The 237365-nt window shown below is 45.9% G+C and overlaps 1 protein-coding gene and 1 long non-coding RNA gene across 2 annotated transcripts in view; both read right to left on the minus strand.

Moving 5' to 3' along the window:
* PLXNC1 (plexin C1) overlaps positions 1-25058 on the minus strand; it is a 157050-nt gene extending 131992 nt beyond the window's left edge. The window contains exons 1-2 of the mRNA XM_084796334.1: positions 23623-25058; positions 1351-1491 (exon numbers count right to left, since the gene is read on the minus strand). Of these exons, the coding sequence (XP_084652460.1) occupies positions 1351-1491; positions 23623-24684 (1203 nt within the window). The 5' untranslated portion in view covers positions 24685-25058. The remainder of the gene's footprint in view (positions 1-1350; positions 1492-23622) is intronic.
* Positions 25059-35216: 10158 nt separating this feature from the next.
* On the minus strand, positions 35217-176108 carry LOC311605649. Its single transcript, XR_014782043.1, has 5 exons — positions 176008-176108; positions 99079-99249; positions 36988-37149; positions 36481-36535; positions 35217-35232 (listed from the first exon to the last, which is right to left on the minus strand). It is a non-coding gene; the product is annotated as an uncharacterized lncRNA (long non-coding RNA).
* Positions 176109-237365: the final 61257 nt, after the last annotated feature.

Here is a 237365-nt window from a genome sequence, read left to right on the forward strand (position 1 = left end):
AGCTATCAGGGCAAGACTTCAAAAACAAGTCCAAAGATGAGGCTGGTGGTGAGTGGCTCAGGGAGACAGGGAAAATAAGATGCATCTAGGGGCTTGGACACCATCAGAGAAGGTGGGGTGTGAGCCAAATACAGAGGACTCGGTAAGGCACAGAATAAAAGGAAAAACAATTTGCAGGCTGGGGGTCCGTATGATCAAAGTCTGGACACAGGGCTACACAGTGGCATGTGTACAAGCTTGGCTGGAGGGACACTGTGGGTGCCAAGACCGAGTTACAGGCCATCAGATGAGGGTTGTTTTTTTTTTTCTTTTTCTGGCTTGCCTAGTATAATCTCATTTTACAGTTGGAGAAATGGAGGCTAAGGGAGGCGAAATGATCCGCCTAAAGGCACAGCTAGCTAAAGAGGGACAGCTTCTGGGAAAACAGACCTGCCGCTATTCAATTAAGAATCTGAGATGGGAGTGACTGGCTGCCGAGAGGTCAAGCAGTGTCGTCGATCTAGGGTGACTGGCACTGCAGCTCCCAGCCCTGGCTGCTACTGGAGGCCATGAGAGACATGCAACTCATGCTTGCTAATGACAATGACAAGAGGACCACTGGGTAATTTCAGACTTAGCTATGATTTGGCATTCTCCTCCTCCCTACTGCCCCTCCCCCCGGGTGAATTAAATATATATTATTTATTATATGGGTGTGTATATATATGTATATATGTATGTATTTATGCTTGACCACGCATCATCCATACAGTGGGGAAATATAGTCCTATGAGATGAAAGTACTGGGGAGTCTCAAAGACTTCCAGATCTCTAACCTCTCCCTCGTGCATACAGGTACAAAGGGCAGAAAACAAACCCCCTCTGTGGGTGGTGAGTGGGTTTGAGGGAGGGCACACCTGGGTTTCTTCTTCTTCTTCTTCCTCTTCTCATGCCTATAATCGCTCATCTCTTTGAAGTTGTGAGAAATGAGGTGCTTTGTACATTTCCAGTGTAAAGGAGAGAGAACTAAAAGGTTAAATGTCTCAGGAAGGTGAGTCAGGCAGAGGGGTAGGGGTTGGACCTGCATTTATCTCACCCGGCAGCTACCAGGAAGACAAGGGGGCATGGTGTGGTTCACCCCCAGAGGGCAGGTGGTTCCTTACAGGCTGAGGGCAGTGATGGAAACAGAGGGACTACAATACAGAGTTCTAAAATTTCCTCCAATCCTTTTTTTGAGGCAGGGGTCTCTATGGTGTTTAAGAAAACAATGTTAGGCACAGTCTTGAGTAGAAATCAGGAGCACGAGGGAAACTTAAAAACAGACAGGGACTAAGTGGATCTTATTAAAACTAGACGCACAGAGAAACCAACCTTAAGCAGCTGGCCGTCTCCGGTCCCCAAGAACAGAACAGTCCTGTTTAGCACCGTGGTGCCATAAACTGATGTCAGGTCGGAGTGGATCAGCGTAGACGATGCGATTGGCTGGACACGCTCAGGCTGATCCCCTTCTTTCTACACAGAAAAGAACAGAGAAGGGGAAAGGGGATTATGGTTTTTAAACATCAGTACTTCTTTTTATACTGATAAAGCGCCTCTCATGAACTCTCAGGAAGTTGGCATTGCTGAGCCCCTGATATGGTCTCCTCTCCGGCAGGATCCTTGGGGACAGCTTCCACTGGCTTCATCTGCCAACTCGCCAGCCTTGCCCAAGCCGTGGAAAGTGACATCGTCTAACTGTGCATTCCCATGTAGTGATTGCTAGCACTGAGCGCGCCGTCCACTTCACATGCCTGACGTGCACACTCCCCGCAGCATCGCCCACCCCGACATGAAACAGAGTTCTACGTAACTGCCAAGAGAGAGGCCATTTCTGACTTGGGGCTGGGGCGACCCTGTACTGTTTGGGGGACTCCGTGGTGGTTCGTTTCAGTTAGGCATTGGCTCCTGTTGACTATAGTAACATGAACATGTCCCAAGATCCACGTCCGACAATCCTTTCGGGTAGGAGGATCCTACTGGTTGGATCGGTTGGATCTTGACCAAATAGACGAGAAAGTGCACGTGTAGCCCAGAGGCTAACCTAGAGGCCAAAAGGCAGATAAAACGGTGGAGGGTGGTAAGACCCAGCGACCCAGCTAATGAGGAACCGAGTAGAGCTGGACCCCGAACACTGATGCTGTTTAAAGCGGAAGTGAAAAAGCACAAAACCCTCAACCTAAATGCATTTAAACTGTCTGAGGCTTTGAGCACATGGAATCACATGCTTGTTCCTGCCCATTAAACAAAGCCCCTCTTTAAACCTAGTGCGCAGAGAGCGTCAACCAAAATGCCTTTTCCTTTTTGTTTAAAAGGAATGAAGGGGGCCCCACGCCGTTTCCTGCCTCCAACGACAGGAAGCTGAGTTTGTTACACAAATCTCTGGAAGATAGGGAGCTAAGAGAGAGAAAGCCGTTGCCCACTGCAGCTACTGAACACAGTGTGATAGCATACTTTATCTGCCAGAGCGCGGTTCCCAACCAGACTACGGTTTTCAAAGGCACATTTAAATTCCAGCCAACGAGAGAGCCAGCAAACTTCAGTGAACATCTTAGTGACTCCTGAAATGGGATTGTTTGGGGAGCAGGGAGGTGGGCATGGGGAGTCCAAGACTTATTAACTTCATTACATTATTGCCAACAGTGTTTATGCCTTTCAATTTATGTCTTATTAAATATTCATTATTTTTAAAGCCACCAAGTTTCATTAACATCTAAACTAAATAGATTCATGGTCTAAATTGATTTCTGAAGGCTTTAAAGCGCCATCGATATTTCTTTGTTGATGTGAGGAACAGATAAGCTAGGATGACTTCCCCCAATACCCGGACACTTTAAGGAAGGAATGCCTAACCTAAGAGAGAGTAGCTCATTTGCATAAAACACTCTATAGTGAACTCCCTTAAAGAAGACTTTCAAAATGCCCATCAGAGATTTGTTTTTCCGGTGAAAAGACATTACATCTCATGCCGCTGGGGAGGATGAGGAGTGATCCTGTTAAAACTGAAGTTAAGGGAAAAAGAACTTTGTGGGTCTGAGGATTGGAACAATAGACTAGTGTTTAGATAAGGAAGCCTCGTGATTGTGAGCAGAAGTCAGATGACCTTTAAATTAAAAGAAAAAAAGAAAAAAACTGCCCCGCATACACATCACACATCCTGACTTAAAATAAAACCAGAATTGTCCAAATGATGTCAGATCACTTATCATGCTTGTTATTTTATTAAATACTTGAGCGTCACATGGAGGCTAAGTAGCCAGAGAACTGGGCATCATTTCCGAGCTTCTAGAATGTTCTCACGCTGCTATAGTTTGCAGTAGCAGACTACACATCTTGTCATCTCACAACACAAAAAGAGAAAAGGCTGTGGGGTTGTGGACTGTCCACTAGTACCAAACCAAACAGGACTGGTATGTACCAAACTGCTGTTCCTATCCCAATTAGCCATGAACAGTGATGTATGTCACGGAAGGCTGGGTAAGATAATCCTGTTTGCCAAAAACTGGCCCCAACTCACACAGGCTGGCCAGAAGCTGAGCAGGAACAAGGGGAAAACAGTTCCCAAATTACAATCTTCTGTGTTCTAGCATTCTCCTTTGACTTCTGACTTCTTCTCAAAGGACCTGGTTTCTCAAACAAAGTTCTAAAGAGTAATAGCACAGCCATGCAGTACTGTCATTCAGTCAGTGCCGTCACTCCTGAGAGATGGCGGGGTGGGACAAAGTACATGGGACTAGGCTGCCTTTGAACTCAGCTCTCACAGAGTGGATGACCCTGGTGACTTATTTAGTCTGCACGGAAGCTGGCTTTCTCTACCATCTGATAAGGCCAATATGCCTGACTGGTAGGCTAGTTATGAAGGTGACGTCATAATTCAGTGGTTACGAACCTGTGGGCCTTGACACCTTTGGGGCCGAACAACCTTTTCACGGGGGTCACCTACGACCATCGGAAAACAAAGATATTTACATTGCGATTCATAACAGTACCGAAATTACAGTTATGAAGTGGCAATGGAAGATAATTTTATGGCTGGGCGCCACCACAACATAAGGAATTGTTTTAAAGGGTCCCAGCGTTAGGGAGGTTGAGAATCACTGTTTTAAGCAGTCACATGAGCAATACTACCTAACATGTAGATATTCCTGACAAAGGACAGTAAACCCATCGCCTGTGTTGAGGTGGGCCCGGTTGTTCTCTACCTAAGTCATTTCAAACCCACTGCTCCAGCCTTTTCTCTATCAGTGGTTCTCAACCTGGCGGTGGTGCCCCCACTGGGGTCACACATCAGATAATTACGTTACAGTTCGTAACAGTAGCAAACTTGCCGTTAAGAAGCAGCAATGAAATAATTTTATGGGTGAGGGTCACCACAACATGAGGAACTCTATTAAAAGGTCTCAGCATTTGGAAGGCTGGGAACCACTGCTCTGTATCAAGGAAGGGTTGATGATAACGTTTCTTGTCAACTGTTGCCATAAGGACTAAGCGAGTGAACGCACAAACCTCAGTAGAGTTCAGTGAAGGGCCTGACACACAGTAACACACAGGTAAGCCCTGCTGTTGTCACTACCTTATCTGAAAATACAAACAGTTGCTATCACACCCAAGTTCTTCGCCAAAAGACATTTTTGTTGTTGTTGTTGTTGTTGTTTTTTCAGATCACAATAACCCAGGCCGGGCAGAAACCATAGTTGGTCCAACCAAATGAAAATTCCAGTCACCACTGCTAGATACTTGCTCTCCTGCCTCACAGAAGTACTGTGGGTGCCCATGGCCAGTGCTAGCCAGTGAGACCTAAGGAGCTTGCTGGAAGGGCTCCTGGGTACAGGTTTCCTCACTGATAAAACCCTTAGGGTGAACCCTTGCCTCACCCTTTCCCTTGGAATAGTTTGCATGAGGTGTAGAAAAAGGAGAGCCTTTTGCTTCCACCAGATCCAAGATGGAAGCCAAAAACCAGCCAAAGATTGGCATGGCAGAAGCACAAACAGATCGTAGGTTCTTGGGGGGTGGGGGGAAGCAGAGTTTGCACTAAGTTAACAACAGCTGCCATGGGTTAAGCTTCCTGCAAATAGCTGTTTAATAAATAAGAACCATAACTTGTTGGGCCCGGCAGTGGACCAGCCAGGAACTCCTCAGACATAGTGGGAACTTTGTAGCTAATTAGGAGCCTGGAAGAAAAAAGAGAGAGAGAGAGAGAGGAGGCTGAGAGACCACCAGAAAGCTCTAGGGACTGGTGTGGCTGAATGGAAAAATGGCTTCTTTTATGCTGGAAACACACAGAAATGGACAGGTCCCTCTGAATGGAGAAAAGGACCCTCAGAATGCCTTTCTTATGCTCATTTCAACAAGTGAAGACAAAAGAGAGGCCCCAGAAAAACCTCCTCACAAAAGCAAAGTTACTACCTAAAGAGCCAAGCAGAAAAAAGGGAGGCATGGTGCAGGCACCCCACCCCCACCCCAACCCAGGAAGTATTCTTATTCTTTCCGCCCCCCCTCTGGCCTATTTTCTATTTTGCCCATCTCTCCCCTTAGGGCGTCATCGCTAATGTTGCTCTCAGGCCATTCTGTCTATTTTATTATGTGTAATTTCTCTCTGAGTCCCTGCCTCTGCTTGTTCGTCTGTGTGTAACAAGGTTAATGCCTTGTAATGATGCTTTTGCCACTTCTGCCTTTCATGACAAGAATCCAATCTCGATTTAGCTCTAGACCTCGTCTCCCTTTTGGGCTTTCTTGGTTCCCTCAGAGCTGTCACTCTACTTCTCCTTCCTTCTTGCCCGCCATGTCTAACCATAACCACACGCCTACAGTTTAGCCCTCGCTGCGGGGGAAACTGCTCCCAGTCAGAGGAAGAAGGGCCCTTGTCTCAAATGATGTTTAGAAGGAAAGAGAGAGGTTTGGACCCGACATAGCAAACCCAGGACCAGGCCCGCCATGGGTGGGGATGGGTCATGGGACAATGGACATGCTCCCATGTGTGTGCATGCATTCATGCCAGAGGGGGAAAGATACCTTTCCTTCCTGGCTACTTCATACTATTTTTGTTGGCAGGAAACACGACAGCTGTGGCCACACACACCTTATACCACACTAGTCCAGGGGGTACCAGTCATGGTTTCTAAGGGGTGGGAGAGAAAAGGCGGCCTTAGCTTTGCCTCACAATGTGACCAAAGATACCACGTGAGGTGCCAGATGAGGTTCTTGTGGGTAAGACACAGAGGGAAGGTCCACAAAGCTGGGCCTCCAGGGTTGGGGACCAAGAGGAAGAGTTGAGCTTTTTCCCCTCAAACCCCAGTGTTAAGAAGACTCCTGAATGTTAGGTTTTCCTTATATGACAAAGGCGAATGCCAGCTGGCGCTTATTAATTTCTCAGGCTGATAAAGTGCCGTCTTGGGCGGCTCGTTTTGTATTCTGTTCCCGTGGGTTTAGCCTTGTTTTCAAACAGCGTCTCCATCACTTGCTATTTGTGACTCACCAGGGACCCACTTACAATTAGGAAAACTGCATTCCAAGTTCTGGTCCCTGCTCTACACCTTACAGACCACTCGATTTGGACCGGTGGGTTCGTTCCTTCAGGTCACCACATTGGACCAACAGGCACATCCCTGCCCTGGCACCATCCACCTCCTAACCCCACCTGCTGCTGAAGTTCACTCCTCAAGACCTTTATCCTTCCTTCTTCCTGCTTTTTGTTCCTGGTTCAACCCCATCTCGATTTCTTTCCTACCCTCTGGCTAATGTCAGCCAAATGCTTTTGAAAAGACAAATCATTCACCAAAAGCTTTAAAGGCAGGAAGCGTGGAAACCACATCCTCTTAAGCTGAGGGAGTCCGTCCACCACCATTTGCCCATGAGGAAGCCAATGGTACCCTGGGTAGGGTTATTTTCCTTATGAGGCCTGTCCTATGGGACACAGTACTTCTTAGCATCTTGGTCCCCTGTCTCCAAGATGCCAGAAGTGCTCCCAACATGTGGCCTAGAGCCAAGTACCTTCCCTGATCTCTCCTAGTACACAAAGTGCATTGTGTCATTAAGAACCACCACAATCCATGCATGACCGCAGAGCTGCTGAACACTGGTCCAGACTTTCTTTCTTTGCCACCCTGTTGCTTCACACTCTAACCAATCACAATCAGCAATACCAGCAGTCAACCCTGAGAGCTGCTGCTCCCATCACTGGCCCTGTCCAAGCCAGATTTCCCAACATTCCCAAGTCTGTCTTCTCAGTCTCTGTGGCATCTACCTAGGCTGGATCCACCTGGTCCTTTAGAACCCCTCAACTTATCCTCCATCCAGGATGGATGGTGGTCCGTAAGGCAAGTTAGGCCCTTGCTCAACAGTCTTTAATGTTGCCCATTACACTTAGAATTACACCCATGATTCCCAGACCCCACCCGAGCCAGCCCCTCAACCACTGCAGACTCATCCCTTAGTGCCCCTCCTTCAAGCTGCTTTTGTCTCTACAGCAGGTTTCTTTCAGAAATACACCACCACCTTTCTACCTCCAGATCTTTCCACTCGATTGACTCGATTGAATACTTCGGGCTTAAAAGTTAATTTTTCACCTACACAGGAGCTTCTCTCTCCTCATTCTCACCCCAGTTGTTACCCTGAATCACCTTCAGAACGCCTGTAATTATTTTTTTTTCCTTTAAGTTGTACTTACTGCCCAGCTCCCAGCCGACTGTGAGATCTACCACAGTTTGCCTTACTCTAAGTTTGAAAGCAGCCTCCGCCTCAGCATCCGGCTCGTTGTAGGTTGTTGATCCGTGTTTATTGAATGAATAAATAAACACATAGATCGATGTTGGAATACTTTCAATCAATATCTCATCAGGCAACTATGGAACGTTGCTAAGTAGGCTTAGTCGTTACAGAGTTCTTCAACTGAGCCAAGATTTGTCCCTGGTACCCAGCGGGTCTGCGTTCCGCACTGGGGACTAACACGAGGTTGTTATTCCATATATTCTTCCTGCCAGGTATCTTGGCCTTTCTCTAAATCTCATATCCACAGCTCATCAATAATTCTAACAGACAGCTTCTGGAGCTACCACCTTCCTAACTCATAGACAGCCCACTGACGGGGTGTATTGCTATTTAAGATGTGTCTCCGAAGCCGGTTATGGTGGTGCTCATCTGTATTCCCAGTATCCGGGAGGCTAAGACAGAGGGATCATGGATTTGAGGCAAGTCTGGGCTACATTTCGAGTTTTAAGCTCACCTAGGCTGTATAGAGACACCGTGCCTCAAAACAACACCACACAAACAGCAGCCAACAACCAAATAAAGTAATGCGACTCTAAGAACGGATCAGAATGAATATCTGACATATGATTTGAAGAAAATAAGGAACAAGGCTGCTCCTTCCCATAGTTACAATAACTTAAATCAGGGCTAGGGGATAATAGCTCAGTGGGTAAAAGCACGTGCTCACGTATACACACAGTCAATAAACAAAATGTGACATAAAAACAAAGAATTGGGTATCAAAGAGAATGCCAGAGGTGCTTTAAAAATGAAAATTTATAAAAAAAATAATAAAAATAATAATAATTTTTGGACATAGATAATATTATTTCATCTCTGAAAGTCACTGATGAAACAATGACTTGAAAGAACAAGAGATTTAAGTAGGAACTGTGAGGTCCACACTGAAGCTCTCTTACTTATGAACTGTGAGACTTTACTGAGCATTTCTCCTCTTTGAATTTTCTACATCCATTCTTCTACCCACTACTCATACACCTACCACCCACCACCCAGCCATCCACCCATCCCCCCAAACACCCACACACACACCCATCCACCCATCCTCCAAACACCCACACACACCCATCCACCCATCCTCCCAAACATCCACCCAGCCACCCAGCCACCCAGCCACCCACCTAGCCACCCACCCATCCACCCACCCAGCCACCTGCCCATCCATCCATCCACCCACTCACCCATCCAACTCTACTTCCATTCATCCATCCACTTGCTGTTGGCTAAATGTCTAATCTATAAATATACATATAGGCAGGGCATTGGTGGTGCACGCCTTTAACCCCAGCACTCGGGGAGGCAGAGGCAGATGATCGATGTAAGTTTGAGGCCAGCCTGGTCTACAAAGTGAATCCAGGACAGTCAAGGCTACACAGAGAAAGCCCTGTCTCAAAAAAACAAAACAAAACAAACAAACATAAGAGTAAGTTCATAGGCAAAATGAGTCAACCAAGTGGGCTTTGAAACTAATTGAGACACGCTATGGTTTCTCAGACTTAAATGAACAGTTTAGAGTGGAAGTGCTACTCATATCCTTAGTTCAGGCACAGGATTTGGGGAATCCGTGAGACAGGATGGGATGCAGGCCCATCTTTATTTTAGCCAGCTCTAACTGAAACAGCGTTTCCTTTCATTTTGGACTCGGTCCACAGTAGTATTCAATGAAGCCATGCCTTTGTCACTAAAGGAAATCAGATATTTTCATATCATTTCATAGTTGCTGCAGATACCACAAAATATCATTTAGGCTCATCTCTGCTTTGAGATTACGGTAGTTACTGCTGCTAGATCTTTCTCTTGGCTGTGTTAAGATATATCACTATACAACGATATATTTGTATAGCAATATAATTGGCTTTATTTGGCAGCCCAAATTATTTGATGCGTTAAAAATAGGCTCTGGAGCTCTAGGTTTCATCACAGGCCCACAGCACGAGATTCCCGTATGGTTAAGGAAAGAAATATCCCAGGAGTGTGGGAGCCTGACACAAGGTGACACCCGTGGTTACCAGCTGCTTCAGGCTCCCCCCACCCCGTTGCCTCAAAGAAGCACGGGTCAGTACTTGGAGTCCGATTCTTAAAAGGGGTCACCGTGGAAGAGAGGAGCCTCCAGGGGAGGCCAACGAGCAATGATGGAGAACAGCTGCTGTCTTAGGCAACATGTTTCTTCAAGCAGGTCGGGGGCAGGGAAGGCCCTGGACCAGGAATTCTGCCTTACTGAGCAGGAAGTCCCCAGAAACATCCTTCCCTTTAGACTGCCTGGCTTTTATTAGTCCTATAAACACAGCCCCAGCCCCAGCCCCAGCCCATCTTGGAAGCCTTTATCTCAATCCCTTACCATCACTGCCCTTTCCAGGCGATGAAGAAAGCCTTCTCTGCAGTTATGTAAAAAGGGGTTCCTGAGGGCTCACTTACTCTGTGTTAAATGGTATCATGGGAAGCAGAGATGAACTAGCCAGGCCACTCCCCTTGCCAGGGTTTGAGTGTGTCCCCTAAAAGTCCATGTGTCAGACGCAGGACCCCAGCAGGCATCAAGACAAGATGGCATTGGGGCCGGAGATGTGGCCCTTGCAGAAGAGCGAGGTTCAATTCCTAGCACTCACATGGCAGCGCATGACAACTCCAGCTCCAAGGGAGATCTGATGCCCTCTCCTGGCCTCCACAGGCACTGCACACACATGGTACACAGACGTACACGCAAAGGGCCGATACCCATAAATGAAAATAAACCTTTTTTTTACAAAAGGACGGCATTGGCGACTGTCTGCAAAGAAGGTGGCACCTTGCCATGCCCTCTGTGTGAAGATGTGGCAGCGAGGCCCCTGTGATGGGCTTCTGAGCCTCAACATCCTGAGCCAAATACATCTCCATTCTTTATAACTCAGTCTAGCTATTTTGTTATAGCAAAAGAAAGCAGATTTAAATACCTCTCAGGGCACACAGGTTCCCAGCAGCGCCGGGTGGGGTGGGATGGGGAATCCACTTCCTAAAATTTATTACAATACCTCTTTCATCATTCTTTCTGGATGTCCCCAAGGTACCCAAAATCCAGCAGCAATTAAAGTCATCTCCTAATGAGCTGCCAACACTTTTCAATACTTTCTTTCCTTTCTTTCTTTCTTTCTTTCTTTTTCTTTCATTGGGTCTCACTGTATTATCCTTGGCTGTCCTGGACTCACTTTGTAGACCAGACTGGCCTCGAACTCACAGCGATCCTCCTGCCTCTGCATCCTGAGTGCTGGGATTAAAGCGGTGCGCCACCACGCCCGGCTTCAATACGATTTCTTAAGACACTCTCTCAATCCCTCCTTCCTTTTCACACTCAAGGCCAGAAGTCAGTTCAGGTCCTCATTTCCCTCCACTGGCTTGTAACAGTAAATAAGAATCCATTTGCATCCTCCGTCTCCACTCTGTCCCCGCCACATGGCACACGCAACATGGTAAAAGCCTCCCGCAGGCTTTCCTTCTTCCACGGGGCCAGCCATTCCCCACAGGCCAGCCATTACTTAGGGAATTCAAATCCAATCATTTCGCTTCTCTTCAAAGGCTCTCCCAGGCTTCGAGACCAAAATCTAATCTCTTCCCACAGCCTCGGGGGTGGGGGGTGGGGGGGGTGGGGGGGTGGGGGGGGTGGGGGGGTCCTGTCAGATAGGCTGCAGCCCGCTAACACCCCCTCCCCACTTCCTCCCCCCCCCAACCACACTCAGTGTGCTGCTCTCTCTACACTGACCAAGTCACCCTCCCATGAGCACTTACACTGGCTCTTGGGCCTGTTAGCAAAGCACACAGGCAGCTATGGTTCGGGGAAGCTCTCAAGCAATCTTTTCTTGGGGAGACCTTTCCCTATCACGCCCCCCCCAATAACTGTTTCACCCTTCCTGCTACACAACGCATCATGGTTCCCTCATCTACAAATTAGAAGTGACAATGCTTCTCCCTTTGTCAAGTTAATGGTAAAGATTAAAGTGGATAATATTGGGTAAGTGTTTAGAACAGTGCTAGCTGGTGGCTGCTTAAGTTTTAGCTATCATTTTAATGTTTTAAAAAAAATACCTATTTGCTGCATGTTTAGTATTGTCCCTATTTACTGCCGACAGGCATACTTTCACACACGGCTGGCCCCTGAATATAAATTCAAGAAGTAACCAATCCAAACCAATGGCTGTCCCTGCAATCGGTTGCTTTACCCACTTTATCTTGAGAAATCTTTCTAGAACACACTGAGCTTGGGTACGCTTCTAAACCTCTCGCTGCTTCCTGGAAACCTCAGCCTTGGTCTTCCCAGCAAGCTCAGCAGAAATTCCTGAAATGACGCAGGGATGCAGGTCGGGGGTTGAGACGAGCTGTGGGGATCTGGGGACTCTGCAACCTGCCTCACCCTAGCACCCCCTGAACTTGGCAGGGCTCTCCCCTGGAACAGGAGGTCAAGGGGCACCCGCTGTTCTTGTGAACATATGGCGCTTCTGGCCAACTGTTTATTTTGAAAAGCAAGGTTTGGAAAGTCTGAAAGTGACCATCGGGGTAAACCTAACTAACCACCTTTGCCTGTCTCATTAAGCCCTTCACCATCTGGCCCTGCACACTCAGTTCTGGACACTCCCCAGCCAGGGTAAGTGGCTTGTAGCTCAGAGACTCACTCAACGTCCCGCTTGCGCACAAGAGAGAGCTGGAAGCTCGCCAGGATGCCCTTCTCTGCCGACTTCACTAGGCTTCACGGCACCACTCAAGCGGAGTGTCCCTGCTCTGGCTCCTCCTGCGTTAAGGACGACACCCTTCCTTAGGGCCCTCCTAAGTCTTTCCCTCATAGCCCTCCTAGAGTAAGCAGCAGGCTACTTGGAGACGGCTTGCTTTCCTCCCTTTCCAGGAGAACGACAGTTGGCAAGCCACCACCAGTGGGCCACATCTGGCCTGTATTTTTGAATGGCCTGTGAGCTAAGAATAGATCTTATATTTTTAAATGATTTGAAAGGTTTTTTTTGCGGGGGGAGGGGGGGAGAATAATTCATGACAAGTAAAAATTAGAAGGAATTCAGGTTTTTGCTGTCTATAAAAATCCCATAGCGTCTTAGCTCTGTGGGTTTATTTATATACCATTCCTGGCTTCATTCACAGAACAAGCTCAGGTCAGCAGCTATGATTAAGAGATTAAACATGGGCTGGAGAGGTGGCTCAGAGGTTAAGGGCACTGGCAGCTCTTGCAAAGGTCCTGAGTTCAAGTCCTGAGTTCAATTCCCAGCAATCACATGGTGGCTCACAACCATCTATCATGAGATCTGGTGCCCTCTTCTGCCATGCAGGTGTTACATGCAGACAGAACACTGTATACATAATAAATAGATAAATCTTTACAAAATAAAAAAAGAGATTAATCATAAATAAGAGATAGTAATGGCACATGCCTTTAATCCCAGCACTTGGGATGCAGAGGCAGGCGGATCACTGCGAGTTTGAGGCCAGCCTGGTCTACATAGTGAGTCCAGGACAGCCAAGGCTACACAGAGAAACCCTGTTTCAAAGCACAGAGAGAGAGAGAGAGAGAGAGAGAGAGAGAGAGAGAGAGAGAGAGAGAGAAATAATTAAGAGGTAATAAAGAATAGCTTGCGCTGGGCAGTGGTGGCACACACCTTTAATCCCAGCACTTGGGAGCCAGAGGCAGGTGGATCACTGTCCAGGACAGTCAAGGCTACACAGAGGAACCCTGCCTTGAAAAACCAAAACATTAAAAATATATAATAATAATAATAATAATAATAATAATAATAATAATAATAATAAAGAGTAGCTTGCCAAGACTGAAATAGTGACACTGGCTCTTCACAAGGAAGTTCAATGAACTCTGTGGAACAGCATGGCTGCCTGGGCTAAGCGCAGTGGGCACCACAAGCAATAATTGAGCAGAGGACCCAAATCAGAAGCCAGCTCCTGCTGAAACCCTCCTCCCGTACACAGGCCTCCATCAGGGCCCTCCCCTCAGAGCTCAGACCCTGCAGAAGGGCAGGCAGAAAAGAGTGTAAGAGCTGGAGGGGGTGGAGGGCAGCAGCGGAACAGGGCCTCTTAAGGCAACAGGATTGCTGCACGCGTGAACTCACAGAAAGGGAGGCAGTGTGCGCCGGTCTGCACCAGATGAGGTCCTAGAGCTGAAAGGAGAAGTGGAAACATGTCTTCATGCCAAGCCTAGAAGCTATCTCCAACTGATAACCACTTGCAAATGAAATCTCTCTCGGGGGAAACAAACAGCAGGCTGCACGCCCAGCGCTGGATGGCCAACAGAAGACAAACTCAACGGCATCACTGGAGGTTCCTTGTCTCACAATATTGTATCAGGGCTTTAAAAAGAAAATTTTTTTTTCTATTTCTGGCTTAAAGCCCTTTGTTTATACATTACTGCTCCACATTGATGGTTATGCACCTATACCTGTTTCTTGTGCCTTTTTAGGGGGACTTCTTTTCTTCTGTTGGTTTTGGTCCTATTCCAATGTACTAGTTCTTGTTTTATCTCATTATATTTTACTTTATGTTATTATTATCCCTTAGAAGCCTGTTAATTTTATTTATTTATTTATTTATTTATTTATTTATTTTGGTGCTGGGGTTAGAGTGTTTTTTTAAAAATATTTTATTTTATTTTATTTTATGTGCATTTGTGTGAGGGTGCCAGATCTCGGAGTTACAGACAGTTGTGAGCTGCCATGTGGGTGCTGGGAATTGAACTCTGGTCCTTCGGAAAAGCATATGGTGCTCTTAACCACTGAGCCAACTCTCCAGCCTGAAGCCTGTTAATTTTCAAATGAGACAGACAGAGAGAGACAGAGAGAGAGAAATGAGGTATACCCGGGTGGAGGGGATGTGGGGAGGAACTGGGAAGAGTAGAGAGAGGGAGGGGAAACTGTAAGCCTGACATATTATGCAAGGGGGGGGAACTATTTTCAATAAAAAGGGGAAATCAGCTACGATAACTAGACTATTGGCAAATCAGTATTTCATCAAGAGGTAATATTACAACTGCGTATATTGAAGCAAACAACTTTCCTACATACAAACCTACATATATACATACATACCAAGAGTTATTGTTCCCTGGCTCGGATAAATAAACTAGACCCGTGATTCCAACCAAGTGTGCCCATGGTAGCTTTGTGGCTTCTCAGTTTTAATATGCCTACACATGTTCAAGGAAGGAAGAGTCATCGGGAAACCTTGGAGGAAGTGAGATGACGTCATGCTATTATAGATGACATCATGCTATCACAGTCACAGGTTGGTCAGTTTGGCTCTTCCATCATTCTCCTGTGAGGAAAACCAGCCTCAGGACCTGCTGGGGACCATCATGTGTTTGAGTTTCTTCTGATTGCATCACACTTTAGTTCCTGTTCTGAGGGCAGCAAGTACATTAAACAAGTGCTAGTGGTCTCATGAATAAAGGTGAGTTGGGCCCAGTTTCATGCTTTTCCTGGTGATCTGAGTTAAATGCCCTAGGGACCCATTGGCAGTTAGTAGCCAACAGAAGGAATTAAGATGTAGTCTGGGTCAGGCAGAGGTAGAGAAGCGCACAGGTTTGAGGAAACAGACAGGGCTCCTTGGGAACAGAAAGGAGTTAGGTTGTCAGGCTATCATGTTAACTACGGAACCTTAGAACGAGCACCTGCCATTTGTTGATGCAGAGAAAACTCCTTCAGGTCTCCTTTGCTTCATGACCACCTGCCAACTCTACATAAGAGGGAATCATCTTGTCTCCATTACTGATCACAATGGTGGTGATAGTCAACACGTACACAGTGTCACCGACACATACACGGCATCACTGACATGTACACAGTATCACTGACACGTATACAGCATCACCAACACGTACACAGCATCACCAACACATACATGGCATCACCAATGTGTACACAGCATCACCAACACATACATGGCATCACCAACACTTACACGGCATCACCAACACATACACGGCATCACCAATGTATACACAGCATCACCGACATGTACACAGCACCACCAACATGTATATGGCATCACCAACACATACACGGCATCACCAACATGTACACGGCATCACCTACATGCCGTATCATCTCATAGATTGAGACAAGAACCCTGTGACATCAACAGGATCCCTACATATGAATGGAAAGACAAGGCACAGAAAGGCTAAACCATTTGCCCAAGTTTGCACATCTGCTATGCAGCAGCCTTGGTCCATGGACTGTGCATGGAGCCCTTATATGGCGCCCTCTCTGCTGCTCTGATTCCAAGGTTACTGTGTAACTCCCGATGTCCCTGCCCGTGAACCCCCTCGTTCCCTTCCTTGAGCTTATGCACATACACCTTTGCAGCCAACTGCACCCCAACTAGGGCAGCTCTCAGGACTGACACTGCACAGAAGACAGACAACCCTTAGAGCACATAGCTGATGTGTGGAATTGGCTCCAGAACAGAAGATTTGAGAACATCCCCTACATTCTAGGATAAAACACAAATAAGCTGTTGTTATACAATGTGAAAAATCTAGTTATGAGCTATAGGGGTTTTTTTGTTTTTTGTTTTGTTTTGTTTTGTTTTTTTGAGATTCTGAGTACAGCCCTAAGAATGGCAAGGCTTTAAAAATATGTCTAGAGGGGCTGGAGAGATGGCTTAGTGGGTAAGAGCACTGTCTTGCTCTTCCAGAGGTCCTGAGTTCAATTCCCAGCAACTACATGGTGGCTCACAACCATCTCTAATGTGATCTGATGCCCTCTTCAGTCATGCAGATGTACACGCAGATAGAGCACTCATATACATAAAACAAACAAATAAATATTTAAAAATATATGTCTAGGTAATAATGTCTTTGAGAAAATAGGAAAGAATAGGACTAACAGGATTAGATGGTTACTTTTTATGGAATTTTACGGTAGCATGCAAGGAAGGAAAATGGCGCAGCTCCCTCTCCCAGGCACTACAGTTGGAACACTAAAGCATGAATTCAGATCACCTTAAGGCCTGTTCAAAACACAGACAGCAGGCTGGTGAGATGACGGTTAAAAGCAGCGTCTGCTCTTTTAAAGGGCCCAGGTTAGACTCCCAGCACCCGCATGGCAGCTAACATGCTAACTCCAGTCCCGGGGGACCTGACACACTCTTATCACCTACAAGGCCACTGTACGCATATGGTGCACAGATACATGGGCAGCCAAAACAACCATACGCATAAAATGAAACAAACAAACAAAAACAAAAACAAAACAAAAATCCCCAAAATTGCCTGCTGTGTTTGTGTGACAAGACTTTTCCTGGGGGGGGGGGGAGCTACATGCATGTATATTAACCCCAGAGAGGCAGCCCACGACAGGCCAAAATACAGATGTCACCAAACTCCACCTTGCTGACCAAGGAGCTTTATTGGGGCTACTTACAGGAACAGAAATGACTCTAACACAGCTACATCACCAAGGCCCACCCCAGCAAGGGTGACAGCTCACAAAGCTGGGAACCTGAAACACACTGCACAGCCTGCAGGTCTGCTAATAGGTCGAAGAGTGTCCTTTCTCTGTCCCTCAGTTGATCTAAAGCTCTTCCAGACAGCTTGGCTGCTTTCTGCTTTCTTCGGTCAGCTGGCCTGGTCTGGGAGTCTCCTTTGCAGCTTAGTTTGTCTAAAAAGTCTTGTAGCTCAGCATCGTCTGGTAGGGAGGGGCCTAATGAATCTAGTCAGTTTCAGGGACCTCCTAAAGCTTTTCTGAGTTGTCTAAATTTCCGTGTAAGAAGTTTGCCAGCAGGATGGAATGCTTTCAGTCTTGTAGGAAACTTAATTAAAAAACAAACAAAACAAAACAACAACAACAACAACAACAACAACAACAAAAAACGCCCTTCCTCCTTCCACCTCCAGAGTCTCTGACTTACTAAGTGTGATGTTGGGTCCAAAAATTTACATTTCTAGCAAATTCCCAGGTGATGCCGGCACTGGTAGTCCACACACCACACTTTTAGGAATCACTGAGCTACAGCATCAAGCCCTCTAGAATTTGAATGCTGTTTAATCAACCATAAAAATACCAATCATTCAGGTTTCTATGGTCCAAGATGCCTCCCAGACTGGCAATATAAGCAGCCTGGGGATTGCTGCAAACGAGGCTATCTGCAAAGTTCCAGAAGAGTAAACAGACAGAAGAGTAAACAAAATGCCTTCTAACCCAGAACTTGAAAAAAAAAGGGGGGGGGGGATCCTTGACACATCAGCTATTAAGAAAAGGACAAAGGTTAAGAGACTATATGGTGACAAGAACCAGGAAAGTATTAAGGACAGAATACATTTATTTCATTTCCAACACGACCCTGCAAGATCCTTCACTTGCTTATTCAATAGACACATCTTACTCTCTAACTACACAGCAGATGCCTCGCAAGGTGCTGTGGCTTTAAGAGAGACCACTTGTGGAGGTTATTTACAGGCCACATGCCAAGGACAATATTACTAAGAAATTAACGTCAGAGAAGCCACTCCCGGCATCAGACAGAACTTCAGGTAGTGGCAGATTTACACACTGTTCACAACCAAGGAGCCTCTGTGCCACCATATACAAACAGCAGGTCCTATCACAAAAGCTAGAGCCTTGCCTGCCCCAATGTGGCACAGGATGACTGCCGGAACCCAGTGTCGGTGGGGACGGACTTGTCCACAGCAGTGGTTAAAAACCCAGGTCCTAGACCCAGACCACACAGAGTTCTAAATCCCTTGCTATTTGCAAGCAAGGAACCTGACCAAAGCTCCCCCGGCCTTCAATTTTCTCATCTGTAATCATCATAATAACTGAAGCCCTTGCCTCATATGGCGACTGAGAATCAACAGACAGTAAGGCGCGTAAATTGCTTTGCCCCAGCCCTGCCATGATAAACTGCTCAGTAGCCAGTCGCTATGATTGCTTTTTCTAAGTGGGTTCTGTCACCACCCTTGTCCTTTCTGAATCCACCCTTGCACATCAGGTGTGTGCGTGAAGGTGAAATCCACCATCTAGTCTGCAGATGACAAAGGGGATGGACGGAGTCATAACAGAAACTGGATGGGCAATACACATCGCAGGAAAGGGCTGCGTTTTTGAGGTCGGCGGGTCACACTGCCAAGTAGAATTGGAATATCACTCCTGCGCACAACGGCCACATGTGTCTTGGCTGCTTCTGGTGGACGGACAATCATTTTGTGGTTGCCTGTCCGCACGGCAGCTGAGTGGCAGCACGCGTTAGAATTATGTGGGCATGGTAGAGGGGGCACACCTACCTACAACAGGTAGAAAAGAACTAGAAGAATCAGCATTAGTCTTACGAGCCGAACTATGAGGAAAAAAACAAAAACAAAAGAACAGTACCATCTACAGAGGGCCAAGACAGTTGTGTTTAATCTCACAGGTAACCCCAGGACCCAACCGCAGCCGCCAGAGAACTCTAGAATTACTCATCTACACAGGTCCAAATACAAACATTTCTTACACATTGGTGTGCCAAAAGTAGTGGGTATTCAGAGAGAGAGAGAGAGAGAGAGAGAGAGAGAGAGAGAGAGAGAGAGGTGGTGGGGAGTGAAATTAACTTCACAAATTAATGCACATAATTAAACACATTCACTGCTATATTAATCTAAACACAGGTAGGTTGTGGAACGTAATGAAGAAAGCGAGCCATGTGATATCTTGAAGCACAACACAAGGCTGGAGGCAAACACTGTCTTCGGCGGGTGCCTTCTGCTCTCTATGCCACATCCTAGGGTAGTGGGGTCTCAACCTCCCTAACACTGTGACCCTTTGAGACAGTTCCTCAGGGTGTGGTGACCTTTCTCCCCACGGCCATAAGATTATCTACCTTGCTACTTCATAACTGTAGTTTTCCTACTGTTATAAGTAGTAATGTAGATATCTGATAGGTGACCCCTGCAAAAAGGTCCTTTGATGATTCCCCCCTTCTTCCTCCCCCCAGGAGTCTCAACCCACATGTTGAGAACCTCTGTTCCAAGGGAAATTACTTGCTGTCTTTCTAAGTAGGGAATTTTTAGGGGAACGTTCCACAAGTACCAGGGTAGCCAAAAGAATACAGAGACAGACACGGCCTGGGTTTAAGCTACCAGGCTTTGGTACCTATTTTGTTATGGATAACAGCTTCTTCATCTGAAAAATGGGATGCTTTTCACAGAACCAACCTATCAGACTTGCTGAAAGACTCACAGAAGCATCATTTGGAGGAGGGGATATTATGAAACAGAGGAAGGGGTTTATTTTACTTACACTTCCACCTCACTGTTCGTCACTGAAAAAAAGTCAGGGCAGGAAACTGAATGCAGGATGCAGGAGCTGATGCAGGGACTGTGGAGGGGTGCTGCTTACTGGATTGCTCAGCCTGCTTTGTTGTAGAACCCAAGACTAGCAGCCAGGGGCGTCCCGCCCACTATCAGCTGGGTCCTCCCCATCAAGCATTAATTAAGAAAATGCCCTACAGGCTTGGATGCCGACAATCCCATGAAGGCCTTTTTTCAATTGAGGTCCTCTCCTCTCCGATGACTTTAACGTGTGTCCAGTTGATATAAAACTAAGATAGGGGGGCTGGAGAGATGGCTCAGAGGTTAAGAGCACTGGCTGCTTTTCCAGAGGTCCTGAGTTCAATTCCCAGCAACCACATGGTGGCTCACAGCCATCTATAATGTGACCTAATGCCCTCTTCTGGTGTGCAGGCACTGGTTTAGTGCAAAATAGTTAAAAAAAAAAAAAACCTAAGATAGGGAGTGTTACCCAAATGCACATCAGGGGCCTCATAAGAGTGGGTTACCTCTGTGAAAGTACATTGAAATTTGGTGGCAAGGCAAGACAAGGCAAGACAAATAAATAAATAAATAAATAAATAAATGCCTTGTGTGTAAAACACTGAGTACGCACTCATTGCACAAGCATCCCAGAAATCAATCTTCAGCAGAAAACACAAAAACAAAGACAAACAGCTCAGAGAAGAGAACGAGCAGTTGGAAGATAAGAAACCCAGGAGATGGGAAAACGCTGCCTGGCCAGTTCTGTCATTAGCACACGGGTTGATGGAAATGGGCGATACAGGTACCAGCTGGGAAGAGATGGGGCAAGGAGAAGGCAGGCGAACCGAGACATCTGAGCCTTGCAACCTGAGACTCACTGATGGGAAAAAAAGAAAGAAAAGAAAAGGAAGAAAACTGGAGTGGGAGGGGAGCCTGTGCTTGTTGGGAGGGAATAGCTTTTGCAATCTGCTGGGGCTCCCTCTATAGTGTGTTTCAGGTCCAACTCCTGTTTCAGGCACCTGTAATTCAGCACGCCTTTCCAAAAAAAAAAAAAAAACACACATTCAAGACCTGAAAATGAAATGCAGTCGAGTGACAACATCCCTGTGAGTGACAGCCGAGGCCACACTGATCCCACGACCCCATTAAATGGGGTTGCAACCTGCCATTGTCCCTTCGATGGCACAATCGGTGGCACCCAGCATAGCTCATTGCTCGTACGAGCAGGCGCCAAACAAGTATTTGTTGAATTAAGTGTCTTATCTGCCTATTTAATTGCTTAGAAAATTGTAGCTTTTTCATCAAAACTACCACCTTTTTTTTTTTCATTCAAAAGCTCTTAGAATGCAATCCCATTAAGGCTTTTTAATGCATACCAGCAGCAAAGACTTAACTTAAATAAAATAAAAAATAAAAAGCAAAACTCCCAGCTCCCACCTGTGCAGCCATGACATGCTATTGTTTGAACCTGGGTAGATCATTTAACTTGGATGACACGCTCAGAGGGTAGAGACCCCATCTTTCAGAACACACAGCTCCGAGCGCCCTGGGAGTTTCTCAATAAATAACAGCAGCAAGAAATGCTGTGCAAGGACTTGTTTTAATTATTTATTTTTGTTCCCCATTCCAGATTTTTGGCAGCATGTGCTGATCCCTTGCTTGATTTCTGAGGGGGCAGCTCGCTCTCCCAGGAGCTCCCACAAAGAGGGATAAACAGCACTCTAGACTAATTCTGCCCCCTTCCTCATCCTGGTGCAAGTAGGAAACACCTGATTGAGCCAAAACTGGATTTTTTTGAGTGCATTCGGGATGCATGCGGCGTTTGGAAGGAAACCGAGTCCTCCAGTACCCAATAGGTAGACGCAGTCAAGAGAAATTGTTTTGGCTCTGCACATCGACACAGCTGTCAGATGGCAAAGCTTGGACTTCCATGGTAGTTACCTGCTGTGGGCCTTGGAGCCGCTGCCATTAAACCCCACAGGCTAACTGCCTTAAAGCTTGACGAAAAAGTAAAACTGGGGCTGGGGGGAGGGGTGGGGAGGAGAGAATGTGATTTCAAGTCTTTCAACAGAGAAGTAAGAAGGCAGTGATTTGCCAAACTTCAGCCATTAGATTGTGAAGATATATAAAGCAAGATAATACATATTAAGTTTTATGTTTAGGGCAAGGCTAAGCCATTTAGGGGGCAGTGTGTGCTCTTCATGCATTTGTTGAATTATACCAATTGTGAAATAAAGATGGCATGTGCTTGACCCAGCAGAGAAGAAACAAGTGGCCCGAAGCCTTTCCTTCTCCCTGAATAATAATGACTAATATTTGGCTAGGTGCGCTTTGCAGAGAAAGGGCTGAGGGGAGTGTCTTTCTACCCGCGTATTAATATACCTTAGAGCCAGCGTTTCAGGCACCTTGGTACACAATAAATGCACGCGCAACAGTTCTCCACCGGAAGACTTTGCCCCTTTCCTCTTCCGATTCATTTTTATAGCAAAACAATAGCAACACCTGTAGCCCTCTGTTTCTGCTCCCTGAATTCTGTCCAGTGATTAAGGCGGCTCTCAGCAGGCTTCCCTCTCAGGAGCCATATGCAGAGTTACTTGCCAGCAGCCTTGGGAGGGCAAGGGCCTCCGCTCAAGTACACAAAGCCTCCCTAATCCCCATCAGCAAGAGCCTCTTGAACTGTCGCTTTATTTTCCAGTCAAAGAACTGTCAATCTCGAGCTTTCAAGCTGTGGCTGCCCTGTGAGCCCTTGGGGGCGAAACCTGTGTCTTTTGCCTGGTTCAGGCGCAGCCCAAGGGTGGTGCCAGTGAGCCCCGCAATCTAGTCTGGACATCTGCAGCCCAGAAACTGCCTGGAGCACCCCAACACTTCCCACCTCCCCGCGGCCCGCCCCCCCCCTTCTCTTCGGGGCGAGGCTTTGTACACCACAAGCTGCCCTCCTCCCCAGTCCCGTCCCCCACCCCCACCCCGCCCCCAGCCCAGCGCTTCTCTCGCTTCTCTCTGCCCGGCTGAGAGCACAGCCACCCTCGGCCAGCCACAGCCCCGCCCCCTCGCACTGGGTCCTGCTGGGCGGTCTGCGAGTGGCTTTTGCACCGTAGCATTTATTTACCAGTGCGGAGCAGGCCACAGCTCTACAGACCACATCACATGGGTTACAGCCGGGGAGAGGGGAAGAGGGGGGGGGGCACAAAGGCCGGGGTGTGGCAGCTAGTCCTTTAGGTTCGATAGCTTTTCTGTGAGGGCATCAGTAACTGTTGGCCCAAAGGGTCAAGCCCACATGCCTACTGAGACTCTGGTCTGGAGAAGAGGTTAGGGACAGAGGGTAGCTTGGGGAAGCTCAGTCACAAACAAGCGACTGCATTTGGACTAAAAGGCGTAAGAAGCAGTCACTAGAGTTTTGAACCTCCCTCCAACCCCAACCCCCACCCCCCACCCCGTCGCCCTTTTTACATTCTCCTTTTGGGGACCCCAGACTGACTGTGATTTAGCCTGCAGTCTCAGCCAGTCGCTGGAGCTGTGAACCTGAGACTTGATAAATGTCACCCAAGTCTCCTCAGGGCCCCTGGGGCAGGACTTACACAGTTGCGCTCAGTCGCTTCAAAGTCCCAGTTACAGCTCCTGGCGCGCGCCTGGATCTCACTCATCCTGAAGAGGCAGAGAGCCGTGGTGGCGGGGGAGCGCCTCTCCTGGCCTTCTCCAGTGGCCGCGCTGAACACGCCGGCCCAGAGACCCACGGCCTCCACCAGGCTGGAGGAAAGCAGCAGGCGGCGGCCGTCGGGGTGGCCGTGACCGCAGTCGAGGGCTGCCTGGCCCTGGAACAGCACCTCCGTGCTCTGTGCGATGCGCGCCATGCTGGGCCAGCCCGTGGCAGCGCCACTCGTGTAGTTGTAGGGATAGTAGGGGAAGTAGACGCTGCCGTTCCAGAGAAAGGCGTCCACGAAGTGCAGGCTGCCCGCGCCACCGCGCAGTTTTAGGCGGCCCAGCTCCAGCGTGGTCAGTCTGTGCTCCTCCGTGTTCTTGAGCGCGATGGCGGTGTCGCGATCGGATGCCGCGGGGTTGCAGCGGTTCGCGGTCTCCGGCTCCGGCAACACGTAGGTGGCGGCTACCGCCAGGTACCAGCGATCGGTGCCGCCCGCACGGTACACCACACCGGCCGTCGAGCCCTGCGGGTGACACGACACCACCTCGGTACCGTTGCGCAGGGAGCTGCGGCTCAGGTTGCCCAGGGGCCGCACCTCGCAGGCGCCCCGGTCGAAGGTCCAGCCGGTGAGCAGCAGCCCCTCGAGGCCGGTCGCCCCCTCGCGGTAGGGCAGCAGCAGCTTGCTGAAGCTGCTCCCGGGCCGGGGCCGCGCGGGGGGCGCCAACGAGACGGGCTCCGTGCAGTTGCCCGCTTGGTCCCGGTATAGGCGCGAGAGCCTGTTCTTTAGGCTGTAGTCCAGCTGGTCCAGGCAGCTGCCGCTTGCCACAAACACGCCGTCCGCCCGGCTTGCCGCGATGGCTCCGATGGCTTGCTCCGATCGCCACACCGGTTCTTCCGCGCCCCGGGCGGACGCCGCCAGCGCCAGCAGATAGGCGATCAGGGGCAGCGGTGCGGCCGGGCACGGGGGGCGCGGCAGCGTCTTCCTCCGGGAGACCTCCATGGGGCTAGGGGGGCCGCCCCCGGGCAGGGCGCGCGGCGGCTCGGGCGGCTCAGGCGCGCGGCGACGGAGACGCGGGCGGCGGCGGCGGCGGCGGCTCCTGCGCGCGCTCGGGCTCCCGCGGCCGCCCCATCCCCGCGGCTCGGCCGGGAAGGAGTGCAGGGAGGACGGCGCGCGGCGGGCTCGCTCCGGCAGTCTGTGCCGCGGCGGCAAGCCCTGCGCGCTCCGGAGCCGCTTCCTCCTCGTCCGCCTTCGCCGGAGAGTTCCTCTGTGCGGCGCGGGCGCTCGCGGGGAGGCGCGGAGGGAAAGGGAGGGGACGGGCGGAGGGGAGCGAGGCGGGCGGGGAGGGCTGGAGAGGTTGGGTGCGCTTGTGCGTTTCACTTTCCCATTGTGAAAGTGGGATGCAACTAGCCCCTTCCTCATCCTCTTCCTCCTCCGCCCTCCGCCTCCTGCCCGCCCTCCCTCCACGCCCATCTCCCTTCCCCTCTTGATTCGGTGAGACCGGGAGGAGGGAGGTCTCGTAATTTGGGTTACTGTGTAGGTGGCCTCTTTCATCTATTCATAACAAAGCTGAGCCGCCTGCCGCGGCCGCCACTGCTGCCACCATCGCCCCTGGCTCGCCCCGGGTTCCCCCTGCGCGGTAACGGCGCACTGAGCTGGCTCCCGCTCTGGCCAGCCCGCGGGGCTGCTCCAACGCCCGGGTTTTGTTTACGAGAGCAGCCGCGGGCAAACGCGAGGCGCGCGGAGCCAGGACCCAGGGTCGAAGGGGTTGCAGCAGAGGCCCAGGGCTCGAGCCCTTGGGAGGCTGCGAAGGCGGCTGACAGGTGTGGAGCGCCGGCAGGGAGGCTCCAGAGATGCACCGAGGAGCTAGGTCCAAGCGGGAGGCAGCTAAGGGGTACCAAGGCGCCCCTGTGACAGGGGGTGGGTTTCCCCGGGTCAGAGTGAGGTGGGAGGAAGGCGCCACACGCCCGTTGTGGACAATCCCTCGGGCCAGAGCTCTCATATTTGAAAAGGCTCCCTAGTCTCCCTTGGCAACGGAGTCCCAAGCTCTCAGACCTAGGACTTAGAAAGTTCTGCTCACTGTCTAACCCTAATGACAACAGCTAACATTTATTGAACACTTGCTACGTTCTGGGCGTAGTTCTGAAGGCACCATGTCGATTTTGATTCACTTAATGCTCAAAACAATGGTATTAATTAGTGACTGTTACTGTCCCTACTCAGCTTTTGAAAAAACGGTCTTGGAGAAGCTATGGAACCCTCCAGGGTACAGCTGTTAGCAAATAGCACAAGCAGAGATTCGAATCCACATCTCACCCCAAGGCCTCTTACAGGCGTCTTGCTAGTCCAGTGCCACCTGTGGCCACTAAAACACACCCCAGAGAATGGAGGCAAAAACTACGCTGTGCTCAGCCAGCGTTCCCAAATCAGAATGCTGGTGCTCTCCGCCATTCCACACCTTTTTCCTTTAGAGCCCCCACCGCCGGGGCCCCGGCACTTTCCCTAGGGAGCAACTCAGCTGGTTTGTACCCCCCCCCCAAGCAACCGAGAATTTCTAGAACAGAAAATCACTGTGCTCCGAGGGCAGGCAGGCTCTCGTTTTCTCAGAAGTGAGCTTCCCAGAGGCCTCCAACTCTGTGGCGAATTGGAGAGGGGGCTGAAGACCCTGACAGGTCCTTGGGAAATGAGCTGCATTCCTTCCTAGGTCTTTTTCACATCATGGACCGCAACTGGTTGCTGTGTGGCCTTCCTTTCTTCTCTCCAAGTCAGCTCAGCTCTCGATGAAATCTGTTTGGGAGGAGAGCAGGCGGGGGGGGGGGGGGGGGGGGGCGGGGGGAGGGTAGATACCCTTCCTCACAGACCAAATCTTGCAGAGCTTCCACAGAATTGCTTTGGGCTCTCCCCCGGGGGGGGGGGGAGAGAGAGAGAGAGAGAGAGAGAAAGAGAGAGAGAGAGAGAGAAAAGAGACAGACAGACAGACAGACAGACAGAGACAGAGGAGAGAAAGGCAGAAGGGAGGAGACAAGTGAACAAGAAGTTTATTTGAATTATTGGGGGTGGGCGTAGCTCAGTGGTAGAGAGTTTGAGCCAGGTCTTGCCTTCCATTTCCTCTTTGGGGCCTGGCTACCATTGCTTCTGTCTGCTAATGGTTAGTGCCAATGCTTCCAGATGTTAGATGGACGTCACCCCTTCTATAGTGCCAGAAAGTAGAGAAGAGAAGAGAAAAGAAAAGGGGATGTGGGTCTAGGTTGATGTTGATATGGACCTCTTAAGTGAAGCAAATCAGATGGCTACTTGTTAAAAAAAAAAAAAAAGTCTGACTCTCCGCCCCCAACCCCCCTTTCATCACCACCTGGAATATTGTAAGAATTTTTGCATTGGTGAAATCAGAGAACAACAACAACAACATGATTCTCTCCCAATGTGCACCGACCCCTTTCCAACATAGTAGGGCCTTTATGCATCAGTCTCTACAATTGCACTGTGAATGATGAACAGGATGATGGTTCTAGCGGCTTCACCAGTGGGCTGTGGCTGTGTGCTGGGCTGAAGAGCAGCGTTCAAGTCCATTTTGGAGATAGTTTTACTTCACTGATACCCAAGCCCGTTTCCCTAAATCCTGTAGGCTTGCTACAATCAGTTGCAGACCATCCCGGAAGCTATTTGGATTAAACATACTCCACGGTCCGGCATTTTGATCACTGCTCGGTTCTTTGCTGCTGCGTTTTGAAAAAGAAACAACATCCTACAGAAAATAAGCAGCAAGGAGAAGAAAGGGCTCTGCTCTGACGGTTCCTACGTCCCCTTATTTTGCTGAGCCCATAAGCCCCACTCCTGCAAGCAGGCTTTCTTTTTCCTCCCGTTTAATTGTATGCAGACTCCTATAGTGGAAGAAATCGAGAATCCGTGCTAACTTTTTGGCATGAAAAAAATGTAAGGCGATTAGGAAACCTGGAAACGAGTTGTTTGCTGATCTTACCCCATTCTGAGTAAATGCCTTTGCCCCTTCCCAATTTTCTTGTGTACTAAAGCTCCACCTTCAGGACACATATTCACATTTGAAAAGTGTGAGAAAATGTGAACAACTCTAAACAAACACCCAGGCATGGGGGTCTATTATTTCTCTAATGGTTTTCTCTTAGACACACCCATCTGGCCTGACGGTATACAGCCCACCCACGCCAGAGCTTTCCCTCACCAACCGGCCGAGCCCATCTTGTTGGGTGTCCCTTATGGCGATTTTCGGAACTTCTTGTTAACACAAATGGCTGCAACCCAAACAAAAGAAGGTGGTACAGTTCCATCCTCCAGGCAGACCTGCTACCACGGTAACGGGCAGTTGAGATGGGTTCTGAGCAGTTGCCTGCACAGCCATTGCTAGCTGGAAAAGTCTCCATAATAAGAAAATATCCACTCCCTCAGGCACTGACGGCAATCTGGGTTAACCAAGCTATCTACAATCAGACTCGTTTTCTGCTGGACAGGGCTCTATAGAGTCTGTGGTTTTCCTGCCAAGACTTGAGACATTAAGAACTGTTCAGTGGGCAATCGGTCACAGTCACACGGTGGTTATCGTTCACACTTCACTTTTCTCTTTTCTTTTTCCTTTTTTCTTTTTATCTGACTACGCTTTAGAGGGCTGGATGGGTTGCGGGGAGAGCCAGAAGCAACTGAGAATGTTAAGTTCTGATGGCCAACAGATGATTGGCACACCCTTTCTGTGTAGCTACAACACTCTGCACAGAGCCCGAGCGATGCCATAGAAAAACACATCCAGGCAGGCCGCTTTTTTTTTTTTTCTCCATAACATCTCCATGTGATGTTCATGCTGAAGACCTTAACATTGCTCTTGGCCCCTTTTGGTAGCTGACAGGAAAATGAAATGAGCTAGCTTCCCACTACCTTCCCCCTGTCTGCTGATTAGCAGATTTGAGTTGAAAGTACACTAGAGGAAATATTGTTTTATAGCTTGAGTTGGTGCTGAGAGATGAGTTGAATTAGCTTCAGCCAATATGAAAAGTCAGTCAGGATGAGACTGAGGGGGAGCTGGCTGTGACATCGTCACCCCATTGATCATTAGAGTTGACTGGACTGATCTGGCTGGCCAGGTAAGTGTTCCCTTCCTCCCTCAGCAACTCTGTTTTCAACCCTCTCAGGGCTACAAACTCCAAAGATAAAGACCATCCCTCAAGGGTGGCTGTGCTCACGGGCTGTAACCTTCAAACATGCTGTTAAAATATGGCTGAGTGAGTCCAGGGCCTGGTCCTCTCTGTCACTCATCATGGCCTTGGATGAGTACCCTTGCGTGCTTGGTGATAGTACCCAGCTGCTAGGTGCTGTAAGAAGGCTGGGTGGTGTGGCGCGTCGGCTCACCTCCAGCATCCAGTGGTCTCTTCTCATGCCATGACGTAACAGGGTTACACAGCGTTTCCCCAAAGAGTAACAACTACAGACTAAAGAACCGAGTGGGACATTCACAGCCACTCTTCTTTGCTTAGAGTCCCAACGTTTAAGCCATGTAAGAGCCTTCACTATGATAAGAGCCTATGGAAAAGGGGGTGGGTGGTGCCAAATCTAACTCCGGTGCTGTAGAATCCGAGACATCACCCTGTCACGCAGCGCTTCAGTCACTGAAGCGGTTGTGTTTCATTGCTGTGCTGGCTAAGTTTTTGCCAGTGCGACACAAACTAGGATCACCAGGGAGGATGAAATTTCAACGGAGAAAACTGCCTCCATCAGGTTGCTCTGCAGGCAAATCTGTACTGGCATTTTCTTGATTAATGATTGATGTAGGGAAGCCCCGCCCACTGTGGGTGGAGCCACCCTTGGGCAAATGGTCCTGCTTAACCCAGCAATCCAGTAAGCAACATTCCTCTATGTTTTCTACTTCAGTGGCTGCCCTGACTTCTCTCTTCATGATGGACTGTAAGCTGCATGATGAGATAAGCCATTTTCTCTGCGAGCTGTTTTTGGTCATACTCAGAAGCATGAAGTTTCTTCAAACACTCACTACACCTATCCATGGTGAAGACCCTAAGGCCGTCCCTTAGCTCATAAGCTCATAAACTATTTACATCTCAAGGTTTGGGGACACTTCTGCGACTTGGGCAGTCTCTTAAAATTAAGCTCTTCTTAGATTTATTTTTGAAATTTGTGGCTATCCTTGCTTGTATTTTTCTTATTGTTCCTTTGAAATGAAGTGCCAAAAGGTTATCGAGAGTAGACACAAAATATGATTTTTTTTTTTAATCCTTTCGCATCTCTACTCGGCCATCATGTCTCAAAGACTCGGCTGTTAGCGTAATCCTGGGCCCCCGAGTCCCTTGATAACTGGCAGCTTGGCACAAACTCATTCAAAGAGAAGAGCTGTCACAAAGCAGGCCTTCATATTAATAATAACTCAGGCTCTTAAAAGGAATAGCAGAAGATAAGATTAACAGGCAGATAACTCCACAGTCACTGCTACTTCCGCTCCCTCCAGATTCTGGTGAGGAGATGCTCACGGCTGACAATGAAGTGGCTGGACTTGCGCGGTGAGGCACAGAGAGTGCTTGCTGCGTATTCCACTGGCCTCGCCTTCCCTACAAACTATCACTACCAAGCCTGGAAGGAAGTAACTGGAATTGAGTTCTGAGCCTGCCGGAAGGTTGGGCATGTGGTCCTGGGGAAGGCGGGGGGGGGGGGGGGGGGGCAGGGGGATGTGCTTCTTGTCCTCATCCTCGCTGGGAAAATATTGAGGCCACCGTGTTTCCACCAGCATTTCCGACACCAACGGCCTCACGCGCAGAATCGCAAATATAAAGACTGAACAGTTCTCTTGGCCTTCTGCCCCTTGTGTCATTCTCCCCCCCCCCCCTTTTAATGTGTCTATGTGTATGGGGAAGGGGGTGGATGTGCACATGTGTGTGCATGCACATGAAGGTCAGAGGTCAATGTCGGTGCCTTCCTCAGTCTGCACTCTCATCTTTTGAGACACGCTCTCTCACAGAACCTGAAGCCCACTGATCTAGCTACACAAGCTGATCAGTGAGCCCCAGGGATCCACGTGTTTCCATCTACCTATCCTGGGGTTACTTACAGTCACCCAGTATTTACACATGGGTACTAGGGATCCAAAGTCAGGTCCCTATGCTTGTGCAGCAAGCACTTTGCTGGTTGAGCATTTCCCAGATATACATATATATATGTGTGTATAAATGTATATATAAAATGTATATATGTATATATAAATGTATATATGTATATACATATACACACACATATATATATATATATATATACATATGTGTGTATATATATGTTGTGTTTTATGTTCACACTGGTCTGTCTATGTGTATATAACAGCACTGTATGTGTGCAGAAGCCAGGAGAGGGTGCTGGATCTTTTGGAACTAAAGTAACTAAAGACAGTTGTGAACCCCTCTCTAGGCTCTGGGAACCAAACTTTGGTCTTCTGCAAGAACAGCCATCTTTTCAGTAGCCTCACTCCCTGCTTTTTATGACAGCATCTTGCTGTATAGCCTAGGGTGGCCTTGAATTAGAAATCCTTCTGCCTTAACATCTCTGGTGTTAGGATTACAGGTGCATGCCACAATGTCCAGCCTCCCTTTTGTCTTTTCAGAAATCTTGTGCTAAGATGCAACTTGAAAAGGAAGAAAGGAAGGGGAGATACACTTATTTACTATATACGGCACCATGAGTTTACAGATCAGGATACCTCCTGGAACCCAAGTTGTTCCTCCATTCCCTAATCCTTCTTGCCCATCTGTGCTGTACATGCCTCCATCCTCCCCACCATTCCTGCTCTCCCCCATCCTGTCGTGTACCAGAAGTCTGCTTCTATGGACATAGCCTCTGCCTTTTGGCTTCTGCTTAGATTCAGCCAATGGGAGACCCAGGAGTGGAGAGCTAGAGTGAGGCTCGGGTGCTTAGTCCCTTTGCTCCTTCCTTCCCTGCCGAGCTGTAAACTAGCTGTGACCGTGCCCTCGTAGAGGCCGCTGGCTCCATGGGTGCCCTCTCTCAAGTTATAGGCTCTCGAACCATAGACTGCCCTGGTTTACTCAGGTGTCCCCGTCCCCGTCCCCCCCCGTCCCCCCCCCCCCCGTCCCCCTGCTCCGTGTACCTGTGGCATGCGGTGCCTCCTGCTAATCCTGACCTTTAGCATGACCCATTGCCCTGCCCATACCTCGGCCACCAGCCCCCTTTTGATGCCTCTGTTCATGTCACTCGCTTCCTGCCAGCATATAACTATCAACTCAACCTTCTTCAGAGGAGGATCCAGAGGAGCTATATGGGGTGGCACTTCTGCAGGGACATTTGTCCTGTCTATTGTGGCCAGCATGAGAACCTAGGAAATCTTAATTTCCAAACGGCTGGTGCATCCAGATCTGGCAAGAGGGGGAAAAGGTACATTTCCTTCCCTTTGCACAGACTTTTCTAAACTAAATTCAGCCCATTGATAGAAACAAATGGAAACCCTACTGGGCAAGATTATTATTTTTTTTTCCCCTCCAGTTAAAACATAAAACTAAAAGTACCTTAAAAGTAAATCAGGACTACCAGGGGCCAAGGGCTCAGGAGGTGGTAGGAGCACAGGGCAGTTATGATCTCTGAAATACTGTTGAATGTTTGAAGTATATTTTCAAACAAGACACAAAAATGGGCAGACGGCTTTGTCTTCTTTGGACATTTTCTCCCCCAAGTCTGAGCTCCAGCAGTTACTTCAATGTTGTCTAGAAATTTCGTGTCTGCCCATGGTTACCGAAACAGTGTTCGGGGGAGGTCATTGTACTTTTTCACCTCCACACCTCATCTTAGGCCACACCCCCCCCACACACTAATATGTAAAGACTCTCAATTCCTTCATAGTTCCAGCCACATGTAGGTAGTAGGAATGCAAGCTACCTTAAGTTCTAAAGACGTCATGTTTTAGAAGGTGTTCCCACCCCGACCCTGCTATGGTTTCTGCACTTGGCATCTCAGAGCCAGCCAATCTGCAACATCCATTTCCTCATTTATAGGACATCTCCGTGTGATTAAATATTTACAATGTCAAAGGTCCCTTCTCCCCCATCATGAAAGCTGCAAATTTTAGAGCAAAATGGAGCTTTAATTGTGAAGAAAGGCACAGACACTTAAATTCGGAGTCAAATAAAATAGCCAGAGAGGCATTTCTTCGGCTCTTTGGTTTGGTGGTAATGGTCGGGATGACAAGGATGGTAGTAAAAAGGACAGTGGGGTCATCCTAGCGTGTGATCCTGCAAACTAGATTTCTTGCTGACTGAAAGACTGGAGGTTTCAGAGTGTGCTTGGGGCCAGTGAGCAAAACAGAGTGGAAGGGAGGCCTTTGGCTCTCCTGAAGACCATCAACTTTGTGTAAGTGGGGGCTACACCCCAGCACTCATGAACCCTATGTGCCCATGCACTCCTACCTCTTGATGCGATCCCAGCCACCTCAGCACCGAGCTGGTCCAATATACCAATCAACCAATACAATACGTCATTGTAAGGTGAAGGCTTGCCCAAGGAGGCAAGTGGGACTGAAAACCAAGCAGCCCTCTGCTCATTAGTCTCCACCCTCTGACACAGAGGCTGTGTTCCAAAAAAAGAAAAATGGGTAATAAGTGCCATTTGCTTTGTACCAGGAGACAATGGTCCTAGTCAGGCCTCAATTCCAGACCCTATGCCCCCCCCCCATGTAGTAGTTGGGTAATTAGGTCACCTCAGGATCTCTGAGCCTGAGTATCTTCATGGTAGATTGGAACACATGTCATGACTCATGGGGGGACTCATGAATACTACATGAGATAATACAGGGATGGGAAAGTACACTTAACACAATGCCTGGCTCACAGAATCTGCTCAGTCACTAGTGACGCTATCACACTGCTGTTTGATGCTGAGACCCCAATGCTATGTTAGGTCACCACCCTATTGGTTTGCTATGATTTCCAGAGTGGAGTCCCACAGACTGGCTGGTATAAACAATGGAAATGTAGTGCTTCCCAGCTCTTAGGCTGGAAGTCTACGGCTGGGCTGGAGGCAGGACTAGTTTCTTCGTAGGCATCTAAGTGTCCTCTATCCTTCACGTGGGATTAGTTCTCTTTTGGCGGACTGTTGTGTGACAGTTCCCTCCGTGGTTCAAACATTGCATCCTGCAGGAAATCTCCATTAAGCAGGAAAGCAAACAACTCAAAGTATTTTCAGGAAGTCCCTGAAACTGACTAGATACACTAGGTCGCTCCCTTCCAGAGAAAGCAATAAAAGCAGAGAGTCCCCCCTCAGACAAGCAGAGAGGAGCTGCAAACAAGGATCTCAAACAAGCTACCTGCAGGCTGTGCAGTATGTTCCAGGTTCCCGGCTTCGTGAGCTGTCATCCATGCTGGCGTAGGCTATGGTGACGCCTCTGTCTTTGAGTCATTTCTGCCCCCTTACCCATATCATATACCTATAAGTAACTCCAATAAAGCTCATGGTTCACCAAGTTGAACTTCTGTGGTATCTGCACTTTGATCTATCCTGGCTTGCCTCTCTGGGGTAAGTAGATGTGTGTATGGCATCTCCCCAGGAGAAGTTTTGTCATGGAACAGGGACAAAGTCTCATCACTGCACCCAGACTAGCCTCTAAGGAAAGACTGTTCTCAAGATTTAGGATCACAAGCACATTTGGTACAGAGTAGAAAGGAGCTCAAAAACATTGCCAGTTGTACGTGAATGACTGTGACAGATCCTAACTGAGGCCAAAGATACAAAGCCTAGTGGATAAAAACACAGTTGCTTGGTCTCTAAAAACCCGGAGGTGGTGGCACACATGCCTTTGGAAGGCATATACTTAGCATCGGGCATGAAAGAGGGAACCCCAAGAAAATAGACCGTAAACAAATAACCTTGACCTTGAAGCCAACCCTTCCCTGGATACCTTGCCATGAAACAAACTGTGTAGATAAAACAAACCAGCCCATGCCAGAAGGGGGTGGGGGTGGGGGTCCCACGGCCTCTGTGTGCAAAGCCCCGGGACCTCATTACACATGACCTATGAACAGACCCAGCTCAGATAGCTCCTCCAGCTCAGGCTCATCGATGGGCTTTTTCCCTCATTATTGTTGACAATATCAACTATGTACTCAGGGACTTTCATACTCAGGTTAAGGGCTCTGAGGTCAGAGCACGGGATGTGGCTGGTACTGTCTGCTCTCAGCAGGGTTGGCCATGTTTCCTAAGCAAGCTGGGCTCTTTCCTGCCTCTAGATCTTTACATTTTTTTGGTAATTTTACCTGAAATACCCTCCCTTATCCCTTACTTTTTTTTTTTTTTTTTTTTTTGAGACAGGGTTTCTCTGTGTATCCTTGGCTGTCCTGGACTCACTTTGTAGACCAGGATGGCCTCGAACTCATAGCGATCCGCCTGCCTCTGCCTCCCGAGTGCTTGGATTAGAAGCGTGTGCCACTGCCCATCTGGCTTACCCCTTATTTTGCAAACTCCTATTTGTCACCTTTTTAAGTGTGTGAGTCTTTGAATTATATCAAAAGTTTTCTAGTAGACTCTCAGCTCCTAAAAAAAAAAAAAGATGATGACAATAGAGCTGGGGGGTGCAGTTCAGTGGAAAAATATCTGCTTAGCATGTTTAAGTCTCCAGAAGAGAGGTAGATGGGCAAATGTAGATGGATGGATGGATAGATGGATGGATGGATAGATGGATGGATAAATGGGTAGATGAGGATGGATGGATGGGTGGATGGATGGATAGATGGATGGATGGAGGGAGGGAGAGATAAGTAGGCCAAGTGCTCTTTCATGCCACTGTTAATTATTCTGAGGTCAGGGGTAGCATCTTAGTATCTCTCTACATTCCTTTCATGAAGGGGACTCTGCAGGTGTCAATGCAGGCAGTGATCCAGGAAGAGATGAGAACGAAAACTTGGTTCAGACTGATTTCATCATCCTGGGTCAGGCTTGCGGAGTCTGAAACCAGGTGGCTCATTGTCAGCATATTTAAAACACAGTACAATTTGGGAAAAAAAGTTTCCAGGCAACAATCATTCCGATTCCAGGTTTCTAGGCAACAATCATTCCGGATTCCAGGTGCACAGTAAGGTTTAAGGTGTGACTATGTAGAAAATCCTTTACAAAGGACATGTGACCACAAGGGTGGGTTCTACAGCTAAAGGGTCTAGAATCTAGTGTAGTCTCTGTCTGAGATAGCATAGAGGCCGCAGGCTATAAAGCTCATGTAACATACCCCCCTAAGGATGGGGTCTATTACCCGGAGCTAGGAGGCAGAGTCTGGGATAACATTCTGGGGGATCTGAGTGAGGTCTACCTCTATAGCAAAAGGTGGGTGGGGCCCACTGCCCTACATAGGTAAAAGGTCATCGGGTCATTAACAATATTTACTCCTAGCTTCCTAGGCAGTGAAAACAGGTATGTACGTCCGCCATCAAGGAGAAGCCCCTGGTGTGTTTAACATTCTTGGTTTCCCTAGTGATCCGTGGAGGGGGAAAAATTCCTTCGTGCCCCTAACACTTGCCTGCTTCGAAGCCTTCATTTGCTTGCTTATGTCTTTAAGAAGAAACTTGCTGGGCTCTCCTGGTGCCAGTCATGTGATGGGGGTTGAGGGTATAGCTAGGAACAACGACGCTCCAGCCTTTGCAGTTTATGGGGCATTATACAAGGTCAGTGTGGAATAGATGTTGTCTGAATGTTTCTGCAAAGGCAGGAAACTGCAGGGGTGGGTGTCAGTCTCTGAGGAATCCACAGCTTCAAACACATTGGCTTGGCATATGCACAATACACACTTACCAATTCATGGGTTGACATTCTCAACAGAGACTATAAAAGGAAAAAATGCGAGGCCCTGCCACAAAAAAAAATATACAGTATTGACAAGCTGGAAAAGTAGCCGCCAAATGCAAGACTGAGCGTGGCATTTCTGTTATTTGTTAATTTACATCACCTCTCAAACTTTGTTTGAAAGTGGCTTTGTGTTGAAGAGGAAAGAGTCTTATACTGTAATTATGTTAGACAAGCTTATAATAATTATAATAATTATCAACTGAGTGCCAATAATACTTTAAGAACTCCACTGAGCATAAAGATCATACTAGTGTCTAACAGGTATTTAAAATTAATCTCTTTAAAATTGTAAGGGCGCAGATTCAGCATCTTGGTTTTTTTTTTTCAATAAGCAAATATTCTGACAAATAATTTCTACCACTACCCTACTAGAAACTTTTGTTTACAAGAGATTTTTCACAAAGATGGTTCTGAGTCCACTGAAAATTTAAGTAATGTATTTACTTAACATACCTTGAATGATATACTGTTTGAAAAATATGACATCTGGTTAGATCTTTGGGCCGTTGTAAGCTGGGGGACTTAAGAATCCACAGACAAGCAGGTTTTCATGGGCACCTTGAGTATACATCAGGCATAGCAAAAACCATGTGTTGGTGTACATTAGCGCTCCCCCTAGTGGACAGAAAAGGTACAGGTTAAGAAAAACAATTGTTTGTTACCTGAGGGGGAGTTTGTAGGTACCCAGTGGCTTACAAGGTTTCACTCCCCCTTAGCATCTGTTCCTGAAAGCTGGAGGTATGTCGTCGATTAATAAGGTTTGATTAGCACTCCTCTTTCTATCTGGCATCCGTAGTAATTAAGGTGTCTCTCCTGCAGGCTTTCAAATGCAGCATGAAATTACAGCGAGCCCCAGAACACAGCAGTTCTCCAAGTTCTCAGTTTCTGCAAGACATTCCTCAAATGTCACTCTCATCTGGAACTATTTTGGTCCAAACTGATATGATGCCTACATCCAAAAACGTGGAAAGATTGGCTCTTTTTTAGAGAATCTATTAATATCTGTGTTCATGGTGGCCAAGTACTGAAGAAAAAAAAATGCTTTTGTATATTGTTCCAAATCAGATTTCTGGGTGTTTAGTCTTTGTCATATATTTTTTGAGAAGTAGCCCTTGCTAGTCATATGTGGTGTCTGGGATTTTGCTACACACACACACACACACACACACACACACACACACACACACACTTGTTGATTGAAGGCATGTTCAGGTGGAAGAGTGGATGATGGCAGAGGCTAGGGGTAGAGGAAAAACGCACTAATGACAGATGCTGCCTTTTGGAAAGCTGATGATCTCCTCTGACATATCAACACTGTGCCTTCCTTCCTCCTCCTATCTCCTTATGTGTTGATGTGCAGAGAGCCATGGTAACTACTAGGCTAAGCCTGGAAAGCTTTGGCAGTCTTGTTCTTCTGGGAACACGAGTGGTACCCACCCATCCTCCAAACCAGATGTGGCTCAGACCTGGGCAACCCAAGTGCTGCAGGTCTGATGGAGGTCACATTATCCAAGCAAAGCCAATGCGAGCATTTCCCAGAGACTGTCACACGGATGGCGGGGGCGGGGGGGGGGGGACAATAGTCTTTTACTGAGCGAATCATGATGGCCTTACAGTCTCAGCATTCATTCCGATCTGGGGCAGAAGACTACCCTACATGGAGAGACAACGCCTCAAACACAGAACTCAATTCACCAAAGGCTGAGGGACTTCAGTTGCGGTTTCCCCGAGACTGGCAGCAACCTTGCTCTCTGCCCAATAGAAAACCCATGAGGAAAGCAGATGGCAAAGAGCCCAAGGCTCAAAGAAAGTAGAAGTCAGAACCGGCAGGATGTCTCAGTGGTCAGAGAGCTTGCTGAGCAAGCCGAGTGCAAACCCAGATAAAGGTGGGAGGAGAAATGACTCCTGAGAGTTGACCTTTGACCTCCACATGACCACGCACACTATAGCACTCACATACACAACACAACACACACAATCAGACACACATACTAATAATACATTTTTGAAAATTAGCTAGAAATGAGACAGATGGATATGCCCCCTCCATGTTCATGCATGTATGTGTACACAGAGAAAGGGAGGTGGGAGGGAGGGAGGGAGGGAGGGAGGGAGGGAGGGAGGGAGGGAGACTAGCTCTATATAATCTCCCTTTGATCATTCCACATGTCCTTCAAATCAATCTTCTTTCACTCTTTTTTTTTTCCTCCTGTAAATTCCTAGTCTCCCTGAATTATACCGTATTATACCCTGGCTCTCACAGAAGACAGAAGTCACCTCAGACACTTCCCTTAGTCCCGGTGACTAATCTCCACTGCGGTCCCGGCATGTGTAACAGACTGTTTTCTCACATCCCAGATCTCTACTTGTTGTTTCTTCACCCTGAGATATGGCCTTGTGATGTAGCCCAGGCTAGTCTTGAACCCATGTCCTTCCCAGCCTCCCGAGTGCTGCTGGAACTGCATTCCTACACCGGCACCGCCTGCCTCTCATCTACTTCAGCGTTCCTATGTCTTTAACCAGCCCCTGCTCTGTTCATAAGGAGGCTGTTTTAGGTGGGTCAGGTTGGGATTCTGGCCCCAGGTTCATTCCCCCGGGGCATTTATGTTGCCTTTCATCTTCTTTTAGAAAGGAAACTGCACCAGATTACTTCCTGTTGAACTTCCTGCTGAAGATCCTTCAACCATTCTTTATTGCTTCCTCATCTTTTTATGTCACAGCCCTCTCGGTACCCACCTGCTTGGCCACGCCCTCCTCCACCCGGACAAGGTCGCTAGCAACTGATGGTGAGAGAGGCTCTGTCTGGCAGGCTACCCTGGCAAGCCCAAGGGTAGAGAGGACAGGGTATTACCAACACGTCCCATGCAGCCAGCCCACTTGCTGGACATAGAGGCCACGGGGTGCGGGGGAGGGGCATGGGGGGGAGAGGGGGAGGGGGAGAGGGGGCACTTGGCTGGATAGACCAGGCCCTGCCTGCCTGTCTTTGCAGTGCTGTGTTCTCAATGCCTTCATATGCTCCTGCAATGGGGCTTGGGTTCCAGCTGGCCGCAGGGAAGCTGCAGGCACATGCAAACCCTGAAGGATCGATTAGCCTAGAGCAGTGGTTCTCAACTTTCCTCTAGCTGTGACCCATTGGCATAGCTCCTCGCTTTGTGGTGACGCCCAACCATGAAATTATTTTTGTTGCTACTCCATAACTGTAACTTTGCTGCCGTTACGAACCGTAATGTAAATATCTGTGTTTTAAGATGGTCTTAGATGACCCATGTAATAGGGTCATTTGGCCAGAGGGGTCATGACCCATAGGTTGAGAACCAATGGCCTAGGGCTTGGGCTAGCCAACCAGTAAGACGCAATGGCATTCATTGTGGTCTTATTGGTGCTCACTGAGGAGACCTGTGAAACCATTTACGGAAGTACTTTGAGTGGACTTATAGCCATTAGGGAGAAATGGCCTACATGTACAGCTCAGGCAAGCAGGAGTTAATTTTTCCCCCCTAAACACAAGGCGTCCAGTCGCCAGTGCTGGTTGCTATTCAGCGTTACTATCCAAGAGCCCCCAGGCTATTATCTTCCCGTTGCCAGAAGAAAGTGCTACAGCTGCAAGCATCATGTGCATCTTCAAGACAAGAAAGGGAGAGGCTAACTTTCTCCTAGCAAGATGCTGTCATTTCATGTCTGGGGAAGTCTGCATAGAGACTTCCCCTTATATCTCACCAACCAGAGCATAGCCACGTGCCCACCTGACATCATAGACGGGTGGAGAGAAATGGGATGTCCGCCCCATGCCTCGTGATCCTGGGGACTGGGAGGGGAGCCTGCCTTCCTCACTATCAGCCGAGCCCAGATGCAAAGCTAGGATTCTCAAAACAGGGACGAGGAGAGAGGGGAAGAAATGAATGTTGAGACATAGAAAGCTCCGTGGGCTGCTCCAGTACGGACAGATTCGAGGCTCTCTGGACCGGAAGGAAGATGGCCACTTTTCTCTTCCCACTCATGGAGTCCCACTCATTCTTTGCGTTTTGCCCCTAGCATGTTGTTTTTTTTTTTAAAATGACATCCGTTGTGAAGAGTTGAGCAGCCCTTTGGCATATTTATTTCACAGCCCTGAATTGAACTTCATCGCAGTGTTTGTTTGTCTGGTGTTCCCACTTTCCCAAACTCCTTAAGGAATCGATTATATTACTTTCATCTACTGTCTAGCATGGTGCCTACCTAACACATAGCAAGGGTTCTGTGCTTTAGAATAGAATAGATGCAAGATGGGGAAAAAAACAAAATGAGCATGTCTGCCCAGACACCTTCAAGCATGAAGGCCCACCAGAAATGCACAGTAGCTGGATATTTAACCCAGCCCCGCCTACTTTAAGGAGGATTTGTCATCAGCCAAGCACTAGGGGCAAGGCAAGAGAAGGCTCATGGAGGTACATTTGCACAAAAAGACAACTAACAATACAAAAGAGCTTCTGATAATTGTCTCATTAGAGCTACTGGAGTGCAGTGGCAGGAGGAGGACATCGGAGCAGGCATGGGATGGTAATTAAAAGCCACAGGTGTTCTAAGTCTTAATTAATCAACATGGCCCCACCTCCGCCCATCTCCAACTTCCTAGCCATATATGAAAAAAGATCAGATTTGAGTGCCATCTCCTCCAGCCGCCCTGCCTACTTCTCAGTGCACCTGCGGCCCAGTAGTAAAAGGACCACGTGGTAAACAGCTAGGGAGGTGCTGCGGAGAAAAGGGGGTCTTGACAATCTATGGCTGAGACAGTCTGCTGTTGTGTAGCTCGAAATTGATCCTGTTTTAAGCCAGCATTAGAAGATCAAGTGATTCCTTATTTCGAAATTGGACGGCATTTGAGATTTCTGTCAAGGTGTTATTGGAAAAGGGGGTAACCAAAGTCACATGAGCAGCACAGTGAAGGGTGTTGGGGTTCAGAGGCAGGACAAGCAGCGGAAGTGCCTTTTCAGTCGAGGTGGACCTGACCTCCAGGTTCTCCCAGCATCCCTCAGTTCTACCTGCTGCAGGGCGTGGCTGCCATACCCTGCCCTCTACCCTGCCCTCCCCAGCCCAGGGTGGCCTTCCCTATCTGCAGAGGCTCTTCCCTAGATAATCCAGACATTTTGGTTTCTGCTCTCTTCTTTCTTCTTCTTCTTCTTCTTCTTCTTCTTCTTCTTCTTCTTCTTCTTCTTCTTCCTCCCTTCTCTCTCTCCTTCTTTCTGTCTTTCCTATCCCCTGCCCCCACCCCAGTGAGCTGCTCCCAATAAACCTGCATTTACACAATCTGTCTTGCATTAGTTCATATTAATGCTTCAAGACAGCTTATCAAAGTGCACCAAATGGGTCATTTTGTAGGTCTCTTGCTACATGAAAGATCTGATCTTGCAGTACGGCCATAAAGCAGTGGGGGCAACACTGAGAGTCTCCTGAGAGTCCCTTCACAGCTAGGGGAGTGTGGGCCCCTCTGACGGTCTGGTAGGATCCCCAGGGCTCCATGTCCCGCCAGTCTAAATGAAGCAACAATGAGATTCAATGAGAAAACTCAGTGTCAACAAGAAAGCTAAAGGGCAATAGAAAACGACACCCAAAGTGACCTCTGGTGCCCACATGTACATACACAGGAGAACTCACTGTCCCCCCATGTGCGCGCACATGCTGTAGAAAGAGGCTATTGATATTTACTATTAATAGATATAATTATTATGGTGATGGTTAATACTTAACCTGTTCTCATATCAGTAAAAGACTTAGACACTTGCTAGGTTTTTAATATGCCTTAAACACTGGAACTGGGCAGAAATGAACCCCCTAAGCTACCTTGTTATCTCCCTGATAACTAATGCCATTTGCTTTATCTATTTGGGCTATTTCCCATCCAACATTCTCATGCATACTTCTGCATGTTTTCCATTTAGGCTGCTTCTCTCTACCTCTAGATCCTCAGAGCAAGCTCCTCCCAGCCACCCGGTTCTTTACGCCAACCCATGGTGCTCCTCTTTCTTCTCCCTCCTCTCCTATTTACCCCCCTCCCCCCAATACTCCTCCCCCACCCCCCACCCCCCACCCCCCACCCCTGCTCCTCTCCTCATGTGATCCTTCTGTCCTCCCAGCCCAAGAACCTTAGCTCTACCTACATCAGTTCTGCCCAACCCAGGTATGTAGGCAACTTTTGTTAGCCAATCAGGGATCATTTTGGAGGCAAGGTTACACAAACGTCATTTTGGGTGTGTGAGGGTTTGTGCAATAAGAACCTGGGGAGGGGGGGGGGCAAGCAATTAACATCTGAATACATGGTGGCTTCAGATCAGCCTGCACCGACACATGCATGCACTCACCGTGTGCATGGACACACACTCACACGCAACACACACACACGTACATCATGACTTAGTGACATTTGTGTTTCTATAGCAACGGTAAATAACAAGATCTAGCAGCACAGCTGGTTCTTAGTGCTGATCCTAGATAGCACTTAGTACCCTTGAAAGCTGCAGCTGCTCAGGTGATCTGAGAAGGTTCATGCACAGTCACAGGTGCCAAGCTGTTGCCTAGGCCAAGTTGTTGCCTCCATTTGTAATAGCAGGAAATGCTAAACTTCAGTTTGTGGCTAGTGCTATTAGGGTCCTCTAGAGGAAGAGGACCAGTGAGATGAACACACACACACACACACACACACGCTAAACTTAATAAAAACACATCAGAATCACACCTGAGAGCTGAGGTCCAGTACTTGGCCCTGGAGACTGGGCTTCTCAACTCTTGGGGAAGTCTCCCAATGGCTCTCACTAACTGGGGGGCAGGGCAGGAGTCCAACAACCAGTCCTCATCAGTCCACAGCTCTGGGAGCATCAACAGGACCAATCTGGCACCCGGTGGAAGCTCCTGGTCCTTAGTCCACAGGGAAAGTTTGGAGAGGATTCTGCCACCAGCGGGGGATCCAGCAGCAGCAACGGGGCCAATGAACTCTGAGGAAGAGGACAGGCAAGACGCAAAAGCACGCATGATGACTCTTCTTCTGCCGTGCTCTTTCTGTGTGGGGCGCCAGCAGACAGTGTGGCCCACAAGCGCATGGGTCTTTCCTTCTATCGAGGCAATTGAGACACAGCTTCAAGTGAGGCTCCTTACTCACTTGATTCTAACTTGTGGCCGGTTGACATCGAACCCAACCGCTATAGTTACAGAAAATAAAGATGCCATAAACAAACAAACAAAAAAACTATCAGAGTTCACAGTGCCAGGCTAGCTGTTGCTGTTCCAAAGTCCTGCTAATCGCATGGTGTCCATATGTGACTAAGACCAATCTGCGATGCCTGTCGTTGATGCCTCAGGATGTCATATCCTACCTACTCAAATAATCACACGACAAGTTACATTCTGCCCCCTTCAAAAACACGTTCTCCAGGGCGTGGTGGCACAGGCTGTAACGCCAGCACTTGAGGGTGTAGAGGCAGGAGAATATGGAGTTCACGGTTATCCTTGGCTACTTGGGAACTTGGGGTTAACCCAGGCTACGCAAGACTCCGGCTCAATAAACCAAACCAAACCAACCTGAAATGTATTGAGCTAGGCATGATGGCACACATCTGGAATCCCAGCACTGCAGGGGTGGAGGCAGGGGGATGACTTCAAAAGCCAGCATAGGCTCTGTAGAGAGATGCTGTTTCAAAGAAAAAAGTTAATTGTTACAGGGCTTGGCTTCTCTGACCTGAAATCCCAGCTACTTAGAAGGCTACCGTAGAAGAATCTGGAGAGCTTAAGGCCCACCCAGTCAACTTGGTAAAACCTTGTCTCCAAACGAAGTAGAAAAAAAAAATGGCTAGGGACTCAGCTCATTGGCAGAGCACTTGTCCAGAGTGTTTGAGGCCAAGGAGCCGGAGTCAACCACCAGAAGATAAAAATAAAAATAAAAATAAAAATAAAAATAAAAAAGAAAGAAAGAAAAAGAAAAAAGAAAAGGTCCACTCCAGGAGCTTGCCCTGGACAATGTTGTTGAAATACTGAATTTTTGTGTTTCCCATGGTCTTGCTTCCTACTTTCTAGATCTTTCACAATCTCTTGTGGTGTTCTTGCCTCCTCAGACGTGACTTCAGAGGAAAAAAAAATGATGTAGGAAGAGAGAAATCAAACTCTGTCTGGAGAGGCTGCCTGCTTACTTCACAAGAGGAGGAAAATGCTGTTCTATTAAAATTCAAATAAGGAACTCCAGTAACTGCGTTTTTGAAAAGCAAATACAGAGCTGCAATCATGACTGAGGAGGCCAGTTGCTTAGGGGAGTGGCTGGCAGGTCCCCCTCCCTGTTTATTTTAGGACCAATCTGAATGAAAAGGGGGGTAGGGGCGGGGGGGGGGGGGCGGGGGGTAGGGGACAAGATCTCTAGCACTGTTGGGAAAGTCAGATCGCTGTTTTACTGTGACTAGAGTTCAGTTCCTTCCCAATTGAGAAATAAATCTCTCAGGTATGAGTTCCCCACCTTAATTAGGGATGCCTTCAAAGATTAGGTTCCCTATCCGTAATTTTTAAAGATCAAAAGCCTAGGGGCAGGAGAGATGGCTTGAGAAGAGCTAGTACTGGTCTTGCAGCGGACACAAGCTCAGTTCCCAGCATACAACGGCCTGCAACTCCAGCTCTAGTGCCCTCTTCTGGCCTCTTCTGAAACTGCACTCACACATGTACACGTAATTTAAAAAATTTAAAAAAAAAAATTAAAAACCCACTTGGCAATAGGAAAAACCTACAATAAAACAATAGATAATTAAGAATAAATGAAGTCACATGGGAGAAAAAAATCTCAGAGAACCTAGATTTATAAGAGCAACAAATTCTGTCATTGGCTTGCTACCAACTTTATTTAGAAAACAAATGGACCAGAAAGGGGGAGGGGCAAAGGCGATGGGGGAGGAGAGGATAAGAAGAAGGGAAAATAACATATACATATGAAACCTTTATAAGGAAACTGTGTGCTAACTTTTTAAACAGTGAACTAACTCTAAGAACATACCTTCAGAGCCATCTGTTTGACCCTGTTTTATTTTTCCCAGTAAGCACTGGTACTGGTTTACTTGACTGTTGAACACACTTCTGCTCCCCCCCCCCCCTTTGACTTTGAATTTGTGAAGCTCATGTCTTGGCATGTTCTCTAGAGGACTTAGTAGGTCCTCAAATATTTGCTGACTGGGCTTCAAAGAGGTTTTGCCAGCTGGGGAAGAGCCAGTAGAGGATTTTTGTCTATACAGGCTAATGAGTAGTTAAACACTGCTTCACCGATCACATGAGCATCGGAGTGCAAAGCAAGCCTGGAAGCTTCGCTGGTCCCTAAAGGGGACCTACCGTAGCCCTAAGGATTAGATGGACGGTGAGGAGGTCGGAAACGAATAAAACCCGGCCCACCCGAAAGCTGAGCATGCGCAGGATTCTCCTCGAGTTAAGTGACCAGTTCTGAGCATCAGATCAACCTTGATGTCATGGTGGCTTGTGTGGTTCCCTCGTCTAAACCATGGAGACTTGAACATTCGCCTTTCCCGGGGAAAGTTGAGAGGATTCAAGGAATTAGTGCAGATGACACATTTAGGCAAGCAGCGGGCACACCGGAAGTGCGAGTTATTATTACCTGTGTCAGGTGCGATGCTCAGTGCGTCTCGTACTTTGCTAGTAGAACTAACAAAGGAATGGAGATGAAGAGAAACCACAGGAGCTGGGGGAAAGGAGACAGGTAGGTACCTCAGTTCTAATTTTCAGCCAGTCTTCTCTTCCCTCTCCTGCAGAGCCCCGCCTTTACCAACGCAGAATCTAAAGCAGCCTTTGCTTCTCGGTCACTTCTCGGTACGGCATGGCGTTCTTTCCCTGTAGAGCATTCGGAATGGCTCAAAGAAGTCCATGCCCGCCGAGCTACTGTTTCTGCTGCTGTCGGCTCCGTGTTTCCAGAAGGAAAGAATAAATGTGCTCACGGGCCAGCTACAAGTCCTAGCGAGGGGCGTTGCTCACAATAGGTGCTCAATGAGAGAATCCACACTTGTTGTGCGCAAACCCAGTAAACAAGTGTATCAGGCACCGGATAGAGATAGCCAGCTTCTGTCAACATGGCATCTTCTCGGTCTGCAATATACTCAATATACTTCTTTCAGAATCCACAAGCACTGGGGCAAAGTGGTGGTTGCTCCCAACAGATCTTGTTCTGACTGTGCGCTTGCTTTCATGACTCCTTCAAGAACCATAGGGTTTGGATGGCTTGCCTTCCATAGGATCTTCGGGCAACACCACCGTTCCCTCCCACCTCCACTCTTCCTGTTTCTCACCAGGCTTACAAAGAGAGAGGTGTAGAAGCAGGGAGAAGTTACCATGACAGCTGCTAGGGTGTCAACAAAGTGGTGGGGGCGGGGAGGGGGGACTGGGGGAAAGGGAGGGAGGAGAGAATTTCAGAATCTTCTCACTAAAAGTGCTCCGTTTTGTGTTTTTGAGGAGACAAGGAGTACATGCTTAAATCTCAACATTTTGGGGTGCTCAGCAGGACTCCAGGATTCCCAAACAGGGTGTAGACACTTAGGGTCATGTTACAGGGGAACAGCCTGCACGCCTTGTCACAGTCACACATGGTAGAAAGGAAAAACCGAAGTGTCAGACTTCCTGGGATGTGTGAGGGCAGGCTAGGCAGAGTGGAAGGCAGGAGATAGGTGACCAGAGCTCACAAGCTGGTGACCAGAATCAGGCGCCCTCTGCAAGCTGAGCGGCAGACTGTGACATCATGGGACAGTGCCAGGGGGTGAAGGAATGCAAAGCTGGTGTTCCGGCAGTGTGTCCGTCGGGATTTCTAGTGCTGTGGTAAAATGCCTTGACCAAAGGGTACCTGGGGAGGGGAGGGTTGATGTCGCCTTGTAACTCTCAGGTCATAAACCATCACTGATGGGAAATCCGGGTAGAAGCTCAAGGCCAGAATGAGGAGACGGGAGTTAAAGCAGTAGACCGAGGAGCAGTGCTGCTTACTGGCTGGCTCAGTTTGCTCTCTTCTATAACCCAGGACTACCTGTCCAAGGGTGGCACCAATCATTAATCAAGAAAACGCCCCACAGGCTTGCACACAGGGCAAAGTAAAGGAGACATTTTCCTTTTCTCAGATGACTGTAGCTTGTGTCATCAAGTTGACAAAAACTAGTCATGACAGACAGGTAGGTTACTCTCTCCCTCCCCCGAATCCTTTCACATAAACTTTTTTTTTTTTTTTGAGACAGGGTTTCTCTGTGTAGCTTTGGCTGTCCTTTGGCTGTCACTTTGTAGACCAGGCTGGCCTCAAACTCACAGAAGTCCATTTATCTGCCTCAGCCTCCCAGAGTGTTCATATAAACTTCTATACTATGCTTAAAACTCTCAACACCCATTTTACTCACATTTACTTTACATTTTACTTGCTTTTTTTTTTAATGGTAGATAATCTGCCTTGCAAAACTTGCTGAAGCCACGAAGCCCTTTTCCTAGCAAAAGTCTTTCCCGTAGACTAAGGAAGAGGTCAGTGGACCGGAACCAGAACTTGGCTATGGCCAGCCCAAAGTCCCCTTCCGGGTCACTCCCCACCCCTCCGCTCTCTCCTCATGACACCATGCTTACATCTGTTGGGAAATTATTATCACGGCCTGGTTCAGAATATGACACATTATAGCCATCTGGAGAAAACTGTCATAATAAACACACAAGCTGACTGTGTTTACATTAAGTGCTAGCTCTTCAGAGATGATGTTCTGGTGTGGCACTCAGCTGACACAACTGTGCTGGGTGGCTCTGTCCGAAATCCGACGCTGTGATGTAAGTCAGTGGCATCCACATGGGGACCTGCCAGGAAGACAAAGAAGTGACCTTTGGGGTTCCTTTCGGGGAGTGTCGTTCAATCCCAGCCAAGCTTAGCGGGGACGTGCTGACTCTGAGGAGTGGGCGTGCTTAGTGGCACTCTGACATTGCTGCCTGGCCACATGTGTCCGCTCTAGGACAGTGTTCTTGGCGGTGGCTGAAGTGCTAGCTTCAGATGCAGAGTCTTCAGTCACACGCCATCCGCTGTAGCTCTCTAGGTCTGGGGTTAGATTCCTACCTCTACTTCAGACAGCTGTACTGATGAGAGATACAGTTTGAAAAATACTGGTCTTGCGGGGGCGGGGAGCAGGCGGGGTTGAGTTTTTAAGAAGTTCAAAATAGTTTAATCAAAGCTGCAAAAAGCTTAGCTGGCTTGCTATTTATATCTTTATGTATATATGTATATACATTTATACAAATATATAGTTAATATGTTTATTATGTATAATGTTATAACAAATATATATATATAAAGTTTATAAAATAATAATCCTTAACGTATTATTTTTGCTATAGCCAACTTGTGATGTACAGAGTGACCAAAGTGTAATTAGCAGAAACAAACAGATCTGTTTGTCAGATATAAAACTCTATGTTTTTTTAAAGAAAACATTATCAGCATTCTTGGATTATTTATGTATATTTGTTATCTGTATATAGTGAGGGTTCTATAGTACCTAAATCTTGGGCATTCAACTGGGGTAAGTGTGTGTCTGTACACACGTGTGCATGCATGTGTGTATGTGTGTGTGTGTTGTTTGATATTAGGACTGAGCTAGTATATTTCTTGTGTTTTATCTTCCACAGTCAAAAGACTGTCTTGTTTTTCTGGCGTTAGCTCCGAGGTTGGAATAAATAGCTCCTGTACTTTTGCCTCTTGATTCATGCCTGGGCTTCCCTAAATCCCACGGCCTAAAGACCTCAAAGCAAACAACACTGGGACAGAAACGGACACGTTCCTGGGTGGGCTATCACCAGCTCTTTGGAAATAAATGTCGCTGCATGCAGACAAGCTTCCATTTGTCCAGAATTACCTAGCTACACGGAAGCTGCCCACACCTCTGGCACTTGAAGTATTTTCAGCTCCACCCACTCCCTACCCATTTTTAGCTTGGAGGGATTGCAGCGAGCGGACCGTGTGCAGCCGTGTGGAAATGTCACCCAAGGCCCCTTCGCAGGTGGGGCCCGACAGAGGGCTACCAGTTCCTCTTCTGAAACTATATAGGTTACTTTTCAAAAAACCCTTTCGCACAAGCTCTCACACCTAAACTCAGGAAAGTAGGGCAGAGCCCCGCCTCTCTAGCTGTTACTGGAAGGCCTGTGCGTGGGGAAAGTCAGGAGCCAGAAAGTTTGTGGACCTCCAGCACATCGGGGTCCCCACTCTCAGCTCGCAGCATGGAAGTCATCTGGGAAAGTTTTGAGAACTGCGGACGTCCAGACCCAGCCAGGCTTATCAGTGGGTGCAGTCTGGGATATATGTGGAGGCTTGTTGTTTGCTTGATTTTATAATTTTTTAAAATTAATTTTCTAGGTTTGTATAGCAAGTAATGGGCTTCATTGTGACATTTTCATACACTTGTGTCATTGTACTTTGTTTTTATTCATCCTCTCTCACCTCTACCTTTTCCCTAGACTCCATGTCCCCTTGCTAGCTGGTTCCTTTATTCCTGCAGAGAACGCCCCCTCCCCCCCCCCCTTCTGGTTTCTTACAGACATCCCATTGTCTTCCTTTCCTCTTAAGATCTCTTCCCTCAAGCCGGGCATGGTGGCGGCGCCTTTAATCCCAGCACTCAGGGAGGCAAAGGCAGACAAATTGAGTCCAGGACAGCCGAGGCTACACAGAGAAACCCTGTCTCAAAAACAAAAACAAAGAAAGAAAAGAAAAGAGAAAGAAAAAAGAAAAATCTCTTCCTTCCATGATCTGCTTTCTAGTTTCATCATACCACACACAGATACACAGACATTCATGCAACACATAATTTTAAGTCTAGGCCCCACATATAAAAGAAAACGCATAATTTTTGTTTTTCTGAGTCTGGATTATCTTGCTTACCATAATGAGCTTCAGCTCCATTCACTTTTCTTTCCGTGTTGCGATTTTACTTTTCTTTGCAGCTATGAAGTTCCATGTATCACATGTACCCATGTAGCACAGCATCTCTCCATACCACACGTGAGAACATTCCCAAAGGACCCCACGTCAACACAGCACAGGGATACTTGCATATCCGTGTTTGCCGTACAAGTCACACTAGCCAGGAGCCAGCCTAGGTGTCCATTGACACATGAATAGACAATGTGGTACTCCATGCAATCATAAATAGTGCCGTGACTTTTGTTTTCAGAAACAGTGTCTTCTTAAGCAGTCCAGGCTAGCCTTGAACTCTTGGTCCTGGCGTGCGCACGCGTGCATGCGTGCGTGCGTGAGTGCGTGCGTGTGTTTGTATACATGTGCCACTAACTCCAAGCAACAGACAAGACTGAGAGCCATTAGCCTGTCATGTGCTTAATCATACAGTGCAGCAAAATAATATGCAAATTTATTTAACTGAAATGTAAATGAAGAAGGTTGGCTTCTTTGATTCATAAAGAGCAGTAAAACAATCCTCCTGTACTGCCTAGGTGGCATATCAGAAGCCAACCTTTAGCAGTGGCTCTCAACCTTCCTAATGCTGTGAACCTTTAGTATAGTTCCTCGTGTTGTGGTGACGCCCCCCCAACCATAAAATTATTACCATTGCTGCTTTGTAACTGTAATTTTGCTACTGTTATAAATCATAATGCAAATATCTATGACCCCCAAAGGGGTTGTGACCCATAGGTTGAGAACCCATTGCTGCAGGGGCTAGTGAGACAATTCTGGTAGCTACATGCTCTTCTTGCAAATGACCCAACTTGAGTTCCAAGCACCCAGCTCACCAGCGCCTGTGACTCCAGTGCTAGGGGGATCCAGCGCCCTCTTCTGGCCTCCATAGAAACCTGCACTCGTATGCACATATCCTCACATAAACACACAGGTATATATATGATTAAAATAATAAAAAAAAAAAATAAGTACAAGAAAAAGCTACCCTTTGGAGTTGAGCAAAGGATACAGTTCCTATTAAAGGAAGATTTGTAGCCAGGGATGGTGGTGCATGCCTGCAATCCCAGTACTTCAGAGACGGGAACAGGGACATCATGGATCTCAGGGTTCTAGGCGAGCTTACCTGACTGAGAGAGACCCTGTCCTTAACGAAAAGGACAAGGAGATAATTTATAAGGTAGAATCTATGATGCAGTTAGAATACAAGAAAACTAGGTGCGGTGGGCCTTGGGAGGCAGAGGCGGGCAGATGCCTGAGTTTGAGGTCAGCCTGATCTACAAAGTGAGTTCTAAGATATAGCTAAGATATAGTACACAGAGAACCCCTGTCTTGAAAAACAAACCAAACAAACCAAACCAAAACAACAACAACCAAAACTAAACCAAAACCAACCAAGCTGAGTCAGGACACGCCATCAGAGCTCTTGACCCCCAGAAGCAGATGACCCCCAACCCTTTAACTCATTCTGGCCTTGACGGGACCCCAGAGTGAAATGATGCTTGGTGTGCCTGCAGTGCATTGCTGCTGCCCTATTTAAGCCAACAGTCAACCTACTGGGGGCGACTGTGCTTCCTCTTTTCTGTCGCTCTCAGTTTCTAAGCCAGACTGAGGGTTTTTCCAAGTTTGTTCCCAAATTAGAGTCCCATGTGTCATTTGGTGCCTTACTGCCAGTGTTCTAACCTCCTGCCCATCCCTGCAGGGGGAAGTGGCTGAGCACAACCATGTCCTTTCTCTGTATCCGGTCTCTTTTTGCTACTGTAGCAAAGCATGTGACAAAGCAACTTAAAGGAGGGAAAGTTGATTTGGGACACACATATCATGCACACTCGTACATACACACATACACATATATACATGCACACATACATACATATACATAAACATAACATACACACAAACACACATATGAATACACACACATACACACACACTCGTCAGAGCTGGGGCCAGGGATATCATGAGTCTATAGTGCACTTGCATTCAGAACAGGAGGATCAGAGCTTGGATCGACATAACCTACAAAAGAAGTGGTCTCTTTGGGGCACACTTGTAATCCTAGTGACAGTAAAAGGGGAGGCAGAGGCAGGTAGGGCTGGAAACTCACAGGCTAGCTAACCCGGCACATGTGGTCAGGTCCCAGGCCAACCAGAGGCACTGCATCAAATGAAAGCTCTGAGGCTATCTTTTAAAATCCATGGGTGAAAAAATAAATACATAAATAAATAAAATCCATGGGTGTGCCATTCACAAGTGCATACCCCTCAAACATGAGAACACAGAGAGAGAGACAGAGAGACAGAGACAGAGAGAGAGAGACAGACAGAGACAGAGAGAGACAGAGAGAGAGAGAGAGAGAGAACCCAGACAGAGCTGGCTTGGGATTCCAGCTAGTCCGGGCCAGGCACGTTCTATACCACATTTAGGGTAGCGGCAGTCAGTAGACAGCCCGAGGTGGCTAGGGCACTCCTCAGACTGCAAGTGCTAGTGGAGTGGGAGGCAATGGGCAAGCCCGTTCTACCCCACTCATAATTGTAGGTAGCAATTAATGAACCACACCCACGTGTACCGGGGCTATAAGCTGGGTGGAGCACCTTATCTCTGGCATTTTCTGTGTTTTGATAAACAGGATTAAAAGATTACTCAGAGAAAACTCTGTGAGGCCAGACTCTGCGACCTGATAGGCACCATGCAAGAAAAAAAAATTTCCCAAGCCAGTGGCCAGAGATGGACGAAGAATCAAGCAGCGGGTGCCACTGCAAAGGCGCGGGGGAGGTGGGGCCTGATTCTTATTCCTTGTTTGTTCCAGAAGTGTGTGTGTGTGTTGGGGGAGGAGGCGTTATCTCCCAGCAATTTGAGCCAACCCACACATCTTGACTTATCGTTAATGAGAGCCATTTTCTAACGTGTAGCATGCTAATTGACAAGGCATTAATTTCAGCAATAAAAACAAATGTTGATACTCATTTGCAAATAAAAAGAAGCGTCTTCGGCTGCTGACTGACACATCCCTAGTAGAAGGAAGTGCAGCCACCTCAGGCGTTAGCCCCTGTGACCGCCCTCAGATGTGCACTTCTGACACTGACTGCATAACAGGCGCACGATGTTACCCTGGTTTTGCTAACAGACCCAAACGGAAGTTACAGAAGCCTAACATGAAATAGGACCTCATGTGACATAAGTTTTTTACAAAGAGAAGTGACCGAATCTCAGTCGCTCTAAACCTGGATGGATTTTTTTTTCCCCATCTCCCTCCACAACCTGTGTTCCTTCAAACATGATGTTGACGGGAGTGTAACTCACATGGCTTTGGTCATTTTCTTCTGGAAGCTTCTACCAGGATTTCATTTTCCTGGACTTAAGCATATACCTCAGTAGGGGTATACTTTCCAAACATCAACTGTTCCTGGCTGTTTGGAGGCTGGTGTTTGTATACTGGATCTGAAAGGACTCTAATTATTTGTTCTCCGCAGGCATTTGTTGCAGGCGTTATCATTACAAGTGTTGCTTCATTTAACTTCAATAATTGTCATATGGTGTTTGCTTACTGTTACCTCAAATTCCAAAATCAACCAGGCATAGAAAACTTTCTCTTTTGGCAGAGCTAAAGACTGAGCAGAGGTCCCTTGCAGAGTGACAACCTCCCCACTCTTTCCCCCCCAACCCCCACCCCAACCCCTGCTTGGTAGGGAACTTCTTGAGGAGAAAGGATGTCATCCTATTTTCTATTCTTTTTTTTTAATTATTATTTTTATTTATTGTATATGAGTACTTTATCATCAGATCACATTATAGACGGCTGTGAGCCACCATGTGGTTGCTGGGAATTGAACTCAGGACCTTTGGAAGAGCAGACGGTGCTCTTAACCACTGAGCCATCTTCTCCAGCTCCTTATTTTCTATTCTCATTTCCAGGGTTTATCGCAATGGCTGGCACTTATTGGCCAGCATCTAGTGGTTGTTAGGCCAAAGGAATATGGCTGAGTGAATAATGTCTAGGGGAGGAGTGCATCATCCTAGTGTTGGCTCACAGGAGGGAAGACAGTAAGTCACACAATAAGCCACATGTTTACAACCTTCACCGTGTGCCAGGCTCTGCTGCAAGTGGTTTGTGCACAGACACTCACTTAATTTATATGGTAATTTTATGCAGCAGACACCCGTAATCTCTGTTCTATAGGGGATGCAATTCAAATGCAGAGACGTTAAGGACTTGCCCAAGATCACACAGGCAATGAGAAAACCAGGATCTGAACTCAAACACTCTGCCCCGAGAATACATGCCTGCGGCCTGTGCATGGTGATGTGCTAAAGTGGGGGAAGTGGCCTCTTTATCCCCACCTCACATCCCACACAAAATAACATACTAGGTGGTTTCCAATGAGCGTCTGCCAGTCACAAGGCATCATGACCCCGGGGGTGACTCAGGAACTTGGGTTGTTTTCTCAGACACAGAAAGTTACAGCAACCAGCAGGGGGAGACTGTGAGAGGCGGGGTGGGGGTGTGGCCTTGAGTGAAAGTGCATCTGCAGCTTCTGACTTACCTCAGACTCATGGAAAAGGGAAAGCCTTCGCTGGCTGGCTGAGGTTCAGAAGGATCACACATCCTTCCTCTGGTCCTAGGGCAGGTGTAGGCAGCGTGTGCAAGTCATCAATGTTTATGAACAATCGACCAGGATGTGCGAACACCTAGCGACTGCCCCTTTCTCCTCCTGGATGTTCACGGCCAAAGACTGCTGCCTGGAGACACCTCCTCCTCCCGTGTCTAGCTAATGCCTCTCGCTCTGCTGTACACAGGAAACAGTCCGAAGTTCTGGGTTAGCATTGCATTGTTGCTGCCTCTCCAGCGCACCTACCGTGCTCCGCCCCCCCAAGCTCTTCTGCACACGTGCCTCTGTCCTGTTTTCAGTCCTTCATCGCTGCACATGATGCCACAGGAGACAGTTTTGACTCTTATCCCAGACTCTTTATGTATTTTTGTGTGTGTGTGTCTGTGTGTCTGTGTGTGCGTTTCTGTGTTGCAGTGTGATGTAGGGAGAGACTGCCAGGGAAGAAAGAAGAAAATGTTGACAGGAAAAGAAGAAGAGGAAGAGTGAAGAACCTTCCTGCCCCTCCGTGTTGCTGGGGTAGACCTAATCTCAGAGATGCCGAGTAAGGCGGAGTCTGGGAAGAGCAACTCCAGGGGCCCTGGTTATCTGATTATCAGCTATGCAAGGACCTCCTATTGTTATGGGGACCAAGAACTCTCTCTCTCTCTGTCTCTCTCTCTGTGTGTGTGTGTGTGTGTGTGTGTGTACATTTTCCTAATAGTGAAAACTAAACACCTCTCCCTGCTACAGACCGAATATGGAGTTGACGAACTCTGATCAGAGACTCTAGGAGGCTACAGGATTCAGAAGGTCAAAGATCGATTAAGGATCCAGAATTCATTGCAAACATCCATGCCTGAGTTCCTGCGATGAACCAGCTAATTTTCCCTGGCCCTTCCCCAGGAGCCGAGTTGGACTTGTTGCAGAATTGCTTCTTATGTTTTCCAAACATCATATATGTATGCGCCACTTTACGGATATTTTTGTCACATTTACATAGCATGCATATCATGACTGACTTAATGCGTTTCTCTTCACTGGCTCGACATTAACTCCCTTTTTACAGCTTGGGCTGGTGTGGCCAATAATAAAGAGCACAGTTTGATGTTCTAGACACTTTCCCCTAAGCATGTGAAAGTAGACTACTCAATATTAACTCACCAGAGTTAGCATTGCTCATGCTGTCTATCACGGAAGCACATCACCCCCTGGGTAAGACACTCGTCACCGGCAGGAAGTGTCACTATTCTGAAAGAAACCCTTGGGGTCAAGGCAAGGTTGAAGGAGCAGAAAGCGACGCTGGTGAGGCTGAGCTTGGAGAGGAGGAGCCAGACTAGGGACAATTTTGGTTTTGCTTGACAGAGAATTCTGGGGGCTCTCATGGTTTCGCTGTTAGAGGCAAGCTGAGGTTAGGGCTGGCGAGGCGGCGCCACAGCATCTTGGAAGGGACCTGAGTTCAGTTCCCAGAACCCAGTATCCACATGGTGGCTCATCAGTAACTCTAGTTCCAGGGGATCTGATGTTCCCTTCTAACTTCGGCAGGCACTGCACACACACACACACACACACACACACACACACACGCACGCACGCACACGCACACACACACTGCAATACATATATACAGACAACATGTACCCTGTGTACCCTGTACACACACATACACACAGCGCACATATGTACATGCAGACCACACATACACACATGCCAAATAAATAAATCTAAAAGATCTTTAAAAAAAAAAAAAAACAACAACAGACAAGCTGAGGGTCTAGCAGAGAGCTCCCTGCCCCCAGCATTGGTTTAGAAAAAAAATCTCTGCCAGTCTCTTATATTTCATTTGCCTGTTATCTCCCTACTATGGAAAACAATTTGCATAGAAACAATCACTCTTAGCTCCCAGGAGTCCTTGGCCTCCCGCTGTTTCCTCACTGGCTTTGTCTGTGGTATAATCACAAGATCCTACTATAGGGTACAGTTAGGACCCAGCAAGCCAGAGCCAGGCTTCAGGCATGGGATTCCAGATCGAACACTTGAGAGGAAAATCTCTCAGGAATGTACCTGCAAGTGGCGGGGGTGGGGGGTGTGGGGGTAGGGGTGGCAGTATGGGGGGCGGTGGGGGCTGAAATGAAGGGAGCAGGCAGGCAGGGAGGTGGAGATGGAATCTGTGAAATGAATGGCACGCACAGAACTTTCAGCTCCATGGTGACGAAAGCTGGGATTTAGAGGACCAGGCAGGGCATCCTTTTCCTTGCCTTGGTCAGAAATGACAAATGGACGCTCGTGTGTTTCTGCTTTCATGGGGACTATTGAGATGCTGTCCAGTGGCACGCGCCCTTCTGGGGTCTGCAGGAGAGAGCGGTTTTGGAATTGTTTTCCAGGAGTTAGGATAACTGGTCCTAATAAGTGTGTGTGTGTGTGTGTGTGTGTGTGTGTGTGTGTGTGTGTGTGGTGTGTGTGTGTTGGGGAATGGGGCACACGTGTGTTAGTGCAGATACCTGCACAGGCCAGAGGCATGAGCTGCTCACTCTTTGAGCTGGTACAGCAGTGGGAGCTGAAATCAGGTCCTTTCAAAGAGAAGTTTGTGTTCTGAACTGCTGAGCCGTCTGTCAAGCCCCTACACCTGTTTTGTTGTTGTTTAAAGCAACTTATTTTGAAAGAAAACAAATCACTGGCGCATTTCTTGAGCCGGGCATGATGGTGCTTGGTACCTGAATCCAAGGTTATCTTTGGCTCTGTGACAAGTCCAGGGCCTGAAGTGCGTGGAACCCTGTCTCAAAACAATAGCAACAACCCTAAACCAACCAGAAATTAAGCTCATTTCTTTAGGACAGAAGCCATATTTATATTCTGCCTATCACTGAATTGCAAATGATACCTAACATGCATCAAGTGCTTGAATATTAGCTCAAATAAATTAAATTATTTCAATCACCAATTAATTATATTAGTTAACACATCTGGGGGGGGGGAAGGGCGCTGGAATGGAAAAGTCTAAAAAAGCAGACAGGGCCTGCTGATGACTTTGTTTCTCCTTTTCTTTGCATATATTTATTTTTTTCCCCACATGAAACGGAGTACGTGTCTTATGATGAATTTTGTATCCTGCTTTTAAAGATTAATGTTATATTCTGAGAAGTTTCCAGGATCATTAGTGTGATAAGCCATCCCCTATTGACTGAGCGACACTGCCGTGGCTGTGGATCATGGCTTATTTATTAACCGTGCCTCTGGGGCCTTCGGGATGCTTTCGGGGTCTCAACCGGGGCTCAGTAAATGTTCCTGGCATTTGTGGTGTTTTCTCGAGGTGACAGGCTCTGTACCTGCCCCCGAGTCTGTATGATATGAATTTGGCTTTAATGACCAGGTGGAGGAGCAGTTGAGGAGCCCTCTTTTTGGTCCCTAAAGGGCAGCAAAGAATCAAGGAGGAGAAAGTGGGCGAGTTGGATGAAGATGAATTCATCAAAGACAGGCTCTGGGCTGTCTTTGGGTTCTTCTAACAGTCTGTCCTTAACTGTTCTGAGACTTTGCCCATTGCCCAAGCTGTTCCCAAGGCCTGGAAGCAAGGCCTCCCTTAGCTCCTCTCTCTCTCTCTCTCTCTCTCCCTCTCTCTCTCTCTCTCTCTCTCTCTCTGCGTCTCTTTATCTCTCTGTCTCTCTGTCTCTCTCTCTCTGCCTTTCCCTGTATCTCTTTGTCTCTCTCTCTGTCTCTCTGTCTCTCTCTTCTTTTGGTTTTTCAAAACAGGGTTTCTCTGTGTAGCCTTGACTGTCCTAGACTTACTTTGTAAACCAGGCTGGCCTCAAACTCACAGAGAGATCCGCCTGCCTCTGCCTCCCCAGCGCTGGGATTAAAGACGTCATGCAGCACTACGCCCACAGGTCAGATTTCTTTCTATGATCATTGATCATGGCATGGCTCTACCACGGGAAATGTCACAGAAATTAAAATTATGTCGGATGGATGAGTGAAAACGTGGGATTGAAAGATCTTTGTTTCCTTTACAAAGACATAAAACATGTGAACCTAGAGAGAGAAAAGGGCACACAGAAGGAGCACATGGCTTTCCAAGCATTTTTTCTGGGTAGGCATTTAGGCACAGAGTTGGGCTGACTAGCGTCATCGGGCATCGAACGGATAGAGTTGGCACCACCTGGAGTTCCAGGGATGCTCCTGGTGCGAGGACCACAGAAACAGGGAAGAGAGCGAGTGCCTCTTCTCCCTCCACTGCTCTTTACTACCTAGAGAACAGTGCGGACAGGCTGCTCGTCTGCCCAAGGTTCTTGGCACATGACAGCCCGCAGAGTGTGGAGACCTGTGAGAGCTACAGATGAAACGACTGTGGAAGGTTCACAGACTTGTCTGGTGGCGATACCGTCAGCCAAGGAAGAATCCACCGCTAATATCTGCTTCTTATACATTATTCATGAGAACAGGAAGACAGCCGATAACAATCAGAATGATGCCACTGCCCAGAGATTCTAACTACTGCAGCTCGAGGGCATTCTAACACGCATCGGGGAAAAATTATTTTCTGCCAATTTGAGGTCTGGAAGGCTCAGGAAGGGACCACAGATGCAGATTAGAAGCTGTGAGAGTTTTCTTTGAGAGGGGGCGTGGCTTTCCTCCAGGACCCCTTCTCCCCCTTCCCTGACATTGGGACCCCCACCTTCTCATTTCTTAGTCTAATGGAAGAATTACTAATACTCTCCTTAAAGAGCGCTAGGTCTTCAAATCACTCTGTATTTTCAGACCTGTCCATCAAAAGGCAGAGACCAGAAATAGGACTTTGGATTTCAATATAAATTATTAGCTTCTAATCGCTTCAAGCCTGAGGGACGAGTGCTTTGTGAATAGAGAGATTTTTCTTCTTCTGCTGCTGCTGCTGCTGCTGCTACTAAAATTGAACGTATCCCCCAATTTCTGATTCTTTCTATCCTGAAACCCCTCCCAATGCATGTCAAAAAAAGCAAGGACGTTCATATGTTGGAGGGAGGAGTGAAAACAAGAGGGAAAGCCACCCTAGTTATCCCAAGGATGGTTCAATACATTTGTTATTTTGTTTTTCTATCATTGTTACTGTTGTTGATACATTATTACAATGTAGCCCAGGCTAGCCTCCAACTCTCCATCTTCCGGCCTTGAGGTCCTGAATGAGGAGTCACAGGCATGCATCATCATACTGGCCTTTGCAATTTTTCATCTGTTAGTATCTGGACTTTACATAGATTGTTCCAGCTGCTTAACCATGGTGTGAACACACCACCACCTCCATTCACTAATTGCTCAGTGATGGAAAGCTATCATTTGTCAAGATAATTTATAAACCATTTCCTAACTCAAACATGAGGCAGCTTTGGCACCTGCCTTCACACAGTGTACATAGCCTTTGCTGGCAGATGGACATAGGGTTGAGTCATTGTCTAATATGGTGTTTTGCACATATGTAGTGTGAGGAGGCAATGGATGGAGGCTCCACTGACATCTGGGCTTTATTTAATGAATTATACATTTTATGTAATCTATATTATAGAGACACAACTAGCTAATCTGTTGGCGCTCCATAAACTCTGCCTTGGAAACCTGGGGAGTTGATATAGTAATAATAATAATAGTAATAATAATAGTAATAATAATAATAATAATAATAATAATATAATGAGCATAAAATGCAGGAGAGAGACAAATTAGGATTGAGGATAGGTCTGTATGTATGAAAAGACCATGGTGAAACCTATTGCTTCATATGCTAACTTAAAAAAAATTCAGAAACAGGAGCTGGAGAGTTAGCTCGGTGGGTGAGAACACCAGATGCTCTTCTGGAGGTCCCTGGCTCAATTCTCAGCACCCACACAGCAGCTACAACCATCTGATTCCAGTCCCAGGGGATCTGATGCCCTCTTCTGAACTCTGCAAGCACTAGGCATGCACATGGTGCACAGACATGTACGCAGACAGAACACCCAGATACAGAAAATATATTTAAAATTTTTAAATTAAAAAAATCCAGCAAAACAAAAAGCAGGAGTTATTTGGAATCCAGGGGGGGAAAACATCCTTGAGGATTAAAAATTTTTAAAAAGAAAAAATTTTAAAGGAAAAGAAAAATAAGTTCATAGCATAAGAAGTGCTAGGAGAGGGCAAAAAATCATAAAGTTCATAACAAAAATATCTAAAATGTCACTTAAAATATTTTTTAAGGCCAGGTTCTTCCTTATAGGTGCTCTCTGCACATTGCAGAACCTTTGAGGCCACCAAGGCTGCTGCTGGCACCCCTATTTTGCCAATTTAAAAAAAAATTAAGTCTGGGAGCTAGACTAGTTTGCCGAGGCCTTGCAGACAACTGGATTCTGTGCGCATGCTCAAACAAACCAGCCACAGGTTTTAAGGCGGCCAACCATAGTGGAGGCAAATGTGAAGGAGAGCCAAGGCAGAGGCTTGTTCTAAGTAGCTCCTGGGGGTGCGTAGGCATTCACAGGATGGACCGGGCCAGGGCTATTTCATATGGAAGGCTCAAGAGCACAGTGACTCGGGACTGCAAGAGTTTGGGAGGACTATGAGGTCTCGTGTAAGGTGGGACTGTTGTGATTAGGTTAACTGAAGTGGGAGGGCCTGCCCACTGTGGGCAGTGTCATTCCCTGGACTAAGATTCTGGGTTGGAGGAAGGGAAGACGGTGAGCTGAGCACGATCATTCATTGCTTTCTTCTTCCTGACCATGGATACAATGTGACAAACTGCTTCAAGCTGCTGCCTCCTGGGCTGCTATGACGGCTGGCTGTTACCCTCTGTGAGCCAAAATAAATACTTCCTTCATTGTTTCTTTTGTCAGGATGTTTTATCACAACAACAGGAAAAGTAACTAAGACAGCGGGAAAAGGGGAAGGCAATGAATGTGAGACACAAACAGGGCCTGCATCATTGAAGGCCTATGGGTCAGCCTGGACTTTATCTTACCAGCATGAATTAATTAGATTTATATTCTGGAGAGATACTTTGATGGCTGTGGGGAGGCGGTGCAGGTGTGGCCATTGGGACTTGCATGACATGGGGCAGGCTGGAGGGTTTCTCTCTTCTCTGTGACTCTGGGGATGGGAACATTATGGGATGTTTGCCTGGTGGGTGAGACTGGCTTAGTGGGGCCAGGGACACATAGCCCACCTCCTCCTTCAGAATGCAAAACACTTGTCTCCTGGAGGGTGTTATGATTAATTAAAAATTAAGGCAGATTGATGGTGGATACAAAGTAGATACAAGGTACCAGGCAGCAGATATTATCTTATACGGAGTTTATTAAATGAGCATGGGGGTAGAAGGAAAGGAAGGAAGGGTTACCAGAGAGAGAGAGAGAGAGAGAGAGAGAGAGAGACAGACAGACAGACAGACAGACAGACAGACAGAGACAGAGAGAGAAAGGAGAGAGAGAGAGGAAGAAAAGGGAGAAGATAGAGGGTGCCTCATGGAGGGTGCCTTTTATATGGCCCTGGGCAGGGCCACAACCCAGTGGCAGGTGGGCAATGACATCACAGGTAGGCGGACTGAAGCAGGATACTAACAGAGAGAGTCCAGTGTAAGACTGAGACCTTTAGAGCGATCTCTAGTCTATTCCCTGAGTCCCTACTGAGAGACGGAGTCCACGTTGTCGATGCAAACGCATAGGAATTTATTGAGTGGACGCTACAGGGTCTGCCAAGATTTTTCCGAGTTGGAGACCCTGAGAAGTAGAGGCATGGGCCTTTTATAGGTTTTAGATAAAGAAATGAGTTTTACAGTACGTGATTAGTTGAAGCAGGCACAGGGGGCTTTAGGAACTTTCTTAGTTGGGAGGGGTAAGTACATTCCTGGGAAAGTGGAAATTTTAAACCCAAGCTGTAACACAAACTGGCTGTCCTTGAGTCAAACTGGACTCTCGGCACAGGTGGGCTGTCCTTGGGACAAACTGGACTCTCTAAGCTGATAAGATTTACAGACTTTGGCCTCAATGGGGGGGGGGGGGTCCTTAAGGACAGGGGGCTGGTTCCTTCACCACTACTGCCTTAGCTGAGGCCTCCCCCCTCTCCTAATCCTGGGGCATAGGAGGCCCTCCTCATCCCAGCACAAGCTGCTTTCTTTTCTGTTCCTCAGGGCGGTAGAGGAAGCCCCAGCCTTGGTGAGCCTGCTTGAGTTTGTCTCTGCAGACCTTATCTTCCACATCCGATTCCCAGGTCTGGCTGAGGTGGAGGCAGGAGGCCAGGGCAGGGTGGGTACTCAAATCACAGGAGAGCTGGAATCCTCTCATACTGTCTTGTCCGCCCGCCCAGCTATACCACTTCCTCTCTTTCGGTCCCGTCTACTTCCTGGTCTGGTCCGGTTCAGACTCTGGAAGGGAAGAGTGTGACTGACTTACAAGAGAACACAGCCACCTTTACGATAGCCTGTGTGGGGGTCAATTCCATTCCTGTTTGGGACAGGAGACCAACTCTAAGGGAGTGGTTCTCAACCTTCCTAAACTGCGACCCTTCACTACAGTTCTTCATGTCATGGTAACTCCCAATCATAACGTTATTTTGTTGTTGTTGTTGCTATTTAATAACTGTACTTTTGCTACTGTTGTGATGATAGAGGTTTGCCAAAGGGGTCGCGACCCACAGGTTCAGAACCACTGCTCTAAGAACATATTCAACCAGCTGGCGGTCACAGTGAGTGAACAGCAACAGCAGGGCTCTAGCAGTTTCATCTTACCATTAAAGGTGTAGCTGTAATGAGACCCAGTGTCAGGCAGTAGCTGGGCCTCGTGTACACCGTACAGAGTGAGTTGTGGGCTAGCCAGGGCTACATCGGTGTGCACAGTGAGTTTCGGGCTACGCAGACTTCCCAGACACTGTCCCCAACTTCCCAACAAACAAACACACGAACAATATTTTAGATAACTAAACTGGCATTTGAAGTCTCTAATGTACTGGCATAATATTGCTGTGAGAACCCACAAAGTTTAAAGGAATATTCTCTGCACAGCCTTTGATATGCAACTAAAGTTTTACAGATGAAATAATCATGCAAGTGATTAAATTGTAATTATGACAGACGGTGGCTGCCTATTTGGATAGACTTAAACATATTATAAAACTCTGTGTTAACCCTGGCCAGCCTTTTCCCCTTCCCTTGATTCTATTCTGAATTTCAATGAATTTTTCATCAGCTTATTAATTAGTACAAATCTTGAACTGCACTTTGTAATTAAGGTCTTATGTGTTCCTCTAGACTCTCACATTCGAGTTAAATGTTAATTTTTATTTTAAAGAGAAAAATGAGGAATTTGACAACTGCCTTCCTTCCTGGCAATAGAATATACATGCTGCCTGTCAAGAAAGATGGAGTGCCTGGATTTCTCAGATAGGGAGTGATAGATGACCCCTCGTGCGACTGCACACTCATTTGCTCAGTACCATAACCCGTTGCTGACAGCGGTTCCTCCAGAAGCCTTTGTGAACCACATGTAGCACTCTCCTACAACGTCACCTCCAACCCACTGACCTACCAGGAGCCTGGGCAACTTTTCTTGGCGCTTGGCACCACGTCTGGGTTTGCTCCAATTTCTAGCAATTCCAGAATCTTCTAAAAGAAACAAAGTTATGCTGTGCGGGTCCTCTTTTCCCACAGCAGCTCTGAGGGCTAACCTCTGCTGGCAGTTTGACTACGTGCGGAATCGACTAAAACCCAAGCTTCTGGGCACTCTGTTGAGGGAATTTCCTTGATCTGACTGTCAGGAGGAGGAGGGCCCAGACTGGATGTGGGTAGTGCCTTCTGGTGGCAGCCCAGGCCAAGGGATGTGGCAGAAGGAAAAGGCTTTCTGGCTGCTTGCCCTCCGGCTGGCTGGCGAGCCATCTATCTTGTTCCCTTCCTGGCATTTGGACCAGCTCTGTTGGCGTTCCAACTTAGGCCAGCAGCTCTCCAGGGTCCCTCCAGCCCTCTAGAGGGTCACTGGGCTGCAGAGGTACCAGAGTCACGGCCTGAATGACAACAGGGTTCTTGGTCTCTCCAGTATAAGACAGGCTTGTTGGACTACCAACCAACCTACAGCACACACACACACACACACACACACACACACACACACACATACACACACGAGTCCTGTCCCTCCAGAGGACCCTGCCTAATACAGTAGTAATACTGGTTCAACTGTCCGCTCCCAGGAGCTGATTCTCTGTGGAGCTCAGTATTCTCTTGTACATCTTGTGGGTTTCAAAGACAGGTATTAGCATCCTTAGGAGAGAGAGAATGGAGGTCACTGCCTGTTTATAAAAAACGGAGGTTTCCCCACACTCAGGATTCCCTCTTATAAAAGCCCATGCTGTATTCACATCACTCAGGGACACTTGCAGGCACTGACACTAGCGGCTGTGGATGGTGAGTGATGACATCTTCTGCACTTGACCCTGTTCTCCACTGGTGCCTTGACTGGTGAGTTCCCATGTAGAAAGTGTTGGCCCTTTTGTTTTTGGCTAGTGCCTAACACTGTTACCATTATCTCTGTGTCTGTCTGTCTGTCTGTCTGTCTGTCTGTCTGTCTGTCTGTCTTTGTCTCTTTTTGCCCCCTCTTGCCCCATGTGCTGTGATGTGGTGTGTGTGTGTGTGTGTGTGTGTGTGTGTGTGTGTGTGTGTGTGTTGCATGAGCATGTGCCACCATAACCTTATGAACTAGGTAGGTATCACTCTTCTTGTTTTGCAGGAGAGGAACAACACAGCGACTCCACGTGAATGATGTCCAAGCCAGGGTTTGGAATGGAAGCAGTGTGGTTCCAGCACTTGAACTCTGAGCGTTTTCCTCCTTTGAGCAGAGGGACCCCGAGCTTGCCTTGGCTGAACAGATGTGTGGGGGTAATGGTGTGCATTGCAAAGTTCCAGAAAGTTCTCACGCACTCATCTCATGCGCATTTACAGAAGGAGAAAGCTTCCTGGTGGCTGCCTGTGTAGGTGTTGGCTGAGCCGGGTGCCTGGTCTAGGCTGGGTGAAAAGAGGAGACATTGCTATTCCCTCTGGTAGCATCTCCCGTGGGGAATCCATTTAGATCCCCTGGTCCTGCTCCACTCTGTAGGCCATCTGCGCCTTCTGTGGCAATCACTGACAATGGTAAATAATAATGACGTGTCACCGGAGCACTATGTGCTGTTTTGCTATCTCGGGTTCTTGGAGGTGCCTGTGAAATAAACTATGACCTTGCTGGCCACCAGCTGAAGAGACACACAGTAGGGCAACTAGAAAGATATGTAGCGTGAGATGTGGATGAATTCTGCAAAGAAAATCAGAGTAGGGGGTCTAGAATAAGAGGGGGTGCTTTAGTAGAATGGCAAGTTGGCCTCTTTGAAGAGGTGACATCGGGGCCAAGTCCTTAGTGTGTCATCTACTTGCTGAGTGCTGGCAATAGGTACTGCTGTGTCACAGGGAATAGCTCAGTGGACAATGATAAGTGTTGTGCTAAGGACAGTAGGTTAGGTAAGGCCCAGAGGGCGGCCATGATGGAAAATATGAGGCACAGAATGCAGGGCATAGGAGTCCTGGGAACAGGGTAAGGAGGGGACAGGGTAAGATGGACATTCATTAGCTCGACCCCTGTTCATCCCTCAAGACTCTGCCGCCCCACAGCCTGACATGTGCACGTCCTGCCCTCACTGCCCTGCTGCATCCCATCAGCTGCTTCCCGGTGTGTAACTACTGCAATGGCCCAGCTATAGCCTTCTCTCTTTCTGGGAACTCTTTGAGAGTTCAGGTCCTTAGGCTTTACTCCTAGAGTCTGATTTGGTAAGAACAAAGGTCGGGTTAGGTAATTCTGGGGTATATAGTCCCTAGTCTGCCCCTGCAAAAACAAACAAACAAACAAACAAACAAACAAACAAACCCACCAGAAACCAATTCATGACCAAGGAGCAGTCCGGTGCCTTGTCTGCTGGGCTAATAGCTACAACTACCATTGCCTAACATCATCTAAGCATTAATAGTTCCTGAAGTGTAGTCAGCCCTCTATATGCATATATTCCACTAACAAACCTCCAGGATTGACCTACCGAGGACTCTATTTTACTCCGTGAAAGCAGGGGCACAGGGAACTATCAATTCACACAAGGACACCATGTCTCTCATCCAAAGCCGAGTTCTCAACACTAGCTTTTACATTCTCATTGGCTTGCATGGTCCCGCTGGGCCAGATGGCTTTTGTTCTCCAAGCGTACCCTGCCTCTGAGCCTTTGCTGTCCCTGCTGCCCTGCTGTCCCTCTTCCAAGGGCCACCTGTCTCCATTTTCTACGGCTTCTGAACACACAGCAAAGTTATCCGCTCAAATTACCTCCAATTCGTTAATCGTGGTTTTGCAGATCAGCTCAGACAGCCTGACCCTTCTATTTACGGTCTTGCCAAGCTAAACTCGGGCGTCAGCTGGGGCTTGGTTTCGCATGGGAGCAAGCTCCGGCTTCTCTCCCGGTTCCCTGCCTACTGCCAGAATCCACTTCTCACACTTGCAGGGGTCAAGCCCTGTTTCCTCTTTGTCCATTTGGATCCAGCTTCTCCTGGCTGCCCAGATTCCTAATGAACAACCAATCAGAGAAAACTCCATCCACAAGAGCCCTTTTTAATTCTCCAATCTCTTTTGCCTGGAAAAGTCCAGTCCCTTTAAGAGTGTTCAGCCGAATCGGTGAGGCCTACCTACCTTGGACAATCTTTAGATTTTAAGATTGGCAGTCTGGGGGATCTTAACTACACCCACAAATTCTCTTTACAGCAGCATTCAGGCTAGTGGTTTGAACAACCAAGAGGACAAGTGTGTGCATTGTGGGCTGAGAATACTGTCACTCAGCTTACTGTTCTATCACGCCACCTGATCTTCTGGACCCAGATTAAGTCGACTGCTTTAGCCCCTCCAGAAATGACACCACCCCCCCCACCCCATTTTCCAGTAGAGTATGGTATTTATTAAAATAGCAACAACATAAACACCCCAAAACAAACTGGTCCACTCCCTGTACCTACCTAGGCTCTATGTTTTTTGAGAGCAGGAGCTTAGGGTCACCTCTGTGTTCCCAGAACCTGGGAAGCCATCTCTCTCTCAACACATAACGCTGCTACAGAGATGTGCTTGCTGAGCGAGCTCTCCAGATAACAACATTGCTTTCAGAATCGCGTACAAAAAAAGAAAGGGGTTGTCGTAGGTGACAGCGCATGCTTCCAGCGATGTGCTTGGAACCTTCAGAGCTGCCATGGATACCCCAGGTCTTTGACAGTAAGTTTTCTCAAAACCCCTCTGCGGAGAAGCCTAGGCGACGGTGAGGCGGGTGGACCACTAGGTGTCACTCAAGATTCAATAAAGAGACTCAGAAAAAGCCATCTCCACCTTTCTTGGGGAGGAAGCTGGTTAGATCGTCCCGTCCCCACCCATTGTTTTCTGCTGCTTCGCGATTCCTTATGGTTGGGTTCACTGTTCCCCCTCTGCGGGCACCTGCTGGGTCTAACATAGGACAGCAGTCAGGCATCGCCTGGGTTGGAGTCACCTGATTGCCTAATTCAGTTTTTTTGATGGGCAACCAACGTGTGTGTGTGTGTGTGTGTGTGTGTGTGTGTGTGTGTGTGTAGCTGCCTTAGGGTGGGGTCGGAGCTCCCTCCACCCCCACAAATGACTGAGGTCTTCCCTCCTAGTTCCTGACTGGAATGGGGAAGGTAATAGGGTCTCTCTCTCTTAGAAACTGAGGCCTCGGGAGTGATAGCACACCCACTCCTTGGGACCAGCTCCACCAATTAACCACCGGACTTAAGTTCGGGACTGAGAGGAAGGGGCTAAGCAAGAGCTTGTGAGGAACATCTTGGCCTGGTTCCTGGAGCCTTTTTCTGCCCCTCTGGAAGTCTAGGCCTGGGGGCGAGGCTGGCCAATTGCCAGACTGTATTTTCCTTCACCCTCGGCAGAGGGCGCCCTTCCCCCACGGCAGCTCCCCGCCGGGCAAAGCCCCTGAGGCCCCCAAGGAATCTTCACCCTCCCAGGATGTGACGCACCAGGGGCCTGCTGGCATGTTACACTGAGATAATTCCAGACTCGCTTAGAGGTCTGACCTTGGAGACAGTCTTGAAATTGTTCTACCCCCTTTCCCCCCTGCCGCCCTACAGCGCATTATTATCTTAAGTGAATACTGAAATTCATTTGCGTTTCCTAGAGCTCCTGGAAACCGAGAGGTTGCCCCACTGAGAATCCAGTTACAGAAGCTTTTTCCCCCCCTCAGAATGGAGAGTCCCGCCAGGTTTCATACACAGAGTGAAAATTTTGATCTACCAATGCAATAAATTCTTTGAAAATCTGGAAATCTGGGAAACACTCCCGCCTCCCCGCCCCCGTTCTATTTGATCCTTCCTCCTTGCATGAAAAGAGCCATTCATTCATTTACTTTTACAACCTGTATTTTATCAAGCACGGTCTGTATGCCAGGTACCTGGCTGGAGACAGCAGTTGGCTTGCTGATTTGGGTAGAGTTAAGTCTAAGAAAGGATCTCATTAAAGAGATACTTGTAGGGACGGGAGCGGGCCATGCTGAGAGGACTGGAAAGAAGGAGAGGTGGGGGATGGCAACAAGCCGGTATCTCAGGCAGGACTCCTCTGCCTATGTCCCCCCCCCCCCCCCCCGCGTCTTGGGCTGCAAACCTAGAAAAGTCACAGCTACCGGAAGTTACAAGCCATTGCTCTCCAGGCTTCCTTCTCCAGGCGAGGCAGCCAGAGGTAGAGCGTGGCCGGACTCTGTTTACCCCTTTGCACTACGCCCCTGGGCTGAACAGCAGCCATTTTGCATGATGAAGCCACATTGCTTATTTCTCGTAAGGTTTAACGAGGTTTGGAAATGAGAAGCCGGTCTGGGTGCTGTCCCCGGCTTCTTCGTTGTTTGTCAGAGCCAAGGACGCACCTAGGGCATGAGAGACCCAAGGAGGAAGACTGAGGGGTGTTATAGATTGGTGGTTCTGGGTCTGGGACCTTAAGAAGAGCTGAAAATAAGAATTAATGTGTGCCGTGTGACTCTTCCTGAGGAGATATGAAGAAATGTCTGTTGACCCCAGATAGGTCATCCATGACTGACCAAGGGAATAATTCTATTCAGTCTACCGGGGTGAGCCAGTGAATTTATTAGGGCTACTTGCTTACAGGAGCTTGGTGACGCAAAGGCTTGTGCACTGTTGAAGAGCTCATCCCCCAAACTGGTAACCACACATTCCCCACAGCTTTCTGCACACTTCTCTACATGACCCAGCTCGGCTGGGCTGCACTCTCCCCACCACAGCAACTGTCACTGCTTGGACAATGTTGGGAGGAGGTGCCTCTTGTGAATCTTCATAGCTGCTTCTTCTTCTTCTTCTTCTTCTTCTTCTTCTTCTTCTTCTTCTTCTTCTTCTTCTTTTTCTTCTTCTTCTTTTTCTTCTTCTTCTTCTTTTTTAGTTTTTCGAGACAGGGTTTCTCTGTGTAGCCTTGGCTTCCTGGACTCACTTTGTAGACCAGGCTGGCCTCGAACTCACAGCGATCCACCTGCCTCTGCCTCCTAAGTGCTGGGATCCATAGCTTCTTGAGACTCAGAAGTTTTTGTTTACTTCCTCAACAAGCCTCTCTTTGCGTGAGTGTCCATGTGTGTGTGAGTGAGTGTGTGTGTGTTTCAATTCCAAGGAAATATCTACGGGGATACAACAGTTAGGATTGGGTTCTGGATAGTTGGAAAAGATAAGACAAGTGTAACATACCGTTAGCTTCAGGAAGACAGAGAAAATGGAAGTTTGCTTCTGACATGATGCCTAGAGTCTGGCGGATGCACAACAAGTGACTGAGCTCTCTGTGTTGTTCCCAGACTGCCGGAAGCAGAAGGAAGTCATGAGCTCTTTTGAGTAAGCTGTTCAGACCATTGCTCGTCCTGTGGTTTCCTACAGCTGGCAAACTCTCTCCCACTGCCGGCATGGTCTTCCTGCTGGCCTTGGCTCCCTGCTTGCTGCTCAGTACATGATGGCTACAGCCTTTTTCTGATTCTTTAACCATGCCTGTGAAGTGGACCCCTTTTCTCACCTGTGTGCCTGCTCATCTCTGCCTATGGCCTCAGTACCACCAATGAATGGAGCACCCTTCCTTCCCCTGGGTCAGCTGGGCAGTGAGTGGATCTCCCACGCCTTCCCGTAGCTACTTTACCGTGTATCCTGTCGACCTCCCTCAGAGGACTCATGACCTGAAGTGACCTTGGGTAACTGCTTGTCTAGTCCCTGTCTGTGTGTGCACCCTCCCTTGAGCACTGGTACTTCCACTGTCTTGCCCTCTTCGATAGCACTGGACACTCAAAGGATGTGTGGGGCATGGGGACGATGCTCCATAAATATGTGATAAGTGACCTGAATAGGAGAAGAAACTTGGGTTGGAGTGCTGGCTCAGTAGTTAAGAGCACTGGCTACTCCTACAGAGGGTGGAGGTTTGGCTCTCAGCACCCACGTGGCAGCTCACAACTATCTGTAACTTCAGCTCCAGGGAATCTAATGCCCTCTTCTGGCCTCCTCAGGTACTGTCCTCACACGGCACACATAAACTAAACAACAAACAAATAAGCACAACTTTAAAAAAAATTAATTTAAAAAAGAAATAAGCGACCCACCTGACCTTTATTAAAGATGCTATCCACTGTCTATGTGCTGCCCGGCTTGTGACTCCATTATGAACTTAGCTGAGTTTAAGATGGTAGTGATGTTCAGAGCAGCCTTATTTGTAACAGCCAGAATCTGGAAACAACCTAGATGTCCCACAGCCGAAGAATGGATAAAGACACTGTGGTACATTGACACTATGGAATACTACTTAGCTATTAAAAGCCAGGAAAATTTGAAATTTGCAAGCAAATGGATGGAACTAGAGATGATCGTGCTGAGTGAGTTAACCCAGACCCAGAAAGGCACACATGGTGTACACTCACTTGGAAGTGAACACTAGCCCAACATGGATGTCCTCTAGGAGTCTTCACTCAGCAGGGGATTGGGACAGAGGCTGGAACTCGCTGCTGGACTCCAGGTGAGAGTGGTAGGTATGGAAGAACAGGGAACTAAAAGGACCCAGAGGATGCAGAACCCCACAAGGAGACAGACCACCAAGGCTGAAGGATCTGGAACGGGGCGGGGGTGGGGGTGGGGTGGGCCTGGACAAACTGCACCAACCAAGGACAATGTATGCAGCAAACCTAGATCTCCCCCCGCCTCCGTGTTCAAATCTAGTCAATGAACAACACATTCTCCATGATTGTAGGGAGAGTGGGGACTGCCTCTAACATGAACTCTGATGCCCCCAATTTGGTCACCTCCCCTTAGTGGGGAGGCCTGGTGGCACACAGAGGAAAGGGAAGCGGGCTGTCCAGATGAGACCTGATAGGCTGTGATCAGATGGTGGGGGAGGAGGTCCCCTTCTGTCCGAGGTCTAGGAGAGGGGAGTAGGGCAGAAGAGGGAGTGTTTGTACGTGTGGGGAAACAGGAAGATACAAGTGAGGGGATAACAATGGGGGTGTAATCTGAATAAGTTATTTTTAATAGCCAGCAAAACAAAAACACCTTTAAAGATGAAAGACAGTAGTGACACTAGTAGCGTGACGTGGGTCTTTCATGTTCAAGGCATTTCGGCAACTCTTGTAGCTCCCGCCCCCTCATGAAACTTGTTATTCTCTCTCTCTCTCTCTCTCTCTCTCTCTCTCTCTCTCTCTCTCTCTCTCTCTCTCTCATGGTAGATTGTAATTTGTGAGGAGAAATATTTTACTACATTTTTGGTTTGTGACAAGCTGCCTAGGCTTGTTAGCCTGAAACTCATTTATGTAGCCTCTGTTAGCATCAAGATTTGGATTTCTGTAATGATTTAGTGAAGTTGAGCATCTTTGATGACTGTATATTTATACATTGTACATATATATACTTTGGAGAAATTTCTATGTCAGTAAAATGGCAAACTGAATGTTGCATTTATACCCCCAACTCCCCGCTGCCCCCCTCCCCCGCACAACCAAAAACCTTAAAGCTCTTTTTAAAGATTTCTTTTGCTTGCCTACTGTTCACCATTTTTTTTTCCTTCAGAAATTTTAGTTGGATTTTCTTTTTAGTGCCACAGGCTATAAAATTGATTATTTCAAAGAAGTCTCAGGAAAGGGTTTGTATGAAGGTGTGTACGGGGCGGGGTGCTCAGCTTTTACCACATGCATAGAGAGAACAAACGAAACTAAGGAGACAGTGGCTGAGATAGACAGACGTCACCTGGCTGATTCTTAGTCTGGCTTGTTTGTTTGTTTTTTCATAAACAGATTTTGAAAAAAAAATTGTGAATATCTTTTTTTGGGAAAAAATTAACGTAAGATGGAAATTCATCCAATATTGTAAGTTCAAATCATAAAACTTGGGATGAAGGTGGATGTGCCGGCATCTGTCACCTGCATGTGACCATGTGACTAAATCGCTCATTTATAGCAGGCACATTATTAGGAGACAAAAAAATAAAATGAGTGCAACCCCTCCATTTGTATAAGCAGACCAGGATGCATAATTGGTACGGCTCAGAATAAATGAAAAAGTCGGCCTTACTAGAGGGCAATTAAGAACTTCAAAGCAGAGGCTGGAGATATGGCTCAGCTGTTAGGAGTGTGTACTTTCCTCACAGGGGTCTGAGTTTGGGAACCAGCACCCACATCGGTAGCTTACAACTACCTGTAGCTCTGGAGAGTCTGATGCCCTCTACTGGCCTTTGGGGGCACTGCACCCACGGGCACAAACCTGCCCAAATTCAGTATTTTCAGGCAATGGTAGTATTGCATTGAACCAAACTTGGGGCCCTTTTAAGTTCTCCAATCACTCAGTGGGAAGCCTTAGCCGGTGAAGGCTCATTAGCCTTGTCCAGGGGCTGATCAATGCCACATCTATGCGGTAGTCTTCCTGTCAGGGTTAGTCATCAATTCACACTGAGAAGGGTCTGAGCACACCTGTGAGGGCTTATCCAGGTTAGGTTGATTTCCATGAGAAGCGTCACCTTGAAGGAAAACAGCAGCATTTCCTGGACTGGGGTCCTCGACTGTGTACAAAGCAAGAAGTGAGCAGAGCGCTAGCACTCAGTGTTTTCTTCGTCCTGATCGTAGAGCCAACAAGATCAGCTACTTCAAGCTCCTGCACCACGGCTCTCTTGCCATGATGGCATGATGGACGGTATTCTCAAACTACAAGCCCAAACAAAACCTTTCTTCCTTCTATTTTTCTTATCAGACTATTTTATTCCAGCAGCAGGAAAAGTGGCCAAGGCATTTCCCCCTTCATCTATACAGCACATGTTCCAGGACTGCAGTGGATCCTTGGAACCATAGGCAGTGGTAAACATGCTGTATATAGAATTCACTTGTATCATACATACATATATACATACACACACACACACACACACACACACACACACACACATACACACACACACATCCCTGTTAAAAGTATTAGTTTTTTACTTAAAGGAAGCACTTTATGGCTTCTCTTCGATACACCCCCCACTTCCAGCGCCATCATTTTTGAGCCTTAAGTCTATTTATCAGGCAAAAATGAAGGTTCTTTGAACACAAGCTCTGACTCTGTGTCAGCAGACTGGATAATGGCATCTGCTACTCAGTGATAGTTGGTGGGTAGCAAGCAGCACTTAAGCTGCGGATACACAGGACAAAATAGTGACTCAGCCCAGGCAGGACAGGGTGAGGCTTCACGGCACCTCGCAAAGTGGAATACTATTTAAAATGTATGAATTATTTACTTCTGGAATTTCCCGTTGAAGATTTTCGGATTTGTGTTGGCCATGGATAACTGATACCTCAGAAAATGAGGCCAGGAATAGGGGCTACTCTATTGCATGTGCTTTTGACTGAAGTTAATCTCGTAGCTTCCGCCATACTTGACCATCTGTCTATGGAACCACTTAATATGGCCTTTTTGTGCCAATAGCCAATCAAATTATAATGTTGTCAATGTTTTTGGTCTCCATTTATATCTCCTATTCCCTTTCCCTAGGGCTGAGCTGGGTGATGCTGAGTGTTTAGTATACACTCATTAACACGCTTAGCGTTTGATTCTGAAGTAAGATGAGGGTAGGAGGAGGATGCTGATGGAGACAGGTCTGCAGTGGAGAAAGGATGCTGATGGAGACAGGTCTGCAGTGGAGAAAGGATGCTGATGGAGACAGGTCTGCAGTGGAGGAGGATGCTGATGGAGACAGGTCTGCAGTGGAGGAGGATGCTGATGGAGACTGGTCTGCAGTGGAGAAAGGATGCTGATGGAGACAGGTCTGCAGTGGAGGAAGGATGCTGATGGAGACTGGTCTGCAGTGGAGGAGGATGCTGATGGAGACTGGTCTGCAGTGGAGAAAGGATGCTGATGGAGACAGGTCTGCAGTGGAGGAGGATGCTGATGGAGACTGGTCTGCAGTGGAGGAAGGATGCTGATGGAGACAGGTCTGCAGTGGAGGAGGATGCTGATGGAGACAGGTCTGCAGTGGAGGAGGATGCTGATGGAGACTGGTCTGCAGTGGAGAAAGGATGCTGATGGAGACAGGTCTGCAGTGGAGGAAGGATGCTGATGGAGACTGGTCTGCAGTGGAGGAAGGATGCTGATGGAGACAGGTCTGCAGTGGAGGAGGATGCTGATGGAGACAGGTCTGCAGTGGAGAAAGGATGCTGATGGAGACAGGTCTGCAGTGGAGGAAGGATGCTGATGGAGACTGGTCTGCAGTGGAGGAAGGATGCTGATGGAGACTGGTCTGCAGTGGAGGAGGATGCTGATGGAGACAGGTCTGCAGTGGAGGATGCTGCTGATGGAGACAGGTCTGCAGTGGAGGAAGGATGCTGTGAGAAACAAATTCTCATAAATGAACTTTCAAAGCACGTAGTTATTTTCTATTTTAGAGATGACAAAATGAGTCTCAGGGGGGTTAAGGAGCCTAAGGGTCACGCATGGATTAAATTTAACTCTGAAGCTAACTCTGTCACTAAATTTAACTCTGTTGCTAAACCTGACCTGTCCCCCAACTTACTGCAAACTATGTGATTCATAAAATCTGATGATAAGAAGAAGTTGTTCTAAAAATTGGTCAGCATGAGGTTTTTTTTAAATCTTCATAATTATTTTGGAGATAGGTGCAATCACTTATGAACACAGAACATAGAATATAGTTGAGACTTTTAGTATTTCAGTGTTCATAAACATCTTGTCTAAACTCCAGAGTTAAGTCAAATCGGTGGCAATTTATTAAGTAATTAATAGGTATAAACACAATGCTAGATGCTGTAAGTCAGTGGTTCTCAACTTTCCTAATGCTGTGACCCTTTAATACAGTTCCTCATGTTGTGGTGACCCCCAACCACAAAATTATTTTCATTGCTACTTCATAACTGTAATTTTGCTGGTGTTATAAATCTAATGAAAATATCTGTGTTTTCTGGTGGTCTTACGTGACCCCTTTGAAAGGGTCATTCGACTCCAAAGGGGTCACAACACACAGGTTGAGAACCACTCACTGCTCTAGGGGCCACAATATAAACAGAAAGATGTCCCTTAAAAAGACGGGCAAGACAAGCATTCAAGTAGACAGAGAGACCAAGGTATGGCATGTCTACAGAGACATCCGCAGAAAGTATGTCTGTCCAGAAAGATCAGGGCAGATGTCCAGAGGATGGTGGCATATTGGGTTGGCAGGGCAGGGTCCCAGGGGACTGAAGATGGTAGTCATGAGACCGGTGAGGAGATCGGAGATCGAAGACTGATAAAACGAGGTGAGGTCAGCTCATGTGGGAGACAGTGGTGTATTGAGCTTAGGCAGGTCAAGAGCATGTGTCAGAGATCCTCAAAAGCACATTTCCTCATCAAAATTAAGAACCCCTATTATGCAGAGATTACTAATATGTAAGCGAGAGATTCTTTTAAGGGGACTGGGGAGATGACACACTTTTGAAATCACCATCTCTCCATCCAGCCCCAGGATATTTGTCTATAGCTCCAGTTGGCTCCCATGGGCGCCGGTTCTCCTTGACTCCCTGGCAACAGCCTGAGAGGAAAGCCATGCTTGCTTAAGAAGGCTTGTGTTAAAGGTCAGCACTTATCTGGTTCCTTCTGGACTATTCCATCCTTCCTGGGCAGCTACACAGTTCAAGACCTTCGAGTTAAAAAAAAAAATCCCCTACAGGGGATAGAAAAGCTAATTGACCTTCCTCTGAGTCAACCAGCCATGGAATTCTTGATCCCTTGGGTATCCAAACCAGCTTAAGAAACTGGACAAGAAACAGCTTCTTAAGACCCCAGGGGTCCTTAGGGAAGATGCTTGACTGCAGGGCTCTCTCCTTGGTTTCCTGTGGCACTCCCTATAACCAGAAGCTGTGGCATCATTCACCATACAGAACAGAGAGAGAGAGAGAGAGAGAGAGAGAGAGAGAGAGAGAGAGAGAGAGAGAGAGAGAGAGATGATTCCCCATTCTAGCCCAAAGTAATGGAGACGATGTTTAGTTTGTGTAATGCTCATGCCTCTGAAATCACCTCTCCACCTAGGAAGGCGTGTGGAGCCCTGTAATCATACTGTAATTTGGACCTTGCCTAATCGAATGCATTCTGCATCTGGGAACCACAGGGCAATGAAGGAAGCAGAGTGAATTCTCTGCTCCTCTCGACAACAGAAAGGCAGTACATCCAGGAAAAGCGGCACACCCCGGGGGATGCAGCTCATCCGGGAAAATGGACGATGTCTGAGAAAATCATTACCTCTGGGAATGCAGTACATCCAGGAAACGCGGTACACCTAGGAGAGCATCGCCTCCCGGAAAGTCAGTACATCTGGGAAATGAGGTACAACCAGGAAACACAGAACACCCAGGAAAGCCACTGTACCCGGGGAAAGCATTTCCGATCCACTCAACCCTTCAATCTGCAGTGCAGGCTGCATAGCTATTTCACAAGGCAAGGAGGGACAGGCTTGCTCACTTGCAGAGAGGATGGGACACAGGCTTCGGGGAGCCGAGCAGACTTAGACTAAAATTCTCTCTTCTGCCCATTAACTCTGCTATGTAAGCTCTTAGTAGCAGCCCCCCCTCCTCCCTCCTTCCTCCTCCTCCCTCCCCTCAACTCCTTTTCTCCCTTCCTTCTCCTCCTGCTTTTAATTACATGTTAATGACGTGCGTATGTATGTATGTATGTGTGTGGGCACACACATGCCATGTGGTGGTGGTCAGGGGACAACTTGTGCAGTTAATTCCCTCCCACCACATCAGTCCCTGGCTGTCAGGCTCGGCGGTGGCCGCCTCTGTCTGCTGAGCCACCTTGCTTGACTGGTTGCAACCTTCTGGAACCACACTTTGCTTACTCGTGAAGATAGGAAAGTCTATACTTTGATGAGTTTATGATTAGAGTCACATGGATAACATACGCAAGCCCAGGGTTGTACTCAATCATTTTTAAAAATTTATTGTTATGTCTAGAAAACGATTCCTTCCATTTCCTTTGCAGGGAGCCGTAAAAGACATGTTTAAAGCACGGCTAGCTGGCGGGCCTGGCAGCAATGACTCCAGAAATTCCAGCTATTGGATGGATTTGGGGCGGGGCTAGAGAAATGTTTTATAGCTGCATTTACATACTGGCTTTACATCATCTACATTTGTTTTTGTAGGTACCTCATCAAGGAAGGTGATGGATAATAAAATGTTCAAGGTTCTTTATAGCGGTTCCCTGAACCTTACAAACAAACCTAGGGTACCATTTGCAGCTCCATGAGCCAGCAAACTGACAGTTCTATTATCTCCCAAAAGCTTGGTGCCATCCCCACACGGAAAGGTTTTCCTCATTCACCTTATTCAGCTGTTTCTTCTGCCTCATCCTTTGTGGGAGCCCAGGCTACTCCCTCTCGAAGGCCCTCAGAAACGCCTCTTTTCAGCTGGAGGCTGAGGAATCTATGGCAGGGGAGTTGCAAGCACTGTTAGATTGTTTACATCAGAGACTTCTGCTCATTTCCCATTGGTGAGAGTAAAGGGCCCGCAAGGAGCCCAAGGCGTGTCCATCCCTTGGAAGGGTCTCCAGACACAAGTGCCGTTTGTGGTCAAAGAAAGTACAGCTTAGCTAGTTTCACTGGTCAGGTCAAGGGCAGAACAAACAGGGTTAACTGGGAGCCAGCAGCCTGGGTTTTTGAGAGATGGCCTCCCATGGTAGCCCAGGTTTTAACCTGGAACTCATTACATAGGCTTGGCTGGTCTTGAACTCATGGCCGTGCAGCAGTGTGGGATTACATATGTTAGTGGCCACACCTGGCTCCAAACCCTCCTTCAAGGGGTCAGTGGTCACGGGAGGAAGAAGAATGAGGTGTTAGGGGAAGGCCTGAGCACTCCCCCTGCAGCCAACAGCAGAGCCACAGAGGCCTCACACCCACAGTAAAGATGTCTCCTACACACACCTGTTCCAAAGCGAAGATGCTTCACCATCACGGGGGAAGAGGACGCACTCAGTCCTGATGTGAGGTGATGAGCTGGGGAGGGTTGGTAGCAGGGAGGGGGGCTCCCCTTCTCTGAGGAACAGCGGAGGGGGGAGGGGAGGTGGAAGAGGGAGGGTGGGGCTGGGAGGAGAGGAAGGAGGGGCCTATGGTTGGGATAGAAAGTGAATAAAACAAAACAAAACAAACAAAGATGTCTTCCCACACATCTGTTCACATTGAACACCCCCCTTTGACTCCAGACAGATGGGTGACGCGGATCTACTTAAGGGTCTTTAGGTAACGTCTCCTCCTACGATCCTAAGGCCTCTTAGTCCATGGTACCCGTGGTAGACATCAGGGGCACACTCCCCGCTCCCTACTTTGGGTGCAGCGCATCCTCACACTGCTGCGGTGGGTGCGTGCTCCCTCTGCAGCTCAGCTGCGCCTTTGCTGGAGACTTATTCTCAGCCTGGGGGGAGCGTCTACCCCCCAGGGACTCTGGGGAGATTGTGTTCTTCCCCCTCTCAGAGGTGGCCTGCAGCAGAGACCCACTGATGCAGAACATAAAGCCGGGCCACCCTCGGTCCATTTTCCAGGACCTATGGGAGCAGCTAAAGTCGCACTTCTCTTCTTGCTTACATCGCTCTCTCCCTTGAGATTACCCCTGTCCCCATATTCTAGCCCCGGGAAACCTGGTCTATGACAGAACCCAGGGAGGAAGTTCTCTTAATTGTGTCCCTCCATTCTTGGAGGACACGGGGAAACAGCTGGCCTTTCTCGGCAAGCACTGCATCACTGGAAGACTCCTCACCCCCCCACACACCTGAGTTCTGTTCTCCAGCTGAGCAACTATAATTCCATTAAATCGTGGCTTACGGTTTAATTCTTGACATCCTCAGTTCTGTCCAGGACACCTGAATGAAGTCACTGAGCAAGAACGGAGCACTGAAAGGATTGTCACGCCACTAGCCATAAGGAAGAGGGAGGGTTGGCCATTTCAAACTGCTTTCCTGTGTTTTTGTTTTATCACAAGTCTGTGGGAGGAAAACTTATTTATTATTTTCTGTGAGGAGTCATGAGTAAACACTGCTTAAACAGCTTCCTAAGTCCACGGAGCAAGCTTAGCGTAAAAGAAACACAGCAAAGAAGAAAACGACAGACCCTGGGCTGGCTCTAAGCGTTCACTTCTATCCTGCTGCCTAACCCTGAACAGATCTCTTTATGATGTCTCAGTGAAGAACTGGTTTTGGCTGACATTTAGGAATGCCCCAGATGATGTTTTGAACACTCAAGACTCTATTTCTTCTCTTAAAAAAAAAAAAAAAAGGAGGTCAGGGAAGGAGGCTGCTTGGGATTGGTGCATTGGTGGGCATCTTCCCCACCCTGAGAGACTTCGCTCCACTGGCTATGGTCCTTGCTTTCTTGGTTCAACAGTGAGAAGGAAGAAGATCTGTTCCCATCCCGCCCCAACACACCTAAGGAAGCTTTCCCATCATTTTATAAAGTATCTCTCTTCAGGTCCCACTGGCCAGGCAAATGGCAACATCTGGGGGCCAAGAAAGTGCAAGCAAGTGTTCCTCTTAAATGCGTATGCCTAAGGTCTTCTTCTCAGTCTGGAAAGATCTACTGAGCATTAACTGTGTTCCCGTCACTCTTCAGGGCATTAAAAGACGACTAAAAGCAGGGATATGTGCGGGTTATAATAATCATGAGGGGTGGAGCCCGAGAGAAGGTTCAGCCATTAAGAGACCTTGATGTCTTAAATCCAGCAGGATATGGTATTTTAAATTTTGTTCAAAGTTCAGAGGATGTGGGCTCAGTTCCCAGCACCTGTGTTGGGGGGGGGGGCTCACGGCTGCCTGTAACTCCAGCTCTAGGGGATCTGACACCTTCTTCTGATCTCCACGGGCACCCGTACTCACATGTATACACATGAATGAAAGTCACTGAAAAGAACCACAATGGGCCTGAGGCATAGCCTTGATGGAGTCTAGCGACCCTTCTGGTAAATGTGCACCTTTCATCAACCTCCCGCCTAACTTGTCAAAGAGTAGTGAGGTGCTATGGTCTAAGGCAAAAGAAAACGATCTAGAAGGGTGAAACATTTAAAACTGATACATTGTGAAAACATATATATATATATATATATATATATATATATATATATATATATATATATATATCCTATTAATCTGTTTAGTTGTTCCTCGCTTGTTTCTGAAGAGGAAAAAATACGTTTCTTTCCATCATAATAAAAACAAGGGCAAAAATCACTAAACGGACGATGAGAAGAGAGGGCTTAGGTTGAAAGGATATGGTAAGTCTCACTTCGTGGCCATGTAAAGTGAGAGGAGGGATTACAGGACCCATCACCATGACTGCCCAGGAGGAAAGCTGGGGCAGTTCCGAGGGAGAGATGTGTTCTCTCATTAGCATGGAACTCAGGGACATCAACCCATAAAACATGTAGTGCATAATAGTAGTTTTGCATCAAGTGAGAATATTTATTTGTTGTATCAATCCTGGAAAAGTCCAGGATCAAAAATTTAAATACCGTATCTTGCTGGATTTAAGACATCATTAATAATAGATATGCCATTATATTATGTATGACGATGATACAGAAATCTCTTCCAATAAATCATGATGACTTCTTATAAGCTCTAAGTAGCATTTTAACTTAAAAGATGCTAAAATCAAAAAAAAAAGTGTACACATGATATATGGTTACCCTTCCGTGATTACATTTCCTCAGGGAAATAAAGCGACATATTATAGAATGGAAGCTCTCCTGTGACACAAGGACCCATGGATTTTAGCACTCTGATTTCCTGACCCTTCTCAGTGTTCCTTCTATCAGCTGCTAAGCCACCCCCTCTCATGCAGTGTCATGGCAGACTCTTTTACAGTGGTGTGCCCACATCTTTGTGGATTTGGGTTTGGAAGCCAAAAGATTCAACTATTGTTTCAAGTGAAATGACTGTTTCTTCTGAATCATCTTATACAGTGGAAAGAAAAAAAAAATGATTGGGGGGTTTGATATTGGCCCAAGTTACCAAATAATAAGAAATGGTTAAACAACAACAATGACAACAACAACAATGACAATAACAACAACAATGTGCTTTTCTTAGACTGGCTCTCATGTAGCCTGGGCTGGCCACAGATTTGCTTTGAGACCAAAGCTTGCCTTGACCTGCTGCCCTTTCATGCTTTCTTCAGTTCCCAATCTGGGATTATAGACGAGGACCGCTATGCCTGATGGGTATGGTTGACATTTTAAGGCTCAAAATATCACCGAGGTAGAAAAGGCAACCCGAACTTATAATTGGGAAATCACCAGTGAAAGAAATGGCAAAGTATCAGAAAGGATCGCAAAGGCAACAGTGTGAGGTCGTAGTTGCAATGAGGGCATACAGTGCCCCACTCATTGTCATGATAATGGCTTTTTTAGAATTGCTACACACCAGGCAGGGTCCAATTTTTCACCCTTTGGGGATGGAGAGACGGCTCAGCCATTGAAAGCCCTGGCTGCTCTCCTAGAGGATACAGGTTCGATTCCCAGCACCAATATGGTGGCTCACAACCATCTCTAATTCTAGTCCCAGTGGACCCAACACCCTTTCCCGGTCTCTGCGGGTACTGCATGCACACGGTGCACAGGCATACATACAGACAAAACATCTATACAATAAAATAAAAATAAAGGCTAAAATAGTTTTAGTTTTAACACCTTTCTGAGCATGTACATGTTGGGATCGACAGTAAAAGCTGATCTGGGGATGCAGCTAAGTGTTAGTGAGGAGAGAAATTTGGAAATATGGGCTCTGAATAGTCACGAAGACCTGACCGTTCAAGCCTTCCTCTCTCTTATCAGGACTGTTTTAATATTTCTAAGTCTTTCCATGCTAAAGTAAGAATCCCAAACATCGTACCCCAAACTCTGCAAAGTTCTCTCCCCAAAACAATCATGTTCTTCTCTTGAAGGAGCGATCCCCACTGCACTCTCCATGAGCGCGGTTTCTCCCTGGCGCTCATGCGCAGTGGACTCTTTTAACCTTTGTCTTAGCTACTCCTCTTGTTTCTGTGGTTTAAAAAACAAAAAACAAAAAACCCTTAATGAAATCAGCTTGCAGGTTTATTTCAGCCCATGGTTTTATGGTACAGTCAGTTTATCATGAAGGAGAAGTCATAAGAGCAGGAGCTTGAGGCAGCGGCATCCAGAGTCAGGAAACAGAAGGATGCCTGCGTGTGCTTGGCCCCTGGTCTCCTTTTGGCTCAGACCTGGATCCCATCCTAGAGCATGGTACTGCCCACAGTGGGTGATTAAGACAGTCTCATGGCGTGCCCAGAGCTCCGTTTCCCAGGTGATTCTGGACTTCATTGAGGTAACAACTGAGATCTTGATATCACTTCCCGGTTACAGTTTTGGGTCTGATTGAAATATCCCTTTCATATGTTGACAACCCAGTGGAGCAAGTTCAGTGGTACGGTTTTAAGGAAGTCATCAGACCTTGAGGCCTCGGATACCGTTCCTGGACGGGTCCATCAATGAGTTTATCATTTGACGTGCTATTGGGAGGCAATGGAAATTGAAGTGGGGGTACCAAATTGGAAAGGTGTAGCTCCCGGAGAGGATGCCCTTAGGGACCTGTCTTGTTTCAGGTTCACCTCTCTCTCTCTCTCTCTCTCTCTCTCTCTCTCTCTCTCTCTCTCTCTCTCTCTCTGTGCTTTCTAGCGCTCAGGCAAGCTCTTTTCCTCTGCTCTGCCTCCTCCCCGTGGCATCCTCACAATCCAGCCATCTGATTCCCAATCACAAGCTCTAAACTCGTGAGGTAGAATGAGGTTTTGCTCCTTTAAGTAGGTTATCTCCAGCTAATGCTACTGCCCCATCTCTTCTCAGAGGCTGCCTCTAGGAGACATGGTGGCCTGAATTGTGTCAAGTCTCACCCTTGTCTGCTTTGGTGTCACTGATGTATTGAGCAACATGGACCCCTTACTCCTCTGAGACACTCATATCCTAAACTTCTGGGACCCCACACTTCCTTGGTCCTTCTCTTGTTGGATGATGTGGTTTCCTTTCTAGAATGTTCAATTTCTTCTGTATTTAGTCTCCTGCTCATCTTCTCCTCCCCCCTCCCTGAGTGGCCTCATCCTCTCCCATGGTTTCAGGTAGACCAACCAAGAACAGATGACTCTCAAAAACTCCAAACTCCTTTCTAACTACCAACTGTGTCTAATCACACAGAAGTCCCATAGGCCATCTCTGTGTTCACATCAACATGTGAGAAGCTGAGCTGATCGCCTGCCTCTCAAACTGATGATTCCTGTATTTTTTTTTTTTAATGAATGGCACTGTCATTCACTCATTCTAGAAATATTCTGCCCCTCCCCCACCATGGCATCCACAGTGACATCATCGCAATGTTCCTAAACCTCTGCTGATGACCTGACTAGTTCTCACCACTACCATGGCTCTCCCTTCCACTGTCTTTCACCAAAATCATTACAAAGGGTTCCAAACTGTTCTGAATACTATCTTGCTCCTCCTTAACCAGTCCCGCAAAGTGACTGTTTCTGCAGTTCAAACATAAGGAAATTGCCCCCACTGCCGGCAGCTCTTTGTCATTCAAATCAGACTCCTAGACATAGTAAAGTTAGCCAGTGAAAGGAACGTCGTTCTGCAACTAGATCTTCCACCAATTTCATTTCTTGTCCTGGCTCTGCCTTCTAGACCTGGCTCCGCCTTCTAGACCTGGCTCCACCTTTTAAACCTGGCTCCACTTTCTAGACCTGGCTCTGCCTTCCAGACCTGGCTCCACTTTCTAGACCTGGCTCTGCCTTCCAGACATGGCTCTGCCTTCTAGACCTGGCTCAGCCTTCAAGACCTGGTTCCGCCTTCTAGACCTGGCTCTGCCTTCAAGACCCTGACTCTGCCTTCTAGACCTGGCTCCGCCTTCTAGACCTGGCTCCGCCTTCAAGACCGCCTTCAAGACCTGGCACCACCATCAGGACCTAGCTCCACCTTCAGGAGCTGGTTCCAATTTTGAGATCTGGCTCATCATCATATTCACTTTGATGCTACAGCTCCTTAAAAATGCTGCTTGTGCTTCATCTCACACCTCAGACGGCCACTCTCCTTTCAACTTCTTCACACCCCTGTTGTCTCATCTGGGAAACTGCTTAAAGGTTTCACCATTTCCTAGTGGTAGTGCTGTCCAGCCTTTGGGAGGCACTTACCAAGCATAGTAGAGCACATTTCCAGGTGGTCCTGGAGTGGTCAGCTTTGAGACTTGACCCCTATTCTAGAAAGAACTGGCTGTCAAAGCCTTTGAGCATTAAACAATGTGAGTATAGTAAGATTAACTAAGAAAGTGAAATCTGGGTTAGCATCCTTAGTGATGTCATTTCCAGACTGTACAACCTTGGTGAAGTCGATTGACCTCTCTGCTTTTAAGTTCTTTTCAGATAATCAGATCTCCCAAGGGTTGCACAAGGACTAACGAGATCATGAATAAAAAGCCCGAGGTGGCACATGCCTTTGATCCCAGCACTAGGGAGGCAGAGACAGGCGGATGTCTGTGAGTTTGAGGCCAGTCTGATCTACGGAGCGAGTTCCAGGATCTCCAGGACTGTTAAACAGAGAAACCCTGTCTCGAAAAACTGAAGAACAAACAAAGAAAAACAAAACCAACCAACCAACAACAAAGGAAAGAAAAGCCCTTAGCTGCATGCCGGTAGATGCCCGACAGAGGGCGCTGTAGCCTTCTTTGCAACTCACCCCGCCCCTGGGGAATGCAGCCTGATGAGCATCTGCTAAGAATAGAATTCCCTTGGCTTTTGTTTCCAGCTCAGGGAATATCACATTTGCTTGCTTCTTGGTTATGTCTGCCGTTGTTTCCTTTAAGGTGTCTTTTTATGATAAAAAAAAAATTTTTTTTTTAAATTTTTGTTTTTTGTTTTTTAACTTAACATTTCTACTACTCCCGGTGTCTTCTCACAGCATTTGATCATGCTTAGTCCAGGAGGCAGATGGGGGAGCTTCTGCTTTTCTGGGTTGCTTTTGGGATGACAGGCTGTTACTAGGGTTTCTTGGTTGATACCAAGTAATCTAGCTATAAGCTGAAGAAGAGGAAGAAGAAAAAGAAGAAGAAGAAGAAGAAGAAGAAGAAGAAGAAGAAGAAGAAGAAGAAGAAGAAGAAGAAGAAGAAAGCAAAGAAGCCCTTGGGGAAAAAAAACTGTGTATAGTATGTGGTTGGAGGTGGGAAGTGAGATGTTTCTTCTGGACTGAAGCTAACAAAAATAAATCTAAAACATGGATGCAACAGGAAAAATGGTTCTAATGGAAAAACTTCCCAGAGACGGAAACCATCAGAAGGTCCTGACCTGGGTCATTCCTGTTGTCCTTGTGAGGGTGTGGGTGGTGCTCTGTGCCTCTCTCTTCCTCCTTTGATTCTTCTAATTCTTGAGGGCCTTAGGAGATGGAGCTGACTCATCATTTGGATTCAGGCGGGAGGGGTTGGCCCAGGCCGCTCTGCCTCAGACCTCTGGGCCAGATTAATAGCGTTAATGGAAAGTGTTCCAACTGAATGAGCGAGCCGGGCTCTGGCGAGGTCACTTTCCATTGGGGACTGCCAAGATTGATGTCACTGGGAACTTGCATTTGATTTCTCCCTTTTATTTTGTACTTTGGGGCGGGGCGCCGTGCAGAGGTTAAGAGACAAGGCTTCTCTGTGTAGCTCTGGCTGTCCTGGAACTTGCTCTGTAGACCAGGCTGGCCTTGAACTCAGAGATCTGCCTGCCTCTGCCTCCCGAGTGCTGGAAAATTTTGTACTTTTTTTTTTTAAAGGTACAGAATGTCTTCTTTTGCCAGAGCTCATCTGTCATCATTCATTCAAGATGGAGCATATTTTTTTTCACCAACTATACTATATTACCCAATTTCACTTTTGAAGATTATTTGTATGCCCAAGCTCATGCTAAGGAGTCAGCAGGTACCCACTGTGGTTCATCGGCACTGCGTTAAGATGAGGTAGGATAACCAAGGACGTTCAGCTGCCGTGCTGTGGCCACCGTCAAACTGAACAAGGGGTGTGAAAGTCACTTGCGTAGAGTCCTGCAAGGAGGGTGGTTCTTAGGAGCTCTCAGACAAGTGGGAGCTGAGCTGAACGGCCTGAGAAGACAGCATGGGTGAAGTGAGCTGTGAGGAAGAGGGTAAGCACAGCTGGGAGTTAACAAGAACATTCCAGAAGGGAAGGGCCTGGGATGACAAAAACAGTAAAGAGAGCAAGTAATAATGTATAAGGATGTCTGGTGGGGCATCCTGAACTCTCCCTCCCAGGTATAGTGATAACCTTGCTACAAACGTGGATTACAAGCTTTTCTCAAAGTTTATCTCCTTGGTAAAGGTGTGATGCTTTCTCAAGATCACCTCAGGCACCTTGCCTACAGCATCTCTGTTCTAACTCAGGTCTAAGGGCCAATGGAGCACCAACTGTAAGGGTGACCCTGGGGGCCAATAGGATATCCACGGTAAGGGTGACCCTGGGGCCAAAGGGACACCTGCTGTATGAATGACCCTAGGCTGCCCCTTTGTACTTACAACACTTGGCTCTCATGTGAGAGTGTATTTCCTTGCTGTGATGTCTCTGGTAAAATGGCTGGCTGATGCTCGCATTCTTAGGCTTCCCTTGACCTCTTCCCCTGCCACACCCCTAAACCCGTTCCAACGGTCTCTGGAGCATCCACGTGACCACGAGGCTTATTGTCTCCTGAGTGGATGGAGAAACGCACAGCTGAAACTTTAGGACTGGGCAGCCATCTGGCAGGTCTATTATCTGAATTAAATAGACGGCAGGCAGAGGGTTTAGAAACTCCCCAGTTCCCCATCTGGTGTGTGTGTGTGTGGAAATATCTGAGTCCTGCATCAAGAACCTCAGAGCCCGATTTGCCACTAGGACGGACTGTCCTCTGGACCTGCGCCGGACACTGATGAGATCAGCGCCACAGGTGTGGTGGCTCATTTGGCTCTCGAGATGGAACGGGTGGGGACAGGAGGTGGGGGAGGCTGAAATGTAGCCGTAGAAGCATCGAGCCCTCTGTGTTGTGGCATGTATCAAAGTATCAGGAGATGCCAAGTGTGAGCGTTCTGTCGGAATAGAAGTCACAGGGTAAGAGCACCAAGAATTCGTCTCTGTATTATTAGAGATATCTCCACAGAGGGGGCACATGAGAAGATTCACATCACCAATTAAAAACTCTGATATGTGGCTTAACCCAGCCATTTTTGAACGTGACACTCAAGCATTGGGAGGAGCCAAACATTGTAAGTCCAGTTCTTTGCGTATGGTAGAGGTTAGCACCTCTCTGGAGGTGAAGGGTCTGGGAACATGGTCTGTTCTCTATTTAATCCATCTTAACTGTGGGATGAGCGGCTCCCAACTTTGTTGCACACAGGAATGTCTTGGTTGTGGGGGTGGGCTAGGTAGAGCTGATATTAGATCCTGAGACCTTTGTGATATGTAGCGGCAGGTGGCTTTATTTCATAATCAAAGACTCTATAGTTTATGACCACATGGCATAGACACCCATGTTTTCAGACCCCCCCCATCAGCGCAGGGCTGCCTGATGGGCCCAGCAGCACTGTCCTCCCTGTGCCTCTCCCGTGCCTTCCTTGATCTTATTTTCTCCCTGTTAGCTCTGCTCCAGCCCAGTGATATCCTGGACACACTTCTACTTCAGAGCCCAGGCCACCCTTCTACTGGACGCCGCCCCTCTGCCCCCCCATCCTCCTAGGCTTTTGCTCAAATACCTCCTTTCCAATGTGATGGGTGGGTAGGCTTCGGTTTGGCTGAACTTAGAGCAGCCTGGGAGATATATCTCTGGACAAGTTTGTGTGGGCTTTAACTGAGGAAGGAGGACCCACCCTGAATGTAGGTGGCACCACCACATAGATTTTGGGTCTCTAGCTTAATAATAAGGAGAAAATGGTGTGTGGGAGGGTGGGGGAGGGGGAAGGCCAGCTGATTGCCAGCATTCATTCATCTCTCTGCTTCTTGTCTGTGACCGCGATGTGACTGCTCTGAGATGTTCTTGCCTTTGTCCCTTCACCAGTGTCCTTAAACTATGGGTCAAAACAAACCCAACCTTCCTTCAATGGCTTCTTGTCCGATATTTGGGTACAACAAGGAGACAGTAACCACCACACCTCCGTGGGTTACCACATTAGAACTGCAGCCCTTCCTTATCTTATTTGTCCATCTCATATATGTCTGATATGTATCTATATGCTATTATATCTAGTTTGGATGTGTACCTATTTCCACCTATCCTACAAGGTTTTTAAAATTGTAGTGAAATGCAGGTCACATTTATCACTTTTAACAGTTATACGGTACACAGCTCAGTGAAATCAAGCAGATTCACAACAATGGACGATGGTTACTACCCTTCTCCAAACCTCATTTCATTTTGCATAGTGGGAACTCTGCACTGTGGGCAAATATTAATAATTTATATTCACTCATATATTAGTAAAGCCTCGTTACTCCTCAACCAGTAATTTTCTCAAATAACCATACACGGAGACTATGACTTATTATTAAGCCATAGGCACTATGCTGGGCAGATTCTGAGCTATTCTAATCCTGCTACCCTTAAGACCCACATAAAAGCCAATCATGTGCCAATCTGATGACTTCAGGGCAACTTCTCCATCAGTCTGTCCTCATGGCTGTATGCTCATTGTCCATCCTGCCCCATGGAGACTCCTTTCTTTACGGCTTCCTCTCCTCCTGCCACCTCTTCTGCCTCTCTCCTCATCCTCGTGGACCCTTGATCCTAAGCCCAGAAACCTAAAGCCCCACCTATCTCTCTTCTGTCCAGTCATAGGCCTCAGCATCTTTATTAGCCAATCAGGGATAACTGGAGAACATTCCTTACATCACACATCACATGGGCCCAGGAGATGGTTCAGCGTTCATAACAATGCCCACCGTGGGGCAGTAACCAGATCTCTGGGCACCGAAACCAACATCTGAAAACACAGTGCAGGAGACCCTCCTCCAACACTGCACCTATACAACGGTAACTTTTCCCTCTTCCCCCAACCCCCGGAAGATTTTGTTCTATGCACTTTACTGCCTCTGAGAATTTGACTATTCCTGTTAAATGGAACCATTCAATATTTGCCTTCTGGGGACTGGTTTATCTCATTTGACATACTGTCCTTAAGATTTCACTCATATTGGTAAGACTATCTTTTAAAAAATTATTTTTTTTATTCACTTTACATCCTGACTGCAGTCTCCTCCCTTCTCTTCTCCCAATCCCACCCTCCCACCTTCTTCCACCTTTTCTCTCTCCCCTTCTCCTCAGAAAAGGGGAGCTCTCCCCACACTCAAGAACCACCCTACCCCACCACTTCAAGTCGCACCAGGACTAAGCCCATCCTCTTCCATTGAGGCCTGACAAGGCAGCCCAGCTAGGGGAAAGTGATCCAGAAGCAGGCAACAGAGTCCATGTCAGAGACAGGCCCCACTCCACTTGCTAGGGGACCCACATGAAGACCAAGGTGCCCATCAGCTACGTACGTGTAGGAGGCCTAGGTCTGCTCATGCTTTGATTGGTACTTCAGACTCTGCAAGGCCTAGGCTAGTTGACCTTATTGGCCTTCTTGGGGAGTTCTTGACCTCTCCAGCAACCTCTATGCTTTCCTCAACTCTTCAACAAGACTTCCAGAGCTCTACCTAATGTTTGGCTGTGGGTCTCTGCATCTGTTTCTATTAGCTGCTGAATGAAGTCTCTCAGAGGACAGTTATGCTAGGCTCCTGTCTGCAAGCCCAGCAGAGGATCATTAATAGTGTCAGGGGTTGGCTGCCTCCCATGGGGTGGGTCTCAGGTCAATCATTTTTACCACGCTGCACAAAACTCAAGTCCAAGTGGATCAAAGACCTCAACATGAAGCCAGGTGTGCTAAATCTATTAGAAGAGAAAGTGGGGAAGAGCCTTGAACTCATTGGCACAGGAGACAACTTCCTGAACAGAACACTAACAGCTCAGGCTCTAAGATCAATAATTAATAAATGGGACCTCATGAAACTGAAAAGCTTATTCAAGGCAAAGGACACTGTAAATAGGACAAAGGGAGCAGCCTATGGGATGGAAAAATATATTTTACCAACTCCACATCTGATAGAAGTCTAATATCTAAAATAAATAAAGAACTTAAGAAACTTAATCTAAATAAAAATGGGGTACAGATCTAAACAGAGAATTCTCAACAGAGGAATATCAAATGTCCAAGCTGCACTTAAAGAAATGCTCAATGTCCTTAGTCATCAGGGAAATGCAAATCAAAATGACTCTGAGATTCCACCTTACACCTATCAGATGGCTTAGATCAAAAACTCAGAGACAGCACATGCTGGTGAGGATGTGGAGAAAGGGGAACATTCCTCCATTGCTGGTGGGAGTGCAAACGTATACAACCACTTTGGGAATCAACCTGGTACGTTCTCAGAAACCTGGGAATAGTTCTAACTCAAGACCCAGCTATACCATCCTGGTCATAAATCCAAAAGATGCTCCACCACACAACAAGGACATTTGCTCAACTGTGTTCATAGCAGTTTTATTTGTAATAGCCAGAATCTGGAAACAACCCAGATGTCCCTCAACGGAAGAATGGACAGACTGTCCCTTTTATTTTTATTGGCTGAATAACACTATCATATGCATGCACAAAACTTCTCTCATCTGTTCATCCCTTGAAGGACTGTGATGCTCTCGCCCTTTGGCGGTTGTGAGCAATGCTGCTGTAAGCACAGGCACACGCGCATCTCCTCAAGACCCAGCTTGATCATCTGGGTGCATACTCAGAAGTGGAATGCTCAGACATGTGGACACTCTGGTTTTGGCTTTTGAGGAGCTGCCATTTTGTTCTCTATGTCAGGGTAACGTTTCGTGTTCTGACTGAGCACTTGCTAATCTATTTCTTCATCATCAGTCACCCTAATGGTTGTGATGTGATGGTTTTAGTTTGTTCTCCTTCCCCCTGATGGTTAGTGGGAGTGGATACATTTTTTCTGTACTTGTGTGTATTTGCATATCTTTTCTGAAGAAATGTCTAGGCCCTTTGCTTATTTTTAGTGTGTGTGTGTGTGTGTGTGTGTGTGTGTGTGTGTGTGTGTGTGTGGTGCTAGACATTAAACCTAGGATCATGTGATGCCAGGCAAGTCTTCTGCCACCAAGCCACAGACCCAGCCTTTGCCCATTTTTAAAGTGAGGCCGTGCCGTGATTTTAATGTTTTAAGCTGTAGGAGTTCTTTATGTATTCTGTATCTGGAAAATTTTTTAAATTAATTAATTGGTTAATTAACTCAACATGTGAGATATTCTCACTGTGTAGCTTTGGCTGGCTCAAACTCAAGATTTCCCTGTCCCCCCCCCCCCCCAAAAAAAAGATTTCCCTGTCTTCCTATCTTGGGTTTGGGGATTATGGGTATGAACCAACATATCTATATCCCTCACCTGGTATAGTTTCAATAAGGTGTTATTGGGCTGGGGGTGCAGCTCAGGTGGTAGAGGGCTTGCCTAGCACGCAAGAGGCCCTGGTTCAATCTTGAGTATCTATAAACCAGGAGTAGCTCACACGCTTGTAACCCTAGCACTTGGGAAGGGCAGGAGGATCAGAAGTTCACGATCATCCTCGGCTACATGAAACCCTGTCCTAAATGATTTAAAAAACAAGGCGGTGTTGCTTGTAATTGTCTCTCATATAATATTATCAACTGATTAAAATTATAACTATTTCTTCAGTTTCTTCACTGCTGCAAGCCTGGAATCTAGCACTGTGAAAGGCCCAGGTGGACACTATTGAATGGATGAGCGTGGGAACTATAGGACATATTAGGACTGTAAGGCAAAGCAACCCCCTTTCTCCCCAACTTGCTTTTTTGGCCATAGTGTTTCACTGCAGCAATAGAAACCCTAACTAAGACAGTTTGGTGCCAGGATTGTGGGGTGTTACTGTAATAGGCCTGACCGTGTTTGCTGGGAGGGCTTTGGAACTCTGGGCTAGGAGAGTCACTGAGTGTTGAGAGCTCAGTGGGATGTTCTGCAGGAGCTTGGAAGAAAAAAAACGGTGAGAGCGATGCAGAAGATGGAGGCTTGGCTTATGAGTTTTCCGAGGGAAACCTAAAGGTATGGGGGCTAGTCTTATGTCAACATGACACAAGCTAGAGTTATTTTGAAAGCAGGGAACCTCAGTTGAGAAAATGCCTCCACAAGACCCAGCTGTATAGGGCATTTTCTTAGTTAGTGATTGATAGGGAAGAGCTCAGCCCATTGTGCATGGTGCCATCCCTGGGCTGGTGGTCCTGCGTCCTATAAGACAGCTGGCTGAGCAAGCCAGGGGGAGCAAGCCAGTAAGCGGTACCCCTCCATGGCCTCTGCCTCAGTTCCTGTCTCCAGGTTCCTGCACTCGTGAGTTCCTGCCCTGACTTCCTTCGGCGATGAACAGTGATATGAACACGTAAGGCAAACAAAACCTTTTATCCCAAACTTGCTTTTTGGTCATGGTGTTTCCTTGCAGCAATGGAAACCTTAAGACAATGGGTGATTTTGTTTTATTTTCAATGTGAAAATAGCTTTCTTTGGTCAAGTAGGCCATTGCAAAGAAAAGCACGGGTAAAGAACAAAAGACACTTGGTGGCACTTAGTGTAAGTGAGGGTACACATGCTTTCTTGTCACAGTCCCATGCCTGGGAGAATCAGGAACAGAAGCTGATAGCAGCAGGCTATAAGATTAAAAAGACCATGCGGCAGCAGTGTTTACAATTGCCCCAAGGTGGAAATAAGTCAAACGTCTGTTAAGAGTAGAGGGAGGTGACTCAGGTGTGTTCAAATGGTCAAATTCTCTACAGCAATGAAAGTCAACCAGGCCTGTGTCAGGCTCCAACAGCTAAGGTACCTTGTAAGATGTTCAATAAGAGACCATATATATATATATCTCATATATTTTATATGTTATATATATATTATATATATAATATAATATAATATATAACATATATTATATATATTATATATATAATAAAGATGTACTCATGAAAGCTATATACAGACAACACTCAGTGATATTGCCTGAACATGCATAATTAGCGTATTTTTAAAGAGTGAGGCCATGAACGCTGTGACTTTGTCTATAGTTGGGGCCCTGGAGCATGGACTTGGGGAGAAGTTAGATGGGGTTCTTTCCCTTTGGCTTCAGACTTTATGCACACCCCAACCCCTTTGTCAGGTTTTGCGAGCACCAACAGTGAAAAGTCAATCCACTTGCCCCTCACTTCAAGCCCAGGAGATTGCAAAAACAAGCTGACCTGTCAGCCAACAAAGAGTGCTCGGGGTGAATTCTGGGAAGGTCCTAAAGACAGATATGACTGCCTTGATTTGGGATTAGGAAAGTCCATGAATTTTTCCCACACAGCAACGGAGGGAGCCGGTGCCAGAGCCTTGGAGTGGGAAAGGTGCCTCCGAATGGCCAAAGCAGATGGCGCAGCAGCCATGTGTGCTTTCTGTCTTCCTCTTGGCGTCTCCTCTCCAGGCCTCATTCCTCACACTCTCTGACATCTCCACAGACTGTCTTCTGGCCAATGATGTCATCGTTGGGGACTTTTCCCTCAGGCTGTGCCCAGAGATGAGCTAATTTTCTAAACAAGTTTGTGCTGCAGTATACTGAGGCTGGCCAGGTGCCCCAACTCCTGTCTCCTCTAGGGACCAAGAGGACTATGGAGATGTGGTATCGTGTGGCAGAGGAGGATTCTCATGGAACCCATGCCCTTTTCCAGTTGGTGGAAGAGACTTTCAGGGTCTCCCACTAAAGGCACCTTGTTTCTCCTGGCCTCCCTGGGATGGGTCCAACTCCCACTTCGATCCTACTTTTATCGCAGAAGTGACTTTTGAAAAATGGGGAAAGGGTAAAGGTTATAGCAGAGACTCTGATGATTGGGTGGGAAGCACCATCCCAGCTGGTATGGATGTACCCTGTGACTTATGGATGACGTACCCTGTGATGTATGGATGCACCCTGTGACATGGATGCACCCTGTGACATGGATGCACCCTGTGACTTATGGATGACGCACCCTGTGATGTATGGATGCACCCTGTGACATGGATGTGCCCTATGACTTATGGATGATGTACCCTGTGATGTATGGATGCACCCTGTGACATGGATGTGCCCTATGACTTATGGATGATGTACCCTGTGATGTATGGATGCACCCTGTGACATGGATGCACCCTGTGACTTATGGATGACGCACCCTGTGATGTATGGATGCACCCTGTGACATGGATGCACCCTGTGACATGGATGCACCCTGTGACTTATGGATGACGTACCCTGTGATGTATGGATGCACCCTGTGATGTATGGATGCACCCTGTGACATGGATGCACCCTGTGACATGGATGCACCCTGTGACTTATGGATGACGCACCCTGTGATGTATGGATGCACCCTGTGACATGGATGTGCCCTATGACTTATGGATGATGTACCCTGTGATGTATGGATGCACCCTGTGACATGGATGCACCCTGTGACTTATGGATGACGCACCCTGTGATGTATGGATGCACCCTGTGACATGGATGCACCCTGTGACATGGATGCACCCTGTGACTTATGGATGACGTACCCTGTGATGTATGGATGCACCCTGTGATGTATGGATGCACCCTGTGACATGGATGCACCCTGTGACATGGATGCACCCTGTGACTTATGGATGATGTACCCTGTGATGTATGGATGCACCTTGTGACATGGATGCACCCTGTGACTTATGGATGACGCACCCTGTGATGTATGGATGATGTACCCTGTGATGTATGGATGCACCCTGTGACATAGATGCACCCTGTGACTTATGGATGATGCACCCTGTGATGTATGGATGCACCCTGTGATGTATGGATGCACCCTGTGACATGGATGCACCCTGTGAGGAAGCAGCTAGGCAAATGGTCCTGCAATACCCATTCTCAAGTCTCACTTTACAGTCAGAGTCTCGGCATGTTCACTTTGCTCCTTCCTGCTCGTACAGCTCAGGGTAGCAAACCAGGACTCATATTAGGTACTGGTCTCAGACCAGCAAACAACAGCTACGGGTCTGATTAAACCAACTTTGTATAGTCCCTTGGGCTAATAATTCTTATAATTTTAAAGCAATATATATATATATATATATATATATATATATATATATATATATATATACATAGCTTTATATACATCATATGTATATAATAGAAATGAGTGAGCAGTGAAGAGTCTCCATAGACTGCAGTATCTAGCATTTTGCTAATTACAACTTGCCCATTGTTTGACTTGTCTTTAGAGAGAGAAAGCCACCTTCACACACATTTCATCTTGACTCATTTGAACCCCTGGATCTCCAGTTTTTAATGGTCCCGGCAGATTCAGAGGTCATTCTGAGTCTTCTAGAAGCATTCAATGCCCATAATGGGTTTAAAAAAATTATTCTACTTTGTGTACATGTCCGTGGAGGCCAGAAGAGGATGTCAGATCCCTTGGCAGTGGAATCACAGGTGTCTGTAGCTATCCAATGTGGGTGCTGGGATCCGAACCCTGCTAGAGCAGTAATGGGGACACCACCTTTCAGCTGTGATAATAGGGTCTTCCCAGAGAACCTCAGTGGCATCCATGCCTTGGCCAAAGAGAAAAAAAAATAGTCTCTAGCTTCATTTCCCTTATTCTGATTGGTTTCTGGGTTCATGGACAGTGTCCTAGAACTTTCTGGAAGCCTAATCACTTAAATAAAGAATAGTTTGTGAAATTAGTCTATGATGTACACATATACATATATATTTAATTCTCAATGAAGTGCCAACTCAAAGAATGGGACCATTATAAATAAATGATGCCTTTCATCTAAGCTGGAGAGAGACCTTGGTTAGCTTGACTACTACCATGCACTCACATAGTTTTGCACACACACACAGGCACGTGCACCCATGCTCCCAAACATTCCAATGATCCACAAATATGCTACAGTTTGTGACCACTAATGTTACCAAGTGCTTAGATGCATCAGGCATTGCATTAAGAGCCTCACCTACATTTTACTTGTTTAACATTCACCACGCACCTACAAAACGGGCATTAGAATCGTCCATAATTTATGCATAAGAAATCGTCCTTGATCACACTGGTCTAGGGGTGGTGATGTCTGAATTCAAATCCAGATTGCCACCTCTTTTAATCACCATTCTAGAGTCTGTCACGGCCAGGGGCTCAGTGGGACGGAAATGAGGTCTATGGAAAAAATGCAAGGGATGCTGGGAGATTAGGACCCCATCAGACTTTCTGTGTTCTTCTCAGGTGGAGAGCTTGGCATTTGCACCACACACCACAGTGACAGCCTGTACTATGTACTGTTTCTATGGTGCTAACAGGCCTTTCTGATGGTGTCTGTAAGAAGAACCCTGAATGTGTAAAAACTCATAGGAAAGACACTGCACAATGTGTTCTCTAGATGGCCTGTGGAAAATTTGGCATTTTATTTAAGGCACATTCTTTTGTCTTCTAAACTGGTGTAAGCCAGCCTCTGAAGCATTGGTTTCACCACTGTGGGGTTGCACATAATTTTAAATACAATTTCATGCTACAGTAGGCAGTTGCAATGACTCCCACAGTGAGCACACGTGTTTTTCTTTGCTTCATTCAGTTTTGCCTGTTTTTATTCTTACTTTACAGAAATCCTATTTTAGGCACGCTCCTTAAGCCCCCACATTCTACTGGGCTAGAGTAGGAACAAGCATTGCAAATATTTGGTGATTAGTATAAATCGCATTTATCGATGGCTGACTTTTATATTAGTAAGACATAACAAAATAGATCCAGCATTAAAATTACCCAGAGCTTCATATAATCTTGTGCAATTACTCAAATGGCACTTGGAAGCTATATGCATTTCCAGGATGTCATTATTAATATCAGTAACCTGTGGATGTGCAGAGGTGACTGCTAAAGATTTCCACTTGCTAGAGACAATGCAGTTGGTAATAAAATGGTGGGTATTTGCATATTGATTCCCTCAGGAAAGATTAATGAGTACTTCCTTTACTGCAGAGGAAGAAGTTTTTAGTCTAAGGTGATTTAAAGGTTGAGTTGTTTTTTTCCCCAAAACTCATTTTCTGAAGTCCTAAAGCACCTATGCGGCAAAAGGGTTATTATTTTCCTCGTTGCTATTACAAAATGCCAGACAGCAACAACTTATAGAAAGAGGGTTTAGTTTGGCTCACAGGAGAGGTTCTCAACCTGTGCGTCACAACCCCTTTGAAAGTTGCATTTCGGACATTTACATTATGATCTATAACTGCAGCGATGAAAACAATTTTATGGTTGCGGGTCATCACACCGTGAGGAACTGTAGCAAAGGGTCTTAGCATCAGGAAGGTTGAGAACCACTGACTTAGAATTCGAGAAGACACGGTCCATCACTGTGGAGCAGGCATTACAACAGAAGCACAGGCTTGTATCCTTACCGAGGAAGCAGCGGCAGTGCCGGTGTTCAGCTCATCTTATTCTCTTTGCTCTCTCTCAGCCAATAGGGTGTATTCCCATCACAGGGACAAGGAAGGCAGGTTCCCACTGCCCAGCCAACACTGGTGAATTATTCTTGAAGAGAACTCTACTGTAGGGCTTCTGGCCAGGATCTAATCAAGGTAAACAAGTACAAAGTCAACAGCTCTTTTCTAGCACTGTTGTTGTTGTTGTTGTTGCTATTATTATTATTATTATTATTATTATTATTATTATTATTATTATTATTATTATTGTCAAGGCAGGGTGTATGAAGCTACGGCAGCCATCTTGCATTACCGAGGAATAGTATCATGACATGCTGAGAGGAGCCCTGATGGTTGAACTACTGATTCCACTCTCCCAACCACTGTTACACGAGAAAAAGAAACTCCTAGACTTTCACCCCATTTTTCACTTGCTCCATGCAATGGGAAGCCTTGTAGCGATACATCTATGCTCGCCCTTCTCCCTTCCTTCTGGAAGGAACTGGAGACCTCTGTGCAAGCTGTTTAGTGATCTTAAAGAGTAGGCAAGACCTTCCACTCCTGGGGTGGGTTTTTTTTTCCTCAGAACAGTTTATTCCCCCATTGCCCGGCTGTATTTTTAAGAGCGTTTGAAAATGTTCTTGGATGACCCGTTACTGGGCTGTTTTGTGCTTTCCTTTCTCAGAGAGAAAAGGCTCAAGTGTGAGCACTGAAGGAAGGGAGAATGAATATACAGCTTGCAAAGTCACGGTGAGAGAGAGGGTAAGTCACTTGCTAGCACCGTGGCCTGGTATTTGGTGGGGGGTGGTGGGGGTGGGGGGGGCGGCAGTTCAGAATGTCCAAAGAGGAGAAGAGGAGCCCAAGGCAGAGAGAAGATCCAGAAATGAGGAGCTGGGGGCTCTCCCTGTGTGCAGCATCCATCTCCAGTCCCCCAGGTGCCATTCTGATTTGTTTCTGTCCCTCTCTGCTGTTCCTCTACTCACTGCCCTCAGCCCACCTCCTGTCTGTCCCCCCACCCCTTACCCCCACCCCAACATTCAACCAAGGCATCTAAGGCTCCTTCCCGTGGCCTTTGTCTGATGATAGACAACGTCTTGCTTTCTGAACTTTCTCAGCTCTCAAGACTGGCCATGGCTTGAGGTAGAGTCAGTGTTATCCCACCCACCCTATTTCCCCCTCTGTTCAGAGTCCCATAGCTTGAAGGCATTTTGAGTGCGCCCCACCCCCACCCCCACCCTCCTGTTCCACCTATCTTCTACAACTCACAGACATGGCCAGTTAGCCCAGATCTGAAGCACACGCGTCTTGATGAGTCCTGATCTAATTATCTTGGCTCCTTATCTATGCGGAAAGCAGGCTGCCTTGTGAGCCTGCTAAGAGTAAGGAGCAGTGTGCCCGGAGGCACAAGGCTGTCCCTGGGAAGTGACACAGGAGAAGAATGATTCCTGTCCTTCTAGAGTGCCGCTGAGACCTCATGCAGACAGCCGGAGGGCAAGGTGCTAGCCTGTTTCCTGAGAGAGCGGACAGGTTGAACATTTGACTATAGAAAGCCTGATTCTTGTCTGGAGATAGTACCAGAGAAACACCTCAATGCTGCTGTTTCTCTCTGGGTCTATCTGTCTGTCTGTCTGTTTGCCTTCCTGCCTTCCTGTCTGTCTGCCTCCCCTCTCCCTCTCCCCCTCCTCCCTCCCTCCCTCCCTCTCCTCCCTCCCCTCTCCCTCTCTCCCTCTCCCCCCCCCCCGTACATGCACACATGTGAGCGTGCAGAGGCACAAGCACATATGTGTGCTTGCTTGTGAAAGCCCAAAGTTGATTTAGAATCTCTTCCTTCAATGCGCTCCACTTTATTTCAGTCTCCAGCCAATGCAGTGCTCACTGACTGGCTAGTGTACTTCCCTAGTTTGTCCCCAGGACCTCCCTCCCACCTCTGCCTCCCCAGGATTGGGCTACAGGTGGCTGCCGTGCCAATTTAGCGTCTCTATGGGCTCTGGGGATCCATCTGTGGTCTCATTCATCCTTGTACGACAAGCATGTTATCCACTGAGCTCACTCTCCAGATCTCCAAGCTTCCGTATTCTCGCCTGTCAGGCCTGACCACCAGGCAGCTATTAGGATCCATGTGGCAGGACACGGTGTAGTGACAGGGGGCACTCGGCTGGGGAGGCAGAGACCCCCCCAGACTTAGACGGCTGCTCTGACTTCCGAGCACATGGAATGTTGGTCTGGGGGAGACAGAAGCTCTCTGAGGAAGGACTCCAGAGCAGGAAGGGAAAAAGCCATGACTTCAGTCCACGAAGGCCTGGTATACAGCAGACAGTGAGGATGGTACCAGCAGGGTGAGAACGGGGGGGGGGGGGGGGGGGGGGTGTGAGCTCTTGAACGGGGTACATGAGCTCAACAGCGAGAAGCTAAGACAAGCAGCCAAAGAGCACATCAGTTCTCTCAAACTTCCACATGTCTGGGCCATGGTGGAAGGTGACCCCACATTTAGGGTTGAACCTTCCCGCTATAAATAACCTAATCAAGGAAATCCTTTATGGGTGTGTCCAGGGGGCTCGACTCATGGTAGATGCAGATCTTGTCTAGTTGGCAATCGATACTGACAACCACAGTGCTCACACTGGGGTTTGGTCTACCAGAAGTTTCTAAAGGAAGGCTAGATGGAGCTGGATTTGGTTCCTGGCTTTCCTCCTTCATCACCCAAGTGGGATCTTACTCGCCTGCAGATTAACTGCGGCCTGTAATGAGGTTGTATCTAAAATTCCTCCCCAATTCTGTCCTGCAGCAGTTTGCGCTGTATCTGAAATTAAGTAAGACGTTCTATACTTTTTACAGTAATGTCTGGTGATGGGGTGGGACAGTTACTATTTAGAAGGGTATTTTAAAAGGCTTCCTTTTCAATTCTGGCCAAAAGTAAAAAAAAAAAAAAAAAAAAAGACATCACAGATGCTGAGCAAAAAACAAAGCTGATGAGCTTCTAAGTGGACTTGAGTTGGTGAGTCAGAACAGCGGGGGGAGGCTCCTGGGACCAGCCATTAGATGAAACTGCTTTGGTCAGAAAGGCTGTGGCTTCCTTTAGGTTTCCTGGGCCAGATGTCTGTTTTTCAGAACTGCATGGTAAAGTGATTTTTGTATTTGGGGCCTACGGGAACCTTTATTTGATTATGCAGCAGCTTGCAGGACGTTTCCACAATCATAGCACTTTTGTTCCTCCATTCTCTTTGTCGTCACTCGAATAGGTGAGGCAGGGAGAAGGCACAATCCTGCCCATTTCACAGATGGAGAAACCCAGGCCTAGAATAGCTCAGTGCTGTGTCCAGATGGTGCCGCCTGCCCATGACTGTCCCATAAGAATTCTGTCCTGTGTGTTTAGTAGTTACTTAAGGACTATGCAACAACTACATGTTTTTCTTTTCGTTTCTTTTGAGATTAGGTTTCTCTGTGTAGCCCTGGCTGTCCTGGAACTCGCTTTGGAGACCAGGCTAATCTCAAACTCACAGATCCATCTGCCTCTGCCTCCCGAGTGCTGGGATTAAAGGCGTGCATCATCTTCACCACACATTTTAAAGTTCTGTACTTTCCATCAACGGCCTGAAACCTTATGGCTGGCAACTAAAAATTGGTTACTTTTAATGATTCTGGAAGACAGCCATTTGGGCACAGCTCAGCTGGGTGGTTCTTCTGTTTCCTGTGATGTCATGAGGTATCTTTTCAGTGCAGTATGTTGGTGGTTAGGGTTCAGTGTGATTTTTCTTTTTTCTTTCTTTCTTTTTCTTTGTTTTTTTGAGACAGGGTTTCTCTTTCAGTGCAGTATATTGGTGATTAGGGTCCAGTGTGATTTTTCTTTTTCTTTCTTTTTTTTCTTTGGTTTTTTGAGACAGGGTTTCTCTGTGTGGCCTTGGTTGTCCTGGACTCTCTTGGTAGGCCAGGCTGGCCTCGAACTCACAGAGATCCTCCTGCCTCTGCCTCCTGAGTACTGAGATTACAGGTGTGTGCCACCACACCCAGCTATGATAGTTGTTTTTATATGTCAACTTGACTGTACTGTGGAGCCTACATAGTTGGTCACAAGTTACTGTGAGGTGTGTTTGTATGGAATTAACATTTAAATTGATAAACACTAAACACCTTCTGCTTTGGAAGCTGGTGAGCTCTGTCCAATAAGTAAGGAAATGAATAGAATAAGAGATGGAGTTCCCTCGAAGAAGAAAAAATTCTTCAGTAGATAGTCTTTGGAATTGAATTTTTGAATGGAGCATTGGTTCTTCCCTTGCTCTCCAGCTGGCTAGCCACCAGCAGATTTGAGGGTTTCCAGACTCCATAATCACGTGAGATAATTCCTCAAATCAATCTCTCTGCAGAACTACCTAGCTCTGTCTTCTGTCTATCTATCTATCTATCTATCTATCTATCTATCTATTATTATTATTATCTATATGCCTATTAACCAACCAATCTTTTACTGCATGCTATTAGTCAACGAAAGTCATGAACAGTCCAAAGTCCAAGTAAGGAGCCATAGAACATACCTCTTAATGATAGAACTGGGAAAGCTGCACTGTGAAAGGTAAGAGACAGCTGAGGAGAAAGCTCATTTGGTCAACCCCACAGCCTATGAGGCAGCAGACACAGGTGGATCCCTGAGGCTCCAGCCTACTTTGCAAGACCCAGACCACTGAGAGACCCTGTTAAAGAAAAACAATGCATAGTCCCTAAGGAATGACCTTGAGGTTGGCCCCTGATCTACATACACACACACACATACACAAACACACACACACACACACACACACACACACACACACACACACACACACACTGTCCTGACAAAGACAAGAGAGATGAAAGATATTCTCGTAGCTGTTTTTAGAACCAATCTGCCATAATTCATTCCTTGAAGTAGTAGAGGATATTAAATGTAACAAGGAAGACAGAGAGTAGAGTTTAATAACCATTCCTTGAATACGTGTGTGTATATATATATATATATATATATATATATATATATATACATATATATGTATATATATATACATATATATGTATATATACATACATGTGTTGATGCATAGGTAGATGGGAATATGTACAGTATATAGAGTTATGGTTTTAAAAACCCACTGTGACTTCAGAGACATATAGGTGATCCAAATCCCTCCACATTTCATCCTTATATACCCATAATCCTTCTGGGAGTAAAGTATTATATCTTGTATCATACTTGAGGCTTTGGCCTTTGGATTCAGACTATAGCTCTTTAGAGCCAGCTCCACCACTGGATGGGAGCCGTAGGACCTTTGCTAAGGTGTTTCACACCTCTGTATTTCAGAGCCCTTCACGATGTTTCTGTGAGTGTTCCCGTCTCCAAAGGTTGCTGTGTTACTTAGTAATGAAAGTGAGAGGGTATGGGGCAGCCTAGTACACACTTAGAAGCTTTAGTGGTTTTATCAATATACTTAGCACCAGTAATAATTACCGGTGTGATTAGCAGTATGCTCATGGGCTGCCCGCACTGTGTTTTCTTCCCTTATGCCCATGTATGGCCATCCTCCTGTTCTCTCTCAACACTGCTCCTCCACCTGTGACCACAGTCCCAGATCAAGTGACCACCACACCACATCATTGCAGTTGTCTGTCACTGGGCTTGGGCATTCAATGTGTCATACTACTTTAGGTCACCATATTCCCTCCCCCCCCTCCATCCCCCCTCCCATCCCCCCAGTAGCCAAGGGAGTAAGTACCTCTTTTAGGGGGAGGTGTTTGGAGACAAGATTTCTCTGTGTAGCCTTGGCTGTCCTAGACTAGCTTTGTAGACCAGGCTAGCCTTGAACTCACTCACACGATCCACCTGCCTCTGCCTGGGAGTTCCTCTTATAACTCCAACTGTGGTTCCCACGTTTACCTTGTGCTTTAAGGCAGACACTGCTTTAACAGACCACTTCCCAAAGCCAGTGTCTCAGGTGGCTCTGCCATCTGCCTATGAAGCAGTACACACTGCTGGGGATGCTCTGGGTCCAGCAAGCTCAGGTGCCTGCTCTCCCAAGCTGCAGAGCTCCAGTCTCCTTTTGTTCTGTTCTGTTCTATTTTGAGGCTCCAAGGCATCCTGGCTTTCTGAATTAGACAGTGATGTCAAGATGAATGAGTCTGGTTTTGCTTGAATGGTGGCTTTGGCTTGAACCGTGTGTCTGGTTTTCGCTGCCTTCTGCATCTCGCGATGCCAGACGTCCTCTCAGTCATTGGTTGCTGGCTCCTGTGGTTGTTTCTTCATGTGGAGCAGAAAGAGCAAGGAGCCTTTGGCAACCTGTTTTTTAAGATTTATGGCAAGCTGTTCCTTGATCGCCAAGATTCCTCTGTTCACCCGCATCAGGACTGCTTAGCTATTAAGTTGGGGTGGGGGGGTTACTGACTCCTTGGAATTCAGGGTGACGGTTCAGGGATACCACACAGGGTTGTTCAGGGTACCACGAGAGCTCTTCAGCCAAGATATCCAGTTCACTAAGCCATCTGCCCTTCTCAGGGAGATGCATCACTTTGTGAATAACTGACACAGAATCGGTTGTTCAGCATCACACTGGAGGCGCATACCAACAGGTTTCTCTTCACCAGCCTCAATCCTTTTATTGATCTTAATCTTAAGCCTCAAATAAGAAATAGCCTGGTTAAGAGCCATTGAAGCTTTTTTTTTTTTTCTCCTTCCTGCCTCACTGTTGGTGCATCTCCACAAGGCCTGGGGAGCATGCCCTGACCCATGCCTACAGCACAGTGAGCCTGTTTCCATTTGTACCAACAATCCTTGTCTATGGGTATGGAAGCTCAAGATTTATGTGTGTTTAAAAAAAGAAAAAGCCTAAGACCAGGGTTGGAGAGATGGCTCAGTGGCTAAGAGTACTTGCTGCTCTTGCAGAGGACCCGGGTTTGGTTCCCAGGACCCACATGGTGGCTCACAACCACCTGTGACTCCAGTTCCAGAGGATCCAATGCCTTCTTCTGACATCCATGAACCCCAGAAGCGCACATATATATGCATACAGGCAAAACTCTCATATACATAAAATAAAAGAAAAATTTTTTTCTTTTGGGGTCTAGAAACAGGATTTTCTCTGTGTAGCCTTGGCTATCCTGGAACTCTCTCTGTAAACTAGACTGGCCTTGAACTCATAGAGATCTGCCTGCCTCTGCCTTATGAATGCTGGGAATAAAGGCATGCGCCACCATCATCATCCAGCATGAATCTTTTTTAAAAAATGAAAATAAATAAAATCCCAAATGCACTGAACTTTCTAAGACCCACATCAGAAAATTGGAATTTTTGTCAGGGGTCAAGATGTCCCTCAGAGGGACAGGCCCCCTCAGGCTCTTTGCTCTGGTTTTTCTAGAAGGTTGGCTGTCAGTCATCAGCTCCCCGTAGGGCTTTTATTTTATTCATTTACTCACCCGATGTTCATTACAGGAAGCAGTCCAGCCTGGCACTGGGCAACCTCAGTTCAATGTGGGCTATATTTCCTGCTAATGAGTGGCTCTAGATAAGTGTGAACATCTTCTTTGCTTCAGTGCCTTTATCTTCAAAATGATAAAAAGCAATCACCCCTATCTCAGAGAAGCTGGGATGGCTCAAGGAATTAATCTGTGTAACTTGTGCCTATACTAATTAGAGTTCCCCACTTGCTACCTCTTCTTTACCGACTACCTAATGCCGAGTGCAGGAAATATAGTTTTAAATGGGTGCTTTGGCTTGAATTGCATATCTGGGTTTAGCTGATGCCTATATTTCCTGATGCTGAAGGGCTTGTCAGTCATGGTGCTGGCTCCCATGGTCGTTTTCCATCCACATTAGCAAGAGCTAGAAGGCTTTGGCAACGTGTTATTTGATTTATGGTGAGTGACATAAATAGTGCCGGCACTGGGAAATCACTAAGAGGCTGTGGTTTGTACCAGGTCTCCTGGGAGGGGTCCATCTAGTAGGGATCACAAGGCAGGTACCTATGTCATAAATATCCCAAGAAATCCAAAGCTCCAAGGAGCGTAGGAAAGCCCCTCACTAGCCATCAAAGACTTGCAAGTCAAAGCACCAGTAAGATACCGCCCTCTGCCCTCCCTGCCCTGGCAAAGCTGCTACAGTGGTTTTAACAAAAGGCGGGCAATAGCAACTGTTGGATGACAAAGTAGAACCCTCGTACACTGCTGTTGGGAATGGAAAATGGTGAAGCCACTGTGGAAAAGTCTACTAGTTCTTCAAAAAGAGTTGCTGTATGAGCCAGCAATTATGCTCCTGGGCATATAGCCAAGCATATGTGCACACAAAATTTGTACATGAATATTCATAGCGGCATTATTCATGAGAGCCGACAGCAGGCACATCCCAAATGTATAGCGGCTAATGACTGGGAAAATAAAAGTTGGCATGTACATACAATGGGATATTATTTGGACAGAAAAGGAAATGGGGAACAGGTCCACGAGACTCCAATGTAGATGAATATTGAAAAGCCATCTAAGTGACAGAAGCCAGGCAGGACCACATGTTGTACCATTCTGCTTACGCAATGACCCAGGTACTCAGGAGGCTGAAACAGAAGCATCACAACAAGTTCCAGGCCCTCCTGGGATACAGGATGAGGCCAAGGTCAGGCTGAGCAATTTAGAGAGTTTCTGTTTCAGAATTAAAAGTGAAAGGAGGGCTGAGGATATAGCTCAATGGTAGAGTGTTTGCTTATGAGTCACAGGGACCCAGACCCAGGCCCTAGAATCACCTACACATTTAGATCTTTTATCCCAAGAGTTTGATTCAAAGTCGGCTTGGGTTGTGAGCCTAGCCTTTAACGGCTGAGCCATCAGCTAAAAAACAACAACAACAACAACAACAAAAAACAAAGTCTGCTTGGGTTTTTTGTTTGCTTGGTTGGTTGGTTTTCATTTTTTTGTTTTGTTTTGTTTTGTTTTGTTTTTTTAAATCTTCTGTGAGACTGGCAGTTGACACCAACAGAAATCATGAGTGGCTTCCTGGAGGAGGCTCCACCTGCAATAGCCTCTACGAGGTAAGTTAATGGAGGGGGAAGACACCGCAGGCACAGAGCAGCAGGAACCATGTTCATGGGAAAGAGAACACATAGATGGTAACTATTAGCCAAGGACTGCACAAGGGAGATAGCTATTAGCCAAGGACCTCACGAGGGACTGCCTGGGGTGGAGGTAGACCAGTTGTCTTTCTCATGAACAGTTCATTCTCTCTCTCATCCCTCCAACCTGCTTCTATCATGATATTTTTAGGTGGTTCACACACTTAATCATCCATGACAGGGAGATGTCAGGGAAAGGACTGAGTGGGGACGAGGACTAGTCAGCAGGGGAGTGACAGCAGTTTCTCTCCAGTCACTTTCCTCTTTGTTAGAAGCGGGTCAAAGGCAGCCATTAGCAGCACACTGAAGGGCTGAGTTTAATGTTCACAGGGGTTCTGTGGGGTGAACCCTTGTTCTGAGTCTAAGCAAAGCCATATGCAGGGCTCGTTAGCTGATCCCAGGCTTAATCATTTTTCCCCAAGAGAAGGGTGAAACGTCAAACTCTCCACCAATTCCCCCGGTGAGAGTGAGAGGGGAAACGAATGTGAACACTGCACTGTTCATATCAAGCGGAACTGCCTGGAATTCATGGAAGACACAGGCCTGGGAGGGAAGGGTATGGGAGAATGGGGTTCAGGGAAACTTCTAGGCCAGCGGCTCTCAAGCTGTAGGTGGTGACCCCTTTGGGAGCCACACATTGGATATCATGCACATCCAATATTTATATTATGATTCATAATGGTATCAAAATTACAGTCAAGTGTAGCAGCGAAGTAATTTTATGACCACCACATACATGTGGGGGCCACCACAACATGAGGAACTGTATTAAAGGGCCACAGCATTAGGAAAGTCAAGAACCACTGTTCTACATAGAGAAAAAGAAATATAATAGCTGAGTCTAATTTAGGATGTTAATGTGTCATTTTTTTTTTTTGTCAAATTAATAATGACTACAGAAGCAAGGTAAGTATTTCTCTCCATGGGCATTGGTAAGCCATGCCTCTTTGTAGCCAGGGTAACTGACTTGCACAGTTGTCTGGGACTTCCTTCATAGCTTCCATGAGCTACAAATCCTCTTGGCCTGGCGAACTGGAATGATCAGCCATCCTACTTACAATAAAGGCACACCACACTTGGTGTGTCTAACGACCCAGCATGGCACCGAAACCACAGGGGTCCCTTACTGGATTGCGAGTTTCTAAACCTAAGTACGAAACCCAAGGGAGGATGTACAAAAGACCACGAAGGAGCAAGCCTTCTTCCGCAGGTCAGTAAAGATGCTGAGGGGGAGGAGGAACAGTGGCCACCCAAGGAAGCTGTCTTAGACCATCCCCATCCAATAGAACTCCCTGAGTGATGGAAATGATCCATGACACAAGCCTGTTTTAGAGTGCTAGCCTCTTTCCACATAGCTAGGGAGCCCTTGAAATGCAGCCAGCACAACTCAACGAACACACTCTGACTGCTTCTGCCTTTGAGTAGACACATTTGGTCAGTGTCTACAGGAGTAGCCACGTTTGGCCAGTGACTGGAAAGCGCAGTCTTAGAGGGTGTGAGAACTCTCCTTCAAAAGAGTCTTGAGAGGAAGAGGGTGGTTGATGTTAAGTGAAGGAATTAAAAGAGAAAACACACCTGAGATGCTTTGTTACGGTGAGGTAGCCACAGCTACCTCAGGGAGGATTCCAAGGTTCCAGAATGATCCGAGCAATATGCAGGGTGTTTCCTGTGTACTTTGGAGTCATCCAGATATGGCACGTGAAATTTCCAAGCCTGTAGATGGTTAGTAGTGGGATCAAGATATGACCCACACAAACCAGAGACCAAACCATAGCCAAGGTGATCTCAGTGGGCAGGGAGCAATAATAATAATAATAATAATGATGATGATGATGATGATGATGATGACGACGACGATGATGATGATGTCAGAAGATGTCTTCCCCTCTGCCCATGTACTTAGCGCTGGATCTGCCTCATAGACCTTGGCTGAGAATAGACTCAGTGTATGTCACCAGGAGGAACGGGCTTAGTGATGTTAAGTTTCAATATGGAAAACTAAAGTCAAATTTATTGCACAGATGAGTTTATGGACTCTTGCCTCACATTTATTGTCCATTCTGTGGTGTTCTGTAGTTCCTTCTACATGACGTTGTACAAAGTACTTGACCAATGTTGTCTAATAGATGTTTATGACAATCTACGAAGGACACTCTGGGACTGATTCCATTTTATACTGGAGGCGAAGGCTAGTTAGAAAATTCTGCTTGTCGACTTCAAATCTTATTTTCTTCTGTAAATGATATCCACCTTTTGTTAAGACTTTACCTCACTCCAAAGATCTCCTTTTGGTGGGTTTCTGCTCAGGATAATTCACTTCCTAGGCCATGGGGGTCTGCAGATGAGGGAGAAATGATGATTGGCATTTGAACCCTGTTTCTTTTCTTTTCTTTTCTTTTCTTTAGCACACAGATGAGATTGTATTTTTCCAGACTTTAGTGCAGTCAAATGGACCATGTGAATGAATTCTGGGGCAAGGGTTATGGAAATATGTGACAGGGGGTAGGGAGAGAAGAGAGAGAGAGAGAGAGAGAGAGAGAGAGAGAGAGAGAGAGAGAGAGAGGAGGTTGGAAGGCGCTCCTGACACAGTACCAGCTCAACGCTAGGGAACGGTTTAAGCCAAAGAAACCACAAGTGTGGATTTAGACGAAAATGGGACATTTGGATTTTTGAGGTTCTAAAAACCGCCTTAGTCTGCTCTAGGAAGAAGACCAGGATCCCAAAGCTGGGCATGTCCCCAGGAGTCTGTATCCAGTTCAGGCACACACAGAAGACCGGAGGGCAAAGTAGTGGCCCAGAGACATGTGCCGGACAGACTGAAGGACTCCCTCCCCACAGCTACCTCCCTCCACCTCAAGCCAGCATTTCAGACCTGCTGTGGACGAGGTTGCTGCTTCCATGACTCCCCTATTTGAATGGGAGCTTTAGTTTGGGGTAACTGCTTTCTTCAGCAGTGTGCACGGGTCAGGGTGGGTTGATAACGATAATCTGGTTTTCCAGTTCACAGGTCTCCAGGGCAGAGGAAGCCAGTCCAGACCCAGCAGTGAGGACTGGCCACGCCACTGAGGTCCTTGCTCTGAGCTATTTAAAATAACCTGAGGATCTGTGGGTTTTCTCAGTGGAAGCGATGATGTGAGGACAGAGACTGAAATGAGTATTTGTTGACCAGACAGGTTAAACTACGCCAGAGACAAGGCCATGTGGTGAATGGATCTAGCCTCCTTTTGTTCCCAACCATCTCGCAAGCCTCTATTGTATTTTTTGGTGACACAGTGTGACCACAGACTGGCCTGCAAAATGACTAATGCAGAGGTGCCCCAAAGAGATTGAGCAGATAGGTAGGTAAACAGAAGGCACATAGTGCTAAATAAAGTGGAGGTGGGACACTGTTCCTGCAGACTTGGGCTAGCTCCTTGTGAGAACACAAGGGATTTCCAGACAGAGCTGGCACTGGACACACTGTGTGCTACGCAGAAAGATGCCTGGCCCACAAGGCAATGGAAGGCTGAGCTCTTTTTTATCCTATATCCATGGGTCTGTGTCCTGGCACCAGGCTAAGAGGCATCCAGGAGTCTAGACAACAGCTCTTCTTCTTCTTCCTAAGGCGCATGCCCACGGGCGTTGTCTGCTTGAGAAAGGGCCACGTCTTGTCTTCCCCTCTCTCTGGCACCAGCTAGAGACTACCATATGACACTTGTAGCCATTGCCTGTGGTGAATGCATCCCCAGGTGTGGGCACCTGACGCCGGCTCCTTGAAGTGTCTCGGGTTTGAAACAAGGAAACTTTGCTTTCAAAGAAGTCTGGAGTAAGTTTATCCTGGTCTTCCTGGCTGCTTCTTACCATGTATGGTAGGCTAATCGGGAAAGAGTTCTGACAGCTCTTTGAATGTTCTGACAGCTCAGAACCACCAAGAACTGATGAAAGCATGTACACTTTTTTTGTTCCCATCGTTTTTCTTTCTGTCTCCTTGATTTGGTATTTCTAGTAAACCTCCTCATTAAAGCAATATTAAGCTCTCTCATAAATATGTATATAGTCTTCTTAATTATCTGTTGATGGATATGGACTCTGATACATTTACATAATGAGCCTTTAAAACATGCAGATGCTTTTCACAATTAGACCCAGGTGGGGGCTGGGAAAGGCAGAAAACACCGGAGGAAAAACAGGCTCACTTTTGACAACACCCAAGGCACTGGTTTACAGAAAACCAGAGCTGAAAGGGGGGGTGGAAAACCCTGTCCTGTCAAAGAGCTTAGCTCCAACCCACAGATTTCAGATAATATTAGGGATGCTGCCAAGCTAGAAGAGACCAAGTGAAATGCGATTACATCGTGTTCCAAAAGCTGACAGCAAGTCTAATAAAACAGAACAAAGGTGGAAGGCATTCAAAGCTCGGGTGCCACAGGTGTGGGACACACTGCCACCTTCACCTGTTTGATACTCAGTGCCATGTCACTTTGAATTCTGGGAAGTTAAGTGTAGCCATGACATGTGCTCTCCAGCCAATGGCAAGGAAGCAGAGGTGTGTGTGTGTGTGTGTGTGTGTGTGTGTGTGTGTGTGTGTGTGTGTGTCTCGGGGGCCACTCTGGAACGGTACCTTTGTCACTTCTCACACCTTTTCTCTCTTGATATCAGGAGGGAAACATCAGCCTATGTCCTTGAGTGGGGATTCTACGGAGCCAAGGACACTGCTAAAACATGCCGACGTATAGCTTTGGCTAGAAACAAGCCTGTGACGCTTTAACACAGCAAAGTTTTGGGAACTGTTTGTTACAGCAATAAAAAAATGAGCTCATTCTGACTGGTAAGACTGGGGCTGGAGAGGCTAAGAGGATGGTTCCTTTGTTAAAAGTGATTGCCAGGTGTGGTGGCGCACACCTTTAATCCCAGCACTTGGGAGGCAGAGGCAGGTGGAGCTCTGTGAGTTCGAGGCCAGCCTGGTCTACAGAGTGAGTCTAGGACAGCCAAGGCTACACAGAGAAACCTTGTCTTGAAAAAAAAAAAAGTAAAAAAGTGATTGCAAACACAAGGACTTGGACTCAGATCCCTAGAGTCACATAAACAGCTGGACGGTGTGGCACATATCTCTAAGTCTGGGATAGAGGGGATGGAGATAGAGGAATCTTTGTGGCTCTTTGGCCAGCTATACAAGCCTAATCAGTGAGATCCAGCTTTGTGAGAGTCTCTGGAAAAATAAGGTGGAAATTAATCAAGGGCACCCAATGTGGACCTCTAGCAACCACACCCTTATGTACATGCACTTATACACACATGAACTCAATGTACTATATACACTGCAAACACACACAGAGACAGAGACAGAGAGACAGAGACAGAGAGACAGCGAGATTGATTTGAAGTTGGGGGCTTGCAGCCAGGTGCAGTGGTGTACGCCTTTAATCCCAGCACTGATGAGACAGAGGCAGGTGGATCTCTGTGAGTTTGAGGCCAGCTTGGTCTAGAAATTGAGTCCAAGATGGCCAGGGCTACACAGAGAGACCATGCCTTGAAAAACAAAACAACAACAATAACAAAAAAGGAGGTGGGGCCTTGCTATGCTATCCTATGAATGGCCCCGCTGGAACGTTTGACTCTCAGCGCTCCCTTCTGACTGACTTTCAAACAGACCAAGGAACCTAAGACAAACTCTCTTTCCACAATCCCCAAGGGAGCCATTCATTTAGGAATCCTACATTTTCAATCTACAGGTGAGACTGTTGTAGCTTTCTTGGGCTGCCTGATCTTTCGTCCTCACTAGAGCAGAGGCTCCTGAAGGCTGCTAGGATTCCATCTTCAGAGCGAGTCAATGCAGTAAACGCGTGTGACCCATCTGAAGGGCTATTACGACATCGAGTGGTGACTTGGGATACCCATTCTGCTTTTTTTTTTTTTAATGATCACCCTGAGATGAAGATGGCTGTATAAATCTTTGCCTGATGGAAATATCCTAGCAGAGGAGAAAATTAGAAAGTAGCGACGCACGGAGTCCTAAATTAGAAGTTGACTTTCATTGTGAAGCAGCCGAGGGGTCAGGTGAGGAGTGAGGGGTCAGCAGGCCCCATCATCTCTGCCCTTGCTCCCTGAGGGGCTTAAACCAAAAGGACCATCTAAGACTCAATGGTCTCTTCTGGCCTCTGGGGCAAGCGCGCATATGTGTGCATATCCCCACACAGGTACAAACACACACCCAGAGTCTAAACTAAAAAGAAATCACCAAGGGGGTGAGGCCTTACTTGGATCTTTTCATCATTTCACCCTTCACAAAAACTCTATTCTTATAATCCTTTTAGGAGAAACACGATGCTTCAATTGATTTCTCTTCAAGTAGATGAATAGTGTGTGTGTATGCCTCTCTCTCTCTCTCTCTCTCTCTCTCTCTCTCTCTCTCTCTCTCTCTCTCTCTCTCTGTGTGTGTGTGTGTGTGTGTGTGTGTGTAGAGGACAGTAGGACAGAAAGAGTTCATAAGAAGACTTTGGTGAGAGGGTAAATCCTACATTCCAAACGTCTTGTTTGTTTAGTAGGGCATGGCAAATCTCTACTAGTTAATGACTTCTCCCTACCCTCTAGGCTCAATCTGATGGAGAGGAGCCACGGCTGGTCCCTTGCTGCCATCTGTCTCCCATAATATGCCTTCTGTCCTAACCAGCCTTCCATTGAGAGTTTACTTAGGAGACCATGCCCGTGCAGGTACAGAGGCCAGGCTCACCCCGTGCTTGCTCCTACCCCTGGAAGTTAGCTGCAGTGGTCTCGGGTCTCCTAACTAGAATTTCCACAGTTCCTTTCCTCCCCCCTGAGCTGGAATGGGAGCATCCAAGCAGGCTTTCTCATACGAGTGACAGCAGGAGTGAGACCTGAGTCTTTTGAGATGATAAACCACTAACGTTTTCAAGTAGGCACTACCTTTCCCGAGCCTTACTTTCCTTGATCGATAGGGTCTCCCGAGTGGGGCTCTGTGTACCCTCTTAACTCACTGTCAGTCCTTTCACCTTGAGCCATGGCCCCGCCAGCTGCTGTCATTTCCTGCAGTTGTCATGTCATAGAAACAAGACAGACTCCCAGTTGTCCCGGAAGCCAGAGAGGAGGATGAGAGTGAACGCATCATGACGTGTGCATGAATGACAAAACCAGGAGTGGAGAGTCCAGAACATACATATTACAGATTTAAATTTAGTAAGCAATATCAGATTTCTAAGACAATGGTTTTTTTTTAACTTTGGTCAGACACTAGTCTTCCCTATAGATCATTCGGGTCACATGTTCTACTTAATAAAGAAAATCTGAGTCTTTGGGAAAAAAAAAAAGAAAAGAAAAAAGAAACAAAACAGACTACATTCTGTGTTACTGTTTCCTTAAAGCCCAATGTGGGTTGTGGGAAGAGCGATATCTCAGACCAGGCCTGTCATTTCCCAGTCTTTGAGAGGTCCTGTTCCTGCAGGCCGGGGGATTTCTCAGAGATCCAAAGCTTGGGAGGGGACAAAATGTCACTAGCAAGCAGAAAACATGCTCACGTGGTGTTTTCTTGTATAACTGGCAAGCTCTTTAATTGTTTCTAAAGACCCCCCCTCAACCCCCCCGCAACACCCAGCTGATGTTAGCCATATGGAAATGCTCAGAAGAACACAGTTGGATCAGGTTTCTTTAGTCGTCTGCAAAATGGCATGTAATTTCCAAACCAAAATAAAATAAAATAAAATAAATGATGCTTAAAAGAAACAATTACAGCGAAGTTCTTTATTTGAAACTCCTCTGTGTGCCACCCACCCCTGCCCCAACCCCACCCCTCCCCCACCGGCAAAAAAAAAAAAAAGAGCTATTCCCAATGGATGGCGGTCTGTCTTCATAACATGCCTTATAGGATCAGGACCATTGCACTGGTGATCCACCTGGCCCCTGCCACCACTGCCACCAGGCCGGGTCCTCTACTAATCCTAACTTATTTTACCAGCCCCATAAACCACACATCATCACACTGCACACACCCCGCTACCATATTAAGTAGTATTTTTTCCCTGTTAGCACTTTAGGGATTCTTTAGTCATCATTTGAATAGATGTGACACGTACCTACCCTAAGCCACAGAGTTGTACATTGTCTATCTATATAAAATTTCCCAAAGGTAGTCTGCCTGGCTGCCTGCCTGCCTGCCTGTCATGCCTGCCTGCCTGCTACGCCTGCCATGCCTGCTTGCCTGCTGCCTGCCATGCCTGCCTGCCTGCCTGCCTGCCTGTCTGCCTGCTGCCTGCCTGCCATGCCTGCCTGCCATGCCTGCCTGCCTGCTGCCTGCCTTTTCCATGTTTTGGCAAATTCTCCATTATTGAGATACACTCCCAGCTCCTGACAGTTTTCTTCTAACTTGGACCAGGTTTGATAATTTGGGGATGGGAACCAAACCCACAAAAATGAGAGGAAATGGCTATAACTGATTAATGGCCAAATGAAAGATGTTGCGTGTGATAGTTTGAGACATATGGCTTTAGATGCGACGTGATTCTGCCACTAGCTACAGTCCTTCCCTAAATTGTACTGGGAAAGGATTTTCTCCACGAAGACGTGGTCTCAAGTTTCAGCCTTGCTTTTTTTTTTTTTTTTTTTTTTTTTTTTAAATATGGTCCTGGATCTATTTCACTGACCTTTGTTAGGCCTTCCTGCACCTAAACATGACCATGTATGGCATCAGAGGGGTTTAGAGATGGGCATGGATTTATGGGAAGACTGGTGAACTAACTGCAGGGGGCGGTCTGTCTGTCTTTGTTGTCTTTCTGTCATGGCTCAGCTCTGAGGGTTTAACAGAAAGGAATCCCGGAGACTTTCCTGTCAAGTGCTGAAACAGACCTTGGCTTGTCTCTTTTTATTCCAGCTGTGGAAATCAGTGGGGCTCCAGGAACGACGGCAACAGACCCTGTTCAAACAAGAACCCACTCTGGAGCTTGCCCCACTTCCGCGTACTTACGAGCCACCAGGGGTGCTTGTTAGAAACTCAGCTTTCCAGATCCCACCCCCAGACAGCTCTATCAGAAGCGGGAGAGAAAACTTGAGCTCCGCTTTTCTGAGTAAGTTTTGCCTATGGTTCCCAGACTACTGGCTAGACAACCCCTCTTCGAAAGCCTCTACGGACCAGATGCACACCTGATAGGACAGTTCACCGGGATTCCCTCACTTCCGGTCTGAGAAATGTTTTAAAATATGCCCTCCGTTTCTCAAAAGATGTATCCTCTTAGGCCAGTGATTCTCAACCATCCTACTGCTGTGACCCTTTAATACAGTTCCTTATGTGGTGGTGACCCCCAACCATAAACTTAGTTCCCTGCTACTTTATAACTGTAATTTTGCTACTGTTATGAATTATAGTGTAAACATCGGATATACAAGGCTATGTGACCCCAAAGGGGTTTGGACCCACAGGTTAAGAACCATCGCCTTAGGCGGCTTCTTTGCTCGGTTCCATTGAGTTTTGTACCCACATAGCCTAGGTAACAGTAATAATGCTTCCATCTTAAAAAAAAAAAAAAAGATGGAAAAATAAATAAATAAAATAAATAAATGATGGAAGAACGTGAACGAGAACATCTATTATGTCTAGCATAACGGAGCAGTACCTGGAATTAACCAGAATTAAAAATTTAAAGATATTTTTATTTCAAATCATGTGTGCATGCATGGGCATGCAAATGAAGTTGCCTGTAGCTTGCCTTTGACAATTTGTGAGTTCCTCTATTTCCCACCCTTTACTCCCCCATCCCTAATTTCACTCCCTAAGACTAGAAAGGAGAGAAAAGGATAGAGTGGGGGAGAGAGAGAGAGAGAGAGAGAGAGACATAGAGAGAGAGAGAGAGAGAGAGAGAGAGAGAGAGAGAGATCTGAATCTACTTTCTCTCTTCTTGTTTCTTCTTTGAGTCTGACTCCTGACAAACCACAGCCAACACCCTCTGGATGATCAACCAACAGCCACCCCCGCCTCTCAGGGCCCTAGCATTTATATACTCTCTGAAAAGTCCCCAGAATTCCAAATGTCACACAATCACAGAACTTATCTACAGCTGGCAAAAAAACAAAACAAAAAAACAAAACAAAACAAAACCCTCTGTTACAGCACAAGGCAGATCATAGCCCCATATCCCCACACCTGGGATTAAAACAAAAACCTATTCTTACACTATTTTCAGTATCTTTAAAAAAAAAAAAAGAAACCAAAATTCCAGAATTCTCACTGCAGTTGCCCTCAGGGGCCAACAGAGGGTGTTGCGTCCCCTGTACCTAGGATTACGGGCACTTGTGAGTGAACTGAATTCAAGTCCCCTGTAAGAGCAGGGTGTGCTCTTAACTGTGGAGATTTCTTTTCAGCCCCTAAAGATTTTGATGTCTTCCTGAGTGCATTTCCAAATAAATGCTGAAAAAGATTACAGACCTTCCAAAGCAACAATAAAAGCTCCTGTCCTTCCCAGTTGCATTATTATGTCCCATTATCTGCTATGCAGTGGCGATTTGAAAGCCTTCCCACCAGAACACACTTAGAAACATTAAATAAAATATAATAAACATATGCTCAGGCTGGGGAGATGGCCCAGCACAGTGGTTCTCAACCTTCCTAATGCTATGACTCCTTAACACAGCTCCTCACATTGTGGTGACCACCCCCCAACCATAAAACTAATTTCATTGCTATCTCATAACTGTACCCCACATGGTACTGGGTTGACAGGTGCATTTGTTTGGCTCTTTACATGGGTTCTGGGGATTTGGACTCGACTCATGTGTTCATGCTTGCACAGGAAGTGATCTTAAATGTTAAGCCAGTGGTCCTCAGACCTGTGGGTCACAGCCCCTTTGGGGGTTGTTGAATGATCCTTTTACAGGGGTCCCCTAAGACCAGCAAAAAACCCCAGATATTTATATTACAATTCATAACAGAAGTATGTACAAACATGCACACACACGTGTGCATGCACACACATGCATACACATAAACATACACACATACACATTCTTTCTCTTGCACACAGAAAACTAAACATATTCATAAATGCAAAAATGAAGACGGGGAGAAGTGGGTAGGTTTGTTTTTTTGGGGTGCCCCAAGTGAAGAAATCTAAATTGTGAGGTATCTTTCCAATTTTGTAATCAAGAAACATGGCCTCATTGGCTCTCTGGAGGAAAACAAAAGCAAGCTGGAACTTAGATCATTTTAAAGAGTCCTTAAAGTTACATATTTGATTGCTGTGTCCTAGCCCCCAACCTGGGCAGACACCCCCTGCTCAACCGCAGGTCATGCCTACCAGAAGACCAGGTAGGCTGCTCTCTCAGGCAGTTCTCTCAGGGTTGCCCCTAGTGCTGCCACAGAACACCAGGGGCAGTTTCCCCTGCCCCGCCTCCACCTCCTGTGGATCCCTCAGACCATCATCTCCCCCTGATCTCCAACACTAGCAAGCATTCCCTCATGAACACATGCCAGCTAAGCAGGAAAAAAAAAAAAAGCAACACTAAGCCAACACACTCTCTGAAAATCCAGAGAGGACACAGAAGCCAAGGAACAAAACTCCCACACAACCATGACACACCCAGAAATCAGCAGCTAGACCTATAATCACCCAAACCCAGATGCCTAGACGCTCGTGTAAGAACACAATCAACAACAGCCAGGGCCATATGTCATCGCCAGCTACACTGCACACAGCAGGTCCTGAATATTTTAGCATAGCTGAAGCACAAGAAAAAGACCTTAAAACCAACTATATGAATAGGGGTCCTTAAAGAGGAAATGAACAAATCCTTCAATGAACCCAGGAAAACACAAACAATTGGAGAAAATGAACAAATCCCTCAAAGAAAGCCAGGAAAATACAAACAATTGCAGAAAATGAATAAATCTCTCAAAGAAAGCCAGGAAAACACAAACAATTGGAGGAAATGAATAAATCTTTTAAAGAGAACCAAGAAAAAAAAAAAAAACAAACAACTGAAGGAAACAAAATGGTTCAAGACACGAAAATGGAAATAGAAGCAAAAAAGAAAACACAAACTAAGGGAATCCTGGAAATAAAAAGTTTAAGAATGCAAACAGGGACTACAAAGGCAAGCTTCACCAACAGAATACAAGAGAGATGTAAGAGAAAATATCAGCCATTGGAGATACAACTGAAGAAAGGGATACACTGGTCAAAGAAAATATTAAATATAAAGAAATTTCCTGACACAAAACATCTGGGAAATGTGAGATACTATAAAAAGACTAAACCCATGAAAAAATAGGAACAGACAAAGGAGAAGAATACCACTCAAAGGCCCAGAAAATATTTTCAACAAAAATCATAGAAGAAAGTTTTTCTAACCTAAAGGTTGTAAAGGTACAAGAAGCTTACAGAACACTAGTTAGACTGGACCAGAGAAGAAAATCCCTCATCACATAATAATCAAAACACTAAATCTACAGCACAAAGAAAGAATATTAAAAGCTGCAAGAGAAAGAGACCAAGTAACATATAAAGGCAGGCCTATTAGAATTATACCTGTCTTCTCAGTGGAGACTTTAAATGCTAGGAGGACTTGGACACATGTGCCCTAGACTCTAAGGCACCACAGAGGCCAGCCCAGATTACTGTACGCAGAAAAAAAAGGTCAATCACCATAATGGAGAAAATAAGATATTTCAGAATAAAGTCAAATTTAAACAATATCTATTTATAAATCCAGCCCTACAAAAGGTGCTAGAAGGAGAAAGTAAAGAGGTTAAAAACACACAGGAAAACATAGGACATAATAATCTCATAGCAGCAAAACCAAAAGAAGGGAAACATGTGTGCGTGCACATGTGCACACACACACACACACACACACACACACACACACACACACACACCATCAGCACTACCACCACCCACAGCAGCAGCAAGAAAATAGCAGGAACTAACAATCATTGTTCACTGATATCTCTCAATATCAATGGCCTCAATTCCCCCAATAAAAAGGCACACATTAAGAGAATGGATACAAAAACAGGACCCATCCTTTGCTGCGTATAATAAACACACCTCAACATCAAGGATAGACATTACCTCAGGGTAAAGAGTGTGAAAAAGATATTCCAAGCAAATGGACCTAAGAAGCAAGGCTAGGGTAGCTATTTTAATATCTAACCAAAAAGACTTCTAACCAAAATTAGTCACAAGAGATCGGGAGGTATAATACACATTTGTCAAAGGAAAAATCCAGAGATGGCATTGCAATTCTTACCATCTTTTCCTCAAACACAAGGGCACCTACTTTTGAAAATGAAGCATCACACAGCTTAAATCAGTGACTGACCTTCACACACAGATAATGGGAAACTGTAATACCCTACTATCACCAATGAACAGGACACACACACACACACACACACACACACACACACACGCGCACACACACTGAACAGAGAAATACTGGCGTCAACTGATGTGAGGAGATAAATGAGCCTAGCAGATATTTACAGAACATTCCACCCAATCACAAAATAATACACCTTCTTCTCAGCACCTTATGGAACTTTCTCCAAAATTGACCACCTACTCAGGCACAAAGCATGTCTCTATAGACATAAGAAAATAGAAATTATCCCTTGCATCCTATCAGACCACCGTGGATTAAAGCTGGATATCAACAACTGAAACAACAGAGAGGTTTCAAACTTACAGAAACTGGACAACTCTCTACTCAATGAAAAAAATGGGTCAAGACAGAAATAAAAGAAATGAAAGACTTTATAGAATTCAATGAATATGAATATACAACATACCAAAACTTGTGGGATACAATGAAAGCACTAAATGCCTACATAAAAAAATTGGAGAGACCTCATACTAGCAACCTAACAAAGCACCTAAAAGCTCTAGAGGAAAAATAGGTAAGCATACTCGAGGTGTAGACAGCAAGAAATTATCAACTTGTGGGCTGAAATCAATAAAATAGAATCCAAAGGATCAACAAAACAAAGAGTTAGTTCTTTGAGAAAATCAAAATGATAGACAAACCCTTATCCAAACCAACTGAAAGACACACAGATTATTCAAATAATAAAATGATAAATTAAAAGAGACATACCAAAAGACACCAAGGAAATCCAAGAATCATAAGGACATACTTTAAAAACCTGAACTCAACCAAGTTGGAAAATCTTTGTAAAAAATGGATAATTTTCTTAATAGGTAACTCCAAAGTTAAATCAAGATCAGATAAACAATTTAAATAGAACTATAACCCCTAGTGAAATGGAAGTAGTTCTCAAAAGCCTCCCAACCAAAAAACAAAACAAACAAACAAACAAACAACAACAACAAAACCCAGAGCAAGAAGGTTTTAGTGCAGGACTGTATCAGATTTTCAAAGAAGAGTTAATTCCAGTACTCCTCAAATTATTTCACAAAATAGAAACACAAGAAACATTTTCCAGTCCATTTTACGAAGCCACAGCTAGCCTGATAACCAATCCAAATAAAGACTCAACACACAGAGAGAATTAGACCAATTTCCCTTATGAACGTAGATACAAAAATAATCAATAAAATGCATGCAAACCAAATCCAAGAACACATCAAAAACATCATCCACCAAGGGATGGTTCAACATATGAAATTTAGTACACCATATAATCCATCATATAAATAAACTGAAAGAAAAAGGTCATGATCATCTCATTAGATGCTGAAAAGGCCTTTGACAAAACCCAACACCCTTCATGATAAAAGTACTGAGGAGATTAGCGATACAAGGCACATACTTAACGTAGTAAAGGCACTTCACAGCGTTCCTAGAGCCAACATCACATTAAACAGAGAGAAATTCAAAGCAATTCCACTAAAATCAGGAACAAAGAGAGGTTGTCCACCCTCTCTATATCTATTCAGTATAGTACTTGAGGTTTTAGCTACAGCAATAAGACAACTGAAGGAGATCAGTGGGGATGCAAATTAGAGAGGAATTCATTATTTGCAGATGATATGGTAGTATGCATAAGTGAACCTACATATTCCTAAAGCTGATAAACACTTTCAGTGAAGTAGCAGGATACAAGATTAACGAAAAGTCAGAAGACCTCTCATATACAACTGACAGACTGAGAAAGAAACCAGGGAAACAACACCGTCTATAATAGCCTCAAGTAATATAAAATATCTTGGAGTAACTCTAACTAAAAAAGTAAAAGACCTGTATGATAAAAAACTTCAAGTCTTTGAAGAAAGAAATTGAAGAAGATATCAGAAGGTGGAAAGATCTCCCATGCTCATTGATCAGTGAGAGCAACATAATACAAATGTTCATCCTACCAAAAGCAATCTGCAGATTCAATGCAATCCCCATTAAAATTCCAACACAATTATTTACAGACCTTGAAAGAACAGTTCTCAACTTCATATGGAAAAACAAAAAACCCAGGATAGCTAAGACAATCCTGAACAATAAAATAACTGCTGGAGGTATCTCCATCCCCGATTTAAAGCTGTATTGCAGAGCAATAGTAATACGAAGTGCATGGTATTGGCATAAAAACAGACAAGCTGATCAAAGGAATCAAATCAAAGTCCCAGACAAATTTAGACACCTATAGTCACCAGATTTTTGATAAAGAAGAAATACACAATGGGAAAAAAGGAAGTATCTTCAACAAATGGTGCTGGTCTAACTGGATGTCTGCGTGTAGAAGAACGCAAATAGAGCCATGTTTGTCACCCTGCACAAAATTTAAGTTCAAATGGCTCAAAGATCTCAACATAAAACAAGATGCACTGAACCTGATAGGAGAGAAACTGTGGAATAACCTTGAACTTATTGGCACAGGAGACAACTTTCTGGACAGAACTCCAATACTGCAGGCACTATGACCAACCATCAGCAAATGAGACCTCATGAAATTGGAACGCTTCCATAAGACAAAGGACACCATCAATAGGACAAAGGGGCAGCCTACGGAATGGGAAAATATTTTTTTTAACCAACTCTACATCTGATAGAAGTCTAATATCTCAAATAAAGAGAGAATTCAAGAAATTAGATACTAAAAACTAAATAATCCAATTAAAAATGGAAACAGAAAAATTTTAATAGAGGAATCTCAAATGGCTGAGAAATGATTTTAAAATGTTCAACATTCTTAGCCATGAAGGAAAAGCAAAGCACAACTACTTTGAGATTCCATCTCACACCTGTCAGAGTGGTTAAGATCAGAACGGTGACAGCTTACGCTATTGAGAATGAGGAACAAGAGGAACTGGTGTGAATGCAAACTTGTGCAGCCATTATGGAAATCAATATGATGGCTCCTTAGAAAATTGGGAATCGATCTACCTCAAGACCCAGCTACAGCTCTCTTGAGCTTATCCCAAAGGATGCTCCATCCTACCATAAAGACCCTTGTTCAACTGTGTTCATTGCAGCTTTATTCATAATAGCCCAAAACTGGAAACAACCTCGCTGTCCCTCAACTGAAGAACGAATAAAGAAACTGTGGTACATTTACACAATGGAGTATTGCTCTAAAAATAAAAGGATATCATGAAATTTGCAGACAAATGGATCTAACTAGAAAAAACAATCATGCTGAGTGAAGTAACCCACACCCAGAAAGACAAATACAGTACGTATTCACCTATAAATGGACATTAGCTGTTAAGTTAATGATAATAGAGCTACAATCTACAGACCTAGAGAGGTTAGGTAAAGAGGAGAGCTCTAAGGGGAAAGCATGGGTGTCCCCCGGAAGGGGAAATAGAATAGGAGAGACGGAGGGAGGAAGGAGAGACAGCTGGGATTGGGGGGCTTTTGGGGGAGCAGTGTAGAAACCTAATGCAGTACAGGCTTGGAGCCTTTATAACTACATTCTAGTCTCTTTGGTGCAGGTGGTAATCTGCAGGCTATGGAAGGAAAACATGGCCACCAGCCCAGTGACAAGACCCTCCACCTACAATCCGTCCTGCCTGCAAGATGTGCTGGAGCAATGGTGGCGCAGAACATGTGGGAATGAATGGCCAACCAATGTTTGGTTTAACTTGAGGCCCACCCCATAAGAGGGAACCCATGTCCTACACAGCCTGGATGGCCAGAACCCAGAGACTGGAAAACCCAAAGACATAGGGTAGACACAAACAGGACTGGGAAAAAATTTAATAAAAATTTAAATAGTAAAGATAAAGTTACATACCCTGGGAAAGCATATGGGCTAGAAGAACACATGCTTCCTGATGGAAACGCGTGTCACAGCCAAGGTTCCGAGTGAATAAAACATCCCCTCAAAAGTAATGACCATATACACCTGTTAGCGAGTTGGGCCTGAACCAATATTGGCATAGCCCTAGAAACTCCAGAGCAAAGAGCGAATACAAAGTGACCCCAAGGCATTGGGAAAAGAAGGAAAGACCCTGCCTGAAGGAATAAAGGTGCAATGCAGGCTTCTGAGCATCCACATAGGTGAATTTGGGCTCAAGACCCCAAGTTGCAAACAAGTAGGAGCAAGTCGTACACTCTTCCTCCGAGAGCTTCAGATAACGGAATTATCAGGTGTAAGAAGGAAGTTGAAAATACAGGAGAGTAAGATGACATTATCAAAGGAGATTGGAAAGATTTGGAGAAGACCACGACAGATGAACAAATAGAAATGAAATTCTCAGCAGAAGGACTAGTAGCAGACTCAACAGCTGGAGTAAGAATTAGTAATTTAGACCGAAAGGACTAAAGTTGCTTAGAATGCGACACAGAGAAAGGGGAAACACGCAGGAGAGCTTGCTCTTGGTGGATGGCTTCATGCCTCCGATGTTCCCATGCTAGCTGACACTGGGAAGGACTGAAGGTTCTGGAGGACCTGACTTTGGGATTCCATGGCTTAGCAGAGTGAGACAGAGAAGAAAACCAACAGTCAGAACCTAATATGGCAAGGACAGTAATGATACAGGCTTAAGGACCAATTAAAGTGAAAGGGCTCATGTTTGTTCTCAGCAGGATCCCAGTATCCAGAACAATAAACAGTCGCATTGTGATGCTCGAGTCGTAATAAACAAATAGTATTTAGGCTACAGATGTAGGGATCCTCATTCTTCTATGTCTACCCTACCCTATAAAAGTAAGGGCGTGTGTGCGCCTGTGCGTGCGTGCGTGTGTGTGTGTGTGTGTGTGTGTGTGTGTTGTGTGTTGTGTGTGAGTTGTGTATGTGTGAGTTGTGTGTGTGGTGTGTGTGAGTTGTGTATGTGTGAGTTGTGTGTGCTGTGTGTGAGTTGTGTGTGTGTATGTGTGTGTGTGGTGGGTATGTGTGAGTTGCGTGTGTGGTGTGTGTGTGCTGTGTTTCTGTATGTATGCTGTGTGTGAGTTGTGTGTATGTGTATATGTGTGTTGTGTGTGAGTGGTGTGTGTGTGTGAGTGTGTGTATGTGTGTGTGTGTGTGTGTGTGTGTGTGTGTGTGTGTGTGGTAATGTGTATACTCTGTGTAGAGGGGCATAGGAATACATGAGCACATCTGTGTGGAGGCCAGAAGTCAGCTTCGCGTGTCATTTCTCAGAACCCATATGCCTTATTTGATCTGAGATAGGGTCTCTCACCAGGACCTGTGGCTTGCAGATTAGGCTGTGTGGTCTAGCCAGGGAGCCCCCAGGGGATGCTCCTGAGTCCTGCTTCACTGTGCTGGGATTTCAAGTACCACCTTCGGCTTTTACGTGGGTGCTAGAGGTCAAAACCAGGTTCTTAGTTCAAGCCCTTTTCTCATTGAGCTATCACCCTGGTGCCCCAAGAAAGATTTGGGTTTTCATTTTGTTTTGATGAAGATATACTCACAAGGAGAAATGCTACTTTAAAATGATAATTAAAAGCCTGCTTTGCTACCTGAGGACAGTTGCTGGTACTCTGGGCTAGAGAGCTCTGGTGAGGTAGCGTGCAGCTACGCTTGTCTTCAATCTGATTCCCGGTGATGCTGGTTGTGCCCTGGGAAGGGAGGTGCGTGGTCGGCCATGAGTGCAAGGAAGTAGAGTGCAGGAGAGTGGGCCAGATGGGCCTGCCTATGACATGGGATGGTGACAGTGACTAACCCTGGCCAGGTGTGTGTCAGGTGCCAGGTCCATAGATGAGCACTTTCCATGAATAACATAATTTTATCTACACCTTTTTAATGATTCAAATCCATACTTCTCCGATTTGGCAATGAGAAGATGGAAGTTCCGATAGACTAAACGCACAGATGAAGGTCACATGACATATAAGGCAGCGTGAACTGCAACATGGAGGCTTCTGGTCACTGTGCTCCCCACATGTGTGCGTGTGGCCCTTCAGCACACTACTGTGTCCTTGTGCACACCGGTAAATGACTCAGTCTCTGTGGAAACAAGGTCAATCAGGTTCTTCCTTCTCCATGGAGAGGCGAGGACAGGTGCAGGCAGAGGGTAGATGTTCCTGTGAAGAGCAGCTTGGGGTTGTGTTGTGACAGTAACATCTTGTCGTCTGGGCTTCTAGTTTTTCCAGATGACCATCCTTGTGTGCTTAAACTGAAATAGTGTATGCCACCTACTCTCTCTCTCTCTCTCTCTCTCTCTCTCTCTCTCTCTCTCTCTCTCTCTCTCAAGCCTCCTTCCAGTTGTTTCCCACACGTTCTTAGCTTTGCTGTCTGTGTGTCTGTGCATGTGGAGACCAGAGGAGGGGGTCGAAATCCCTGGAGCTGGTGTTACAGGCAGTTGTGAGTCGCCTGACCTGGGTACTGGGGACCAAACTCTGGGCCTATGGAAGAGCAGAAAGTGCTCGTAACCAGTGAGCCATCTCTCCAAGTCCCAGCTCTGTGATCTTCTATCTGCCATTCCTGCCATGGTCTCATGTAAATAAAGTAAATTTATAGGAAAATTACAGGACTCCAGGTACATGGGAGAATATCAGCACTCTTAAATAGTTATGTATTTTAGATATACAAAAATAAAATATCATGTAATAACTACACATGTAGCCCATAGATGATTTAATAATTCACATTGTATTCGGCATGATGAAATATGATATTAGGAGTGCAGTAGCTGTTTGCTGAATAAATGAATACATTTGTCACTTATTTTCATATTTTAGATGATGAAAATCTTTTGTCTTTTGAGGCTTCATGGTAATTTCCCTTTCCAATTCTTTGGCTTGATAGCAAGGCCATGACATGTGTATCTTCACAAAACCCACAACCTGTTTAGACCATCTGAAATGGGAAACCATTTCTCTGGAAACTGTAGCTCTCTTCTTTAACTCTTAGCTATTTTTTTTCTTTTAGCCACACCCTGTAACATCCATAAATACACACACACACACACACACACACACACACACACACACACACACACATGCACATACACACATTAACACACACACGTCCCTCAGTGCCTCTAATTTTTATGTTCCACATATTACAGTAAAGTATGTGTTATGTAAATTTTACTGTCAACCATTTTGAATGCACAATAAAATAGCATGAAATATGCTCGCACTGTCGAGCAGCTATCACTGCTGCCTCTAGCCAGGGCCTGATCTAGCCTATATATTTTAGAATTACTTTGGCCACGGCAAGGCAGAAGACCACATGTTATCACCAGCCTTTAGTAGAGGCTTAGACTTGAGCGCATATTTGTGATTTTTGGTAGCTGCTAGAGTCTTGTGACCCTGGGAGAATAGAATTTTGCAATAGATCACAGAATTCATCGAACGAAACAGTAATATGAGCAACTGGTACTTATAGGTTTTTTGGAAGCAAGATTCCATATTCTTTTTAAAAGATATTTTGGGGACGATGTCATGATTCATGACATGTATAGAACGCATTCTGATGGCTCCCACTGCCCTGCCCTCTCTTATCTCCTTCCTATGCCCACTCGCCTCTCTTCTTTCATGTAATCTCTTTTCCACACTGATGTCATTTGTTTGTTTGTTTGTGACCCTCTGAGTTTGGCCAGGCTGCCTATGTGACCACTGGTGCCTGGTAGACTCAGGAGTCAGTACACAACTGTAGGCAATGGTTCCCCCTCACTCCTGGAATCTATCGGTAGTCAGTAGTTGAGCAGTAAGGGCTTAACTAGAGGCCTGCGGGCCGTCTCTCCGTGCATGACTGGACATTGATGGGGTGAAAGACTACATATTCTTCTGCGACTGTGTTAGCCCTGCAAATGACTTTGTAAACATGGGCTGTGCCCACTTTAAAAACAAGGAAACTTGGGTTAGAAGTGCGGAGGACTATCAAGAAGTCTTAGGGTAGAATGGCTAAATTTTGTGAGTCTGTGTAAGACAAGGTCTATAAGGCCAGAAAAGCAGCTGAGGACGCTTGTCAAGGGCGAGAGAGCTGCGGTGGACAGCCAATGACAAGAAAGTCAGGGTTGACCTAAAGCATTTCTTGCTTCAGGCCCTGTCCCAACAAGGCCAGTTATTGGAGCTCAGTGTGGCGTCTCATGAGACTATGCTGACAGACCTCATAGAGGGAGATGCCATATGTCACTTCCTAAGGGCCACTTTTCTAGTTTTTGGAGTACAGATGACTGTCAGAGGTCTATTCTGTTTAAATGCTGCCCCTGCCCCCCGCAGCAAAAGACATTCTTAAAACTGACCGAGTTGGGAAACTACCCATGTGGAGTGAGTGGTCATCATATCCTTCCCAGTAGAGCTGCTCTCCCAGATGGCCTGACATTTCAGACCATCACTACATCCCTGATATTTTAGAACAGCAGTGGGCGTGGCCTCTGGAGGTTTCAGCCTGGGAACCCCAGAGGCTCTGTGGTACAGATATGGTGACCGACCGTCCAAGTACAGTATGCTTGAGAGTGAGTAGAAGAAAACATCACGAACAACCACTAACTACTAGCCACCCCCTTACCTGTGGCTTTGCTCCCCACAGGTCCCTGTTACCCTGATCTAACTTTAGTCTGAAAAACACTAAATGGAAATTTGTGAAAGAAAACAATCTATATATTTTATTTATCTATTAACTTTTACTTTTTATTTATCTATTCACTTGTGTATGTGTGTGCGCACGTATATGTATGTTGAATTCATGTGTGTGTACATTGTGGAGGTCAGAGGTCAACGTAGGGTGTCTACCTTTAACCTTCTCCTATTTATGACTTATTTGTGAGACAGGGACTTTCACTGAAGCTGGAGCTCACCAATTGGCTAGACTGGAAAGCCACTGAGTCCCGGGAATCCTTCTATTTCTACCTTCCAATCCTGGATTATGGGCACATACTGTCATGCCTCGCTTTTCTGCATGGGTGGTGCGGATATCGACGGGGTCCTCTCGTTTGTGAAGTAACTACTTTATCCACTGAGGTGTCTCCCAATCCCCAATGCATAAACTTAAATCACACAGTTTTGGGCAGTACAATGAAATCTCATACCATGGAGCCTTACACTCTCCTTGCGACATGAATCGTCCCTTGGTGCAGTGTATCCATGCTATATGTACTACCTGTATTTAGCCACTAAGTAGCCCTGCCACTTGTCACAGTACTCCCGTAACTGTGTCCCCAAACCCCTTGTCCTATTTAGCGAGATCCCAACGTAAAAAGTGAAGGCTGCCACCATCTTAGGCTTGAAAGCCACTTTATAGTAAAAACAAACTAGGTTCTTTTCTTTTCTTTTTTTAAAATATTTGTTTATTTATTATGTATACAGTGCTCTGCCTGCTTGTACACCTGCACACCTGAAGAGGGAATTAGCTTACATTATAGATGGTTATGAGCCACCATGTGGTTGCTGGGAATTGAACTCCAGACTTCTGGAAGAGCAGTCAGTGCTCTTAACCTCTGAGCCATCTCTCCAGCCTTTATGATGTCTTTTTTTAAAAAAAGACTTATTTACTTATTATTTACATAGTATTCTGCCTGCATGTATGCCTACATGCCAGAAGAGGGCACCAAATCTCATTACAGATGGTTGTGAGCCACCATGTGGTTGCTGGGATTTGAACTCAGGACCTTTGGAAGAACAGACAGTGCTCTTAACCTCTGAGCCATCTCTCCAGCCCTACTAGGCTCATGTCTGTTTTTTATTAAGCCTCTGTTTCTCGAGGATTGGGCTATACGCCATCTATAGCCATAACTACAACTGGTTTTGCGCTGCCCGTTCCAGGAATGGCAGTCATGTCTACGTTTCAAACGGCTGCATGACCATCTATGACCGCCTTGTTATGCCCATGTTCTGCCCACCTTACAACCATGTCTTTGTGTCAGGAGGTCATTAGGACTAACTTGCTATGATGTTCTGTTCCTGGGACCCTGTTTATTTTGCCTACCAACCCCCCTGTTTGGAAACCCCTTGCTCCAGAGTCTTCCTCCTTATGTCCAAAGCTGACCTCTCAACTCCTACCTTAGCCTGTGGACATGAATTAGAAAGCTTGCTTTAATTAATTTGGCTATGGTGATTGGCTCACTTGTCTCTCTCTCCTCCCATCTTTGGGATTAGCAGAGGCAGCAGAAGTTGAACCATGGAAGGACAGAAGGGCAGACTTCCTTGGTGTCACGTGGCAACACAGCAGGACACGAAAAAGAAGCAACGGTACAGGTATCAGCCTGTCCAGTGTGGACAGTGATCCTTGATAGCTACGCTTTTGGTTTCGAATGAGTGAACTTATTAAGTATATTATGAGCAAAAGTAAAAGGACCAATAGCAAGTGGCAGATAGACACAGTGAGAGATAGCAAAAGATCACCAAAGAAGGAGTCTGCAGCAGGCAGCGCCGAAGGCCGGGGTCGTGTGAGAGAGCAAAACAGGCAACATCATCAAATCGGGGCTTATAAACATCTAAACAGAAATCAACTAGACACGTTGGGACAGTGAGCTGGAGTTTCTAACTGAGTTTTCTCTTCATGGATGAGCATCTGGCTTCCTTCTCTACCACACTATTACCATAGGATAGACAACAGAGATGTCTATTGGAAAAGCTCTCTTCAGTTGTTCTCAAGGATGCAATGCTTTTAACACTCTTAGCTGCCTGGTTTGCGCGCTCTCTCTCTCTGTCTCTCTGTCTGTCTCTGTCTCTCTCGCGCGCTCTCTCTGTGCCTGTCACAAAGCCAGGGGGGCCAGCCTGACCCCAGGACTGGGCCGGGAGAGGAGGAAACAAGAGAAGCCCTCCTCGCTCCCATAGCCTACTTTCAACAAACTTAGACAGCACAAGACGTTTTACCAGTATAATCCCCAATTACTGGTATATAGTATCAGTATTAATTGCAGCTTTTCTCATCCAGCCGGGGATTCTGGCACATAAATCTCAAAGATAAGGAGGAGCTACCATGTGTGGGGACCACAGTCATAAGCCGGGATTGCCCTGGCTTCATCATGACATCTAAGCAGAAAGGCTGCTGCTCATGGCTACTTAGTGACGGATGTGTTGGATGTTGCGGGAGACTGCTGAGGAGACAGAATGGAAAGAGTGCCATGTGCGTGACTGCCATTAGCATCTCATGTCGGCTCACTGATCAGGAGCCTCCACCAGCCTGCCTGGCTGCTGGCAGCTCAGTCCAACATGTTAGATCCAGCACCCAGCTTCTGCGGGAGGGGCGCAGGGGGGTGTTGATACACGAGTTCTCAAAATACACTGTAATTATATGGAATCTGGCCATCCTGACCCACTTCAGTGTGAGTGGGGTTCATGTCCCAGTGGCGTCATAAATTACTCTGTATCATGAGCTTTTAGGAGGCTCTTCCCATAGTTAAATCCAAGACCCATAAATCTCCCAGTACTGAGGAGAAACAGGATCGGCCAAACCCAGCTCAGGGTTTTCAAATGCTCAAAAGCAGCGATTCATCCCTAAAAAAAAAAAAAAAAGCAGCCTGTGAGAAGATAATCCCGTTTCATCCTGCCCATACTTAACATAGTGTTTGTGGTAGTAGTGCGCAGCGTGATGCCTGCCTTGTTGGGTAGGGGATATGTGGGAAGGGGAACAGATGGGGGAACGGAATGGAAGAGAAGGGTCGTTCAGTGGTGTCAGCTATGTGCTCTCCTCTGGGGACATCTCCGGCCTGACGAGAGTCTATCTAGCAAGAGGGGAGGCTACAGAGTTACTTTGCTTCTTCTCATTTGCATTCAGTTAAAAAAAATCCTTTTTCTGGGCTGGAGAGATGGCTCAGTGGTTAAGAGCACTGTCTCCTTTTCCAGAAGGTCCTGAGTTCAATTCCCAGCAACCACATGGTGGCTCACAACAATCTATGATGAGATCTGGTGCCCTCTTCTGGCCGGCAGGTGTACACACAGACAAAGCACTCATCTATATAAAATACATCTTAAAAAAAAAAAAAAAGAAGCCTTTTTCTAAGTGGCATGTTTCTTGGGGAGTCCTACTGTTAGCTCTTTTAATCACCTCCCCCTCTTATTCTATCAGTGGAATTTATTCCTGGGAATGCAGCTCAGGTGAGTGTTTCCCTCGTATACGTGAAGTCCTGGGTTTGAGCTTCAGGATTCCAAAAAACCAGGCACAATGGTGCAAGCCTATGATCTGAGAATTGGGAGGTAGAGAGGGAAGATCCAGAGTTCAAGGTCATCCTCAGCTACATAGCAAATTGAGGCCAACCTGGGCTACATGAGGTCCTGTCTCAAAACACAAAAAAGGTTTTTTGTTTTTTGTTTTTTGGTTTTTTTTGTATAGTACTTTCAGATTGAAATAAAATTATGAGCCAGCTGACTGTACAGAGTTGTCATAGACAGCTCTGAGGCCTACAGTCTCCCCTGTTGTTAACACCTTGTTGTTGTATACACGTTACCGTGAATGAGCCCGTGACAAAGTCCACAGTTTACTCGGATTTTCTTGGTTTTTTTTATACAGTGGTCTTTTTCTAACTTGGGAATCGCATCTAGGATACTTTGTTACACTTATTTATCCTGTTGCCTTTGTGTCCTCTTGGCGGTGACAGATGCTCAGGCCTTTCCTGTGCCAGATGCTGTAGCATTCTATCTTTTAAACTCCACCTTATTTGGGGGTGTTTAGGCCTCAATCCCCCAACCCTATGTAGGGGAAAGAAGGTTAGTGGGGAGAGGGGACCCCCCTTTACTTCTCCCAGCTGTTTAGGGTCAGTTGGGTTCTTGTGGGCTGTACCCATCTCTGTCAACAGCAGATGCGGCCAGCAGTCTCCTGCAAACTGCTGAGACCCAAAGCATTTCTCTCCATCTGTCTGCTCCAAAGTGCAACACTGCCCATCTCTGGTCTCTTCAAACTGCCACACGCCACAGGCCAACACTGCACATCATACCACACTCTCTCCGTGCTCTCGTTTAGATCAGCCAAGCCCTAGACCATGCCCTTCTCCGCGCCGTACGAAGGAGGCCATCAGCAGCTGGCAAAGGCCATGCCTCTCATGAGACAATCAACAGGTGCGAACAAGCTGACTCTCAAACTGAAATCCCACATTTGGCATTAGCACAAAAACACATTTACACAACACAGCCGAGTTTACAAAGAAACCAAAACTTCCATTACAAGGCACATCTTGGGATGTTCCATTATTTGGGCTTGTCGGATGTATTTTTGGTGTTTCTGTCATAAAGATTTGGGGGTCGAAGATCACAGAGGTGTAGTGCCACTTTTATGGCATCTGCAGAAGGTACAGTCAGCATGATTTACAATGACCGAGGTTGACGCTGATCAACCGGCTGAGGCAGCGGCCGTCAGAGCTCTCTACCGCAAAGCCACTCCTTTGCCCCATCCGTCCCTGCTGTACTCTTTGGAAGGAGGTCACTATGGCTTGCCCACAAATTGGACCAGGGCAGCCTGTTTAAGGGCTTTACCTGTCTCTCCATATTTTTCGTATAAGGCCAAGCCTACAGCCAGAACACAAAAATGCCCATGTGGAGATAGGCTGGGTTTCTCCCACTGCGGCCATGACAGTCAAACAATGTAACAATAACAGCATGAGAGGGAGCCAGAGGCGTGGGTTGTGTCAGGGTTGGCCTGGTAATGCACACTGCAGTCTCTGCTATCACTTAAACCGCTTCTTAAACTAAGGCCAGAGATAAGAGTGTCAACATAATTATCATTTGTTCGCTGTTGGAGGGGATCCTTTCAAAAAGCTATTATTGAGGAGGATTAGGAAAAGAGAAGGAAGAACATGTTCAGACTTTTTTTTTTTAATTTTAAAGAACTCATTTAACTGCTTCCTAATTAATTAGTCTGCTTTCTGAGAGCAAACTGCTGTCTAATTGCTAGGGGGAAATTACTCTTAGAGAGGGGATCCGAAGTGTCTACAGCAAAATGCAATTTTTTTTTTTCTCACTCGCATCCTGAAAGACCTAAGCTGCTTACCACAGGCAGACAGCTTCATTGACAAAGTTCTGTTCCCGTCATCTGGCCACTAACAGCTGATGCTATTTAAGACTTGTTTCTTTACGGGAAGTGTTGATGAGGGAAGAGAGAAAAACATCAGGTTGACAGGTCCTGGAATCTGACTGCCCCCTCCCTTACCCCCCCTCCCCTGCCCCCCCCCACCCCCCAGCAGACAACCTTCTCTTACTATCTAAATATCCTTCTCGTATGAGCACGGCACTCAACACCCTGAGTGGGTATCCTGGTGTGGGTTGAGATAAAAAATCTCCTGTGTGATAAATGCCAAGTTTTATTTAACAAGCAAGCAAGCTGGCATCTGGAAAGAAGTCTGCAGGCAGATCCTTAACTTCCAGGAAATCTGCTGAGGATTTAGCGTTTCCATAGCAACAGTTATGGCAGAAACTAAGTATGAAGAACATTTCTGGGTTTGCTTCTTCTGTCCATCATGTTTCATCTCACTTCCAAAGAGTATAGAGGGTCTGAAGACTAAGCCTGGGAACAGATACACTCCTACTTACAATGGGGTTGTAGTCTGGTGAACGCACTTGTAATTTGAAAATATCTGCAGTTGGATATGCAGTTAAGATACTCATCATTCTAAAAAAAACTACCCATCATAACCCAGCAATGTAGTATATGGCAGAATACGGGTTGTCCACTCTGCTGATTGTACAGATGACGGAGCTATGACCAATTTCTGCTGCCCAGCATCCCAAGATAGTGTTGTAGAACGCAAGGGGTGAGGGGTGGGGGGCAGATCAAGATTCAAAATCTGAGATGCAGTTTCTCCTGAACATGGGCCGCTTTGCATCATTTGAGTCCAAAAAAAAAAAAAAAAAAAATCTCAGGTTGAGCAATTGTAGGTCAGGGGTCATTTATACTGTCATATCTAAATTATATTATATACTTTATTTACTCATTCCAATTGCATTTCCTCGCCCCCCCAATCTTTGAACTCATGTCCCAGAAGAAACCCAAGTCTTCCAGAAGTTTTTGCAATGACTGCACAAGGGAATGACTCTCTCCTGTTCCAAGCTGGAAAAAAAAATTTTTTTTAACTTGAGCTGTTTTCTTTCTCCAGGAACAATGTGCTTCCACCACAAGAAAACTCACTGCCTGGGCTGGGCAGAAACAGGAGGGCATCCTTAAACCCATTAGTGAGGCTGTCTAATGTTTCTAAGAGTGTCAAGAGTGTTTTTGGTTACTCAGCCTCTGAGGATAAATGCAGACCTTTTTAGCCCATTTTAGTAGCTAAGATTTGGTTCCTTCAAGAGGAAAAGAAAATATATATATATATTTCTTCTTTATCTACATAGCTCTCCGATCTTGTTTTGTAGCTTTGCTAAGCTGCTTGTAGTTTTGCTTCTATAGAAAATGAATTTGCAGCAGGTGGAACTGAAAATTATTGTCAGGGGAGAATGAATTCCAGTGGGGTTGGAATTAGTACCGTTTAATGGGTCCTACAGCTTACAGACACTCCCCTCACTTAGGGCTTGAAATCACCATGTTTCCTTTGTAGTGTCACAAACATCACCCAGTCCCTAATAAAAGGTTTAAATTCTTTTTGCACCAGTGAAGACGTGGACTCTTGCCCTGTGGCCTCTCATTTATTAAAGGGAGGATGAAAGAAACATAAGGCAGAGTCTCGCATGCATATTTTATCCCCTTGGCAACCGCTGTTGAAGTGAACCTTCTCCTGCGGTAGTTATTTCATTCCTTTTCTCTGACATATTAGAGGAGGTTTTAACCGCCTTCTCCAACTTACAAGTTTTTCATTAGGCAAAGTGAAGTGGCCAAAGGTCACGGAGATTGTGTCTAAAACCCGTCTTCATAGCTAAATGATGAAACTTGGCAGGGATTGCCGACTGGGGATCGGGAAGGTCAGGGACCGTGTGTCATTGCTTTCTATGTAACGTACTTCAAAGACAGTCTGGGCAGCCTTAGTGTGGTCCCTAAAATTTCCGTTTAAAAAAGGAAACCAGTTTACATGAGACGTCGTTGTAATTCTGTGCAATGGATGAGAACATATGCGGTGTGATTTTAAAAAAAAGAAGAAAAAGAAAAGAAAAAAAAAACTGGTATTAGAAAATGCCCCTTGGTCATGCCTGTCTGCTGAAATCCCATCTGGACGCATGAGAAACTGGAGTGCCGCTGAGAAGATGTGTAACATTTGGAAACAGAACTCTCTGCTCAATCCAAGATACACCAATTACCAATAGCAGGACTTTGGGTAATTGTGGTCTCGTCTATGAACTGAAGACAATAATGATGTCATGACTGTTCTAGACCCATCGGTCAGTCTTTCTCCCCGCAGTCCAGCCCTACCCCACCTCTTGTTTCCATTCACCACAGAGGCTAGAGGCCTAACTGCTTGTAGAGAAGGGACAGTCAGATGACTGTTTCTGGCTAAATGAGAGGGAGATGGAGACTTGGGGTGGGGTGGGGGGGCTCAGGGAGAATATCTGCATCCATGTAGAGGTACTGGACTCCACAGGAAAGCTCCATCATGTCATGGCTCTTTTTCTTTTCCATTGTTATCTGGAGTTTCTTCAGTCACCTTGCTTCATGATGAAATGAGCACGTACATAAAAGCCAATCTGCTAAGTATAGCAAAATGGAAGTTTAGGGTCTGGGAGCCCTTTCACTTTGAAGTTTATTATAACAAAAAGAGAACCGAACGGGACAGGGAGAAGGGGGACAGATAATCTGCCACTGATGGTGTGTGTTCAAGGCAAGGCACTGATGGCAGAGCCACAAGGATGGTGAGCTTTATTGTGAAGATAAAATAACCAGGATGTGGCGTTTGGTTGGAATGGGCTGGAAGAGCAAGTCAGAGAAGAAAGATAAGCCCTAATGTTCTATACAGTGAGGCAGTACAGAGAAGTACGTTTACTGTTGATTTAGAGAAACGTTGACAAGGCTGAGCCTATGCAGCTAGCTGCGTGCGTGAGAAAATGTGGAAATTTGAGCTTGCAGCTTCTGGGACATCTGGAAGCCATTAGTCTAAACCATGGGAGGGGGTGTGATAAACCACAGGCAGTGCACATGAGTGCATCAGAGTGCATTGTTAAGATGGCTCGGGCGGGGCCGGGGTACAAGTTACGCACCAGTCAGAGAAGCAATCAGAGTGATGTCTATTTGTGAGGCATGAAAGACTGCCCGTGATAAACTCAGTTAAAAAGTGCAAAAGATCAGCCACTTATACGTGAGAAACTACAAGAAAATAAACTAGCAAGTGACATGTAGAAGTAAGCTGAAAGCAATGAATCGGAAAATGAAATAATAGTGAAAAGAATATCATTTTAAAAGCTACCTTCTTTTTAAAGCATTACACTGCCATATAAGCCAGGCTAACCTTAAATTTGTGATCCTCCTGCCTCAGCCCCTGAAGAGTTGGGAGTACTCTGGGTGTATGTGTGTGTGCACATACATTTTGAGGCCAAAGGACAACCTTGGGTGCCGTCTGCGGTTTAAACACTGTCTACCTTTTTTTTTTTTTTTTTTTTTTTGAGGCAGGGCATCTAGCTGGCTTGGAATTCATCACGTAGAGCACTGACTGGCCTGTGAGCCGCAGGAACCCACCTGTCTCCACCTTGTGGGTACTGGTATTACAGGCATAAGCTGCCATGTCTGGCTCTTTACTTCAGTCCTGGGATTCATACTGAGATCTTCATGCTCACAGACACTTTATTGCCGGGCTCAAGGTCGTGTCTCGACCAATGATACCGATTTCTAAATAATACATACATATGCTTATGGAAAAAATTACACATTCACACAGATGCGCACATACACAAAACATGAAAGATTATAATAAAGGTGGGCTCCCCACACAGTCCTAATGCTACACAAAGGATTTTCATATGATCTTAACTTGGAAAGGTGACCTGAAAAGTAAAAAACCTGAGGGTCTTGGGGGACATGGCTCAGTTTTATGGGTATGAGGACCTCAATTAGGATCCCAGCACCCATACCACCAGCTGGGTGGTGTGGATGTGTGGTCCCAGCCCTGGGGAAGCAGACACAGATGGACCTCGGAAGCTCACATGGCAGCTAGCCTCGCTGACTCTGTGGGCACCAGACTTAATGAGAGACCGCTTCAAAAAAATAAGACTCAGTGATCAAGGAAGGTGCGTGACTCTGACCTCTGGCCCACGAACACACACGTGCACAGTCACATGCATGTAAGCACATACACACACACACACACACACACACACACACACACACACACACACCCTCCCACAGAGACTTTATTATATTACTGACCACAGAAATACTGGGAAGGATAGCATATAGATAATTAGGCAGAAGGGCATTAGACTGCTGTGAGTGGTGGCGCAGCCTTATAATCTGAGTCCTTGGGAAGTTGAAGTAGAAGGTGAGTTTAAGGCAAGCTTGGAATTTATAATGAGATTCTGTCTCTCAAAAAAAAAAGAAAGAAAAAGAAAAGAAAAGGAAAGAAAAAGGGGGAAGTATTAGAATCTAAAAACTCAAAAAAAAAATATCTAAAAACGCAGAGCTGAATTTGAATAGGAAATATTCAATACATTATTTTAATTTGTGAAATTAAAAATCAGAACCACCCAAACTCACATTACGAGATGCGTGCCACCTACAGAGCAACTCTGGAACCATGTCAGAGTGGAGCACCGGCAGCTAAGTACACTGACGAGGGAAAAGACAGTACTTCTATTCACTGGTTTTGCCAGGGGAATGGTCCACAGCTCTCAACACAGTCACTCTGGGAGCTCAAGGGGAGTTGATTCTGAGGAAACTATTTGTATCACATCAACAAACAATGAAAGGCAGAAAGCAACGGCACCACGACCATGGACGGTGCAGTGTTAGGCAGGATTAACCCGACACCTACTTACAGCACACACCAGGTGCCATAGGCATAGAAGAAATGAACCCCTCTCACAATGAAGGCTATAAAGGTCGTGAAAAGCAGCAGCAAATACAATCACACAATTGTGATCTGTGTCAAAGTGCACTCTGGTGTTTGTTACTTATTGCCTTGCCCATGGGAGGGTTATAATTCTCCACAACCCTGACAGCACCTTGGGGCCTTCCTCTGGCCGTTTATTGGTTTTGGCCATTAACACAAGGGGAATAAGTATGGATTTTGTTTGTTTGTTTTCAGACAGGGTTTCTCTGTGTAGCCTTGGCTGTCCTGGACTCACTTTGTGGACCAGGCTGGCCTCGAACTCACAGAGATCCACCTGCCTCTGCCTCTGCTTCCTGAATTCTGGGATTAACAGGCCAAGGTATGGATGTCCTCAGAGCAGTGTGAACCGGCCGCGGCAACTCTCTCTGGCATTAAAATGGCAACTATCCCCAGAAATCAGGGCTTGGCCTGGATCCTAGAATGAGAAAAAAAAAAAAATAGGGGCTAAGAATCAAGATGAACTCTTTTATTGAAAATGAAATGTAAGGAGCCAGCCACGATTGTGCCAGCCGCACCCAATAATGGCGCTGGTCTGTGTGCTGCTACCTGTAAACAATTGCCAGTACGCATGCGTTTGCTAGAGCTATCTCTAGTTGCCCCTCCCGTCAGGGGGACTATGCTAATTGCAACTACGCTTGTGTAGCTGTTGACCTATCTGCATTCATATGTTAATTAGGCATTCTGCCTGAACCTGTGAGGTGTTAACACGCCGCTTTAGATGGTATTTAAGTTCAAGCTCTAGGGGGGTTCGGGGTCTTTCGCTTCAGCTTCAAGGGGCGCTCCCAATAAAACGTGTTTGAGAAGGATCCTGTGTCAAGCGTCTTTCCTGCTGGCAGGAGGTCGCGTCAATGAAATTTTGGATCTATGGTGTAGTTTAGTTGGTAAAGTGCCTACTTAGCATGCATGAGGCCCTGGGTTCAATATTTAATACCATATATGTAGTGACTCATGCCTGGAATCCCAGCACTCAGGAAGTTGAGGCAGAAGGATCAGAAATTCAAGGTCATCTTTGACTATATAGCATGTTAGAGGCCAGCCTGAGCCACATGAGACCCTGTCTCTGAAAATAGCAGTTCCTGCTAAAATAAGATAAAATAAAAACAAGACAGGAACCTATAGTATTGCTATTATCATTTATTATTGTCTGTATATCCTAGTGCATTATTACACAGAATGCATGTTATATAATATGGAAAGTACAAATATGGAAGAGGGGAAACTTTTTATTGGTAATATAATTTTACCAGTTTTACTAGTAAAAAACAGTAAACTAGTAAAAAACAACAACAAGAAAAAAAAGGCAAAAAGATAATTTGGTAAGCTGAGTAGACGCAAAATAAAGAGATAAATCATTAGCCTCTTTTACGTGAACAAAATTTGCCTATACATAGAAATAAGGAAAACATACAAAACACACTAATGATACAAATCAGATATATATGAAAATTAGATCCTATTATGGGGCAAAAATATGAATGAACAAATAGGAATCTATCTATGTCCTTGAAAAAGAATATTCATTATCACACAAATTTTGATCTCTAATAACCACATGAGATATATAATTAACATATTATGCAAAATGAAAACTTATGAAATTAGTTAATCATTTATCTTATAATCTCTACTGAAATTTCTTAAATCACGTATACAGTGAGACAGACTCAAGACACACAAACATAACAACTTCTCCAAACCATTTAATAGGACTAATTATTCAAAAATGTTATCTAGTCTTATAGAAGAGTGATTAAAAACATTAGATAATATGAACCACCGGGAAAGCATTTACAAAAGTTGCATTTTGTAAAATAATAAATAATTATCAACTTAAAACATGTATCTAGACCTAAAAACATCTTAACCCTAAACAACTAAGCTTCATTGTAAAACTAAGCTACCTGGTCTTCAATTCCATCAGAGACTTGAGAAGGAATAAACTTGATTGTCTGAGTATGCTGGGAGTGCAGGTTAGTAGCTTCCCAAATGAGAAGATGAAAGAGACAGTTTGCTACTTGGATAGTCACCCAAAACTCTCTACTATATTGGACATCTTCTTCAGCCTTCTGGACCAGTATATCCGACAGATATATTTGTGAGGCAGGAACTGTTGATAATGACAAGATGTGATGAAGATTGATTTACATTCAGAATTTTAGATGCACCAATATAGGAAAGATGTTTTCTTCAAAGGCTGAAAAATAAATACAAATAGCCAAACCCACTAAGAATGTAACATTTATATAATTCCTGATTGTGTCATGGTTATTCTTGCTATAGGTAGTTTATTGTATGCATGTGAAATAATATAAATGTATATGTAAAAAAAAAAAGACTAAGACAAAATCTGACACAACTCCAAGCTTGCTTGCCCATCCTTATGCAATTCTATGGTGACCTTTTAGTTTTGACTTATAGTCCTTTTATCTAGTGAGTTGTGGCCAGTTCTACAGCAAATTACAATTAAGGGCTAGTCTTCAAATTACAAGCTTTGGTGAAGCTTTGAAGGACACTTAGTGTGAAAAACATTTCCATCATGCCTGTGTTCCATAGCAGGTTTCAAGTAGGGACAAGAACTCTATTAAGGAAAGAAAAGAACAAGTGTAATTCTTCTAAATGTGGGGCATCTCTGTTACATTTGTCCCACTGGGCAGACAAAACACATTGTATTGTCATTGGTTCTGTGTGCTAAGCAATAGTTGGGCCTGGGCATTATGGAAAAGACCATTAGCAACCGTTGTGATGGCTGATCCCACAACATGAGAGTGTGAACAATGTCTTTTACTCTCTTTTCTTGTCCTCTTGGCTCCTTCTCTACCCATTCCTAAGCTCTTTTTGAAAATCTATTAAAGGAGAGAAAATTTAAATTAATAATAATAATAATAATAATAATAATAATAATAATAATAATAATAATAATAATGTAGCTTTAGAGCCCTTTGTCCCAGTTAGCTTGATCAACTTGACACAGCCTAGATTGGTCTGAGAAGTTTCAGTCGGGTAGATTTTCTAGATCAACTGGCCTGTGAGTACGTCAGAAGATTGTTTTGGCTGCCTGAAATGATGCGGGAGGATCTTGTCCACTGTGGGCAACACCATTCCCTAGGCAGGTGGCCCTGGGCATCATAAGAAAGCTAGTGAGACACGAGCCTGTGAGTGAGCCAGAAAGCAACGTTTGTCTGTGGATTTAGCCTCCAACTTCCTGTTTGAGTTCATACTCTGACTTCTTCTATGATGGACTATGACCTAAAATAAGTCAAATAAACCCCTTTTTCCCCCTAAGGAGGAATAAACTCTGTTCTCCGGAAGATAGGATATAAATTTTGTGTTAGCTACAAAAATAAATTCTTGATAGATTGATACCTCAAAGTGAAGACAATTATTTTAGAAAAAAATAGAACACTGTCTTTATAGCTAGGAGTTGAGGAAACAGCATTTGTAGAGGATGGTTGGGATGGTGAGTCATGACCTATGCTGAGCTTGTCCACAGACTGGAAATAATGCCTCTACAAATCCAAATGCTTATTATTATAACTTATCTATCACAATTATGATCTGAGAAGTTTTATAAAAAATAATCACGCCAATCAAAACCCACTGCTTCATAAGATATAACATTGTTGAAGCCACAGTTGTACTTAACAACCTTTTTTTTTTTCTTTAAATTCAGAAGTCAGCCTGGTTGGGAAGTTAATTAAAGCTCCAACATGCTGAAATAGCATTGAAAAAAAAAGGCAAGATTATGATTTTTTTTTTACAGAGGTATAGTCCACTGGGATCACTAAATGCTGGCCAGCTGTGGAGTTCTGAGCCCTGAGAGAGTAAGGAACCATGTGCCACGTGCCCTTCAGATGAGACTAATTCAAGTAGCTACCAGAGACACAATGTAGAGGGAGCACATTGTAGAAGGACCACACTATGCTCAATGGCAGTGATGCCCAAATCTCCATGACTGCAGGAATGCCCAAATTAGGTCCTGTGTTCATGAATATGGTCTACAAGCAACTGCCAGCCAGTGCTCTGCATGCGAGAATGTAACTGCCTTGGCTTGGTCTATCTGCAGCCCTTAGCCCTACTAGCAGCCATTTTGAGTTCTGCTGGAGCTGAAAGAAAGTAGAAAAAAGGTCATGGCAAGATCCAACCATTTGCTCTTTTGTGGCAGTAATTGGTTCATGTTTTTATTATTTATATTCATTCATTCATTCATTCATGGAGGAGATGGTGTGAGTGTGGGTATGTGCACACATACACATGTACATGCTATAGGGTATGTGTGGAGGTCAGTGGACAACTTGTGGGATCCAGGAATTGAACAGAGATCTTGAAGTTTTGTGGCAAGTGCCTTTATCCACTGAGCCATCTTACTAGCCCAGAAGAAATGTTTTAAATTAACACCAAGATATGCATGTACTGTGTACATATGTATATACACATCAAATTCTCAGGTAGCTCAAGAGATACTGAATATAAAGTTGCTAGGCAAGTAAGTTGGAGAAAATACTTTAAATTCAAGTGATGGATTCAAATACATATCTATAATTTAAGAGGTTGCTCCTTTACAATTTAAAAAAGCTAAGAATAGTCAAAACCAATAGTAAAATGGGTTGGAGACATGAAAAGGCAACTGTCAGAAGAGCAAGTAAGATAAACTGTTCAGCTTCCCTTAGTGAGCAGAGAAATGGAAATTAAAATGACCACGATGATACCCATCGCAGTGGCAAGCATGTAAGTGTAATAGCACATGTGAGTGTAATAACATATGTAAGTGTAATAGCACGTATTAACACCAGGATGGACAGTCTCGTAGATCACTGGTAGAGACATGCAAAAGTGATTTATGACCTCTGTTGAGAATTTGCATACACTGCCACCCACCCCACCCCAGCCCGACCCATAATGGAAAGAAAAAAGAAAAAGAATAATTTACATGCACATGGAATTCTACCCAGAGTTCCACTCCTGGGACCATAAAGTATAACAACTGAGGCCCTAGTTGACAAGAATCTATGGACAAGGATGATCATTGCAACCCTAGTTTTAATAACTGAAAGTTGTTAGGAAACCAAATCCATTAATAAAAGAATACCTGGATGAGTTATGACAACCCTTAAGGTAGAATATTATGTAGGAATTAAATATTAATGACCTATACTAGTTGACCTGGAGGGATTTCTGGTATACAGAGAGTTGTATATCATCGGCTCCTTTAAAAAGATGTCCTTAAGGGTTTTCCTTCCTTGGAGGTCCTCCCATTCCCATGAGGTCTTTCTCACTTTCTCTTAATAAATCTGCGTCCACTCAGCTTAAAACAAAATGACTAAGGTCTTACACGATGGATGTGTGCACACACATATGTTACATGCATATGCTATTTTGCTCACCCCCACACAGTACATAGCTGCATGAAAGCATGCTCACTCAATTACTCTTTCATGGGACTAACTTTCGCCCCGAATATAGTAAGTTTTTGCCATGAACATGCTCAGTTGACATCAGGAACATCTCAGAAAGCAGAACAGAACACCAGACACTGACTACCTTATAAACAATAGAAGCTGCTTTCTCACTATTCTGAAGACCAGGAAGTCCAGGGTTAGGGTGACACAGAGACACCTTAGACCAGGACCCACACCCTTGCTCACGGACAGCCATCTTTTCTGCTGCTCCCCTCGTGCCATCTTTTATCTGTGTCTTTTAGGGGGGCAGGGGAGAATAAGAGTTTTGAGACCTCTTTCCCAAAGCCGCTAATCCCAAACAGGAAGCTCTACCTTCCTGACTAAAGGCTTCACCCCTAGAAAAATAAGGCTCGGACCACAAGCAAGAAACAAGCAACAGAGTGCTCTTTACTGTGGGGACCAAGACATGGGAGAGAAGATGAAAGCTGTAAGCCTCGGCAGCGATAGCTCAGCGTGGCTCAAAGATAACAAGAACTTGCTAAAATGGGAAGGTCTAAAATCAGGTCTAAAAAAGGCCTTTAATCCCAGCGCTTGGGAGGTAGAGGCAGGTGGATCGCTGTGAATTCGAGGCCAGCCTGGTCTATAAAGCAAGTCCAGGACAGCCAAGGCTACACAGAGAAACTCTGTCTCAAAATAAATAAATAAATAAAAGTAGACTTTAGCTAATATTTTATGACCCACCATAAACTATACTTACTGATGTGTGGCATATCCATTTATTGTTAAGAGAAAACAAAACTAAAGAATCTATAGCATCCCATTTGGAAGGAAAATATATTTTGAGTGCATGACTACTTATATGTGCATAGGAAAATTATATTTATCCAGACAACTTACATATGAACATTTTGAAAATGATATACCCATGTATATTAATATATTAGAGATGGTTTTTCTTCCTTTATAAGTTTTTTTTTCCCTTTGAGACAGGGTCTCACTACGTAGTCTTGGCTGTCCCGGAAGTAGACTGTCTGCTAACTCAGAGATTCCCCTGACTCTGCCTCTGCAGTGAGAGGATTAAAGGGTGTACCACAAGCTGTTTGGTTTTTGGTAGCAGATGTGCAGGTGGTTTTGTTTTCTTGTCTTTAGCTCTGGTTTTTGTTTGTTTTGTTTTCTGTGTTGTACCTGCAACTTATATGAACAAAGGGATGGGCATTCCTTTTCTTTCCCATGACCCTTCTCCATGGCCGGCTGGCCCTCCTCCAGTCCCGAGGGTGGGGAGGAATCACTCACCGAGGGGAACAACTTGGGGGAGCTCCCTCCAGCTCTTAATTCCTCTCCCAGGGAATCTTGGATTGCCCTAGACCTGAGCTCCATTAGAGGACACGGAGCGACCCCCCATTCTCACTTTTATCTTGTCCAACTTGAATGTCAAACTTGGAAAAGGCCGCATGCCATTAGGATGCCTTGATGGCTCCCCGCCACCGGTTCCTGTGAACCATAACGATCTGATCTAATCACTCCTGTAAGGGCCACTCAGGAGCAAGAGGAGAAAGCCCTGCTGTCGCTTCCAAACTCTCAGCATGGTTTTCAAACTCACATCCAACCGCAGCCGACTCTCGGCCAAGCCCTGAGGGGGCTCACAAATGAGGAATTCTAGATTGCTTTTGAAGAATAGCTGCAAAAACCCAAACCAAACAAACCAGAACCACCAGGCCTCCTCCTGGCCCATCTCTAGGGGACAGAACCTTAGGCTGAGGCTGGCTAGAACTCAGGCCAAGCTTGCTTTCTCCGCCCTCCCCACCACCACCCCTGCTGAGCTCTACCTAGGGTTCCTGGTAGGATTCAGGAAGTACAGCATTCATTTCTGAGTTCACTTGGTAGTTAGGTTTATGTAAGTGCGGGAAAAATTTAATGCTCCTGCCAAAGCCCATATTCACTAAAGAAACAGAGAAAAGGATACGTCCTAGCAACCATTTTCTGTTTTGTTTTGTTTTTTGCTGTTTTATATTAGTGGGAAGAATAGTCATTCTGTTATAAATAATAATAATGCTAACATATTAATACAATTATAGAGCTAACAGTGACAATATAATATATACTATTAATATAGCATTAATATGATTAATATTAATAATAAACTAGTAAATAAACTGAAAAGGTCAATTACGTAATGATGGCCAAGATGAAAGCCTCAAGATAACGTGTCTAATTGAACTGCAGACAACATGAGTTTACAAGTAGTAGGTGGGTTTTAAATGCTGTTGCTGTGGGAATTTTTGCTTGTTGTTTTGTTCTTGGCATCAGTCTCATGTAGCTCAGCCTGGTTTCATATACGCTAGATAGCTGAGGATGACCTTGAACCCCTGACCCTCCAGCTATGACCTCCTTATTGCTAGGGTTATAGGGGTGAATCAATCGGAATGCCAAGCCTATTTTGATCTATTTTACTACTTTTTTTTTAAAAGACATGGTCTCATTATATGTGCAGCCCAGGGTAACTTCAAAATTGATATCCTCTCTTCTCAGCCTCCTAGACACGCACCACCTGCTCATGTTTTCTTTTGTTTCTTTTTCCTTTGTTTCCCTCCCTTGGCATGTGTGTACTTTCTTTTTGCAGTGCCGAGGATTGAACTTGGGACTTCATAACCTCTCACTGGGCAAACGCTCTGCTATGGAGTTACAATGACTGGCTCTACTTTGGGAATTCTGTGTGTGTGTGTGTGTGTGTGTGGGTGGGTGGGTGGGTGGGTGGGTGTGGCTGTGTGTGATGTCTTTATCATAATCAGCGATGGCCAGTTTTAGTACTTCGTTTAATCTTGAGAGAATTTTAATGAATTATTTTGAACCTGCTAATGACTTGGTTTTATTTTTATTTTTTTATTTGGTTTGTGTGTGTGTGTGTGTGTGTGTGTGTGTGTGTGTGTGTGTGTTTGTTTTTGTTTTTGTTTTTTGTTTTTTTGAGACAAATCTCACAGTGTGGCTCAGGCTAGCATCAGATTCTTCCCCTTCCTGCCTCAGCCTTGCAGGCGTGAGGCTTACAGACATGCATCGCCACATCCAGCCCTGACACCAGCACGCCATTCCCCGTTTTCAAAGCCAGCTGACTTCCCCTTCACCACGGTGATGCGCTTTGTTTGATGTCTCTTTCTTCTTCTGGGAGCTTCCGCGTAGTATTTGCCAATGAGTTCCGGTCACTTTTTCTTTTTCTACGTGGGCATTGAACTTCGGACATACACACAGGCTCCTGTGGCTTGACTGGTGCAGCCGTTAGCAGATGGCTGGTAACATGGTAATTATCTTAGAGTCCCTTCATGCAAATGGTCCCGGCCCCATTTGGTGTGGCCTCTCAGATTTAGTCAGGTATTCTATCCCATCTTTGGAGGTAAACCGCATGCGTGTTTGCACATTTTAAAACAACGCTAATTTGATTCACCTATCACTGGTCACTTCCCACAGAAAGGAAGGCAATTCTAGTCTTCTTCGCTCCCCTACCCCCAGTCTGGAAGAAAGATCTTCATGTAGAATCCGCCCTAATCGGACTCCTTACTGAAGTCTATTTAAGTGGATAGATGCTATTTTATAATATATATTTGTAGAGTATAGAATTTTGTGTATTATGCAGTTTATAATACTCAAATCAGGATATTTATTATTTTTACCCCTTCAAACACTTCTAGTTACACGTTGAGATATAACTGTGCTGTGCATCGGCTTCGGCCCCTCCCACCTCGCTGTGTGCTGATGCAGGGTACCCAGCCCTGCTCCATCTTCCCTCTTCCCTCTCCAATAACAAGTATTTCACTCTCCTTTTCTTTTTTCTTTTTTCTTTCTTTCTTTTTTTTTCTTCTGGTTTTTTGAGACGGGGTCTCTCTGTGTAGCCTTGGCTGTCCTGGACTCGCTTTGTAGACCAGGCTGGCCTCGAACTCACAGCGATCCACCTGCCTCTGCCTCCTGAGTGCTGGGATTAAAGGCGTGCGCAACCGCTACCACCACCCGGCTTACTTTTCTCTTCTATTCAGTCATTTTTTTTTTTTTTTTTTAGCTTTCACAAGTGAATTGGAACACTCAGTGGCTGTCTTCTTTGCCTGGCTTACTTCACTCAATGATGTCCTCTGATTCTATCCATAGTGCTGCAAATGAAAATATTTTAAAAATGTATATACATGTAGTGTATATATACCATGTTTTCCTTATTGGTTCATATGTTGATAGATGCTTTGGAAAAGTCCATGTCTTGGCTATATACATAGGTATATAACTATGTTATATACTCAGAGGAAATGAAATCCTTTCACTGAGTCTGGGACTGCTGAGTCACACAGTAGGCTATTTTTAGTTTTTGGAAGAGCCTCCACACTGTTCGCCACAGTGATTGTACTAATTTACACCCCCACCAACAGCACATACAAGCTGCCCTTTCTCTATATCCCTACCAGCATTTATTATTTTTGTTCTTGACTTTTTGATAATAGCAGTTCTAATTAGGGTGAAATTAGTACATCACAGTGGCCTTAATTTGTATTTCCCTGGTGCCTGGTGATAATGAGCATTTTTCTCTCATATTCTTCCTTGCCCATTTCTGTGCCTTCTTTTGAAACACGAATGAGATTGAGATCACTTGCCCAGCGCTTAAATCAGATAATTATATATTCTGAATATTGGTCCTTCGCTGGGTGGATGATTTACTGATATTTCCTCCCATTCCACTCAGTGTCGCTCCATTCTGCTCATGATTTTGTTTGTTGGGCAGAAGCATCTTCATTGGATGCAATCCGTTTGCACACTTTCATTGCAGTTGCCGATGCTCTGGGAGGTCTTTCTTCTGTGCTGGTGGCTTACAGCGTTTCCCCTATATTTTCTCCCAAAAGCTTCATAGTCTTGATTTAATAGTCTTTGGTCCACTTTGACTTGTTATTTTGTGTATAGAGAGGAGTAGTAATAGAATTTCATTCTTTTGTATATTGGGTCACCCCATTGTCACTCATCCAAGAGACTGCCCTTTTCTTTCACATGTCTTCTTGGTGCCTTTGTTGAAAAAAAAAATCACTTGGCTATGTGTATGTGGACTGATTTCTAGATACTCCACGCTGTTCCGTTCATCTACACAGCTTTATACCAGGATGTACTGTTGTACCACAGTTTTGTAAATGCCAGAGACACTTGCTGTGGAAGCACCTGTCCTCCGGCCCAGAGACACAGTACTTACTACACATGCTCTGGGTGCCATCTGTCTGAGTGTCTCATCTTACTTTACTTAGGTTCTGGGTGCTGTCTCACATCCTCCCTCGCGTCCGAGCATCTTGCCCTTCTTTACTTAGGTTCTGGGTGCCATCTTACCACCTTCCCTGGTGCTCAGCTGCTTCATGCCTCCTGTTTGCTTTGCACTGCACAGAAGCCAGCTGTGACCTACCAAATTCATTCCACAGTTTCTAGAGGAACCAGAACCTGGAGATTGAAAACTATGTTTCAGTTCCGATCTCCCAGTTCTGCCACTGTTTTCTGGAGCACAACTTTCATCCACCTCTCTGGCCAACCTTAGCATAACCCCTTGTCATTCCTCCTACCTCCAGCAAACATTGTTGGCCAAGGCAGCCCCAGATTTGACTGCTTCAGGGCTGCCTTCCTCTTGTCCCCACCCCTCTCCTCCTCTGTTAGCCACTTCCCCTCAGAATATTCTCCTGTTTCATTTTACCTGATCTCTTGATTTTGAAGAAATAGACAAAAAAAAAAATCCCAAAGTCTCTCCTGGCATCAAGATAATTTTAGGGCCAAGGAGATGTTTTGTTTTGTTTTGAAACACATTCTTTTGTTAGACTTTTTCCTAGTTGCCTTTCTTCAAATTATGTGAAAGTTAATTCTAGCTAATTTTAATGGAGATTTTCCAAATATGTCAGATGTGATTTTAAGGGCTTTATGTGTACAAACTTGTTTAGTTCCCTCTATGATCCGTGGATAAATTACTGTTATTATTGTCATCATTTAATAGATTGAAAAGACGGAGCTATAGGAAGGTTAAGGCTTACCTGAAGTCACATGGCTAGCACGTGGACAAACCGGATTATAAACCCAGTATGCCTCTTCCGCCACCCTGTTAATTGGCATATAGTAATTATGTGAAACAGTAAATTTCATCATCAAATCCAGTAAGTTCGAATCCTTTCAAGAAAGTCCTCTCTGGAATTTGTATGTACTTCAATTCTAGTGCAACTCCCCCGCCCTGCACTTTCTAGTTTAATCCACCCCAGCCCCAGTTTCCAGATCTCAGCCTCAGTTTCCTCACTGAATCTAACACACTACTAACTTACGTGCCACTGAGAAAGATGTGAGAGTGTCTGCCACAGCTTATACACTTCTTTATCAATTCTCTAACACACTTTGAAATGGCAAGCGCTAAAAGATAGGAAAACAAAAGAGCAATGGACATCTTAGGATCCCTGAAACACACCAGTGTTCTCCATCTACCCCAGAGCATTTCCACAAAGGACAAGTGAAACGGGGTGATTTGCCCGGCATCTGGAAGGACCCAATAATTATGAGGTCTAATTGTAGAGCAAATAAGGAATCGAAGCCCAGGTCAAATTCTCAGGTTGTTGTGATAGGAAACCAGTGGCATTTGAATGGCACTGAGCTCTGCCTGATTAGTGGCTCTGGCTACTTGTCACTTGCTCAGGATACACTGGCTGCGTCCAGCCACAGGCTAGGTGATGCACTTTCACTGCGCTTCCTGTGCGCTAGCCGGGAGCTCTGGCGCCCCCTTTACTTTGACTTCTGGTTGCTCAATGCCTTTTGAGTTACAAAAGAGTCCTGAAGGTCATAGACACAAACCGTGTGTTTCCGCGCATCCCCAGGGGAGTGTCTAGACTTTCTGACTCAAGGTGAATTACTAAATGCGAGAATGCCGGGTCTGGTTAACGACTTCACTTCCACTTTTCATAGACAAGGAGATGTGGCCAGAAATAGCCCAAACCCTGTAATCACTCACAGAGCTAAGAGGAGTTAAGTGGAGAACATTTCTCTAGAGCTCTTTTTCCAAGCACTTACTGATGCTGCACGCTCCCGCCCACTTGGGCTGAAGAACAGATGCCTTTAAAAAAAAAAAAAAAAAGGCAGTTGATGGTGAAGTAGGAAAAATAAAAACCATTACTAAAATGTGGATTCCACTTCTGTCCCCCACCACAAACGTTTTAGGCTGTGGCAATGCATTCTGTCTTACAGGAAGATTTTCCAGTTAAACTTGCATATACCTGAGTGTATGTATGTGAATGTGTCACTGCACTCCCCACTGTCACTATTCACCTGAGCATGGTATGCAGGTGGATTTTGCTCCCCAGCTCAGCACTAAGGGAATTTTCCCTACGTTCTTCTCAGGAACTCCAGGAGTGGCGTTCTCGTCAAAATCTGACAGTAGAGTCTCTGAGAGGCAGCCCAAAAGGGGTTGACTTGGGAATGGCTAGATGGCAGTGTCACAGGCCCCTGTTCCCTTCTGGTGTCATTGCATGCTGTCTTGGAATGAGATGGGTCCTTTGGGAACACAGGCATGGGATGTGGCGAGTACCGACTCCCACGCAGAGGGATAAAAGCTTTGTCATAGACAGAGTAGTAGGACTTAGATGAGGACTCGGTGCCTCAGACGCTCACAGCGGAACAAAGGTTAAACCTGACACTGCTAATTGCAGCCCTTGCAGATAATTGGGCTCCCTCCTACCCTGTTGGGAAGATTGCTGTCTCAGAGAAAAGCTCCCTGTGGTGACATTCCTTCCTTGTCACTTTCTTTGTCTTCAAGGAGGACAGGAGAGGGATCCCAGGTGCTACCTTGTCCCAGGGGGTGAAGACACTTGCGAGGGATGAAGACGCACGCACAGGAAGCTGGACGTTGAACGTGGTATTTCCTGAGCTTTTATGTATATGCTTCTGTATTTGACTAGCGCTGAGGATCGAGTCCAGGGTCTCGTGCGTGCAAGGCAAGCGCCTACCACTGAGCCACCTCGCCAGCCAAGCTCTGGGTGCTTGTGTTGTGAAAGAAGGCACCAGGATCCTCACGAGGGCCCCTGGGGATTTTGTCAGGCCGAATCCTCTCTCTGAAGTTTATTGGAGCTTTTGCTTGTATAGGGAGAAGCAGAAAGGCTGTATCATTTCCTTTAAGAGCTATGCTTCAAGAGTACAGCTTGGCTTAGAGGCAGAGGTTGGATGAGGAGGGCGCCCATCTGGCACTCAGGTGACGTCAGGGGGCCGGAGGTCAAGGTGAGTGTTGCCCTAGACACCAAGAATCCCTTCCTTTTTCCATTTCTTGAAAAAGAGACTTGAGGTACTCTACAAGCTCAGAAAGAGGGCATGATTTTACCTCCCAAGGGGAAAATGCAGTATTTCGTCTCCTCCCACAAAAGCATCCTGTTTTTTTTTAAAATTATGTTGGCAAAAATGCACATAAAATTTACCATCTTGCCTATTTTAATGTGAGCAGCTCGGTGGTGCTGTTGCCACTACTTGTCTCCACATGTCCTTTTGTTCAGAATTTCATGTCTGATCACAGGGAGAAATTTACACCATTTCTCTCTTCAGTTCCTCCCACATATCCACGCCTCTCAAATTCATAACCTCTTATTCTATAATTTGTATTGTTTCATACACACATGCATTCAACTTGCTCTGAACACATACACGTCTCCATATTTATTTTTGATCTTGTAAAACCGAAGGTTTTACGTCCAATAAACACCTCACGTTCCCTCTCTCCCAGATTCTGACATCCACGGGTCTGTCTTCTGTCTCTACGATTTTGACTATTGTAAGTAATGCCATTGCACAGTGCTTACAGCTTTGTGACTGACTTATTTCACGTAGCATAATGTGTTCATATGCTGCAACATATGCCCATGTGCCCTCTCCTCATAAGGCTGCGTAATATTCCGTCGTGTGACTATGAATGCACAGCCATTCATCTGTCAATACGCCCATACTAAATATTCTTTTTTCAATTATTTTCCCCAGTTTCAAAGTTCTGAAGTTTCAATATACCTCCCCCAGATAACCTCATTTCACATATGCTTTCCAATGACCTGAGCAATACTTTCAAATGCACATTTAGCACGTTATCTATATGTTTTCTTATTGTCTGTTTTTTCTGCCATATGATGTTCCTGGACCATTAATAAATGATCCACTGTGATAAACCAGTCAGAATAAGTTAATGAAAACTGCAGTAACAAATACTCCCAACCCTTGGTGACATGGAACAGTAATTTTTTTTCCACCCTATGGATAATGTCTTTAGGATTTTTGCTTGGAAACAACGCAGTTTTTTCTTTCATATTTCCTTAGCCAAAGCTAATCACATGGCTTCAGTTACCATAAGGTAGGAGAAATATGAAAACCTAGCTATATCCAGATGGAGAATTGGAAATGTTTGGTGGATAATGATTACCACCTTTGGGTTTAATTTTAAAAAAATGTATTTTTTAGGCACATATTTTTTTCTATAAGTTGAATATCTTTAGATAGGAATGCTAGTTTATGTTGAGATAAACTTTGAGTAGATTATAATTTTCAAACTTTGCACTTGATCTTAGCCAAAAGGCCAAGAGGTGATAAACTTCCAAGCTCAGAGCATAGACTTGAACCTTGGCATCTAGCATTGATTCAAATTCTGATAGATCAAAGTAAATCAGACACCAATAAAGAAAAAAAAATCAGGAGCTGGAGAGATGGCCCAGCAGCTAAGAGTACTGACTGCTCTTCCAGAGGTCCTGAGTTCAATTCCCAGCACCCACATGATGGCTCACAACCATCTATAATGTGTGCATATACAATATATAATAAATAATAATGAAATGTGTATTATATATAATATATTATGTATAAAATATATATTTGTATATATAATACATTATGTATACAAATAAGTATTTGTACATATAATAAAGCTTTTTTTAAAAGAAAAGAAAAAATGAGTCTTATTCATTTATTACTTAACATCTTTTTATATGCTATCTTTCTGCTGGTGAGGAACCTTCTGGAAGACACCCAAATCTTATCAGGTCTGTCTGAAACCTTGAACTGTGTAAATTATTCATCCTTTGTTGCCCCCTGATCATAAATCCGTGTGGTGTTACAGAAGTACATGTAGCACTGTGTCTTAGTCTTTCCTGGAAGAGCCACATGAGAGCTTACTCACATACACTAGCTATGAGCAAGTCTTTCCCACACAAATCACACCCTTTTCACCACCTGCCTTTATACTTATGCAACAGTGAATAAGCTAACAGCCATCTTAGTTTAGGGCACTGCCTAATGTCCAAAGCAAGACACGACACCTTGGAGGTAATAACATAAAAAAAAACTTAGGAAAAAAACCATCCAAGGAAAACAGCTATCTAAAGCAGTTGGATACAGCCTCTTTAAATATTAACCGTACAGTTATGCAGTGGCCATTTTGCCTGCTATCTCGGGTCACACGTATAAGATGGGGGGAAACAGCAATATGTTGCATGACATATGGAAAGTGCAGATCACATTCCGGCAGCTGCTGCCCCCAGGAAACCATCCGTCCAACCATGTGTATATGATAGCCCTCAATTACTTTTGTTATCTCTTTTACTATTTAAAGCCATTTTACTCAAGTTGTGCTTTATGGGTGCTTTTGTATCTGAGAGGGTAGGAGATGATGACCAAAAGAATTCATTCCAAGATCCATTTGAGAAAATATTAGATGGAATGAAAGAAATAGGACTCTTTGTTTCTAAATAGCTTCTCAGAGCCTTTTTTATGCTAATGTGATGGCAAATCATCAAAAGCTGCCTGTTTTTTATCAATACAAACGGCTTTAGTACATCTTTTTCAAATAAAAATTCAAAGTATCATTTATATATGAATTTGCCTCTTTCTGAAATGTAGCCTCCATGGAAACATCAAAGCTTATATATCATCTCCACTTAATTTGATAGTCACATTATGGTCTATAGTGAGACTTTCTCAGACTTACCAGAGGTATAAATAGTGACATGAGACTTCTATTATAGTTTAAAGCTTAGGCCTTTTGCTGGGGCAGCCTCCCAGTTACCTCATCTAACTTAACCTGACTATCTAGCTGATGGTCAGCAGGTAGCTCGGTTTTCTTATACCACTTTACTCAGCTGAGGTCCAGGTCTCTGAATCTCCCACCTCTGCTTTTATCTCCCTCCATTACTCTTCTCTGCCAGGAAGTTCCACCCCCTACTTCCTGCCCAGATTTGGCCATCAGTCGTAAGACAACCTTTGATACATTTGTAGATTGCCTTAGGCAGGTGAGGAAAGATGAATATGTACAAAATAGAAAACCCGGTGATGGGCCATAGAAATGACAATACCAGAATCCTGCCAGCATTCAGCTCTCTTCCAGTCCAGAATTAATAATTGAAAAAACAGAGACACACCTTCACACAGTGTAAAGAAAGGTTACCCCAACGTCTCCCCCTTTACGTCTTAGAAATAGCTTTTTCCCTAACACCAAAAGCTATATACAAGAAGAACAACTATGAGAAATTTCATGTAAGAGTTATATTCGCCATGACAATACGGAGAAAGCACCCCACTCTCTGTCCTGTCTTGGTGAGTCCAAAGTTGTGTACCTCAATCACTTTATCATTACTTAAGCTTTCATATTCTCTAACCTTTACAACTTCTATTTGTCAACTTTAAAACACTATCTTAGACTCTAAAATATTTTTGCAGATCCGAAACAACTTAAGCGTTTGTGGTTTTTAACCTTTATAAACTTTATACCTATTTTGTTAGTTTTTTTTTTTTAATGAATCTGATAACAGGGACAACTGTAAAACTATATCTATCTAAGTCTTCAATCCTATCAGAGATCTGAGAAGGATGAATTTTACCTGGGTAAACAGGAAGTGCTGAGCAAGCACCTTCCAAATCTATTAAAAAAAAGACAGAGACTGCTGTCTACCTGGACAGCCAACCAAGGTTCCTCTGTGTTGGTGGGGCATCCATCTTTGGCTGCCAGGCCCAGAGATCTGACAGACTTTGGTGTGAACTAGAAAATTTGAAGGATTGTCCAGCCTTGTCTCAGTAAAGCGGGTCACTCTACTTCCCAGTGACCTGCTTGTCCACAGTATGGGCAAAGTGCTATCAGCAGTTGAGGTAAAGGCAGTCCTGTCCACCACCACGACCACCCTACCCCAGTGGCCATCTTCACCACAACTGAAGCAAACTCCAGGTAGAGATTCATTGGTGCCCATCAACTTCTTTGGAGGAGAATGGGGATGCTGCCAAAAGCTGATATGTCTCTCTTTCAGAAAAACCTTTTATTATTATTATTCTGCAGATCTCTGATGTGTTTGAGGACTACCTGTCTAGCTAAAGTATATCTAAATAGACAAAAGTTTCTTGTTTCTAGCTATTTACTTTCTGCTTAAATTTGAAAACAAACACAGGAAGCTAAATAAAGTGTATTTCAGTAGTTAACTAAACTAATACCTAACATGACTACAATTTTGATTATTTATACGTGACTAACGACTAACTTGCATTTCTTAATTATCCTAAACCGTTTACAATAGTAGCTTTTACAAAACTAGAACTTTACATTACATTTGTAAATGAATTGGATATGCACATATACCTTAAACAAGAGCTGATTCACCACCAGTTTTCCCAGTAATTGTACAGCACATGCCTAGTGGTGCTGATAATTTTTATGATGAGAAAAGGTGGCGTTCTATAGAAATGATAGATCTGAGGCCTTTAAAAAAAAAGGCTATTGTGTCCTACAGAATGCATTCCCCTTATATAGAACAAATATTAAGTGAGCGAGCTACCCAAAATACAGTTATTCCTAAGACTGGAAACATTTGGTAATAGCTGTGCCGGAGGCCAGTCAGCAGTTACAATGGTTAATGTGTTGGAGAGAGGAAGCCATCAACACTGAACGATGAAATAGAGCAAAGGGAATGAATATTGTCAAAGATCACTTGCTTGGTGAAAGGGGGTGGGGGGCGGGGATGCCCTCTGATTTACAAGAACAGATTTGATATAATGATGCTGTTATACAACAATGTCCCTTAGAGGCTTTAAGAGCTTGGGACAAATTTGAGGCCAGGGAAAAAGGTCCGCCTCATTTATAAGATCATACAAGGCTCTGTGGGAAGACTTCACATATTTCTTGTAGAGATTGGTTTCAGCTGGAAACAAAGTTATATCAGACCAGGTGTTGATAGAGACCTTGACTTTTGAAAATGCAAATGCCAAATATAAAAGGGTTATTAGACCATTAAAAGTACGGGCAGCACAAATGGATGAGTGGATAAGAGAGGCAACAGATGCTTTTATGAGCATCTTCTAATATCATAGGACAAGCGGTAGCTAGCAGTCTCAGATAACAAAATGCTCAGTGCTTTAATTGTACTGAACTCAGCCATTTACAGTTAAAGTGTGAATAAGCCTTAGATCTCAAAGTGTACAGTGTGGTAACTGTGAGAAATATGGTACTTTCTCCTAGAGAAGTGAACAAGTGACAATGGGTTTTCAAAAAAGAATACGTAGGCTTCCTGGGTTTGCAGATGCTGTCTCAAGAGATACCACTGGACTAATTAGTGTAGATCCAAGAGGGATATCCAAGACAATTTCTTGCCACCAGGAAACAAAATGGGGGTCCCAGATTGAGGCCCCGCAGCAAGAAATATGGATACCATCAAGACTCATAAAGATTAGAATTGAACAGGAAAGGCTACCTAAAACCCTGACGCCCGATTTAGTTTATTGAAAATGTCTGAGTATCATTTCTCACTAAACACAGTACAATTAATAGTATAAAACATAAACTAGGAAATGTAGTGAGAATTTTGATTTCTTAAAAACAGTTGTATAATATATAAATAAAAATAAGGAAATAAAACTTTTTCTTGCTTCTATCTTAAAGGTTTTTTTAACAGAACAAAGTGCAAAAACAACATTTAAAAAATTTTAGAGGTTGACACAAAATTTCAGATGAACTTCTGGATACATGACAAGCCTTCATTTTTAGATATTTATTTTATAAAAGGAAAACCATCAGAGCAGTATTTGCTCACACACACTTTTAATTGTTGCTTTGATGGAAACATGAATGTGTCAGATCAAATAAAACTTTAATAACCCCACTTTGAAGTGACATTAAGTGTAAGCCATCTGTTTCATTAATTATGGGTGTTACTTGTGTTAATGACATATACCTAGTCAAACTGTGAGGACTGAATTAATTATATGTAGGAAACAGAATGTGGTCTGTAACTTAGCTAAATCTCCATAGATTTTGGTTGTCATTGTTACTTCCAGAGTCCACATACCTTTTCACTGTATCTCTGCACCTAGGATGTTTTTAAATCTATCTATTGCTGGTATTAAGAAAATACCATAGGGGGGCTGGTGAGACGGCTCAGCAGCTAAGAGCTGCTCTTACAGAAGACCTGGTCGCATCATACCAACATCCATTTCATAACCATTTGTAACTCCAGTGGCAGAGGGACTAAGAGCCTCTTCTGGCCTCCATGGGTACCGGGCACACACGTGGTGCACATAGAGACAAGCAGGCACACACATAGAGACATAAATAAAAATACCATAGAGAACAGTAGTATGTCTTAGTGTTCTGAATGTTGGGAAGCCTGAGGCCAAGGTAGATACAGGCACCAGCAGATTGGGTGTGGGGCTTGCCTCCCTTTTCACTGTAACCTTCCATGTAGACAGAGCAGAAGTGGCACATATAATCCATTTTGCAAGGGAGTTCCATTTATCTCAAAACTCTGCTCATGACATAATCACTGTTCCCCCATTACTTTTGACATTTTACTGTATTTTTATATTTCTCAAATTATTACCTTGTTCTTAAATATTGGTAGTCAAGTACATATATATATATATATATATATATATATATATATATATATATATATACACACACACATATATATATATATATACTTGTATAACAAAAGACAACAAAACCAAAAACTTTGTATCCTATGAGACTTGACGAGGTAAATTATATTTTTGGGTAATCAGGGGCTGTAGATAATACATCACCAATTCATCATACATTGAGGAAATCAAAGAAAGGAGTTAGAATGAGCAACAAGTTGATCGCAAGAGGAACTTCAAGGCAGGAGACGATGCGGAAGACAAGACACGGTGCTACGTAATGAGCCTTATAAAAGACATGAGTGTTTTCTGAACCAACATTTATGTAACCAACCTACTGGGCTCATGATAGTCAGTATTCCTTTTGAACATCTGTCAAGGAGACTTTGACAGATGTGAATCTGCATTAAGTAATGTTCTTTGGCCGGGCGTGGTGGCGCATGCCTGTAATCCCAGCACTCAGGAGGCAGAGGCAGGCGGATCGCTGTGAGTTCGAGGCCAGCCTGGTCTACAAAGTGAGTCCAGGACAGCCAAGGCTAACACAGAGAGACCTTGTCTCGAAAAACCAAAAAAAAAAAAAAAAAAAAAAAAAAGTAATGTTCTTTGGTCAGAGACAGCAAATATACTCCTGGCGACTTCAGCCTCTTTTGAAAGGGTGAAAGGGTATTTGAAAGCAGATAGGGGAGCTGAAAGAATAGACTCAGATCAATCTCAGACATGGTTTGAGAGCACAGCCTAACCCCAAGGCCACCTCAGGGAGCTTCTAACAACACCCTGCTTTATTTTCTGGAACACCATGGTGGGTGGGATGGGTCAGTACTAAACAGGAACCGGATGTGGTGGTGTAGTTCTGTAATCCCAGCATTTGAAGGCTGCGAGAGGAAGAACCTGAGTTTGAGGCCAGCCTGGGCTACATAGTGAGTTTTAGGCTAGCTTTGGTTGCATAGAGAGTCCCTGTCCCAGCCTGGGCTACATAGTGAGTTTTAGGCTAGCTTTGGTTGCATAGAGAGTCCCTGTCCCAGAAAACCAAACAATCAAAATAAAACAATGAACAAACAGGACGGAGAACACAGAGAAGGAACTTATGGATGCCTTGGTTCTCAGGCTCCCTGCTTAGGGAAAAGCAAGGGACCTGGTGAGAACACAAGTCTCCTCTCCAAGGAACCAGAAACTGGGCACTACCAAGTAAGAGAATTTTGAAACCCAAAAGATGCCCACTACCAGCCTGAACAATTAACATCAGCAGTTGGCCATCCTAGCATTCGAAATTTGGCATGCCCGTAGGATCATCTGTTCTGAAATACAAAGAGCTGTAAATAGCTCTCTCTGTCAGAGCCCTTGCAAACGGAGATGCAACACATCCCTTCCTCCTGGTCCAGAAGGCCCACAGCACCTGACATGGGTGGACCCGCATCCTATAAAGAAAGATGCTTTCTGCTCTTGCTCTTTCCCCTGCAGCACGCCCCCCACCCCCATGGTTTCTCATTTCTGATGCGGGTTTTCCAGCTATCAGGGCACATGGCAATAGAGATCAAGTTTAATAGCTCCTGATGGAAATACTCAGATTTGCTTTTAATGCACAAGGTTAACTGGAGTTGGTAGCTTGTCTTCCTCATTAGAAGATGCGCGGCACGGCAAAACTTCTCAGCTGTTCCTGTGGCTGCAAGAGTCAACTTGTATCCACTCACTTAGGTGAATGCAAACTACCCTTGCACCTATCATCTGTGTGTGTATGTGTGTGTGTGTGTGTGTGTGTGTGTGTGTGTGTGTGTGTGTGTGTGTGTGCCTGTGTTTTGTTTGTTGTTCCCTTGCGCCACTTTCTACTTCCTGGCTCCCTTCCCCTCCCTGATCCATGCCCACTGCTTTTACAATCCTTCTAGCTCCACGAACAAATGCCAGGTCAGAAGGTCCATGTTCCTGCCATGGCAAAAACCAAACCCAAAGAGAGCCATTGAGCTTGTCACCTGCTTTCTTGGCAGGGGCCAGATGCTAATTTTTTGCAGCTGTGGCAAGAAGGCTTGTCTCTCAGACTCAGTGGGAGCAGAGAGAAACCATGGCTTCCTGTGGCTCTAATCTGCAGAAGTCCCCAGCTGGTGAGTTTGTTTTGTTTTTTTTTCCATCTGCTACATTGGTAAGCCACACTATATTACTAGTGTGCCTAGCAAAGGCACTCCTTTTCCACACTGGCTTAAGTGTGACTAAAGACACCTCAAGAGACCCCAGTAGTTTAAGGGAAAATTGCCAAGCTGGTATTTTAATATAAAACTGAATGTAGAAGGCTGAGGAAACCATAGAAATTTCTTGTTAATATGACATTTCAACATAGGATTAGGCAGCCTTTCTCTGATTTATGCTTTCGCTTCTCTGTGCATTAATGCCGATTACACACATAGTTCTGTTTTAATGGCTGATCCTGCACAGAAGCGGGTCTGACAGCTCCCGGGAGCATTTCTCCAAGCTCAGCTCTGAGCAGTCTGCCCTGTTCCGACTTGCACTCTGCATACCATGCTCCTCTAACCCGGGCTCTGCTTGCTTATTCGTGACCTTGCCTCGCTCCTCAGACCTTGATTCTCCTCCGGGCTTATCTTTCTTCTGCTACCAGATCAACCCCAGCCTCCAGCATCTCCTCTTTGACCTGAGAACACCTGCAAACAGTGTCTGCCTTCACTCTGTGAGCAGACTCCAACCACTGAAGAAGCAGCAGAAAAAAATACAGCCAAACAAAACCAGAAATGGAACTAAGAGTCCGTTTCAGGAAAGAAGGCCAGCATATATGGACCAACAAGATGTGATACGCCACACAAGAATACTCAGAAAGAGAGAGGACCATCAAAGCCCAACCTTTGCCATGTAATTTTGCAGGCTGAAGAAGACAAGGTATATCTTCCAAGTCAGCTTCAGGAAGCTGGTGGCAAAGACCGTGAAAGAGGTCTCTGGCAAGTAGCAAAGAAAAGAATGCCTTGATAAATAAGGAAGATCAGCTTTGAGCAAGATGAGGTCATCGTCCCTGATGAAACGAATGGTATGCTATCTAGAGGTTTTGTTGGTTTTTTTTTTTTTTTTAAGAAAAGTCTCAGAAAATGAAAGTATTATTTTATAGAGACCAGTTAGCCTCTACATGGAATGAATTAGAGGCAGACAGTCTCTTTTCGAAGAAAAAAAAAGTAAGTCTCTCGTAGGGGCCTGTGGATATAGCTCAGTGGGTAGAGTACCTGCCTGCCTAAGTATTTGGAGCCCTGGGTTTGATTCCCAGACTCTCTAAACAAGGCATGGTGGCACACACCTGTTCACAGTATTTGGGAAATAGAGGCAGGCAAATAAACCCAAGGCTGTCCTCTGCAATACAGCGAGTTTAAGGCAGCCTGGACAATATGAGACCCTACCTTTAAAAAAAAAAAAAGCCATACAGCAACAACAACAAAGAACATGGAGAAACAAGACTCGTAATTCTTTTTAAATGACAAAACATAGTCCTAAAAGTGACACAAACATTGGAAGAGCTGTAGGCTCAATTTTCTTAACAGATATATTTTCTTACAAACTTATTAACTGAGAGTAGCTCATTTATAATGCAACTAACCTAAAACAATAGGGAAAGAAGATTAAAGAATATAATAATGAAACTAAGGATATCAGTTCCGAGGAACAATTCTCTTGGCGTAATCAGCAGGATTTCTTCTGCTGGAACCTGGAGCAACCAGAACCCAGAACCTCAGCTGGAGCCTGGAGCCCGGAGCCTGGAGCCCAGAGCCCAGAGCCCCGAGCCCCGAAGCCTTCCTTTGAGCGATTCTCTTTAGGAGCATTTCGAAGTAGAGCGATTAACAGCCAAAACTATCCCAAGTCTCTGAAGGCCCCACCTCTTGTTTTTGGCTCACATGTATACCTCCTCCCAGAATTTGTTTAAGGATGTTTTTCAGCTGGTTAACAACCAATCTCCCCGCCCCCAAGGTGGTTCAGCTTCTAAGGGAATAAACATTGCCTGCTCTCTCACAAATCTTTTTCTCATCCCCCAGTTGTGATCTAAACAACAACAACAGCTCAGGGCTGAGCTGAGGCCAGTGGCAAACAACCAGGCCTACATAGAAGATCACAATAGTAGAAGTGGAGACCCCCTTCTCTTTCCTCAGGAGGATTCAACACAATCAGAATATCGATTACATCGCTAGCCCAGTCCCAGATGGATGGCAGAAAGCTGTGTCCAAGGTACTCTCCAGGGAAGAGTTCTATAACCGCCCTGCCGTGCAGTCAGCAGAAGGAAGGCCGTCAATATGGACTTCTGGCTTGAGGCTGGGGGAACCAAAGGCCAATACGGCTGTTTGAGATGGAAGTGAGCGTGGAAACAGGAAGAGATGTGTTAAAAAAAAAAAAGCATTTTAAGGAGTGAAAGTAGAGCCGATAAAAAGAGCTACAAGCCTGAAAGAAATGGGACATATGGAAACGACTCTGTGGTTTCAGGTCTGGGAGGACGGAAGTGGCCTTATGAGTATGAGTGAGGATCTGCCTTGAAATGTGACAGCAACTGCTACGTTTTCTCCAGTATCTGTCCGATCTTCTCCAGCACACATGGAAGCGCAAGATGGTGACTGCGGTGCATCCCCGCCCGGTGCAAAGATCACGCTTCCAAACATCTGTGCTGCTCAGCGGTTGCCCATAAGGCAGGGCACAGCTGCCGAGAAGGATTTCAGCTCAGACTCCATTAATAGACACCTCTCGTGAGCCATGGGCGGTGGGTGAGTGGGAGGGGACTGTCCTAAACTTCCTGCACAACTGGGATCTTGTGCATCACTCATGGTGACTTGAAATAGACATGGACACATGGACGCCTCTTCAGAGCAGGGTAACAAGGGTAAACCGGAAATAAAAAGCAGAAAGAACGAACTATGTTTAGCCTAAATAACTAAAGCATGAGACGAGGGTTGTGGCATGCCACCTGTGCTTAAATATATAATTAAACATTTTTCCCCTTTGGAATGTCCCATAAGGTGGGGTAGTTTTTCTCAAGGTTGTGAGATCACTCCGTGGCAGGTGGGATTGTCTTCCTAGCCTAGTTCTTAATGACTACGCAACGCCTTCCCAGCACAAGCCATTCGAGAATGGTGTCCTTGATTTTGGCTTTGCGTCATTCACACATCAGTGGGAGTATGTTGCATAGGCTCTCTACAGAAGCAAAGAACATCCGAAAAGGCTGAGGCTTTCCATCCCAGCAACCTCCTCACTTCTCGGTCCCTGTTCCCTGCATCGGTCCACTCTTCCCCACTCAATTACTTCAGTGTCTCTTTAAGAAACGCAATTGTCTAAGCCTGTGTGGTGGTGCACACCTGTCATCCCAGCATTGGGGAAGTGGAGGCAGGCGGACCTCTGTGAATTCGAGGCTAGCCAAGGCTACACAGAGAAACCCTGTCTTGAAAAACAAACTAACAAACAAAAACAAAACAAAAAAGAAAGAAAAAAGAAGTGGAATTGTCTAAACCATTAAGAGATGGCTTAATATAGGTAAAGGAACTTTAAAGAAATAGTTTAGTATACATAAAGGAAATTTACAGCCTAAGCAAAGAGAATCTGGAAAGGTGTGCGATGTCTCTTGTCAACTAATTCTGTCTGTGAATTTGGTCAAAATACATTTCCGAGTTCATTTCTTCAAACAAGGGGATTTAAAATCCCTTCTGCTTCTAAGCTGCTGTGATAAAACATTAATAAGGTAATTCACATTTTAAAAGGAACATATCCATTTTTAAAGGAAATTTTCTTCTTTCCAGACCCTGCAGCCACTCGTCAGCATGCAGGCCACCCTCAGCCGCTGACGAAGCTCTCTACTTCTTTTCTCTTCTCCTCATCTGGGTAATCTTTTCCTTCCTACTCCACTTGTCTAAATGTCATCCATCCTCCCGGGTTCAGTGTAAAGCACTCCTTTGAAGGCCAATGCATTTTATACGTTGACTAATTTAGCAAGATTGGAGTGTTTGTGGCAGGAAATGAGTCCCTTGCTACGCTCTCAAAACCATGTCTCTGCTTGCCAAGCATTGGTTAATTGCTGGCAGTAGAGGATCAGTCTGTAATGGCACCGCAGTTGGTAAAGGTGTCGGGAGATTAGCAGACCAGCTACATTTTCCTTCCCAGTCATGTATAAAAGATTCGCCTTGGCAGCCCTCTACCTGGGCAAGTGTATTAAGGCATTAATGCAGCACTTCCAGAACTGTGTGAGGGACTCATCTCTGTTTAACACATCACATCACCGTTCAGTCTGCAAATACTCATTGTGCAGTGACCCTGTGCTTTCAGTAAGTCACCTTGTTTGATGCTCATCATAAATACCATTGGTTTGTTAGTATTAGGTTCCTACAGAAAGCTGGGGAAACAGAAGCCCGAGGCAGTTAAATAACTTGCCCGGGGACACTAGAATAGAACACCGAAGCCAGGAGACAAACTCAGGCCGCCAGCCTGATGCTAGAAGCTGAGGGCTGACCCTGGCCTCCAGCTGTGCATCCTGTGAGTGGCAGGCTTCTCTTTCCAGCCTAGAAACCAGAGGGGAGACCCACTACAGTGGAAGACACAGAAACCAGAAACCATACAGACAAACACAAGTGTCATGGATCACACAACAGGCCGAGGGAAGGCTCCTGAGATGTCGTGTGTGTGTGTGTGTGTGTGTGTGTGTGTGTGTGTGTGTGTGTGTGTTTGTGTGTGTGATTTCCTACAAGCTGAGGGATGCAGGTGGAACAGTGTTCTATAGACTGAAGGCACAAAAGAACCCACAAGGAAAATGACAGAGAGAAGGGCGTGACTGACTTATAAATGCAGACCGAGAGTTGGCAGAGAACCAAGGCTGGGGGGGGGGCAGAGGGGGTGAGGAGGTTCACAGGGGTCATAGAGCAATGGGTACCATATGATCGATGGCAGTAGCTGGGGGCATTGGAGGGTTTTAAGCAGAAAAGAATGATGCAATCAGACATGTGCATTAGAGAGAGAACTCAGTTTGTAGTGCAGAAATTAAATGGAGCGGGTGGGGCGCACATGCCTCTGAGCCAGTGCTTGGAAGGCAGAATCAAGAGAAAGGTAAACTCCCTCCAGCCAGCCTGGACTTCATAAAAAGGACCCCGTCAAGAAAGGATAGAAGGGCTGTGTACAGCGGCGGGCTCCTTGCTCCTTCCATTCCAACAGAACTCATAGTGTGTTCGGAATCCCTCTCTTCTCACGATGGGGGGGGGGCATTAACGAGAACCTTCTGAGATATTTTAGAGATGTTTTTTCCTCATTCCTATGTGAAGCATAACTGTTCTAGCTCTGACCATGTAGAAACTGAGTATGACGAAGCTACCACTTGGGGGAGTTTGAGACTAAGAGATATAAGAAGAGCGATGCTTATGGCTTATGGCTGACAATGATGGACTCCTGGAAGGAAGCTGCTCTTTAACTTGCTGAGTTGGCATTTTCTTTTGCGATTGCTGCTTGCTACCGGCCAACCTAGAGGGAAGGCTTGCTGCCACCACACAAAAGCCGGCTGCTGTCCTTTGGCTGGGGACATCTCCACGTGGCTTCCTAGAAACCCCTGCCATGCTTGTGCCCCCTGTGTGGGACCCATTTGAGCTGCCAACTGAGTTGAATACCAGCAAGATGCTTTGGGGCTACGGGGGGTGGGGAGTGGTCCCAAAGGATGTTCCTGGAGACTTGCATATGACTTTATTCCATGTGGAAACTTGCCCCCTCCAATAAAGCAACCCCCCCACCAGGTCTCTGAAGTCCAGAAACTGCTCCCTGCCTTTGCCTCCAATATGGGGGAAACACTGGCTCTGACTCATTCACTTACCCTTCCAGGGCAACTCTAGGCTCTGTCTATGGTTCTCTGGTGTCCCACTTTGAGTCGACGTCTCTTTCCTGTTCGACTTCTCTTTCCTGTTTGGGTCCCAACAGGGCGAAAATCGCTGTGCTCTTCTGAGGCATTTGAAAAGCAGATGCCAGGACAAGACTTAATAAGTAACCAGGATAAAACCACAGCCCCAGGAAGCCAACGGGGAAGAAACACTGGACAGAAGCTCTCTAGACTACTGTACAATCCAGAAGAGGTTTTGGCAAGGCTGATGGGAATTCTCGGGCCTAACCGGGACATCAGAGGATTCCTCCATCTCCTAGAATAGGCTGCCTCATTCTCACTGAGCCCTGTCCCTGGTTGGGACAGAGTTTGGCCTCTACGGAACTCTAGTGAGGGGCTCCAGAGCAGACACCCCCTCTCCCTGTGGGTGGCAGTCTACGAGGCACAATTTTCAGGGCCACTGCATTCATTCTGTCAACGCATTTGGCTTCTTCTCCAACATTGCAACCAAGACTCTATTTTCACTTTGCTTTAACTGTTTTCCCCCATGAGGGTGGTATTCAAGTTCAAATTGTGGCAAAGTGTGGTGGTTTACACTTTGAATTCCAGCAGGTGGGAGTCAGAGGCAGGCAGATCTCTATGAATTAAAGGCCAGCCTGGACTTAGCTGTGAGATCCAGGCCAACTAAGGTTGCATAGCGAGATTCTATCTAAAAAGAAAGGAAAGATGGAAGGAAGGTAGAAAAAAAGACAAACAGACAGAGAAGCAGGCAGAGAGACAGTAAACAAGCTAGCTCTGTCATTTAAAAATTGTGTTTTAAGCTGGGCACAGTGGTGTACATCTGTAATCCCGGCACTCAGGGAAGGAGAGGCAGACAGATCTCTGTGAGTTCAAGGCAAGCCTGGTCTCCAAAGTGATTCCAGGATAGCCAGGGCTACACAGAGAAACCCTATCTCGAGAGGGGGAGAAAAAGAATTATGCTCTGTGCAAAGTCTGCCTTTTCAGTCAGATAGCTATGTCAGCATACCCTGCTACAAACCTTGGCTGGCTGTCTTGGCTAATGACCCAGGGCTTGGCATTATTTATCACCATATAAATTTACAACCCCAGCATTCTGATGATCAGGCAAGGTCAAAGCCTGACCTTGTCAGCATGACAGTGTTTTCTCTATCGCCGAGTCAGGCCCCTATTTATCGTATTCTGGAGGCTGGTGGGGAGATCAGTTTACCCTTCACATAAGCAAGCACCTTCCAAAGGACAAGAGTACGTTATTTCCCTGAAGAAGCAGCAAAATCACAGCAGAAGGTTTCTGAGTGTGATGTCAGGCCAGGTAGACCTAGACTATGCAGAAGGTTATGTCAGTGAAGCAAGGTAGCTCGTGTGCTGTTCACACCACATGGGGGTGTTCTTACAGATGGGGTAGGAATTCTGGATGTATCTGTGCAGTGGGGGAAATTTTATAAACATACTGAGGTTACTTTCCCATTGGACAAGTTTCTAACAAATACTACCAACATCTGATGCCCCTTTCTACACTGGCACCCCTCCCCCACTAACACCCCCTCCCCCACTGGCACCCCCTCCCCCATTTCCACAGTTGACTCTCAGATCTACCCCTCCCCCTTTCAGGTCAGCCAATTTCAAGTACTTTCGAAATCATCATGTTTTCCAACAAGCCTTCAGAGTGAATCCAGCAATATCCTTAGCTCCTTGACTCCACTTTCCTCAGACCAGAAACCAGAAAAATTACAGAACTACTGTGGTTTTTCATCAACTGTGCATAGAGCAAAAACAAGGTCTGGAGAGTAAGGAAATCCTCCCCCCCCTTTTTTTTAAGAGAAATAAATTTAGACTTATTTTCTGTGTGTGAACTTTTTTGTTGTTGTTTTGTTTTTTGTTTGTTTGTTTGTTTTGCCTACGTGGTATCTGTGCACCGCGCGCGTGCCTGGTAGTTTTGTAGGCCAGAAGGCAGCACTGGATCCCTTGGAAGTGAAGTTATACATGGCTGTAAGCTATCACGTGGGTGCTGGGAGCTGAACCTGGGTCCTCTGCAAGAGCAGTATGAGTTCCTAATTGCTGAGCCATCTCTCTAGTTCACTGTCTTCTTTTTTAAAATTGATTACAATTACTTTGTGTGTGTATGTGTGTGTGTGTGTGCACTTGCATGCCAAGACACAAGTGTGATTGTCAGAGGACAGCTTACAGGAGCTGGCTCTCTCCTTTCACCACGTGGGGTCCGAGGGACCAGACTCAGGTCCTGGGCTTGGTGGCAGGCATCTTTACCTGCTGCTCCATCTGGCAGGCACAGAAAACCTCATCTCCAGCCTCGGCTTTTGTCCTGGCCTAACTCAGCAGCTTTCGCTAAACATTTTGTCCTGGGATGGTACTAGCCAATTCCTTTTATTTGACCTCACTCACTCTCTGGGGCTCTTGAGATGGGAGGCGGGGGGGGGGGGGGGGGGGGGGGGGGGGGGGGGGAGGTGGGAATGTGATCAAGGATGAGTAAAGGGCTGCAGGTGAACAAGAGCTAGCTCAACCAAAGGCAAAGCCGAGGCCAAGGATCACATGCAATGGAGGCGTTTTGTTTTGTTTTTTTGTTTTTGTTTTTGTTTTTTTTAATGCAAAGCAAGACAAAATTAAGTAACACACACACAAAAACAACAACAACAACAACAAAAAACTATGGGAAGGGAACATTCTCATGACAAACACTCTGATGCTGCTGATGCTGTTGTTATTTTTGTTTTGTTTTGATTTTGTTTTCTTTTTGAGGGGAGGAGCACTGGGGACTGAGTGGGGACTGTGTTGTATGGAATCTCAGCTTTGAGGCTGCACCTACCTTTGGATTACTCCATTCTTGAGATCCTCAGGGCTGGGGAGACAGCTCAGAGGTTAGGAGTACGTGCTGCCCTTGCAGAGACCCTTGGTTCAGAACCGAGCACCATCGTGGGAGGCCCCCAGTCACCTGTCCCTCCAGTTCCAAGTGCCTTAGTTAGGCCTCCTCAGACACCTGCGTACACAAGGCACGCATAGACACAGAAATAAAAATAGCTCTTAAATAGAAGACTGACAATATCCTGTTTACAAAAGTAGATAGCCATCACTTGCCAGCATACAAGGATGCGCAGATTGAGAAATTATTTACTTGTGCAATATATAGTACCTGCAAATGCATCCAGTCATATGAGAAACCCCAGGCACAAGATTGTCGGCCACACCAGACAGAAACTCTCCTCTCTTTGGACTATAAAATAATGAGCACCCCAAGAGCACAAAATGTGGCAGAGATATTTCCTGGCCACTTGTCATGCGCCTCATGCAGAAAAACTGCCACAGTGCAAGTCTCCTGTGTACCTGCTTGACAGCAGTTTCTCTTGTCTATGACGCTCAGTCTATTTCACAATGGCCCTTGAAACGTCCTGCCACCCAGCCCTGCCCCTGCCACCTGTGCCTGAACAGCTCTCTCGGTCTCATGTTCCTAAGACTTCTTACATGGCCGGCTACAGCCTTTTCCTTGTGCCTGTATCAGTGTTCTGCCCCAATATCAGGACAACCTTTGTAAACTCTGCAGCTTCCTTAATCCAGCCCCTCCCCCCCCACTCACACAACCAAACACATGCAAATGTGCGCGCACACACACACACACACACACACACACACAGAGAGAAACATACAAACACATACACTTGTATGAAGAGTAATGTGTCCTCTGAGAATTAATAATTAAGACTATTAATAACCTGTGACATGAAACTGGGAGTTATTTGGCAAATGGAAATAGCAGAAGTGATGTAGCTTGCGAATTTATTTTTACTCAAATTCTGACATTGGGGAAAGACACAAAGGTCCACCTATGTTTCCGCAATAACATGCTCACAATATATTGCTATGTGTCCCAGGCTGGCCTTGAACTCTTGATCTTCCCGCCTCAGCCTTTTTACTAGCATGAGTGTAATACCCAGCTTTGGCCTGACAATAGGAGTGGGTGCAGGTGTGTGTGTGTGGGGTGTCTGTATTTGCTGGGGATTGACCCCAGGGCTTTACACTTGCTAGGCAAGCACTGTACACTGGGTTGGCCTCCTCCTGTAAGACAAGGGTGTCCTCAGGGCTTTGTGACTTTCTTCCTTTGGTCACCCAAACCCCTAGCTTCCTAAGAAGGTGACAACTCAGGTGAGCGCTCTAGTTACAGTCGGCAAAGGTAAGAGGCTGGGTCAGTGAAGACTCTTGACTTCTGGGGACAGAAGCTCCATCAGTCAACAATGGAGGCCAGCAAGGGGAGCTTGTTGGAGGTGGATCTCAGGACTGTGGGAAGGGGACGTTGTACCACGAGAACAAGTCAGCTGAGGAACTTGGTTCCGGCCAGTGGGTATCTTTCCATTTTTAGAAGTAAAACATTAGTATGGGGGTGAGACAAGCATGCTATGGCGCATGTGTGGATCTCTGAGAACAACTTCCAGGAAGGAGTCCTTTCTCTCCTTCTGCTATGTGGGTTTCAGGGACAGCACTCAGCTTGTCAAGCTGGACAGTAAGTACGCCCTCCCCACCCCCACACCCCACCCCACTCCCCACAGCCATCTCAGCGCCCCCTCTTTACATCTTTTGTCTGCTGTTGTACGTTTTGTTCTCCTTAGCAGGATTTCTTTGAAGACATGAGCCACACGACCACATCTAGAGGCCAGCCTAACCCCACCAAAACAAAACCCATTTTCTTTTGTTAGTTCCTACTTGAAAGGTTCTGAGAAATGACTCCGACTGGTCTGGCAATCCTCAGAAGTTCACCTTTGGATCAATCACTCATGCCTGGAAGGACCAATTACCATAACTGATCAAATTGAGTGAGATCTAAAGGCTGGAGCAGGAGGGACAGTCAAGATCAACAATCCAGATGTGGTTAAGGGGGACAGCTCTGACATTTAGGGCCATTCAAGAATCCAAGACATGGTTGGAAGATGCAGCCAATCTAATTGTGGGAAATAGAGGGAGCTGCTAAAAAAAAAAAATGCCTTCAGGTTCAGTTTTTTTTTTATTAAAGTCAGAGTCATAGTTATCCAAGAAATGCGGTGCCTGGGGGCCGAATATACTGAACAGCTTACTTGGCCACAGTGTACTCAGAGGAGGTAAAACCTCATGGCTTCATGGGGACTTGCCTACTTCTTGATCAGTGTAGGCGCAGAACACCCAAGGAAGAAGAAACACATGAAAACTTGCCCAGCACTCTGAGGATTATCCTTCTGTTTCCCCTTTCCCAAGAATCTCATGTCAAAGGTCAAGCCAGATGCTTTGTGTTAACTCATTTCCATGACAACAAATTAGGACTCTTTCTGTTTTCTGGTTGTCATCACATGACATGAAAGGGGCAGCAAACATCGGTGTTTCTATACCCGAGAGTAGGGACGTGTGCTAGCAGGAAAAGTGCACCTCATTAACTTTTATCAAAAGCCAGGGGAGACTGGACAGGTCTAGGGTGACATTTTCCTCCAGGATACCCAATTACATTTAATTCTTCCCCAAAGCACAGAAGCAAGTATAACTTATTTTAAAACATAATTAATCATAGGCAAAACTTCTTAGGAATTGTAACGAGTTTCTCACGGAACGTCTCTCAAAATGACTTTGTCTTTTGGGTACAGACTGCCCCAGAGAATTTCCTAGAAAGCCTTACTCCAGTGTTACATGGAAAAGTTCCCCCTCCTTTGTGTTTTTGTCAGATGTAAAAAATCTGGGTCTTTGTCTGTTAGTGTACATTTGTATGCTAGAGACACTGGCAGTCTGAAAGCAACCTCAAGAAAAAAAAAATGGGTATCACTCCTACACACATATGCACACACGTGAACCAATACATCAGTGGGGAATTTCTCAGGGACACACGGAGCTTTGGCAGCTGTGTACCACTTAACATCTGGATGTCATTTCAATCTTTGATCACCAAAAGAAAAAAGGTTATGTATAAAATCAATCTCATTTTTTTTTATTTATTTATTTTTATTTTGGTTTTTCGAGATGGGGTTTCTCTGTGCAGCCTTGGCTGTTCTGGACTCACTTTGTAGGAAGAGATCCTCCTGCCCAGCTTGTCAATCTCATTTTAAAACAGTACCCAACAAGTTACCTACCCACTTGGTAACTGCAGTAGGTTAAATGCTGGCCTCCAAAGATAGTCTCGTGTCCTGTTTCATAGAACGCATGGCTATGATATTTTTTAAAAGTGCTTTCAAGCTATAATTAGGTCTTGAGATGAGGTCATCCTGGATTGTCCAGATCTGCCCTAAACACTTTGTTGAAAGATACCCTTATAAGACAGAGGTCGGAACTTGGGGACCAATAGTCAAGGGAATGTCATAGCCACTAGACTCTGTGAGAAGCAAAGTTCAGAGTCTTCGGAGACCCTGCCAGCATCTTAATCCTAGATTTCTGAGATTATGAGCCTTTATTCATGTTAATTTAAGCAGCCGAGTTTGTGTTGATACGGCATAATCCCTCCAGGAGGCAAACAGCAACCCAGCCAGAGGAGGTTTTATTATTCAGTACGGTTGCTGTCTAAACACATATCCTGCAGGAACTGGTTTTACAGAAAGACGCTTCTAATATAGCTGTCGCTGGGTCCACGGGCTATTCATTCCAGCTAAAGGCTGTTGCGTCACCCTGTTGGTGAGAGTGGAGCTCACAATTTGGCTGTGAGCACGAAGCACTGGGGAGAACGAAACCATGGGGGCGTTTTAAGGGGTTTCCTGTGCTAGCAGGTCAGCCTCGCCTGTTCAGACCAACAGACATTCTTATGAGATCCTTTTAAAGACCTCATAAAGTAAGCATAATCCATTTTCTTTTAGAAATAAGAAAAGAAAGACTTAGGAATTGGCTTCCTCGCCCAGGGACGCAGGCGTTGAAAACCAGCCCTGGAGCAGGCACCATGAACTCCAGGGTAAACAATCGCCCCCTGTGAGTCAAGGCGATACGTAAAAACATGCTCCAGAAATCCGTACGGAATGTGTGGTAATATGGAAAAAGATAGGTAGGAGAACAGACTAGGTTATGGAGAGGCATCACAGAAGAGCCATGTGTCTCCCTCCGAGCTGAATGTCACACTGGAAAGCCAAGACACTGTGTTAAGGACAAGGCACAACAACCCTGGGGCAGCTTGGACCAGGAACCAGGAAGAAAACAACCTCACTGGGGATCCTCCCCGCCCCCAGGGGAAGATGTCCCCAGGGGTCTAGAGCCAGCTAGCCAACCTGTTTGGCATCCTGCTTGCTAAGCCATAGCATCCCCCTGGGTAGGAGGGGAAGGGACCACAGTACACCCTCCCCTGGTTGTGACATGAATTAAATGCTGTAAGGCAATTCAGAGCTTTACACGGAGTCTTCGATCATTCAGGATCCTGAAGTGGGATCCCCTCGACGTATCCCAGTAGGCCACGCGCGCGCGCCCAGCACACTGATAGCTCAGCCAGCGCTAATTATAGCTGTTGTCTCTAAGCTTACCTCAGGCACAAATCTTGGGGCTTGTGTCTTGTGAATGAATTCAGAAATCCCCGGGGACATTATGTGCCCCAAGAATGTCTCACGTGTCTTCAGATGCTTGAATGTTTTCGCAGAGGGAAATGTTATCACCATCAACCTTCACGGAGACAGAAGATGGACAGGAAAGGAAATGCAGTCAAGATGGTACCCCGACTTTCTGAATTTAACCCTAGAAGGGTATCATATTTTCTAAGACATAACTTCTTTTTCAAATTATGTAAACTATGCCCAAATGTGTATTAATTCAATATTATTTGTCAAAAGCCTGGCGTTATCAGCTCCTCTGGTTAGGATTACCATTGCTGTGATGAAACACCAAGCTATATTTTCACCAATAGCCTTCACAATGCCAAGCCTCAACTTCCTTCCATAACCCCTTCAGCCCTTGGCCTTCAACTGTACTGAGGCCGCACCTTCATCGATGGCCTCTCCTGGCCTCTCAGAGTGACAAGCCTCAGCTGCTTTCTATGACTGCTCATGCCTTCAAACCAGTCCTACCTCAGTGACTCTTAACACCACCAAGTTCAACTGTCAAGTCAAGGTACAACCTGGGCCACCTCAGGAACATGCTTTGGAGTGTGGACTCTGAGAAAACACTTCCCAGAAGATTTCACCCTGGATGACACTGGTCTCTTCATAATCACAGCTAATTTCTTCACTCCAGCTAGTGGGCACCTCGGGTGCCAATAAAGCAAAGGTTTTTAGTGTATTGTTAATCACAGCTGCAGAATCACAGTCTTAACTCAAAATATGCAACAGACTTCTCTCTGGAACTTTACACAACAGGCCTCCAGAGCATTTCTCTCAACTCTCTTATTTCTCAATGTCCCATAGAACAGCTCACTGAGCTTTGAACACCTAATGGTTTTTCTGGGCCAAAGTTCCAAAGTCCTTCCATTATCCTTCCCCCAAAACATGGTCTGGTCTGTCACAGCAATACCCCCTATCCTGGATTTCTATCCTAGTCAGGATTACGGTTGCTGTGATGGAACACCATGATCAAAAGCAAGCTGGGGAGGCAAGGGTTTATTTGGCTCACACTTCCACATCCCTGAAGGCAGGCAGGACAGGAACCCAGGCAGGGCAGGAACCTGCAGGCAGGGGCTCCACAGAGGCCTTGAAGGGGTGATGTTTGCTGGCTTGCTTAGCCTGCTTTCTTATAGAACCCAGGACTTCCAGCCCAGTGACGGCACCACCCACAATGGGCTGGACCTTCCCCCATCAATCACTAATTAAGAAAATGCCTCATAGCTGGATCTTAAGGTGGCATTTTCTCAATTGAGGTCCCCCCCCCCCATTTCAGATGACTCTAGTATATGTCAAATTGACAAAAACAAAACAGCCCTCCCCAAAAGCATAAAAAACAGAAACACTAGCTAGCACATCAGCCGAGCATTGGGCTCTGTATCTCCCTAAGGAAGCTGTTATTCTGGTGGAGAAATAGAACTTACTAACAAATAATAAGACATAATTACAAGTCGTGAGGCATCATCTGATGCAAATGGAGAGCCACTGGGAAAGCCGAGGAAGTCCCTGCGGAGATCGGGGCTTGGATGTGTACAGCGGGTGGGGGTGGGGATAAAGGAACGCCTTCTGATTGAGACTTAGCACATTCAGAGATGCCAGCCTCGATGAGGAGGGCACCCCATGCTGTCACCCTCCGCAGCGCGAGGTATTCTCTTCGCCTTTCAGGGACCTCAACTCATGCTAGATCCCTGGCTTTGAAGCAGAAAGGGATTTCAGATTGAGCCGGTATGAAGAGGAGTTAGTTTGTGGAAAGGAGATTTTTTTTTTTTAGTGTGGATTTTAGGAATTTTTTTTTTTTAATTTTATGCGTCTGGATGTTTGACTTGCTTTTTTTTTTTTTTTTTTTTTTTTTTTTTGGTTTTTTGAGACAAGGTCTCTCTGTGTTAGCCTTGGCTGACCTGGAGTCACTTTGTAGACCAGGCTGGCCTCAAACTCACAGCGATCCGCCTGCCTCTGCCTCCCAAGTGCTGGGATTATAGGCGTGCACCACCATGCCCAGCTTGACTTGCATTTCTATCTGTGCACCACACGTATGCCTGGTGCCTGAGCATGCCAATTGGGGGCATCAGATCCCCTGGGGACTGGTTGTGAGCCGTCAAGTGGGTGCTAGGAATCAAACCCAGGTCTTCTGGTAGAGCAGATAGTGCTCTTAATCACTGAACTATTCTCTGGCCCACCCACCCACCCCCAGTATAGATTTTAAACACGAGGGCTAAGAAAAGAAAAACCCCAGAAGTGTGTGCTTCACAAAGAGAAGGACCCTACTTTATTGCCTTAAAAACAATTTTGCTGTGTCTTAGGGCTATTATCTTTAAAGGGTCACTAAAGGGACTTATATGAAATTACAATATGGCTCCCAAGGGCACCTGACAGGATTTTACAAGTGATAAGTTTGAAGTCTGGATGCCAAGGATGCGGGGCATTAGGATGGCCTTATTGTAAACAGAGCTAACAGTCTTGATTGAGGCTCCCAGAAACTGTCTTGGAGAGCAGTGAGGTCATATATATTCGGGCCTTAAGCTTGGCCCAGGGCTATTTTAATAGAGAACATCTCTGCACAAAAGGAATATTATCGGTATATTGGCAACCCTCACAGCAAATGGTAATAATTATGTTGGACATAATGGAAACACATGTTCACATCCTGAGGGCTAGAAAAGGATTGGACTTAAGGAGATATGTCCCCACCAACCTCAGAGGCGGCTCTTAATTGCCACCCAAGTTCTTGTGGTGACAATCTCCTTTTGTCTGATTCATCCCACAGCAGAGACCCCTGGGCAGGCTTTCTAGGTATATTTAATGACCTTCCTGCTCTCTGAACTGGACATATTGTGCTGGCGGCATTAAATACCACACGGTCAGAAGGACTTCAGTGAACCAGCTGGGAAGGTCAGTAACTGATGAACAATTTGAATGGTGTGACGTGCTAGATTAATCCCAAGTAGCTACACCGAGCTGTCAGTGGGAGCCTAGGCCTGCCCAGCCTCAGGCCTAATGTCCTGTTACTCACACTTAACTATTCATTCACTGTGTGTCAGTCACAACCTCCCTGCTCCTGACTCTAAACACAGTTCTAGGCCCAGGAGCTTCCAGGAGCTTTGAAGGGCAGGGCGTCCGACTGTGAGGTCCAGACTCCTCACTGACCTAGTCCCTGAATTTTACCAGTGAGACTGGGGTTCCAATCCCACCGTTGTTTTCTGTAAGTGTTTGAAAGGATTCAGGACCAGCTCTAGCACGGTGAGTATGGTTCCGGCAAGCCTTGCTCTTTCTCCCCCATGCCCTCTGCCTTGCTTAAAACCATTAGATTACATCCCTAAAGCTAGCCAGCAAGTTCTATTCCCTTTATTCGGCCATTTTCTACTCCTGAGGTTGACTGCCAAGGTCCAGCCATGAAAGTATTGAAGTCCAACAATCAAAGCTCCCATTTGGTTCACCTAATTAACATGCCTGATTAAAATTGAATACCTTTCTCAGAGTGCCACCAGGTCAAATTAGGGGCACCAGAGTTCGTGTCTGAGACAGTCCTCGCTCTGCAATCAACTGTGGAGAATGTCCTGTCCATTGGTTAGCTCTGGTATTGCCTTTGGTTGGTACAATAGTTTGAGCTGAACCCCTGGACCCAGATCCACCCATCATGATACTCTTGTAGGTTTCTGGGGCCCTCTGGCTCCTTCTATTTCCCCATTCTCCCATGCTTCTTTCACCTAGAGGAAGAATAAGCAGGCTACCAAGATGAGACTTGATAGCCTCTGACCATATAGTGAGGGAGGAGGTCCCCCCTCAGTCACAGACATAGGGGAGAGGGAATAGGATGAAAGCGAGAGGGAGGGAGGAACGGGCGGATACAAGGGATGGGATAACAATTGAGATGTAATCTGAAGAAATTAAGTAAAATTTTTAAAAAAAGAAAAAAAAATCAAATACCTTATCCAGGCGCCGTGGCACATGCCTATGATCCCAGCATTCGGGGAGGCGGAGGCAGGCAGATCTCTTTGAGTTCAAGGCCAGCCTGGTCTAGAAAGTGAATCCAGGATAGGCAAGGCTACACAGAGAAACCCTGATTCAAAATAAACAAACAAAAAACCCCCAAAACAAAAATTAAATCAAATTAAACACCTCACCCTAATACAGGTTTCCTCTTTTACCTTTAAAAGCCGCCATTTTCCTCGGTGCCACATCTGTCTCCTCACTATCCAAGCCCTCCCTGGTCCCCTTCCCGTTCTCCCTCATCCTCCATCTCCTGCCTTTGTCTCTACTTCCCTGTCCTCTGTCCCTCTGGGGCAAATAACTCCTTTGTGCTGAGAACCTGGTATTGGGGATGCTGAACCGACACTTTGCTTGTAATTTCAGAGAGAGCCTAGAGTCAGGCCCACCTCGCTCACCTGCTCTAAGGCTCCCCAACTCAAAGACTGCGTGAAGGCAAATGTGAAGAAATGTGTAACTATTGCAAACTGACGTCCCCCAGAGAACCGGAGAAGGTGAAGCCCTGTTGAAGACTCTCCGAGGCCAAATGACTGAGCTCTGTGCTTACAAGGAGCTAAAACCAGAGGCAAATTATCTTGCACTATTTTTAGGCTCTTGGAAAGCCATTTCTTGCCCACCTGTGTGTCCAGCCAATCTTAACTATCATGGTGTTATTTCTTTATTTCCAGCCGAGATTTCATGGTGCATTGCCTAGGGGCATTCTAAGCCATCATTTTAATCCTTTAAATGTGTACTCCATGAGGTAAGTATAGCAAGACATACCGACAGTCTTTTCCTAAGTGTAACCTTAAACTAAGCAGGCTTAGAAACTGGGCAAACCTCGCGCGGCTACCTATAGCCTCCCGGGCTGATCACTCCAAGTGGCCTCTGTTCCAGGAAGACAGAACTTAGAAATCCCTTCTGTGTTTCTTGCCTGCTGGTGGTGGTTAGCAAACCTGTCTGTTTTGTGATGTCTTGGCTGGGCTTGGTTTGGCATTGCGCTCACCACAACGCTGACCCGTCTCCAGCCCAGGTCCAGGAGGATGGCTTTAAAAGGGAGAACTAAGAACCCCAAAACAGAGGCAAGAGTTACAGAGAGCTAATCAATCCTTCACTCTGAGCCCTAGTCTACTCCTAACGTTTCCCAACTGGGCTGAGAAGTTGTAACACTTGCCAGTTGGAACTCAGAGTTGCTAAGGACTGCTGGCTTCTTGTTTTCCTGCTTTGGGGACAGAAGTATCGACTCTGGCTAGCCAAGGCCTGTCTCACTGTGTGTGCTGGGGGAGGGACAGAGGCAGTTTTTACTCCAACTGATGGAGCTTTAATTAGAAGTGTATTTAAAGAGCTACCACGGAAACCCCAAGGTCACCTGGTCTTCATGCAGATGGAAATTCTGTAAATTAAGGTGACATGTTGTGGGTGTCACTTGCAGGAACCTAGAGGCGGGGGAGATATTTATATTTATATATATATTACATAGTCAATCTGTAAGGTGGGCTTTTGTTTGGTTGTTTGTTTTTTAAAGAATGTGATGGTTTAAAAATGTCCACTTAAAGGTGGGCATGGTGGCGCATGACTTTAGTCCCAGCACTTGGGAGGCAATGGGTCACTGTGAGTTTGAGGCCAGCCTGGTCTACAGAGCAAGTCCAGGACAGCCAGAGCTGTTACACAGAGAAACCCTGTCTTGAAAAAAAAAATCCACTTAAACATTTTTGCTGTTGTTGTTTCTGTTGTTTGGTTTCAAGAGGTGGAGCCTGACTCAGCTTGCTGTGACTACAGGCTGGACGTACTGATTTACTGAAGAAGTGAGAACAGTGACGGGCGCTGGCAAACAGAGTGAATACCCCCATGTTTCTATGAAGGAGAGCTTTCTAAGCAATGGAAACTGTCATGCTCTCTAAGGACAAAGAGGCTGGGTACAGCTTAGCTGGTTGAGCACTTGCCTGGCATGTGTGGAGCCCTGGATCCAACCCGCAGCATCAAACTGGGCATTACAGTGGGAGCCTGAGATCCCAGCACTTGGAAAGTAGGGGCAGGAGGATCAGAAGTTCAGAGTTGTTCTTAGCTACTAAATAGAAAATAATTTGCTCCTCACTTCTCAATAGAGCTTTAAGCACCTATTTGTGGAGTCACTGGTTTCTTTTTTGTTGTTTGGCTGGTTTTTCGAGTTTGTTTGTTTGTTTGTTTGTTTTTTTGACAGGGTTTCTCTGTGTAGCCTTGGCTGTCCTGGAACTTACTCTATAGACCAAAATAGCCTCAAATTCACATAAATCTGCCTGCCTCTGCCTTCCAAGTGCTGGGATTAAAGGCGTGCGCCACCACCTACCAAGCTAGGGCCACTGATTTCTATTCAATATAGGCCACGTGCCTATATTCCTGGGCAGAGTACTTCTTATTTCCTCCCTAGCGACTATTGTTTTATATTCTAGGTCCTGTCTCCTTTTCTGTGGTGAGAACTGCAGTGAAAGTTCCAGCTGGCCAGCACTCAGGAGGCAGAGGCTGGCTGGCAGATCACTGTGAGTTCGAGGCCAGCCTGGTCTACAAAGTGAGTCCAGGATAGCCAAGGCTACAACAGTGAAATCCCATCTCAAAAAACAAAACAAAACAAAACAACAACAACAACAACAAAAAAGTTCCAGCTGGAGGGTGTACTTTGAGTTAACAACTTCAGAATCCCTGTCATGTAGAACAGACCCTCTCTTCCACCTACACAAGATCAACCTGTCTCTGCCCATGTCGCTCCTGGGGGCCAATGGGACACAAGGAACAGCTACTACAATAGTGTCTACCCAAGGAATCATTGTCTCTGGCCCAGAAACCTTATTCTTACTATAAACTAAATGTGGAAGGTAAGGTGCATAATAACACAGCGGTAGAACACCTGCTTAGCATTCAGAAGGCTCTGAGTCCAATCCCCAATGCAGAGAGAGAGAGAGAGAGAGACAGACAGACAGACAGACAGACAGACAGACAGACAGAGAGAGACAGAGATGGGGAGAGACAGAGAGAGACAGGGGGAGACAGGGGGAGAATGCCTTACTAGCGAGTTCAGAGATTAAGTATAAAAGGACTGCCTTGCCCCTCCTTATAGCCTATATCAGGCCAGTTGCCATGTTGGAGCCACACCAAACTGAGGTCTTCATAGGGAAAAAAAAAAATGATGGCTCTGGCCAATAGCTGAAAAAAACAAAAACAAAAACAAAAACAAAACCAATGAGACCTATTGCCCTCAGCAACGTTAGAGAGCTCAGAAGGGGACCCACACCCTCGGGCAAGCCTTCAAGATGACCGCAGCAGGATGACATTTTGGCTGAAACCTTATAAGAAGCCCTGGCCCAGGATCACCTAGTATGTTGCTTCGGGGTTCCTGGCCTAGAGCAACTGTGACGTAATGAGTTATTTCTTTAAGGCACCAAGTTTTGGAGTAGCTCTTATTTGGCCAAAGATACCTGAAATGGTTAGCCAGAGTCCGCTCCTATCGCTTATAAGTACAAGAACCCTGACTAAGTGTAAGTCTGTTGGTAGAGACCTCAGAGAGAGCTCAACACACATCATTAGTTACTATGGTCTTATCAAGAAATCAGCCGGCCGTGGTGGCGCACTCCTTTAATCCCAGCACTCGGGAGGCAGAGGCAGGCAGATTGCTGTGAGTTTGAGGCTAGCCTGGACTACAAAGCGAGTCTAGGACAGCCAAGGCTAACACAAAGAAACCCTGTCTCGAAAAACCAAAAAAAAAAAAAAAAAAAAATCAATCTACTACCCGCCGGGCGTGGTGGAGCACGCCTTTAATCCAAACACTCGGGAGGCAGAGGCAGGAAGATTGCTGTGATGCCAGCCTGGTCTACAAAGCAAGTCCAGGACAGCCAAGGTTAACACAGAGAGACCCTGTCTCGAAAAACAAAAACAAACAAACAAAAACAAGAAAGAAAAGAAAGTAATCTACTTACCATGTATTGCTCCCATTGGTAGATCTAGACTAATGGGGGAAAAAAGCGGAGTTCATTTTAATGAATAACTCCAGCAATCAGAACTTGAAACAGAGCACAGTTTGCCCAGCCAACTAACGATCTCTCTACTTGGAAGGATTCTAGCAGAGGAGGGGACTGTGACTATTAAGAGAACAAATTCTTGTGTGGGGAGGGATATAGAACTAAGCAATCTCCTGGTACCCACCCAGCCTTGAGATGCGGTTACCCTACGACTCAGCATGCTTTAAGGATGCTTGTTTAGTGCTGTCATAGCCAATCTCTCCCTTTTCTCAAGGCAACCGGCCCAAAGATGATGTCAGCTGAGAAGGTCACCAAAGGAAGGGGAGAGAGATCAGGGGGATTTATGAGAAACCGACTACACTACCAAGCCCAAACCTTCTCTATTAAATGGGAGGTCCTAAATGCTTCCAGTAAGTCGCAGCTTTAAAGATGACCATCTTCAGGTTAAAGCGTGTCAATGAAACTGATCACACAGTTGTTTAACAATAAGCTTAGGGAAACTGGAAAAAAAAATCCTTCACACAGGCCACAGTTTTGGCAAGTCACCCCCCAAGATGAGTGGGAAGGGCAGCCAAGGGTCTCAAAAGCGGTACAGTCAGAGTGTGACCGGAGTAAACGCCAGAACCTCGGCTGTGGTTAGAGTTGAGCTATATCTGAACTCTGCAGAAGTTAAATAAACTATTATGGCAACTCCAGCTGAGTACAAAACGACACGTGTTTGGGGAGCACTTGACTCCCCAAATGAGCAAACTTGACTTCTGTTGGAAAATATGAGCAGTCTGACAGTCAGGATAGCTCTATCACAAAAATCAAAAGATTACCTCCGCCCCCCCCCACAAAAGAAGGCAGTGCCAACATCCAGAACAATGAGAAGGAAGGACCCCCATGCCCATTCCAAGCAAGGTTCAAGTGGCTGAGATGGGGTATGTTTATTATGTAATCCACAAAAAAAAAAAAAAAAAAAGAGTAAATTATGGAGTTCTAATACTCTTTCATTACAAATAGTCCGTGAGTAAAAGGCGGAGGTCTGTACTGACTTCGCTTGGCATGTACTTGCCTTCTCTCTCTACTATGTAATACACACACACACACACATACACACAAAGGAAATTGTGGAGCTCTAATAAATACTCTTTCATTGCAAAGAGTCCGTGAGTAAAAGGCAGAGGTCTGTACTGACTTCGCTTGGCATGTACTTGCCCTCTCTGAGGCCCCCCTGGAGGATGCTCTTCCCGCGTGGTATAGGAGCCCAAATTCTAATTCAGCAAAAATGTTTTTGCAGTCTCCAGCTGTGGTTGCATGGTGACAACAGAGGTCACCCAGCGTATTTCAGATGTGTGTAACATGAGGATGGATTGACAGTGAAGACCAGACGGCCTTGAAGCCAAGACCTCTGGAGCCTCAGGAGGCACCCATGCAGGAGGCCAAGGAAACTTAGGAAAATAAGGTTACCAGGTGAGACCCACCTAATGGATACACACCTCCCAACTGAGGCACAAGCCACATTTTCAGCCATCTTTCAGACTGTCTTCCGATGATGGCTGCTCACCATGGGTGGTGAGTTTTTAAGGCCCCCAACTTGAGGGAGAAAACTATGGAAAAAGGAATTTAAATGTAGAGAGCAGGTTTAATCTATAAATTTATGAGTTTATGTCTTTGAGGTTGTGACATCACATGGTCTACGATGGCCTGGTGTCTTAAATTTCACACAGTTTGTGAGGTCTCTGGTAAAAACTCTTATACAGACTCAATCTCTTCAATGTTATACCAGAAGGACCATCAATAGTAACAAGGGAGAAGGCCCTTGGTTACATTAATAAAAATATGCAGAATTAAAGTAGCCAAGCCTAAATGAGATGTCTATATCACTTCCTCCCCTTGAGGCTCAGGGGTCATTGTGGAAGAGTGGGCAGAAAGACTGTAAGACTCAGAGGCAGTCGGTGACCACAGCGAGATAGTGTTTGGGGGACACAAGAGGGACGTTGGACACACGGGCTCACAGCAGCTATGACTGCAAGCACAAGACTCATCCAAATCAAGTCAGACAAGATCTCAGTATAAATGGGGGAGTCACCAAGTTCCACCCTTAGCTGAGGAACAGCTGCTCCAGCAGATGGCCCTACACTCACGCACATACAAAAAAAAACAAAACAAAAAAAAAAAAACACTAAGTGGATTTGGTAGCTTTTTAAAAAAAAAGGCAAATTAAATTGAGAGGAAATAACAATGGGAGGGGATGGGGAGTGGGGGAGGGTGGGTTTGATCATTTCCTTTAAAAAATTTATTTTTATTATTTTCAATCATTGTGATGTGTGTATGTGCATGCGGTCATATGCACATGAATTAGGGTGCCTGAGGGCGGAGATGTCAGATCCCCTGGAACTGGAGTTAGAGCAGTCGTGAGCTGCCCTGACTTGGGTGCCAAGAAGCAAACACGGGTCCTCCAGGAGAGTGTAGTGAGCAGGGTAACTAACGCACCATCTCTCCAACCCCCTATTTGTTTGTATTAACATAAAAACATAAAAAATTAAAAGAAAACACAGCTAAGGTTATTCATATGTACAGTACTTTTGAGAAATTCAAGTTTAAAACAAGAAGCAATTGTTCTATATGTCAGAAAAGAAATACCCCCCATGAGGTCCATGGATTGAAGAGCTCCAGAGACTTAGGCGGAGTCTTTCTCATGTAGTCTTTAGTATATGACGCAAGTGTGTAACTGAGCCTAGGCCTTCCACCCTGTGAAATGGGGAAATATCAGAGTACTTTAAAGGCTATGAATTGAAAGCCAAGAACTTACGTAGTGCTTGGCAAACAGTGGGCGGGAGTTCTTTAAAAGAATAGCAATTACTCTTGCAACATTACAGGAGCTCTATGAAGGCACTGTTGCCAGCTCAGCATGGCTGCGAAGGGCCTGCTCCCCTTACCTCCCACGAGAAGCCAGACTCATGCTGTGGGCCACTGACTCCTGGGCAGGCAGGGTGGAGAAGTAGACCCCAGGCATTTAAAAGGTAATATTCGCCTTCATTGCTTTTAATGTTGCTGGGCTAGAACACCTGGCAAATGCCACTGGCGGTAGAAGAGTTGCCTCTGGTTCACCGTTCACGCAGGAGCTCGACTCAGATGTTCACACTGCATCTCAAGGCAGAAATCAGAGACTTAGACTCCTCTTTTTACAAAGATTTATTTTAGTTTTGTGTGTAAGCTCTCTCTTTCTTTCTTTGTGCATCTGCGTGTGTCTGCCTGTGTGTGTGGGTGTGTCTGCCTGTGTATGTGTGTGTGTCTGCCTATGTGTGTGTCTGCCTGTGTCTGTGAACATGTGTGCATGTGCATGCACGTGTGTGTGTGTGTGTGTGTGTGTGTGTGTGTGTGTGTGTGTGTGTAGCATGTGTGTAGAGGCCAGAGGCTTTGGATCTTTTGCAGCTGGAGTTACGGGTGGTTGTGAGCAGGCCGATTCCTGTGTCAGGATCCAAACTCAGGTCCTCTGCACGAGTGGCATGCCTTCTTAATCACTGAACTGTGTCTCCAGCCCAGTGGTGCCATCCAAATTCAGTGTGCTTCTTCCTGTGTCATTGAACTCAGCTAGAAGCTTCCTCTCAGACATACCTAGCAGTTGTTCCTACAGTTTTTCCACATCCCCTCGAGTTGACAATCAACATTAACCACCATAACCTTTAAAGAACCTTTCTCGTGGCCTCCATTCCTTTTCTGGAAACTTCTATAATGTCTATATGTGTAGCACCCAAGCAGGGAAGAAAAACAAGCAGCATTTGGCTTATAGTTACGTGTAGAATAATAGTTTGCAATCTCTATGACATCCCCATGATTATGGACTCTAGATGGGAGCTATTACTCACAGCCAACCCTGCTACGTAAGTTCTGCAGAGTGGAAAAGTCAACAGTTCTGACTCTAATTTCTCTATGTACATAAAGTCAGTTAGCTCATTTGCTCACTAATTCATGCTTAAGAGATAGTGATGAGTACTTTCTACAGCAGTCTCCCTGTTCTGTGCACGGGATACATCTCAAGACCCCAGCGGACCTTGGGAGTTATCGACACTGTATTTTCTTATACACACCCACCTGGGTTAAGTACACCTTCTAAGTCAGGCCAGTAAAAGCTAAACAACAGTGATAGTGAGCGTAGCTATGGCAGCGTACTAGACACCGTTACATCTGGACACAGGCATCTCTAGCCCTCATGTTCAGTCTTATAGAACCTCTACTAGCTAGTGTGCATTGAAGCCTGTTTCAGGTAAGACCTTTATGTTCTTTCAGAACTGAAATGTTTCCCGAGTCATCCTTCATCTCACGCTCCATCAGTCGCCACTCTGGGTGCCAGGCCTCTTGGCATCTCACCCCAACACATGCAGTTTAGTTCCCAGTCAGTGACCCAAGGAGACCTCAACTCATGATTTGGGGTCTCTCTCCTCTCGGGCATCCTCTCCTGAAGATTCCACACAACTTCAGCATTTCTGAACTGGGATCTGTTCTTTTCCTGCCTATAAAATCATTGAACTCCTTGGGGCTCAGTGTCTCTGCGCCTCTATTTGTAGTGTGCCCAAGGCAACTTCTTTTCTTTAATAATGAAGTTGTGCACAGGGCTTGTCACTCACTGTGTAGTTTCATCCCTTCAAAGATCGCCCCATGCTATTGCCTATTGTCCAATGCCTGCAAACCCTCATCAGTACAGGTGTGAGAGGATAGAAAGTCTATTTTCCATAATGACTAAAATTGGATGTTGCACCTAGTAAGTTTTAGCTTTGCTGTGGGACCCTAGGATTCTGCAACTCCTTCCGGTGTATGGCAGGGTGAGTCAGGAGGTAGCTGGGAAGGCAAGAGAAGGAAGAAACCCAAATGTCTAGGTTCCAACATTTTAATACTGGAAGACATTTAAGCACAGCAATTATACTTGAGATGTACTTCAATGGAAGACCGTGTGTCTGGTTAAGTGTCATCTCAACTCTGCCAACAAAAAAAGAGAGAAAAGAAAGGGGCTAGAGCCATGTGTGGTAGTGCACGCCTTTAATCCTAGCACTCAGAAGGCAGAGGCAGGTAGACCGCTGTGAGTTCGAGACCAGCCTGGTCTACAAAGCAAGTCCAGGACAGCCAAGGCTAACACAGAGAGACTCTATCTCAGAAAAAGAAAGAAAGAAAGAAAGAAAGAAAGAAAGAAAGAAAGAAAGAAAGAAGAAAAAAAGAAAGAAAAGGGCTGGAGAGATGGCCCAGCAGTGAAGGGCACTGGCTGTTCTGTAGAGGACATGGGTTTGGTTCCCAGTACTCACATGGCAGCTCACAACCATCTACAAGTCTGGTTCTAAGGGACCCAACACCATCTTCTGGCCTCTTCTGGTAATGCATGTATATGCTGCACAGACATACATGGGCAAAACATAGGTATAAATTTAAAAATGTATCTTTCTAAGGGGAAAAAAAGAAGCAAAGAAGGTTTCAAAGAAGAAATCTGAGTTTGATATGACTAGCCCTCTTGCATAAAATCCTAAGAACATACATAGCTTTGTTCATTTGACATTGTAGCAGAATGATTAGTGATGAAATTGTGGAGTAGACAAAGCAACTTTAGGACACTTTCTCCTGCACTGGGCGTGGCTACACACTTGTGTAGCGTCAGAGTTGTGGCCCGAATTTGAAGTGAAAATCAACTGGATTAAACAAAAGAGAGCATGTGATTGTTAGTGGTTACTTTCAACTGTTGCCTTCACTGAACTTAGAACAGCCCCAGAATACACATGTCTGGGTGTGTTCATGGGGTTTTTTTGGGGGGTGGGTGAGGGGTGAGGGTGGGGATTAATTGAAGAGGAAGACCCACCCCAAACATGGATGGCACCATCCCATGGCTGGTGTCTAGGACTGAATAAAAAATGGAAAAAGGAGAAGCTGAGCTGAGGACCAGTGTTAACCCCACTTGGCCTCCTGACAATGAACACAGTGCTACCAGCTGCCTCAGGCTCATGGAGTGGAAGTGGCTCTCGCCATCATATGGTCTCTGCCAAGGCGAATGAGCCAGAGCAGGGCTGGGACGTTGTCAGACTTGGTAGCAAGCACCTTTACCAACTGAGCCACCTCACTGGCCCATGAACCTTCTTTTACAGAACTTGAGAATGGAATTTTTTGTTTGTTTGTTTGTTTTTCGAGACAGGGTTTCTCTGTGTGGCCTTGGCTGTCCTGGACTCCTTTTGTAGACCAGACTGGCCTCGAACTCACAGCGATCTGCCTGCTTCTGCCTCCCCAGGGCTAGAATTAAAGGTGTGTGCCACCATGCCTGGCCCTGGCGAGAATGGAATTTTAAATCCTCCGCGGACACTCTCCTCGAAGCAGCCAAGTGAGGTTTTGATTTTACGGTGGCCATTTTGCGTTTTGAGTCGCGCAGCTCTGAATTCCCATTAGACAGATGAAAGGAGTCACACAGAAACTGTAGTCGCCTAAGCAAAACTCCCTCGGGAGCCCTTGAAAATGACACTGGTGACGATCAAAAAGGGGCTCCTTTACCCAGGTACAGCTCTGAAATGTGTTAAGCTCTGAAAGGATAAACTGCCTGGGACTTACTGCAGTGAGGCGGATAACCGTGACAATGGCCGCCCCTCCCTCCACGGTCCTCCACCTGTCTCCACCATCCTGCTGATGATCGGAACAACGTGCATTTTAATCGTGATTAGCTAAATATCTTCGTCATAATTTATAGAAAAGGAATGGATATTTTTTTCCTTCATCTTTAAAAGAGAACAAAATTCTGTTTGAAGGCCCTCACAGCCCAATGCCTAGTCTTTGAAGACAAAGGAATCCATGCTAGCTCATTCTGCAATGAAAGGGCCATATTTAAAGAAGAATTAACCACGAGAGGGCTCTGAGGTAGGAAGAGATGAAGGCTAGAGGCAGGCAGGGAGGAGAGAGAACCTCCCCCATCCCCGAGCTGCCCAGCTGCCAGGGGAGAGATGACAGCCCCCACTGGGAACAGCCACCACAGCTGGGCATCATGAGTGACAGCAGCTGAGGCCTGGACACACGTGGGTATAAACTCCTTAACTTTAAGTTGTTTTCCAGGCAAAGCCTCCAGGCCTTTTGCTGATGGACATGAGAAATCAGGTTGTCTGATCAATGATTTTTATAAGCTCTAAAGTCCTGGGTACAGAGCTTAGCTTCACACACCTTACAAAAAAGAAAGGATGGGCCTTGAGTTTGTCATTCAACCAACAAGCAATCTATCTCTTTTTTATCTCTGGCAAATTTTATCCCTGCCGCCTGCCTCCTGCCCCCCACCCCCAACCCCCAGCAGATTGGGGAAGCACATCTGAGCTTGGAGCTCCTTGCCAATAAGCTGTACGATAAAATCTTTTCTTTTTGCAAAACCCAGGTGCATAGCGCTGTTTCTATGCACACCAGGCACCAAGCCCTTCTCAATGACGTCAGCCCTGCTCCCAACAAGCTGAGCATCTCAATTACCATCCTGTCAGGGCAGACCCCCATGCAGGGCTAACCACTGATCATCACTGATGGGAGAATGTTAGTTCCCCATTCCTGTAGAGAAAGTAACACACACACACACACACACACACACACAACACACACACACACACACAGTTTTAAAAAGAGGCTGAATGAGCATCAAGCTGGGTCGTGTCATAAAGCAGAGACGCTCTCCTTCTTACATGAGGGATGGAAAAGAGAAAGACATAAAGGGATGGGGGTCACTACTCCCTTCAATGTCACACCCGTGACCTAACTTTTCCACAAAGCTATTCCTCTTATTAAAGGTTCCCCCATCATCTCCCAGTAGAAGATGAGGACCACCTACCTATTCACGGTCTTTGGTGTAAAATTTAAGATCCAAATTACAAGAAGAGAAGAGAAAAAAAAAGTTCCCTAGATATATCATTTTTTTTGTTCCTAGTAGAAACAAAGCCCAATAATAAAAAGTTATATTAACAAGGGGAAAAAAGTAAGTGCATCTCATGTATAGGTGGGAGATAGGCAGGAAATAAGATTCTGAGGAAATGTCAAAACACTAGCGTTGACTTTAGACTTAAATTGCCATGTTCCTGAAAACAAAGGTGGGCTGGAGGCCCATTTAGGGGAAGCAGGAGAAAGGCACTCTGAACAGGGAGAAGTTTTGTGCAGATTTTCGTTTTTAGACAAAGTATTCTGTCTTAGTGGGGATACTATTGCTGTGATGAAACGCCATCACCAAGAAAGCAAGTTGGTAAGGAGAGGGTTTATTGGCTTTACACTTTCATATGGTTGCTCATCATCCAAGGAAGGAAGGTCAGGAACTCAAACACGCCAGGAACCTGGAGGCAGGAACCTGGAGGCAGGAGCTGATGCAGAGGCCACCTGCTTACTGGCTTTCTTCCCATGGCTTGCTCAGCCTGCTTTCTTTAGAACTCAGGACCATCAGCCCAGGGATGGCACCACCCACCATGGGCTAGGCCTGTCTACATTAGTCACTAACTGACCCCTTGTTAATACGATACAGGAACACATCATTTTTAATGAGAACCTTTCCATTTTCATTTATCCCAAAGATGCCATGTTAATATCACAAAATAAGCCATAAATAAATTTAAAAGTCCCACAGTCCTTACAAACTCAAACACATTGAAAGTCCAAGTCTCTTTAAAATATCCAATCTCTTTTAAAAAGCTCAAAGTATTTCAGCTGTGGGTGGGCTCCTAAAAATATCAAAATTAAGCTTAACTACTTTCTGCAAGAGGCACAGTTACAATCTGAACAAAGCAAGACCAAACTCCAACAGTGTAAATAACTCAGTGTTCAATTATCTGGGATTTACTCACCATCTCAGGGCTTCTCCAAAGGACTTGAGTTACTTCTCCGGCTCTGCCCTCTGTGGCACACACAGCTTGTCTTCTAGGCTTGGGCTGGCTCCACTCCACTGTTGCTGTTCTTGGGGGTCATCCTATGGCACTGGTACCTCTCGCTGCAGCTGGCCTGCACTTTCACCGATAGTGTCTCCTGGGTTCTCTCCAGGGATTCCAATCCTGCCAGACAGTGCCACGGCCCATGACTCCTTCATGCCTTCAAAACCCGTACCACCTGGGAGACTCTTACACTATCAAGTACGGCCGGCTGCCAGCACGAGGCACAAGCCTGCCCTCCTCTGGAACATAGCTTCCGATGCTGGTCTCTTCCTCCCCTGCTGACCAGCACAGAGTAACCCAGCAAAGCAAAGTTTTCCTTTAGTAGTTTTGGTAGCTTGTTGATCTCAGCTCATTTTTTTTTTCAGCCCCAGCTAACCAGAACCACAGACTCTTAGTTCAAAATAACCAACGGCCCCAATAGAGACTTTAAGCGCCCATGTGAAACTTTGCAAGCCAGCTGCCGCCCATCTTCCGCACTGTCCTCCACATTCTTAGGGTCCAAGCTCCTACTCAGCAGCTCAGCAAGCATAAAACACTCAGCGATTTTTCTTACATCCAGTTCTTAAGTGTTTCCACAATCCCTCCCGCCCCCAACCCCAAACCACATGTCCAGGGCTGTCACAGCAAGACTGCACAATCCTGGTACCAACTCGTCTTAGTTAGGGCTCCAATTGCTAGGAGACTCCATGAACAAAACAACATGGAGAGGAAAGGATTTATTTGGCCTAGTCTTCCATCTTGCTGTTCATCAGTGGAGGAAGTCTGGACAGGAACTCAGGCAGAGCTAGAACTTGGAGGCAGGAGCTGATGAGGAGCATGGGGGGGTGATGTTCCCTGGTTTGCTCCACCTGGCCTGCATAGCTTGCTTTCTTATAGAAGCCAGGACCGACAGCCTTGGGATGACACCATCCACCACGGGCTGGGCCCTCCCCCATCAATCGCTAATTAAGAAAATGACCTACAGGTGGCCTACAGAGTGATCTTACGGAGGCATTTTTGCCAATTGAGGTGTCCTCCTTGGTGACTCTCTAGTTTGTGTTACTATCCAGTACAGTCTCACACTGTATGTAGCCCAGGCTGGCCTGAACTGCTGGGTTTGCATGCATGTGCCAGTATGCCTGGTTTGGGCTTTGTTTGGTTGGTTGGTTTGGGGTTTTTGTTTGTTTGTTTGGTTGGTTGGTTGGTTTTGTTTTGAGACAAAGTTTCTCTGTGTCCTGGAGTCACTTTGTAAACCAGGCTGGCCTCAAACTCACAGAGATCCACTTGTCTCTGACTCTCGAGTGCTGGGATTAAATGTGTGTGCCACCACCACACCCAGCAGTATGCCTGGTTTTAGTGCAGATTTGAGATGTCACCTTCTCCTTTCATATGAGATTATAGACAGAATCACCATTCTGAGTACAGCAAAGAGGCATTTTGCAAGTGCAGATGTGTGTGTGTGTGTGTGTGTGTGTGTGTGTGTGTGTGTGTGTGTGTGCAGACCAGAGGTCATTCCTCAATCACTCTCCACTTTGATTTTTTTGAGACAATGCCTCTTACTTGGACCTGAGGCTCATGGGTTAGGCTAGGCTGGGATCTTAAAGTTTTTAGTCTGGCTCTGTTTCATGCCTGCAGATGCTACGTGGGCTGCGGTAATTCATTCGTGCATAATCTCCCAGTAAGCCACTAACATTTGCCTTCAGTGGGCGCCTATGAGTCATTCTTAATAGTCTGTTTTGTTTTAAAAAAAAAAAAAAAGGGATGCAGATTGGCTTCAACTTTATGCCCCAATTCTGATCCTTACAGAAACTTTGCTTAAGACCATACAAAAAACAGCATTCTATACAGCAGGGGTACCAGCTAAGCCTAGCAAATCCACACACTTACTGATGAACCTGGTCCTTACTGCTGTCCTGTGAGATAAGTGCACATGTACAGATACTGACAGCACTTATTTTTATCCAGTCCCAATGGGTGACGAGAAGGGAGACAGACTGGCAAGAAGAAGAGGGGGAGGAGAAAGAGGAAGAGGAAGGAGGAGGAGGAAGGAGGAGGAGGAGCAGGGGAAGGAAGAGGAGGAGGAGAAATCTCCAAGTCATCTTTGAAGATTTCTGGTTGCAGTACTGAAATGTGGCTCCCCAGGGTGGAGCGTACCCTTAGCAATGCCCTCGGGGTTCAACCCCCGACACCAAGAAAAGGAAACTTCTAGTAATAGCTCAAGATGAGACGAAGACATTTTAAGGTGGAAAGAAGGGACCATCCAGGTTGCTCTTCACCAGGAGCTGGTGATTTCATCAGATATGAATGAGGGAAAAGGGAAAGTAAGAAGAGACTGATCTAGTCTCCTCCAAAGATCTGTCTTAGGGCAGAGACATCCAGTTGACACTGTGTAGCAAGTTGTTTCAACAAAATGCCCCGCTCACTAGGCAGGCACCGCTCACTAGGCAGGCACCGCTCACTAGGCAGCCTGCTCTAGGCAGCTCTCTGCCTGTCTATGAGGAAATCAGTCCCTGATCGCTAACAAGAGGCCTTTACTGGTTCTTCTCACATGTGTATTGAGTCACTAATCTTAATCCTCTACGTAGAATCTTTTCTAGTGCTTTCCCATTCTTCCTAAATTCTAACATGGCTTACAAGGCTGCGTGTGAGTTACCTGGCTGCGGACTCCTTCTGAGTCCTGGCAGCTTGGCAGTGCCACTCTGCATTCTGTTCTCTTAACCTCATTGTCACATTGCTCAATTCCTCTAGGAGCCGCCCCACCTCACTCACTAACACCTGGTCCCAAGATGCTTAATCACACACAGGCCTTCCTGTATGTTGAGCCCAGGTCTGTGGCCCCTGGCTTAAAATCAGTCAGCACAGGTTAAGGTACCTTCCTTAACTGCCTGGCTTCCACGCAGTCTCCAGGAAGGCCAGGGCCTGGCCCACCCACTTCTGTATCTGAAGTGTTTAGCACACATCTGGCACAGCATAAATGCAACACTCCAAAGCACCGTTCTCATTAGAGAAGAGAGATCACAGGCCTGTTACACCTACCCATTTCCTGGCCAAAAAAAAAAAAAAAAGTAGATGGGGCCTGAGGACCTTGTTTGCCTAGAAATGAGACACATTTTAATGATAAATACACAGACTCCAAAGGGCCATTTTCTGGCGTTTAAAGTCACACCCCATAAGACACGCGATAAAGATGTCTTTTGATCTACTTGCCGGTTGCCTCTGAAAAGCTTTGATCGTAACCGCTCTTTGACAAAGGAGCTGAATCTGTATTGTATAAAGCACTCACCAGACTGTTCGTCATCTTCTCTGCCCAGAACAACAAATCCAACACGTGCTTGGAAAGGGCGTGAGAGGACATGAGGAGTGATTTACAGGAACACAACGGAGCCAGTGCTTTTGTGCCCCCACCCCCAACCCCGCCCACGGCACGCATCTACAAAGTACTTAAAGAAATCACTGCTTCCTACTACAAGAGAATTTGAAATGTCACCTTCTAAAAGTCCGTCACTATTAGACACAGGGAGAGACGGATCTAGCTCACTGGTTACTCTTCTTCTGTGTGAGGCAGGGTCTGGCAAGTCCCCTAATGCTCTGCAGGCTCTGGGGCCTTGCAAAGGCTTCATGGCTCACTTTCTCTTCAGTGGCGACTCCTTTCTTCAACTAATATAGACTTAATTAAGGCTCAATTAAGCATGTATTAAGCATATGAGACTCTACAGATATTAGTCCATTTTCAGTTACTACAACAAAATACCTGAAGCTCCGTATCTTTTTTTTTTTTTTTAAAGAAGGGAGGCTCACAGAGTTAGTGTCTGAAAGTCCTAGAGCGAGCGGCCTTGGTTCAGCTTCTGCTGGGAGTTCCCCTGGCTACTTCAGATCATAATGTTATATTAGAAGATGGAGGGATGCGGGCGTGGTGGCGCACGCTTTTAATCCCAGCACTCGGGAGGCAGAGGCAGGCAGATCACTGGAGGTTCAAGGTCAGTCTGGTCTACAAAGTGAGTCCAGGACAGCCAAAGCTACACAGAGAAACCCTGTCTTGAAAGAAGAAGAAGGAAGAGGAGGAGGAGGAGGAGGGAGAGGAGGAGGGGGGATGAGCGGGTGAGACAAAAAGTCAGGAACTAAGAGAACCACCAGGCTCACCCTTTTATGACGTCTCGGCCTTGAAGGAAATAACGGAAATCACATGAGAATTACTTTACTCTCTTCCCGAAGCAACACCTCAATACCCTCAGCAAAGAAACCCTGAACACTGGTCCTCTGGTATGTGAACCCTCCCAGGACACACTCAGACCACAGCACTGCCCCAGTCAGCTCTTTCCTCGACATGTTGTGTTCTAATTTTAGAAAGCTATTGGACTTTCTGACAAGCATGACCCTTGAAACAGTTATTCTCAATATTTAGCTCAATTTACTTAAGAACCAGTTTGGGTTGTCTTTGGGCTGTTGTATCATTCAAGCTCATATATCAGATGGGACACTAAGAGGTACACACAGAGGTGATGCAAGTAAGGCATGGTTACAATAGGGGGGTGGGGAAACGAGTGGATACTGAGGGAGAGAGAGAGGAGAGAGAGGGGGGAGAGAGAGAGAGAGAGGAGAGAGAGAGGAGGGGGGAGAGAGAGGAGAGAGAGAGGAGGGGGAGAGAGAGGAGAGAGAGAGGAGAGAGAGAGAGAGGAGAGAGAGAGGAGGGGGGAGAGAGAGGAGAGAGAGAGGAGAGAGAGAGAGAGGAGAGCGAGAGAGAGAGGAAAAAGAGAGAGGAGAGAGAGAGAGAGAGGAGAGAGAGAGGAGGGGGGAGAGAGAGGAGAGAGAGAGGAGAGAGAGAGGAGAGAGAGAGAGAGGAGAGAGAGAGAGAGAGAGAGAGAGAGAGGAGAGAGAGAGGAGGGGGGAGAGAGAGGAGAGAGAGAGGAGAGAGAGAGAGGAGAGAGAGAGGAGAGAGAGAGAGAGGAGAGAGAGAGAGGAGAGAGAGAGAGAGAGGAGAGAGAGAGGAGAGAGAGAGGAGAGAGAGAGGAGGGGGGAGAGAGAGGAGAGAGAGAGGAGAGAGAGAGAGAGAGAGAGAGAGAGAGGAGAGAGAGAGGAGAGAGAGAGAGAGAGAGAGAGAGGAGAGAGAGAGGAGAGAGAGAGGAGAGAGAGAGAGAGGGAGAGAGAGAGAGAGAGAGAGAGAGAGAGAGAGAGAGAGAGAGAGAGAGAGAAAGAGAGAGAGAGAGAAAGAGAAGAGAGAACATTGACCAGATATGGATCTGTAACTGGGGGTGACTTTGTAGCAATCGGGAGATAACGTTATAGTGTAGTCAGAACTATACTTAAGGAACATTCTCAGTTGTGCTACGCTATTCACTGAAAACAGGCTTCAAGCACAGAAAATGAGGACTGGCCCCTCTGAAACATCTTGAACCTCTGTGGAACCCCAGCCATTGTGACTCCATCTTGTTGCTAGATTTCATCTTAGGCCTGTCCTCGAGGTCACCCTAGTTACTGTAAAAACCACAAACTGTTCCAGGAAAAGAACCACCCTAGGCCTGAACCAATCAGGGGACAGCAGGAAAGTAACTAACATTCCCAGATGTTAAGCATTTTGAGGTCAGGATCGACCAATCCCCTAGCGCCAGCCCAACCTTGCTAAATGTCAACCAATCCTGTAACTGCCAAACTGGAAACTTCTGTTCTTTGCCAGAATCATGATTAAAAACCTTGTCTAATGGGAGTTTGGGACTCTCCTACTAATCCACTGCTTAGGTGAGGTTTGAGAGTCCCCAGGCTCAGGTTTAAATAAAGATCCCTTGTTTTTGCCTATGGCTTCGGCCTCCTGGTAGTCTTTGGGGATCTAGCGATCTGGGCATAACACCTCCAGGCTAAGGCAGCTAAAGGTCTAGGATGGAAAGTGATATAAGATGGAGGAACAAGGTTTTACATAGTTAAGAATTCCAATTTCACGACACCCAACCAAGGGCTTCTTCCATTGCATGTACTTTCCTCATTGAAAGAAACCTAGGTCACTACAGTTAAAAATGAACAGGTGTCTTGTGCATGCCCAGATACACACACACACTCAAACCGGCACATGATCAGATCCCTTCTTGCTCTGAAAAACGTGTCCCACTTGGATCATAAACTATCTCTGAAACACCATGGAGGGTCTCCTCCAACAGCAATCAAATTAGTGAAGACTTAAAATGCTCCAAACATTTGTGTTGAGAGCTGGACATTTGGCACTGGTAAAGTATGACTTCTAGTCATTTGCCTTGGCTGCTAGAATGTCATGAGAGTCTTACACAGTTCATGATAAGACTGCACTAACAAGAGGTCAGGATGCTTGGGAATTTGGGATTACGTGGGACAGGAATGAAGAAGGGCTAAAAAACATTTGCTGAGCTCGAGTGTTGACCCTCGAGGGACACGCAACAGTTCATGGCCCTCTGTTGTTTGCAGATGGTCTTCCCGCAGATGTGGGTATATAGATGAGGTCAGAGGAGGCCATTGGGAATCCAGGTGTAGGGAGGTACCAGAGGCATTGGGATTTTAATGCTGTGATTCTGAGCAATGGTTTAATTCTCAGCAATTCCACACTCTATCTCCAAGAAAGAGAAGCAACGCCCAGCCCCAGGGAAGACTCCTGGGAAAACGTAGTCAGAAGTCCAGCAATTGCCTGAGCAATATAGTGTTATTTTTAAAAAAAGTCCAGTTCTTAAAAAATTGCTAGAAGATAAATGTGATTGTAATTCAAGGCCAGCATGGAGCCTTTGTAGCAGAAAGTCACCTTTGCTAAAAGTGACCGTGGATTGGCAATGGCAGGCAAGCCTGCACAGATATATTTTATCTTGGTGAGCAAGGGAAGTGTCCACTACACACAATCCTTGGTTAACGTTGTTATTTGAAAGTTGGGTAATTTATATTTTAAGATTTAAAAAACCCATCAGTATTTATTTGTCCAAGGCATAAACTGATTTTATCTAGCATCCCAGTTGAGGTGTATTTTAGGTGCCCACTCTCCGTGTACCCTACTACACCCATAATTTCCTTTCTACTTCCAAGCTCCAAACCTCACCCTTCAACGTGCTACCATAAATGGATTGTTGGCCCTGTGGCTTGTTGCTTCCAGCACTTTCACATCCTTCTTTCTCCCTGACACACCCTTCCCCAGTGCTGTTCTGAAGGCCTAATGGACTATCCCATAATGCTTTTGCCCCACCCAGAAGCAGAGCTGCCTCCTGCCTTAATCCATTTCTGACCCAGACTCATCTCTGGTCTTGGGCCATCTTGTGTGACGCCTGGCTGTACTGGCTGGCTCTAGGAATGTTGAAATCACAGGTTAACAAAAGAATGGTACTTTCTCAAGACCTTGTATGCGTTCTTCCTGCTGTTCCAGACCTCCCCGGGGAGGGGGGGGGCAGGGGATTGCTGGGTAGGAGGGGGAGAGTAGGGGGGGGGGCAGGGAGCATTGAACAACAAGGACTTAGAGCAGTGGTTCTCAACCTTCCTAATGCTGCGACCCTTTAACACAGTTTCTCGTGTGTGGCGAGCCCCCCCCCTCGCTTCCCCAGCATAAAAATTTTTGTTGCTGCTTCCTTCATGACTGTATATTTGCTACTGTTATGAACCGTAATGTAAAAAAATCCGTGTTTTTGAACTCTGATGCCCCATATTTGACCACGTCCCCTGGATGGGGAGGCCTAGTGGCACTCAGAGGAAGGATAGCAGGTTACCAAGAAGAGACTTGATACCCTATGAGCATATACAGGAGGAGGAGGTCCCCCTCAGTCACAGTCATAGGGGAGGGGAGTAGGGGTAAAGCGGGAGGGAGGGAGCAATGGTAGAATACAAGGGATGGGATAACAATTGAGATGTAATATGAATAAATTAATAAAATATATTTTAAAAACCCGTGTTTTCTGATGGTCTTAGGCAACTTCTGTGAGAGGGTCATTCAACTCCTGCAGGGGTCACGACCCACAGGTTGAAAACAGGTAACTTAGAGCTGGGTGTGGTGGCAGGCGGATCCCTGTGAGTTCGAGGCCAGCCTGGTCTACAAAGTGAGTCCAGGACAGCCAAGGCTACACAGAGAGACTCTGTCTTGAAAGAAAAAAAAAAAAGAAAGAAAAGAAAAGAAAACAGGTAACTTAGAGGCTATTTTTGCTTTAAAAAAAAAAAAAAGCCCCACCCAGCCTTAGAATGCCCAGAACATAATTAAAAGCATAAAACTTTTACATCCCTGGCTCTATTTTGCATAGGTCACCTTTGCTTTGAGTTGTTCTCTCCTGGAGTCACCTCAGATTTCAGTAGATCTTCTGACAAGAGTCACACCCACTAGTGAAGAAGTGATGGCTTTCTTGTTGCCACGAGGCCCTGCCTAACCAATGCTGAGATCAATGATCAATGGAACCACCGTTTGGCTAAGACTTATTATGTGTAATTTTTTTTGTGCCATCCTTTGTCCTGTTCTTCTATAACCTGGGAGCTTGTTAGGTCAGTGTTCCTGGGGAGAGAGCTAAGGCTGCCAGTCTCTCTATTCTTGCTGGCAATAGCTATACTGATTAAGTTTCTTTGCTGTTTCTCACCATTTCTTTTTCCATTTGTCTGGATCTCTTTGTTGGCTCTATTCCTTCCTCCTAGAGTCAGATCTCTATTGCAAGATTGCAACAGCTCTAGGGTCCTGTAGCTGGGTTAATGCTGGGAGGAGAGGGACTCTCCAAACCACCCTTGCCCTCACCTGTTCGTGGGAATTCCCATGTGCTGATTAGAATACCTAAGTTCAAGTCTGGCTGATTCATACTTGCAACTGAACTTACCTTGAATTTCTTGGTTCCTCTGAGTCTGAGCTTTTTCATCTACAAGACAGATGTGAGTGCTACCTTGCAGGGTTTGCAGTAAGATCACAGAGTTGATGGGCACTCACATTTTAAATTGTAATAACCAGTTTATGCCAATTTTGAAGGAGATTATTAAGCATGCCAGGATCTGGGAAGATTCCAGGCAGAGGAAGTGCTAATCTGAGCCCCTTATATTGACATGGTTGCTGACCAACCCTACCATACCTAGCAGCCAAAAGTGGGGAGAGCAGGCCGGGGCTCATTTCCCAAAGCCAGTACACTGTCCTAATTGGCAGCAAACTTTTTTATTTAAAGACTTAACTAAATCTCTTAGGGTGTATGAGAAGGCCCAGCTTTCTTTGCTTTTGTTTTTCCATACACCTCTTGATTGGACCAATAAGCTTGAAGGTCGAAAGGCCTGCTGAGAATCCTGTTTTCTTGGAAGCCTTTAAGAGCCCAGGCACTATTCCCTGGAAAATATGAGGTTCTTGGGGATTTTTTAGAAGCTTAAACTTTTCCATCAGAGTTAAAATATCTAGAAACCCGTTCCTGGGAAGCATCGTCAACACCTTCTTAATTGGCCCAGTTGGCATCATCTCAAGGCTGTGGTTTCTAATTCAGATCCTGGCATGATACCAAGCCCTCCTCCACTGATGAGAGTCTCCTTCTGAGGGTGGAAGATAAGCAGGGGACCTCCAGCCTGTGTTGCAGAGTTGGAGGGAAATAAAAGGGGCCTGGCTGTGGGGCGTTGCATAAATCTTGCTTACATTGCTTTTAGGAAGTGCATTTCTCTCCAGGAAATCTTCACCCTCCAGGGAAATTCCTCCTCCTCCCCTTTGCTTACATCCCCATAGTGTGAGAGCAAGACACAAGACAAAGATTCTTCTTCGTTCTGGGCCCAAAAGGTCAAGTCTGAAGGCCAGGAAGCTTCTGGGTTTGCATCCAGATGGGTGAAAGCTTGAACAGCAGAACTAAGGAAGAAGGAACTAACAGATGCACAGACACACAGACACACAGACACACACACAGACACACACACACATATCTGTGCAGGCGCGTCTCTTAGAAAGCAAAGCTGCTCCCCTCCTTGGTGTTGTAACCAGTGCAGATATTACAAGGGACCGCCCCTTTGGAGTTTTCCTTTGCTTCTCTCTCCTCAACCCCTTCTTATCTCTCTGCCCCCTTCTCCTCCCTCCCCCCCACCCCCCCACCCCCCCCACCCCCCCCCCCCCCGCCACCTCCCATTGCCACTTTCTCACATCCCTTTCCTTTTTACAGGGCATTCTAAATTCTGAGGAAAAGTCCCACGAAGATGGGTAAGATGCTAACAGTTAACTTTTCCTTCAGAGTCATAGAAACATATTCTCTGAGCCTCTGTCTCAACTAACGCAAAGCACAACAATTCTGAAGGAAAGCTGCAAGGGCCGGCCCCAGGGGTTACAAACTGACCACAATGTTTCAGAGAAGAGGCCATGGATCCTACACAGTGCCATCTTCTCTCCCTGTGTAACCATCCGTGTGTCTGAGCCCCCATGTTGGAGTGTTAAAGCAGTAGCCCTTCTGTATTCCAAAGCTTGTGAGTCTTGAATGAACTTGAATCTTTCTGCCCGACGCTGCCCTCCATTGAGACACACCCCACCTGAAGAGCATGGGAACCCCAGAACTTTAGCAATTGGAAAGTCTTGCTCTGTCTGCCCTTTGAACCCCACACATACACACACCCCCACCCTCACTATGTGCTAGTGAGATCTCTAGAAACAGAGCCAGCGGGGCCTACAGTCTTAAAAACACATGCGCTCTGAGACCATAGCTGAACCCTTTTCCCTTCATTTGTTCACATGAGATCATGTTAATGCTGTCTGAGCCATGGAATTGAGCAGTCGAAAAGAGAAACTAGCAGAGTCAACTGACTTTCTTCTCTCAAAAAGGTTCGGCCCTTGAAATGGACAACAGTGATGGCCCTTGTTCACAGCATGGAAGAAATCCCCAGAGAGAAGAAAACTCATTTTTAAATATTTTATGAAGTATTACCCACCACCTGAGGATATGGTGGGAGAGTCACCACCAGCTGAGGACTTTTTTGCTCAGATAGAAAATGCGAGGCAGTCACATGGGACTTGTTTCCGTGCTGACAACTCTGACCTCAGGGTATTGAGGTTCTCGGTGACCTCAGGGTATTGAGGTTCTCGGTGGTTAGCATCCAAGTTCTGGGCATTAAGTGTCAGTGGCTCAACACCAAGCAGCTGGTATTGAAGCAGGACAAGGAGGTGGTGTCGAGTAAGACTTTGTACAAAGGGTTGGCAGAGAGAACTATGTCACCACGTTAGTGTGCTGCTGTGTATTGAAGGCAGGAGTTTGTGCCCACTAGGCAAGCACTTCACCAACTGAACCACACCCCCAGCATTCAAGAAAAATATTTTAACCATGCCTAAGCCCCAGCTGAATGTCCTTGGGACGTTCTGCACCTTGAGATCTATCTTAAGTGGACGGGTGAAATAAGTAAGGACAGTGTGAGGACCTGAACACTTGTAGAATGCAGGGAAGGGGAGACTGCCTTTCTTGTCCAGGATCTAGGGAGGCAGTAAGGCCATTAATAACAGTCCAGAGAGAGTGTGGGGGGAGGAGGGTTGGGGAGGGGGAGGTGGTGCACACTCTTAATTCCAGCACTCAGGAGGCAGAGGCAGGTGGATTGCTATGAGTTCGAGGCCAGCTCAGTGGTTAAGAGGGCCACCTGCTCTTCCAGAGGTCCTGAGTTCAACTCCCAGCAACCACATGGTGGTTCACAATACTGTAATCTGACACCCTCTTCTGCAGATAAAGCACTCATATGCAATAAATAAAATAAATCTTTAAAAAAAACCAACAACAACAAAAACCCAAAACAAACAAACAAACAAACAAAAACATCCCAGAGAGGAGACATGCGTGCAGAAAGGGCCTGAGGTAATAGAGGAGTTAATTGCTTTTCTATTGTATTGAAAGATCATGGCCAAGGCAACTGATGGAAGGAGAAGGCTCTGACATGGTAGGGGAGTGTGGCTGTAAGCCACAAATATGGTGGCTGGAACAGAAGCTGAGGACTCACACTTTGAATCTCAAGCACCAAGCAGAGAGAGTGAACTGTGACCAGCACGAGGCTTTTGAAACATCAAAACCCGTCCCAAGTGACACGCTTCCTCCAGCAAAGCCACAGCTCCCAGACTAATCCAAGTAGTTCCACCAACTGGGGAGTCAAATCGTCAGACATCTGACCCTACGGGGAACAGTCTCCTTTAAAACACCACAGGAGCACGTCCTGTGTGGCCTGGCAGTTGTCAGGCAGAGACCAAGAGTGGTAGCCGACAGCAGGGGCGTGGCCAAACTTTCTGAGATGCTTGCAGAGAAGTGGGAAAGATGGGTCCCAGGCATCGTTGAAAAGTATCCTTAGGGGCCGGGTGTGGTGATGCACCTTTAATGCCAGCGCTCAGGAGGCAGAGGCAGCGATCACTGTGAGTTCGAGGCCAGCCTGGTCTACAAAGTGAGTCTAGGACAGCCAAGGCTACACAGAGAAACCCTGTCTCGAAAAACAAAAAACAAAAAAACAAAAAAGAAACTTTTGTCCAAATCTTATTTCACAGGTTAAAGACAAAGTATCAAAACCAAATCTCTAACTCTGCAATGGATAATACAGAAGAGGAAGAAGAGAGAGGCTCAGGTTCTGCCGGCTCTGTACACTGACCAACCTTGACTCTGTAACTAGCTGACTCCACTTGAAGACTTTACCAATCACAAGCTTCTCATTTCCAACGGCCAATAAGAGCATCTACATCAGGGTGATGTGCACATGAAAGGGGAAAGAGAATGCAAAAAATTCAACACAGCCGTGGACACACAGAGCAGCGGCCGGCACAAATGCTAACTGGTGTGACTGTAAACCGGGTCACAGAACGTCTTAACAGTGAAATCTTGGCAAATTGGATTTTTGCAGCTGAGTCCTGGAACCTGGAATTTGCCCCCTTGGATTGCCCTTGCCACCTGCTCCCCGCCAGTTGCAAGAGTTAAGGGAACATATGACTGTGCCAATTCTCAGAAGGAAGTCAGCTAAAGAAAAGGAAGGCTGGTGTCAAAAGCAAAAACCCAGTGTGGATTAGAAAGGGTATTGACTTTCAAGTCACTTGTGAATTGAAAAGTCAAATATATTATAATCTCAAAAAAATCAATAAAAATAACATTTAACAAGACAAAGAAACAAAACCAGACAAGGCAAGGCAGGGAGCCTTCCAGACAGGCGCATCATGGGTACACAGATGGTTGCTGATGTCAAATTAGCTTGTGTGTGTGCACATCAGCCCCACCAAGTGCTGCTCCAATTGGAGCCTAAGACACAAAGACAAGTGACTGCCAATAAGACCAATGTGGAAAAGTTGGCCCGGCTCAGGCACCTTTGTATGGCCCTCTTCAAAGCCCTGACTTCCTGCAATGTACCGCTTAGGATATTTACAATGGAGGAGTGCCTTACCTATCTCCTTACTCAGAGACGAATAATCATTTTATGCAGACTTAAGCAAGCACGCCCTGTGCTCTGAGGATGATCTCACCATTGTGGGTGACTTCTGCCTCCCAGAGGCCAGCACTTAGGCAAATAAGCACAAACGTCGGTTCTTTGTGGCCACCATATCTAAATTATAGGTTACAAGCTTCTTGGTTTGTTTGTTTCTTTCTTTGCGTGTTTGTTCTCTCTCTCTCTCTCTCTCTCTCTCTCTCTCTCTCTCTCCGTGTGTGTGTGTGTGTGTGTGTGTGTGTGTGTGTGTGTGTGATCTGTTGAGAGAGTCTCACTACGTAGCCCAGGCTGATCTCACCTAGTCTGGCCTCCAGCCATGACTTTCCAGCCTCACCCTCAGTAGCCATAGGATTATAGGCATGTGGAACCACGCCCATGTCACCTTGCTTTTCCACTCAATCTTAATCTTAATTTTTCTCCTATAAATTAGCAAAAACTGGTTTCAGATGATAGCATTTAATAAGATCAGTAGAAAATCCATGGTAGGGTTTTTGACTATAAAAGCTACTCACTGAAGCTAATGACCTATACAGGGGGTTGCGGGCTGGGGGCGGGGCAGGGGCGGGGGGGGGGGGGGGAGGGGGGAAGGTGGGGTTGGAGGAGTGAGTGAAAGGCACTCTAACAGGAAGTCAGTGTATAAAGAATAAATATAAGAAACTACAAAACTCTGTATAGCATTTAAAAAAAAATCAATGTGGAAGTAACCATCATGAAATTTAAAACTTTATAATTTAAAGAAATGGTTTCTGGAAAAAGGGGACCAGCTCAGGTAGAGGTAAGGCTGGCTAGTGCCTTTTTGTTTTACACTTACACATTCAACTTAATTTCTTAATTTTTTTCCGTGTGTGTATTAAACGATACTTTTTTAATAATGCAAAAACCATTTTTACTGGTAAGTTCCAACAGTGGGAAAGAAAAGACCGTGGTGCGGGGGGGGGGGGGGGGGAGGGGGGTGCAGGGGCGGGGAGAGCGGGCAGGGATCTAAGGGTGGAATGCACTGAGAGAGTGCTTGCGTAGCACAGACAAACATTGAAGGTAGTTTGTCTTTCTATGATGGAGACGATTCAAAATATCAAAGCTTTGCTGAATCTCGGAAATCACCCCGGACCGAGGACTCTGTAGACTCTAGGACTCTGATTTCTAGAAACTAGGGATGGCAACACAACACGCCTTCTCTGCCTCTAAACACAAGAAGGAGTTGGACCTGGCTGTTCACTTCGCAAAGGCCACTGCCCCCTGCCGGCGTCTTTTTGGAAGAAACACTCCACCAATGGCCTCCTCCTGTACGCCTGTTTCCTTGACAGGGCCCCCGCCATGTTTACCGAACTTTGGCTGCTCTTCTTCCTCCGTCCTTGCCCACCCAAGCTTCATCTGCTTTCCTGGAAAAGAAATGATTCATTTTATCTTTACTCTCAAAGCCTAAAGGAAGCCACACCTCCTTTTTCTGCTGCAGTTTTATGGCATTTTTACTCATAAGATAAGCAACGACCTTGACACTGAAGGTGTGGGGATAGCTTTTTCTACCCCCAGGACTAGATCGGAAACTTTGAGGTGAGTTTATTTTTCTCTGCATGGGAAGTTTATTTTTTTTTTTATATGTTTTGCTATTTTTTTTTAATTTATTTATTCATATTACATCTTGATTGTTAGCCCTTCCCCTGTTTCCTCCCATTCCTCCCTCCCTCCCACTTCCCCCCTTCTCCCCTCCCCTATGTCTGTGATTGAGGGAGACTTCTTCCCCCTATGTATGCTCTAAGATTATTGAGTCTCTCTGGGTCCTGGGGTCCTCCTCAAACTAAGGCACCAGCCAAGGAGAAATAGGCAGTAAACTTCGAACCCCTACCAAGACCTAGCCGACGAACACGATATTCTCCACTGTTGAGTGGAGAGTGAGATCTGATTCTCACGTGAACTCTGGTGCCCCTTTTTTGCATGGGAAGTTTATGATGATTAAATCAGGCCTGAAGACTGCCAGGGAGGGCAAAAAAAAAAAAAATGGCTGCAAGCGTCCTTTTCCCATCTTCATACTGCACCCTTAGAAGGGAAGACCATCTCTTCTATGTTTCTCTGCCATGCCTGACCCCTCAAGTCTGAAAGACGGGGAGAAGAAGGGGTTCAGAGCAGATGAATACAAATATCCAAGTCTTAAAGATGTGAGGAGAACAGGGTTAGTTAGAACCTCATTGTGGGATATACTGGGACCAGGGGAATAATTACCCACATTTGAAGAAAGGCTGTCCACACCCTCACGCTGCACGCGCGCGCCGTGAGTCATACTGTGCGATTCCCAGTAAGTGTGTGTCATAGGCATTTGTGGTGGATGGTTTTATGTCAACTTGACACTGAAGTCATTTGAGAGGAAGGAATCCCAGTTAAGAAAGGGCCTCCACAATTGAGATGTAATATGAATAAATTAAAATAAAATAAAAAAGAAAGAAAGAAAGTGCCTCCAGGAGATTAGGCTGTAGGTAAGCCTGTAAGGCATTTTCTTAATTACTGATTGGTGGGGAGGGTCAGCCCATTATGGGTGGTGCCATCCCTAGGGTGGTGGTTCTGGGTTCCATAAGAACACAGGCTGAGCAAGCCTTGAGGAGCAAGCCAGTCAGCAGCACAATTCCATGGCCTCTATGCCAGGTTACTGCCCTGTTTGAGTTCCTGTCCTGACTTCCTTCAGTAAAGAACAATGGATACGGAAGTGTAAGCCAAATAAAAACCCTTTCCTCTTGCTTCGGTCGTGGTGTTTCACCACAGCAACAGAAACCCTGACTAAGACAGTGTTCATGTCCAGTCCCCTCATCTTTTCCTCAAGTTCTCCCACTGAGATGTTTGCTTCCTCTGCTCATTTAAATAAAATGTCATTGAAACACACAAAATGCACGGCACGGGGCCCGTGCTCTGCAACGCCAAGGTTATGCTCACAATCACGGCACAGTGCCTTGAACAGCAGTATGAAGTGTTGACACCAATACACTGAGCTTAAACTTATACCCGACATACCATTTGGGCACATCACTGGGAGAGAAAAAAAAAATAACAACCGTGGCCTCTCTGCATCCCTTTAAGGAATGGAGCGTGCCCTGCTGGGCCTTCAGGGCTCCTTGCTTGAGTAAGGCCTGGCATGGTTAGGAGCATTATCCAGAAACAGTTCCTCATGGCTGGAGGGAGAAGCTGGAGGGAGAATAGAGTCAACAGGAGGTAGACTCCAGGTCTGAGAGAGAAGAGGAAAAAGCAATAAATGGAAATGCCATGGCTCTGTAGGCAATGGAATCCATTACTCAGAGATTAAAATGTCATAAGGAGTATACGTCAGCTCCAGACATTGCAAAATGTTTTTTTTTTCCCATCAATATTACTCCTGTCACTAGGAGAGGGGACTTTCCCCTCCCAGGGAGGGGGCTGACCTACTTGCTGTCTTTTTCTTTGGACCTCAAAAGCTGCCTCTTATAGTTATTCATAATACTAACAATGGCCAATACCACTGAACACTTACCCTGTATGAGCTCTTTATAACTTGCCAGTCTTTCAATGACTTTGTGAACGGACACATTTTATTTCACCACTACGTTGCAAATGAGGAAACTGAGGCACTGAGATACTAGGTACCATGGCCTAGATTTCTGGGAAGAAGAGAATTAGGATTTTAGCTCAGAGCATTTGAAAGTAGAGTTTTCCACCATCAAAAATAAATATAAAATGAAAGAAAAAAATAAATGAATCCATCTCATGGTGTTTGAGAAGATGATTTTTACCATTTCTCAAAACTTCCTCTTCCTAGGCCACTTTGTCCATGTAAAAGCAGAAACAGTAATTATCTTATAGGTTTTCCCTATAAAGTTTATAAATATCTAGAAATTATCTTTTATGTTTTTCCCTTTTTGCTATCATATTGAGAATAATGTATGCCAATGACTGAAGGCTGGAGGGCGGAACAGGGATGTTAAACCAAACCACAGCTGGGGCTAGTTAAATAAACTACTATGACTCACAGCGGATGGCTTTTTATTAACTAACCTTTAGAATAATGTGTCACGGGGTGTGGTACCACATCCTTTAATCCCAACACTTAGTGATGGAGGCAGGTAGATCTCTGTGAGTTCAAGGCTAGCTTAGTCTACATTGAAAGTTCTAGGCCAGATAGGACTACACAGTGAGATCCTGTCACAAACAAACAAACAAACAAAGGTCATGTACAGAAGATATTAAGTACACAAGATTATAAATTGTACATATGGTGTGATCTCCATTTTTAAAAGTTTCTATACACAGGAGCATATGTACATACATAAGGTATGTCCTATCAAGGATCATGGAGCCTCCTACTCGAGTAGCCAAAGTAAATACAAGCATTCCTCTGATGCTCATACGTGCTCCTCTTCCCTCTCCTGTCTTTCTCCCCTTCCCCCCACCTGTTTCCACTCAGATCCTAGTAAGGTTTGGACCACCGGGAAGCTGGGTCACCTAGGGGACTCTTTCTGACTCACCTCTCTGTTTCCTGGTTAACCAACAGGTAGAGAAACTGTACCACCAGCTCATGCTGCCACAGACAGAGCAACCTCAGGTTCTCTGCATGTGATACTGCACCTCCCAATTATGTTCCAGAGTAAGCCTCTCCCCCTAAGTTGTTGCTATCAGGTGTTTTGTCACAGTAACATAAAAGTAACAGATACAGATCCCTACAAGAATCTTTAAAGAGGCTTCTCAAGTTCAAGAAGAACAAAGGCTTGAAGCTAGGACCATCTGAATGAAGCTCACTATGATGGTGCCTCCTTCCCACTTTCCTTCCTTCCTCCCTTCCTTTCTCTCTCTCTCTCTCTCTCTCTCTCTATATATATATATATATATATATATATATATATATATATTTCATTTTGAGACACAATAATACTTTTTAAAGACCAAGAGCTTAGTGTACAGAAATGTTTCTTAAGTCATTGGATATGAAGTTGCTGCTGCCATGTCCCGTCATCCTGAACATTTCAGTGTGTGAGTCCTACAGACAATTATGCCATCCTACATAATCGCAGTTCAGCCATCATCAGGAAGGTAACACTGTCTACACTTTGTACTCCATATGAGGTATACCAGTTGTCCCAATAATGTCCTTCACAGTTAAGGAAAGTGGAATGAATTGTTTATGGTTGGTTTTCTATCTTTTTCTATCCTTAAGTTTGAAAGTTTCTAGGTCTTTCTTTGTCTTTCATGATCCTGACTCCTTTGAAGGCCACTTAGGTTGTAAAATGATCCACCATTTGGGACTTTCTGTGTTTCCCATAACCACAGTCAGGCCGTTCATCTTCAGCAGGTCATGACACCAGGGGGATGCTGGAGTCTTCTTGCTGCATCCTGTCAGATGCACCATGAGCTCAGCTGGCCTTGTTCTTTTAATCTCTTGCAGAAGGTTGTATCTGCCAGAGCTGTGGTTGCTCTTTGCAATTCGGAAGTATATTGGGGGAGGTAGTTTAAAGTATGTAAATATCTTTTTATGTCTGTGTGAACTTTCTACTTAGTCATTTAGCTATGTGGACTAGTGATCTCCCACTTTATAGTCAATGGGTTATAATGTATTTCTTTTTTAAATTTAAATTTAATTTAATATTCATTGTATATCCCCCTATCCCCTCTCCCCTTGTCCTCAGAAAAGGGGAGCCCCTTGGCAACCAATCCACCCTAGCATCAAGTCACATCAGGATTAAGCTCCTCCTCATCCACGAAGGCTAAACAAGGCAGCCTAGTTAGAGCAAAGTGATAGAAAGCAGGCAGTAGAATCCATGTCATAGATAGCACCCGCTCACCTTACTAGAGGACCCACGTGAAGATCAAACTGCCCATCAGTTACATATGTGTACAGGGCCTAGGTCCAGTCCATGCATGCTCTTTAGTTGGTGTTTCCATCTCTGTAAGCCCCCATAGGTCTATGTTAGTTGACTCTGTTGGTCTACTTGCAGTGTTATTGTCCCTTCTAGGTCCTTCTATCCTTCCATCCCACTTATCCACAGGACTCCCTGAGCTCTGCTCTGACTAATGCTTGGCTGTGAGTCTCAGCATCTGATTTGATCAGCTGCCAGGTGGGGCCTCTCAGGGTTATAATGTACTTCTGCCATTACTTCTTTATTTACTTTTTGAGACAGTCTCATGCATCCCAGGCTCGCCTTTAGCTCACTACAAAGCTAAAGATGACCTTGACCTTCTTCTGATCTTCCTGCCTCTACCTCCCAAGTGCTGGGATTACAGACAAGCAGCACTACACTCAGTTAGGTGGTCCTGGGGCTAGAACTTGGGGCTTTTGTGTGTGATAGGCAAACATTCTCCACCTAACCTAAATCCCTAATGGGAGCCATCATTATTTGTTTTGATGTCCACATTGGGTCAAGCACAATCCTTCAACGGCTTCCTGAAAAGAGATGGTTTAATCAGCAGCCTATTGTGGTTATGTTATTTCCTAATTCAGATGTTGGTGAGGATACATCAGAAAAGTGGTACTGAACTCTCAACGCAACTCTCAGGCCGTAACCAGGGCCCTGTCCTATCCTTGAGAAGACCTAGGGCAAAGTAAGGAGTGTGGGACACACTCACCTTTACAAGCTCTTCACACAATAGGGCAGGTTTGAATGGTGCTCATCTCAGATCTTGAGTTTTCTTGGGGAACACACTCAAGGGCCATCAAATCAGAGGCAGCCATGAGAAAAGATGTTCTTATTTTTTTTTTTTTCTGAAAAGTTCTTTGGCCACCACTGAGAACTTTCTTTTTGTGATAAAGAGTGGGCCCAGAGAGGATAGAAGACAAGAAGAAGAAGAAGGAGGAGGAGGAGGAGGAGGAGGGAGGAGGAGAAGAAGAAGAAAAGTCATTAAAAGAGGAAAAAAAAAAACTTTGAGAGCTCAGCCTCATACTTGGAACTCAAGTTCTCAGTCACCATTCCTGGCATGTGCTGTGTGTGTTATGATTCTAGCAGGAAAAAGAAGAGAGAGGGCTGGGTTGGTTTCAATCTAGAGGCACCAGCAACTGTTCTGACAGAAAGCAAAAAGGCAAACAAGCCTCCTCCATCCTAGAGTCCTCCCTCCCCTCTCTCTTCCATTCCATCCTCCTCCCTCAGCAAATCCTTTCCTCCCCTCCCCCTGCTGCTAGTCAGCTTTCCGTTGTGGTAAGGAAACACCCAAGTCAGACAGTTTGAAAAGAAGAAAGAATTCTTTCGGTTCATAGTTTCAGAGGTTTCAGGCTGGGCTTGCCTTATGCCCTCCCTGTTGGCCTGTGGGGGAACAGCACATCATCACAGGACCACAGGTTGGAGGAGTGGCTAAGGAATGAGAGGAAGGGAAGGGGGAGGGGTCTCAATATCCACTTAAAGGGCACACTCCCCGCCCCTACAGTAGGGGCCTCTTCCTCCCACCAGGCCCTTCCCCACCCCCGCCCCCATCACTGGGTACAGCAGGTTGTAGCTGTTAACATGTAGACCGTGAAGGTCATTGGCCATCCAAATGACGATATCCCAAAGCAATTATCCAAAGCTTTAGCAAGGCTGAACTTCATGGAGAATAGAAATTTCCTAAAGGTTTTTTTTTTTAATCTTTGAAAAAAAATAACTTCAATTTTAGTTTATTAACTCATTTTATAAAATATGCAAAACATACAGCTTAGCATTTTAAACCACTTCTAAGTAAAGCACACTCACATTGCTGAGTAGATGCCGTCCTATCCCCAGAAACTTCTTCACAGTGCAAAGGAGGGGCTGGAGAGCGGCTCGCTGTTAAAAAAAAAAATACAGACACTATTCTAAGAGCATATACAAGGGGAGGAGGTCTCCCTCAATCACAGACATAGGGGAGGGGAGAAGGGGGGAAGTGGGAGGGAGGGAGGAATAGGAGGAAACAAGGGAAGGGCTAACAATCGAGATGTAATATGAATAAATTAATTTTAAAAAACCAAAAAAATACATCCACGTTGACATCTCCCATCCACTAGTATCCTCAAACTCCCCTATTTTAGATTGTCTCAATTTTATGTGTTTGAGTGTTTGCCTGTGTGTATGTAAGCGTACAACATGCATGCAGTGCCTGGGGAGGACAGAAGACGACATTATATCTCCTAGAATTGGAGTTACAGATGGTTGTGAGCTACCATGTGGGTGCTAGGAAGCAAATCCAGGTCTTCTGCGAGAGCAGCACGTGTTCCTCGCTGCTGAGCTCGCTGATTTTTTTTGTGACCCAGTGCATGCCAGGCATTGAGCTAGCCACTCCATAGATGGTCTCATTTAATCTTCAAATAGATACTATTATTATCTTTATTTCTCAGATGAGAAAATGGAAGCCTCGAAAAAGTAGGAAGCTTGCCAGATCACACAGATGCCAGGTGCTGGAGTCAGTATTCCAATCCAGTGGGTCTGTACAGTGATCCTGGGACTATCAGAAGACCACTACAGGGGCTGGAGAGATGGCTCAACGGTTACGAGCACTGACTGCTCTTCTAGAGGACCTGGGTTCAATTCCCAACACCTACATGGCAGCTCACAACTTTCTGTAACTCCAGATCTAGGAGATAACATGTATTCACACAGACATACATGTAGGTAAAGCACCAATGCATATAAAATAACAATAAATCATTTAAAAAAATTTTTTTAAAGAACACTACATAAAAATTGCAATTTATAGCCTGATACAGTGGCTTGGATCTCTGTGAGTTCAAGGCCAGTCTGGTCTACAAAGAGAGTCCAAGACAGCCAAGGTTATATAGAGAAACCCTGTCTTGAAAAAACAAAAAACAAAAACAGATTTGCAATTTATGTCATATGGGACTACCCTGAAGGAACAGGATACTGGCTGCTTCTGTCTCATTTACGAATGTCTACTTCATTACTTTCAATTTAAATGTTTAAGAAAAAGACTTATTGAATGCTGGGGCCCTTCTCCATTAATGGTTAAATGACAAACATACATAGCCTCCCTTAGGCAGAACTGTAGAAAGATGCTCTGTTTGTCTTCGGCAGAAACTTGAAGAGCAAGTAACATTGTATCCCTTAGATTTCTGCTCCATCAGTAGGTTTTTCTAAGTATCAGCTTTAAACAGACAAACAAAAAACTATTTTTGTCTCCGTCTTTCTCTCTTACACAAAGAGGCTCCCACAACTGAGCTGTAACAACACATCCCTGGAATATTGCTACAAGCTCAAGGCCTCTGCAATTCTATGACACATGATGTCCACAGAGGGTTCTGGAAAGAGTCACGGAGGCTTGGGCTGCTCTGCCTGTTTTCCTCAGCTGTAGAGCATTTCACTCTCAAGGCAGTCAAGAAACCCCAACCTCGCTGCAAGCAACCAACCCTCTTTCAGGCCAATTACACAGTTGTTCGTCTAAGAAATGAATGAAGACCCCATAAAGGACAGCAATAAAAAAATAACACCAGTTATTCTGTGAATCGGCTTTCCGGAGCTTGTTGAAAATTTTGGTCATAAATAATCTCTGGCTTCTTTGCCTTAAAAAAAAAATATCAGGCAGATTGTTGATCTCATATAACAAACTCTGTGGAATATATAAGATTGGGGGTAACTGGCTCTTTCAAGGCTTCCTTAGCTTGGAACCCTCATGCGCATGCGCAGAATCATAGCTATGCCATGCCAAAGGTATCCAATATGGCCAAAGGCCAAGATGATGGTCATGTGACCTGAGTAGGGCTCCAGTTCTCCATAAGACCGGAGTAAGTACTGGCTGAGATGATTTTCTTGCCTAACTTTCTTCATGTATGCATTTTCCTGTTGAAAAACCTGCCCCTATCATCCCAGCCTGTTGAAGTGTCCTGCGTATATCACATTTTTCCCAAACTGCAGAGACCCTACCACCATTGTCTACAGATGATTCCTAGTCTCTCCCAAATCTGCTTTCCTGGGTGTTGAGTACCCGGGCTTTGGATCACACCATCCTGAGTCTCTAATTCCTCCTAAGCCTTTGCTGGCCTCAGGTTTAGTCAGTTCTCCGTAACGAAGATGCTGCAGAGCAGCGTTGGTAAGACCCCTTTGTCAGAACAGTGCCTTTCTAAGCCTCATCTTGGATCGGAGACCAGACAGGGGCTGCACAGAAGCCCGTTCAGCCCCCCAAAAGTCAAGAGGACTGTGTCCCAGCTCTGCACACCCACACCAGTCACTTCAGCGTTCTTCCTTCGCACCAGACACCTCTTCTCGGGTAGGTATGGATCTGTGTCCGCACGTGTAATAGATCACGAGGCCACTTGCGTTTGGCTTTCCAGCTCTGTTTGCTCTGAAGGGTTAGACATGGTGGAACCATTGTCGTCTCGGTCCTCACACGTGGCCCCAGGGCTGCTCAATAAACATCCAGTGGTGGTGACACGTATTCAATGCCCAGCCTCTTAAGATTGGGGCGGGGGACAACGCGCCAGAGGACGTGTGAAGCCACAAGCCAAACATACCGTCATTTTCCTAAAGAGTCAGTTTCACGGTAAAATAGGCTGTTCTGAGAATGCTTCTTATATAGACACTTCAAAGTGTACTCAAACAGAAGATTTATAGGACTCTTTCAAGAAAAGAAATTACTTCAAGAATATTAGTATGATTACATAGTTAATTTCCCTTTTCCTTTTTCAACAAGGCTTGACTGAGCACGCTCTACGTGCCAGGCATGCAGTAGACACTAGGCCTGGAGAAGACAACTGTGAAGTAGACAGACGTGATGCCCGCCTTTGTGGGGTTTACTGTCTAGTACTGATGTCAGCAAACCTATTAGGTAAAATCCCAGACAGTAAGTGTTGCGGCCTTGCAAGCCAACCCTTCCTAATGGTGCTATTCAGTCCAACTGCCTTGCCGCAACACAGCCAGGGGCAGACAGAATGCTACAAGCGAACAAGGATGTTTCAACAAGAACTTTATTACAGAATGGGCAAAGGCACAGTAAGGCAGTGGTTACAGGGGGACAGGGTCTGAGAAGGCACTCCCCAAGCCGTATGACGCTGCACTATTGTGGGGTGAGTGAGCCTAGTGATCTAATGTGCCATGTGAGGACTCGGAATGATATCAGAGTCTATGCTGGAAACTTGTTACGAGAGCAGTCTTTAATGTAGTCTTGTCACATGCCCATATATTAGAGGTTGGTCTGGTGCTGTGTATTTTAATGCTAATTACTGGCTCCCAAGATCTGGTCCCTGCTCAGAGGAGCCCAGTCTCACGTATACCTGTCCTTGTTGTGCAAACCTTGCTGCACCTAATTTAAAGTTGATTGGTTAATTTTTTTTTTTTTAAATGCTGAAGCTTGGGATTTGGCAGAAGAAAGGGGAATAGAGTTTGAGGTTCCGAGGCTGGAAGGTTGAGGGACCGGAGGAGGGGGGTGCAGGAGACGGGGAGAATGGACAGAGTCCAGAGAAGATAATAACTCAAGTACCTGGGACCTTGGATGAGATAAATTGATAGTGGGGTAATAGGTTAGTTATTATGTTCCTCTCGGTGCTTAAGTTTGAATGAACAACAGTCTCAGCATGTGGTTATTTGGGGGAAATTATTGGTTAATGAGTAAATAAGGACTTACTAAATATATGACTGAATATCAATTATTAATATTCATCAACACCCACACAATGAGAGACTGGCTATATTAACTTGCTTGACTATAGTAAATGCTTTGCTGTGGATTTGTATGCTAAAATGTATTTACTCTTTCACACGCTTCCACTATGACAGGCTGCCTTCCCTCCGGTTCAAAGTAATGGCGCCAAACAGTAAGGGGGTAGAAACTCCAAATCCGAGGTTTGAAGTGAACTTTGCTCTCTTCGTAAATTAATCGCCACAGACCTTTTGTTCTAGTGACAGCTACCCTCCACATGCAAGCTTGGCTTGCAAGTATGACAACGGGCAGTGATTGAGAGCTGACTCCGTGACTTACTGTCCACGTGTCAGCTGAGAGGCACTGGAGATCCGAAAGATTAACCAGTGGGGCCTGGACTGAGGTGACTGTAACAACAAGACAGCAGCAGCAGCAGCTGTGGGAGAGAGGAGGGCATCTTCTGAGCACAGGGCACATGATGGGCACAGCTTGGCTGCACAGCCCACAATTTTCCCTGTGGCATCTATACAAATAGTAACGCTCCGGTCAACAGGAGGCCAGCAACTGCTGATGCCCATGAAGAAAGTTCACCAGTAAATCATATGTGTTCAGAAGTACACATTGCAGTAAAGGACACTAGGACACCTGTAACCCCCAGGACTCCCTGAGCTGAGGCAGGAGGATCACAACTTTACCACTAGTCTGAGCTATATAGTGAGACTATGTCAGTTATTTTCAACCATTTAGAACATCTATTTTTGAAAAACCCGATGGCACATTAAAAAAAAGAAAAAGAAACCACATATTTCTAAGGGCTTTGAAATAGAATTTAAATGTGAAGATAGTCCTATTTGACAAAATGAAACTAACTTCATGCAGAGTGCCAGATGACCTGGCACATATGGACTAAAACAACCTTCAAATTAATTTCTCTTGTGCCTGAAGATACGGCCACTGAGAACATGGAAAGACATCTTAAATTATATAAAAACCTCGAAGACCCCCAAGTTACACAAGTCTCAGAATCTATCAGAAACCGTAACTCATACTGAAATATTTGAAGTTGAATTGTAAGAAAAGATAAATATTTTTTAAAAAATAGTGCCACACATGTGACCTCTATCTAGATTTACAAAAATTCGTATTTCAGGCAATTTTTTCAGAACTGTGTCCCAACATCCTCAGCCTATGGAGTCATGACAGCTGGTTCCAGCATCAACCATATTGGGATTGTATTAGCACAGTTAAATGTATCTGAAAGTGTTCGATTTTCCCTTTGCCAAAAGCAAACTGGCATTGCTTTCAATGACATCAATTGAAAATTAATTTACGAAAAGCACAAACTTGACCGTTCGAATGAATAAGCAAGAACACCAAGCCTGAAACATCATACAATTTATCATGTCAACACAACCCTGTAAAGTATTGTTTATTACACAAAGTTATAACCTCAAAATACTTCTTTTCCTTTTAAAAATTTGGACTTATTTAATGTTATTACTCTTATTAACTTTTGATAGTAAAGCATTTTTTTTTGCTATGACAATCTTTACAGCTTAATAAATGCCCATTTCCCCTCTGATTTTTGAGCAAGGACCTGTGGTTTTTGCATTAGGCCTTGCAAAGTAGGTAGTTAGCATGCGTAGGAATTAGAACAGGTTGTCCTAGGGCGTGAGAAGGCCTAAAGTGAGGAGGGGACTGGAGGTGAGGCTGACTGGGTGGCACTTGCCTGGCACATGCAAGGCCTTGGGTTTGAGCTCCAGTGTGTAAAACAAGAAATCCTCATAAAAAAAAAAAAGATGGAGTTTCCTTCCCAGAGTGATGGCTCTCAGTCTCTGAGTCCCCGAGTCCGTGTCACCTGATGTCTCTGTCGGTCTGTAACAGAACACCCTCACTGGGTGACTTGAACACCAAGCACTTCTCACAGTTCCGAAGGCTGGAAAGTCCAAGGTCAAGGCAGAGCCTATGCCTGGACACTGCCCTTTTCCTCATCATAGATGGTGTCTACTTTCTTCATCCTCATATGGTAGAAAGGCCAGTCTGATCTTTGGGATGCCTGTCTTCCTTCCTTCCTTCCTTCCTTCCTTCCTTCCTTCCTTCTTTCCATCTTTCTTCCCTTCCTTCCTTTCTCCTTCTTTCTTTTTTAAGAGTTGTTTTTATTATTTTTAAGTGTGCATATGCCCCAGGAGGCCAGGGGTATCTGATCTCTTAGGGCTGGAGTATTAGATGCCTGGTGTGGGTGCTGGGAACTGAACTCAGGTCCTCTCCAAGAACAGTAAGTACTCTTGGCTACTGAGCCATCTCTCCAACATCTCTAGGACGTCGTCTATGGCACTATTCCCAGAAGGGCAGTGATCTTGTGATCTATCGTGTCTCAGAGGGCTTCCCTCATACAATGACTATATATTGAAGACAAATTAATGGAGGCTCAGTCAAAAAACATACAGCCAGCCTGGGATAGGTGTCAACATGTGAATTTGGTGGGGACCCAGGTATGTAGACTGTAGTCCCCGGATCCTACTAGAATTTCAGGTTTCCAGCCCCGGCCAAATATGTGGGGATAGAGACAGAGGCAGTCTGATTAGTCTCCTAGGTGATTCTAAAGCCTGTTCAAGTCTGAGAGTCTGGGAGCAAGGGATGTACAGTGCACAGGGGAATAAAGTGGAGGGACTAAGATTGTAACAGTTCTCACACAGGCTATGAAACCTAGAAGGCCCCACCATCTTCCTGACTACAGCTCCTACTGTTCTGTGCTGAAGCCACCCAAACATCCTCATGCCCATCAACATGCGAGGTGCTCTTCCGCCTGCCTCAGGGCCTTTGCACTATTCCCTCCTCACAGAAGGTCTTCCCCAGCTCTGCTGCATTCTTTGGGCCTCTATTCAGCAATACTTGCCTAGTAAGGCCTGTCCTAGCGATCCTTTTTAAAACTGCCACCCACACACACACACACACACACACACTTACACACTGACATGCACTAACACACACATGCATATGCATGTACATACATACGCTCACACACAAATACTTATAATGTGTATATGCACTTATACACACATACACATTCACACACACACTTGAATATTACATATGCATACAAATACACTTGCACATATACACATCAAGTCATAATCCATCCTGTCGGATTTTTTTCCCTTTCTTTCTATGCTAATTGTATGTCTTCCCTATTTGCTAACCAGATGCCGCTCTATGAAGTGGTATCCCCAGGGATAAAATGCTGGGATACAGGGACATTTGAAAAAATATCTACTGAATGAAGACAGATGAAAGATGCCTTTATCAAACACGTACACAACAATAATTAATAAGAAAGGGTGCCCCCCCACCCCCACCCTGTTAGGTTAATAAAGTTTCTAGCACTTGTTTTTAACCTGGGGCTATGATTTGGGTTTGCTCTTTGAGGTACAGATTGAAAGAGATCTGGGAAGGGGAAAGCCACACCCCCTTCCCCCAAGTCTTCTGGCCAATAGACTGAGGGAGGATATTGAAGGTGTGTATAGTGCAGGCCAGGGCAGTTAGGAGAAGTGTCTTCTCCACGTTTCTCATCTCATTTGCCTGTAACCATGGAAACATGGTGATGAGGCACAAGGTGGAAACAGCCTGGATGCCTGGGTCAGTACTTGGAAAGAAGCTTGCTTCTGCTTCTATGGAAGTCTTCACTGTGATAGACCCCTTAACGCTGGGGCTGTCTTTGTTACTGAACCACGTTCACCTCGCCTACAGACCCTGACTAGCACCCATTGCCAGTGATCAGATAGGGAAGAAACTTAGAGACATTCAGTCTTCCGAGTAATTCTTCCATAGGAAGCACTTGGTACACTGAATGGCATGCCGGCATCTTGTTCACGAGTGGAGGTTTATACGAGTGACCCACGCAGAAACTACAGAGACTGTGGCATGAGCTCAGACTATCCAGCTGGAAGACAGGATACACAAGTATGCGCTGTGACACCTTTCTGCTGAGGTCTGAACTTCAGCCACCCCCTCCCCTTTGACCTTGAACAAGTACATTTGCACCATCCTTTGCTGTGTGTTTAGCTAAGGGTGATTATTACATTAGCTACCTCCTGATCTTGCTTGAGGATCAGATGACACAACATACAGAAAGTCCCAGGTCAGGGCCTGACCCTATGATGGCTTCCTTAGATGTTATCTGCTGCTTCTGCTGCTGCTATTTTATGATGATGATGATGATGATGATGATGATGATGATGATGATGACGACGACATAATTCAGTGGGCAGAAGCTGAGTGAACAGAAAGGAAGAACATATTTTCCCATGATTAGGGCTCCATATACAACCCTCTTGGCCTAGAGGTGACCGTCTTGGATTGGCTATGTCAGGGATGGTGGGAAAAAGGAAAATATCTGCATCCTCTGTATCTTGCAGACAGTCAGTGCTTACAGCCTTGGACATAATTAAAACCGTAACCATAGTAATAGTGTTAAGCACCCTTAATATAAACTCATCGACTCTACACCACTCTGTGAGCGAGGTACTGTTCCTCCCCCGCCTCTACACATGATGGAAGGGTACAGGGGAGTGAAGTCACTCTTCCAGGGCCATGGAGGTGGTGAGCAATGCAACAGGGCATCAGGCCCCGCAGTAGGACACAAATCTGGGGCCCAGCAGTGAGACAGGTCTGAAGTGCAGCTCTATCCTCACATTCACAGCTTCCTCTGCGAAGTCATTACTTCTCTGTCTCTGACGTTGTGACAAGTAGTATTTCTACTAATACCAACGTTACTATTATTCTGAACACATCCATCCCCTGAAGGAGGGGTTGGAGATTGATTCAGATAATGTTCCTGCACCAGCTAAGCGGATGCTCAGTAAATTGTGGCTGTGTCCTGGTGACATCCCATGTGACCAGCCTCAGTGCCTGAAATAGAGTGTTGGCATGGCCCAACATTCCGTGCGCCTCTCCTGCTCTCCCCTAGGATTTGCGGTGAGACCTCAATAGCATGATAGACAGCCTTTTGCTTCTATAACAAACCGTAGACAGAACGAAGAGGTTTCATACGGCTCTCAGTTTTGGCCCATTATCCAAGAGACCCGTTGCTGTTAGGCCTTGGGTTGAGGGGTTTCTGGTTTGCAGTGGAGTCATGTAGAGAGCAGAGCAAACTATTCACCCCATGGCTAGGAAGCAAAGGGAGAAAAGAAAAAAAGTGGGGATTGAAGAGACCCCTCAGGTGGTAAATTGCTTGCCTTGCAAACATAAGGACCAAAATTTGATGTCAGAATCCACTTGGGGAATAAAAACAACAACAACAACTGGGACATGATAGTAAATACTTGTAATCCCAGGGATGGAGAGCAGGAACAAGGGGTACCTTAGGGTTTCTTAGCCAGATAGCTTAGGCTACTTGTCTAGCTCTAGGCCAATGAAAGATCCTATCTCTAAACAAAACCAAAAATAGTGGATGGTCTCTGAGAAATAATACTTAAGGTGTACACACACACACACACACACACACACACACACACACACACACATGGTCCTCAAGGACCATGAAGGGGGAGGGAGGGCATGTAACATCCAAATGGCAGGGTTAGCTGAAGGCAGCCTCTCTGCAACTCCTCAGGACACATAGCAGCTGGCAGGCTCAGCCTGTGCAGGCTTTTTGTCAGAAGGCCCAGTTCTCATCTCCACCCTCAGAACCCTGCCAAGCCTTTCCTCTCCGGGTTAGGCCACCCTGACCTCCATCTGTGGGTAAAAGAGAAGGGCGCTGGCAATTCAAGAAGCTATTGGACGCCAGGACTTCTGCTCCTCAAGACGATGACGAGGAAGCCAAGCAAGCTGGCGGGGTGTTTCTGAATCATCTTCAGCGCTCCACACAGCGGTGGCAACTGAGTCCGTCTTATTGTTCAGATTCCAATCCTTTGAACACTTGCAAGCTACAGTGTAGGGGGGTGGGTGGGGGAGGGGCAGGATGTCCCTTGTCCTGCCATGGGATTGGGTCTGAGAGTTGGTCTCGCCCTGTCAAAGAGCAACATCTGGCAAAAGGGATTTAAAGGTCACACTGGCTTTTATCAGGGGGGTTTCCTAAGTGGTGTCTCCATAGAAAAAGTTCCAGGGAGTGAAGTAGAGGCAGGCCGCGGCTTTGGGAGAGAAACACAGGTCAGGGTTAAGAAGGGGACTGGCACTCAAAGTCACCTTTCCTATACGTAAAACAGGGTCATGATAGACTCTGCCTCTCTGTCACCATTCGTCCCCATGTTGGGGAAACTGACTTCTTACAGAGTTCAGCTTGATCACCCAGTGCCATTCAGGTTTGGTCTGATTTGGAAGGTTAGAATACAGGAGGTCAGTCTCTTGGATGACCCACTTTGCGGTGATGTGGATGTAGATGATGCAGTGGCAGCTTGGAGACTCCTCTCTCTCTCTCTCTCTCTCTCTCTCTCTCTCTCTCTCTCTCTCTCTCTCCCTCCCTCCCTCCCTCCCTCCCTCCCTCTCTCTCTCTCTCTCTCTCTCTCTCTCTCTCTCTCTCTCTGTCTCTCAGGCGGGAACCTCAGAAGATGTAGGGGCAGCAGCTAACCAAACGAACAGCATGTCCTGGGGAAACGGCTCTCCGTGCAAACATCATTTTCTGGACCGTCTGTATCCTCCAGAGAGGTTCCTCAGCATGCTGTTTCTCTTTCAATCTGCCTATCTCTGTTTCTTCCTGGCCTTTCTCTTCCTTAACACCCTTCTCCTTCTTCCCCCTTGCTCGTCGGGAATGTTTTTCTATTGGTTGTGTCTTGATGTTTCCTGTTATAATTTAACAGGAAGGCCAATGCTCCCTCCCCCTGCCCCAAACAGATAGCCAGATTTAATAAAACAAATAATGCCCAGTTCATCTAAAATTTGACAAAACAATAAATATTTGAGACGTGTATCAAAAAGTCATTTCTTGTTTATCCAAAACGGAAATCAACTGGGGAATTTCATAGACTCTAACAGCATGATTCCCTAGTTCAAGGCGGCTCTGCATAGGCCTCAAATGTTTTTTGTGGTTCTTCAAAATAAAATGCTCTATGATAAACTTTGAAACCCTCTCACCGTATGATGAACAGCATTTCCCGAATGTTCCAGAGAGTTTTGGGCCTCTTGAATGTGCATGACACCCATGCCTGGGTCTGCAAGGAGCTCTCTGAATCCAATGTCACCACAGGTCCCCATCATGAGCCATTACAGAGATTGGGGGTGAGCAAATGCCAACAGACATATCAGGCCTCAGTGAAAGAAAAGGTTAATTTTGCATACAGTGAGGGTAAGGCAAATAACTTGTAAGCTTTTTCCTTCATTTTTGCCATGTATTTGATGTATTCTCAGAATGGCTGGAAGACGGTGGCTGTAAAGAAAGACTCTCCCTTTCTCGGACTGCACTGGGCATCCCTGGGAATGAAGTTTACAAGGGGAGGTGTGTAGGCATACACTGTCAGATGATGTGAGATCTCACAGCTGACAAGACCTGACCATCTAGCCTGTCACTTTCCCGCCTCCTCCTACCTGAACAAACAGCAGATGCCTGTGAATGGCACTGAGCTGCCTGAAGGAAACTGTACCACGAGCCTCTGCAGGTCATCCTGCATCCCCTTCCAACCTGAGTGATGCCAGCAAGTGCCCCAAGTCCCACAAGATGCCCCCACAAGAACAAACTCCATCCCCAAGGTCCTGAGGAAGCCTGCCTCTAGGCACTGCCATTTCTTTGGTGGTATGGTCCAGGCCGGGCTTTCTGCTCTGCCGGCTGGAGGTCAGCCATCCTTACTGAGTGTATTTCCAAGAAAGCAGTTGACAGGCTTGGCAGTGCTATTCCTGGAAATGTTCAATAGGCCATCCTCTGGCAAGGCCTGCTGCTGACTGATGAGTCTGAAGGGGTACCGCGTGCTCAGCGCCATCTAGGCCAGGCCTATTCCTAGGTGCCTCTGAGCACCAGCCATCCCCAAATACCATGGGCTGTCAGCTGGCTGGGGCTTGTAGGCCTCTGCCTAACAGCTTCCTCCCTGGCAGGACAGTTGCCAGCCACCGGCTTGCTGCTAAATGAAGACAGACGCCCTGTGACTATAAATTATAAAACATCAGGTCCAGCTGATGTGCTTGCTTTGTATCCCCGCAGTAAACTCCCGTGGGGGTTGGGGGAGGGGGGAACAACACTTGACCACAGCCAGAGGGCATTTGATACAGCAGCTTGGGACTCTTGTGGTAGCCAATGGAGAGAGGCCAAGCCTGCTGCAAGGCAGAATGGCTCTTAGCAACCCTCAAAGTTGAGAGTTTCCCTTCGGTTTTCTAGCCCGGTATAGACCTAGGCTTCTCAGGGTCAGCATTACATGCATTTGGGGAGGTCCATCTGTGTGTTGGGGGGGGGGGGCGGATATGTAAGCATCCCTGGTCTCCTTCTGACATGCCAGCAGCATGCTCCTACTGGCAGAAAGTCACAAAGGAAAAAGGGGGGGGGGGAGCGGGGGCCTAGCCTGAACTCCTTTGGAAGGTACAGGATGAAGAGCTAGTTTCTGAGGACAGGCTGCATAGGTCCTGGGGCTGCCTTCAAGCCCTCTCCTTCACAGCATAGGCTGTGCTCTTTCTGAAGACCCAAGGCCACATTTGCTTTTGGAAACAAGACACAGACAGACAGAACACACACACACACACACACACACACACACACACACACACACACACACACACACTCCAGAGGTTGCTGGATGTCTCTTCGGAAGACAAAATTGCCCTTAGTTGAAAATCAGTATCTGGAGGTGAGGAGCTGGGCCCCTGGGGTGATGGCAGAGATAGAGGGGAAGGCTAGCTCAGCGTCTGGTCTCTGGGTAGCCTGGGATTCCAGGCAAGTCATGGGATCTGCGGGTCTCAGTTCCCTCATCTCTAAGATGGGAACAAAGAGAAAGTGGAATCAAGGAGCTCTGGAGGCCGGGACATGTGACCCACTTTGAGGGAGTGTTTAATCTACAGATAAAAGAAAGCAGCTGAGGTTTATGGAGCCCTTAAACCAAAGGGTGGTGCTCCCCTGAAAAGAAAAGGCCAGGCTGGCTATTTATAACGGTCCCTGGCTCTTAGGTGAAAACAAGCACATACTTTAGGCGGCTTTCTCTCCTCCTTCTTTTTCCTTGTGACTTTAAGGAAGACTAATGATGCTGTGTCCTCCTAAGGCTAACAACAAGATTTCCCCCTGGTCTTTCTTCAAAAAGGCTTTGAAAGTTTTTGTTGTTGTTGCTGCTGGTCCCCGCCCACTCCACTTTCCCCTCCCTTCTCCCCCCAAACCATCCAGGAATTGTAGTTCTCTGGCAAAAGTCTTGAGAGAGGACAGCAGGGATCGGAGGGTGGGTAGGGTCTCCTTGATTTTTCTTCACAAAATGTCTTTATACTTAGAAACAGAGACTGGCCAGGAAGTTCCCCGTGCATATAGGAAGACACTGTTGCTTTAAAAAAAACACTTTTTGGGGGTTATATAATTCATTGCTGGCCTCTCCCTCCAGCTTTCAAGGAACTATAAAGAAATCTTGAAAGATCTCTCCTGCTCCTACTGGCAGAAAACACAAAGGAAAAGGAAAGGGGGTTAACCTGAACTCCCTGGAAGGTACCGGCTAAATAAGACAGGGCTGTGTGGGTCCTGGGGACCGCTTTGAGCTTTCTCCTTCACAGCACAGGCTGTGCTCTTTCTGAAGATCCAAGGCCACATTTGCTTTTGGAAACAGGACACTGTGATTAATCAAAGAAAACAAAACCAGCTTCGTTTCCCATAACAGGTCCACGGAGAGCTTTTCTAAGAAAAACCTTGATCAAAATGTTCCTTCTGTTTCCCTAAAGGCCGATGAGGAGGGATCCATGGAAGTTAGGCCTGAAGAGTGCCCTTCCCAGAAAAACAGACTTCCTTACGCTAACTCCACTCAAAGCAGAGGGGCGGTGGGCCGGTCTGCTGCAGCATCATTGGTCCCTCAGGCAAAAGGCAAGCGAGGGTGTCTTGTCCCTGTACCCACTTGGGTACTCACCTGCTCTCTCTGGGCCATTCTGATCAGACAGCCTTCCTGGAAGCTCTAGGGGACTGAACCAAGCAAAGAGCACAGGGTCAGAGAAGGCAGGCAGCTGGGAGCCCTGCAGCCAGCTTGCACAGGCTGATTGACCTCTCAGGAGGTTCTTTGCCATAGGGCCAATGGAGTGAGACAAAATGGCCAAAGAGGTACTGCCTGGGGTGCCAAACAAATTCAGAAATAAATAATAGTTTAAATTGTTTAAGTTTTTTAAAAAATCGTTTTTAAAATCCATGGTGAACAACATGTCTAACTTTCAAAGAGTTAGCATTCGCTTTCACGGTAGGGTACATCCTGAGCCGCTGGATATGTGCACAAGTGACCTTGATTGTTGGAAAGTCTCCACAAAGGAGCTCAGTGAAATGGGAGCACCCAAAGAGCCCTAGATTTGGAGACAGAAAAGCAGCTGACTCCACCAGGACACCGACGAGTTTAAGCCAGGTCACGTCACCTTCCCCAACCCTGAGTGCAAGCATTTAATCAGCCCAGGGCAGCCACAGAACATATCACAAAGCGCAACGACGCTGGAAGCCATGGGCCGGATGAGGTGGCCTTGGAGAATAAGGAAAGAAAAGCCAAGGTGCGGAAGGGAGGAGGGAGGTGAGGGGACTGTGATGCAAGACACCCCCAAGACCAAGTTCTCAGCACAAAGGAGGCTTACTTGCCTCAGAGGGACAGAGGGCAGGGAATGAGAGAGAAAGACAGGAGAGAGAGGATGAAGGAGAAAAGGATGGAAACAAGGGAGAGCAGAGGGAAGAGACAAAAGACTGCCTCTGGATGAAGAGAAGACATAAGTAAATGGCAGTTAAAAGGGGGAAAAAGAGAACCTTGTGTTAGGATGAGTTGGTTAATTTTAACTGGGCTTGTTAATTAGGGTAGCCAAAAAAAAAAAAAAAGGGATTTTTGGCTGCTGGACTTCAATACTTTGATACCTTGGCAGTCAACCTCAGGGGGAAGAAGTAGCCAGAAAAAGGGAACAGACCTTGGTGGCTAGCTTTAGGGATGTACTTTAACAGTTTGGCAAGGCAGGGGGAATGGGGGAGAAGGATAAAAGGCAAATCCTGTGGGTGATATGTTTGCCATGCTCGGACCTGCTAGAGCCTTTCTGGAGGTGCAAAAGAAGAATGTGTGGGGGCGCATAGAAAAAGACGGAGTTGGATTCGGACACACCCTGGAGCTCAGCTCTTTATAGCTGACGGAGCCTGTAGCCATCTTTCAAATTCTATGAGCCTCAGTTCGTCAAGTCTTCAAGTGGGAGAGAAGGTGACAGAATAATGGGAAGTGATGTCTACACAAACCTAGTGTGGTCTATGGCATCTGGACTCATGTGTAGACACACACACACACACACACACACACACACACACACACACACACACAGGGATACATGTGACCTGTCTGGGGAAGAGAAGGGATGAGAGGAAGAAGGGGAAGGAGAGTCAGGGAAGGACACTCACAGAGGAAGTGAGAAGGGAACCAAGGAAAGGAAAGGAAGTGGGGGGCATAACTCAGACCCCAACATGGATTCAGGGTTCTTAGACAGCAAGTCAGCTGGCGTTTCCCTAGAAAACATCCTTGGAAAGAATTATATCAGGTGATATATTGGACACACAGAGCTCTGATTCATTTGTTTTTCTAGAGTATTCTAGAACATTCTACTCTTTTCATCTGTTCCCCTGAACGGTGACATTTATTTATACTAACTGAGAGGATTTCTATCGTTTCAGTGAAATTTTATTAGCTCGGTTAGGTGAAGAAACAGAGAGATCATTTTCCCCCTCCTCACTGATTTTGTCAAATTTCCAAGCTTTGCCCTTCAACTTAAGAGCAAGTGGGATTCTGAGAGGGTGGAGAATACAGAGGTGGCAGTGCCTTGCAGCCAGCTCTGCTATACACTCCAAAGTCCCAGGGTGGAGATGCTTCAGGAAAAATGGTTTCTCTTCCAAGGCGCAGCTCCTTTGAATGGGCTTCCTGTGCCTTTCATGGTAAAACACAGACACAAAGCTGTCTGTAAGCTGGGAGGACTGCTACTGACAGATGATCCCCTTGGAAGGCGGCCTGTGCATTTCCTTACCAAAGAAGAGGAGAAGGAAGCGCCAAGAACTTAAAAGAATAAATATTCTAGAAATAATTCCTGATTGTCTTTGGAATGCGTTCTTCCTCTCCTAGTCGATGTGTTTCTTAGAGACTGTTTGCTTTGGCTACAAAAAGTGGTCTGCATTCTGCAAGCACCCAGCTGCTCTGAGGGGAGTTAGTGATGCGGCCCCCTGGAAGCTGTGGTGTGTAGGGAGGGTGGACTGACCTCCCCAGACAGCCAGCTGCAGGGTTAACCGATAAGGCCAGGACTCAAGGGCTGGGATTTAGGGTACAAACTGGACAGGACACTCAAAGCCAGTAACCAGGGTAATCGATGTTATAATGTAGTTCTTTAAAAACCCACCATGGGGGCTGGAGAGATGGCTCAGAGGTTAAGAGCACTGGCTGTTTTTCCAAAGGTCCTGAGTTCAATTCCCAGCAACCACATAACCATCTATAATGAGATTTGGTGCCCTCTTCTGGTATGTAGGCACATGCAGACAGAATACTATATAAATAATAAATAAGTAAATCTTTTTTTTAAAACCCACATATATTTTAAAAATAAAATTAAAACCCACGATGGACAAAATAAGAATTTAAAAATGAAGACAAGACCTATGCAAAAGATTGATTCAGTGCAGCTGGCAAGTGCTGGCAGCTGGCAAGATTAGATCAGAGGACTTTGTTTTGTTTTGACTTTTTTTTTTTTACATGTATTTATTGTGTATATATGTGTATGTGGGTGTGTGCTACAGCATGACAAATTGATGTTATTAGGTCTCTCCTTTGACATATGGGTTCCAAAGGAACTCAGGTTGTCAGCCTTGGTGGCAAATACCTGTATCAGCTAAGCCATCTTGTCCACCATCAGATCTGAGGCCTTTGGCGTTGGAAAATATGACACCATCTTAGCAGGTCAGGGAAGGAACTTTCCTCCCACTTCAGAAAACTGTGTCTGCGCACATCTGGATGAAAGGTTCCCCACAACTATCAAAAGCACAGGCTCCTACCAAAGGCCAAAAGGACCAGGCACAGCCCGGAACCTCTTCTGAAGCCCTGTTTTTCCTCATCTACAGCTTTCTAGCCTCATCTCTCTGTGGACTCATGCCAAGGTCCCAAGCTGACTGTGGGAAGGGATCTTATTAATATCGCACTGTGTGTGTGTATGGGGCGGGGTTAATTACTTACAAACACTTAAAAATCAGGGTGCTGGAGAGATGGCTCAGAGGTTAAGAGCACTCACTGGCTGTTCTTCCAAAGGACCTGAGTTCAATTCCTAGCAACCACATAGTGGCTCACAACCATCTATAATGAGATCTGGTGCCCTCTTGTGGTGTACAGGTGTGCACACAGGCAAAACACTGTATATGTAATAAGTAAATCTAAAAAACATAAAATGAAAAAATTAAAATTGGGAGATTCTTATACAAAGAATCCACATTTTAACTAATCTTCAAAAGTCAAATATTCATCTTGCCTTGAAAATATGTTCATCAATTTGTTAAGAGATCACTTTTTCTCTCTCTCTCTTTATTTGTTGTATTTGGCAACTAGAAAATAGTTAATAATCGTTCCCACTTATGGATAGCACATTAAATCTTAGCAGAGTATTTGTGTCTTCAACTCCTCACAGTCTGCCCTCATTGCTCTCATATTCAGAGGGAAAATCTGAAATTCAGAAAACATAAATAATGTTTCTACAATCTCTTGACTAATAATCTGGCCAGCTTCCATGCTGGGAGGTGTGGCCCAAGTTCCTGACTATCAGAATTCCTGGAGGCTCCAATGGCCCTGGGTGCGTGCATAGGAGTGTGTACATAGGCTGGCCCCACCACCCACCCTCAGAGGCTGGCTCAGCTCCCAGGCTCCTGTTTCTATCAGCGCTCTCTCTCTCTCTCTCTCTCTCTCTCTCTCTCTCTCTCTCTCTCTCTCTCTCTCTCTCTCTCTCTCCCTCTCCCCCTCCCTCTCTCTCTTCCTCTCTCTCTCTCTCTCTCTCTCTTTCTCTCTCTCTGGTTGCTTTCACTCTTGGATCTGTTTGTTCTTTGTTCGAGAAAAGTTTCACTAGGTGGCTATGGTTTCCCTTGCTGATAACCCATGACTCGCTATCTCCAGCATCTGGGTTTCTCCAGTTCAACTTAGCCTTCACTTTCACAGCTTCAATGAAATGGCTTTTCGGGGTCTCTTTGCATGGAATCTGACTCTGCATGGTCTCAGACGCTTTCTGAAAACTTGCTGCAAGCCTCCATGATCCCCCATAATTCTTGCCGGTTTTTTTGTTTTGTTTTGTTGTTTTGGTTTTTTTGTTGTTTTTCTGCCTGTAAAAGCACTGCTGTGTGGATGCAGTTTTGCCTGAGAGCTCAAGATGCGGTCAGGACTCCTTCTACTACATCTGTAGTGGCTTCTTGGCACCGTGGCAGCTCATCACATTGCACGAGAGCCCTGAAGCCGAGAGAGAGAAATGTTGGTGCTCCATTGTTTTCTCCTTTGTACCCAGTTTGGAACTCCAGGCCACTGTATGGCGCAGCCTACACCCAGGTCGAGTCTTCCTGTCTTGGTGAAACCTCTTTGGAAATAGCCCTGTAGACATGCGCAGAGGTTTGACTCATAGATGACACTAACTTCTCTCAAGCTGACAATCGAAAGTAATCATCACACTTTTCTTTCTTTCTTTTCTAACTATTATATAGAATAGTTATATACGGCTCCTGGCTTATAGGCTTAGCATATCTTAAGTGACTAATTGCTGTGATACACCTAACCTACAGAGCATCACAGCTTAGCAGTTGTAGATCGGTGGTTTTCTTTTCTTTTCTTTTCTTTCTTTTTTTTTTTTTTTTTTGGTTTTTTGAGAGAAGGTCTCTCTGGGTTAGCCATGGCTGTCCTGGATTCACTTTGTAGACCAGGCTGGCCTCGAACTCACAGCGATCCACCTGCCTCTGCCTCCCGAATGCTGGGATTAAAGGCGTGCGCCACCAAGCAATCGGTGGTTTTCAACCTTCATAAGGCTGTGACCCTTTAATACAGTTCCTCGTGTTGTGGAGGACCCCACCACCCCCCACAAGCATAAAACAATTTTTCTTGCTACTTCATAACTTCAATTTTGCTACTGTTATGAAATGCAATATAAATATCTCTGTTTTCCAATGGTCTTAAGAGACCCCTATGGAAAGATCTTTCAACTCCCTGCCTCCAAAGGGGTGCTGAGGGCAACCCTCAGCTGTGGATCACTGCCTCGGCATAGTATCAAGAGAGCATGCACACTAAATAGTCATGTTTAAGTTTTTAAAAAGCTGCATATGTATTGCTTCTCCATAATCATAATAAAGCAGAAAAGTGGAAGGTCAAGGGACCACCATTTAGTTGGGGGACTTTTTGAGTTGGAATCTAAGAGTACTCCTGGAAAGAGCTTCCTGGCTGAGAAGGAAAAACAGAGCAAGGTTCCCAAGTCTTGTGACCTCTGCTTTCCACGGGACCGTCACCCTCCCATCTAGACACCTCTAAACAGACACCTCCTCATATCATTACATTACTTACGGTAGTGCCTATGGGTATAACTGGGCCATGGTTTACAGCATACCAACAGCCAGAGCTTTGGCCTCACGGAGTCACGACAAACTTGTTCACAGTAAGTGGGCTAATAAAGCTTTATGGAAAAAACTCCATCTGGTCCAGCATCATTTCCCAAAACACACCTGTGATGGTTAAGCTTCACCGCCACCGATGGCTGGATTTTGAATCGCCATGTGAACATATCTGTTGGAGGTTGGTCTGATGTATTTTGATGCTAATTACTGATGGCTGTCTCTGTGACCCACCTGTACCTTGCCTAAGAGCCTAACCTGTTTGACCAATAAAAGGCCATCACACCTGGGCAGGGCAAATGGGATAGGTGTGGCTAAGGTTCCAGGGCTTGGGGAGGCAGAGAGAATCTTGGGAGGAGGAGAGACTGGAGGAGAGGAGGGGAGAAAGGAGGAGGCTGTGTTGTGAGTTAGGTGGAGGAGAAGCACGTGGCCGGTGTGGATGGAGGTTTGGCCCAGATGAGGATAATTAGCAAGTATTTGGGATTCTGGATGGGAGGTAGCTTGATAGAAATTATTAGAAGCAGATGGCATGGGATTGGGGCAGGTAAGGGATACCTGCCCCACTATGGGAAGTAGTTTAGGGGATTAATATCTGCCTTGCTCCAGCTTAACTAAGGCTATTTTAAAATATAACAGGTGTCTGTGTCTTGATGGATTGCTAGGGGGGTTAGAAAATACTGCCGTAATAATAATTATAAGCCCTATAATAAACATTATTAGGCCATACTGATAATTAACCACAACAGATATCTCTGTGTCTGTGTGCCTGAGAGTGTTTCCAGAAAAGTTTTAGTGAGCAAGGACGACCCACCTTGAATGTGAGTGGCATTATACCACAGGCTGGGTGAACACAAAAGAGAAAGCAAGCTGAGGACCGGAAACCTTCACTTTCTTTTTCTTTGCACAACGTGACCAGCTGCATCTTGTTCCAGCCGCCATGCTTTCTCTGCCATTAATGGACTGTGTCCCCAGGGACCTCGAGCCAAAATAAACCCTTCATTATTTGAGTTGCTGTTGCCGATAATTTTTTGACAGCAACAAGAGAAGCAATTGATATACAACTCCCTAACACTTCTCTAACACGCAGTTCCTCCTGCAGTGCTCAGGAACTAAGGAACTGATCTCATCTACATCCCAGAAACCTGGGTACCACTTGCATCCTGGACCATTTCCCTATGTAACCTTGCATGGAATCCAACACAAAGTCTTGCTGATGTAATAAACTTCTTTGGGGAGCTCTTAACACCAGTTGATTCCTTCCCGACTCTGGACTAGACCACGCCCATCAAGGGCATGAACCTTGATGACCACTTCCTGCTTCTGCTCTTGTCCTCACCCTGCATCTCATGCTCCAAATCAGCAGGTTTTCTAGAAAGCACATGCCCAGAATCATGATCTCTCTAAAACATAAGTGATCAGGCAGGGTGGTGGTGGCACACGCCTTTAATCCCAGCACTTGGGAGGGAGAGGCAGGCGGATCGCTGTGAGTTCAAGGCCAGCCTGGCCCACAAAGTGAGTCCAGGACAGCCAAGGCTACACAGAGAAACCCTGTCTGGAAAAACCTAAATAAATAAGTAAGTAAGTAAATAAAATAAAGCATAAGCGATCATCTTACCCTGCTCCTTTAATCTCTGATGATCCTTAAGTCTCTAACGTGGCGTATAAGGCAAGTCTCCGCCTGAGTATTCAGCCATCTTTGCTAGCCACATTCAACCTCTTTCAGTTCCCCAAACATATGGATTCGCTTCTGCCCCTTTCCATGCACTTCCCTTTCTGTAAGGAAAACAGCCCATCTTCGGCCTCACTTTAGATGATAACACTTGAGCCGGGAACCTTTTGCTGACCTTGCCTCCCTGGGTTGGATACCCCTTTGTTGAACTCTCACAGGCACCTTGGCCTGCTTTTACCACAGCTCTCATGGTATACACGAGCCATAACTCTCTGATGACCTGACAGCTTTTTCCTGTCAGGCTGTAAGCCCCATGAGAGCTGGTATGTGACTTCATGTGCAGCCTGCGTTACTTGGCCACAGCTCAGTACGCGCTCAATAAAAATCTATTTTTCCAGCTAAAGTGCTCAGAGCACCAGTGACATGAGTCACCTTCTAGCTGAGACATTTAAGAATCATTACCAGGAAAGCATGTGTTTGCTTGGGAACGGCAAGGCGCACAAGTCAGGTCATGCTCTGACGGTGCTATGAACTGGTACAAGCAGCTGGGCATTCGCTAACTGCCCGGCTTCCTAGAAGTACACATATTTTAGGATTTATTTAGAGAAGTTGTGAAACAAATCCCTTTCTATGTATTTGAGAACATTCTGTGTTTCCTTTAATTTTGTCTTGCCAGACTGATACGGTTTCATAACCTCACTTTAGGGCCACTGAATCTTAGTGTGACCTTTGCCCTTTACTCATTAATAGCCCTGCCTGGCGTGGACATGGCCTGAGGGCATGTTTGAAAAGGAACTGTTGTTAAAAAGCAAGGCTGCACCTCCTACCAAGAGGAGAAACGTAGGAATGTTCTTTTTCACTTTAAATCAGCAGCTTGACCTTACTTTTGCCCAAAGGCAAAAATTACAGGCCCCTGCGATCAAAGTCGCTGCTTAAGACAGTATGATTATTCTGTGTATTTGCTCTCATTTACAAAACATAAGTGATTAGATTTGCTACCCCTCGGCATGAAGCTGCAGAAAATGCCAAGGTTACAGATTGGAGTGTTAACTCTTCCACATATAAGCTTGTGTGGCCTTAAGCAGCCCATTTGACCTTCCAGAACTTTAGCCTTCTTCTCTGCAAAGCCAGAATGACAGCAGCATCATACCTCACTTCCTGCCTTGAGTGTGACAAACACTGGCTGATGTCCTTCCCAAACCTTCTGCTCTTCATTATGCCATAGCCACATGATGGTCCCCACAGGACCTCTCTTCTGTGACCCGTGACCTGTGACCTGTAACCTGTGGTTACCAGTCTGCCTTGGGGGCCCCCCACTCAGCAGGTGAAGCTTTGGAGAGTCCTAATAACTGACAGGATTAGTTATTTTCTGATCTCAAACATAACGCTCCTCCTTATCATGAGAGAGGGACTCAAACCCCCAAGTGAAGAAGAGGAAACAAAGTCGCATGAAGAGAAGGGAATGAAATACCCAAAGGTAGAGACCAAGGTAAGAGGCAAGGGGCCTGGCCATCTTAGTCTGCCAGTTAAGATTGCTTACAGATTTATAGGTGCCAAGACTGGGTCCCCATCTCGCCCAACATCTTGGCACAGGGTTTGTTGCCGGTGACAGAGCCTTGCAGTCAGCGGGCAGGGTTGCCTCTGCAGGTATGGTGCTGTCTCGGTTGTTCTGCAGTTGGTTGGCAAGCTCAGCTATTCCTTTAGGCATCCACAGCAGTCATGCAGGAGTGTGGGGAGGTAACTTGTCATGCTCTATCTGTTGTCTGGCCACCTTTCCTCCTGCGTCTCTTCTGGAGAGCAGGATGACCTAAGATCCAGATTTGGCAGTCTAGGAGAAAGAGAATCTGTTTCTATTCATTCATTGTTTTGGTTCTGAGACAGTCTCGCTTCGTACAGCCCAGGCTCGCCTCAAACTTACCGTCCTTCCTTTCAGCCTCTGAGTTGCTCGAGTCACAGGTGGGTGCCACCATGCCTGGCCTTCTATTAGCCCATGACCAGTAAGACTTGGATTGATGAATCTGTTCATTAAAAACAGTGCTTTCGGGCTGGAGAGATGGCCCAGAGGTTAAGAGCACCGCCTGCTCTTCCAGAGGTCCTGAGTTCAATTTCCAGCAACCACATGGTGGCTCACGACCATCTATAATGTGATCTGATGCCCTCCTCTGGCCTGCAGGTGTACACTCGGACAGAGCACTGTATACATAATAATA

This window comes from Acomys minous (assembly GCF_964271855.1).
Source record: "Acomys minous genome assembly, chromosome: 9".
NCBI classification, from domain to species: domain Eukaryota; kingdom Metazoa; phylum Chordata; class Mammalia; order Rodentia; family Muridae; genus Acomys; species Acomys minous.